At 41.5% G+C, this 269,177-nt stretch overlaps 3 protein-coding genes across 11 annotated transcripts; 1 reads left to right on the top strand and 2 right to left on the bottom strand.

The window, feature by feature from the left end:
- Window positions 1-24,607: 24,607 nt before the first annotated feature.
- On the top strand, window positions 24,608-52,154 carry REEP5 (receptor accessory protein 5). Its single transcript, XM_001363278.4, has 5 exons — window positions 24,608-29,203; window positions 29,923-30,016; window positions 45,171-45,309; window positions 48,606-48,774; window positions 49,807-52,154. The coding sequence occupies exons 1-5, from the start codon at window positions 29,086-29,088 to the stop codon at window positions 49,854-49,856; spliced, it is 570 nt and encodes a 189-aa protein (XP_001363315.1). The 5' UTR covers window positions 24,608-29,085; the 3' UTR covers window positions 49,857-52,154.
- Window positions 52,155-58,608: 6,454 nt separating this feature from the next.
- Window positions 58,609-71,590, bottom strand: SRP19 (signal recognition particle 19). Of its 2 annotated transcripts, XM_001374092.4 has the most exons (5): window positions 65,418-71,590; window positions 64,943-65,018; window positions 60,535-60,606; window positions 60,339-60,450; window positions 58,609-59,142 (listed from the first exon to the last, which is right to left on the bottom strand). In XM_001374092.4, exons 1-5 carry the CDS (start codon window positions 65,453-65,455, stop codon window positions 59,009-59,011), a joined length of 432 nt encoding a protein of 143 aa, XP_001374129.1. In that variant the 5' UTR covers window positions 65,456-71,590; the 3' UTR covers window positions 58,609-59,008. The 2 variants fall into 2 exon arrangements, with proteins under 2 accessions (XP_001374129.1, XP_007497867.1); XM_007497805.3 differs by lacking the exon at window positions 60,535-60,606 and having other exon boundaries at window positions 65,418-65,655.
- A 22,066-nt stretch (window positions 71,591-93,656) lies between these two features.
- Window positions 93,657-257,603, bottom strand: APC (APC regulator of WNT signaling pathway). Of its 8 annotated transcripts, none has more exons than XM_007497809.3 (16): window positions 257,304-257,603; window positions 210,306-210,458; window positions 197,676-197,760; window positions 182,889-183,090; window positions 179,878-179,986; window positions 177,231-177,344; window positions 169,795-169,878; window positions 154,314-154,418; window positions 129,861-129,959; window positions 128,175-128,553; window positions 125,975-126,070; window positions 121,019-121,158; window positions 117,181-117,258; window positions 116,334-116,450; window positions 103,760-103,974; window positions 93,657-101,416 (listed from the first exon to the last, which is right to left on the bottom strand). In XM_007497809.3, exons 2-16 carry the CDS (start codon window positions 210,438-210,440, stop codon window positions 94,846-94,848), a joined length of 8,529 nt encoding a protein of 2,842 aa, XP_007497871.2. In that variant the 5' UTR covers window positions 210,441-210,458; window positions 257,304-257,603; the 3' UTR covers window positions 93,657-94,845. The 8 variants fall into 8 exon arrangements, with proteins under 8 accessions (XP_007497871.2, XP_007497868.2, XP_056659941.1 ...); XM_007497806.3 differs by lacking the exon at window positions 257,304-257,603 and adding an exon at window positions 215,329-216,276; XM_056803963.1 differs by lacking the exon at window positions 210,306-210,458 and having other exon boundaries at window positions 257,304-257,432.
- Window positions 257,604-269,177: the final 11,574 nt, after the last annotated feature.

Here is a 269,177-nt window from a genome sequence, read left to right as displayed (position 1 = left end):
AGCATATTATTTAATTTCCAATTAATTTTTGATTTGGCTCTCCATTTACCCTTACTGATCATTATTTTCATTGTGTTATGATCTGAAAAGGTTGCATTTATTATTTCTGCTTTTCTGCATTTGTTTGTCATGTTTTTATGACCTAGTATACAAGGCCAATCTTTGTGAATGTACCATGTGCTGCTGAAAAGAAGATGCATTCCTTTTTGTCCCTATTTATTTTCTCCATATATCTAGTAACTCGAAAAATTAGAGTTAATAGATATATGGAGAAGATAAGTTTTTTAGTTTGATTTGTCTAGTTCTGATAGAGGAAAGTTCAGGTCTCCCACTACTATAGTTTTTCTATTTCATCCTTGAGCTCCACTAGTTTCTCCTTTAGAAATCTGGATGCTAAGCCATTTGGTGCATACATGGTGAGTATTGATATTTCCTTATTGTCTATACTCCCTTTTATCAGTATGTATTTACCTTCCCTATCCCTTTTAATCAGATTTATTTTTACTTTGACTTTGTCAGATATCATGATTGCAACTCTGCCTTCTTTCTATCAGTTGAGGCCTAATAGGTTTTGCTCCAACCTTTAATTCTAACCTTTTGAGTGTCTACCTGACTCAGGTGTGTTTGTTGTAGACAACATATGGTAGCATTTTGGATTCTAACCCACTCTCCTATTTGTTTTCATTTTATGGGTGAGTTCATGCCATTCATATTCAAAGTTATGATTGTCACTTGTTTATTCCCCAGCATTTTGATATGTTCTCCTAGTTCTATCCTTTCTTCTTTTTCACTATCCTTTTAAACCAGTGGTTTACTTTTAATCAATTCCCCTAAACACCTCCCTTAGGGTCTGTTAAGTTCCCTCCCCCCTCTCTTTCCCTCCCTTTTTGTACTCCCCACCTCACTCCCCCCACCTTGGTTTTCCCTTCTTACTTTCCCTATAGGATAAGATAGAATTCAAGACCCCAATGATCTAGATGCTCTTCCCTCTCAGAATTTATTTCACTGAGAGTAAGGTTTAAGTATTACCTATTAGCCCTCTCTTCCTTTCCTTCTTATAAGAGTATTCTTCCCCTCCCCTTCCCATGTGTATCTTTGTGTGATAAAGATTATCCTATTCATTTTATTTCTTCAAGTATCTCTTGGTGTCATCCTTGATTCCCCCCTCCCTTTTTCCTTTTTTTTTTTGCATATCATCTTATAACACTTACTACCCCAATCTCTTCCTGTGAAGATTCTTCTAATTACTATAATTGTGAATATAATTTTTGATAACAAATTTTTGATGACAAATGACATTTTCCCCATATATTAATATAAATAATTTGATCTTATTGTAGCCCTTAAAGAAGAATGTTTAAAAAAAAACATTTTCCCCTTTTCCCTCTCTTTCTTATTTACCTTTTTATGTTTCTCTTGATTTTTGTGTTTGGATATCAATCTTTTCATTTAGTTCTGGTCTTTTCTTTACAAATACTTGGAAATCTTCTATTTTGTTGAATGCCCAGACTTTCCCCTGGAAGTATGTAGTCAATTGTGATGGGTAGGTGATCTTTGGTTGTAGACCCAATTCTCTTGCCTTTCTGAATATCATATTCCAAGCCTTGCAGTTCTTTAGTGTGGAGGCTGTCAGATCCTATGTAATCCTGATTGGTACTCCTTGATATCTGAATTGTCTTTCTTGGTTCTTGTAATAATTTTTCCTTAGCTTGGAATCTGTTAAAAGGAGGGGTTTTGGGAATGGATTGAATTGGGCCAGTGACAATAGGTTGACTGTGGGTTGAAAGGCTAAGACACACTCTGACCAGGGGACAGAGTGTGGTCTGAGATTACACACAAACCACTCAGTAAAATGGGAAAGTAGATTTAATTAAAGAGAATAGGTTAGAAGGGTATGGGAGAATCCTAAAGCTAATTTTCTAACTAATACCCCAAAGAACCCCAGAGATTCTTCATAGTGGCTAATCTATACTAATCCTCTTCTCACTTCCTAAAAATCCCCAGTCCTTGTTCTTGATAAGCTAAAACTAAATCCTCCCTTAGATGCTATTAAGGCACTGGTCTATGTAATCCTGATATGGCCCAGGGAAGGTCCTGGATCCAAAAAGGACCTAGATCTAGTCTCACAATTACTGAAGACAGTTGGTCAGGATCACCAGGTTCTGCTCCAGTGAAATACTGCACACAAGACAGCAAGTAGGATATGAATGAGGATAGGATCAGCCACTGAGGACAAGCAGCCACACTCCCAGATATCTCCAGAGAGATACCACAAGACCCAGCTGTTTCTTAGTAACAGCTTAACCCTCCCTGCAAAATTCCAGAATCTTGACTCTGCTGTCTCATGCCTCTGTCCTCTTCAAAACCTACCAAGCTTGTCTCTTCCTTATAACAAATCCCTCCCACCCTTTGCACAAAGCCAAAATAATGTTGAAAACAATGTTTTGGCATTTTTGCACCAAAAAAACTTAAATCCCACCTAAACTAAAATTCTTACCCAAAAGAATAAACAGCCTACACTCACTTATCCTATCTACCACTACCTTACTCTAGGGATTCAAACAAAGAAAAGGAAAAGGGAAAAATTATATAATGAACAGTTACAAAGTTCAAAATACAAAGCAAATATATGCAAAAGCAAAACAAGCAAACATCAAAATAAAAATACAGTCACAGAACTTCATGAAAAACAATAAGGTCATAAAATGTGAATACATAAAATAATACAACGTTGCACAATTTTTACAAAAAAGTCAAACCAATCCATCAAAACTAACTTATAAGAAATACATTCAAAAGTACATTAAAATCCAAAACAATCTTATTCTAAACTAAACTTTATTATTATTAAACAAAACTCAAACTGTTACATAGAACTGTGCTTCTACCTTATCTAAAGACTTAATCAGTATCAAATATTATGCACACATATAATTTTACACACATATATAATACATACATGTACACATTATATACATGTCTGTTGCACGTGTATTTGTATATGCAATATTTACATTGCTGTATATTCATAATTTTATATGTGCATATACTATAATACAATTTTTCAACCCTAACTATGATACACAATATTTACATATCTACTTACATGTTTTGTGATATATATGTACTATGTACTATGCAATATGCAATGTATGTTGTAAAGTAATTTTCTATCCTACCTTGACCTATCAATTATAAACTCTAATCTACCTAACTACATCCCTATATACTTCCTAATATCATCGAAACAGAATATCTGAACTCAAATATTCTATCTTAATGTAATCTAATAAAACTAACCTAACTATGTTACTACTATTCTAACCTATCTAAAAACTAAACAGTATCCATTTATCTCTATGGACACATGTATAACTAAATCCTACAACAAATAGTCATTGATTCACTACTTGAATCAATGGATCCTAATCATGTTTATGTTTATATGTATATGCTTGTGTTTTATTATGTTTCTGTTGTATACAACATACTTACCACAACTTCAGATCCTCCATCTTCTCATTTTGTCTGATGAAATCTCTTTTCCAAAGTCCATGGTAGTAATATGTAATGTTGAATGCATTGTAATATGAATATGTAATATTACATAACACAAAATCTTACTACCAATTGTCCATCAATTACCTAATCCTCTTCATTGAAAAAATCTTTAAAAGTCTCTATGTCCTTGTCCTCTGTGAATCATCCACTTTCTGCACAATGTTCTCTGTTGTCTCTGGATCTTCCTCTTCCACAGGAATCTTCCTCTCCTTACTGAACTTTTTGCCCACAGACTCAATTTGACTGATGGAACTCTCAGCTTTCCACTTCACTGCCATTCACCAACTCTTCTCCTTCTTCTTCTCCTTCAATTTCTTCTTTTTCTACCTCCACTATTCCCACACTTTCATCATCAATTCTATGAGCTTATTCTACATGAGAACAATGGAACCAAGAGTCTCTTCCTAATACTTTCACTGATGAAGGTGAAATTAACACAATAGTATAAGGACCAACCCAACTTTCTTGTGTAGCTGAAGTTTTGGCAAAATCTTTCTTATATCACCTGATTGAAAATTATTGAGAGAATAATCCAATGGACTAGATTGAACCAAAACTCCTGAATCATGCAATTCTCTAAGTCTTTGTTGTAAAGCAACTAAATATGAAGCAATTTGACATCCTTCCCCCAAGAGAGAAGTATTTTGCTTGCAATGGAGCATGACCAAGCAGCATTTTATAAGGTAATACATGAAAATCTGCTCTAGGTCTTGTACACAGGGAAAACAAAGCTATGGGAAGAATATCTGGCCATTTTAGATGAGTTTCAGCACAAATATTCCCCACCATAGTCTTGAGTTCCCTGTTCAAGCACTCCACTTGACCTGAATTTTGTGTATGGTATGGAACATGAAACTTAGGTGTTATTCCTAGATTCTCATAAACTCTTTTCAGACTATCTTGAGTAAAATGAGATCCTCTGTCTGAGTCTATGGTAATTGAAAAATCAAATCTAGGAACAATCTCCCTAAGTAACACTTTCACCACAAAGCTAGCTATATTTGTAGTAGATGGAAATGCTTCAGGCCACTTTGTTAACCAATCAACAATTACAAGGCAAAGCTTGTATCTTCCAGCTTTTGATATGCTAGTGTAATGTATTTGTAAACTCTTGAATGGACAGTATGCCAAAGGCCTACCACCTAAACCTGTCTTTCTGAATGCACCCTGATTGAACTTTTGGCAAAAAGAACAACTACAACAGATCCTATTTGCAACAGTAATTATTCCTGGTGATACCCATTGTCTCTTTACAGAATTCACAATAATTTGTTTTCCAAAGTTCCCCTTTTCTATGAATGGCTTGACACAAATAGGTATAAAAATCTTTTGGTAAAAGTGGTTTCCCAGTGTATGCAACCCATATATCATATTCTTTCCTAATTCCAAATTTTTTCTTTCATGTTTGAATCCCTGAGTCTACATAAGCTTCTTACAAATCAGCAGACTCAATAGTGTAAATATTCATTACATACATTGGAACATTTTGGGCTGCATACTTTGCAGTTACATAAGTTCTATGATTTCCCTTAGACACTGAGTCCCTACCAAAAGTATAGCTGTTTTGGCTTTTGGATAGCATCCAGTAACTCAGTTATAATTTCTGCATGTGCAATTGGTTTTTCTGATGCAGTAATAAAACCATGCTATTTCCAGATTTTCCCTGTTGCATGGCACACTGAAAATGCATACCAATAATCTGTATAGAAATTAGCAATTTTACCATCAGCTAGAAGACAGGCTTGCTTCAATGTCACTATCTCTGCTCTCTGAGCACTAATATTTCTAGGTAATGTGCCAAAACACAGGGTCTCAAATTCTGGGACCACCACAGCACCAGTACAAAGAACATAATTACTCAAATAGGAAGAATCATCAGTGAACAAAACCAAGTCTGAATTTTCAATAGGATTGTCTTTCAAATCCATCCTCGGAATGTCCACCAAATCAACCACTTCCACACACTCATGTAATTGTTCATCATTCTTTGGTAGATGAGGAAGATGTATAGCAGGATTTAATATACTACATCTCTTCAACTGGATATTCTCAGTACCCAGGAGAATAATTTCATACTTTGAAATTCTCTAATTTGAATAAGCTTGAGTAAAAAGTTTTCTCATCAGTGCATCTATTTGATGTGAACGATATACAGTCAGTGGACAGCCCAAAACTAAATCAGCTGAACTTCTGATTGGTGGAGAGGAGAGGCTTCTACTCTGGGGCTATCTTAACCTGGAAGTCCTAAAATATTCTTAAAACAATTTCCTATTATTACTATGAAAATTGCTTTGAAAGGTAAAGACACTTTTGTGAGGCTACTGAAAACATTTCTCTTTTATATCATAAAGCTTCCTCAGAGGGGAGAGAAGCTTTAAGGTAGGAAGATAGAGACAGGATAGAAGTTTTAGATACCACGAGGGGGATGACGGAGCCAAATTAGAGATATGAGGTGGCAGGAATGAGTCTTTATTAATTTTCCACGAGCCACAGCTAAGCTCTGATCAAAGGACCCTTCCGAAGGCTTTTATCAGTCCAGAGATCCACATTTAATACCACACAGGTCAGAGAGATGATAGAGAAAGATTAGAAATGGAGCCTGGCCTTTGGCCAGGCTCCAGCAAGGACAGCCATCAGCTAGCCTGAAAGAGAGAGAGCTAGAGGTGGAGCTTTCTGGGCCATATATAATCTTTGATATGCAAATATACACAGTAAATAGGGATGATTCTCATTGGTTAATGACAAGGTATAGGTGTGGTTTCTCTTAACCAGGTGAGCACAAAGAAACCTGTGTTCCCGCCTAACCTGGGGGAAGCTGGGGTCAAGGGTCAGAGGCTTTCCCAGCCATGTGCAAGACTGAGCATGCTCTCTTCTAAGACAATCTGTACATACCAACTGTTCTCCTTGCCCATAGCTAGGGGTGGACTGCTACATATCAGAACTATTCTCTTTAAGTGCCTCACAAGGTCTAAATCACCTGGCCAAAGAGGCATGGCTCCTTAATCATTTCATGTTTGAGACAGATATTGTTGTCATCTTCTCCAAAAGAAGTATGATTAGGAGAAATATCTCCTCCTGAGAATCTAGAATTCAAGAAACCAAGAACTCTTGAACTAGTGAAATTGTTTCCAAAACTAGAAGCATACATTTTTTAGTATCATTATTTGATCTGCTTAGAACAAGCAACATATCCTGAACCATTAAGATTACAGGCAAAGTTCCTCTGACAATCAATATTCTCAGGCACTGAATCCAATCATTGATTCTAGAAGACTAAATAGGTATTTTTTTTAAGTTCTCTAACAATCTAATTAAAGAGAGTTGTAACCCAGAGGCAGAGATTCATATGGCTCATTTTTCCTTTATGTTTTTGGTTTTTCTTTTGATAATTGACTCATACCCCTATAATTCAACCACTTTGAGTTGATCTGGGTATTGATAAACACCCTCTTCAGAGGAGATGTATTGTATTTTTATAAAAAAATAAATTCAAGATTTAAATTTTTGTTTGAGAAGAATTTCAGGAAAAGAAGTTTGCTAACTCCTTGAATCCAGAAGAATGAACTCTTTGAAAAAAGATGCTTGCAGAAACCTACACTGCATCAAGAAGGTCCACAATGAACTTTTGGGTGCAATTGAATGAACAAAAGGAGATTAAACATTTATTGTAAATGTACACTTTTATGCCAAAGGGTAAAAAGTCCTCTAATTTGGCTTTTTGTCAATGCACCTAGCAAAACATTGGTTTTGCTTTCTCTCTTTTCTATTTCTCTCTAACTATTATAATTTCCTCTTAGAAAGTGAAATATTTTATACATCTGTAGTTCGAAGTTTTTTAGGGCTACAAGAGGATTATGTTAAATGATCAATGGGGAGACTAATCTCCCAATGATCATCAGGGGGGATTGTGAAGACTGGATTTGGCTATCTCCTGATTGTAACAATGAAAGTACTTAGCTCTTCCTTGATAGTGAAGATAAAATTGTAATCCGAAGTCTATTTTTAGATTTTAATCCCCAAAAGTGTTAACTCAGTATTTAAAGTAGATCTACTCATTTTGACCATAAGAAGGTGTGAACTAACTACAAAAAGGTGCAAGCTAACCACAAAAAGATGTGAACACCCAGATCATGCATTGAGGGGGAGGTCTGTGACCCATGTGTGAAAGAGTGGGCAGTCCTGGAGACTGTCTGCTGTGATTGGTAGACATAAAAATTTAGGGACATAACACAAGAGAAAAGGGTCTTTAAATAGAGGAAACAGAGGTATACAAGAATCAATCAATAAGTCATTCAGTCACTCAGAATTGGACTGGAAGACAGACACTTGAGGAGAGACTGGAAGACAGACACTCAGACTTGAAGTGAAGACACTTGGCTGTGGAACTGGAACTGGACCCTGGAGGAACTTGTGCAGGAGACCTCAGACTGCTTTCCCTTTAGAAGGTCACCATAGTGAGTGTAAAGGCTGACTTAGTTCCTTGCCGTTTCTGGAGGTGTGAACCTCTGAGAAAGGCCCATTGTCCTGAGACTCCTTTCCCCTGACTGGGGCTTAGAATTTCTACCTTGCTCAGAGGAAGCTGGAGCGCTCTCTCTCTCTCTCTCTCTCTCTCTTTCTCTCTCTCTCTCTCTATCTGTCTGGTCTGTCTGTCTGTCTCTTTCTCTCTCCTCCCATTTTATCTCTTCCTCAATATATTCCATCTATTGTAAATAAAATATCATAAATTCCATTTACTTGAGTAATTCATTTTGGGATTTAGAAATTAAATCCCTGGCGACCACCAATTTAAATATTTAAGTCCAAACATAGATAAAGATAACAAAAGACTTCTGTTATCTTTCTTCTCCCTAAAGTTAGGTCAAGAATTTATGTGGATATTAATTGTACCAGTATAAGGAAACCATTCCACAGAGAGGAAAAGAATCGGAGGCATTTCAGAATCTTTATTTGACTTCAGTTATGTCCAAAATTAGCATCAATTAATCCAGTTCATTAAAGTTCCATTAAGGTTTCTTGGGTCCAAAAAAGAGGTATTCTTTTTCAGTAAATGTTCTAGAAAAAGAAAACAATTTTCTTCTGTTAATTTAGAGGGAAAACTTTAAATTTTACCAAAAGTAGAAGTGTTTTGATGTATCTAATAGATTGAATTCAATGAAAGGCAAAACTCTGAGATTGTATGAAATAAAATCTTTCCATTGAAAGACTTTTCTAATTTCAAAAGATTTCTCTTTTTTCTGTAGAAGATATTCATTTGTTAAACAGGACAAATTAAAAAGATCCACCCCCAAAACAAGAAATATCTCATACCTTCTTTTTAATAGATGTTCTTTACTCCAATTGGTATGAACTTATTGTATAATTTTTGTAAAATTCAGACTTTAAAATTGTTTGAGAAAAAAGCTTCTGGAAAAGAAGATAATTAACTCCTCAAATCAAGAAAATGAACTGTCTCTAGAAGGTGCCATGAAGAAATTTAAAAGAAACCTAACTACATCAGAAGATCATGAATGAACTTTGGGATATATTGATTGAACTGAAGGGGGTTGAACACATTTATTCTGAATGTAAACTCTTATGCCAAAGGGGATTGCTCCCTAATTAACTTTTTGCCAATGTGCCTACCAAGCATTGTTTTTGCTCTCTCTCTTTTATTTCCCTATTATCTCCAATTATTTTAATTTCCTTTTAGAAAGATCTTTAGAAGTATAGGTTGGTTATGTTAAATGATTCACTGGGGAGAGTAGTTTCTCAAAGAATCACAGGGGGACTATGAATGGAAATTCTTTATTTTATTTGTCTATTTTGAGTTAATTAATCAAGAAACCCCTACTTAATACTTTGTTAGCCATTAAGTAAGAGAATTCACAAGTCACTTACTTAGAGAGCTCCACCCTTTTAACTAAATCAGTCAGAAACTTGTGAACCCTTTGATAAGTTTACATCCTCAGAGGATGAGAGGTGGATCCCACAGACACTGCCCCCCTGAGAAGTTCTAGGCAATTTAGAAGCTGTGATTGGCCCCTGTGAAGAGGGGAAGGGACGGGAAGTGATGTGGGAAAAGGACTATAAAAAGGGTGAGACTTCCTATCCTCGTCACTTCTCCTTTGGACTTCTTTAGAGTACTTCTCCTTTGGGCTTCTCCTTGAGACTTCTGGCTTGGAGAGATTCCTGTCTTGGTGGCTCTGTGAGTAGACCCTCTCTGCTCCTTGGCAGTTTGATGGGACACTCCCTTTAACATGAGTTCTGTGGAGTGATTCTTTCCTTGGATCCTGCATCAGCTTGCCAGTGAGTGACTTGGACTTCCAAGTGGAAATTTGAACTTTGTTGGAGAGCAGGCTGAATTTCATAGGATCCACACTTAGGGTAGGCTAGGCATCTTCTTACCTCTTTCCCGCCTACATTTCATACTTCAACTCTTTCTCTTTCTTGTTATAAATAAAAGCCTCTTACAGTTTTTTTTTTTCTGGCTTAGGGATAATATTTTTAATTCAGTGACCACAATATTGAATTTATAACTCTCTTATTTAGTCAAAACCCCACTTTAAACCTTACACTATTAAGTTCTGTTGGGGTTCAGTAGCCACAACAAATTATATATCTGTTGGTGAACACTCAGAAGGGAGGTTGAAGACTGAGGGAGAATGGTTGATGAGGGGAAAAGAGAGGGGAAGCAATAAAAGAAGAAAGACTCAGAGATAAGGATTAAACAACCTGGGCTCCAGCATGCATGCTCCTCTGATGGTGGTGAGAGAAGTGACAAAATAAAGCAATAGCATAGTCCTTTACTAGCAAATAGGCACTAGGTGAAAATGACCTCTGATGAAATAGAACTCTTGTGGTGAAGAGATTTCTTGTGTTCAGGCATACTCATTTTTATTGGAGTTACAAAAAGGATGGGGGGAGGGACAAATGTGTCCTGACAAGTTAGGTAATCATCCCAAGATGCACACTGCCAATTCTAAAACAATAGATAATAATAAGGCCCAAAAGCAAGAGTACATATGGCCTAAGTCAGTGATGGGCAACCTTTTGAGTTTGGTGTGTCAAAATTTTCCAAAAAACTGAACATAACTCAAGTGGTGTGTCACTTCAATAAAAAAAAAATAATTTAATGATATTTATAGTTTAAATACAAAAATATATAATTGTAATATATAACTATTTAATAAACCAAAAACTAATTATTTAAACTTACCTGCCTAGTGACTTCTTTGTTTATCTGTCAGTTCATTTCTTTTCTGGTCTTGATATTATTTAATTTGTGTGGGGTACATGAACTAAGATCAGTGAGGGGAAGGGGGGATTCTTTAACTAACCTGCTTATTAGTAACTTATTTGTTGCTGAATTTCACTGCCTAAATCTTCAGTTGAAGGTTGGTATTTTGTATACTTCAAGCCCAAGCAAGTGCTACTAACTTCATCTGTCAATCTGTTTCTTTTGTTGGTTTTGATATTATTTAACACTGAGAATACCTCTCACAAAAGTACATAGGGGGAAAATTTTTGAGTAAGGCCATTGCTATATTTTTCAGGGTGCTAAAAGTGTGTGGTAATTGGTTCCAGGCACTCCTCCATTGTACGTGGGCCAGAGCTCCACCTAGTCTTCCAATGGCCTGGCCCTGCCCCACCCAGCCCCAGCCAGCTGGCCCTGAGGTGCCTCAAGAGCAACAGCTGCTGCCTGCCAGCCTGCCTGCCCACATGGACACACTCCTTCCACACATGCATTTCTCCTCCTTGGCCCCCTCCATGGGAGCCCCACATGCCCCAGCTGCCCGGGTTGTACCACCTGCCACTGGTCCCCCCCACCCCTGAGGCCAGAGCCTGGAGTACCCACCCCCACGCCCACCCCACCGGGATGGGGCATGGCCACAGCCACAGCTGTGGGTACGCAGCTCCCTGGGTGGGCCCCAAGGCACACTGAGCCCACATGCAGTCTTTTATCATCGAAAATGGCTACGTGTCAGTGCTAACACGTGTGTCATAGGTTTGCCATCATGAGCCTAAGGCATATTAGTTTGTCTGATAGCTATGTTAATCAACTATTGTTGGTAAAATAAAGATACTGAGATATCTTGTCAGTCTTCTGGAGTGTAGCCTCAGGGCTGGGTCTCAATTAGACAAGGTTAAGTACTGAACCAGGGGCATAGAACTTAGATTGGTAAAAATGAGCATTTAGCTCATAAGCATGGTTCTTGAGTACCCCTAAATTATAACCAAGTTTTATACATGCCTGGACTGCTACAAATTCCATGTTAATTAATTCAACATGTTCTTATCCCTTTCAAGGCTGTGTTCTTCACTATAAAAAAAGACAGTTTTTCAATGGTTCTATTGGGTAAAGGATGAAGAATACCCATATTTAATCACTTTAATATATATATATATATATGTACATATATATATATACACACACACACATATATATATAATAACCCTATCTAAAATGTTTAAAATTTTTCATTTAAAAAATTAAAAAATATTAAAATGTATGGGGATTCAGGCTTGAATTAAGGCATCATTAAGGTATAAAAGGTGTATTCTAAAACTGACTCTTATGAACAATATGCTCATATGCCAAACTTCGTTATTGATTACTTAAGCATTGCAACAAAGTGTAATTCTGATCTCATGGTATGCTGACCACTCCCTAATCCTCCAGTCCAAACATCAATTAGACCTCTGGGCAGGGCACTGAATCCTAAATAATCTTAACCTCTACCTTTTTATCTTGTGGTTGGGAACTGAACCAATGTTAAATTTTCTGCCATGTCACATGTTCATTAACTACCTCCTATCACCCATTCCTTGATTCTCCAATAAAAGATTGGGGTCGCATGTAGCTATCTTTCTTTTTCCATCATTGGAGGACCACAAACATGGAACCCCTTGAACCTCATGTCTCTAAGTCTTTCTTTCTTCCTCATGTTCCGTCTCTCTTATCTCTAAATCCCCTTCACCAATTTTTCCTTAGTCTCCTGCTTCCCTTCTCAGGTGTCCACCAATGAAGATAATATCTGTAACTGCTGGTTGGATACAAAATGAGTCATAAGCAATATATACTGAATCAGGAGGATTATAGCAGAAGACCCTTTGTCAATCAGAATCCAGAAACACTGAAGCGACTGCTTGATTCCAATAACTAGATAGGGATCTTGAAACTTTGCAACATTCTTCTTAAAGTCTTCATTTTGAAAAAAGAGAAAGACTTATCCAGCCCAATATTGCATTGGTCTTAATGAAAGTGAAAAAAGAGTTCTTTTTTCTTGCTTCCCCTAAAGCTATGTGAATATTAACTTTTCTAGTAAATGGAAAAGATTCCACAGAAAGGCAGAAAATCTGATATTTCAAGATATTTATTTATCTTTCTATATGTGTAATGTTATTAATTAATCCAGTTCATTAAATCCTATTAGAATTTCTTGGCCCAAGAAAATGATATTCTCTTTCAGTAAATTTTCTAGATAAAAGAAATACCTCCATCCTGATCCTTAATCCTTAAGTGGGGGTATATACATTCCTGGTTGCTAAAATTCTAAAGACTCAGCATGGTGGAGTAAATCTAAAATTCACAGGCTAGAATGATTCTCTTGTATCCACTGTAAAACATCAGCTTCTCCCAGGTAATCCAGCCCTGAACTCCTCCTCTCTTTGTATAATATTCCTGTCTTTATTTCTGGATTAAAACCTATATTCTGTAATTTTGGGGCATTTGTTTTAGGTCAATGACTTGAGGCAGTGTCCCATAATTTTTTTTCTCTCTCCATAAGGCATTGCATTTTATTTGATGTTTCTCCCCAGTCTTATTTTGAAAAAGTGACTAAAGAGAGTATACCTTGATATTCCAAGGTTCCCTTAGACTTCCACTTCACATACCTTTTATTACAGTTTAGGACAACTTAGCTCATGAAAGTGAATACTAGCCAGAATGAGATGGTTATTCTTGCCCAGACTGCAGGCTAATTCCTAAGCTGAATCCCCCCCCCCCAAAAAAATTATATCAATCAGGAGGGGCCTCCACTAATAAGAGTTGACTTTTCCTGTTTAAGGGAGGGCCCAATAATGAACAGTGCTGAATAGAGGAGGGGCATGCAAAATTACCCTGTAAGGATGATATTAGAAAATAAGTATTGTTTTATTAGTTTAGGGATAAGGAGTAAAGTGGCTGGCTTGAGAAAGAATTAGATATTTAAGCAGAGCTGAGAGAGCATGTTGATTTCAAATGTTGACAGTTATAACTGTTTTTCTGTGTCAGTTACTCTCTCTGGCAGTTGGCAGTTGGTCTCTGGCAGTTGACAGAGACACTCTCAGGGACTCTCTCTCAGGGCTGGAGGAGGGAACATCTTCACCTCTCTTTGTCTGAGGGGAAGATCTAAAGGAGATCAGTGTTTTCCTTTCCCAACTTGGGAAACACTATTAAATAACTTTTGTGGTTTTATAGATTGTTTACCTCTGAGAAGACCAAAGAAAAACCTGGTCTTTGGTTTGGACTCATAGTCCTAACTTGATTCTTGTTGAGACTTAACCAGCTAGCCTTTGCTATTTTATAATTTGAAGGCAAAGTTAAGATTTATAAGGATAATAGCAGTAGTTTTTTATTTAGATAGTATAAATTTGGGTTAGTCAGATCAGGGAGGAGTAGTGTAGCCTGTGAAACACAGGAGAAGCAGTTCCTTGTGGAACCTGGGAGTTTATTTGTGTGAATCTTGAAATTTCTCAGACTTGTGAATGTTAAAAGATTCTCAGACTCTACCTTAGAACATTTGGTTAAGACCATTCCCCATTTTAAACAGTGAAGCTACTTAGATCTAAAATGTGAGAACTCGACTTGGATCAGAAATGGGAGGACCTCTACGGTACTTAGGACTGCTTTAGGGGAGAAAATTCCTTGCTGAACAATAAGAAATGCTTACACCCATACTTAAGCCATGCCTATTTTTAGAATTAATACAATAGGGTGCTAAGTACCTATAAAGGTCAGGCAACTTGTGAATTTACAAGGAGCAAAGAGGTGAAAACTTATTCAGAAGTTTTTTCTGGTTCAAACTTACTAAAAGGATTAGTCCACTCAGCTGTGAACTCAGAATGGGCTGTCCTTTGGAAAACGTCTACTGTGATTGGTAGATGGAAGAACTTAGGGGAGGTGACATAGGAGAAAATCCCCTATATAAGAAAAAGGGATGTCTTGAGAAAAAAAGCTCTTGAGAGACAGGCTCTAAGGAGGGTCTCTTGAGAAGAATCTCTTGAAGGACAATCTCTAAGGAGGTCTCTCAAGGGAGGCTGACTCTGGCTGGAACTCCCTCTGGGGAGACTCTGTCCCCCAGAATCCTCACTTGAACAGATCTTATGGTGAGTGATAACTGACTGACTGATCTTTTCTTTTAGGACTTAGGCCTGGGTTGGCCAGGGCTACCCTGGGCCGGTCTATCCTTTTCTCGTTATTTCCTTTTTCTCTCTTTCTTTAATTCCTCGTTGTATTATTAATTAAAATCTCTATAAAACCCAGTTGACTTGGGTATATTCATAATTGGGAATATTTCCCTGGCGACCACCTTATATTTGATTTAAAACAAAACACTGTGGCGAAAACATATTTTCTGTGGTCACAATTTACTCACCCACTCTTATATCTATCACAATTTATATCTTCCACTATTTTACTCACTGTTTATGGCTCATACCCTTTTAAATGCCACATTTGGGTGAATTTAGAATCCCTTAGAATTAGAAATCCTTTATTTATTCTTATATATTTCAATAAATTCTTTATTTTTATAATAAGAGTCTCTTTAGTGTCCTTGTGCCTGACCCTGAAGGGAAGTTCACATTTGAGCTTCACTTCATCACTGAGGATACTTTTAATTACCTCTATCAAAAATATTCGAACAGTTTTGAATCTATATTTGAACAGTTTTTCTATATATTTTGTGTAGCTCACCATTTTTTATTTTTATAATCCAAGACCCCACATTTCCACTTGTATCCACAAGAGATATTAATTTGTTAATATGTAAAGTGGAAGTTTAAGGATTCTGTGAAATAACAAGATTTACCCTCTTTAGCCACTATTGAGAGACAAAGAAAGCATCTTTAAAATGAAATATATTTATTGAGAAAGAAAATGTGGACTTGAGACAATGTAGAGAGATGTCAGACCTGAGGCAAAATGACACCTGATTTACAAAAAATAAAAAAATTTAAAAAAACTCTTAACTTATAGGAAAATACAATAGACTTATTTTATATATTCAAGCCTTCCTTGAGATTAACTTTTTTTTTTAAACCCTCACCTTCCGTCTTGGAATCAATACTGTGTATTGGCTCCAAAGCAGAAGAGAGGTAAGGGCTAGGCAATGGGGGTTAAGTGACTTGCCCAGGGTCACACAGCTGGGAAGTGTCTGAGGTCAGATTTGAACCTCGTCTTGAACTCCCCTCTCTAGGCCTGATTCTCAATCCACTGAGCTACCCGGCTGCCCCCCCCCCCAGATTAACATTTTTAAGAAAATGCTCAAGGGTTGGAGACAGAAGTTTTAATCCAGAAATAAAGGGCAGGAATACTAAATTGATTAGCTTTACAGTGGATACAAAGAGAGGAGGAGGTTAGGACTGGATTACCTGGGAGATGCTGATATTTTACAATGGATCCAAGAGGATCATTCCAGCCATGGTGCTTGACCTCCTGGGAGAGGCTACTGGTACAATCAGAGAAATTCCTAAGCAATGTGGAGTTTTCTTTAAGGCAAATTCCCAGGGGGCAGGAACAAACTTGTTAACATCTTAAATAGATATTTCCCAAAGGGGATTAAGGATGAGGGTGGGGCAACCATCAGGGGATAGGAAAAATTAATGACGGATATTAGTTGGAGATAGTAATAATTAATAACTTGAGGATGACACATTCATTTCTCACTCCACACATTAATCAGGGCAAAATGGAATGAATCTGTTGGCTTCTACATCCATTTCTTTAGTGTAGCTTGATGTACTTATCTGATTCCAAGGCAAAAGAGCTGTAGGGGATGGCAATGGGGGTCTAGGGCCACATTTGAGCCCAGCCTCCCATCTCTAGGCCCACCTCTCAATCCGCTGGGCCACCTAGTTCTCCCTGGAACTTATTCTTTTTGAGGCTGTGTTCCTCACTCTAAACAGACCCTTTTGCAATGGTTCTGCTGGGTAAAGGATTCAGAATATTAAATGTCTTTACTTTCTATGCTTGTAACGATCTAGTCCAAAGACAATTACTGCAAACCGAGATTACTGCCCAAGTCCCTTTAGCAACACTCCAAAGCACTGAACCCAAACCTTAATTTCCAGAGAATAGATGGGGGCCTTCTTGAAAGCCTTGCAGACCTGCTTGTGTTCTTCTTGTGACATGAGTCTCTGCCTTGTCAAAGATTGCGTTTGGGGACCAATTAAACATGGATCCATTGTAAATTCTCAGTGAAAGTCTGCGTTAGGTAAAACACTTAAATTTAAGCAGGTAAAAACAATTCGAGCTTGCTCGCTTTCTTATTGCTTGCCTGCTGCACACCTGCCATCCCTTTGGAATGACTGCTTCGTGGGGCTGAGGGGCTTGCACGGCTTATCAAGCACCATGATTTAGTGGGAAGAGTTTGGCCAAATGATTTTCCTGGGGTGGAGAAAAGGAGCATCTGGAGAAAACCCCACCAAGTTTCTTTCTCGCTGCTGTTTCCACTATTCTTGCTTCCCACCCTAAAAACAAATGCACAGAGCCAGACCGGCTTTGTCCACAGGACACAAACATACAGACAAACTTGTGGAAGAGCAAAGCCTCAGTGGCCAGCCTAAAAAGAAGCTACTTTTCCTCATCCTTTCTGTGGGGAAGTTAAAGAACTCTTTTGTTGATTCAAATCCCAGGTAGGACATGAGTGAGAAATGATGTCCCTGTAAAATCGAAAGGCACGTACACATGTTGCTGTTTCTAATAGAGTCAGAAGATGTCGCCTGAGACCGTGCTATCACCAGCTTCCCAAGCTTTAATATACACACAAATACATAATTACTCATTTTAAAATTTTGCTCTACTGATAGCAATAGAATCCAATTCCGTCTGATTAGAAAGATTATCCTCAACTCCCCAGAACAATAAAAAAAATTAGGGAGAGCAGAGAGCCACAAAAAGTGTTTACATTCTGGAAAGAGCATAGACTTTTCCTCAGTTTCCCTAATTAGTAAGAAGTCATTATTCTTGTACATATTTAAAAGCCAGTAACCTTCTCCTGGCTTTCAAAAGAAGCCTATCTCCATGAAGGCCACCCACAGAGACACCAATTATTTCGACAGAAATTTGCCAGAAATGGTAAACTGAGGCAGATGTCTGAGTAAGACATCATTAAGGAATTAGCAAATGAGGGACATATGACCCAATAACAAAGGATAAGTCTAATAGCTCTCTCTCTCCAAGAGACCCTGAATTGGGGGTTAATACTTTTGAATAAGTTGTTTTAAAATGAGCAGAACAGAAATCTTCTAATCAGCTAGCATCACAAAGATGAAAGATCATTATTGTCTGTTTCAAAGAAAGCAGAGGTAGCTCCCACATGCCATTAGGATCACCTCTCACCATTTCCAAGGAATGCTGCTATAAATTTATGAAGGAGAGCTACTTATTGGCAACTGGAGAATTGGATCTGACAACCTTAATTATAAAAATGGGATATGGTCAGGTTTTCCTGGCTTCTCAAGTATACTCTATAAATCTTGCAGAAAATGCTGAGACTATTTCTTATCGATAAGAGAATTTTTCTTTTACTAATAGGAATTGTATCTTGATATCTCTCATCTGAGAGGAGGTTTCAACTTCAGCATTGTTGATCTGAAATCTAGAAACCCCCAAACTTGTAGTGTAGTGTAATGTGTAATTGGAAATCTGATACCCTAAAAACTCCATTGACATCCTGTCATTATGTGCTTCCTGTAGAGAAGGGAATATATTGGGTGGGGTTACTGGTCTCACTGTTTTTGCTTCCTGGGTTCGACTGTGGGGAAGAATGGTTTTTGAATAGGTAGATTAGCCATGGGCACATTTTCTTATTTTGTTACCCTTTTATTTTGTCACTTCTAATGATCATTAATAAAACTCTTAAAATAGAATATTTGAGATCAATTTTTATGTTTTCAGTGATGGTAACCTCTGAAATTGGAGAAAGAATTCTCAAATTTTTAAGCCACATTTCTCCTGCCACAGCTTTTTCCACCCTCACCAACTCCAAGAGAACTCTGAGCTTTCTTCAGAGCTGCTGCCCTGCTTCTGCTGGGTTTTTTTCTTCTTTCCCATTTTTTGCTGGCTTCCCAGCCCTACCAGCTGCTTTAGTTTGAGGGACTTAGCCCAGGACTCTTGGTGGAAAAGAGATAAGCTGCTTCTCAAGCCCATCTGCTTGAGCCAACATTTGTCAATGCTGCCTCTGATGTTGCTACTGCCGATCAAGCAACCTTCTGTTTCTCTTCTGCTCTTGCTCTGGCCCCTGCTGCTGTTGCTGTTCCTATTGCTGCTACTGGTTGCTGCTGTCATGTCTTTAGAACACACAAGCTGGGAGTCCTTGGAGTCAATCTCCGGCAGTTGGTAAAAGCCCGGGAGTGTTTCCCTTGGGCAATAATTAGCCTCCTAACTCCCTGTCTACATGGCAGGGGAATCAAGCTGCTCTCTAGCATTTTACCCCATGGGGGAAGGGGAAGGAAGGTTACTCCTCCAAACAGGAAGCAAAATTGCAAGCATGGATCACTCTGTGAAAGAGAAGTACATTGTCTATTTCAAACAGTTACCAGTTTTAGGATGCTTTTTCTTCCTACCATTCTGGGTGTACTGGTCCTTGCAATTATCTTGCCTGAAATTCAGGGGAAAATTCATTTCCCTACAACCTCTTGCCACTTGGGCCTGCTCAGTTTCCAAAATGCATCTGATTTGGGATTCCTCCACACCATATTCAGCAAGGAATTCTCTCTCACTATGGGAGATCCCAGAAGTAAGACAAAAGGAATCTAAATGGATTGGGAAGGAACTTTAAAGAGTCTGGAGGTGAAATTTTTAAGTCTTTGTAGACTCCAATGTTTTATGAAAGTCTCTGTATTTTATTGTATTTTTCTGATTGCTTTAAGATTTAATTTTGTTGTTTTGAGTTCATATATTAATCTGATAAATACTATCCTGTTACACTGAATCGTTTTAATCTACTGTGTTTAATCTAATATATTTTGACCTATCTCCTATATCATCATAAAAGTCCATAAACAGCCTTTTCTTCCATTTTGCCTTTGTTAAATTTTCTCATAGATGATGGATGGACTCAATCAATCTTGTATACAACCTTTGGAGAATTTAATTAGCTAATTATCTCAAATTGAATTTAAAGGGTCTTCAGACATGATTTTTAGGTTTTTTTTCAATAGCTCTGACCAACCATTTTGCCTGCCTCCTAGTTATGTGTAACAAGAGGTAAAGGGCCCATTTAGTAGCTGAAGAGAAGTGCAATTATTATCCCACTTCCACATTTGTAAAAATGTAATGGATGAGACATAACAGTCTCATACCAGAGGAGCTGGGAAGTTGTTCCTAGGGCATGATACCCCTGGATGGCTCCCAAGAGGGAACAGCTCCCATTTGTAACTCTTCAGATTACTCTACCCTTCCACCAGAATGATCTAGATTCTTGGTGACATTTTTAGAACCAACATCAACAGTACTAAGATTTGTGTCTTTTCTGGGCTCTTCTGCCACATTTTGTAATGATGGCAGTAATAGATTTCTTTTTAATATCTCAGTCAAGGTTGAAAGACTGCAACACCTGATAATTTTGTGATAAGTATCCATTAGCTTCTAAAGTTCATTTGTTTGTTTGTTTTTTAATATCACACAACAACTCATGTGAAATAGTGATAGTGGGTGTGTTTGCTATTGTAATTAACTGGGCTATTGTGAATTTGGGGGATTTTGATACTTCTTGAATTTACTTTACCTGTTTTACTACTGTTCTTTATTTAAAAAAAAAAACTATTACTTTAGAGGCAGTTGGGTGGCTCAGTGGATTGAGAGTCAGGTCCAGAGACCTGGTTCAAAACTGGCCTCCTAGCTGTGTGACACTGGGCAAGTCACTTAACCCCCATTGCCTAGCCCTTTCCACTCTTCTGCCTTGGAACCAATACCTGATATTGATTCTAATATGGAAGGTAAGGGTTTTAAATTTTTTTAAAAACTGTTACTTTGTGAAAATCATTTGTACTCACACAGTGGACCATGGCCAAGTTTGAAAAAGGAAATTAATCTCATTTAGGGGTGAGAAACCTTTGTGTTTTACCTCTCCTTGACTGACACAGTGTCTCACTAATTGTAAACTATATATTTTTTATTTTAAAATTTTATTAATATTATTGTTTTTCCTTGCACGTGCGATATAGTATTTGAGTCTTATTTCTTCTCTCCTTTTTGTATTTGAAACACATGTCAATAATATTGAAAAGATTTTCTTTAATGTTTTGATTTTTACAGTAATATAAGTTTAAAAATACATTTGCACTAATGTCACTGCAAACCCAAAAAGCTTTAGACTATAAAATGATGCAATTGATTGTTTAAAAATTATGGGACTTTGCTTAATTATTCTGTCTGATTCCAGAAGAAGGGAATACAAAAAGAGCCATTATACAGTGCCAAGAAGCACAATGTCAAAAAGCACCAAACCTATCCAGGTAGGATTGATGAACTTCTACACCAAGACAAGAGGACTTGAACTTGTTTGGGGTTCAAGGTTTGGCTGTTTGACATATGTCAGAGGTAGGTTTTCCTTGTCCTACATTATAGCAAATACCTCACTTTGGCTGCCCTCTGGAGTCCCATAAATCTAGTCCCTTTTCTGTCTTTCATAATGTGGCCAGCTTTCTGTAATCCTGGCTACTTTTTGAGTAAGTACATAATTACATGAATCACTCTAATTGGGCCCTGAGGTTTATTTTCCTTTACTTAGACTTTTTACAGATAAGATTTTGATATTTTATATTTCATCAAGAAGTTATTTTTTCTTTTATTTGAATTTTTATGTTTTTTTTATTTCTCTTGCTAATTGATTCGTATACCTCATAACTCAGCCATGCATCCCTAAGTGATCCCTGTGTTTTTCAACATCCTCCTCAGGAAGGAATGGATTATTATTCTAAAATGCAAAGTTTACATTCTTTTTTAGAGTAATTTTAGAATAAGAAACATGCTAGCTCTCAGAATCCAGAAAGTGAACTGTTTGGAGAAGGTGCCATGACCACACACTACACCAGAAGATCCAGAGTGAACTTTGGGATGTGGTGATTTGAACTGTGTGGGGTTGAATGCATTTGTTTTGTATGTATACTCCTATGCCAAAGGGGACTGCCCCCTAACTGGCTTTTTGTCAATGCACCTGGCAATCATTGATTTTGTTCTTTTCTCCTTTTATCCCCAAATTATCATAATTTTAAAATTGGTTATGTTTACAAGATCCATTAGAGAGGCCAGTCTTCCACTGGATCTCAGGGGGGGAATATGTAATTGGAAATCTGTTACCCTAAAACTATATTTCCCAGGAGCCCACTGACTTTTTGTCACTATGTCCTTCCTGTAGATAGGAGAATATATTGGGTGGAGTTCCTAGTATCGCTCTTTTTGCTTCCTGGGTTTTGACTGTAGTGGAGGGTGGTTTATTAACAGATAAATTAGCCATGGGCATGTGGTTTTTTTCTTATTTGGTTACTCTTTTATTTTGTCACATCTAATGATCATTAATAAATCTCTTAAAATATAATATTTGAAATTATTTGAGATTAATTTTTAATATTTACAGTGATATCTGATGACCCCCCAATTTAGTTAGCTTGAAAGTGAAAACCTTGTTTCACCTTGTCACATGACAGTTTCTCCCTGAGGGAAAGTCCATCTTCAAAGTCTCAGACTAAAAATAGACCCTAAAGTAGTTTAAGTAGAGATGGCTAACCTAACCCTTAGGCCAAAGTCCTTTACCAAGGTAGCCCAGCCCTTTGGCTGGATCTTTCCCTTTTATGTCCATTGTAAAGCATCAGCCTCTCACTGTTATTCCTGTCTAGGACTCTTCATTTTCTTTGTTACCATTGTAAAATCAATCAACTATACTCTCCCATCCTCAGTCCCCAGCTCCCCTTAAAGGATAAAGTTTCCCAATTTTCATGACTCTTCAGAGTTGTCATCTCCCTTGGTGGCCCTCCCAGGAGTTCAGTGACCAGAGTTGCCAGAGTCTGGGGACTCTGCAAGGATTTGTAGGATCACAGAGGAATCACAAGAAATCATAACAGATGGTTAAATTGGTTTTCACCTTAGGATCAAGAGAGAGAGATCAGCTCCAGAGTGATTGCTTCACCACTCCCCCTTCTCCAGGGCTCTTAACTGTCCTAGAATCTTTCCATAGGATTCTAAGGTCTCCCCCTGGGACTTCCTGGTTTGTTGCATTCCATTCAACTTGCATTTCCACTCTACTCCCTTGCTTCATTGCAAAACTCCCTTTAACACCAGTCTGCATGTTTTCTGTCCTTCATTTTGCAAAACTTATATAAGACCCCTAGATTCTATTATTCTTTGGAAAATCATCTTTGATGGTGGTATTTCTCAGAGATACTACTACCAGTTTTGACTGTGTAGTACTAAGAGCTGACTCTGGGTGGTGCCCAAATATTGAGCACTGTCTCATACTGATTAGAGTTGGTCTTGCTGATTCATTTAGTACTTCTGTGTTTTTCAAAGATGACAGTGTTGACCCGGAACTGCAATACCTCTGTCCTTATTAAAGGGCCTTGTTGCTACTGCGGACCTGAAAAATAACACAGACCAGTATAGTTATACTAGAACAAATCACGATGAAGGAGGCTGATCACAGACACCACACAGAGCCAGTCTCAGGAATGACGCCATTACCGGGAAATTTCTGTTCCCCAAGTCCAAGGTGGCTGGGAGAGGCCTAAATATAATAGCCAGAGGCTAAGGTGAATCAACAAAATAATTAAGGTGGTTTATTGTCTTTAGATGAGACCTCACTTGGTAACTTGAAAGGAGCTTTAAGGTTTATTGTTCATTTTAGGACTAGTCAATCTTGGGTTTTTTAAGATTGATTGGAAGGGACAATGGCCAGTCTGGGGTTTCAGAAGACAAGTTTTCCCTACTTTGGTAATCTTCTTTATTTCAGGTTGACATCTGGTAGCAGTGGTGAGATATGAAGATACCCCCCACATATACATTCATTTGACCACCATTTTTTAAGTCAGTGCCCTTCCATCCAGTCCAGATTCAATTTGGTGCCCTGGTCTGGGTAAATAAGTCTCTTAAATTCCTGAACTCCCATCTCATTTTCCATTGAGATCCTAGCTTGTTGGCTGAGTGTTGACCCATGGGCAATTTGGGGTCTGTTCTGATAGGTGCCCTAAAGGGATAACTATCTGGGTGAAATGAGAAATTAGTGTGTTATTCTCAAGTTATTAAAAGTTGTTAATGCCATGGGCATTGCACCCCCAGAAACTTAGGCAAGCTATTCTCAGGAAAATTCCTTTGCTCCCTTACATCCCTGTGACTCCTAGCCTAAAAACATCCAATGACCCCTATATGATTGTCCTCCTTTGATCCTCCTTTAGATTTAAGATGGACAGAGAGATGCACCTCCAGGCTACACCTCGACTCTATCGGGCTGTATCTCAGACATCTGTCTGTTCCCTAAAACTAAGGAATCTTTTATGAGGGGCATTCCCTATGTGTCCAGGCAGACCCCAGTCAGATGACCACCCCACCCCACCCCCACTGAATGCCTCAGTGGCTACCACTCTAGAGTCATGTCCACACTATGACACAGCATTTATTGTAAGAGTAGAAAATCCCCAAAATTGATGGGTTCTAGGAGAAGCTTTCCATTTTGCTCTTCCACCTGTACTATCCTCCTGGTCCTTCTCAACATTACTTTCCAAATTAATAAATTTCTCTTTTTATTTTTAAGGTAAGTTTTGGAGTCTTGCATTCTTTTTTTTTTTTTTAAACAGGACACTGAACTTGGAGGAAGATTTTATTTATGAAGTGGGGCAGGGAAGAATATACAAAGTGGAGAATTCTTATATTGATTTCCATAGTTGCACAAGTAGTACAATATATATTAGAGGCTGTATTTGAACTTAGGTTTTTATGAATTCACAACAAAGCATTTTTTAAATTAATTTATTTAGTCAATTTAGAGCCTTATTCCTTGGTTATGAATATTACATTATTTCTCTCACTCCCCTCCCCCTCCCCTTCCCGCAACCAATGCACAATTTCATTGGGACACAATTTCATGTGTCTTTGATCAAAACCTATTTCCATGTTGGTGTTTGCATTAGGATGTTCATTTAGAGTCTCCATCTTCAATCATGTCCCCTTGACCCATGCAATCGGGCAGTTGTTTTTCTTCTGTGTTTCTACTCCCACAGTTTTTCCTCTGAATGTGGATAGTGTTCTTTTTCATAGATCCCTCCAGGTTTGTTCAGGATCACTGCATTGCCACTAATGGAGGAGTCCATTACATTCGATTGTGCTACAATGTGTTAGTCTCTGTGTCCAATGTTTTCCTGGTTCTGCTCCTCTCACTCTGCATCAATTCCTGGAGGTTGTTCCAGTTTCCATGGAATTCCTCCACTTCATTATTCCTTTGAGCACAATAGTATTCCATCACCAACATGTACCACAATTTGTTCAGCCATTCCCCAATTGAAGGGCATCCCCCTATTTTCCAATTTTTTTGCCACCACAAAGAGAGCAGCTGTGAATATTTTTGTACAAGTCTTTTTCCTTATGATCTCTTTGGGGTACAAACCCAGCAGTGCTATGGCTGGATCGAAGGACAGACAGTCTTTTACCGCCTTTGGGCATAGTTCCAAATTGCCCTCCAGAATAGTTGGATCAATTCACAACTCCACCAGCAATTCATTAATGTCCCAACTTTGTCAACTACCCTGTGATAAGATTTAAGGAATGGTCTCAACTATATCTCCTAGCAATTCTTTGAAAGTCATTAAGTCTTTTAAAAAGCCTTTTAAAAAATGTTGTGGTTATTACTAAATGGAAACTTGCCAAAAACAAAACAAAACTGTGGGCAGAACTGGTTTTTCTGTTTGGAAAAAAAAAATGTGTCCAGAAGCCTATTGCTTCTGGAAGGGGGTGGGGTTTAAAGAAAAAGTTTGGCCATTCTGAATTTGCCATTTCTAAGAGAGAAAAGACTGCCTTGTCTATGGGTATCAGATTTTTCAGCCCTCTGATCTCTCTCTCTTTTTTTTTTAACCCTTACCTTCTGTCTTGGAGTCAATATTGTGTATTGGCTCCAAGGCAGAAGAGTGGTAAGGGCTAGGCAATGGGGGTCAAGTGACTTGCCCAGGGTCACACAGCTAGGAAGTGGCTGAGGCCGGATTTCCCATCTCTAGGCCTGGTTCTCAATCCACTGAGCTACCCAGCTGCCCCCTCTCTGATCTCTTAAAGGGACCTGCTCTAAAGACAGTGTTGGTGATGGAGGATCCTGTATCATCATTTTTAACCCTTGAATAAACATGTCTCGCTCTTTTGAGCTAGTTTGTCCCATAGTTTTACTCCTGCCTTAAAATCCTGGTCCTAATCCCTAAAATCCTTTCTGCCAATCAGAAAGGGAAGAGTTCCTCTCACCCAACACTTGTGAATGACCATTCAAACTCACCCCCTGTTGTGACCTGCTCAACAGATTACTTGTGGGTTGATGAATCCAGATGAGTGAAATGATTCTGGGATTAAAGGAGGGTCAAAGTGACTGACAGACTTCCTAGGGAAAATAATGTAGGCTAAGGGATTAGGTAAACCTTTTGTGGAGACGATCGTTAGTAATGATTTCCACAGTGGTTCTAAACAAAGTTTCCTAAAGGACGACAAGTCTCAGGCAAACATGTAACTATCTAACAGAATTCCTGCATCAGTAATTTCTTGGAAGGCCATTTAGTAGCTGGGGAGGAACTGGATTAGGTTCTCATGCTGGGGAGGAGGGGGCAGCTAGGAGTCCAACAACTTCTCAGCTCTGGCTGTGATTTTTCTGGGGTCTTCTGTCACTACATGGGACTATATTACGGGCTCCCAGATTGACATTCTTCTTAGATCTGCTGTCAATAGGATTAGAAGTACAAGGTTTGGGCAGATTTTCACCACATGAACTAATTACTGGATAAGTAACTTTTCGGACTGTGTGCTGACTTGGATAGGGCTCTGTTTTGCAAAAGAGGTTAGTAGTCCTGGAGAAGACTATGGGGGAGTTTTAGGGAGTTTTGCTGTACTCCTAACATTTCGGTATATATTGCTTGTGATTCCAATTCATTTCTTCCACTCTAGTCATTACATAGAAATAAGGAGATTTAACATGGGCTTTCCGGATCCTTTACTCAAAGGAACAATTGCAAATCTACGTGGTTTTGATTCTTGGAAAAGATAACCAGAGCCAGCTTAGATGAACACGGAACTCAATGAATGAATTTCAGTTGGAATAAGGAACATCAATCCCACGAACACAACTAGAATGACAAGAATGGATGGTGTGAAACACCTCTACATTGATGGAGGACCTTTTCAACTTGTCCCGAATCCTAAATGCATCACTACCACGGATGCCAGGGGAAACGACTTGCGTAATCCACTCGTCAATAGGGAAGCTGTATTTCTGCAAGATTTACTTCCTTTTGTTGGGTTCAACACATTACAACAGGCCTCGACTCTTCCCATGGACTGCATTTTTGGTTCCCTTAAGGATAAGTGGGAAGAGTTGTCTTTGGGTCAAACTTACTGAAGGGGAAACCCCAAGTGAGCCTTAATGAACTTCCAACGCTGTTGATAATGAGGGTTTTATGAAGCCAAATCCGTGCCCTGAGTCCCAAAGACTCTCTCTCCCTCTGGGGATGGTGTCCCCACTTAGTCAGGCCTAGTTTTAGAAGGAAGCAGGACACCGATTGGACATTCCTTTCTACTGAATGCAAAGGAATGTTAGGGCAGATGAGTTTTCCCTTATGTCTGCCCACCAGGCAAACTCTGAGCCAAGTGTTGAAAAGATTGCCAAAAGATCCTTCAGTGGTCTTCGGAATGGAGCCATAGCCTCAGTGCTTGGGACAATCCTTGCCAACGTCACCCTCGTGTTCAGTACATAGTGCCGCAATGTGGTCCTGATGTGGAAGCCTCCTAGGAGACTTCACGTGGCCGGTGGTGACCCTTTATCCATCGGACAATAAAAAGTCTGTCTCTTAGTGGACGTTTAATCTGTTTCTTGAAAACAGAAGCACATTCAGCCCGGAATAAAGACATTGCCATGGAACTCGGGGCTTCATTCCAAGGAGAATAAGGAGCGTTGCAAGGAGTGATCCCGTGAAGGAACACGGAAGCTGCTGGTGTAGATGGATGAGGGGACAGCTATTGTGGAGAGGTTCAAAGCACTGTCATATCCAAGCCCCACGAGGGACCCACAAAACTACACTCGGGGCCTAAAGCCCTTCCCTAAGAAAAGGGAAACTCTGCCCTAGGGGAGTTTCCGAAGTCCTGGCCAAGTCTATGACCCCAGTGCTGCTTTCACAGCAGGGAAACTGTCCCCTCGGCAGTCTGGGAGGGTTTGAGCTGTGGGCAAGCCGCTTTGTCTCTCTGGAACTCGGATCCCTTGAGGAAGGGAGAGGAGTGACAGCTGAGGATCCCCCGTGTGCCGCGTTGTCTTCTCCTGGGCCTGGAAGGCCGGCACGCTGGACAATTCCCCTTCGTGTCTATTGAGCCCAGCGGAATCCTTCTAGGGCCAAAGCGGACCTATTGAGGACCCAGAATGCGCGGCCACCCTCAGCAGCTCCGAACAAGATGCTTTTGCTATGCAGTGTAGCACAGGCGGGTGAGGGATGAGCTTTCGCTCTGTAACACGCTGCCAAGCCCGGCTATTCGCAGCCCACAATCAGACTGCCGTCTGTCGGGTCTAGAAGGGAGGATCGTGGGGGAGGCGGAAGCGTCGTCCGCCCTCCTCACCCTCCAAAGCGCGCCCCCCTACCCCTCCCCGCTCAAAGCTGAGGCTCTAGAGGAGCTGCGAAGCGCCTTCAGTCGGTCTCGGGCCCTCAGCAAACCGGGTTTGGGGGGGAATCGAGCCGCCAGCCCAAGGCCCCACCGTCATCGACTCTAAAGCCACTCGGGCCGGCCGCCGCAGAAACCCGAGCTGGGTGTGGCGTCTGCTGCAGTCTGTCAGGGTGGGGAGGAGGGAGGGAGGGAGGGAGCCGAGAGAGAGTGTGCATTGCCCAGAGGCTGGGGGAGGAGCTGACGCGGGCTCCGGTGCTGACGCTGCCGAGCGGAGCCGCTTTACACTTTCGCAGCTGCCAGCCCCGAGCCCCAAGTCGGCTGGGCTCGTTCCCTGGAGCTGCTGCCTGCCTCTGGGCCGAGCACTAAAGACTGCCGCGGACTCGGGCGAGACCAGGGAAGACCTGGAACCCGCGGAGCTCGGAGGAGCCTTAGCGCGGGGTGGGCCCCCTCTGCCCGCCATGTCGGCCACGCTCAAGCAGAGGTTCGAGCAGTTCCTGCACCAGAAGAACTGCATGACCGACCTTCTGGCCAAGATCGAGAGCAAGACGGGGGTGAACCGGGCCTACGTGGCGCTCGGTGGGTCTTTGCTCGGAGCGCGGCGCCGCGCCGGCCTGCCCTTCTGCTGGGGGCTGTTGTGGGTCAGACGAACTCGGGCCCCTTCTCGGTGCCTGCTGCCGAGGGGGAGCCTCTGCCCATGCGGGCCGGGAGGGGGAGCCGGGGCGGGAGGAGAGGGCCGGCGCGGTGGCTGTTCTCCCGGGGCTCGGCGAGAACTGCCTCGGGAGACACTGAAGAGTCGGCTCTCGGGCGAATCCTTGCTCTGCCTGGCCCGCGCCCTTCCGGCCCCCCCAGTTGGGCCACGGCGGGGCGTCGCTCTAGGGGAGCCGAGAGAGGCTGAGTCACTCCCCACCCCTGGCCGGGGGAGCTCTGGGAACCCCAACGAAATGCTCGCTTGCTGCCTTCTGCCGGGGGGATTGCGTGACGGGAGGGCCTGGCTGGGGGAAGGGCTTAATTGGGGGGGGGGGGCTTCTGGCGGAGGAGACGGGAGAGTGCCGGAGTGCTGACGTGTCCGTGCTTCTCCTGCTCCCCTGGGTCGCTTTGTGTTGGCGACTTTGGCGCTCTTCCTTCCCCACCTGCGGGGGGTGGGGCGGGGCGGGGCCTGCTTGGCCTCCTTAGACTCCACCTCCTCCGTCCCCTGAATTGGGGTGCGTTTGGAAGGCCGCTCGCTCCCCGGGAACATTGGTGGGAGGAACCTCTAGGAATCCCCTCCATCGCCTCTTCTCTTCTCTCTCCTTCAGGTGTCATCGGCTTGGTGGCTCTGTACCTCGTGTTCGGCTATGGAGCCTCTCTGCTCTGCAACCTGATAGGATTCGGCTATCCGGCATATATCTCGTAAGTGGCTCCGCCCTCTGCCTGTCTAGCTTCTGCCGGGCTCCTGGAGGGCTGGGTCGCCCGTTTCTGGGGTCCGCGCCCTTCAGATCCCTCCTTTAAAGGTCTGCCCTTCAGATTCCTCCTTTGAAGGTCTGTCCTTCCCCTTGGAGCCCTGCCCCACCTTAGTACCGGCCTTTCCTGTTACTCTATGTCCTCCCCACCAGGACGAAGCATTGTATCATGGGGACTCTTCTGGCCAAGGCCTGCATTCCAACTCGGAACTCTGTTTCTAGTCGTGCTTCCCTCTCCGTCTGAGGGACAGCTTTGTCATTTCATCTTAATGCTGGGGTGGATGGGTGGGGAAACTGAGTCTGGGTGCTTTTTTGAGGCTTGAAAATGGACTTGGAATCCGGAGTCATCCTGTCCCCCATGTTCCTAGCTCTGAGCCAGGATCTCTGAATTTCTTTTTAGTGCAGTCAGCTCTCTAGACTTGTAAGCCAAACTGATGGAAGGATGTCCCACATTCCAGAGTTCTCTGTGCTGAGCAAATCCTTGAGCCTCCTGCGTGTTCTCATTCGAGTTCTAGCTTCTTATTCTCAGTTCAGCTTATTTCTTTGTCAGTTCATAGAAATGTTTCCAGGCTTTTCTGAATCCCTCATTTGTTTCTTATAATTCCATTGATACCATGATTGGTTTGGCCAGTCCACCACTATGTATTCTCTGGACTTGCAGCTTTTTATGACATACAGTGGGCTGATTCAGGACACCGAAAAGAACCCCAATTCTAGAATTGGTCCGTGCCAAGCAGGCTCCGTTTGAAATCCCACCCCATGTTCACCGCCTGTCTGATCTTGTTAAACCCCTTTAGCTCCCCTCCTGGGAAAGAGGGATTCAGAATAGCAGCCTCCAGGGCCCCTCCCACCTCCAACTCTGATCCCAAGACTCTAGGCTTGTAGGTTTGGGCACTACCGGGATGGAGCCCATCCCGCCCCTTCTGGACATGCAATATGCGTTCATTCACAACTAAGAGATACTGACTAAGTGGATGGCTTTCCAATCGCAGAGATAGTGTCAGACGAGAAGATGCTGGAGTGAAAACACAGCCTTTTCCAAAAGAGCACAAAAGCCTTCGTGAATCCCACTAAGTGTATCTTGACGATGTCTTGTAAATGTGAACAAAGGTGGGACCCAAAGTTAAGGAACCTGCCCAGAACTCAAAGCCGAGGGTGTGGTGACATACATTACAGCCCACTAGGTGAGCGCTGGGCTAAAAACAGGCTGTGCTTTGATTTAAGGAGTCCCAATTCAGAGAGTAATTACATTAAGAGGAGCTGGCTTAATCTAGTAGAAGCTTCCGCAGTGGGACAGACATCCGAGTCCCTGAAGATGAAAGTAGAGGAGCTCCAGGAATCACAGATGAAATTGGAGCCGGTTGTTCTCCAGGCCCACAGCCTCCTGGAGCCCCCTCAGGGGCTGTCTCAGTACTACCAATCCAGAGAGCTCTGAAGTTCTGTTTGAAAGGCTAGGAAAACAGGGTCGGGGTTCTGCCCCCTGGAAGATGCTAGAGCAGCATCTCTCCAAAAAATGCCCTTTGCTCCCAGCTGAATTATGCGGATGGCCCTGATTCAGAAAAGCTTTCCAGGCTTTGGGTTCAACACTCGTCTGGAATGTTGTCCAGGAATATTTCTTCTCCATAGCCGTACTTTTGATTGACGATATTGCTTTCTCTTTTGTCAGAAAGGCAATGTGCACACAACACTGGCCTTAGGGCGATGGTTCAAGCACCCCTTCTGAATCTAGATGTGTGCCCCAAGCAAGTCATTGCAAGTCGGAGACTGGCTTCCCTGTTGAAAACATAAGGATACGAAAACCTCTGCTCCCTCCCTCGTGGGGTTGCTACTGTAAGGAACAAGCTCCATCATTTGCTTTGCAAACCTCAGAATATTATAAGCGTCTTAGTCCTTATTGGTATTTCTCAATCTTTTTCCTTCTTCATGGGTATACATGCCAACTTCCCCATGAATAGATCACTTCCTTGAAATGAGGTTGATCCCTTTAGAAAGAAAAAAACAACAAGCAAAGGTTAAAACTGACCAAAATAATGATTGGAATGACCCCATTTAGGTTTCTTACAAGTTAGGTTTTGAGAGAAAAATATGACCTGTGTTTTACTCATATGAATCTATTACTTTTTTTAACCCTCACCTTCTGTCTTAGAATCAATATTTTGTATTAGTTCTAAGGCAAAAGAGCAGTAAGGGCTAGGCAATGGGGGTTAAGTGACATGACCAGGGTCACACAGCTAGGAAGTGTCTGAGACCAGATCTGAACCCAAGACCCGTCTCTAGTTCTGAATCTTATCCACTGAGCCACCTATCCAACCCTCAAAATTGTTGTTTTTGATAGGAGAGGCTTTACATTTTCTTCTTTTATTTTTCTTCTAGTTTTTCTTGTCTTCGATGTCATTAATTTGTTTCATTCTGATTTTCAGGAAGTCTCTTACTCAGCACCTCTTGTTTATTTTCCTTCTAGTTTTCTCTATATTTCATTTATAACAGCTATTAACTCTTGCTTCTTTTTCTTGCAAGATCTCTTCGATACCTTGTGGCCAAGCAATCTTTCCAGATTTGTCTGAGGCTCGTCTTCTCCGTCTCTTTTTCTGGGTTGATGTTTCAGACTTGAAAATCACTCCTATTTTGAAGCTTGCTTCCTTCATTGAGACTTGGTGCCAGGGGCCAACCCTATCTGTCCTTCCGTTTTTAGGTAAGATAGCGGGGTCCCTGTGCGCCTAAGCTAGACTTTTGTCCTGTGTTCACTGGCAGCGGTGTCTGTCCCCAGAGTGTCAGCATCTTTAGGATCTTCTGGGATACATTTTTGAAAGGCGACAACAGGTCGTCGGAAAAGGTTCGGTAGTTGTGCTACAAACTTTCAGAGCCCTTCTGCACCAATGCCGACTTTCCTGCACCTTTGCTAGATGCAATCTTGTAGCTGAAGTCAAAGCACTGGCCGACTGACTTGTCTTTCAGTGAACAGAAACACAACCAGCTAATTGTGCTTGTTCTTTTTTTAGTGAGCTTTCAATCACAGATTTCTGTCACTAAGAAGGGGAAATGTTCCTGAGATACTGGCTGCTCCCACTGACTTTTCTGAGAGTTTGGTTTTTTTAATAACCTTCCCTTCCTTCCTAGAATCAATTCTGGGTACTGGCTCCAAGGCAGAAGAGCGGTCAGGGCTGGGCCATGGGGGTCAAGGGACTTGCCCAGGCTCACACCGCTGGGAAGTGTCAGAGGCCAGATTTGAACCCAGGACCTCCCATCTCTGGGCCTGACTCTCCATCCACTGAGCCCCCCAACCCCCCCCCCCCCCATGCTGCATATTGTGATAAAGTCTATAGTTTCTCTTTCCAGTATCAACCTTTGCTGAGTGACATTTAGGTTCTCTCTAGTTATAGTTACTGTTGTAATCTCCGGCATGTTTCTTGAATATCCAGTTTTATGACCTTTTTTGAATCTGCGGCTCTGAGTTCTTGTTGTTTCCGCTGTCTTTTGCCACTTCTCTTGCGTTTTGAACTGTATTTCCCTGAGCTTTTTCTGCAGTTCCTGCCTCTTTTTTCCCCGCCTATCTTGTCTCTTTGCAGATCTCCTACATCTCAGATCTCTGAGTCACTCTTCTGTAAGGAGGGCCCGCCTCGCCTTCCTCAGTCGCCCTGCCACAGCGCAGGAAGCCAGGCCAGCATAAGCGCCCGGCCCAGGGCGCTTTGCCTGCCAGACCCCTCCAGCATGAACGCTTTCCGCCCCTTGTCTTCTTTGCCAGCTTGCAGGCTGTGAAGTGAAGGCTAGTACGTCTGTCTCACTAGTGATCTGGAGTGTCCCTTCACTGCTCACGTGTGTAATCCCGTGTGCCCTGCTTGTGCAATGTGTGTAATCCCATGTGCCCTACTTGTGTGATGTGTGTAATACTGTGTGCCCTTCTTGTGTGATGTGTGTAATATCGTGTTCCCTGCTTATGTGATGTGTGTAATCCCGTGTGCCCTGCTTGTGCGATGTGTGTAATCCCGTGTGCCCTGCTTGTGCGATGTGTATAATCCCATGTGCCCTGCTTGTGTGATGTGTGTAATCCCGTGTGCCCTGCTTGTGCGATGTGTGTAATCCCGTGTGCCCTGCTTGTGCGATGTGTGTAATCCCGTGTGCCCTGCTTGTGCGATGTGTGTAATCCCGTGTGCCCTGCTTGTGTGATGTGTGTAATCCCGTGTGCCCTGCTTGTGCGATGTATGTAATCCCGTGTGCCCTGCTTGTGTGATGTGTGTAATCCCGTGTGCCCTGCTTGTGCGATGTGTGTAATCCAGTGTGCCCTGCTTGTGTGATGTGTGTAATCCCGTGTTCCCTGCTTGTGCTATCGGTGTAATCCTGTGTGCTGGGCACCCCTCCTCAGCAGCTCGCGCTGCCTTCTCACTCTACTGCCCCAGAAAGCAGCCATGACGGAAGGCGCCATTCAAGCTCGGGTCCTCCTGTCTTGGCTGCTGCTTGCTGTCCTGCTTCCCTTTGCTAGACCCACCCGTTCCTGGGTATCTGATTTCCTGACGGCACCCAGACTCCTCCGGCACCCCGGAGTTACCGCGGTGGGGTGTGGTGTGGGAAAGAATGCCAGACGGGGAGTCCGGAGGCCTGGCTTTGACTAGTGCCAATGGGACGGACACAGAGTGTTTGGATTAGAGTGAGGAAGAGAGTGACTGGGAACAATGCCATTCCCACCCCCAAAGAAGAAGTGTGGCTGCTGAACTCAGAGCACAGGCCTGCTTTTCATGACCAGCCACAATTGCCATCCAAAATGTTAGCTATTTTGGAAAAAAAACCTCTTGCTTAGGAATATTAACATGTGATGAAATTAGCCTTTTCCAAGATGGAGGAAGTTAATCCACAGGGGCTGAGCTGTCAAAGTGGTGGTTTTTAGTTTGCAGGACTCAGAGAAGGCTATGTTAACTGAGCATGTTTTATATTGAAGATGAGATCTGGCATCTTTACAGTTGTACACTAATAGACCCTGAGGGCACTTTTCCTTCCTTGCTCGCTTTCTTCCTTTCTACAAATAATATAGGTCAGCATCACTTATTTGGAAAAGATTTTTTAATAATGGAAAAATTAGTAAGAGTGAAATGCTTATTGTCCCCAAATGCTCCGAGCCATTTGTTCTCTGTGGGGATCTAGACACACCTTGAAGAATTCCCAGGGAACCCTCTTCTTGCTTCTAAAACTCATTAGATACCAAGTGGCAAATAGTGAAAGCAGTACGTGGGTTTATAGGCATTATCTTCTTCCCCTGAAGGAAAATGCGGTGGTGCTGTCTGGAAAGGTACTTAATTTAGTTCTTAATGAAGCCCTAAGAGAAAAGGACCCAGTCTTCTGGGAAGATGTAATTAATTACTGGAAGTCGACTGTCTTTTAAAAATATATCTATAATATTTTACATTAGAAACTTAGATTTTAATATAGACTTTCTCCTAAAAAAATATTTTTTAAAAATCACAACTCACTTATTTGTGCTGGACCTATCCCATTTATGAATATTTTTGTACAAGTCTTTTTCCTTATTATCTCTTTGGGGTACAAACCCAGCAGTTCCAAATTGCCCTCCAGAATGGTTGGATCAATTCACAGCTCCACCAGCAATGCATTAATGTCCGACTTTGCCACACCCCCTCCAGCATTCATTACTTTCCTTTCCTGTCATGTTAGCCAAACTGCTAGGTGTGAGGTGATACCTCAGAGGTGTTTTGATTTGTATTTCTCTAATTATAAGAAATTTAGAACACTTTTTCATGTGCTTATTAATAGTTTTGATTTCGTTGGCTGAAAACTGCCTATTCATGTCCCTTGCCCATTTATCAATTAGAGAATGGCTTGATTTTTTGTACAATTGATTTAGCTCTTTGTAAATTTGAGTAATTAAATCTTTGTCAGAGGTTTTTATGAAGATTGTTTCCCAATTTGCTGCTTCCCTTCTAACTTTGGTTGTATTTGGCTTTGTTTGTACAGAAACTTTTTAATTTGATGTAATCAAAATTAATGATTTTACATTTTGTGATTTTTTTTCTAGCTCTTGTCTGGTCTTAAAATCTTTCTTTTCCCAAAGATCTGACATGTATAGTATTCTGTGTTCACATAATTTGCTTATAGTTTCCTTCTTTATATCCAAGTCATTCTCGAATTCTAAGTTTATCTTGGTGTAGGGTGTGAGATGTTGATCCAAACCTAATCTCTCCCACACTGTCTTCCAGTTTTCCCAGCAGTTTTTGTCAAATAATGGATTTTTGTCCCAAAAGTTGGGGTCTTTGGGTTTGTCACTTACCCCAAGTCTATTCCACTGATCCTCTTTTCTGTCTCTTAGCCAGTACCATATTATTTTGATGACCAATACTTTATAGTATAGTTTGAGATCTGGTACTTCAATGGTACTTCCCTCACATTTTTTTTTTCATTATTTCCCTGGATATCTTTGATCTTTTGTTCTTCCAGATTAACTTTGTTATGGTTTTTTCTAATTCAGTAAAAAAGTTTCTTGGTAGTTTGATGAGTAAATAAGCTTGGGTAGGATTGTCATTTTTATTATGTTAGCTCGTCCTACCCATGAGCAGCCTATGTTTTTCCAATTGTTTAGATATAGTTTTAATTGTGTGCAGAGTGTTTTGTAGTTGTGTTCATATAGTGTTTGTCTCAGCATATAGATTCCCAAGTATTTTATATTGTCTAGGGTGATTTTATTTTATTTATTTATTTATTTTTAGCCCTTACCTTCCATCTTGGAGTCAATACTGTGTATTGGCTCCAAGACAGAAAGAGTGGTAAGGGCTAGGCAATGGGAGTTAAGTGACTTGCCCAGGGTCACACAACAGGGAAGTGTCTGAGGCCAGATTTGAACCTAGGACCTCCAGTCTCTAGGCCTGGCTCTCAATCCACTGAGCTATCCAGCTGCCCCCTAGGGTGATTTTAAATGGAATTTCTCTTTCTAATTCTTGCTGCTGAGATGTGTTGGAGATATTTAGAAATTCTGATGACTTATGTGGGGTTATTTTGTATTCTGAAACTGCTAAAGTTGTTGATTATTTTAACTAGCTTTTTGGTTGATTCTCTGGGATTCTTTAAGTAGATCATGATATCATCTGCAAGGAGTGATCGCTTGGTTTCCTCATTGCCAGTTTTAATGCCTTCAATTTCTTTTTCTTCTCTAATAGCTACTGCTAGTGTTTCTAGTACAATGTTAAATATTAGAGATGATAACAGGCATCCTTGTTTCACTCTTGATCTTCTTGGGAAGGCTTCTTGTTTATACCCATTGCAGATGATGTTGGCTGATGGTTTTAGATATATACTATTTATTATTTTGAGGAAAGACCCTTCTTTTCCTATCTTTTCTAGTGTTTTCAATAGGAATGGGTGTTGTGTTTTGTCAAAGGCTTTTTCTGCATCTAGTGAGATAATCATGTGATTTTTGTCAGTTTGCTTGTTAATATGGTCAATTATGTGGATGGTTTTCCTACTATTGAACCTTCCTTGCATTCCTGGTATGAATCCTATCTGGTCCTAGTGGATAACCCTCGTTATTACTTATTCGAGTCTTTTTGCTAGTATTCTATTTAAGATTTTTGCATATATGTCCATTGAGGAGATTGGTCTATATTTTCTTTCTCTGTTTTTGACCTGCCTAGCTTTGGAATCAGTACCTATTTGTGTCATAACGGGAATTTGGTAGAACTCCTTCTTTGCTTATTATGTCAGATAGTTTGTATAGAATTGGGATTAGCTGTTCTTTGAATGTTTGATAGAATTCACTTGTGAATCCATCAGGCCCTGGGGATTTTTTCTTAGGGAGTTCTTTGATGGCTTGTTCAATTTCTTTTTCTGATACAGTATTATTTAAGTATTCTATTTCTTCTGTTAATCTAGGCAATTTATATTTTTGTAAATATTCATCCATATCACATAGATTGCCATATTTGTTGCTATATAATTGGGCATAATAATATTTGATGATTGCCTTAATTTCCTTTTCATTAGAGGTGAGGTCTCCCTTTTAATCTTTGATACTGTTAATTTGGTTTTCTTCTTTTTTAAATTTGATTGACCACTCCTTTGTCTATTTTATTTGTTTTTTCAAAATACTAACTTCTAGTCTTACTTATTAATTCAATGATTCTTTCACTTTCGATTTCATTAATTTCTTACTTAATTTTTAAAATCTCTAATTTAGTTTTCATCTTGGTATTTTTAATTTGTTCTCTTTATAGTTTTTTGATTTGCATTTCCAATTTGTTGACCTCTGCCCTCCCTAATTTTTTAATATATGAACTCAAGGACATAAATTTCCCCCTGAATACTGCTTTGGCTGCATCCCATTGATTTTGAAAGCATGTATCATCATTGTCATTTTCTTCAATGAAATTATTGTTTCTATGATTTGTTCTTTAACTGATTTTGGAGAATCATCATATTATTTAATATCCAAATAATTTTTGATCTGGCTTTTCATATACCCTTACTGATTATTAAATTTATTGCATTATGATTTGAAAAAGTTGCATTTATTATTTCTGCTTTTCTGCATTTGTTTGCCATGTTTTTATACTGTAGTACATGGTCAGTCTTTGTGAATGTACTATGTGCTGCTGGTCCCTTTGCTTTGTCCCTATTTATTTTTCTCCACATATCTACTAACTCCAATTTTTCTAAGATTTCATTCACATCTCTTACCTCTTTCTTATTTATTTTTTGATTTGATTTATCTAGATTTGATAGAGGAAAGTTCATGTTTCTCACTAGTATAGTTTTACTATCTATTTCCTCCTTCAACTTCACTAGTTTCTTCTTTAGAAATTTGGATGCTATACCATTTAGTGCATACATGTTGAGTACTGATATTTCCTCATTGTCTATTCTGCCTTTTATCAGGATGTATTTACCTTCCCTATCTCTTTTAATCAGATCTATTTTTTATTTTTGTTTTGTCAGATATCATGATTGTAACTCCTGCCTTCTTTTTCTCAGTTGAGGCCCAATATATTTTGCTCCAACCTTTAATTCTAACCCTGCAAGTGTCTACCTGCTTCATGTGCGTTTCTTGTAGACAACATATGCTAGAATTTTGGTTTCCAATCCAGTCTGCTATTTCCTTTCATTTTATGGGTGAGTTCATCCCATTCACATTTAAAGTTATGATTGCCACTTGTGTATTCCCCCAACATTTTGATATCTTCTCCTAGTTCTTCCCTTTCTTCTTTTGCTATATCCTTTTAAACCAGTTATTTGCTTTTAATCAGTCCCCTAATCCCCACCCTTATTATGCTTCCTTTTTCATTCCCTTTTTTTTTAGGGTCTGTTAAGTTCCCTCCCTCCTCCCTTTCCCTCTCTTTTTGTACTCCCCATCTCGCTCCCCCCTCCCTTGGTTTTTCTCACTTTCCCTGTAGGGTAAGATAGAATTCAAGACCCCAATGAATCTAAATGCTCTCCCCTCTCAGAATTGATTGCACTAAGGGTAAGGTTTAAGTATTACATATTTGCACTCTCTTCTTCTCCTTCTTATAATAGTATCTTACCCCTCCCCTTCCCATGTGCCTCTTTGTGATATAGATGATCATATTTTTATTATTCCTTCAGGTTTCTCTTGGTTCCATCTTCTATTCCCCCCTCCCTTTTTATTTTATTTTTTTTGCAAATCATCTTATACCTTATTACCCCAATCTCTACCTGTGAATGATTCTTCTAATTGCTATAATAGTGAATATAATATTTTGAGAGTTACAAATAACATTTTTCCATACATTAATATAAACAATTTGACTTTATTGAAGCCCTTAAAGGAGAAAATTCAAATAAAAAGAACATTTTTCCCTTTCCCCTCTCTTTCTTATTTGCCTTTTCATGTTTCTATTGATTTTTTGTTTTTGAATATCAAACTTTCCACTTAGTTCTGGTCTTTACAAATACTTGGAAATCTATTTTGGTGAATGCTCATACTTTCCTCTGGAAGTACATAGTTAGTTTTGATGGGTAGGTGATCTTTGGTTGAATATCATATTACAAGCCTTGTGGTCCTTTAGTGTGGAAGCTGCCAGATCTTTTGTAATCCTGATTGGTCCTCCTTGATATTTGGTTTCTTATAAAATTTTCTCCTTAGCTTGGAAGCTCTTGAATTTGGCAATTACATTCCTGGGAGTTGTCTTTTGAGGATTTAGTGTAGAGAGTATTCTATGAACTCTTTCAATGTCTATTTTTCCCCTTGTTCAAGAACATCAGGACAGTTTTCTTAGCTAATTTCTTGTAGTATGATGTCAAGATTTCTATTTATTTCTGGATTTTCAGGTAGACCAATGATTGTCAAATTGTCTCTTAGAGACAGGTTTCTGTGATCTTGTTAGTGGATATTTTATGTTTTCTTCTATTTTGTCTGCCTTTTGACTTTGCTTTATTAATTCTTGATGTTTTGCAAGATCATTGGCTTCTAATTGCCTAATTAAGTCTTTAAGGACTGGTTTTCCACTTAAGTCTTTTGATTTTCCTTTTTTGGTTTGGTCTATCCTGCTTTTTGTAACTTCCAGCTGTTTCTCCAATTGGGAGTTCTTGTTATTTTCTTTTTCTTTTTGAACTATTTTGTTTTTTAACTATTTCCCACTTTTCTTGCCAAAATCCTTTCATCTTTTCGATGAGCTCTGATTTAAATTTTTCAAGAGTTTGTGACCAATTTCATTTTCTTTTTTTGCAAGGTTTGGGTGCATTTATTTGTATGTCCTCTTCTGCTATTTCCTCTGTGGTCTGGATTTTTCCTTCATAAAAATTATTCAGGGTCAATGCCTTCTTCTTGTTTTTCTTGGTGTTGGGAAGTTGTTTTTCCTGGCATTGTTTGCCATTACTGTGGTGGTTTTTCCTTCCCTGTCCAGTCAGATGTCCGAGTGAGGAGGGCAGGCTCTCTGTGTATAGAGCTAAGGAGCTTGGTTTTTGCCTGAGGCCACCTCTTGAGTCTGCAGCTTCTACTGTTTACTACCTTTCTCTGTGCTATCTCTCCATGGGTGCCTAAGGTCTGCGCTCTTCAACCTGCTGAGGTCTCAGTTCTAGCTGCTCTCAGGGGTAGGTCTTTAGTGGTCTTAGTCAGCTGCCAAGGACCTAGAGGTTCCCCTTGCTTGCTCTAGAGGTGCCCCTCGCTCCCTCACTGATTCTAGAGCACTGGCTCTGACTCTGTAGGTGGGATGGGGGGAAGTGTTGATCAGCTTGCGTTTTGGTGGAAGCTATTTCACCCCCTTATCAATCCCCCGTACCTTCCATGCTACACCCTACTGTAGAGCCCTTCATTTATATGAATTTGGGTTTTTTTGGCCTTTTGAGGTAGTCTTTATCAGTAGCTGGTGAGGAGAGGAAGAGTCCTGAGTCTACACTGCCATCAGGTTTACCAAAAATCTCCCTAGCTTTCTTTAAACTGGCTTTATCTATCATTGTTTCTCTCTGTTTTTGAAATGAAGAATGATATAATGGATAGAGAACTGGCCTTAAACCCAGAACTCGAACCTGAAGTCTCACCATAGACATATACTAGCTATATAACTGAACAAATCACTTAACCTTCAGTGCCTTAAAGAACTCTATAAAATTATAAGTTGCAGGGAAGGTGTTGACTTGTATTGTGTTCTATATCAGTAAAGTAGGAATTCTAGTCTGTATCTTTTTCCCTATTTATAATATGTCATCATCCTGGAATCTTGCTGCCAATATGAAATATTCTGGGGCAGACTGCCTGCTTGGAGCTGTCCTCAGGTTTGGAAGGCTGGAGTACCCTGGGGAACAAGATGACCTTTTTAAAAAGTGACTTTGGCTCCCCTTAATATAATATTTCATTTCAATTTTGGTTTCTTTTCCACCTGGTTCCTGGTTCATCAAGGCTTGGCTAGCAAGAGCTGGATATCTTTCAGCGATAGACAGCTCTCCTGTCCTTCTCCACATCCTCTTCATGGAGTCTTGGGTGGGACAGTGATGGATGAGATCCACTCCAACCTCTCCTTAAAAGATTGGGATTTTCAAGGTTTTGATTGATCTGAGGCTTGCTGATAAGAGCTCCTGGTTTATCCAGTTCATCTATAGAGTGGTAATATTTTCTAGCCATGTCCTCAGGGAAATGACCACTTGAGAAAGAAAGCACTGATGAGCACACTCCTATGTGATTTTAAAACTATATCTTAATAGGCAAGATTCAAACTCAGGTCCCATAATTCCAGGACCAGTGTTCTTTCCATTGCCTTTTTCACAGGCTTTGGTAGTATCTGCCCAATAAAATTATATTTTATTTTTATGCTACAAAAAACCCCAACTATATCTTAAATCAGTGTTGCTCTTAGATTTCATAATTGTTTGATGGGTAGATCATTCTTGTTATAACTAAGATATTTTTGTTTTTCTTTTTTATGGCATTTGATTTGTATTGCTTTAAGTCTATGGGAAATTTTGTAATTTATGTCTGTCCAGTATTCCACCCATTATTCATTTTTTTCTATCAATAACTTGTTTAAAGGGATAGTTGTTTAAATCGATCAGGTTGTAGCTGTTTTAATCATATTATGTGTTTTTCTTATTTTTATTCCAAGTTTCAACTAATTTGGATCTTTGCTTTAAGTCAATAGTTTGACTAAACAGATAGCTGACTCAGGAAGAAGTCATTTATTGTCTGTTCCAATGTAGTTGATTTCCTTTTTTGTTATTCTGTTTGATACTTTCTACTTCTAAGTATTCATAGGAAGGAAATTATTGTGCAATTCACAAATCATTGGCTTTTCTCATTCTTTATTCCTAGTTCACATTTTCTAATTGCATAAGAATTATTGATGAATTGCATGTATCGAATAGATGTTCATCTAATTTGGAGGTCTTTGTAGAATTTCTCTATCTCTTTTTAAAAACATTTAGGCATATAAGTTGCATTTATTTTCATGTGTTGTTTTGTTGGTTTTTTTTGCAAATATTTGTCATACGTACTTCAATGTGAAAGGACCAAAAAGCCCTCATTTTTTAGTGGTCAGTAGAAGGTAGTCAAATCCCCAAACATGGATAAAATTCCTGTGGTCCTGCGGCAAAAGGAGATAATATTCCATTGTTCCTCCTGATTATTTCCATATATGTATGACATGAATATGTCATCCCGCCTTGACATGGTGTAAAGTATCTAGGAAAGCTTTGCTGAGCTCTGGCATCTGACTGGGTAAAGGAAGAGATGAATATGATGGCTATCCAAACCAGGAAAATGGTATCAGGATTAAATAGGTATCATAATGTAAGCTCACCCACTTTGCCCAGAAATCCTTCAATGACTTCTAAATAACATTGCTCTTTGTAAACACTTACTATTACAAACTCACCATTAGCAAAACGTGTACTTTTACTTTCTTTTTCCTGTTCTAGTGATGAATTTGCACTGACTAACCACCGATTTTTCTCCCAGTCTCCTCATATGACCAGCAACACCTTGTCATGTGATAGCTGCCTTAACAGTTAAGGATTGGAAATTGAATGTGAACCTTGGTCCTTTTGTTTTTACTGACTCACTTTACTGGTGCTTTTTAGGAATATCCTGATGTAGATAATGGCTAATGACAAGAAAGTCATCTAGACTGAGGAAAATACTGAAATGTCGGATTTTATTTTTTACTTCTTATTTTATTTAGTCAATTTAGAACATTATTCCTTGGTTACAAAAATCATATTCTTTCTGTCCCTCCCCTCCCCCCACCCTTCCCACAGCTGATGTGCAATTTCATTGGGTATTACTTGTGTCCTTGATCAGAACCTATTTCAATGATGTTGTTTGCACTAGGATGTTCATTTAGAGTCTACATCCCCAGCCATATCCCCTCGACCTATGTAGTCAAGCAGTTGTTTTTCTTCAGTGTTTCTACTCCAACAGCTTTTCCTCTGAATGTGGATACTTTCTTTCTCATAAGCTCCTCCGGATTGTCCTGGATCATTGCATTGCTGCTAGTAGCAAAATCAGTTACATTCGATCGTGCTACAATGTATCAGTCTCTGTGTACAATGCTCTCCTGGTTCTGCTCCTTTCGCTCTGCATCAGTTCCTGGAGGTCATTGCCGTTCACATGGAATTCCTCCAGTTCATGATTTTTTTGAGCACAAGAGTATTCCATCATCAACAGATACCACAGTGTGTTCAGCCATTCCCCAATTGAAGGGCAGCCCCTCATTGAAATGTCAGATTTTAAAAGAAAAGTACATAGCACTACTTCAATACTGAATTCCAGATTCTTTATCAACAACAATTTTCAGCTTAATCATTAGGGAGTTGTTTTTTTTCCCTTTGGGGTGATATCTCATCTTTTCATCCATATGAATAGAAAATAGAATTCACTTTGTCTACATTTCCTCTGCAGCTCACTAGGCCATGGCATGTAGGAGGCAATATAATATTGTAGAAAAAGAACGTATTCTGAAGTCAGGATCTGAATCCCACCTTGGACACTTAAACAAATCCTGGCTTGGACAAGTGACTTAATGTCCCGGGCCTCAGATTTAGGACTTTTTTAAATGAGATAGCTCAGAGACTGAAGTGAGGAATACTGTTTAAGTCTTTTCTTTTTTTTCTCACAGAAAAGCACCAAGAAGTTTTAAATGAAACTAATAATAGTTATCCTCATCCTATAGTCTAGATTTTCCCATCTAAACAACTTTACTTATATTTTTAATGAGAGTGTGCAAAAGGAATTGCCTCTGTCGGACCAGGGTGTCCTGCTTGAAAATAAGGTATTATTGATACCATCATGACAAAGGCACGAGGAAATAAACTTTGCCAACTTTGGCAACTGTTTTGATGAAGTAAATGGCTCTTCGTTCTCTATTTCATAACTGATTTCAGCCATCAGAACAATGGCTACATGAAGAAATATGAGGAAAGCAGAACCAAAACTTCCTTAACCACAGGAATTTTGACTAGATATATGGTTTATCCACTATCAAACTTCTATGCTGAATCGTTTTCCAGAGGTTATTACAGGTTTCACTGATCCATCATGGGTTTATTTGCTTTGTGTGTCTCCCATTTGTAAGATTTTTGACCAGTTTCAGTTTCATCCTGTGGAGACGGAGTGTTGTCGAGTGTAATATTAGGAGTGAGTTGTGTATTGTGTTTTCTTTTAGAATCAAAGCTATCGAGAGCCCCAACAAAGATGATGATACCCAGTGGTTGACCTACTGGGTGGTCTACGGTGTCTTCAGTATAGCGGAGTTCTTCTCGGACCTCTTCCTGTCATGGTTCCCCTTTTACTACATGCTGAAGGTACGTTGGCTTTTACTTCTTTGTTCAGGCTCACCCTAATTAGGTACTTATCTTGATCTGTTGCCTTAAAATAAAACACTGGTGCAATATGAAGTAACCGAGAACTAAGATTTGGGAGCAACGAGGTAGCTCCGTCGTGTTGTCTTTTTTTTCCACACTCCCTCATGTACCAGGTTTAGCAAATGACCCCATTTCTAAGTAAAGAATGTTTCATTTTGGATGAGAAGAAGAACAATATTCATCATTTCATGGATGTAGGGCTTGAGTAAGCTGATGATTTTGGCTGAGATACTTTTTGACACGGTCAAGCCACTTTTACTAATGACATCTTCTATTCATGGAGTGTTTTCACATTTTGCAATATGCTTTCTATATCTTATTTCATTTGAAGTAGGTTCTACCCTTATTATGCTAACTTTACCAATGGGGAAACTGAGGCTCAGAGAAGCCAAGTTCCTAGCCAAAGGCCCACCTTTGAAGATTCGGAGAGAAGACTCTGTCCGTCAGTCGTACTGTCTGTTTGATAGATGGACCGCAGTTCTCAATTTCTAGAGTGATGACAGATTGTAAATGTTTTATGTACCTTTTGCTGCCTTCAGAGTTGTCCAAGAGTCCTTTTTGATAGGATCCCATTTCTTAGACTCCCAATGATGAAACCGAAGCCCTTGAGGAATCCTCTGAAGGGAGCAACTTTCGTTTTCCATAACGAAAACAGACAGACTTGACTCTTTGTGGAAGCCTGTGTCCTTCCATCGAACAGAAGCCCTTCACCTTGACTCCAGCCACTGTTTCTGAAGGCACAGAACAGCTGAGCTGGCTCCCTGCCCAGCCATCTGGCTGTGTCTGCCTCCGTGGAGCGCAGGAGTGGCGGGAAGAGAACCCAGCACGAGAGGGCCCTCGGCACCTTGTGTGGGGACAGACCTTCTTTTCTAATAACGCCAGTTCATCTTAGCAGTAAAGTCATTTCGTGCTCCATTAGCGCCACCAGCTGACGGGGTGTTCTTTGTGGGAGGGAGAAGGCCAGCGGACATTCCGCTCTGGTGCAAGGACGGCCGAACTGGAGTTGGGCGGCCACCGTTCCGGTGTCGGCCCTCCCTGGTCACCCACGCGTCCTGGATCTGCGGGTGGCGCTGATTAAGGGCTCTTCGTTAATGGAAGACGACCCTCATTTCCTAGATCCTCCCTCGGCGCATAAATCATGGGAGGAGAATAGTCCCTGGCATGGTTCTGCCCGTGTGAATAGCCCAGGAGAACCCCCAGATTCCACATGCGCTAAAGCAGCTGCCATCAAGGTGCCCTTGGCTATGGATGAAGAAAGTGGGCGTTTGAATCCATGGGACACGCGAAATGAGGGAGAGGCGGAAACCCTTGCACTCAGCACCTCCGTGTTGGCTCGCCGAGCCCTCGGCTATAAGTGAACGAAGAAAGACTCCGTAGCTGGCAAAGCGGGCGTCTTACTTGGAACCAGAGAGCAGTCCGGCGGAGATGGAGCCCAGGCCAGCTTCCTTCTTGCACCCTCCTTTGTGCCGTGAGGGCCAGGTGGGTCACAGGCGGGTCTTGAGGCCGGAGCTGCTGCCAGGCCTGGCTCGGGCCCCGGAAGGCCCCGGGAGCAGCATCTTGGCGCCGGACGGCACAGCTTGAGAGCTGGCGCCTGAGGCTCCTCGACAGAGGACGCGAGCTGCAGGCACTTCTCACAAGCCGAGTGTGGGAGGGGGGTTCGACGCCCAGCAGGTGCGGCCGGAGGGTCCGTAGGGAGCTCTCAAAGGGGGAGCGAGGCCCCTGCCGAGGCTTCTGAACTTGGGGGCCGTTTGCCTGCTGTGACTTCCTCCATAAATTACACGCGGGCTTACCGTGGAAGCTGAAGCGACTGCAGTAATGTGTAGGCTTGAAATGGCGACTTGGGTCTTTATCACACCGCGACAGGGATGTTTAGGCCGGCACAAAGGAGGGGCTACTCGCTTACGTCCCTGCCTGTAGAGCCATCGCACTCTTGTATTTCTCGCTGTTCATAGGACTGTTCTGTCTGCGCTTATTCTTTTGGACACCCTGAAAATGTGTACATAGAATCACCCTCCTGTGGTCAGTGGGCCGCCGGCTCACCCTCCGTGGCTCGTTCCAGGCCCCTGGCATGGCTGCAGGGACAGGCGGGACCCCGCCATCTTCCCCACGATACTGGGCTCTTTTGCTGGGTTTGGATATTCTGGAACTTTCTCTGGGAATTCTCTCTCTGTAGAGCGGTTTTGGGGTCTTGTGGACAGCAGTTGGCTGTTTCTGGTCGGGGACTCATTGTCCTCCAGCCCATGGAATCCAGGAAGCCACTGGGGCTAGAACTCGATGCTAGACAGACAGAACGGTGATACGTCTCCACGCGTGTCGTGCTCTGCTGCAGGGCACACTTGGCGCTCTTCACTCAGTCCAGCTCCTTAAGAAGGGTTACGGCCCCCAGAAGAGGGAAGAACCTGGACCCCAAGCTGTCTCCCAACAAAGAAGTGATGGGCTGAGAGGAGAGGAGGAGACAGACAAGGATTCCTTCTCCCAAGCCAAAAGGAGGAGGCAGGAAAGAGAAAACATTGATTTTTGTTCATGGAAAGCAATCAAATTGAACTAAAAAAAAACAAGAAAAATTCTTCTGTTTCCACAAACATTCAGATGCGATTCAGTGATCTGTTCAAAGATGTCTTTGTCTACATATTCCTTTGGATTCTCCTCTTAGACCTCATCCTACAGTACTAGAGGTGTAGATCAAGACTGATAGGAATTTTATGACTAAATGTGATGATTACAACCATTCATTCATAGGTAAGCTGGAGGGCGATTTGAATTATTCTAGCAAAAGGGAAAAGCTGGCAAAATGGTGCCTCTCGGAGGCGTCCTGCTTGTTGTGGGCAAAGAGGGAGGAAACTGACTGAAATCAACACTCAAATGGCCAACCCAGGCAGTCTGGTCCATAGCCAGAATCAGCGTCTCTGTGCGCTTCAGCGGGTCTCTTCCTCACTATGAGGAAGAGCCCGTGGGCTACCCCCGACTGGAAACGGCCTTCCTCGTTCTGCAGCCGACTCCAGTGATTAGGAAGCGATGACAACCCCATGATCCTCTCTAGAAATGTAGTCCAGAGTTCTTTTCCTCTCCACCCCATGACTTTCCCTCGTTACAATAAGCGCTTTCAGAGCGCTTGAAATACATTCTGGAAAGTGCACGGGGTGGAGAAGTGCTGCAGACGGGCTGAAGGACGCAGGTCCGAGGGTTCTGCTGCGCTAGCCCGCGCCTGTCACTAACTGAGTCTCGCTTCTACGCAGTGTGGCTTCCTGCTGTGGTGCATGGCCCCCAGCCCTTCCAATGGCGCCGAGATGCTTTACAGGCGCCTCATCCGCCCCTTCTTCTTGAAGCACCAGTCTCAGATGGACAGCGTGGTGAAGGACCTGAAAGACAAGGCCAAAGAGACTGCGGATGCTCTCGCCAAAGAAGGTGAGTCGCACTTCCCGGCACGTGTAAGCAGAGGAAATAGCCCCCGTGTTAGCCAGAAGCTCGAGGGGTGCCTCACAAGCGCTCCGGCCTGTAGCTTCTCTGTTTGCTGTTCGGATCTTGCTTATGGGGGTGCTTTGGCTTGAGGCCCGCTCCATTCAGTCATTGAAAAAGTAGCATCTGGGGAGTTGGGGTCCCATCCCAGCTCAGCCCCACAAATGCCCTCCCTGGAGCTCTCCCGGATTGCTTTATTTTTGTGCCTTCAGTAAGCTGATGGCAGCCCTGTTTGATTGTCTCTCCCGACAGCTGGGTCAGCACCCAGCGTTCATTTGTTCACCATGGCCTTAATTAGGCCAAACAATTTTGAGATCAATTCGAATGCTTCTCTGGGCTCCTCCTGTCTGCCGTGGGAGGCACGTTTCACATTCAAATTCCGCCTCTCTAGTGAACTGAATTTGTGCTGGCGAAAATCTCTAACAAAATCATCCCAGCCTCGCTGTGATCCTCCACTTTCAGTTAAAAAAGCCTTTGGGAGGAAACGCTCGTGTTTGAGAAGCAAATCAGGGTTAGCCCAGCGAGGCTGACGGATCACAGACTCGAAGCAGTCTTTGACGTGCACCTGGGCATCGTCAGCACTAGTGAAGTGAGAAACTGAGTCCCTTTTTTGGTCCATCTGAATAATACAGTCCTGATGGAAGTAAACAGGAAAGCTTCCTGGTTGAGAAAGGGACTAAACTCCCCATGAACAAGGGAGCAAAGATGGCAGAGACCTTTAAAGACGGGCTTAAAAGTGGGCGTTGGTGGCTTCAAAGGTGGCTTCCCTAAGAGAGGTGCAACTAGACCGTCCTTTCTCGTCCTTAAATTCCATCACCATGTGCCGTTTGGGTCATTTACCGAGGCGTTTGCAAGACCTCTTAGCCCAGCTCCATACTGTTGTGTGTCGCTGTGCTTGGAACGTAATCCTCCAAGCTTCGTGGTCTAATGGAGGCACGTAACCTGTAACCATTTCCTGTTCTCTTCCCCACTCCCCAATAGCCAAGAAGGCCACCGTGAACTTGCTGGGCGATGAAAAGAAAAGTACCTAAACGGGATGCAAAGCTCTTCTGCTCCGCTCTTTCTTCCCGTAAAGCTTGGTCACGTGGGGAACTGTGGTCTCATGACGACGACTCTGCCTGGAAACTGTGGGATCTACTGAAAGGGAATATAGTGTGTGTGCGTTGTTTGCTTACTTTTCTTTTGCTGCTGTCTATAAATTCAGGGCAGTGGACGGTGTTCACAGTTTCTCAAGAATGTATTCTTTTCCTCTCTGAGCTAGGAAGAGCATCTGTCTCCTACCACAGTGAATGCAAATAAAATTCCGTGTCCCACAGGCTCTCCTCTCCTGGTTTCTCCGTGCATGTATCTTCTGTAGCTGTGCTTTGTGGGTTTTCATGCAATGTAGAAGTTAACATTTAAAGCCTTTTTGTTTGTGCATAGGCAGAAAATTGTCTCGGGGCAGATGGGAACTATTCTGCTGGAGAAGCCCACTGGAATTGTTTAGCAGCGATGTTGTTGAGTGATTGCCTGAGTCATTTGTACACTCACAAAAGTGCAAGGAGTGAAAGCTCTTGTCTGAATAATCGTGAAAACCCAATAGAAGCAGCATGTCACTGATTAGGTTTTCCTAGGATGATATCTATTAAGAATAGGACCCAGAACGTGCTAGAAAAAATAGATAATAATGTAAGTAAATTATATGATAAAAATCTAATGAAGTTTGTTTGTATAGCTCTGAATTTGTCATTTAGATGTCCAGCTTTTTCTTCCCAGAATCAGAGAAGCTGAATGCCAAGAAACCAAGAATAAGAACAGTATTGCTCATGGCATGTGTGGGGAAACGTGTATACCCATCAAAACCCAAGAGCACTCTTTATGGACATCCAGGATTTTCATGATGCTACCGTTTATCTAGCCTGACCTCAAGCTAGAGGAGATGGTTTCTTTCCCTGAAACTCTATCCCTGTTTTTTCATTATCTTCCTGTAGGCCACTAATTAGGGATTGTTTCATTCTGACTCTATGCTGTACAACCAAAACACCATGTTTACATCTAAAACCAGTGATGGAGAGTGGAGTAACAGGGACTGAATCCTGCTAACTTGAATGCTAGGGCTTCTCAAAACTTTCCTCCACTGGGTCCCACTAGCTTCTTAGTCAGACATGAGGCCACCTTATCTTAGAAATCATACTCCTGTTTAGGGAGCTTCCCATTAATGCCTTAATTTATATTTTTGGTTGAAACTATCTTCTGATAATACTGATTTCCTGATAATAATTCCCTTCAGGCACAGACCAGAAGTTCAAAAAAAAATTTAAGTCCCATAATTATTACAGGCCAAATATATTACAAACAAATCAGTGGCTTTTGTAGGTGTAGCAAAAAGGGCTGCAAGTAAACTGAACCTTGAAATCTTTATCGGTACATTTGGGCTTGGACAATGGCTTATTTCTAGTTACAAAACTCCCAATCAGTAAAGCCTTTATAACGTTATTGTGCTTAAAATATTAGGGATAATCAAGCATAACAGAAATGTCATCTCATGCTGAGAAAATGTAATTGGGAGGCAAGACTATCTGAAGTGAGATTCTTCTGTAATCAGAGGCTAACACGTATATTTTGATGTGAATGGTTAACTTTCCTATACAGTATCTGTGAAGGTGAATGATTTTTCTTTAAGTCACTGAATCAAAGGAAAGCAAAAATCATTAGAAAAAAACCACGCCCCGTAGCCAAAATGAAAGAATTTCTAAATACTGACTGCTTCAATCATTTTATAGAGACAAAAGTAGCTCCGTGTTTTGGTATATGGAGCCAATTTTCAGTAGGTAAGTTGGGGAATCCTCCCTTTTTCTAGTGTTCTTTACTTAACTGGCAAATAAGTGCTGTGAAGTGTAAGTCACTTTTCTGAAACGTCCAACCATCTGACTCGCGTGCATTTGTTAAAAAACACTCCCTCTGCCCATTGGTTCCAGGTGACATACAGTGATGTAAGTAGTAGAAATCGTCTTTAAAAATTGCTCCTGTCAAGCCTTCCTGACCTAAAGCTCTTCTGGAAACCTTCATGGCTGGAATTGGGAGAAGTTTCAACTTGTGTGTGACGAGGAGCAAGCTTGGATTTGTTATGTGAAAATGTCCGAGTTTCAAGCAGCCAGCCAATACCCTGTAAAGGACGTTTTTTCTTTTCCTTGGAAGTGGTGTCACCCCCCCCCCCCCCCCCCCCCAGTGTGGCTCTTGTTGAAATAGCTGGTTGAAAATAAGTATTGCTAACCCTGGGCTCAAACTGATCTCTTGTACTAACGATGTGCTGTGCTGAAAGGCGGATTCCAATAAAAGGCTGCTCTTCATTCGCTGCTTTGTGGTGTTGTCTTTTCAGGACTTGTTCTGGCCGGTATTTGGCACAGTCAGACATAGAGTGAAGAAGTTTGATTTTCTAACGTCCTGAATTCCTACTCCTTAGAAGCTAACCACCGCCAAGTTCAGTGATTGGCCAGAGGGTTTGTTCCCGATATACCCCCCTGCTTCCCAGCCACCACTGATACCGGTTAGGTCACTGTCCACGTAAGGGTCTCGGATCATTTGCTTTATGCAATAACACACCTGCATGACCGGGTTTCACCCTTCAACTCAAGAGCCGCATAAGCTCTGAATGTCCAGTCAGAGATGGCCAGAGAGGGCGCTTGGGGAAGTCACAACTCCCAATGCCTGCTCAAGAGGGCAAAGACAAAGAAAATGGCGAAATAAGGCCAGGGATTTCCTTCTACATGGAGGCTCCTGGGGGTGGGACGTGTTTAGGTCAACTCTAACTTCGAGTCACTGTGGTTCACGTATTACGGCAGACTTCCACTCTGAGGCAGTAGAATAACGTTTTATATTTTCATGAACAGTTGAAAGCTTTTCCGATTGGTCTATACGTTGGTACCCTACGAAATATGTAGGTTCATATTTACCATAATACTCTGTTTCAAGGCCACCACTTAGAGCTCTGTGTAACTGGGAAGCTCACAGGAATAAATGTATAAAAAGAGATCATTGTGCTAAACACTGGAGATATAAATTAAAAAAAAAAAGGGAAACAGTCCCTACTCTCAAGGACTTCACATTCTAATGAGGAAGATAATGTGTTTGTAGGCAACTGCAACTGCTAGTCACGTGGAGATATCCTTAACGTGCCAGTAATGCTTCTTTAATGTCACTTCCACTGACAAAACTGCATCACCTTCTAATTGGAGTGAACTAGCGTCTACACCTGGGAAGCATGCACACAGGGTTGTTTAGGTAATAAAAGAATAACTGGGTGATTATGAAGAAAACGTTTTGTATAATTTGGGAAGCACATAACTTTAGGGCATATTATACCTTAACTCTGTGGAAGAGGCATGCATGCAAAGGACAGAAGCTGGAGATGGATTAGCTGTCAGTTAAATGGAGATTCCATTTGGAATGTGATTGGAAAAAGAGTTGGAGCCAAGCCAACTGCTTGACTGGATTTGAGGTCTTTGGGCTTCTGGCTGGTGTGAAGGAAGAAGCTGGGTTTATCTCTGGGACTTGGGATAAACAAGCTGGAGGTGACCTGGGTGACTGGAAGACAGAAGGACAATAGTCCATACATCTCTCTGACGGGCTCTCTTTCATGCCAGTGACTGAATTGCCATTTCTCTCCATCTCCTCCAACCTAACACTCACTGTAGAGAATAGGGATATCCCGCCCCTCTTACCTTATCCTCCACCCTTGTCCCGTCTTCCCCAAATAAACTCCTTGTTTGACAAAGAAGATTAAGAACTATTTCATTGAAACCTCACAGCTCACACTGAGTGACTTGAGGGAGACTGCAGAAAGGGGGAGGGCAGGCTGAAAGGCTTCTGAAGAGGGAGGTATAAAGGGAGGAGATTAGGCAAAAAGAAGATAACTACCTGATCCATGACTTATCTAGTATCCATCAAATATACCTCCAAAATATCACCTATTACAAATCCCAAGTTACTTTAAGTACTCGGGTAACAAATTTATTAATTTCTGTGAAATTCAAGGCTAACCTTTTCTGTTGTGATCCATAGGATTTATTGTAGCATTTTAAAAATTTGATCCACTTTATAAAACACATCATTTACCATCCAAATATTCTACTTATGTATTTCATGAAATTCTTAATCTCACCATGTGCAACAGCCTTTTAAAAATTTAAGAACAGTAAGAGTTTCTTCAAGTGGTTCCTCAGCTACACTGTAAAGGATGGTAACAATTAAAGCAACAATCTTAAGTATGAACTTAACCTTGGATGACAGTCGATCGCCTCCAAGACCCATGCCCAGTTCTCCCCTAAATAATGACAATAGCCAGCTTATACTGAGGCAGCTGCTAGGGCAATAAGGAGAGCATTGGACCTGGATTCAAATAGTCCCGAGTTCAAATCCAGAATCAGATACTTGTGTGACCCTGGTCAAGTCAATCTGCTTGTCTTATTTTTCTCAACTACAAAATGAAGATAATAGTAGTACCTACCTCCCAGGGTTATGAGGATCAAATAAGACATTATTTGCAAACTGCTTTACATAATGCCAGACACAAAAGTAGCACCATATGCTAGCCTATTATAATGCTAGCTATTAATATTGGTTGAAACCAAATTCTAAGTTTTCCCAATTATACATAAAAACAATTTTTAACATTAAAAAACCTGAATTCCAAATTCCCTACCTCTCTTTCCTCTTCCCTGAGATGACAAGCAATTTGGCACAGTCTATACATATACAATCGTACAAAAAATTTCCATATTCGTCTTATAAAAGAAAATGAAGACTCCTTCCACCCCCCAAAAAAACTAACAAAAAAATAAAGATCTCAGCTTTTGGGATAAGAACTCACTATATGACAAAAACTTCTGGAAAAATTAGAAAACGATATGGCAAAAATCAGGGCAAGGTCAACCTGTTACACCATATACCAAGATAAGAAAATGGATATATGATCCAAAGGGTGATATTATAAATTAGGGCAACATAGAATATGTGTCATATCTAGGGAGAAGGGAAGAATTTCCGACCAAAGAGCCGATTAAGAACATTACAAGATGTAAAATAAATAATGACTATATTAAAAAGCTCTAAAACCAACTTTATAAGAATACAAGTCATTTCCCAAATGACAAATGGTCAAAACATATAAATAGGCAGTTTTCAGATGAAGACATCAAAGCTATCAGTAATCATATGAAAAAAGTTTTAAATCCTTGATTAGAGCAATGCAAATAAAAACAACTCTTAGATACCACCTTACACCTATCAGGTTGGCTAATAAAGGAAAATGATAAATGTTGGAGGGGATGTGGCAAAATTGGGACACGTGCATCACTGGTGAAGCTGGGAAATGATCCAAGCATTCTGGAGGGCAATTTGGAATTAGGTTCAAAGGGCTATAAAACAATGCATACCCTTTGATCCAGGAATGCCACTCATAGATCGGTATCCTGGAGATGTATAGCTGCTCTTTTTGTGGTGGCAAAGAATAGGAGATTAAGGGAATGTCCATCAATTGGGCAATGACTGAACAAACTGTGGTATGAAATATTTTGGGCTATAAGGAATGATGAACGGGATGACTTCAGAAAGAGCAGGAAAAGCTACCTGAACTGATACAGAGTGAAATAAGCAGAGCCAAGAAACTATTGTACCACAGTAACAGCAATATTGCGGAATGCTCAACTGTGACAGACTTGGCTATTATGGGCTACACCACAACTGAGAACAATCCTTAGAGACTTATGACAAAGAATGCTGCCCATCTCCAGAGAAAGAATTGCTGGGGTCAGAATGCAGATGTTTGGTTTATGTTTTGGTTCCATAAGATTACTCACTTATAAAGACGAACAACATGGAAATGTTTTTTGTGATAAAACATGTAAAACCCAGATTTAATTGCCTACGAGCACCAGGACAGGGAAGAGAGGGAGATGAGTTCAGTCATATAACTTAGGAAAACTTGTGTGTAAACTTGTTATATGTAACTGGTAATAAATAACTGGAAATACATTCAAAAACAAAAACAAAAACTGAAGAATGTTTAAGTATGTTCTGAGTACCACCGCTAGGTGGCGTCAAATCCACCTTATTCAGTGGATGAGAATGCCACACCTGGAGTTAGGAAGACCCAGGTTCCTAACCATAGGACTCTGGGCAAGTCATTAAACCCCATTTGTTTAGCCCTCACCACTCTTCTGCCTTAGACCCAATACTTAGTAAACGATTCCAAGTCAACATTCTCCTGTTTCTCCTCATTTCAGTTTGCAGCCAGTTTTTGTCCCCAGCTCATCATTTCTTACTAGCTCAATAATAGTCCATCACCATCATATCCCACTTTTCAGCCATTCTCCAATGGTTCATCCCCTCAATTCCAAGTTTTCTTGAATCTAATACTTGATCCTCAATTGATGACAGCACCGAAGGGCTCTAAGAGTTTTGTTTTTACATCACCTTCATTTCTAAATACATCCCTCCTCTCGGTCATCCTCTGTTGGAAAAGTCAGTCAGGGAAAACTGGTCAGCACTGACCATATTCAGAAAAGACCACTTAAACCAATTTAAAGAAGCAGGAAACTACCCTAAGACTGAAAGGTCTTTTATCGTTAAAGAACTATTTACTCGGATGATGTCTTCAGTTCCAGTATATTCTCCAACTGCAGGAGGCTTTCCTTGCGAGATTGCCTTCGAGTCAGCCTGGATAAATCTTGAACGTGAGCTCCGTGAGGGTGGACACTGCGTGTGCCTAACCTTTGTGTCTTCTGCACTTAGCACAGTCTCTGGCACAGAAGCACTTGCTCTAGATGCCTTATAACTGTTAAAGTAGACAAGGGCCCTAACACGCTTTAGAAAGATATTCGAAAACAGGCGAAAATAATGGTTTTTTCTGTTTATCCTGAATTAGCTCCTTCTTCCCCTCTCTGCACACAAAAACTGCAATTAACCTGGGTTTTCCCGCCCTTCTCTTTCGCTGTTCATATCCTCCACAAGTTCTTCAAGAAGCTGAATTCATGGCCTTCAGGATCATATTACCCAGGAGTAGATAACCAATCCTGGGAGCTTTTGTCACTTGTGGATTTACTACTTTGGGGGGCCTCAATTCTTTGAAACGAGAAATGAAAATCCTACTTGGCTCTGGGAATGTTCAGAAACGGGCCCTTTTGAAATACCATTGCGGGAGCCTAATCTATAGCATTCTCAGCGTGGTGGCGACTGAAGGGGAACAAATGAAGATTCTTTAAGAAAGTGGTGAGCCCCGAGACAGAGACTTATAGCAGAAAACGCGTTCATTCAATCACGGTTATTTACAGTAAACCTTAGGGATTCAGATGTAAAAGTTGTCTTCATAAACAGTCATTTCAGTTCAACTCTTGGGACTTGTACAGACCAGTATTTGAACAGAGAAGATCAAAGAGTATTTAAATGTAAGTATATAAATTTAATAAAAATGTCTTTCTTTGATCTACAAAGGGTTGTAGAAATGGAAAGCAAGAAAACCAGGACCTAAAAGCCATCTATCTTTTTTCTCCCTTTCTGCAGGGGAAACACATTTATTTTGTCCCCAACGAGAAGGGAATGCTGACTTTTTGCCTAGGAACAGGACATTTTTTAAACTTTGATTCTAGCAACTTTTACCCAAAAAATGTGTTTTGGATTTCCTGCACTTTACACTACATTCTGTGTTAGTCGAGGGACTCTGCGTAACCAGTTCTGACATACTGCAGGTCGGCACAAAAAAGATCCAAGGAGAATTGTTAGTTCGTTTTGCAGAAGCCAAAGACTAAGAAGGCCAGCAGATGCCGTCAGAAACTTAGAAATGCTTGAGATATATGGGTAGTACTGACTAATATCGACCCACTTTATCTCTTCCTAATATCAATATACACCATTTCTTTTTTAAAGTAAAACGTTACAAGTGTGCCAAAAGAACGAAAGGCAGCAGACAATACACAGCCTAGAAATGTTAACATGGACCTCACCCTTAACCCAACTTTGCGATAAGGTGCTGTGAACATCCCTCAGACTGGCTGTGGCCCGCAGGGAGGGACAGAGACTTTTGGGTGCATTTTCCAGATTGTGGGGACACGGTGGCCCTAACCCTGCCATGTGGAAGGGACAGCGACGCTATAGAAGAGTGGAGCATAAATAGTTGTCAGCAACAGTTCTCAAACTTCTTCCTTCCTGGGCCCTTGGGGATCCCTCTCGAACCACAGCTGGAGTCTGGAAGGTAGAGCTGGCTCACGCGATCAATCTATCGAAGTTGCTCAAACGTTTCTGCTCCGGGCTCTGCAGCGTTAGTCTCTGCAGTTCAGTGGAGCTGCAATTCTGTTGTTATTACAGGCAACGTAAGTTGGGGAAGGAGGACGGCTCTAGACGCCGCTGCCTTCTATCAGGAAGCCTGAGCATTCGCTTCTTTCTTCCCCCACAGTCCAAGTCTTTGGTTCCGAGTTTCCTCTGGGCTAATTCAGGTCTAATACCAACTGTCTGGCCACTCGGAATAATCGAGCCCGGAAGAGAACAACAGCGCTAGTGCCAAACTCATGAGATGCTGCCGCTTCACGCTCCCGAGTCACAGAAAACCGATGACCCCACAGGCTGCGCATCTTACGAGAACAGCTCCGTCCCAGCCCACTCTATGAGAGCAGCAGGAAAGCTGGCCTCGTTCACCCCCAAGCAGTCACAGAGCCGTCTTCCGGGGGCGGCTCTCCTCCCAGCTACCCCTTCATCGTCCACGTTCTTCCACCATCCAGGAATCTCTGCGGAATGCTAAATGAGCTTCAAAACTCAATTTCAAATCTTTTATTTCATTAACTCACACATAACAGAAGTTGGGCAGACTGTAGGATGCGTCTGTTGGATTCAAACAGAACACGCTCGGCTTCTCATCGGAGACGCGCAGCCCGATAAACAACAGAGGAATGACTTTACATTTATAAGACACACACCCATTTCCCCAACAATCTGCTGACGGTCTGCGAGAGGCTTCTTCTGGCTTTCTGCTACACAAAGGCTAGATACAACTTCCCAATACCAATCATTTTATTGCATGAGCTCAAGTTGGCTGACTGTTCAGTTGACGTTGAGGAGCAAACATACGCATTCCAGTGAAATCTCCCCCTTCGTCGTTCACGTCGGAGCACATCGTCCTTCCCTTTGGAGGGCCGCGTCTTCATGCGTCGACGGGTCACTTCTTCTTCTTCCCTTTTCCCTTTTTGCCTCCCTCTCCTTGTTGGAGACTTTGATCACCGCCTCCTGTTTTTTGTGTCCTTGTTTTGAGCTTAGGAATCATTTCGGCCGCGTACAACATGACTGACTTTCCTAGAAAACAGAAGTTAGCTTAGCTCATGTGGTAAGATCAAGGATAAACGAGGAAGTTCGTTTTCAAAAAGGCCCTCAAACCCACAAAGCCGTTTGCCCAGCCAAAATCAAACTGAAGAGAGAACTAGCAACAGATCGATCTCAAGGCATAAACGGAGGGAGGCAGAAGTACCAAGTCGTGTGGAGGATTTTAATAATCAGGTTCTTTCAGCCAAGTGAGCGGAGCCGAGCCAGACTCACACCGCAGCGGGGCTCGGCCCAATTTATCCCCCGAGCCTCCTTACGTAAGACGAGGACCGAACTGAAAAGGGTGCTGGAGCGTAGCTCAGGAGTGACACGCTGTCCTAAGTAAATCGTGCCTAAGAACCGGGCCCAACAGAGTATGAAAGTAGGCAAGAAGCTCTATTAAATTTTGGCTTCAAGACTACGGGATCACTGAGTTAGAAATAGAAGCCAGGAGAGGGTGCTGTCGGAGACCTATTAGGCAAGGGTCCTAGGAAAGGCACCCGGGACTTTTAACATTTTATGTGACTCATTTGGAGCACTGTTCCAGGATGACAGAAATCATGCTCTTTCCCGCCCCTCCCGAGGCCCCTCCCACATCCGACACCATTCCAGATTCGTAAAGGACAGCAATGACCGTTGCCTCTGGCTAGTTCGGGCTTGGTCCCTCTACGAGATGCCTTTCTCAGCCTGGGCTTTACTCCTGAACCGACTGCCTTTAGAGGTCGGACGGCCTCGGTTCAAGGCCTGTCTGTGCCCCCTTGGACAAGACGTCACGCGGGGGCCATCGTTGTGGGAGACTTCCTCACCAGGACTTTCCTGTCCACTAAACCACAGCTCTGGACCGGAAAAATAAACCCCTCCAGCTGGTCTCCACTTCCAGCCCCATCTAAGCCCCAGCGCCCCTTCTCTGAACCGAACAGGCAGCAGAGTGATGCTGGCCAGGCCGGTAGTCGGGGCACCAGGGCTCCAACGGGGCCTCGAGAGCGTGGACACGTCCCTTCACTCCACTAGGCTGCTCTCGATTCCAAGACAGGAAACGAGGGCTGGAATCATTTTTGCCTCCCTGGAGGAGGGCGATTCGAAAGGAAGCTCGTCGTGAGGCTTTGTGAGGAAGACACAGCAAGGTCCCCAGACCCTCAAAGCTGGCATGCACCCACAACCACCACCAGCACCAGACACGGCCGACTTACGGGACGGGAACTGGACGAGGCAGAGGCTGCCGTCCTCCTGCTTCAGCTGAACCCGCACTCTGCCCCGATACTGGAGGTCACGGTTCCACTCTCTGGAGTACATCTTATTTTTCTAGGACCCAAAACAGAAGAGCGCTTACTTGGCTTCAAATGCCAGGCGGTGGGAGGCAGCGAAGTACTAAGGAATCGCCCGTACCTCAACGTGCACATTCAGTCCCACGGCCAGGCACACGTCTTGGATTTCCGTAGCTGTAGGATTCTCAACAGCCTGAATCAGGTTTGGATAAAAAGAGAAAGTTGGCCACGCGCCAAGCTACTAACCCGAAGCCCGGCATCGCGCCCACACCGTCCTCCAGTCTCACCAACGGCGGGAAGCCGGGCTCCCACCACCGATACTCATCGACTCTCCGGGTTTCCTGCTGCTCCGGGGCGATCGTCCCGCATCCCGAAGAATCCCCAGAGCCTCTTCTGAGCCCTCTCTCGATCCCTGTCTTCCCGCTGCCCGCAAACCCCGCCAGGTCTCCCCTAGTCCCCTACCTCGCCCTCCTCACCTCGGCCCCTGCCTCAAACCGTTCTTTTCAAGAATCCCGAGTCCTTTACAGCTAGGGGCAATCGTCTGACCTCATGGCAGGGTCAACAGCTAACTGCCCCTCCTCCCGAAGAGACCCCGCTTCCTTGAACTTCCTGACACTGCAGCTGGGAATTCTCTGAGGACTCCTTCGGGCTCTTCTACAGGCACAGCATTCATGCCAGCCTGATGACAGCCGTCCGTCCCCCAACGCTGTTCCGGGTTGGACTTTTTCTAGGACTGTCTCAGGTTCAACGACCATCTGTTTGGAAAAGGACTTCCGAATCTCCCCTCAACGCCAGTTTGGAATGGCTAAGGGCCTTCTGGGACCCCCATCTGGATTCATCTACGTTCCAAATGGAACGCCTTTGCCTGTTCAACCTACCCTCCCTCCAAACGTTCCTGTTTCTGCTGAGCATCTCCCTACGCTAGTTATTTAGAGTTATCATCAGTTATCCTGAACTCTTCCCCTCTCTCTAATGCCTCACACCAGACTAGGTGTCAAGTCTTATCATCCTTGCCTCTCTTTCACATCTACCTCCTGTACCCTCCCACAACCAGTGAAACTAGGTTAACCAGCTAATTTGGAAATGGGAAGTTAGGCCACTATCATTTCACTGGAACTAATGCAATATCCCCGATAGGTTGCGATTTCCGGTGTCTCTCTTTTCCCTCCCATCCTTCCCATATTTATCAAATAGTGGAAAAAATACCACCTTTGGCATCAGAAGACCTGGGTTCAAATTCCACTTTTGATGTCCACTATATGGGTGACCCTGATGAAATCACTTAGTCTTTGAGCTCAGTTTCCTCAACTGAAAAACGAAGGGTATAACTAGAGTAGGAAGCTTCCTGTAAGGTCCCATCAAATTCTATGAACTTCCTTTATTAAGCACGGGGGTGGCCATGTCACTCTCTAATTCAAAAATTGGCAGGGATCCCACATTGTCTCTAGGATCAAATGCAAATTTAATCCAGACCCTTCATTATTTGGCTCCCTTTCATGATGTATTTCATATTACTCCTCCATTTTACACACTAGGACAATCCAGCCCAGTGATGGTGAACCTTTTAGAAACTGATGCCCAAATTGCAACCCTCCTGCTGTATGTGAGCAGGTGCCTAAACCCAGGCAGGAGAGGAAGGAAGTGCTCCCATTGGGCTGTTGGGCAGAGGAGTGGAGGATGTGAGCAATGTCCTCAGGCACCAACGCTGAACTAGCCTATTTGCTATTCTCTTAACTTAGCATTCCATCTCTCACTTCCATGCTCCACATTTAGAATACACTTCCCTTCTCAATTTGAAATCTGTGTTTGTTTGTTTTCTTTAGTGGGCTGGCAGGAGGTGGTGCTGTGGTCAAGCCCAAAGCCTTGGCATCAGGAAGCACTAAGTTCAAATCCAGTCTCAGACACTTACTAGCTGGGATCTTAAAATCATTTAAACCCTGGTACCTCAGTTTCTTCCTCTATAAAATGGGGATCATTTAGTACCTATCTCCCAAAGTTGTTGTGAGGATCAAATGAGATCACCATAAATTACTTAGCATAGTATATGGCACTTAAGCATTATATAAACATTTGTTATCATTATTATTATTTTCAAGACAGCCCTAATATACCAGTTTCCATAAAGGCTTTCCCAAATTCCTTAGTTATTATTAGTGCCCTCTCTCCTCTCAAATCCTCCCTTGCATTTTAATTATTTTACTATGTTGTTATCTCCCCAACCCCAGTAAAATAGAAGATCTACTTATGCTGAAGATAGACTACTTTTCTTTTTTGTATCTCTAGTGCTTAGTACAACATCTTGCTCTACATATAAGATTGTTGAACTGATTAGAATCACAGGTTGGTTGCACCTACCATAATGGATTTACTTTATTTAAAAATATTTTAAAAATTCTTGCTTGTGTATATAAATTCTATTTTCAGTTCCAAATTTTCCCCTTCCTTCCTTTTTCTCTCCTTCTCATTAAGAAGAAAACAGAATTCACTACCTAAGTAGAGTCATACAAATTTCCTTATAAGCCATTTCCAAAGGGAAAGAAAGGGAAGAAAATATACTTCGACCTGTTTTCTGAGTCCATCACCTCTACCTGGAGGTAGATGGAATTTTTCATCATGAGTCCTTTTACTATATAAATTGTTCTCCTGGTTCAGTGCTCATTTCAACTTGTGTCAGTTCCTATAACTGTTCCCAGGATTTTTTGAAACCATCTGGCTCATTTCTTCTAATTCAATAATATTCCATTATAATCCTATATCACAAACTGCTTAGCCATTTAATCTTAGGTTGATGGGCATCCTTTCAGTCTCCAATTTTTTGGCCAAAAAAAAAGCTACTGCAAATATTTTTAAATAAACAGGTCCTTTACCCTTTTCTTCGATCTCTCTGGGATAGAGACCAAGTAGGAAGTAGCATTGCTGGGACAAATGGAATAAACATTATTATAGCCCTTTGGGCTATAAATTGTTCCCCAGAATATTTGTCTAGCATTGCTATTAGGTTCTCTAGTTATCTGCCTAAAGTGACGTTCCTCTTGGCCTTACTGCCATAGCTTTTTGACTCAAGTACTGATTGATGGTAAAGGGAATAATGGAGATCTTTGCTTCACTTATAGATTATCTCCATTAAAGATGATTCTTGTTCTTACTTAACACAGTGAGATTATAAGGAAAGTTCTCTTTATTCCTATGCTTTCTAGTGTTTATAGAAATGGATGTTGGATTTTGCCAAAGCTTTTTCTGAATCTATTTAAATAAGTATATGATTTATTAGTTATGCTTCTAGTTATCCTATCTTGAGCCAATTCATAGTGTATATCTGTGTGGCTGTACTTTCCTTTTTATTTAAATTTTCACATTATTATTCATTATTGAAATCAGCCTATTCATTTTCTTTTCCACTGGTTTGGGAGCAGGATCCCTTCTTTACCTCTTTAAAAAGTTTATAAAGCAATGGAATTCATTGGTCTTCATGTGTTTGGTAGAATCGACTTATAAATGCAAGTGGACCCCAGGACTTCTTCCTTGGAGTTCATTTATGCCTTGTTCAATTCCTTTTTCGAAGGATTTTACTTCCTGTTCTGTCATTCTAGGAAATTTCTGTTTCTGTTCCTGCTCATATTATCCATTCCATTTAGTGTCAATTTTACTGGCCTGTAGTTGGGTGAAACAATTTCTAATAACTGCTTAAAAAAACAAACAACAAATAGGCTGCTTTAAGTTTATCTCTTTTATCTTCTCCCCACCATTTCTATTTCCTATGTGAATTATTCAGTGGCAATTCAAATGGATCCTGTTCGTTGAGTTACAGGGAAAAAGCTCATCTTTGCTGTTCTGGCTCTTTTCTTTCCTGCTGCCTATTTGTACCCAATTGTGTTTTCTGCTCAGGTTCTTTTGGGGAGATATAGAAACGGGTACTAGCCACTTAACTGTATGACTGCGATCCTCTTAGTCACCTCTAATCCTTGGTAGCAGGCTCCACCGAGAGCTGTGCATCTTCCTAAATGCACACTTTGTTGGGCAATGGAAAACCACTTTCCCCAGCATTCCAAAACCTGTGACTGTCAACTTCACTTTTCCAAAAGAAGAAACCCCTAGAGCTCCTAGATGAACCCGGGTAAGCTTATGAAGCAGCGTGGGGGTTCAGGGGATCATCAGGTCTAACGGAGGTCCGAAAGACCTGAGTTCAAATCGAGGCCCCTGCTCTTACAGCCCTGTGTCCATGTCACTGAACCTGAGTACCTCAGTTTCCTCTTCTGTAAACCGAAGGCAATGAGAGCCCCAATCCAAGTCACCCCTAATGAAGGTTGGCTCTTCTTGTTTGAATCTGGGGCTCCATTATCTAATCCTTTTACACTGCTTTAAAACCATAACCCTAGAGGTCAGCCTTCCCAGTTTCTCAAAAATCAATCCAACCCTGTCTTTTGGCTGCAGTTTTCCTAGCCAGACCCTGGAGCAAGCAAAAAGGGCATCTGGACCGGCATTCCCCGAAGGCCGCCCCCCCCCCCCCCCCCGGGGCTCCATTCCCTTACTTTGTCCATCGGAATCCGTCGGCCCTCCGCGATGGTCTTCTTGTTGTTTAGATATGCAGGATAGATGCAGATGAACCTGACGGGGACAAGGGGGGCAGAGTGCACACTGCGGCGCGCAGAGGGCCCCTTCGGGGCTCCGACCCCGCCGCCCAACCACACACTTTCAGAGAAACCGCCCCGATTGGTCCCGCTCCGGAGCGGAGCTCAGCATTCCACGCTCCTTCAGAAGCGTCAGCTGAGGAAAGCAAGCGCGCCAGGCGGAGGAAGGGCTGCTCCCCACGGATTTCCCACCGGAACTCTTCCAAGGAGGCCGGGAACCTGGATTCGGCCCCCAGCTCGGCTCGGAGCTACCTCCCGAAAGCAAGCTGCCCTCCCGGGACAACGCGAAAACCGGTGCCCATCGCCCGCTCCCCGCCGTTCAAAAGCTCGAGCGCCACAAGCCGTTCCTGCTCCCTACAGCCGCCCAGGAACTTACCTGTCCTTGTCCGCCGGAGACCGATCTGCGTACGCCATCTTCCAGGGACTCCCGATCCCCAATTCCAGGTGGCCAGGATCCCAGCGCTACCCGGAGGCGCCCCGGAGCTCGCCGTACTTCCTTCCGGAAGAAGTCCCACCTACGAACCAGTCGCAATTTCCGCCATCTCCCTCCCTCCCTCGGCCCGTTGGCCCCGGTAACTGTCGCTCAAGGGCGCGGTCGGGGAGGTCGAAGAAGAGAACACCGCCTCCTCGAACCACGCACGCGCAGTTCGATCAAGGCCCGAGGGGGGGCCGAGCGGACGGTTAACGCTGACGTCCAGGAAGTAGTTGGCGGTGTAGTCAGGCCGGAAATTAACCGGACCGATTCGCCAACTTCGTGCCAGTCCTTCCGCCTGTCTGTCTGTCTTGTGGGGGCGGGGGGGTGGTGGCAGACAGGGGGTGTCCCCGATAGGATAGAGAGCAAGGCGAGCTCCGCCTCCCACCATTTAGTCCGTAATTGCTGGCAGACTGGTGGGGCCGCGAGCTTCCGTGCTGACTGCTGACGCTGGGACTTTTGGAGTAGCCGCGTCTTATTTGTTTTAGTCGGCCGTTCAAGATGGTCTTTTTACTCTGCCATTGCCGGAGAAGCCGAGAAAAAAGGCCCGGCACAAACGGATTGTCCTTCCTCTGTCCTTGTCCAGGGCTCCGCATTAAGGCCGGGACCATAGCAGGTGGGGAGCCGTTTCCGATTGACTGGCTGCTCCGTACTGCGAAGAGTTCAGCCCAGCAATGCTCAGCCACAACGTGCCCTAACCCACTGCCCGGGCTCTCCACAGCATTCCATCCTCGGCCACCTCAAAAGGGGCTCTTCGAGGAAGTTGGGACTGACCCTTCATAGCCCTATAGGCAGATTTCTGGGCAAAGATACTGCACTGCTTTAACGCAAATAGACATCAAGTGACTTGCTCAAGGTCACACAACTACTCCTCTGACTAAAGCCAAATTTGAACTAAGATCTTCCTGCCTCCAGGCCCAGTGCTCTATCCATTGAGCCACCTACCCCTCCTCCATTAATCGACCTTCCCTAATTCCTCTTGCTTCCTTCACCCCCTTTTCTCCTCTTTTCCTGTTGAATAGAATGTACTTTTGTAGCCAATTTTGTGTGTGTGCTTTCTTTTCCCCATTTGTGCACCCTGATTAAGTGTGATAATTTCCCCCAACCCTTCCTTTCATATATCCCTTCACTGTAGTCCTCATTTGTTTTCCATTATTTTCTTAAGATTATTAAAACAACTGTTCCCAAGCCTTGCCTATTTGGATGATGCTGATGATAGGGTACAGATCAGACATGAATCATCTTTTTTGAAATTAATGTAGTCAATTTAGAACATTATTCCTTAGTTACAAGAATCACATTATTTCCCTCCCTCCCCGCCCCTCCCCCCACCCTTCCCATAGCCAACATGTAACTCCACTAGGTATTACTTGTGTCCTTCATCAGAACCCATTTCCATGTTCTTGTTTGCATTAGGATGTTCATTTAGAGTCTCCATCCCCAGCCATATCCCCTCAACCCATGTATGCAAGCAGTTGTTTTTCTTCTGTGTTTCTAATCCCACAGTTTTTCCTCTCGATGTGGATAGTGTTCTTTCTCGTAGATCCCTCCGGGTTGTTCATGATCACTGCATTGACACTAATGGAGAAGTCCATTACATTGAATTGTACCACAGTGTATCAGTCTCTGTGTACATTGTTCTCCTGGTTCTGCTCCTCTCACTCTGCATCACTTCCTGGAGGTCGTCCCAGTTCACATGGAGTCCCTCCAGTTCATCATTCCTTTGAGCACAATTGTATTCCATCACCAACAGATACCACAGTGTGTTCAGCCATTCCCCAATCGAAGGGCATCCCCTCCTTTTCCAGTTCTTGGCCACCACAAAGAGCGCAGCTATGAATATTTTTGTACGAGTCTGTTTCCTTATCTCTTTGGGGTACAAACCCAGCAGTACTATGGCTGGATCAAAGGGCAGACAGACTTTTATCGCCCTTTCGGCATAGTTCCAAATTGCCCTCCAGAATGGTTGGATCAATTCACAACTCCAACAATGCATGAATGTCCCTACTTTGTCACATCCCCTCCAGCATTCATTACTTTTCTTTGCTGTCATGTTAGCCAATCTGCTAGGTTTGAGGTGATACCTCAGAGTTGTTTTGATTTGCATCTTTCTTGAGTATAAGAGATTTAGAACACTTTTTCATGTGCTTATTAATAGTCTTGATTCCTTTAACTGAAAACTGCCTTTTCATTTCCCTTGCCAGGAAATGGCTTGATTTTTTTATACAATTGATTTAACTCTTTGTAAATGTGAGTAATTAGACCTTTGTCAGAGGTTTTTGTTATATTGTTTCCAAATTTGTTGCTTCCCTTCTAATTTTGGTTAAATTAGTTTTGAACAGAAACTTTTTAATTTGATACAATCAAAATTATTGATTTTACATTTTGTGATTTTTTTCTAACTCTTACTTGGTTTTAAAACCTTTCCTTTCCCAAAGATCTGACATGTATACTATTCTATGTTCACCTAATTTGCTTATAGTTTCTTTATATTCAAGTCATTCACCCATTCTGAATTTATCTTGGTGTACAATGTGAGATGTTGATCCAAAGTAATCTCTCCCATACGGTCTTCCAATTTTCCCGGAAGTTTTTTATCAAATAGTGGATTTTGGTCCCAAAATCTGGGACCTTTGGGCTTGTCATAGACTGTCTTGCTGAGGTCACTTACCCCAAGTCTATTCCACTGATCCTCCTTTCTGTCTCTTAGCCAGTACCATATTGTTTTGATGACTGCTGCTTTATAGTATAGTTTGAGATTTGGGACTGCAAGGCCACTTTCCTTTGTATTTTTTTTTCATGATTTCCCTGGATATTCTTGTTCTTTGGTTCTTCCAGATGAACTTTGTTATGGTTTTTTTTTAATTCAGTAAAAAATTTTTTGGTACTTCAATGGGTATGGCACTGAATGAGTAAATTAATTTGAGTAGGATGGTCATTTTTATTATGTTAGCTTGTCCTACCCATGAGCAATCAATGTTTTTCCAATTGTTTAGATCTAGTTTTAATTGGGTGGAGAGTGTTTTGTAGTTGTGTTCATATAGTTCCTGTGTTTGTCTCAGCAGATAGATTCCTAAGTATTTTATATTACCTAGGATGATTTTAAATGGAATTTCTCTTTCTAATTCCTGCTGCTGAGATGTGTTGGAGATATATAAAAATGCTGATGACTTATATGGGTTTATTTTGTATCCTGCGACTTTGCTAAAGTTGTTGGGTATTTTGATTAGCTTTTTGGTTGATTCTCTGGGGTTCTTTAAGTAAACCATCATATCATCTGCAAAGAGTGATAGCTTGGTCTCCTCATTGCCTATTTTAATACCTTCAATTACTTTTTCTTTTCTAATTGCTACTGCTAGTGTTTCTAGTACAATGTTAAATAACAGAGGTGATAATGGGCATCCGTGTTTTGCTCCTGATCTTACTGGGAAGGCTTCTAGTTTATCCCCATTGCAGATGATGTTTGCTGATGGTTTTAGATATATACTGTTTATTATTTTTAGGAACGGCCCTTCTATTTCTATACTTTCTAGTGTTTTCAATAGGAATGGGTGTTGTATTTTGTCAAAGGCTTTTTCTGCATCTAGTTAGATAATCATTTGATTTTTGTCAGTTTGCTTGTTAATATGGTCAATTATGTGGATGGTTTTCCTAATATTAAACCATCCTTGCATTCCTGGTATGAATCCTGCCTGGTCATAGTGGATAACCCTTGTGATGACTTGCTGGAGTCTTTTTGCTAGTATCCTACTTAAGATTTTTGCATCTATATTAATTAAGGAGATTGATTTATAGTTTTCTTTCTCTGTTTTTGACCTGCCTGGCTTTGGGATCAGTACCATATTTGTGTCGTAAAATGAATTTGGTAGAACTCCTTCTTTATTTATTCTGTCAGATAGTTTGTATAATATTGGGATTAGTTGTTCTTTGAATTTTGATAGAATTCATTTGTGAATCCATCTGGACTTGGGGATTTTTTCTTAGGGAGTTCTTTGATAGCTTGTTCAATTTCTTTTTCTGATATGGCATATTTTAGGTAGTCTATGTCTTCCTCTGTTAGTCAAGGCAATTTATATTTTTGTAAATATTCATTTGTATCACCTAGATTGCCATATTTATTGCCATACAGTTGGGCATAGTAATTTTAAATAATTGTCTTGATTTCCTCTTCATTAGAGGTGAGGTCTCCCTTTTCATCTTGGCTGCTATCAATTTGGTATTCTTATTTCCTTTTTTTAAATAGATTGGCATGTACTTTGTCGATTTTTTTGTCTTTCAAAATACCAGCTTCTAATCTTATTTATTAAATCAGTAGTTCTTTGACTTTCAATTTTATTAATATCTCCTTTAATTTTTAGGATCTCTAATTTAGTCTTCATCTAAGGATTTTAAATTTGTTCACTTTCTAGTTTTTTAATTTGCATGCCTAATTCATTGACCTCTGCCCTCTTTAATCTGTTAATAAATGAACTCTAGGATAGGAATTTCCCCCTGAGTAATGCTTTGGCTGTATCCCATAGATTTTGAAAGGATATCTCATTATTGATACTTTCTTCAATGAAGTTATTTGTTGTTTCTATGATTTGTTCTTTAACCGATTTTGGCGAATCATATGTTTAATTTCCAATTAATTTTTTATTTGCCTCTTCGTGTACTCTTACTAATTATTATTTTCATTGCACTGTGATCTGAGAAAGTTGCATTTATTATTTCTGCTCTTTTGCACTTGTTTACAATGTTTTTATGCCCTAGTACATGGTCAATCTTTATGAATGTTCCATGTGCTGCTGAAAAAAAGGTGTATTCCTTTTTTGTCCCCATTTATTTTTCTCCACATATCTACAAACTCTAATTTTTCTAAGATTTCATTCACTTCCCTTACCCATTTCTTACTTATTTTTTGGTTTGATTTATCTAGTTCTTTTTTTTTAGTATTTATTTGTTTTTTTTAATATTATTTTTTAAATGTTTATTTGGTCATTTCCTAACATTATTCATTGCAAACAAAGATCATTTTCTTTTCTTCCCTCCCCACCTCCCACCACCTCTCCCACAGCCGACGCGTAATTCCACTGGGTATCACATGTGTTCTTGATTCAAACCCATTTCCATGTTGTTGGTATTTGCATTAGAGCATTCATTTAGAGTCTCTCCTCAGTCATATCCCCTCCACCCCTGTAGTCAAACAGTTGCTTTTCATAGGTATTTTTACTCCCACAGTTTATCTTCTGCTTGTGGATAGTGTTTTTTAGATCCCTGCAGATTGTTCAGGGACACTGCATTGCCACTAATGGAGAAGTCCATTACCTTCGATTGTACCACAATGTATCAGTCTCTGTGTACAATATTTTCCTCGTTCTGCTCCTTTCGCTCTGCATCACTTCCTGGAGCTTGTTCCAGTCTCCATGGAATTCCTCCACTTTATTATTCCTCTTAGCACAATAGTATTCCATCACTAACATATACCACAATTTGTTCAGCCAATTTTTCAATCCAATTGAAGGGCATCCCCTCATTTTCCAATTTTTGGCCACCACAAAGGGTGCAGCTATGAATATTCTTGTACAAGTCTTTTTCCTTATTATCTCTTTGGGGTACAAACCCAGCAGTGCTATGGCTGGATCAAAGGGCAGACAGACTTTTATCACCCTTTGGGCATAGTTCCAAATTGCCCTCCAGAATGGTTGGATTAATTCACAACTGCACCAGCAATGAATTAGTGTCCCTACTTTGCCACATCCCCTCCAGCATTCATTACTTTCCATAGCTGTTATGTTAGCCAATCTGCTAGGTGTGAGGTGATACCTCAAAGTTGTTTTGATTTGCATCTCTCTGATTATAAGAGATGTAGAACACTTTTTCATGTGCTTATTAATAGTTTTGATTTCTTTGGCTGAGAACTGCCTGTTCATGTCCCTTGCCCATTTATCAATTGGAGAATGGCTTGATTTTTTGTTCAATTGATTTATCTCTTTTTTAAATTTGAGTAATTAAACCTTTGTCAGAGGTTTTTATGAAGATTGTTTCCCAATTTGTTGCTACTCTTCTGATTTTAGTTACATTGGTTTTGTTTGTACAAAAACTTTTTAATTTGATGTAGTCAAAATTATTTATTTTACATTTTGTGACTCTTTCTAAGTCTTGCTTGGTTGTAAAACCTTTCCCTTCCCAAAGGTCTAACAGGTATACTATTCTGTGTTCACCTAATTTACTTATAGTTTCCTTCTTTATGTTCAAGTCATTCACCCATTCTGAATTTATCTTGGTGTAGGGTGTGAGGTGTTGATCCAAACCTAATCTCTCCCACAGTCTTCCAATTTTCCCAGCAGTTTTTATCAAATAATGGATTTTTGTCCCAAAAGCTTGGGTCTTTGGGTTTGTCATAAACTGTCTTGCTGAGATAATTTACACCAAGTCTATTCCAATGATCCTCCTTTCTGTCTCTTAGTCAGTACCAAATTGTTTTGATAACCACTGCTTTATAGTAGAGTTTGAGATTTGCTAAAGTTGTTGATTATTTCAAGTAACTTTATGGTTGATTCTCTAGGATTCCTTAAGTAAACCATCATATCATCTGCAAAGAGTAATAGCTTGGTCTCCTCATTGCCAATTTTAATACCTTCAATTTCTTTTTCTTCTCTAATTGCCACTGCTAGTGTTTCTAGTATAATGTTAAATAATAGAGGTGATGATGGGCATCCTTGTTTTACTCCTGATCTTATTGGAAAGGCTTCTAGTTTATCCCCATTGCAGATGATGTCTGCTGATGGTTTTAGATATATACTGTTTATTATTTTTAGGAAAGGCCCTTCTATTTCTATACTTTCTAGTGTTTTCAATAGGAATGGGTGTTGTATTTTGTCAAAGGCTTTTTCTGCATCTATTGAGGTAATCATGTGATTTTTGTCAATTTGCTTCTTAATATGGTCAATTATGTGGATGGTTTTCCTAATATTGAACCATCCTTGCATTCCTGGTATGAATCCTGCCTGGTCATAGTGGATGACCCTTGTGATGACTTGCTGGAGTCTTTTTGCTAGTATCCTATTTAGGATTTTTGCATCTATATTCATTAGGGAGATTGGTCTATAGTTTTCTTTCCCTGTTTTTGACCTGTCTGGCTTTGGGATCAGTACCATGTTTGTGTCTTAGAATGAATTTGGTAGAACTCCTTCTTGGCCTATTCTGTCAAATAGTTTGTATAATATTGGGATTAGTTGTTCTTTGAATGTTTGATAGAATTCATTTGTGAATCCATCTGGACCTGGGGATTTTTTCTTAGGGAGTTCTTTGATGGCTTGTTCAATTTCTTTTTCTGAAATGGGGTTGTTAAGGTAATTTATTTCTTCCTCTTTTAGTCTAGGCAATTTATATTTTTGTAAGTATTCATCCATATCACCTAGATTGCTATATTTGTTGCCATATAATTGAGCATAGTAGTTTTTAATGATTGCCTTAATTTCCTCTTCATTAGAGGTGAGGTCTCCTTTTTCATCTTGGATACTGTCAATTTGGTTTATTTCTTTCCTTTTTTTAATTAGACTGACTAGTACTTTGTCTGTTTTATTTGTTTTTTCAAAGTACCAGCTTCTAGTCTTATTTATTAAATCAATTGTTCTTTGACTTTCAATTTTATTAATTTCTCCTTTGAGTTTTAGGATGTCTAATTTAGTCTTCATCTGAGGATTTTTAATTTGTTCACTTTCTATTTTTTTAATTTGCATGCCCAATACATTGACCTCTGCCCTTCTTAATTTGTTAATATATGAACTCAAGGATATAAATTTCCCCCTGAGTACTGCTTTGTCTGCATCCCATAGGTTTTGAAAGGATGTCTCATCATTGTCATTTTCTTCATTGAAGTTATTGTTTCTATGATTTGTTCTTTAACTAACTGATTTTGGAGAATCGTATTGTTTAATTTCCAATTAATTTTCGATTTACCTCTCCATGTTCCCTTACTAATTATTATTTTCATTGCACTGTGATCTGAGAATTTTGCATTTATTATTTCTGCTCTTTTGCAATTGTTTGCAATGTTTTTATGCCCTAATACATGGTCAATTTTTGTGAATGTAACATGTGCTGCAGAAAAGAAGGTATATTCCTTTTTTTCCCTATTTATTTTTCTCCACATGTCTACTAACTAATTTTTCTAAGATTTCATTCACTTCTCTTACCTCTTTCTTATTTTTTGGTTTGATTTATCTAGTTCGGATAGAGGAAGGTTCTGATATCCCACTAGTATAGTTTTTCTATCTATTTCGTCCTTGAGTTCCTCTAGTTTCTCCTTTAGAAATTTGGATGCTATGCCATTTGGTGCATACCTGTTGAGTACAGATATTTCCTCACTGTCTATACTGCCTTTTGTCAGAATGTAATTACCTTCCCTATCTCTTTTAACTAGATTTATTTTTACTTTGGCTTTGTTGGATATCATGATTGCGACTCCTGCCTTCTTTTTGTCTGTTGATGCCCAATAGATTTGGCTCCACCCTCTTACTTTCACCCTATGTGTAGCTACCTTTCTCATATGTGTTTCTTGTAGACAGCATATGGTAGGGTTTTGGACTCTACTCCACTCTGGTATTCGCTTGAGTTTTATGGGTGAGTTCATTCCATTCACATTCAGAGTTATGATTACTAGCTGTGTATTTCCCAGCATTTTGATTTCTGCTCTTTTACCTGCCTTTTCTTCTTTCACTATTTCCTTCTACACCAATGTTTGCTTTTGATCAGTCCCCCTTGTTCCCATCCTTATTTTACTTCCCTTTCTCCCCCCTCCCTATTTATCCCCCCCCCTTATTTTCCCTGTAGTCTTTCTAAAATTAACCCCCCACTCCCTCCCTCTCTTGTACTGCTTCCCTCCCCACCCGACCGTTTGTTACCCTTCTACTCCCCTGTAGGGTACAAATCTGTTCTCTGCCCCCAATGGATTGGATTGTTTTCCCCTCTTTGAGTCACTTTCAAAGCACGTAAAAGTTGAGCATTTCCTGTCTCTGACCTCTTTACCCTTCCAGTGTATTGATGTTCTCCCTGCTCCCACCATGAGCTTCTTGATGACATATAAATTTACCCCCATTTGTTTCTTTTCCCATTTCTTTTAATATTAACCTATTTTTAAGCTCTACTTATATATATATATATATGCATACTCATGCGTATGTATTTTTGCATGCATATATCTATATACCTATTTATGTCTTGTCCTTTCATCCTATACAGTTTGTTGCTGTTCCCTCTAAGTATACTTCTTTTTGCTGCCCACCTAATAACAACAGTTTTTAAGAGTTACCAATGACCTCTTTTCTTATAGGGATATATATAATTTAACTTATTGAGTCTCTTAAAAAATTTTTTTTTGTTTTTCTTTTTCCCCCTCTTTTTTAATTACCTTTTGATGATTCTCTTGAGTTCTGTGCTTGGACATCAAATTTTCTGTTCAGGTCTGGTCTTTTCTTTACGAATTCTTGGAATTCTTTTATTTTGTTGAATGACCATACTTTCCCCTATAAGAATATAGTCAGTTTTTCTGGGTAGTTGATTCTTGGTTGTAGACCTGGTTCTCTTGCTTTCTGGAATATCGTATTCCATGCCTTTCTTTTTTTCAGTGTGGATGCAGCCAGATCCTGAATTATCCTCACTGTGGTTCCATGGTATCTGAATGACTTCTTCTTAGCAACTTGTAATATCTTTTCTTTGGTCTGATAGTTCTTGAATTTGGCTATAACATTCCTGGGTGTTGTCAGTTGGGGATTAAGTACAGGAGGTGATCTGTGGATTCTATCAATCTCCACTTTTCCCTCTTGTTCAAGGATTTCGGGGCAGTTTTCTTTAATAATTTCCTGTAATATAATGTCCAGGCTTTTTCTTTTGTCATGGTCTTCTGGTAGGTCAATAATTCTTAAATTGTCTCTCCTTGAACGATTTTCTAAATCCTCTGTTTTGTGAATGAGATGCTTCATATTTTCCTCAATTTTTTCATTCTTTTGGTTTTGTTTTATAGTGTCTTGCTGCCTTGTGAGGTTGCTCGATTCAAGTTGTTGTATTCTGGTTCTTAAAGACTGGATTTCATCCTTAGTTTTTTGGTCATCCTTTTCCTTTTGGTCGGATTTTCTTTGGAGGTTATCTTTCATCTTCTTCACCTCATCTTTCATCTGCTTTGCCTCATCTTTCATCTCCTTTGCCTCATTTTCCATCTGGTTGATTTTGGCTTTCAAGACACTATTTTCTGTTTCCAGATGACTTATCTTAGTTTTTAAGTTCTTTTCCCAATTGTCTTCAGCCTCTCTTAATTGTGTTTTGAATTGCATTTTCAGTTCTTCCAAAGCCTGTATCCAATTCTCTGGGATTTCTGATTTTTCCTTTGCTGGGTCCTCCCCTGTGTTTCATTCACTCTTTGCTCATTACCTGTGCAGAAGCTGTCTATTGTAATTTCTTTCTTCTTTTTCTATTGTTTGCTCAAGTTTACCCCTTCTTTGCTCCCTGTATTTGGCTGTGCTCTTGCTCCTCTTATTTTGTTTTGGTTTTGGGGCTGTCAGTCTCCCCTCTTGGAGCTTTGTCAGATCTCTTGGTATAGTCTCTAGGGGAGGAATGCTAGCTTCTCTGTCCTCTGGAGGCTTTTGATTGGATTGAGTTCAATTGGGTTGGGCTGTATGTGGTATGAAGCACTGAGGCTCTGAAGACTCCTGGAAGGCTGGGCCACCCAGGCTCTCTCCAGTTCTCTCCAGCTGCTTCTCCACTGTCCGCAAGTGCCTTTGGCCGCCTCCCTAAACTCTGAGGAGTTCTGATGGGATTAGTTCAACTGGATTGGTCTGGATGTGCCTGGGGCAAGAGTGAGACTGGAGCCAGATGGAGGGACCTAGCCACCGCCCGTTTCTCCCTGGCTTCCTCCCTGCTGTCCAAGCTGGATGCTCTGAGCCTGGTGCCCCGCTGCCCCCAAGGTAGACCCTGCAAACCAGCACCTTTGCCCACTCAGAGGTTCCCGCTGCTGCTGGGGGCTCAGCCCTCTGGGTTGTGGAGGAGGGTCCTGGGACCTTTGCTCTGCCTTCCCCTTAGCTCTGGGTATTCTCGGATTCCGGCTTTTGGGGGGGCGTACCTTTTGATTTGAGTCCAGAAGGAGGGTTCCCCACTTCTGTCCTGTTGTTCAGCTTGAATTTCGATGCCCTAGGAGCATTCAGTCTGTATCGGTAAGGAAGGGTCTTCCATGAGGTCTGAACTTTTGCTGCTTGCTAAGCTGCCATCTTCTGATTTATCTAGTTCTGATAGAAGAAGGTTCATTTCTCCCACTAGTATAGTTTTTCTATCTATTTCATCCTTGAGCTCTACTAGTTTCTCCTTTAGAAATTTGGATGCTATGCCATTTGGTGCATACATATTGAGGACTGATATTTCCCCATTGTCTATACTGCCTTTTTATCAGGATGTAATTACCTTTCCTATCTCTTTTAACTAGATTTATTTTTACTTTGGCTTTGTCACATATCATGATTGAGACTCCTGCCTTCTTTTTATCAGTTGATGCCCAATAGGTTTGTCTCCATCTTCTTACTTTTACCCTATGTGTATCTACCTTTCTCATATGTATTTCTTGTAGACAGCATATGGCAGGGTTTTGGTTTCTAATCCACTCAGCTATTTGCTTGAGTTTTATGGGTGAGTTACATTCAGAGTTATGATTACCAGCTGTGTATTTCCCAGCATTTTCATTTCTACTCCTAGTTCTGCCTTTTCTTCTTTCACCATTTCCTTCTACACCAATGTTTTGTTTTTAATCAGTCCCCCTAATTCCCACCCTTATTTTACTTCCCTTTCTATTCCCCTCCCTTCTTATTCCCCCCTTATTTTCTTTATAGTCTTTTTAAACTACCTGCCACCCTCTGCTTCCCTTGTACTGCTTCCCTCCCCACTAGTCCGTTTGTTACCCTTCCACTTCCCTAGGGGGCACAAATCAATTCTCCGCCCCAATGGATTGGATTGTTCTTCCACCTTTGAGCCAATTTCAATGTACATCGTGGAAAAGAAAACTAAAGCAAGTTCTGGACTTTCTGCCACTGAGTTGGAACCAACAGCAGCTGAAGTGTTAGAGAGAAGAATCTGACAAGACTGACAGTTGATGGGTGAAGGGGCAACTGGGAGTGGCAGTTGGTCTTGTGAGGAGCACTTCCTTCCTGGCCCGGGAAGTAGAAGGGGCTCTCTCCCGGTCTCTGGATAGAAGTGCCTCAGTTATCCTGATTTTACCAACTATGTGCCGTCCATGGATTCCTGTGATCCTGTCATCAACAAAAGGACTTAAGGGAGGCAGTGTGAACTATAAGGCCAATCTTTAGGGGCATCAGCCTGAAGAGACAGGCCCAACCAGCTCTGAAGGTCAGAAATTTTCCTCCTCTCACTGTCTACTGCTAAGACTTTTGAAATTAAGAAAACTAGCGTAGATTAGCATAGACAGGAATAAAAGAAACTCTCCACCAGCCTGTGAGGCCTGGCCTCAGCTCAAAAGCTGAGAGAGACTCAAAAACCTCATCTAGGGAAATCCCTCTTCCCTGATACCTCCCCAATCCAAACATATTATTAAATTTTATCTTTATTTAACCACAGTCAGATAAGAGGGGACATAGAGGGAGCTGAACCTCAGGACAGCCATTCAACTAGAAACGGTCCTTATTGGACTCCTGCTGGGTGACCTCGGTCTGGGGGGAGGCTTGTCCCTCAGGGGAGTTTGTGCTTACCTGCTCTGGGGCATGTTCAGCATCAATCCAAAGAGAAGACGTCCCCACAGGCTATCATAAGTGGCCCATTTCTCAGGAACCCCTTTTTCAAAATAGCCTCTCAGCAGGGGGCATCTCTCTCCTTTTACCTCACCAGCAGCCATATTCCCTCTCTCCCTTCAACTCTTCCATTCCCTGCTACAAAACCTTCCATATCCCCTGTTATTCAATCCACCCATTTTCCCAATAAATATTATAGTTTTTGGCGGAGCCAGTTAGGTTTTCCAAGTTATTTTGTCAAGAAATTGGGGGGAAAAGAAAGCAGTTGGAAGTGTCAGAGATGTTTCAGAGAGATTGGGCCTACATACATTTTAAAAGCCTGTGTGACTGTGGAAAGCAGCCATTTTGTGAGCAGTGTTGAGTGCAAGTAATCTGCCTAGCAACACCACAGACCAAAAAAAAAAAACACTCCTTCTGAAGGGAGGAGGCAACTCTTAAAGGGCCAGACTTAAAAAACATTTTGTCTGTTGCAAAAGGCTTTTCAAGGTACAAGACGGCAAAGAAAATATTACTTGCCATGGGTTATCTAGCCTTGATTGGACATTTCTTTTATATGGTTACAACTTATTTCTTGTCAAGATTCCAGATTATATTTATTTTCTGCTTACCATCTATGAAAGTTTTCAATGGCTGAAGATAAGTGTAAATTGCTTGATTTCATTCATTTCCACATATGCTGGAGCATTATTCTTCTTAACCCTAAAAATAAGTGTGCATCTAATTTATGGGAAAAAAGCAAAAGACAATGAAATGGCTGTGATGAGTTTAGCCATGAGGGAGGAGATGACACAACTAAAGCAAATGATTAAGCAACTGAGTGAGGAGAAACAAAATGGCAAATATGTTAACACATAACAAGACACACCTAAACATAACAATATAGCTAAGCAAGAAAAAAACAGATGGGGCTGAAGGTGGAATACTAATATTGCCACTAAGAGATCAAACAAGCCCACAACCAGACAGCAGCATAATTCATATTGAAACACATAATCCATTTACAACAGCAGACTTTGAAAGTCTGAAAAAACAGATGCCTTCCTGGTTTTCAGAGCCTGTGAGATGTTTGAAAGAATTTAAAAGATGGGCAAGGGACATGAACAGGCAGTTCTCAGATAAAGAAATCAAAACTATTAACAAGCACATGAAGAAGTGCTCCACATCTCTTATAATCAGAGAGATGCAAATCAAAACAACTCTGAGGTATCACCTCACACCCAGCAGATTGGCTAACATGGCAGCAAAGGAAAGTAATGAATGCTGGAGGGGATGAGGCAAAGTGGGGACATTAATTCATTGCTGGTGGAGTTGTGAACTGATCCAGCCATTCTGGAGGGCAATTTGGAACTATGCCCAAAGGGTGATAAAAGACTGTCTGCCCTTTGATCCAGCCATGGCACTACTGGGTTTGTGCCCCAAAGAGATAATAAGGAAAAAGACTTGTACAAGAATATTCATAGCTGCACTCTTTGTGGTGGCCAAAAATTGGAAAATGAGGGGATGCCCTTCAATTGGGGAATGGCTGAGCAAATTATGGTATATGTTGGTGATGGAATACTATTGTGCTCAAAGGAATAATAAAGTGGAGGAATTCCATAGAGACTGGAACAAGCTCCAGGAAGTGATGCAGAGCGAAAGGAGCAGAACGAGGAAAATATTGTACACAGAGACTGATACATTGTGGTACAATCGAAGGTAATGGACTTCTCCATTAGTGGTGATGCAATGTCCCTGAACAATCTGCAGGGATCTAAAAAACACTATCCACAAGCAGAGGATAAACCATGGGAGTGAAAACACCGAGGAAAAGCAACTGCTTGAATACAGGGGTGGAGGGGTTATGACTGAGGAGAGACTCTAAATGAACACTCTAATGCAAATACCAACAACATGGAAATGGCTTTGAATCAAGAACACATGTGATACCCAGTGGAATCGTGCGTCGGCTGTGGGAGAGGTGGTGGGAGGTGGGGAGGGAAGAAAAGAAAATGATCTTTGTTTCCAATGAATAGTGTTTGGAAATGACCAAATAAAAATTAAAAAAATTAAAAATGAATAAAAATTAAAAATGAAATTAAAAAAAGAAAGAATTTAAAAGAACAATTAGGCTTTATGATCCAAATTTCCAGGACACTGAAATTCTTCTTTCAGAATTATTTTCAAAAAAGGGAAAAACAACAATTCATTGCTGAAACTAGAAACAATCCAAATTTAACATCATGGCCAGAGGAAGGAACAGACTTAGAGTTATCTAATAATGCAAATCTGCATTATCTTAAAAAAAAGCCAGAGAAGATCTATTAGAGGCAATGAAAAGTTTTTCAAAAAGGCCAGATATTTGGGGACAATTTGAGAAATTGAGACAGGAAAATGAGGAACATCCATCAAAGTTCCTCGATAGTGATTGAAGTATCAGAGGATGTGCTTGGATTTGAAAATTTAACTGAACAAAATCTCCAACACATAAGGAGACAATTTGTGAAAGGCAGTAATACACCTATTAGATCATCTTTTAAATTTCAATGCCCAGACTGGTAAACACTAAGTCTGGAAGATTTAAGAAAAACTGCAACTTATATATTCATAGGTCATAAAGAAATCCTAGAGGAAAAGGATGAAATCATAAAAGAGGTTAAAACCAAGCTCAAGGAGGCAAGTAGCACAATTAAACATAAGGAAATTGAAGAAATAAAAAATCTAGCCACTCTGCAATCATACAAACCCACAAGAAATTACACACAAAACAATCCAAGGAGAAATGTACCCAAATGTTTCCTATGTGGAAAAATGGGTCACATGGTTCGAGACTGTTATTTAAAGGCACAATTAGTCCAAGCTAACAACAAACAGAGGTCCTGGAAAAGCAACATAAAGTATAGTGGCAACAATACACAAACAAATGCAAAATGTTGTAATTGTAATCTCAAGAATTCATTGCAAGCACCAAATTTTGAAACCATGAAGAGATACATCCAATAAGGAGTGAAACCATGTTATTCTCAAGTATTCTCAGGTGCTGCCAAACAAAGTCAGTTATGAAGCCAGGTGCAAAGGGTAACATCAAAAAGGAAATATGGGAAAGGAAATGGGAAAAAAGAAAAGGAAGGAGACTGCATGCAAATAGAACTTGGGGGGTCCAAAAACACAAAATAAAACTAAAGAACAGATAGAAGAAGAAATCCAATTAGAAAATGATGTAACAGAGACTAAAGAGAAGATTTTTGGAAGAGTGGAACAAGATACAAACAAAGGGAAAGGAACAGATCTGGCAACAGTCTGTAATACACAAACCTTAAACTTATTAGGACATTATAACTTAAAAAGCAAAGAACACGAAAGATTAGATCCAAGAAACAGTGAATTGCAACATGTCTCAGCACAAGATGAAAGTAACTTAGCAGAAAGGAAATATACTTTAGAAACAGAAAGTATAGAACAAAAAACAGAACCACATAAGACACAAATAGTAGAGGGTTCTAAAGATTCTAAACAAATTGCGAATGAATTAATTGAAACATATGAGCAAACAACAGAATGGTCCAATGGGGAGGAAAATGCAATAACAGAAAATATTCAAATTAGCAGACATCCTGCCGACAATGACACTGAAAGCAGGGATGAGATTACAAAAGAACATACCATTGACATAATAGAAAAGTCAAACTTAAATCCTTATGCCAAAGAATTCCAACCAATAGTAACTGCACAAGAAAAAGCAAACACAAACATTATCACACCATCCTTAAGTCTCCATGATAATACAATTCCATTGCAAACTGATGATGGATTGCAAAATGAATGTTCAAAGAAACAAGAAAAAGTCTGTAGCTAAAGAACAAAACTGGGATATGATAGATTCACAGGAAGGAACAAACACACAAGAACCAAATTTATCAACACATAATATAGTTATAGCATACTACTAGGCAAGAGCTTGCAAAAGACTTGAGAAATATAGAAATCACCAAGCAAGAGTCAGTGCAAGACACGAATCACACAGAACCACTATATACAATGATATTTGACTCAGAAAGCTAGGAAGACCAAGAACCTGGTTGGGTTTCTGGATGTGCCCTGAGGCCAAAAACCCATGGAGTGTCTCCACTGCTGCAGGTATGCCTCCCTCTCTGCATTTCTCCTCTATCTGCTTCTCCTGTGTTGGACACTCTGAGCCTGGCACAGCTTTGCCCGCAAGGTACTCCCGCCAGACCAGCACCCTTGCCCACCCAGAGGTTCCATCTGTCCCTAGAGGCTTAGTGCTCTAGGTGGGGGAGGGGTCTTGGGACCTTCCTTCTTCCTTCCCCTTAAACCTGAGTGTTCTCGAATTCTGGCTTTTAGGGGTGTTCCTTTTAAGTTGAGTCCAGCAGGCGGGTCCCTTGGCTCTGTAGTTGTTGTTAGATTTGATTTTCAGTCCCCTAGGAGCATTTAGTTTGTAATCGGTAAGGAAGGGTTTTCAGAGGTCTTAATGTTTGCTGCCTCTACCCCACCATCTTGACTCCACCTCCCATGTATCATCTTTAAGTAAATTTAAGGAGCTTATCCTTGTTTAATCCTTTATCATTTTGATGTTTACCTTTTTATTTTTCTCTTTACTTTTGTGTTTGAACTTTTGAGTTTCTCTGGTCTTATTATCAGGAATGTTTGTTTAAAGGTCAATTTCCTCCACTATAGTGGAGGAAACTAAGCTCAGTTTTTCTGGGTAAATTATTTTTGGCTGTAAGTTCCTAACTTCTTATTGTTCATTTGTTCTCTTTGTGATCCCATTTGGAATTTTCTTGCAAAGATACTAGAGTAGTTTGCCATTTGCTGCTCTAACTCACTTTACAGATAAAGAAACTGAGGCAAATGGGGTTAACGGTCTTGTCCAAGATCACACAGCTAGCAATTTTTGAGGCCTGATTTGAACTCCGATTTCAGTACAGAGCCCCAAAGCTGTCCTACATTGTATTCTAAATTCTTCAGTGTTTTATATAGTGATATAGTGGTAGCTGCTAGATTATGTGTGATCCTGACTGATTCCTCCATACTTGAATTCTTTCTGGCTGTTTGCAGTATTTTTGTTTTTTGTTTTGTTAAATTGAGAATGTCTGAATTTTGGCCATGATGTTCCTCTGAGTTTTCAGTTTTAGGGTTTCTTTCTGGAAGTGGTCAGTCAATTATTTAGATTTCCATTTTGCTTTCTGGATCTTTTTCTTTCTGGGCACTTGAGATTTCCTAAAATATGATATCAAGGTGGTATTTTTGGTCATAACATTAAGCTAATTCCATGACTCTTGAAAATTTTTTCCTTCATCTGTTTTCTAGGTGAGTTGTTTTTATTATGAAATACTTTACATTTTCTTCTCTCTTTTAGCCTTTTGATTTTGTTTTTATATTTCTTCTTGTCATTCGCTTCTAGTTGATCAAATCTAATTATCAGGGAGCTTGTTACTTGGGAAAAGTTTTATGTTTCCTGTGCAAAAGCGTAAGTTCCCTTTCCAATTTTTTCTCCCATATCTGTTTTCCATTTTTTCCCCTGGATCATTCTCATTTTATTCATAAAACATTTTTATCTCTTTAAAAAATTCTTGATTAATCTCTTCTTGAAGCTTTTCTTTTAGATGTTTTGGAATCATTCCCTTCCAATGCATTTGTGAGTATTCCTGCCACCATAATAGCTTTTTATGGTAAGATTCTTTTTTTGTTTGGAACTATGCCCAAAGGGCATAAAAACAAATAAGAAATAAGGGGCACCCTTAGAGGCAGCCTTCATGATATGAGTATGTCTTCCTCTGGCTTGAAAGCAAGGAAGGCCCCCCAGAAAGATTTTCTATGGTGAAGATGTGGACAAAAGTATCACAAGATGGACAGGCATGGATGAGTTGGCATCTTTGTCTTTGGAGGTAATAATCACAATGAGATTATGATCCATTTGAGTAGGAAGTACTAGTAGCTACTGAGGGTTAGGGTTATACAAATATAACACAGTTCCTGCCCTTAGGAATAATTCTACCAGGAAAGCAGTTTCTAAACTTTATGGAACAATGTTTTGCTGTTATTTGTCTGTTTTAACTAAAGTATGCACACTATCTGACATTAATAAATTTACATTTAATAAGTGTAATAAATAAAGAATGCGTTTAATAAATGCTCAGTGATTGATTGATTGAAAAATATTGTTAGGGGCAGCTAGGTCGCATTGTAGGAGAGAACCAGGCTTGGAGTCAGGGGGACCTGGGTTCAAAATCAGATTTTAGACACTTTCTAACTTTGTGACCCTGTGCAAGTCACGTAAGTCCAGTTGCCTATCCCTTACCACTCTCGTGCCTTAGAATCAATACTTAGTATCAATTCAAATAAGAAAGTAATGGTTTTTTTAAGAAAAAAAAATTGTAGTACAACTCATCTATAGACCATAAAACAATCTATATACATAATTTTCTTAGCTCATATCTTATTCAAATAAAATGAATTATTATAAACTTATTACATTTTAAGAATAAAATAAAATATTTATTGATAAATTACACTTTTCATATGTGTAACTGATACATATAACGATCATATTAGTATGAATGTAATGGATGGGCTTGTTTTTCAATATAGTTTCTCAAAATGTGGTATATTGATGACAGTGATATTCAATTCTTTTTCAACCACTAAGGGAGATCTTTTTCATATTTATAAAAGCAAACATAATCCAATTATATCCTTTTGATAAACTAAAGAAGGCATTAAATTATAGCTAAGGAACTTTTATATTTTCTTACTCTCAATACCTTCCTGCCTTTCTGCTCTTCCCATTCTATATATCCCAGACCAACAACAAATATCTTTCCCTTGCTACTCTTCCTCCAGTATCTCATCCCCTTTCCGGTCAATCTTACTCCTTGACAGTGCCTATGCTACTATTCTGTTTCCTTTGGACCTACCCTGATCTTTTATCCTCAACACACCCCCTTATTTCTTCCAACTCTTCTTGGGCTTTCATCACCTTTTACAAACTAGAAACTTTCCCCCAAGAAAAACGTATCTCTTGTTACTATCTCATAGACTCACTGAGGGAGGAAGAGTGTTGAATACTCTTTGCCCCTCTGAGGACTATGTGCTGCTACCAGCATTCAACCAGATCCCCTTTTAACTTCATCCCATTGGATTACAGCATCCTTTCTTTTGATTCCTTGTCCTGCAGGATCCACCTCCAGGATACTCTCCTCCATTAACTGATTACTTCAACCTTTGACTTCTTCAACTCTTCTTTCTCCCCAACCTTTGCTATTGTTCTTCACATTTTCAATAACCACAGAGATGACCCTTCTAATACTATGCCCCCAACTTAAGCTTAGTTAGCATTATTAACACTTTCTTACATCTAGAAAATCAATCAATCAATCAATCAATCAATCAAACCCTGATCTATAGCAATGGATGACTTCTAGAGGGAAGCCCACATGGAAGATATAACAATCTGTTAGAACTGACTCCAGCACACACACGAATTTCAAGGGTCACAGTGGAACACTGATGTACACAGGAAAGTGAGGTTGATTTAGCAAATTATCACTGTGAAATAGCTCAATTAATCCTCAGAAAATAGTAAAGACTTTCAATGGAACCTGGCATCTAGAGTTATTAAATGATACCTTGACAGTGTGGTCCAGGTTTCTTCAAGTTGGAAAAACAGTGAAAAGTAAAAAAACAGCAACTAAGTTGTTATGAAGAAAAAATACTTGTCGTGGGCAATATAAAACAAAAGTGGAGTACTGAAGAAGATTGGGGAAAGGTAATTTTTATTCAGTGACAGAGTGAATTGAGAACTGGGCTGAATCAGAAAGACTCATATTCATGAGTTAGAATCTGACCTCAGACACTTATTGGTTGTGTGACCCTGAACAAGTCACTTAACTATGTCTCTCTTAGTTTCTTATCTGTAAAATAAGCTGGAGAGGGGGCAGCTGGGTAGTTCCGTGGATTGAGAGCCAGGCCTGGAGATCAGAGGTCCAAGGTTTAAATCTGGCCTCAGACATTTCTGAGCTGTGTGACCCTGGGCAAGTCACTCAACCCCCATTGCACAGACCTTACCACTCTTCTGCCTTGGAACCAATACTTTGCATTGATACTAAGAGAAAAGGTAAGGGTTTAAAAAAAATCTGGAGAAGGAAATGGCAAACCACACTAGTATCTTTGCTTAGGAAACTCCAAATGAGGTCACAAAGAATCTGACACAACCATAGAACAAATTTTCACTGATGAAACACACTTTTTCCTTCAAGGTTTGTGCAGCATAATCAGAAGTACAAGTGAACTTATAAGATTTGTGTAGCTTTATTAGACTAGAAAACATCTCCAACAACCAAAAACAACCTTGGCTTTTTTGTTTCCAACAGGCCTGGACAGAGGTCAGAGGTTTTTCTGTATGAGGGGCTGTGTCTACCCAAGCCAAGATCCAAAAGTTGTATTTTAAGACACACTTATCCACCTTAACCTCTTTCTTGGTCTTCTCAACTGCCAATTGAAATAGCAAACTGAATGTCCGATAGACAACTTAAATTCAGCATTTCCAAAACTGAACTCATTATTTTCCCTGACGGTCATTCCTTCCCTCTTCTGAACTTTCCTGTTACTGCCGAGGACACAAGCAATCTCCACCTCGGAAGATCTCAGTGTAAATGTGGTCCTTGGCTCCTCTCTGAGACAGGGAAAAGATGAAAGGACTGAGGAAACAAAGCTCTGAGCTTCAGAGCATTTCCATCAATGAAGCAACGCGTGCCAATTGCCCAACAAACTGGGGCCAGGCCCCATCAGGACTGGACACGGAGTCCGCAGGGGATGTTAGTTGTTCCTGAGCCCTAAATCCCTTTGGGGGAGAAAGACGGATGGTCTGGAGGGTTCTGGATGGATCAAGTTTTCTTCTGAATAGAAAATCCATTTTCTTTGCCTTTTCTGTTACTGGGTTGAAGGAGGCAGAACGTCAGACACTTGCTGAGAATTGAGCAAGCAGGAATCTTCCGTAAACTTGGCGCACTGCATATTGAGTCAGGAAGACTTTGAGGATGACTGTAGAACGCTGTGCCACGCGCTTTTGAAACTCTGCCATCTCTTGTGTTCCCTGTGGGGAAGCAAGCGAAAGGGCAGCGCCTGTCTCCTGACAGGTCCCGGAGAAGGTGCTGGGCTTAGCCTATAGACGGTGCGTTAGAGGATAGAACGATGGAGGTCGGGGCACACCTAGAGGGTTTCGCTGTCAAGGAGATCCCAGAAGTCTCAAGCCAGAGAAGTTACGGAGTCTCGCATCTCACTCTGCCAGGCTGGCTGCCGAAATTGCTGCCGGGCAGAAGTCACAGGAATCAGGGCGTGTGAGGGCCGAAGCGAAACCTTGGCCCACTGCAGTATCGTGGGGGCGAGCTTCGCCAGAGTTGGACAGCCGGCGCGTGAAGTGTGCGCTCTCGGCCATCCCCGAAGCTCGCGACGTAAGCCCTCTCTGGGCATCCGGGAGCCCAGCCCACCGGCCTGAATCTGGGTGAGCCCATCCCGTGGGTAGCTGGGCCCCGGCCCCGGCATGGGAAGTAACCAGGGCCGGTGGTGGAACACAAGCAACGCCTTTGGGGACTTTTAAAGAGCCAACTCTTGTCACGCTGGAAGAAGGAGGATGGATGGCGGTTGGTAACAAAGGATCATGGGAGTGAGGAACGGCATCTAAAATAGACTTTTGCCTTTGGGGAAGCCAGCAAAATGCCATCCATGAAACGCACTAGCTTGCTCTCCCTCAGTTTGATCATTTCGCAACATTGCAATGAGTATTGAACGTACAGAAGACGAAGAACAAGTAGCAAAAGTAACAACAGTAGCTAGGCTGAGCAAGGATGAAAAAGTCAACAGCGAGGAAGAAAGCAAAGATGTGAAAGCTATAGTATGCAAGTGTGGGCAATGGAACAGAAGTAGCTGAAGGAAGCTGGGAAAATTACCAAGTCCTGGGCGAGCAAAAGCAGTAGAAAATCCTGGCAGTGCAAGGAATTGCAAGCAAATGAGGAGATAGATAGGCTTGGATGACCAAGGGGGAGAGATAGAGTTCCCAGACCCAGCTGTGTCGGCACCTGCCATAGAAACATTTTCACCTCCATATAGCATGGAGCCACCACATGTATCACTGAAAGTGGGGGAACCAATTTATGATCTTCTAGTTGATACTGGCATGAGCAAATCAGTATTACAAATACCTCCTGAAGATTGTAGGGTAATTGGGTCAATGGAAGTGGTTGGAGCTACAGGTAGACCCCAGAGAGTAGCAAAATGACAAGCTAAAATGGTATCTTTGGGACCCTGTCTGTGGACTGTGCATTTCTGTTAACGCCTTCATGCCCAATGAATTTAATGGGAAGAGATTTTTTGTGCAAATTGAGAGTAACAATCCAATGCACACCCTCTGGAGATATATCATTTCCTCTTCCAGAGGAATCTTTGAAAACCTTTCCAATGCTTTTCTTAGATGCAGTAGCGGCAGAGGGGGCCACAGGATCAGTGTATCCAATACTTGAAGATATTCGTAAAGGTCTTTGGTTTGTCTGTGTCTTCTACATGTTATGGATGAATTTAGGGTTGAGACTGAATATATATTTTAGTGGTCACCAGGTATTTAAATACTAAATCCCAATGAAATACTCGTTAGGATGGAATTTTATGGTTTATTTACAATAGAAGGAAGAAATTAAGAGTGAGGGGAGAGAGAGAAATGGAAGATGTGCTCTGGCCTGGTCTAAGCCAGGGGGAGTTCAGAGGCCTCAGCAAAGGGGTCTTACCAGAAGATTAAATCTACCTCGGCTTCTAGCCATGAGGACTCCTCAAACTATCTCCTAATGTGTATAATGTCCTTGGCCAAATTTTTCATACCAAGAATTCCCTGGCCTAAATTAACCTAAGAAGATTGCAGATGTTTCCCCAGCTTCCTGTCTAAGTCTCTTGAACTCAAACCAGCTGTTTGGTCTCTTAGATTTGGCCTTCATTGCTTCTAGTATAGATTCCCTAGCTTGATTTAGGAACCTGTAAGAATCAACCAAATTCAATTCAAGTTCATGTTCCATTGGCCATTATGTCAAATTGGGGTTATTAATTGTCTCATCTATGAATTGCTGCCTTTTTCTCTTTGTAAATAGTTCCTGCATCAAAATAAAAAAATCAGTCAAAATTTGTTATGGCTCTCTTGAATCATTTTGTGTGGTTTGTTGTAGAATTTGGGAGTCCTTTTTTTAATTGAATCAAGATTCCCAGATGTAAATTGCTTGTGGGATCTTACATGCACAATCCTCACATCAGGTTGTATATATGCAACATCCCTCAGAGGAAACAGCATTGCAGTTGCATTATCTAAAGCTTTGTCTTCTAACTCAAGCTTCCTTGGTGTTTGGGTTGTGTAATCTCTCTGCTTGGTTAGTTGCCCTTGCCCTAACTCATTTTCCTTTCTTGTTTCCTTATAGTAATGCTCCATTTGATTCAGCTTCTCTTTCACTAAAAGGACCAGTTATTTTCATTCATTATCAGCCAGGCTCAGATATTCATTGGTTTTCAGTTTATAGAAACATGCAAGCAATAATCAACAACCTTTCTAAGTGCAGCCTATCTGGAACAGCACTAGAGGGACATGTGACAGAATCTCAGTGAGAATTCCAGGATAGGATGTATAGGCTGGAACCCCCAAATGTTATGGCAATGGTCCGGTATTACCACCCATAAAAAGTAAGGTAGCATCCTAATGGAGTTGTAAACCATCTCTAGTAAGGCCATCATCCTTATTGAAAAGCTCTTATTATCTTGTGTTAATATCAGTAACGTTTATTTAGGCAAAATTGGTGTACTGCCCCTTTAAGATTTCAAATTGCACGCCGCAGTTCCAAGGCAGAAGAGTGGTCAGGGCTAGGCAATAGGGGTTGTGACTTGCCCAGGGTCACACAGCTGGGAAGTATCTGAGGCCAGATTTGAATGTAGGACCTCCTGTCTCTAGGCCTGGCTCTCCATCCACTGAGCCACTCAGTTATCCTTAAGAATAGGGTTTTTGCATTACCTCTCCCTCTTCTTCCCTTCCACTACCACAGCTCTTCTATTCATGCCTCTTTGGCATGATATAGTTTGTTCCATTTTACCTCTATTCAATTTTATTTCTTAGGATCATCCCATCATACTCGTCTCAACTCCAAGCTAGCTACTCTTTCAAACTATCCTAGTAATAATTTTTTTAAAATAATCTTCAGGAAGTGTCTGAGGCCACATTTGAATGCAGAATTTCCCATCTCTGGGCCTGACTCTCAATCCACTGAGACACCTAGCTGCCCCCAAAGATAACATTCTTAAGTTACAGACAACATCTTTACATACAAGAAGTAAACAGTTTAATCTTATGATTGGTCTTTCTATTTACCTTCTTATGTTTCTCTTGATTCTTATAATTCAAAATTTCTGTTCAATTCTGGTCTTTTTCTCAAGAATAACTGTAAGTTCTTTAATTCCTTAAATATTAACTTTTTTTTTCTCTTGCAAGATTACACTCAGCTTTACTGGGTAGATTGTTCTTGGTTGCAAATCCAGTTTCTTAGTTCTAAGGAATATCATGTCCCACACACATTGGTCTTTTAATGTAGAAATTATTAAATCTCATTATCCTAACTGTAACTCCACAGTATTTGTTTCTTTCTAGTTATTCAGAGTATTTTCTCCTTGACCTGGAAGCTTTGAAACTTAAGTGTAATGCTATGAGTTTTCATCTTAGAATCTCAGGCAGTGGTTGATATTTTTTTATTTCTATTTTACTTTCCTATTGTAATTTCAATAATTTCTTAAAGGATGTCTAGACATATTTTTTAAAAACACAACCTCTAGATAGTCCAGCAAGTCTCGTATTATCTCTCCTCAAACTGTTTTCCAGGTTAGTCAGTTTTCTAATATTTCATCCTCTTTAATTTTTCTCATTCTTTTGATTATTATTCCTTGATGTTTTATGAAGTTATTAGCTTCCCTTTACTCAATTCTAATTTTTAAGGAGTTATTTTCATTCATAAATGTTTGCATCCCCCAGCAACTTTCTTGATTTATTTTTCAGAAATTGTCCTTACCCTTACTTTATTTTTCAAGTCCTTTTTCTTCCCAGAAATCTTTTTGGCCTTGTGACCATTTTATGCTTTTCTGACTTTCCAAGTAGCTCTTTTAACTCCACTGTCTTTTGAAATTGAACCCAGATCTTCTCTCTCATCATAGTAACTATCATAGGGTTCTTTCCCTGTTTAACTGGTGACCTGGAGGTCCTTTTACCATAGCGATGTGTGAAGATATACTGGCCCACATTGAAAGGAAGTAGAAATCAGAAAAGAGAAGTGAGGAAAGAAGGGGATATAAAAGGCCAGAGTGAGGACAGGGAAGGGCTTTTTGACCTTTTTTAGGTTGGGAGGTAGTTGGTAGTTGGTCATTGGGGGTTAGTTGCTGGTGCTGTTGGGTTGGTGTTTAGTTGCTGAAATATAAAGGCTGGTCTGAGTTAACTGAGAGGGCTTTTTGGCTTTTGGTTTGGGCTTTTAGTTTTTTTTCTTTCTTTCTAGAACTTTTTGGAAGGTGGCTGGTCTTTGCTAACAGACCTAATTGGGGTTATATATATATATATTTTTTTTTTTTGTGAGAAGTAATTTTTTATCTATTTTATTTTTCACACAATGCCTAGAATAGGGCCAAGTATAGAGTAGATGCTTAAATGACAATCACGTTTTTAGAGAACCCCAACAATTGAAAAGCACTTTCTTCATATTTCTCTGTGAGGAAGACATTATTATTATTATTATTATTATCCTCATTTTGTAAGTGAGGAATCCAGATTTAGAAAGGTCAAGTGGCTTATCCAGTATCATGTCTTCATTATTGCCATATTAATTTTGTTGTTAATCAGAGGAAGAATCAGATCCCAATGGCAATAAATTTCCTATGCCAAACCTGATGACTTTAGTTATAGTTGGAAATTAATATACTATTTGGTTGCTGGATATAAAATATTATAAGCTTTTTGAAAAGAGGATGTTTGGGTTGGTTTTTATTGGGCTAGAACTTTGTAGGGTAGTTGTTATTAGTGGTAGTTATAGGCCATTTTAGGTAGATATAGGCAATTTTAAGTAGCAATTATATGTAGTTATAGGTTAACTAGTATAGACATTTTCTTTCTCTACCTCTTTCCTATATTTCTCTCCTTTAATATATTCATTTTACTATATTCTTCTACAATCTCTATTTTAAATTGTTATGTTATTAAAAGCTGCTCTTATTTTGTCAAAACTCCTAATTTAACCCTTACAGTAGTTAGTGTTTCTTTGAATACTTAAAAAAGTATTTTTTCAATTCTTCTGTAACCTTCCTTTCCTTTGAGAGATTTTAAGAATTCCTGCGTACTTTTAAAATTGTTATAATTGAAAGCATGGATTTCTTCTGTTACACTTTCTGAATGTATCTCTTTAACATGTATTTCTAGTGGTAGAATCCAAATTTTGTGGTCTTCTCATCAATGATGAAACTACACTACTTACTCACACTGACAAATTTATTCCATTTCATGTCTATTTGTTATCCTTACAGTTTTAATTATATGCAATTATTCAATTATGCTTCAAAAAATTCAAATATGCAATCATTCAATTATATGCAAGTATCTGCTTTTTGCAGGCTTGACTTCCTCTCTGCTTTTCAAGGCTTTTTAGGGCATATTGATTGTAAAATTGCAAATGGGATCGGGCTCTAGATCAGCTGCCATGCCTTTGTTTAATTAATGTTACGGTTAGCACTGTCAGCTTTTCTCATTCCATAAGTGGCTACACAGAAAAGCATGCTACTAAAAATGTGAAAATGATGACCATCCGAATCAATTTCCTTTGACCGATTTCTTTTTTCCGTGTTTACAGATTGTTTGAGTAGGGTGGGTTTTTTCTAACTGGGCAGTTAAATAGCACGGTATATAGAGCACTGGACTTAGAGGAAAGAACATGAGTTCAAATTTGGTCTAGCTGTGTGACTCCAGGCAAGTCAACCACCCCATTTGCCTCAGTTTCCTCATCTGTAAAATCGGGATAATAACAGCCCTTAATCCCCAAGGGGCTTGTGAGATATCAAATGAGATCCCTGTAAAGTACTTAGTGCACTGGCATATGGTAAAGGTTACATAAATGTGAGCTATTATTCTAACTGCATACAAGGCATCATGTCATCGTTATCCTCCTAATCTGGTGACTCTGGCTGTTCCTCTTTGTAGTCAATGATTTGACTTCATAGAAATGATTCTGAAACGACTCCCCGGTCATCTGTTTCTTGTTCAATCAAATTCTATTATTTGGAAAGTGTTGTTTCTGAAGAGAGAACGTGTGACCAAATTAATGGATTCTTTAAGTTCAGAATTCTACTAAGTGAATTTATTTTAAGTGAGATTCTTTATAATGAAAGATTATCTTTCAGAAAACAGTAAAAATGGAAAACTATTTAACAGCAAGAAACATTGGTAGACATTTTCAAATCTTATCATACAAAGGAACATAGTAAACGGAGGAATAACTGCCACGGAATAATCCATACAGGTTTCTTCAACAAGCTGCTTTTTTACAGCAAGAGAAACTGTTCTCTAAATGCATAGGGCTTGAAGAAACTGCATATCATTTTTAAATGACTAAGCAAATGTGAAATAGGACCCTTCGAATACAGATTTCAGTAACACGCAGTTTACATATAGTAATAATTTATTCTAAAATGTTCATTTAGTTTCTGTTGAGACATAACCCATGTCCCATGAATAAAAGAGCAGCCATCTCACCTCAAATACCAGAATATACAACAAGTTACAGCATAGCAAAAATTAATTCTATCTACTTTCAGATAAAATCTAATTCAGGTAAAATAATTTCATTCAAGGTTTTATTGTTACATAGATTTCCTTTTTTTTTTTGAGCACAAACTAGTGTAAATTTTTTACACCATCGCTATCTATGCACATTATGTGACCACAGAACTGTTAATCATTACTTCGGAAATTGAACCATCGGTTTCACTCATGCAGAAGAGCAGGCTGGGTAAATTTGTTCATCTGGAACCATATTACTGTGAATTTCACAGTCACATGATTAATTTCTGGATTAGATGGACTCACAAGTACTAAACTGAGTTGGTTTTTTTTTTTTTGCATAAATAATACCAATTTCTCCCTGATAAGTTTAGTCATTTTATAATCTAGAAATGATTGATACACAGCAATATATTGTACCCTCTATCTGTAATGTTCATTATTTTAAGACAAGCAATAATTAAAGGATCATGGTTTGGGATGCTACTTAAATACATGTAAAACATACTGTACAAATATACTTGCTTTACCAATTTTCCTCTAAACTAGCAACTGTCCCTCCAAAATATGACCAATGAAGACAACGTGTACTATTAAATATGGCTTCCAGAACAAAGACCCTCTAGCAAGAATCAACCTATTTACAAAAAAAATTCTTAGTTTTTAAAGTTTCATTTGAAACAAAATTTCTATAGAGCAGTTGCAAATAAAACATAATTTTCTTCATTTTAGCATTTTAGTTCTTTTAAACAGACGTTACCAAGTAAGACCCAGAATGGCGCTTAGGGCTTTGAGTTCCACTGGATTCTGTGTTTTCCGTCTTTGAATCTCTCTTTTTTGTGCTGTTATTTACTGGGGTAGGGATCTGCGATGGGCGGGCTGCACTGCTATCTGCACTGCTCTTCCTAGGACTTGGATTGTAATTGAAAGGAGTCACCCTGGCAGCAACAGTTCCACTAGGGGAACTGTGCTTGCTCGAGCTAGTGGAACTGAACGGTGTACGCTCGGCAACGGAAGTCTCACTGGTCTCTGGTGCAGGGACAAGATTGACTTGTCCTGATTTTGTTTCAGCAGCCTTTTTATCTGGGCTATCTATCTGTATGAAGGAATTCAGACGGTTTTCTAAGCCAACAGTGCGAGCAGGAGCACTGCTGCCGTTGCCCCCGTTGGGTTTTCCCTGATTATCTTTTGACTCTTTATTCCCAGAACTGACCTTCTCCGCAACGTTATCGATCACTGGGGGTGTATTTCCAGTAGGGGATCTTCCTGATCTAGGGTTATTAATGGGGCAATCCTCAATTCTTACCCACACATCTTCTGTCTTGGAGACAGCAGGCGCCATTTGATAAATTAAAGTCTTTGAATCAGCACCATTGGTAGTACCTGAGGAAGTAACCTGGGAAACATTACTTATGGGAGTCATTTCACTTTCTTTTATTTTTCTCCAAGTTCCTTTTGCTGGTCCTTGGTTTTCTTTAGTTTGCTTTGTGCCCAGAAGTGAACTTACATGTTTTTCATCTTCACTTTTTGCTTTTTCACTGGATTCTGATGAAGCAGAGAGAATAGAGGAGGAACTTCCAGTTCTTCTCCAAGTGCTTACACGAGGAAGTGATGATGAATGCTTACTGTGCTCACGCTTCCAAGTTCCTGACCTATTAACTGGAAGTCTAGAAGGGCTCTCAGAATGGGAACGTGCTATATCATGGCGCTTTGTTGATCTTCCATCATTAAACTCTATAGAAGGATTCAGATTAGGTGGGAGTTTTCGCCAGCTTCCAGTCTGAATGGATGAATGGGTGGACAAAGACATATCAGGAAGGGATGGACTTAAAATTGGAGTCTGTACCTGGGATTTGGTAGGAGAATCTGGCCTAGAAGATGAAGACAAAGATTCAAGGGAGGCAGACTCTTCCAATTTTCTCCTTAGCGTTGGGCTTGGGGTTTCTTTGATGAAAGTTGACTGGCGCACTAAAACAGGTCTTTCTGATCTGTCGGATTCACTTCCACTAGACTTGGTGGAAGACATCCTAGAAAGTTCAACTTTTTTATTAGTTCCATTACTGTTACTTATCTGATTTAGTCCTTTAGACGCAGACTCGCTTCTGGGTATATTACTGGTATTCTTAGATAAACCTGTTTGTTTAGTAAGGTTTTGCTGGCTCATCTGTCTTCCTGGAGATGTATATGATATTTTCCCAGAACCTGAGGATTTAGTTGAGGAAGTACTGGGGGATGAAGTCCGTGGCAGTTGAGACAATTTGTTAGGAGGACTTATTCCATTTCTACCAGGAGAAATAGAGTTTCGTCCCGGAGACTGCATAGGTCTACTTAATGGTTGCTGAGACGGTCTTGAAGGAGTTGAATCTCTAGATCCTGATCTAGAAGGTCCTTTACTTGAACCACCTGGTTGGGATGTCTGCCTGGTCACCGGACTTAATTCGGATTTGACTGATGGCTTAGCTCCTCTAGGAGAAGTACTGGAAGTTGGCCCCTCACTGGGGCTTTTGGAAGTTGGGGTTTTGAGGGATGGGCCCTTTTTGGAGACTGGACTTGTACTTGAGGAGCTGTTTCGGATGCCTGGAATGTGAATCATTGTCCTTCCTCGAGAAATTGAAGGCATATTTGTCGGTAGGGGTTGTTTCAACTGGCCAGAAACTTCAGAATTAGAACGAACTTTTCCAGTGATCAAACTTTTATAAACTTTCTTTCCTCCTTTGATGCCTTTATTTTCAGATTCTATTTTTTTCGTCTCCAATGTACTCTTCTCCCCAGGCTTTAGGATTCGTGGCCCTTTATTACTTGTAAAGGGTTTCTCCTCTTGATCAGGTGTAAGATGAAATGGTGATCCAAGAGAAATTCCTGACTTGAGTGAAAGAATGGAATCAGAATCAGATGAAGCCTGTCTAGACAAACAAGCAGCAGCAGCAGCTTGGTGTAAACTACTCACTATAGAATTTGCACCTTCTTGAATAGCTTTCCAATCAAAGTTCTCTGAATCAGGAGAAAAACCATGCTCTGAATCTGGTCTCTGTATATCTCTCAAATCTAGCGTCAAGTCTTCTGCTAATATACCATCCATGTTTCTAGGACTGGGTTTTTCATCATCACCTTTGAACCTTGAGGGCCTTTTCTTTTTTGGCATTGCAGAACTGATACACTCCTGCAAAAGGTCATCTTCAGAGTCTATGCTAAGAGAACTAAGGGAGCTGTTTCTTGAGAAACACACTGGAGTGTCTTCAACGTGGAATGACTTAGGAGCATAACCTGATGTCTGAGGTCTGTTTGGCTCCCCCTGTGAGTCAGGGGGTTCAGTCTCTTTAGTAGGTTCACTTTCTTTGTTGTTGTTATTTTCCTGGTCAATGTCACTGAGAGAACTCAGAGATGAATTACGAGAAAAACAAACTGGGGTATTTTCAATGGCAAAATTCTGTAACTTCTCATCTGTAGCTGCAACTCGGTCTGGCATATCTTTGGATGACTGAGGAAAAGTGGATTGTTTTTGCAGCAAGGGTTTGGACTGGCCTCGCTCTACTGGATGTTTTGCACAAATCTGTGCTCTATTAGCTGACTGCTGATTTGATGTTAGCTCCAAATGGTTACTGACTTTAGCTTCTGTTTCCTTAGCTTCTTTTCCTTTCAACTCTGCCTTTTCCCTAGAAAGGTCAACATCATCATCATCAAAGTCAAGAGAACTCAAGGAATCGTTTCGTGAGAAGCAGTAAGGAGTTCCCTCAATGGGGGTGTAGTGATGAGGAGAGTCAAAAGTAAAACTTCCTCTCACGCGGTCCTCGTTGTTTGGCATCTTATCAAGAAAGTCTCTGGCATTGTTTTTCAGGCTCAGTTTCTTTGAGTCTTTATCCGAGTAAGATCTCTCCACATTCACATTTTTGGATTCTGCGTTTTTCCTTATACGAGTTCTATATTCAGCACTTTGTGGCATCGGTTTTACTGGTGACGTGGGTTTCTTCTTCTCGCTGTCTAGTGGGTTCTTACTGTTTCCAGATGAAGATGCAGAAGCTTGTTGAATCTGGTCCATTATCTTCTTCACACGGAAAGGCTTGTGACTCTTTCCTTTAGGCATAGCCGAATTAATGCACTCAGCAAGGATCTCGCCTTCCTCCGTTTTGTTGTCATCGAATGCAGAAGTATTTACATTAGAACTCTTCCCTATCTGAATGTCATCTGTGCTTCTGCCTTCTGTAGGGATGGTATCCCTCTTTTCAAAATCTCCCAACAGGGCCCCTGTGCTAGTGCCTTCCACACCAGCCAACTCATTTGGAGGCGATTCTATCGTGAGATCACTGAGAGATGTAGCGGTGGAAAAGTTTATAGGCGTGCCTTCGACACAGTACACCCGCGGCACGTCATCTCCAGGAGTAAAACTGACATGTTTCTGAGCTTGTAACCTGTTCTGTGAAGGAAGAAGTTTGTATACAGGCAACTGACTTGGTTTCCTGGCCACCGGAGGGGGTATTTTTGAAGCAGCTTGGGAGGGCTTTTTGGCTTTACGCGAAGACTTTGTCGGCATGGCAGAAATAATACATTCTTCTAATATTTCGATATCATCGTCATCAGAGTCATCCAGGATGTCTTTCTCGGACTCAGTAGGCTTCTCTGCTTTCTTCTCTTTGACTTCACTGACGTCTTCTAGCTGCTCAGGCTCCGTTTCATTTCCATGCTCATTCTCCTGTACGGGGGGCATTAATCTTAACTCGACATCTTTCTGTATGAACGGCTCGTCGAGACTCAGAGCGCTTAAACTAGATGAACAAGAAAATCCATCCGGAGTGCTTTCTGTCGCAAAATGTAACAAGGTGTCCGCATCGGGGAGCACCTGGACTCTCTGGACAGCGGCATTGACAGCCGCCTGCCGAGGTCCGCTTTCTCTCTTTTCAGCGCTGGGGAGCTTACTTTTTGTGGCTTCTCTTTTCGTTTGTCCTGTCTGAGGAGGAGGAGGAGTTTTACTTCTACTCGGTGGCATGGTTTGTCCAGGACTATCTGGGAGGTCGCTGGGGCTTATGATGCCACTTACCATTCCACTGCAGGGTTCACTTTGGACAGAACTGGCAATTGAGCGACTCTCAAAGCTATCAAGTGAACTGACAGAAGTACACCTGCTAAACATGAGTGGAGTCTCTTGAACATAATGCTCTGGTGGACTTTTGGGTGTCTGAGCACCACTTTTGGCTGGAGATTTGGCACCTGAGGAAAATTCAACAGCTTTATGTCTGGTTGAGTCTGAAGGAGACAAACTTGTCGTTTGGAGTCTGTTGGCTTTGGTTCGAATGTGTTGCGATGTTGATGGCACTTCACTTCCTGTGTCACCAGTTGACACACTTGCACTGTTTTCTTTTAGTTCTGCTATCTGTAGAGTGTTGGTAGTCTCTGAGCCTCGGGTTGTCTGATCACGTCCTATTTCATCTTCAGCGGAAGACAAAGAAGATAATGAGCTACACCTTGAAAAACATATCGGTGTATCTTCCACACAGTAAGTCTGTATTGTTTCCTGGTTGATAGAAGGCGCTTTACAAGAGGCCGTTTTCTGAGTGTGACCACTTCTGTTCTGCGCTGAACTGGGAAGAAGCTGATTCTGCCTTTTGGTACTAGCTGGAGCGGTTGATGTGTTCCCACCACTTGAGATGTGACCTGTTTTATTACTCTGTACGGATGAGCTCTTGGAGAATGAAAAAGATGGCTTCTGGGAGGAGGGCGTAATGTCGGCTGCATATTTCAAACTATAATCAATAGGCTGATCTGCATGATGTTCTTCTTCATTATATTTCATGCTATAATTGGTGGGTCTGTCTTCTTCCTCATGCTGTTCCTCTTCAGAATAACGTTCACTATAGTTGGTTGGTTTGTCTTCATCATAATCATCCTCATGACACAAAGACTGGTTCACTTTCTGATTAATTCCATGACCTGAACTCACTCGATTCTGCTCGGAACCACTGGCTCCCCTTGATCTATATGGAGAAACACATTCTTGCTGTCCAAAACGCGACTGAAACTTCATATGTTTATCATCAGTGCTTTCACTGTATGCCGAGAAGGGTGTGTTTTGACCCCTCGCCTGCCTCTGCTCATTCTGTTTGATTTCATCTTCTATTACGTGTTTCGGTCTGGCCCATCGATCGTTCTGGGAAGGACTCTGCCTTCCAGAATTTAATTGTTCGTCTGAATACTTGAGGCTATAATTGATTGGGGTATCTAATTCTTCATCATTGTCATCCATGTGATTGGCACTGTGAATTTTGTGAGCTAAATCAGCTGGATACTGGCCATAACTGCAGAATTTGCTTTCGTCATCTTCCGAGTAGGATTCAATGGAGGGTTTCATCTGACCTCTTTTCCCATAGCCGTCACTGCTGCTCACACTATTCAAGCTGTCATTGGAAGATCTTTTATACTCCACTTTGGCATAGGGCATAGCACACGTTCTGTTTGAATTATCCGGTTTGGGGAAGTTGTACGTATTCGAATGCGCGTGGGCAGCGGACGCTCTTCTCAATGTGCTTCTCTCTTCTGCTACACAGTGTAAGTCGGTCGTCGATGCTGAACTCTGGTCTTCCTGGGCATGAATCGCGGATACTTCCTCCATGACTTTAGCAATCTGGGCCGTGGTGGTGGAGAGCTGCATCCCCAGGCGTTTGGAAGGGTTGCCAGGACTGTCTGCTGCTGGGTGAAAGGTGCTCAGTGCGACTGCTCGCTCTCTGTCCAGGCTCCGATCTTTTTCAGACCGAGAGCTTTCCAAACTGGTCCTCGAGGAAGAGGATCCCGGCAGCACCGTGCTGTTCAGATACGGCGAAAGGACAGTCAGATTCCCGGTGCTGAAAGCATCCGGCCGGCTGTCGTCGTGGCGACTCGCGTCCAGCGCGTACTCCCCATAGACGCTTTGCTTATGTCTCTGCTTAGGGCGGTGCGACGTCTTGGGGCTTAGATTGTCGATGTTATCAAACGTCTCCGATAAATGCTGGGCGTCTAACTCGGCTTCCAGGGCCTTCTGCTTTCTAACATGCAGAGACGGCAAGCTGGAACCAGGCGACATGATATTGGCGTCCTTGTACTTGGCAGGCCTGTTTGCCATGAGGTTCCGTAAGGCAGCAGCACTGCCCATAGCAATCATCTTGTGCTTTGAGTGAATTAGGTTCTTCAGCATGCTCACCGCCCCCATGTCCCATAAAGCTTCTTGGTCCTTCGTGTTTCTCGCTGACAGATTCCACAGAGTTCCACATGCATTGCTGACGATTGTCAAACTATGAGACTTTAAGTGCTGTAGCAAGGTCTGTAAGCAACTGTTTTCTCTCAAGATTTGCCTAGAATAAGAAGAAAAGAGTAAAGCCAAAAACGATTACGGTCACTTTAAATAATGTTTTAAGCAATATAAAAACACGTTCAGTCCGGACCTCTGGCCAGTCTTTTAGAAAATGGCATTAAGATGCCTTTATAATAGGCTAAATAAAGAGTCTTTGAGTCCCACAAACACACCACTAATTTTGGTTGTCGCTTTCTTTCCTCCCCTAAAGTTTTCTTTTAAAATAAGTCCCTTGACCAGACAGAGTGCAAGAAACATCAACACTGTTCCAGCACCTCGCGCGTTCCCCGAGTCCGTTTTTGTCTTTAAGTCAGTAGACATTTTGACCGCAGTCCCAGTCAACACCACGTTCACACCAAGAAGTGAATTCAAGAGCACGGTGGGAAGGGACTCATCCAGTCGTGCGTACACACACAGGATAAGGGATTCGTAGCGTGGAAAGTATGAACTAGTTTTTAAAAAATAGTTTTGAAGCTCCATTTTGATACAATTGGTTTCCTTTGTAAGCTTATGTATCTTTTATTTTACGCCTCTAAAAACATGATTCTGAAAAGGAGTCTAGAGGCCTCACCGGTCTGCCTAAGGCACCAGGAAAAAAAATGAAAAAGGAGCCCCAGGATAAGCTCTTTAGATTTCCGGGGTAAAGGAACTTGCTGATAAGCGACTGAGGATTTCTACGTCGTGAATTGCAGAACTACGGCCCCCCCTTGTTTCTTTGTTGGGCAGGTCTGCTCCTTTTGGCTCATCTATGCATGTGTTTCTTATGATGAAGCACTTGTTCATATGGATTGATACGCACATTCGAGGTATTTAAAAGTTTGTGTGAATGAAAATCCATCCTACTTCGAGCCAGTTTGAAACTCCTTTTGGGACAACTAGCTATCCTGCCAGGAGGGAAATCGAAGACCAAGGCTGAACTAGAAATCCCGAGCCCGCACTCCTTGGTGCAACTCACCGCAGGCCTTTTCCCTTTCCACGTCAGGGGGCTTTTGACTGAGTTGCGGAGGCATCTACACCAAATGCAGAGTTGGGAAGCGCAGACCAGATTTAGGGTCTGCCGTACACAGTGCCTCTCCAGCTTTCTATATTCTGCAAGGACATCATTGCTTACAGCTGCCTCCTCTCATTTCCCCAAAGGGTAGGGGTGCTCCGGGAGTGTGAATAACCCTTCTGACATTCTAGCAGTCTCCGTAACTGGATAGATTAGGCTAAAAGCCCTGTCAGCAGCAGTAAGAACCGGAGCCAGTGTCGCCTCTAACATCAATCTGTCTGCCCGCGTTAAGCTTTCCTAACTAGGGCTGGGTGGCCCCCTCGGAGTTTAATCATGACATGTCCCCTCTTTGAGTACCCTGGGGGCTGCAAATGTCTGCTTTTTTGAATGACGGGGGGAGGAGAAGGTTCAGACCGCTTTGTCCAAACTAAACTTAATTCTCTCTTTCCAAGTTCTGAGCCTTTGGAACTTTTGAACCGATGATCTGGTTTAGCTGGAATTTCGCCACGCCTCGAGCAATTCACTAACAAATGCACTTGCTCTGCTCATGAGCATTCACATGTTGGTTAAGGAGCTGACATTTCGTCTTACTTTCCTGTAGAAATGCACATACTGTAAACCTCAAAATTTCTCAGACTTAGGAATGTTAGGGGTTTTCCCCATTGGGGAATCTTCTACTTAAAAAATTCCCTAGCAGATGGTGAGAACTCTACTTGAGTGTGGGGGCTCCTAGCTATGGGAGTGTCCCTGCTCCACCCTACTTAAGACTGCTTTAGGACAGAAAACTGTTTGCTAAACAATGAAAGTACTTTGATCCATGCTTATGGAAGGGACAGGAAGTTCTTTGAGTCATGATTGTTTTAGAATTGATACAATGGGATGCTAGGTACCCATATAGGTGGGGCAACTTGTAAACTACTTAAACCTAAAAGGGTGATAACTTATTCAGAGGTTTTTTCTTAATGAAATTTGTCAACACAGTAGCATTTTTTCCTGACTTACTAAAGAGATTAGAACTACTCAGCTGTGAATTAAAAATGGGCGGTCCTTTAGAAACATCTACAGTGATTGGTAGATGTAAGGACTTAGGGGAGGTGACAGAGGAGATTTTGCCCTTAAAAATAAGAGCTCAGAGAAGAGCAAAGGGATCTCGATTTCTGATTCTCATTCTGGAGGAGAGCTCCTTGAGGAGCTCCTCTGAGGGGCTCTGTCCCTCTGGGGTAGGAGCTCTGGAGGCTCTTGAGAGAGGCCCTTTGAAACAATCTCTGGCTGAAAGACTCTTTGAGGAAGGACGCTGGCCTGGTGTCACTAGTATCCTTGTTTAGTCAATACATGTATTACTGAGCTACATACCTGTGGTCCTCATTTGTGGCTATCAAGCTAGACACATTCCTCAGTATCCCACCTCCGCTCTCAATGATGGCTAAAGTATTCGTCTGGCTCCGGTAAGTGAGTGTGCCAACCAAAAATGCAAGAGCACCGTCCACAGCACAGATATCCGCTTTATTTTCAGTGCAATGTGCGGACAAATTCCATAAGGCACTCAGTACGCTTTTGAGGGTGGATTCCTATAAGGAAATTGAAAAGAGCATCTCATCAGATACAGAATCTGTCTCTGAGCTCATCTTTGCTTTCTTTTGAAACAGACTCTTCGTGCTCACTTTACTTTTTTCCTTTTGATACATTATTGAAACATTTGCTATTTTTTCTTGGAAATACTTATTTTTGAGAGTCTAAATAAATATTGAAAGGGAAGTAGAAGACCAATGTCAGAAATGCTCCTCGTTTTAAAAACCAACAAAGAAAAGTTATGAAGGTGCCCCGAACCAGAGCCATCTAGACATGAAGTAGTTCTAGAGAGGAATTTCCTGCCAAGGGCTCACAAGTATAAAACACTCTAAAATCATAAATGGGTTTGTATAAATTACTTAAACATTGCGGTCATGAAACTAACATAAACTGATGACACACGAGCTAAGCTGTGACACAGGCGCGTAAACCAAGTACCCGAAGACCATGAGACTGGTGAGAAGGTCTCTAACGTTGGACCCTGGACGTCAGACAGCCGTTGAGCTCTCGATGAGCACTGACTGTTTCCCCAGCCACTTCAGCTAATTAGATTCGGAAAGGCATTCAAATGGATTCAAAGCCTATTGTGGCAGGAGGAGATTTCCAGGAGAAAAATGATCATTTACCACCTGTGGATTGGGTTTATGACTTGGCGTTCTGGTTGTCTAGAAGGAAACAGGAACTTCCTGTCAACTTGGGGAGGAGACGGAGAAAACGGCAGAAAGATGGAAAGTCAGGCTTTGCATGTGCAGCGCTCGGTGATGAGACGCGGCCCCTCTCGAGAACTTCTCAGGGAGCTCTCAGTGGGGAACTAAGGGGCCCACAAGGACATCAGGGCTCCCAGAAAGGGCCTGCGAGCCACAAACCAAAGAGCTTTCGGAAATATGTGCTAGCATCCATCACGTGCAGGGGCATGACAGGCAAAGGGAGCGCCCCAAGTAGGGCAGAGGTAGGAAACTACGGCGTGTCTTTTGAGGAGGCTGTGAATGACGCAGGCAGAACTGTAGCATCGATGTATATTTGAGAGAAAGCCGGAGAAAGAGCGCGGCATGAGGTTTTAGAGGATGTTGGGTGGCACAAGGAGGCTCTAAATTTCACTTACAAGGCAAGAGATCCAGTTTTAAGCAAGACTTGGATGTCCAAACCAAGAGAAAAAAATATGTGAAAAGAGGCGGGTCAGTAGGTTGGAGGATGGAAGAAGGTTACACAATGGAGGAAAAGAAGAAAACTGCACCCTTGGGGAGAGGAGAGAAACTTGAAGCTCTTTCTGAAGATCAGGGAGTTTATTACTATGAGGAAGTAATTGCTTGCCTGTCAAAGAATGAAGGAGACACAGAGATTGCTTTACACGGTGCTGTATAGGTTTTCTGGCAATTGAATATATTCCATTAGAGTTTATTATGCATTCTGTCTAGATAGGTTTAATCAGGGAGATGCCAACTTTGAAAAAAATACATTCTGTCTTAGAATCAATACTGTGTACTGGTTCTGAGGCAAAAAAAGCTATAAGGGCTAGGCCATGAGGGTTAAGTGACTTGTCCAGGGTCACACCGCTAGGTAGTGTCTGAGGTCGGATTTGAAACCAGAACCTCCCCTCTTTAGGCCTGGGTCTCAATCCAGCCCTTATCACCCCCCTCCCCTTTTTAAACACATGTCCAATATAATTTGTTGGGATCTTCAAAATGTGGAATAAAACACAATGAAAACAGGAACACACATTAGGGTTAAGGTGCCATGAAAAGCAACGTTGACCTTGTTTAGTTCCTTTTGAAACATACACACACACATTTAGGCTCATCTACAATGTTGCCGCTGCTCGCTCCCTGGGAGGAGGCTGCCGTGAAATGTAACATACAGGAGCGAATGAAGCCTCGCCAGGGATATTGATTGCCGTCTATATCCACGTTTATAGACCGCAACTGTCGAGCTAGAAACCATGAGCAAAGCCAGCGTTCCCTCTCCGAGGGGCTCCCAGCACCAGAGTCCTGGGAGGAGAGCGCGCCCTGCGTCGGGCACTGGCCAGCCTTCGCTTCCGTCTCGTCACCGCAGCCCGGAAGGCTTCCCCGTCTCTGAGAAGCTTCTGGACCCCCAAAGGCTCGTCCAGGCACACTGTCTGTCCGCCCAGCTTTCTGGGGGCTCCTCGATACCGAGGGATACTCCCGTCGTCTGCTGCCCGGGCTTTGGTTCAGACGTGCCTTTCGATGCATGGCGTGCATGTGGCCAATTCCCCATGAGGAACGCAATGACATTCTGGTGTGGGTTAAAGGTGAGGCAGACGGGAAGCGGAATATTTGATCTGAAAAAATGGACAAAACGTTTCCCCCTAGTGGTGATTGCAGGACCTACAACGGTGGCCGTAGAGCCTGGGGGAGTATGGCGTGGTGGATCTGATGGGCCTCCCCACAGGTACCCTGGAGGGGTGTCTCGAAGCCGTGGGAGGGATGCACGAATAAGGGCCATTCTTGACGAGGTGCCCCCCGGCAGACGCCTTGGCTCAGGCCTAGCAGACACGGAGCCTCATGAAAGGAATTTCTGGCTCTCGGCCTTTTCCCTAAAGACCTCGTTAAAGCCTGGGTTGGATGGCACCGAGAGGTTCTCTTTGCGTCGGGGCCTCGCCGTCTCTGAGGCCTTCTCTTTAGGGGCCTGGCCTGCGACTTCAGTGCCGCTGGGGGCTTTTCCTTCCTCCAAGTTCTTTGTGTGCCTTCAGAGCGCACTTGAGAACGACGATTGGGCCATGCGTCCGCTCTAGCTGCCCCAGAAGCTCAGCGCTCGTCTCTTCTTTCCCTTTAGCTAAACTTCCAGCTTCCTGCATCTGGACTGCAGGCGAGGCTCCATCCGGAATGAGAGAATGATGACAAGAAAAGTGGAGGAGGCTCATTGCTTGCCTAGAAAATTCTGAGGCAGTTAGTAGTTGACGGGATAACAATGACACAAATTGCCTGACTTTCTGGGGACAATGTCCGAAACACCCACACGAGACGTGACGGAGAGCGTGACTCCTTCGTCCCGGCGATCCCCATGGAAACAAAGGATGCGGCTACCAATACGGGAAGCTCCAAAACACTGCCAAAAATACCCACTGACTGCTGCTGACTAAGATGTGCCTAAGAGAAGCGAGCGAGGAGGCAGGGAGGGCTTGGAGAAGAAACTGGAGTATGTCTGCCGCAGAAAGCAGATGAGAAGGTCAGGAAACGGATGACAAGCAAAGCTCAACGTATACTATAATGGTGTTGGGAGGTTCTATTACTGCAACACGTGCGCCTCTCCCTTTCGGCCAAAAGTAGAATAACTTATTGGTCATTTCCTGACTTGCCTTCGTGAAAAAGTCATCATTTAAAGGATAAAGGAAACAATTCAACAACCATCTGCTATGCTGTACGCGGGCAGGGAGGACAACTGGACCCACGTGAAACAGTTCCTGCCAATACAGGAAACAATGTAGACACAGAAATGAACACACAAAATAGACAGAAAGCAATTTCCGTGGGAAACGTCCCAGAAACCGGAAATGGGGAATCAGGGAAAGGAAGTTATAGATTCTGTGACGTGACGTGGGGCTAGCTTTGAGGAATGGGGGACAATTTTTGCAAGGAGTTGGTTGATGGAATATTGTGTTTGGCAGGTTCTGATGTAATTATATAATACGTGAAAAAGGAGAAATGCTTAGTGAGTCTGGAAAGGTAGGAAACTACCAAATTCTGGAGAGCTTTAAAAGTCAAATAGACAAGTTTGTATTTTATCCTAGTGATAAAGAGTTTCTTGAGTGACAAGGTCAGAAGTTGTGCTTTAGGAATATAAACTTTTTTTTTTTAAACCCTCACCTTCTGTCTTGGAGTCAATACTGTGTACTATTCCAAGGCAGAAGAGTGGTAAGGGCTGGGCCATGGGGGTCAAATGACTTGCCCAGGGTCACACCGCTGGGAAGTGTCTGAGGCCAGATTTGAACCCAGGACCTCCCGTCTCTAGGCCTGGCTCTCCATCCACTGAGCCGTCCAGCTGCCCCCTGGAATATAAACTTTTTAACTTTGTTATAGTATTTTTGCCATGCCTAATTCTTCATGACTTTGGATTTTCTTGGCAAAAATACTGGAGTGAGTGGTATGCTAGCTTATTTTACACAAGTGGAAACTGAAGCAAACAGGGTTCAGTGACTTGCTCAGAGGCACAAAGCTAGTAAGTGTCTAAGGCAGGATTTGAACTCAGGACGATCAGTCTTCCTGACTCCAGACCCTCTACTCTAGCCCCTAGTTTTACTGAGATCAAGGTTAGGTGGTAGCCATTTGAGTGAGGAGAAAGGAACAAATGAGAGATAAGTTGTGGAGGTAGAGTTGACAAGATGTAGCGATGGCAATAATAGCTAACATTTCTATAGCACTTACTATATTCTAGGCATTGTACTAAATTAAGGGATTTACAATGATCGCATTTGATCCTCACAACAACTCTGGGAGGTGCTATTATTATCTCCATTTTTATAGATGAGGAAACGGAGAAATGGGAGTTAAAAGACTTGTCTAGGGTCACACTCCTAGTAAGTGTTTGAAGTTGGATTTGAATTCTGGTCTCCTTGACTCTAGGTCCAGCACTCTACCCACTGAACCATCTAACTCAGCTGAGTTAACCCTCAACTGAGCGGTGAGAGAATGACGATGTGAGAATGCCTCTGATGTTGTGAATGTAATCTAGAAGGAGAGTGGTACCCTTAACAAAAATAAAGAAATTGGGAAGATGGCAGGGCTTGAGGGGAAAGAGAAACAGTTAAGAAAAAGACCAACACCAGAGTATCTTATTTTGGATGTGATTCTTACCAAATGTCATCAGGACAAACCTGTTACAATGAAATTATCATTTCCTTTTACAGTTTGTGATAAAGGAGAGGAAATCCAGGAATAGTTTCATGAGCAGTCTTTAAAAGTTCGAAGATGGGGTAGGTAACATTTTAGGGACTATAATTTTATAGGGAAAGTCAGGCCAAGAAAGTCAGGCTCAGGAATGACATTCTGTTGGGAATTATGACCAAAGAGCTTAAAAATTACATACCCTTTGATCCAGCAATATCACTACTAGGATTTTATCCCAAAGAGATAATAAAAAAAATGTTTGTACAAAAATATTAATAGCTGTGCTCTTTGTGGTGGCAAGGAATTAGAAAATGAAGGGGTGTCTCTCAATTGGGGAATGTATGAACAAATTATATATGGTATCTGATGGAATATTACTGCACTATGAGGAATGATTAACTGCTTGATTTCCACATGAGCTGGAAAGACATCCATGAAATGACGCAGAGTGACATAAGCAGAACGAGAACACAGAAACTGAAACATTGTGGAACAATCAAATATAATTGACTTTGCTACTGATAACAATGCAACGAGCCAAGACAAACCCAAGGGACTTATGAGAAAGAATGCTACCCACATCAAGAGAAAGAACTGTGGGAGAAGAAATGCCAAAGGAAAACACATGATTTATCACTTGTTTCTATGGGTATAGGATTGGCGGTTTGGGTTTTAAAAGGATTATTCTCAGACCACAGTGCAAGGAAAATAATAATTAGTAAGGGTACATGGAAAGCCAAATCAAAAATCAATTGGAAATTAAACAATACAATTCTCCAAAATCAGTTAAGGAGCAAATCATAGAAACAATTAATAACTTCATTGAAGAAAATGACAATGATGAGACATCCTTTCAAAATCTATGGGATGCAGCCAAAGCAGCACTCAAGGGGAAATTTATGTCCTTGAGTTCATATATTAACAAATTAGGGAGGGAAGAGGTCAATGGATTATGTGTGCAAATTAAAAAACTAGAAAATGAACGAATTAAAAATCCTCAGATGAAAACTAAATTAGAGATTTTAAAAATCAAAGGAGGAATTAGTAAAATTTAAAGTGAAAGAACCATTGATTTAATAAATAAGACCAGAAGCTGGTACTTTGAAAAAACAAATGAAATAGACAAAGTACTGGTCAATCTAATTAAAAAAAGGAAAGAAGAAAACCAAATTGACAGTATCCCAGATGAAAAGGGAGATCTCAACTCTAATGAAGAGGAAATTAAGACAATCATTAAAAATTATTATGCCCAATTATGTGGCAATAAATATAGCAACCTAGATAATATGGATGAATACTTACAAAAATATCAATTTCCTGGAATAACAGAGGAATAAATAGATTACCTAAACAACCCCATATCAGAAAAAGAAATTGAACAAGCCATCAAAGAACTCCCTAAGAAAAAATCCCCAGGTCCAGAAAGATTCACAAATGAATTCTATCAAACATTCAAACAACAACTAATCCCAATATTATACAAACTATCTGACAGAACAAGCAAAGAAGGAGTTCTACCAAATTCATTTTACGACACAAATATGGTACTGATTCCAAAGCCAGGCAGATCAAAAACAGAGAAAGGAAACTATAGACCAATCTCCTTAATGAACATAGATGCAAAAATCTTAAACAGGATACTAGCAAAAATACTCCAGCAAGTGATCACAAAGGTTATTCACTATGACCAGGTGGGATTTATACCAGGAATGCAAGGATGGTTCAATAATAGGAAAACTATCCACCTAATTGATCATATTAACAAGCAAACCAAGAAAAATCACATGATTATCTAACTAGATGTAGAAAAAACCCTTTTACAAAATACAACATTAATTTCTATTGAAAACACTAGAAAGCATGGAAATAGAAGGGTCTTTCCTAAAAATAATAAAGAGTATATATCTAAAACCATCAGCAAACAGTATCTGCAAAGGGAAAAACTAGAAGCCTTCCAAATGAGATCAGGAGTGAAACAAGGATGCCCATTATCACCTCTATTATTTAACATTGTACTAGAAACACTAGCAGTAGCAATTAGAGAAGAAAAAGAAATTGAAGGTATTAAAATTGGCAATGAGGAAACCAAGCTATCACTCTTTGCAGATGATATGATGGTCTACTTAAAGAATCCTAGAGAATCAACCAAAAAGCTAGTTAAAATAATCAATGACTTTAGCAAAGTTGCAGGATACAACATAAACCCACATAAGTCATCAGCATTTCTAAATATCTCCAACACATCTCAGCAGCAAGAATTAGAAAGAGAAATTCCATTTAAAATCACCCTAGACAACATAAAATACGTAGGAATCTATCTGCCAAGACAAACACAGGAATTATATGAACACAACTACAAAACACCCTGCACACAATTTAAACTAGATCTAAACAATTGGAAAAACATTGATTGCTCATGGCTGGGACAAGCTAACATAATAAAAATGACAATCCTACCCAAATTAATTTACGTATTCAGTGCCATACCCATTGAACTACCAAAAACCTTTTTTACTGAATTAGAAAAAAAAACATAACAAAGTTCATCTGGAAGAACAAAAGATCAAGAATATCCAGGGAAAGCATGAAAAAAAAAATACAAAGGCAGTCCCAGATCTCAAACTCTATTATAAAGCAGTGGTCATCAAAACAATTTGGTACTGGCTAAGAGACAGAAAGGAGGATCAGTGGAATAGATTTGGGGTAAGTGACCTCAGCAAGACAGTCTATGACAAGCCCAAAGGCCCCTGCTTTTGGGACCAAATCCCACTATTTGATAAAAACTGCTGGGAAAATTAGAAGACAGTGTGGGAAAGATTAGGTTTGGATCAACATCTCATACCCTACACCAAGATAAACTCAGAATGGGTGAATGACCTGAACATAAAGAAGGAAACTATAAGTAAATTAGGCGAACACAGAATAGTATACTTGTCAGAACTTTGGGAAAGGAAAGGCTTTAAAATCAAGTAAGAGTTAGGAAAAAAAATCACAAAATGTAAAATCAATCATTTTGATTGCATCAAATTAAAGAGGTTTTGTACAAACAAAACCAATGCACTCAAAATTAGAAGGGAAGCAACAAATTGGGAAACAATCTTCATAACAAAAATCTCTGACAATGGTCTAATTACTCAAATTTATAAAAATCTAAATCAATTATACAAAAAATCAAGTCATTCTCCAATTGATAAACGGATAAGGGATGAATAGGCAATTTTCATATAAAGAAATCAAAACTATTAATAGTGTTCATGAGAAAAAGTGCTCTAAATCTCTCATAATCAGAGAAATGCAAATCAAAACCACTCTGAGGTATCACCTCACACCTAGCAGATTGTTCAACATGACAGCAAAGGAAAGTAATGAATGCTGGAGGGGATGTGGCAAAGGGAGAACATCAGTGCACTGCTGGTGGAGTTGTGAATGCATCCAACCATTCTGGAGGGCAATTTGGAACTATGCCCAAAGGGTGATAAAAGATTGCCTGCCCTTTGATCTAGCCATAGCACTGCTGGGTTTGTACCCCAGAGATAATAAGGAAAAAGACTTGTACAAGAATATTCATAGCTGCACTCTTTGTGGTGGCAAAAAATGGAAGATGAGGGGATGCCCTTCAATTGGAGAATGGCTGAACACATTGTGGTATCTGATGGTGATGGAATACTATTGTGCTCAAAGGAATAATAAAGTGGAGGAATTCCATGTGAATTGGAAAGACGTCCAGGAAGTGAGGCAGAGCAGAACCAGGAGAACACTGTACACAGAGGATACATTGTAGCACAGTCAAATATAATGAACTTCACCATTAGCGGCAATGCAGTGATCCTGAACACCCCAGAGGGATCTATGAGAAAGAACACTATCCACATTCAGAGGAAACACTGTGGGAGTAGAAACACAGAAGAAAAACAACTGCTTGACTACATGGGTCGGGGGATATGGTTGGAGATGTAGACTCGACACATGTAATACCCAGTGAAATTGCGCGTCAGTTATGGGAAGAGGTAGAGCAGGGAGGGAGGGAAAGAATATGATTCTTGTAACCAAGGAATAATGTTCTAAATTGACTAAATAAAATTTTCAAAAAAAAAAAAAGACTGTATAATAAGCCCAAAGATCCCAGCTTTTGGGACAAAAATCCACTATTTGACAAAAACTGCTGGGAAAATTGGAAGACAATATGGGAGAGATTAGGTATGGATCAAGGACACATGTAAAACTCAGTGGAATTTTGAATCGGCTAAGGGAGGGGGTGAGGGACGGTGAGGGAAAGAACATGACTCTTGTAACCAAGGAAAAATATTGTAAATGGACTAATTAGATTTAAAAAAAAAAAAGAAACAGTGAAACAGTTTCAACTGAAAAACAAGTGAAACAGCCTAGAAACTTTATTTGAACAATTGGAAGGAAGGGAATAGTGATATATAGAACTTACATTTTAATAGAGAGCAAAGAAGCAAGGGTTCCTTCAGAACCTTAATGCCGTTAAAGGGTATTGAGGGAATTAAATAAAAAAGGGAACTAGGAAATAGTCCTATTCTGTGGATTCAAGAGGGAAAAAGATAAGAGGAGGGTAAAAGGAGGACTATATTCTTTGTAGAAAGGAGAAAAGGAAGGATGGATTTTTGCCATTTCCTTCTCCAGTTCATTTTACAAGTGAAGAACTGAGGCCAAAAAAGGAAAGTGACTTGTCCAAGATCACACAGATAGTAAGTATCTGAGGCCAAATTTGAACTCATGAAGATAGGTCTTTCCTGACATCAGGTCTGGTACTCTAATGTATTGTGCCATCCAGCTATTATTTTTGTTATTTTTAATTTGGGGAAAGGAATAGACACAAATAAAACAAAGAAGGAATACTTTAAAAGGGAGAAAAGAAAGAGCCCCAAGAAATAGAATCTAAGGGGGTGCCTTAAAGACCTCTTAGGGAGGAATGGCTGAACAACTTGTGGTATAAGAATGTACAGATTACTGATATTGAGACACAATTTCAGGGAATCATAGAGAGTATATCCTGATGAAGTGCTCAAACCAGAAGAACAACTGATGCAAAAACTCAACAGTACTGTGAAGAAAAACAACTCTGAAAGGCTTAAGAGATCTGATCAAAGCAATTGGTCAGTCATGTTTCTGTAGGACCTCAAAAAAAGCAAGTTGCCCATCTCCTGACAAAGACGATGGACAAACACATTTTTACACACAACCCCTGGGGAGATGAGCTTGCTGAACTCTGCTTACCAAACACTTTCCCCCCTTAACTTTCATTTTTTATTAAGAGCAAGTATCAAGTGGAGGTCTGGAGGAGTAACAATAATGATACCAAAAAAGAGGCCATTTTAACATTGTAAAAACCACACAAAAGTGAACAGGACCTTCAGAAGGAAGCAGAAGTCTTGAAAGAGCCTTATAGAATTTATTATATACTTTTAAAAAAGCAAGCAGCGTGAAATGGAGATCCAATTTAACATACAATGTTCTTATTTTGCTCTGCTATATGTTTAGAAATGCCCTTTAGGCACTGTTTAAGTTCAGAATAAAAAAAATGAAGTTGATGGAAGGGAATCAGCAAAAGTCTGAGAAATGGAAAATACTGAAAAAAGACAGGAAAATGTCTCTCGGGAGATGGGGCCTTGGAGTAGAAGCCGAAAGTCATCGAAGAGAAGAAATGAGCCCTTTCTTCCTGAGACTTTGGGGAAGGATGAGAGAATAAATGTCGACAGCAATAGGATGAAGTTGTACGTGGGAATTCATGCAAGCCTGCTATTTTCTTGGTGAAACATGAAACAAAATCAAGAAAGTGAAGTCAAGATGGGAGGGCAGGATTAGGGACTGAAAGAGAGAATACTATTGAAAAGAACGGCTAATGGAGGTGGCCTATGGAATTGAGATATTGCTCGGGGTTGCTGACCCATTACAAAACTTTCTCCAGCAGTACTTTTTGGCTTGGAATCAGAAGAAAAAGGCTATGTGAAAAACAAAGGCAAAACTACCCTTAATGGAAGCAATTATGGATCAAAGACACAAGATGTTAGCAAGAAAATTGTCTAAAAAGTGAAGAGACGATTCGATGTGATGAAATCAGGAAAAACGAAAAGGGTAGTTTGCAATATTGACAAGGAAAGCTCTTTTTTCCAGTGCTCATCGAGATGATCAGTTCAGGAATGGTGCTGTTCAGTTCAGTTGTGTCCAACTCTTTGTGACCCCATTTGGGGTGCTCCTGGTGAGATTTGCCACTTCTTTTCCAGTGGATTAGGTAAACAGAGGTTAAGTGGCTTGCCTAGAGTAACAGAGCTAGCGAGTATCTGAAGACAGAACTCAGGTCCAGGCCCAGTGCTCTATCCACTAAGCCATGGGGACAGAGGTTTCAAACCCTAGAACTGGAGTCACAGTCTGGGAAACTGCTGGAGCCTCAGCCACAGTGGGGGAGGGGCTCCAGGAGATGTTCTGGAATCTGGGAGAGCAAGTTTTCTGATCGAGACAGGCAGTTAGCCCTCTCCATCCTGAGACAGCCTAAGGAGAGATCTGGTCGAGACTGCTCCCGAGAAAGGACTTACATCTCTCTCCTGGTGACTGGACGTCCTTCCCCCCACCAATTCCAACTGAAGTGGCCAGTGGAGAAGACAGGAAGGAGCTGACAAGATCAGCTCACAGCTGCTGGCACCCTGGGTCTGGACAGTGCCCAAGGGGGCTAAGACCAGAGTCATCTAAGCTGGAATCTCTTCTGCCAAGGCCTGGCTTCCCCAGCTTGAGGAGGGCGGTAAGGATAGCTAGAATTGGGACACCTTTCCCTCTTTCCTCACAAAAACCCTTCCTGCAGCCATTTCCCTGTGTTATTCCCAAACTGATCCGTTAGAATAAAGTTGTCATCTTTCCCCAGCTGACTCTGGTGCGAATGGAACCAGCGCCAGCTTGAGGGGGGAGGTAACGCTCTCTTTCTGAGGAAAGACTTTAGTAGTAGAGGGAAGTCAAGAGGCAGTTTGGGGTTGAGCAAAGCTGAGGGGAGGCTGAAAGGGGGAACTACTCACTCCCCCCCTCTCTCCTCCTTTAGCCAAGTTAAACAGCAGCTGTCTCCCCTGAACCCCGCCTTGAGAGGGGAGCTCTCTACGCTTTCTGTCTTTAAAACCGGCCTAACCCTCTATGACACGGCCTAGCAGCCAGCAGCTAAGGAAGATTTCAGCTGTGTTCTGATTGCAAGGTTGCCAAGAGAAACCCTTTAAAACAGTGATCTAAAGAGGCTTCCTGGAAGCCTGACGTCCGAGTCACGTTTTTACATTTCTAGATAGCGTTACACTCAGGGGTTCAACCTCTGGGAGCCGAGAAAGAACTCCGGAGCAGAGCACGTCTCGATGGCCTTCGGAATCGTCCCGCTTACTTCAATCGTTTTACAAAACGGACGGCAGAATGATCCCAAGCAGAAGATTGGAAGGGGGGGCAAAGGCATTACTAAAGCTACTCTTCAATGAATCTTCTTAATCGCATTAATTAGTTACAATGCTAAATGGCTCTCGGGATACCTTTTTAACTTCCAAAGCACATTCCATTAATGCTTTTACACTTCCAACTTCACGCAGAGTCTTTTTACTATTCACGTCAGCTCGCCAAGACAAATTCCTCAGAACACTTGCAATGACCTGCAAAACAGTGAATGGAGTCAGTCAGGAATAGATGCTTTTTTTACATCAACAATCCTTACCGCTGACGTCCTTCATGCTTCATCGCTAACATTTGGGAGACCAAGAGATAGATGAAATAGTCCCTGCTCTCAATGGATTTCCATTCAGTGGGGGGCACGCCACATGTTGGTGAATAAGTAGAAATAAGCTCACAGTCAATTTGGGGGGACCGAACAGCTGGGCAACTTTTGGAGGAGAGGCGAGTGTCGGGAAAGGGAGATTAGCTCCGTTTTGGTCATGAGCTCGGTGTCTTCAATGCCAGAAACAGGGATAAAAATGACAAAATACAGCATTCAAAAGGAGGTCGTCTCATTTAACTCAAACAAGAAAGCATTCCCACCACAATGTGTGGTCATAGGCCTCTGCTGTAATCCATTTCCTTTGGAGGCAATCGAACCAAAGAACTTTCCATGTATCTTTCCTGTCAGCAAGCTGAGATGTGGATCTTTGCCATTTCTACCACATAGTTCCTGGTTCTGTCCTCGGAAGACAATGTCATTTCTTTGCACAAAAGACTACCTTCAGGCTTATACTTAAAGGCGGGTACCACGTCAAATCTGTGCTATGAGTTTTGCTCAAACAGGAGGAGGTAAGCACTAAATTGGGTTCACTGGAATAAAGAATTCCACTTTTGGAGCCTGTGTCCATAAAAACCCCCCGAATCCTAACACATGGCCCCAAAGGTTACCTGTTCTAAGTCTTCACTTTCAGATTTCAACTGGGCTACGAGCGCTCTCATACAGCCTTTCATAGAGCACAGAGTAGCCTAAAAAAGAAACAGAAAGCGGCTCATCAACAAAACAAGTAACCCCACATTTGGTATATGTTTGATGTTTGCTTCTGGAGAGGAATTTTCACTTTAGTCATGGATGACATTTTGCCCAATTACATAATGGAACGACACATCTTCCTCCTTCCAGTGCAGCCAGTACGATACCACGTACGATACAGATGCCTGGGTCGCCAATGATTTCCTGATGTAAAAGTGGAGATTTCGAACCCTAGACTTCAATCCGCAGAAGTCCTTGGTATTTCCCAGAATTCTCTATAATCTCACCTGAGTCCCCTAACAATTATCAATAAATGGCAGTTTCCCACAGTCTAACATTTTTGTTATTAGAGACATAATTTAATTTTTACATTTAATGGCAACCAGAAGATCAGATGAGAACTTCTCAATTTTTTTTTTAAGATAGCCTAGATAAATTTTTTTAAGCCACATTTCTCCTGCCAAGGCTCCCTTGATTCAGCTCGGCTCCTGCTGCCTGCCCCCACCTCCAGCCATCCACTCGACCTTCTTGACCCAGATCGAACTCCAGACCCCAGCCCCAGCAACTCTACTCCTGCCTCAGAGCCAGATTGCCCCAGGCCCAGCCCCAGGACCCAGGCTGCTGGTAGCTGCTCCAGTGTCTTCGGAACCACAAACTGGTAAAAACTGGGGTGTTCTTTCCTTAGGCTACAATTAGCCTCCACATGGCGGGGAACCTCAGGGGGATGAATGAGGAGAAGGAAGAGACTTTTCCAAACAGGAAGTTGATTACAAGCATGGCGTATTTCAAAGGATATCTTTTGAGTGCACTGATTCTTTTGCTTATTTTACCTGAGATTCAGGGGTCAAATTCATCTCCCTGCAACTCTTTGCCATTTGGACCTGCCAAATTTGAGATTCCTAAAACCCATGTTCTCCATATGGGGAATTCCACAGTACTGACAAAAGGAATCTTAATGGATTAAACAAACAAAACAAAACAAGAATAAACTGTAAAGAGACTGGAGGTTATATTTTTAAGACTTTTCAGACCCCAATATTTTATAAAAACTTCTGTATTTTATTGCATTTTGTTGATTATTTTGTTTAAGATTTAATTTTGTTGGTTTTAAGTTCATATATTAATGTATTCAATACTATTCTGTTACACTGAATCATTTTAATGTACTGGATTTTAATGACTTGTATTCTGTTGCTTTTCCCCTATAACTATACTGAACAAATATTATTGAATAAGACCATAAAAAAAAAGTCTTTTTTCTGTTTTGACTTTGTAAATTGTCACATAAAGGATGGATAGACTTCATCAAAACTGTTTACGATTGTATAACAGCCTTTGGAAAATTTAATGAGCTAAATATCTCAAATTGATTTTAAGGGTTTTTTAGACATGATTTTTAGATTTCTTTTCACCAACTCTGATCATTTTGCCTGCCTCTAAAGGGAGGTAAGATCCATTTTAGTAGCTGAAGTGAAATACAATTATAATACCCACCTCCCACATTTATGAAAACATGAATGGATGGGACATCACAGTCTCATACCAAAGGAGCTGGGAAGTTAATCCCAGGGCATGGTACCCCTGGATGGCTCCCAAAAGAGGAGCATCTTTCATTTATAACTCTTCAGCTCACTTTACTCCCACCAGAACAATCTAGATTTCTTGATGATGTTCTAGACCCAAATAAATTTTACTTTGTTTAAAAATGTATTTGCCAAGGTTGAAATATTGCTACATCTGAAAAACTTGTGGCAAGTATCCATTTTCTTTAAATGTCACACAGCAACTTATATGAAATATGATAGTGGATTTGTTTGCTATTGTAATTAATTGGGCTATTGCGAATTTTGGGGATTTTGGTACTTTTTGAATGTGCATTACATATTGTACTACCGTTCTTTATTAAAATACCTGCTACTTTGTGAAAATCATTTGCTTGTACTTACAGTGGATCATGGCCAGGTATGAAGAGGAAATGGATCTCATTTTTGGTGAGAACTTTGTATTCTACATTTCCTTAGCTAACACAGTGTGTCAATGATTATAAGTTATATTTTTTTATTTTTAAAACTCTTTTATTATTATGTTTCTTGCATGTGCAATATACTATTTCAGTTTTTATTTTCTCCCCTTTTTATATTTGAGGCACATATCACCAGTATTAAGATTTTCTTTAACTTTTTTTGGATTTTGCAGTAATATAAGTTTTACATACATTTATTCTAATATTAATGCATGCCCCCCAAGCTTGAGGCTATAAAAATGATGCCACTGATTGTTTAAAAAAAAGTTATGGGACTTTGCTTAATGTTTCTGTCTAATTCGAGGACAAGAGAATACAAAAAGAGCCACTGCACAGTGCCAAAGAAGCACAAAGCTAAACTGCACAGTGCCAATCGAGCACAAGGTCAAAGAAACCAACCAATCCCGATGGGGTTGATGAAAATTTTGAGCCAAGACAAGAGAACTTGAACATGTTTGGGGTTTGAGGCTGTGGCTGTTTAACATGTGTTAAAGGAAGGTCTTCCTTGTTCCACATTCTACCAAGCACCTCCAATTGGGCTCCTACCTGGCTCCTATAATCTAGTCCCTTTTCTGTCTTTCATAATGTAGCAACTTTCTGTAGTCCTGGCTACTGATTGGGTAAATGCTTATATCACTTTAATTGGGCCCTGATTCAAGGACCTGTAATAGATTTATTTTTCCTTTACTTAGAACTTTTACACACAAGACTGTGATAGTCTATATTTTATACAGAAATTATCTGTTTTTACTTGGCTTTTAAAAATATTTTTGACTTTTCTTCCAATTGATTCATATACCTCATAACTCAGCCATGCATCTCTAAGTGATCCCTGTGTTTTTCAATCACCCTCTTCAGGGGGGAATGTATAATTATTATTATTTTAAATTACAAAGTTTAAATTCTTTTGAGAGTAATTTTAGGATAAGAAACAGGCTACCTCTCCGAATGCAGAAAGGGAACTGTTTGGAGAAAAGGCACCATGAAGATACCTGCACAAACCACACGCTGCACCAGAAGATCCAGAGTGAACTTTGGGATGTGGTGATTTGAACTGTGTGGGGTTGAATGCATTTGTTTTGTGTGTATACTCTTATGCTGAAGGGGGCTGCCCCCTAACTGGCTTTTTGTCAATGCGCCTGGCAATCACTGGTTTTGTTCTCTTTTCCTCTTGTCCTCAAATGACTGTAATTCCAAAGGTGGTATGTTTACAAGACCCATCGGAGAGACTAGTCTTCCTCGGGCCTCAGTGGGATGAATGTAAAAATGGAGATTTTGAACCCCAGACTTCCGTCCCCAGAAGTCCTGGGTATTTCCCAGAATTCCCTATCATCTCACCTGAGTCCCCGTGTTGGCGAGATCACAATGGGTATTTAACTGGCAGTAACGCCTCCCAAACTCTCTTCGCTTCTCTTCCATTGCAGTGATGTAGCAAGGAAGCTAAGCGCGGGGATTCTGAATGGGCTCATCAGCCCTGGGCACAAACATGGCTATCATTTTGTACCCTTGATTTTCTAATAATCCTTAGTAGGCCTCATAAAAAGACATGTCTTTACTATCAGAAAAATAACTTAATGTTTACACTATATGTAGTAGCTTTGAATGTATTTGCGGGTAAGGTGGTGAAGAGAGTGGGATGGAGGGGATGGGCCCTAGAAAATGAACAGGGGCACAAGAGAGCAACGGAACGCACGCCGAGGCAACTCTTTAAAAAACACGAGACGAAAGCCTACCTTATTTGCCACGTCTCCAAAAGTCAAGTTTGTCAGAGCCATTCCGGCGTAGCGTCTCAGCGTGACGCTGTAGTGGTCGCTCGTGAGGCCGTACATCTCGCAGTCGACTTGCAGTAACTCAGCAATGGCTTGGAGGCCACCTATTACGACAAAGCAAGAATGACGTCAAGTGAAACGTCCTGTCCGCATTACAGATCCCAGGACCGAGAGCAGAAAGTGCCTCGTGGGCCAACCAAGGCCCGAGAGAGGAGGCACCTGAAGAGGCACGTGACTCCTCTGAGGTCACCTGACAGGCAGAAAAGCCGGGCGTCAGACGCGCACCTTCCCATTCCACATCCGACGTGCTTTGCACGGACGGCCAAACAGCTGGCTTTGATGCGAGAACGATGGTATTGGGGCTAGAACGGCCGTGGGGTTGGCCACGTGAGCGACAAGAGGGAAAGTCTTAAGCGCCTTCCTGGTGGGAGTCCTGCGGAGCCGGCTGCCGCTGTCCTCGCTGCCGCGAGTGTGTCTGCCCAGAGAGAAGGCTGGAAAACCGGCCTCGCGGGCATCCCTTGAAGCCAGTGACAGTGCGGAGAGAAGGGAAAGGAAGAGGAAGACGACGTGCGGCCCCGGGTGTGGCTGTGCACTGAAGCCCAGCGAGCAGAGCGCCCGAGAGGGCCCAGGCAGCCGACTGAAATTACGGAAGGGCAGCCACTCTTAGCCATAGGTTGGCGCGGTTTGGGGATCAGGAGGAAGACCGATCTGAGGAGCTGAGAGCAGGCCCGAGATGCGGCCGACGCGGCTCTGGGACGAGTCCCGAGTGGGACTGGCTTACGGTCGAACCCCCTGCAGATGTCGGGCTCTCACCTGGCCAACGTTTACCTTCCTTTTGAACCCTTATAATCTACTACATGGAGGGTTTGCTCCCTAACTCTGTCTCGGGAGAACAAAAGCAGCCCCACTTGACCTGGCCGCCGCCCCACCACCACCAAACGGGGCCGCGAGGCGTCGCTTCTACTTTACACTTAAGCCGCAGGAACCAAACGACTGCGTTTCTGGATTAAGCCGAGTGTTAAATCGCCCAAGAGCATTTCCGAGAGCATCTGAAGGAAAGCGCAGGCAGGGACATCGGAGTGGTCGGAAAAAGCCAGGGAATGAGAAGAAAAGAGTGATGAGGCAATGAGGAAAACCAATCCGACTCTCTTCACAGCAGCCTCAGTGCTTTCAACTCTAGCCTAGGAAGGGGCCGGGGAATCGTTGCTGTTCCCAAGGAAACGAATGGGCTGTTTTAGTGAGGCCGGAAGGGAAAAGGGCCTCAAGAAGGCACCGGCTGAATGCTCCACGTTCTCGCCAGAGCGCCCTGAAATGGCACGACCTCAAGTCCCTCTCTGGGCAACACGGAAGAACGGACGTGGAGGCAGAAGCTCTGCCTTGAATCCCTGGCTCTGGCGAGGCACCCCTTGCGGGTTTCGATCCAGAGGCAACTGCTGCCTGCATGAAGGAAGAGATAGAGGAGGGCCTAAACTAGGAAGGAGCTCATGTGAATGGAGACGTTGAGGAGAGAGGAAATGAGAATCATCTGGCAACTGACTGGGTATGCTGGGAGGGCACGAAACAGCCATGAGCTCTGACGGGGGAGCAACGTGGCAGGGAATTTTGTCTAAGCAGATCCTCTAGGTGCCTAGAGCTAGCCAGTGGAGGAAAGGGAAGAGCGAGGGAAGGCTGATTAATGGGGAAAGGATCTTGTGGTTGTACTGATAACCTCAGGATGCTCCCTCCCCCCACCCCGCCCCTTTTCCCCTTATGGTCCACTTCTGATCCTCTCCAATTTGATAGTGGTTTCATTGAGGTCCAGATCTCAAAGCATCTCAATTTCTTCCCATGCTGGGCATTTCGCAGTTCACCAGCCTAGGTCTTCCCTAGGGCTGCTGGTTCAGATGAACCATGATTTTCAACTTCTCCTTCAAAACTAAACAGTTCTCTTCTCATTCACACGCAAATCTGACTTACTTAAAGCTGGGTAGGCCCTTTTTTCAGGAGGCCTCCCACAAGACCGTTGGCTGCGGAAGACCATTAGCAATACAAAGGCATCCAGCCCAACAGGAGAAAAGCACTGCTTTTTCTGCTAAATTTGACATTTTGTGAAGGAAAAATCTTTCAACCCTTCTATATCTAATTCTTTCATGGGACTTTGCAGGTAAATTGGGTTCTAAAGAGACTCCACTAGGAGAACTTTTTCAAAGTTTCAATTACTAGGCTGGAAGACCCAGAAGAGCTAGTCTCTTAAAGACAGTTTGTCTCAATTCTCTTAAAGGTTCAATTCTTTTTGTTCCCTTTTAAAATTTTCAATATTTTTCCATGGCTCTGTGATTCATGACCTCCCTCCCCCAAAAGCCGACAAGCAGTGCCACTGGCTTAAAACATATCATCATTCAAAACCTATTTCCATGTTACTCGTATCTGTAATAGAGCGACCCTTTAACATCAAAATCCTAATCATAGCTCCATCACACTCATGATTGATCACATTTTTCTAATGCTTTTCCGTTTCCACGGTTCTTTCTTTGGATGTGGATAATGTTCTTTCTCACAAGTTCCTCTGGATGGTCCTGGATCACTGCATTGCTGCTAGTAGAAAAGTCAGTTACATTGGATTGTGCTACAATGTATCCGTTTCTGTGTCAATGTTCTCCTGGTTCTGCTCATTTCACTCTGCATCACTTCCTGGAGGCTCTTCCAGTTCACATGGAATCCCTCCAGTTCATCATTCCTTTGAGCACAGTAGTATTCCATCACCAACAGATACCACAATGTGTTCAGCCATTCCCCAATCGAAGGGCAGCCCCTCATTTTCCAATGTTTTGCCACCACAAAGAGTGCAGCTATGAGTATTCTTGTACAGGTCTTTTTCCTTATTATCTCTTTGGGGTACAAACCCAGGTGTGGTATGGTTGGGTCAAAGGGTAGGCAGTCTATTACAGCCTAAAGGTTCAATTCTTAAGAGCACAGAGCGTGCATTAATCATCTCTCCATATTGAATGGCCACAGACATTTTACTCTCTAAAGGGGGTGTGTGGAGTGTGGGGTGTGGAGGGGCTTTCTGCATTGGTAATGGAGTTTTCTTCACCGTGAGTACACCATACATAACAGTGAAATCATAGATTCGGAGCAAATTTTTTAAGCTGTGGGAAAACGTGTACAGCTTTGCTCCAACCATTCGGATGCAAGGAAGAAAAGGCAAGACGAAGAACTGTCTTTGGCCCTTTATATAGCTTGTTTTTTACCTTTATTGGGTCTCAACTCTTGTTGAAATCCCTCGAGCAAGATTTGCTGCTTCACAGCCGGGGAAGTCTCTCCTTTTGCTCACTGGCAAATGGTAGTAGGAGTCTACAAATCCTGGTAGGACCCCAAATTGAACTTGTGAACCCAATTTTTCCTCTGAAATGTATACACAGGCAAAGTACTCAGGTTTTAGGTTTTACAGGACTTAGTAACGCAGCTAGGTGCAAGTCAGGAAGCCCATCTTCATGCGTTCAAATCTAGCCTCAGACACTTACTAGCTATGCGACCCAAGGCAAGCCCCTGTGTGCCTCAGTTCCTTTATCTAGTAAATGGACTAGAGAAGGAGGGATAAAACCCTTCAGCCTTTTTGCCAAGAAAACTCCAGATCGGGTCACAGAGAATTACATGACTGAATCCAATGAACAACCCTGGATTAGACTAAATGATGATGCACGAGTTCATGGGAGTACACGAACAATGTATGGGGAAAACTCAATTGAAAAGGGAACCAGGACACACAACTACTCTGCCGTTCGGCCTTCTTTACCTCTTGCTCAGACTATTACAACAGCCTCCTGACTGGTTTTCTTCTCTCAAAGCTTTTCGCACACCAGTTGCTGAAATGCGATTCCTAAAGCAGACGTCTGACCATGTGATTCCTTTATCCAATTAACCGCAATCACTTCCTATCGCTTCTACGTTCACATCTAAAAACTTCTATTTGGCTTTTTAAGCCCTTCACAACCTGCTCCAACCTCCTCTTCCGGCTTCATGACCCTCAAAACGGAGGTTTCCTCCAGAAGACCGGAATTGAAATCCTAACTGGAGACAGCTTCCAGCTGGGTCCCCAGGCAAATCCCTTCATGTTCGTCAGCCTTAGTTTCCTTACCATTGCTGCCATGTCTGGGCCTTGGCACTAGCTCTCCCCCAGGCCTGAAACCCCCTCCCCCTCCCCTCTGCTTCTCAGTGGAACCCCCGACACGAAGCCTTTCCGGGGGCCTTGCTTGGGTTTTCAGCCCCGGATCATCTCCTTGATCTAACGCACGTCCGTGTTTGTGGTCTTCCCAAAGCGGGAATCTTCGTGGAGGGGCTGTTTCACTTGGGTCTCTGCCTCCATTCCCTAGCGCGGCGCCTGGCACACAGCACGTGCTGGATAGAGACTGTGGCTGACGGCGCTCTTGCCTGTGTGCCGAATTAGGGAAGGCAGCGTGAACGATGACCTGCGACCACTCACCGTGAGCACACGCACCACGCCAAACACGCTTACACACCCACGTGACGTAGAAGGGGTTATCTTCCTATTCGGATTCTACTACACCACGACCCAATAAAGGCCTTGAGCTCCCTTCTAAGGGCGCTTCTCTGCATCACGTGAATGCATCTGCCCGGCACGTGAAGCCAGCGAAAGCACGTGACCCCGTCTTGGCGTCTGCTCCCGAGCAGAGCTCAGCAAGGGCGGCCGGGGCGAGCCTCGGCTAGCTGGCGCGCGCTCGGGGCGAGCCTCGGCTAGCTGGCGCGCGCTCGGGGCGAGCCTCGGCTAGCTGGCGCGCGCTCGGGGTCTCGAGGGCGATTTCTAGCTGGGTGACCGACTGAAGCAGCGGCTGGTGAGAGGCCTCGAGGGCCGCTCAGTGTAGCGCGCGTGCTCAACATCTCACAAGGCTTCTGGCAGCCCCGGCGAGACGTGGGTCTTACCGAGTTCGTTCATTGCGTGCCTGTGCTCTTCATCGAAGGACAGCTTCATTAGGACGCACACAGCAGGGCAGATCTGGTGTTCCACCGGGGCCGGCACTGTGCAACGAGAAAATAAGCGTGAGAATAAGCGCCGGCGTCCTGACAGGGAGCCAGGAGGCCAGCGAGGTACACGTCAGGCCCCATGTCTGTGGGGCGCCCCCAAAAGCTGCCTCCTCCCCTCTCTGGGCTCGGGCAGCGGCTCTGAGGGCCCTGACGCCAGGCGTTCGGGATGTCATGCTCTCGGGAAGCTCGTGCGGCCGAGTCGTGGCGCAGGAAAGCGCCCCGTGAGGCACAGAAAGGGAACGGGGAAACGGAGGCAGTCCGCAAACGGCGACCTGGGCCAGGCGGAGCCCGCCGTTTCTCCTTCCACGTTCCCTCCGAGCCCGGCGGGGCCTTTTCTTTGCCCCGGACGCCGAGCGGCCTGGAACAGAGCAAGGCGGGCACGGGGCGGCGTCCCAGACCTCTCTGAGACGACGGGGACCAAAGACGGGGACAATCGGCCGATGCCGTGACCGCAGAAACACGGGACTCCCTGGCGGTCAGGACACAAGAGAGCCCCTCAGCGGAGACGATGTCAGAAGTGAGGACACGCCGGCTGCCCTTCCTGCAGGCGCCGTCAGTGATCTCCTTGCAGGGGAGCTTGAAAATGAAACACCGGAGACGGTATTCGGGCCCGTGAAGGGAGTTTGCTCTACGGGCCTCGTGAGGTTACCAAGAGCCGCCATCGGTCAGGAATTCCCTAAGAACGAAGACTTTCTCCTTCGTTCTGTGGTCCTTTCTGACTCGCGTGCAGGCTGGCAGCGCTTACTAGAGCTCTATCTAGTTAGCTTTGGGCCTTCTAGTGCTCCCTCACAGAATGCCGCTCGTCTCCGCGTTCCCTGCCCGAGGAGAGGGGCAGGGGACCTATCTAGGGTCACGCGGCCAAACGGCTTCCGTGGGGAGAGCTGGCTGCACACGGACTTCTCTGGAGAGACTCATCGCGTGCTGCTGTGTTGGCCCCTCCAGTGCAGGCTGAGCTACCGCGGCACCTCCCCCCGGGGCCCCCCCCCGGGCCCCCCTCGCTACAAGGGCAGCTTCGGCGCCTCCCCCCGGGGCCCCCCCCGGGCCCCCCTCGCTACAAGGGCAGCTTCGGCGCCTCCCCCCCGGGGCCCCCCTCCGGGCCCCCCTCGCTACAAGGGCAGCTTCGGCGCCTCCCCCCGGGCCCCCCCCCTCGCTACAAGGGCAGCTTCGGCGCCTCCCCCCGGGCCCCCCTCCGGGCCCCCCTCGCTACAAGGGCAGCTTTGGCGCCTCCCCCCGGGCCCCCCTCCGGGCCCCCCTCGCTACAAGGGCAGCTTCGGCGCCTCCCCCCGGGCCCCCCCCCCCCTCGCTACAAGGGCAGCTTCGGCGCCTCCCCCCCGGGGCCCCCCTCGCTACAAGGGCAGCTTCGGCGCCTCCCCCCCGGGGCCCCCCTCCGGGCCCCCCTCGCTACAAGGGCAGCTTCGGCGCCTCCCCCCGGGCCCCCCTCGCTACAAGGGCAGCTTCGGCGCCTCCCCCCCGGGGCCCCCCCCCCCGGGCCCCCCTCGCTACAAGGGCAGCTTCGGCGCCTCCCCCCGGGCCCCCCTCCGGGCCCCCCTCGCTACAAGGGCAGCTTCGGCGCCTCCCCCCGGGGCCCCCCTCCGGGCCCCCCTCGCTACAAGGGCAGCTTCGGCGCCTCCCCCCGGGCCCCCCCCCGGGCCCCCCTCGCTACAAGGGCAGCTTCGGCGCCTCCCCCCGGGGCCCCCTTCCGGGCCCCCCTCGCTACAAGGGCAGCTTCGGCGCCTCCCCCCGGGCCCCCCCCCGGGCCCCCCTCGCTACAAGGGCAGCTTCGGCGCCTCCCCCCGGGCCCCCCTCCGGGCCCCCCTCGCTACAAGGGCAGCTTCGGCGCCTCCCCCCGGGGGCCCCCCTCCGGGCCCCCCTCGCTACAAGGGCAGCTTCGGCGCCTCCCCCCCGGGGCCCCCCCCCCCTCGCTACAAGGGCAGCTTCGGCGCCTCCCCCCGGGGCCCCCCTCCGGGCCCCCCTCGCTACAAGGGCAGCTTCGGCGCCTCCCCCTGGGCCCCCCCCCGGGCCCCCCTCGCTACAAGGGCAGCTTCGGCGCCTCCCCCCGGGGCCCCCCCCCTCGCGCGCTTGCCGGCGCGCAGCCTACTTGGATTCTTGTCCTGGTCCATGCCCTGCTCGTGGGCCTCCTGCCACTGCCAGCAGGTCTCGCAGTAGGCCCGGATCTGCTCCAGGAGGTGGAGGACGCGGATCTCGCGGCGGCCCCTCTTGTCGTCGGGCTGCGAGTGGATGATGTTGTGCAGCGCCGCGCTGGCCCGGGCCCGCGCCTCCTTGCTGCCGCGCGAGTTGCCCAGCAGCACCGAGTCTTTGTCGTTGCCGTGGAGGAGCTGGATGAGGAGGGGGAGGCAGCCCGACTGGCGCATGGAGATGCAGCTGTCCTGGGAGCTCGACATGGCCAGCAGCGTGCGCGACATGTCGTCCTTGTCGTGGGTGCCGAGCATGGACAGCAGGGAGTAGACCATCTCCACCTGCGGGACAGGGGGGGGGGCTGAGCGGGGGCCGCCAGAGAGCGGCCCCGACACACGCGTGGCGGCTCCGGGGCCCGGCGCGGAGAGGCACCGAGGCGGAGGTCCCTGGACCTTCCCTTTATTCGGAGCCTCACCAAGGGCCGGGCTCTAACGAGGAGCCTCTGTGGCGGCCTACGTGGCCCAGACCCGGCTCCAGTGAGCCCCGGCCTTTGCTCCGAACCTCCGCGGTGGGCAGGATCACGACTGCGGGCCCAAAGGCCCGGCAAGGGCGCCCCAAGGAAGCCGGCCATTCGGTTAGGGGCCAATTCGGAGCCGGGGTTGCTCTGAATGACGCACAACCAGATCCCTTGAACCTTCTTCCTCGGCTACTCACGGGGCGAGAGGCCTCTCGAACGGAGACGCCGACTCCCCCCGGCTCAAGCCGGGCGCACTGGGGGACACGGAAAAGCCCTTCCCCTTCTCACCCCAAGCACCGGGCCTGAGAGGGGGCGGCCTGCCGAGAAGGGCTGGCCTGAGGTCAGAGTGACCACTCAGCTCCCGGCAGACGAGGGGAGAGCGAGGGTGAGACAGGAGAGGATCACAAAATGCAAATCTCCGGGGGATGGAAACGTCCCCGAGGAAGAAGGAAGCCAGGCGAGGTGAGCTGGGCCTCATTTGTAAGCTGCAACATGTAGGGAGCCTGGAATGCTCTCCTGCCAGGCTTTCCTTCCGAGGCAGCGCCGTGAGCTGCCCCCAGAGGATGAAGACCTCCTAGCTGAGTCTGCCTGCAAATGAGGAAGTGGATCTTCCAGCATTCCTTGCCTCGTGCCTGGAGAAGGGACAGAAAGGCAGGCAGGCAGGCAGGGCTACCCTGCCAGCGCTGAAGCCCTCGGTCGGGGCGCCCCACGAGGTGCTCAGCAGATATCTTGCACCCACCTTGTAAGGGAGGGCTGTTAGGACCCCCCCTTGACATTCAAGAAAACCGGGGCAAACCAAGCCTTTCGGGAATGTTTGCCAGACACCCCAGGAAAGATTCCGGGGTACACCAAAGGCTGGCTACGAGCAAGAGCACGTGCTTGTCTCGGGCGCCCCAGAAGAGCGTTTATCAGCATCAAAGGGGGCCGAGCGTCCCGTATTCGCGTTGGCAGCGCAGACTCGCCTTGAGGGGACAGAGCTCCACTCTGGCCCCACAGAGCGCTAGCGGCCCTAAGCGGACTCTTGGGCCGGAATCTCTCCACCCCGCCCCACTGAAGGCCCCGCCCAGCCCTGCTGCCCCCCGCAGAAGAAAAAAGAGGAGCTGGCCGGTGCGGAGTGCAAGCTCCCGTTACCTTGGTCCCTAGGTGACTGGTCAGCCTCCGAGGAACAGAGTAAGCACCGTTAGCACTCCCACCGCTGGCTGTCTCCTGGTCCGCTTGGGCCACGGAACCCTGCAAACCAAGAGAGCCATTAGAGAGCACCCCAAACCGAGAGACAAGGAGGATGCGCGTACTTCACAGCCGCAGAGATGGCCCTTGACCAGGCCACTTGGGGCCGTAATGATATCGGACGTATGTCCGTATGGGGAGGCTCAAAAAAGACTCGCGCCAGCACATTTCTATTCCATTAAACCCAGCAGAGAACGCAGAGAACAGCTAACACCGAGGAGGAGCGAGCAGACGCACAACTCAGTTAAAGGCTGTAGTGAGAATCCCAATTCTTCCGAATTTAAGACTACAACGTTCCAAAAACAATGCGATTCCCAGTCATCAAAGGTTCAGTGTATATTAAGTGCAAGTAGATTTACTATCAGAAAAAAGGACACTAAATCTTTGAACAATTAAATCACTTCCTTGACATTCATTTTTCTGGAACTGACCCAATGAAACTTGCCTTCCCACCTTAGCTCTAAGAGTAGCTGTTTTAAACCTAAAAAATGGGCCGGCGTATCACCAATCAAATTAGCACTTAAACTAGAGAAAGAAAATAAAAGCAGTTAATGAATCAAGAGGGGAAAATAGGAAATAAAAATGTCCAACCCTCTTAGGAAATTGTTTTTGCAAAAGATTCCTGATAGAGCCCATTCTTATAGAGACACACACGCCAACTGGGGGGAGGAGTGTAAACCATGTAGAGGAGCCTCCTTTGCATGTTAGAAAACACTTCCTCTATTACAAAGGGAGTACCTCCTTTTAATAGCACCACATATGAATTCTATCATACTTGCAAGAAAGGTCAAATACAAGAAAAGATTACTCTCAAATAGTGTTTTAAAATATAGAGGGGCAATTGGGCAGCTCAGTGGATGGAGAGCCGGGTCTCGAGATGGGAGGTCCTGGGTTCAAATCTGGCCTCAGACACTTCCCAGCGGTGTGACCCTGGGCAAGTCACTTGACCCCCATTGCCTAGTCCTTACTGCTCTTCTGCCTTGGAACCAATTCACAGTATTGATTCCAGGAGGGAAGGGAAGGGTTTAAAAATATCGAGAGAGCAATTTATTTTTTCAGTTCTCTATGAATGGATATCTTAAAAAAATACTCACTTTTAATATTTGGGTAGTTATTACACTATGGCGAGCGAGGTGGTGCAGTTGACCTCAGACACCTATTAGTTTTGTGACCCTGGGCAAATAACTTAATCTTGGGGCAGGCACGTAGCACAGTAAACAGAATGCTGGGTCTGGAGTCAGGAAGAAGAATCTTCCCAAGTTCAAATCCAGCAAGACACTGAAATCTGTTTGCCCTCCGTTCCTCATCTGGAGAAGGAAATGGCAAATCACTCCTGTATCTCTGCAAAGAAAATCCCAAATGATGTCACAGAGAGCTGGACAGAACGGAACAACATGATTATACTGACGACAAAGCCTAATTGGAGTATGCGCAGGCGGATGCCCAATATTGTAGTTTGATCATTAATTATGACCCAACTTTCAGGATGAATGACTCACGGATGATTTCTGGTAGATAAAATAGACTACAAAGGGATATCACTTTTAATGTGGAAAGCAGACTTAAAAACAATGTCCTAAACAGCTCCGGAAGATTTAAGAACTCTGAGTAAATGCAATGACCACCACGATTCCGGGACAGATAAGGAAGTATTCTAAGCCATGTATTTTCCACATGGCCAACATAAGAATTTGCTTTGTTTAACAATACATGTTGTTTTCAAGGTGGTTGTTTTTTCCCTTCTTTTTTTGGAAGGGTCTCTTTTTTAGGGGGAGAGAGAAGAGACTATGGAAAGAGTAGTCAAAAAATAAAAGATTATGGGGGCAGCTGAGTAGCTCAGTGGATGGAGAGCCAGGCCTAGAAACAGGAGGTCATAGGTTCAAATCTGGCCTCTGTGACAGAGGCTGGCCCTCACTGAAGAGAAAACCTGAGAAAAGGCATTCTGAATCTCTGTCAGACCCAGGCTCAGTCAACCTGACTTTCTGTCAGGGGGCTTAGGCTGCCAAAGCCCGAGTTCCCCCAAACTTGAGGAGACAGGGACCCCCTTTTCCCCACTTTCCTTTCCCTACCAGTTACTCCTTTGTATTATCCTGATTGAGTTAATTTGACATTAAAATAGTTACCTTTTCTCCAAGCTGTGAATCAAGTGTGAGTGAACAGATCAAGGGAAGACCCTTTGGTCTCAAGGAGTGGAGGGGGGACAAGAGCAAATCTGGGAGAGCAGCCACAGCTAAGGAAGGAAGGAAGGCAGAAGGGGGAAAATCTTCAAAACCCCTCTCCTCTCTCTGAGCCAACCCTAAACATCAATTGTCTTTGCTAGATTCTGTTCTCTTTACCATCCCAAACCTTTTCTCCATTACATCTGCTGTGTCCCCTGAACCCTGCTTTGAGAAGGGAGGTCTCCACTCTTCTCTCTCTCATTCTTGGTTTCATGCAATAGATTTAGTTTGTGTGACCCTGGGCAAGTCACTTAACCCCCATTGCCTAGCCCTTACCACTCTTCTGCCTTGGAAACAATACACAGAATTGATTCCAAGGCGGAGGTGAGGGTTTAAAAAAAAATAAAAGATTATTTTAAGAAATGCAAAGAAGAGAACAGAGAAAGGCTTGGGAGAATCATAGGCAAGTCAGTTTTGAAAGTTACATATTGAATTTAACATATTATTTTAAAAGAAAATCAAGCTATTTATAATACAAATTTATAGACTCATGATGTTGTTGCTGAATTTCCAATTTAAAAAAATTATTTTAATTCCTCTAAGTCTGAATATCACTGGAGGTATTGCTCTTACTGTTCACAGTACAGTTCTGGGTAAATAACATTTTGAGATCTAAAGTAGGTCATAATCTATTGAACTGGTGGTGTGTGTACAGGGAAACGTACTGACTTAAATATTTTGTTGAAATTTAAATTGGGTGTTAGCCAGACACTTCCCCCGTATTTTTACACTGCTTTAGTTTCTTAAATCTGTAGTTGTATGTGCCTTCTTTCTGTGGAAAGGAAAACTGAAGCAAGTTTTGGACTTTCTGCCACTGAGTTGGAACAAACAGCAGTTGGAATGTTAGAGAGAAGATATTGACAAGAATGACAGTTGGAGGAGGAGGGGCAACTGAGAGTGGCAGTTGGTCTCTTGACACTCTCTCTCTCTCTTCCTGGTCCTTAAACTGGTAGGAGCCTCTCTCCCTGTCTCTGGATAGAACTTCCTCTATTCCTGAATTTCCCAACTGTGTGCTCTACCTGGATTCCTGTGATCATGTCATCGGCAAAAGGACTTAAGGGGGGCAGTGTGAACTGTAAGGCCTTTCTTTAGGGGCGTCAGCCTGAAGAGACAGGCCCAACCAGCTCTGAAGGTCAGAAATTTTCTTCCTCTTGCTGTCTACTGCTAAGACTTTGAACTTAAGAAAACTAGCACAGATTAGCATAAACAGAAATAAAAGAAACCCTTCACCAGTCTGGGAGGCCTGGCCTCAGCTCAAAAGCTGAGACTCAAAAACCTCATCTAGGGAAATCCCTCTTCCCTGATACCTCCCCAATCCAAACTTGTTATTAAAATTTATCTTTATTTAAATAACCGCAGTCAGATAAGAGGACTATCATTTCAGGGAACACCGAGGGAGCTGAACCTCAGGACAGCCATTCAACTATAAATGGTCCTTACTGGACCCTTGCTGGGTGACCTTAGTCTGGGGGAAGGCTTGTCCCTCAGGAGGGGTCCGTGCTTACCTGCTCTGGGGTATCTTCAACATCAATCCATAGAGAAGACATTCCCACAGGCCCATTTCTCGGGAACCCCATTTTTCAAAAATAGCCTCTCGGCAAGGGGCATCTCTGTCCTTTTACCTCACCAGCAGCCATATTCCCTCCCTACCTTCAACTCCTCCAGTATCCCCTGATCTTAATCACCGACACATTTTCCCTTTAAATATTACATTTCTCTATTCCTCTGTTTGTGTGGGTGTGTAAACCCTTGCTTCTATCTTAGAACTGATACAAGATATCAGTTCCAAAGCAGAAGAGCAGTAATAATTAGGCAACTGGGGTCAAATGACTTGCCCAGGGTGGTATCTGGGGCCAGATGTGAACTAAGGACTTTCCATCTCCAAGTCTGGCATTTTGTCCACAGAGCCACCTAGCTATCTGATAAATATGCCTTCTTTTCTGAATCTGATTGGAAAGAGATGGGAAAACAAGGGAATGTGACAACTAAGAAAATCCTTGGATGAATTTCCAAAAGTCAGTTGACTTGGGAAAAAACCAAAAGATACAATACACTAACTACAGTTGGGCACCAATAAGATCTTTGTAACTAGGTAAATCATCATCTCTCTTGGACTTAAGCTCTCTTTTCTAAATAGTGATTGTACTAGATTCTCTCTCTCTCTCTCTCTCTCTCTCTCTCTCTCTCTCTCTCTCTCTCTCTCTCTCTCTCTCTCTCTCTCTCTCTCTCTCTCTCTCTCTCTCTCTCTCTCTCTCTCTCTCTCTCAAGGCAGAAGAAAGGCTATGGGAAGCAAGTGATTTGTCCAAGGTCATACAGCTAAGAAGTATCTGAGGCCAGATTTAGAATTATATATCTTAAAGAGAATTTATATTTGTTTTTGTCAAAAAGAAAAAGGATTTTTCCTTCAATTATTAAGCATAATTTGCTTAAAAATTGACCTGTAAATCAATCTAGACCAGGTTTTCTTCTTTGGTAGACTTTTTTGAGATTAAATTGCTTAAAACTTTCATTTAACCCAATTCGCCTCAATCTCCAAATCTATAAAATAAACTAGACAAGGAAATGGCAAACCATTCTAGTATCTTTGTCAAGAAAATCTCAAATTAGATCACAAAGAAACAGATGTGATTGAAATGCCTGAACAACACAACAAATTAGTAAGAATATAGACAAAAAGTATCTTTTTAAAATGTAACTCTCCCAACAATACAAGAGAAAATAGGCTTTGTACATTTGGCAAAGGGGTATAAATTCATTGCTCTTAATTGCTAAGTTTTTTTTTTCTCCTCTATATGGTAGTATTCTACCTAGGCATTATTTCTGCCTTCTTCAGTGTGCTTAGTTTACCCATAGCTTCTGATGTAGACATTGCCTGGTCACTGCTATTCCAGGGACACTATTTGGACAATAATAAAAAGTCCAAATTCTCTGGCCCTCTAAAGTTTACATGGTCCTTCTTTGGTCAAAGAGGGAGCAGAAGGTGGCTTAACTCCTGCCATCAACTCCCATCCCAAACAATTCGTTCTTGGGACCTTGTCTGGAATGGCTCTCTTCTATGCTACTAGACACTGGATTGCCTGAATTCTAAAATGGCTTGCATTTTAAACAAACTTACAAAGTGTGACAAAGTTTCCCCAATCAATATGAATATGTCAATTCATTTCATATAACTTTATTAAGGGCGTGCCTAAAATCTAGTTTAAACCCACTGATTCCAGAGAGATATGTAGGTCTTATTCACAACTTTATCAAATCAATGGAATTGTTTTGTCTTACTAAGGTATCAGAACATGGCATAAGTTAAATATTCTTATAAGTACTTTACAGGATTGGAATGATTTGAATAACCTACTCTACATTTGCATACCCTTTTTTTTTCTGTTATGAATTCATCCATTGCCTCAACCTTCCCTGCTTAGAACTAGATAAATGTAACCACAAAATAAACAAGAAGTAAAGAAAGTAAATGAAATTTTAGAAAAGTTAGATTTAATAGATCTCTGGACAAAACTGCATGGGAATAAAGGAAGAACATACTTTCTTTTCAGCAACACATGATATATACACAAAAACTAACTGTGGACTAGGGCATAAAAACTTCCTAACCAAATGCAGAAAAGTAGAAATAATAAATGCAACTTTTTTTTAGATCATAATGTAATAAAAATTATAATCAATAAAGGTTCTTGGAAAGATAATGAATCAGAAACTAAATTATCTAATTCTTCAAAAGGGGTTGGTCAAAAACAAATTATAGAAACAATCAATGATTATATTAGGAAGAATGACAGTGAGGAGATAATATATCAAAATTTATGGGATATAGCCAAAGTAATATGTAGGGGAAAATTTATATCCCTGAATGCTTATATCAATAAAACAGAGAAAAGGCACATCAATGAATTGGGCATGCAACTAAAAAATTTTGAAAAATTAAATTAAATTAAAATAAGAAATCCCCAATTAAAGACTAAACTGGAAATTCTAAAAACAAAGGAGAAATTAATAAAATTAAAAGTAACAGAACTACTCAATAAATGAGACTCAAGTTGGTTTCATGAAAAAACAAATAGAGAATTGGTTAATTTGATTAAAAAAAGGAAAGAAGGGAATTAAATTATCAGTATCAAAAAGAAAAGGGGTGAATTCACCTCTAATGAAGAGGAAATTAATCATTAGGAGCTATTTTGCCCAATTATATGACAATAAATATGACAATCTAGGTAAATAACCCAAATAACCCCATCTAAGAAAATAAATTGAACAAGCAATCAATGAACTCCCTAAGGGGTGGGGGGTGGGGGGGGGACACAGGGCCAGGTGGATTTACAAGTGAATTCTACCAAATATTTAAGCAAAGAAGTCCTACCAAATTATTTTCATGACACAAATATGGTGCTGATACCTAAGTCAAGAAGATGAAAACAGATTAAGAAAATTACAGAGCAATTCCCTTAATGAATATTGACGTAAAAATCTTAAGAAATCACATGATTATCTCAATAGATGCAGAAAAAACCTTCAACAAAATACAACATCCATTTCTATTAAAAATACTAGAAAGCACAGGAATAAAAGGGCCTTTCCTTAAAATAAGTAGTATCTATCTAAAACCATCAGCAAGTATCGTCTGCAATGGGAATAAGTTAGAAGTCTTCCCCAGATCTTAAACTGTACTATAAAAGCAATCAAAATAATCTGGTCCTGGCTAAGAAACAGAATGGTGGATCAATGGAATAGATTAGAGATAAACAATCTTAGCAATTCAGTGTTTAATAAACCTAAAGAACTCAGCTTTTGAGATAAGAACTTAATATCTGGCAAAAATTGCTAGGAAAATTGGAAAACAGTATGGCAAAAATTAGGTATAGATTAATATCTCACACCCTATACCCATGGTGGCAACATATGGCATGCCTGCCAGAGGGGACACTCAGAGCCCTCTCTATGGGCACATGTGCCATCAATCTAGCACAGAGTTGGCCAGAGCTCATTACTAGAAAGCCAGAAGGGTGCAGGACCAGCTGATCCCCTCCTCCATGTGAGCCCAAGAACATTTCTCACATCACCTGCCCCTCTAAAAGGTTGCCATCACTGATTTAAAACAAGATACAGTGCAAATGGGTATATGATATAGATATAAAGGGTGATATTATAAAGTAAATTAGAGGAACACAGAATAGTTTACCTATAAGATCTATGGAAGGTTTTGTACAATGTAACCAAGATTAGAAGGGAAGCCACCAACTGGGAGAAATTTTTGTAACAAATTTTTCTAATAAAGGTATAATTTCTCAATTTATAAAAACACAAATCATTCTCCAATTAAGAAACGGTCAAAGGATATGAATAAGGAGTTTTTAGATGAAGAAATCAAAGCTATAAATAATCATATGAAAAAATGTCCTAAATGCCTCTTGATTAGAGAAATGATAATTAAAACAATGCTGAGGTACTACCTCATACCTACCAGATTGGTCAATACGATCATAAAGAGATAAATGTTGGAGGGGATGTGGTAAAATTGGGACACTAATGCATTGCTGGTGGAGTTGTGAATTGACCCAACCATTCTGGAGGACAATTTGGAATTATGCCCAAAGGGTTATAAAACACTTTATATACCACTTCGAGGTCTGTATCCCAAAAAGATTTTTTTTTTTTAAAGGGAAAAACCTACTTGTACAAAAATATTTATAGAAGCTTTTCTTTATGGCTGAACAAATTGTTGCATATGATGGTGATTGGAATACTATTGTGCTGTAGAAAATGATGAACAGAATGATTTCAGGAAGAGCTAGAAAGACTTACATGAACTGATGCAGAGTGAAGTAAGCAGAACCAGAACATTGTATACAGTAACAATATTGTGGAATGATCAACTGTTCTTATAATATAAAAATTTTTAAAGATATATTTTTGTTAGCTGTGCAACTCAGTCACTTAACATCTGCCTGCCTCAGTCTCTTAAAGTGGAACATGGTGATACTGGCACACACTTCAGTGTTTTGTAGGTTCAAAGGAGAGAATATTTGTAAAGTACTTAGCATAGTACATGACACATAGCTGCTTAATAAAAGCTAACTCCATTAACTTTCTTCAGGATTAGTTTTTTGTTGTTTTTTTTTTGTTTTTAAAATATATTTTTTATCTTTTGTTAAGACTTTTTTTAGTTTTAGTAACAAATTTCCACATACGCTTTCCAAAATTATATGGCCCTGTGAAAATTGGATTTAGCTCTCCCCTGATTTAACAATGAAGATACTTGGCTCTTCCTTGATTGTGAAGATTAAATTGTCATCCCCTATCTGTTGCTTTAATCCCTAAAATATAAGCACAGGACTTAAAGTTGAGTGGGAAGATCTGCCCATGTTAGATCTAAGCACCAAGGGTGTAAATATCTCAGTCCTAAAGTAGGAGGTCTGTGACCCGCGTGTGCGATAATGGGGAATGAATTAGAACTGACTAACAGCCAGTCCTAGAGCAGAGCGTCAGCTGTGATTGGTAGATGTGGAATTAGGGCAAGTGACGCAAGAAAAAAGGTCTTCCAAAGAAAGAGACAAGGGCTTGTGGGAGGTTGGTCTTCTGGGCTGGTTGTTGAAGGTGGGCCTTCTAGGAGTGGGTTATTCTTCTGGGAGTTTGAAAGAGACACACTTGGAGTGGAGACTGCTGGAGTTGAGGCTGATAAAAGAATCTGATGATTGAACTGACAACATGGTGACTCCCCCCCGCCTTTTCTCTCTTCCTTAATATCTTTCCTCTATTGTAAAATAAACTACCATAAATTCCATTTGAGTTTAGTACTTCATTTTTGGGATTTAGAAATGAACTCCCTGGCAACTAATGAAATATTCAGTCCAACCATAAATTTAACAATCCATATTATCTCACTCCCTTCTTTACTTTCCCCTCCTGGAGCTGACAAACAATTCAATCTGTGTTATCATGGAAAAACATTTCCATATTATTCATTTTTGGAAGTGAATAATCCTATAAAACCAAACTCCCAAAACATATCCCTGAGGATTAGTTTCACTATATAGCCAATGTTTGACTTTTTTCATTGTTATGATTACTTTGCACACAGTTAATTATTTTGCTCTTTGACTCTATTCAGAATACCATTAAGTTTCAATTTAGGTCTGCATCTTTTACTTATGTTTTCTGTATTAATTAGTATTTCAATTGCATTGAAGTCTATGTTGATTTAATATTTCTCCATTTTAACATTTATAATTTGTCTTCAAGAACTACTTTTGTAAAGTATCACATGACATTGTATATTCTTGAAACTTCTCATTCGGTGGTAGCTATCATAGCAAATATTTCAGACATCATTTCTCTAAAAGTCTGTTTAATTCTGCCCCCTCCCCCTTAAAAAAAAAAAAAAAACCCTTACCTTTTGTCTTAGAATCAATAATGTGTATTGATTCCAAGGAAAAAGAGTGGTAAGGGCTAGGAGATGAGGATTAGGTGACCTGACCAGGGTCATACAGTTAGGCAGTGTCTGGGGTCACATTTGAACCTAGGACCTCCCATCTCTAGGTCTGGCTCTCAATTTACTGAGCCACCCAGCTGCCCCTTAAAAGTCTGTTTAGAAAGGACAATTATCTTATAAGGTATATTTAGTTACCTTTTCCTATATGAATTTAAATGCTTTGTAATTTGGCACATATTTTTATAAGAATTAATGTTTATAGTTTCCTTAAGTTTGAGTTCCTTATTTATACTTACTGATAATATAAATTTTAATTTTTGCTGTCATGATTACAACTCTCAGTTTTGCCTCATCTATCATAAAGTAGTCTAGATTAATTTTATTCTATATATGTCATTATTTTTGTATGTGTTTCTTGCATATAGCAAATTATTGAGTTTGTTTTAAAATCCATTTTTAAGTTTTTTATTTTTATTTAATCCTTTTTCAATTTTTTCAATTTTATTTATTTATTATTATTTTTATATATGATATATAATTACAAGTAATTTATTTATTTATTTAATTCCTTTTTATTATATTACTTAATCCATAAATCCACATATATATATATATATGTGGATATATATATGTATACACACACACACACATGCGTTTTTCTTGTTAGGTAATTAATTCCATTTACCAATACCCATTGGTGCCCGTTCTGTAATTTACAATCTGGGGCACAGATAGGCTAAATGATTGCCCCAGGGGAATAGCAAGTTATGTGTCATAAATGGGATATGACTTCAAATTTTCTTAAATCTGAGTCCAGATAGTGATCTGTGATTTTTCTCACTTTTTTCTTTTTTTTTACTCTCTTTTGTATTTTGTCACTATATTTTTGTTCTGATTTATCTGATGTTAGTCTAATCCCCAAGGTTCTCCCTGTTCCCAACTACTTCTGCTTACCTACTCTAGCCTAAGAAAACAAACCATAATTTCATTAATTTTCCTTTTAACGTGTTCTCTTTCTTTTTTTGGATTCTCTTTTCTTTGCCCAAATGTTTCAAAAGCTTTCATGGTTCAAGTAAAATGTTTTGGTGACACTCTTTTTGAAGAAATTAATTTACTTTGCCTTTCTCCTAATATCTATTCTTTTCTGATTCATTCTGAATTCTATGCTCCTATTCAAGGAAGAAATCTTTGCATACAACTTCTTTATTTTATGTCCCTTTTAAGACAAAGCTTTTAGAGTACTAAATGCTTTTTTATTTCAATATTACTATGTTTGCAGAGTTCATTCCATCTTCATTCTTGTATATTTATTATATCTTATGTTTTTGGTGGCACTTTTGCTATACGTCACTATAAGAATTATCAATTCTAATGAAGAAAACAGTGGAGTGTTGGGAATCACTCTGTATTAAGTTTACCCCTTCTCTTCACCACAATTATTTGCAAATCAAGTCCAAATTATTTTGTTTTTTTGTTTTCCCCCAATGACCCTGGGTGCTGGGGATTATAGTTTTGCAAAGTACAACCTTTACTTGGAGAAGACATTTTTCATAAATTAAAAAAAAACAGACTACAACAATATACACTGACTCTAAATATGCATTTGGCATATGCGATTGGTTCGTTATGGTTTCAGAGTGGATTCTTAACATCTTCTGGAAGAGCTATTGTCAATGCAGAAATAATCCATGAACTGTTGTAAGATCTGCAGCTTCCTACACAACTAAAGCTCATACTCACAATAATGATTTTATCACACAGTGAAATCATAGAGCAGATATCACAGCTAAATTTGCTGCAGAATAAGGTCCTGAACTCATCTTAAACCTCTCTGTAATTAGTGAAACAGATTTAGAAAAAGCATACACAGAGAAAGAGGTACAGAAGTGGAAACAAAATTTTAAAGCCCACCAACCTAATGGTGTCTGGATTGTCTCAGTAGGAAAGCCTATTCTTCCTAGAACATTTTATAATCAAATCTGCCAAGCCATACATGCAAAAGGTCACTTTGGTACATAGGCAATAATAGATACAGTGAAGAAAATGTGGGTTGCACCTGGTATTACTAGCATTGCTTCAAAGGTCTGACTGTTCATCTTGCTCAGTTTGGCAGCAGTATAAGCAGAATATATTTAAATAAAAAGCTTTTCGGGGATGGCCGCTAGCTTACACACCCTTTGAAAACTTACAGATAGGGTACATTAACATGCCTAAAGCCGGGAATTACAAATACTACATGGTAATTTTAGATCAGCTAACAAGATGGCCAGAAGTTTTCGCATCCAACAAAAACATTTCAAGCAAAGGTATTGTTAAAGGAGATCATACCTAGGTTCGGTATATCAGGGAAGATAGATTTCAATAGAGATGCACATTTTATGGACTCAGATTTTTTAAAAATTATGAAAAACACCAAAATTCCATGGCCCTTACCATCCTGAGAGTTCTGGCCAGGTTGAAAGAATGAACGGGGAAATCAAATCAATGATTGGAAAGCTGTGCACAGAAACTCATCTAAAATGGACTGATGTACTACCCGTAGTTTTATTCTATTTAATAACTAGGCATAGAGGTGATGTACACATTTTACCACATGAAATGCTATATGGACACACCCCTATGCAGGCAAAATTATTTATTCCAGTCTTTATGTCTATGTTGGGAGCAGATGTAAAAATAGCTGAATACATAAGGGAATTGCAAAAAAGGGTCAAAGAATTATAAGAAATGGGGGCATTAGTGCAAACAGCACCAAATGATTTCACACTACATAACATACACCCAGGTGATTCTGTATGTATCAAAAACTTTAACAGAACAAATGCAACACAACCAGCTTGGGAAGGTCCTTAGCAATTTTTATTAACAACACCCACTACTATAAAAGTTGAGAAGACATCTTGGATTCAATGTGTGCACATCAAGAAGGTAATGGCAGGTGAAGAATTGAACTTCAGTTGAAGATGTATGCAGGTGAAGAGGTTAATCAAGGATGAGGAGATAAAGATCAAGGTGACAAGAAGTACTTCACAATGAGAATGAAAGAATAATGGAATAGCTACAGACACTATTTTAAGAACAACACACTGTTTTACATAACACCAAGAACATATGGCTATAATCAATAAAAGACTGAAAATATTACTTAACATTTAAATGATAGATGAACTTGTATGAACAGGTTGTATAAAAATTTTTTTTCAAGAATATATAATAGGAAAAATTGTCTATTTTTTAAATGATTAGTAATACATAAGAATAGCTCATAACATAATTTGTAATACTACCTAACTCAGTACTTGGGATTCATAGTGATATAAATAAAAGAAGTTATTTAAATATACTTGAAATATTGCAGTAGGTATAAAAATTAGATCTTAGGGTAAAATTCTTATCTTAGAGGAGTATTGCACATATTCCTATAAGCCTTACACCAGGGGTCCCCAAACTGTGACCCCCTGAGGCCATGTATCTGGCCCCCACCGCACCTCCGGAAGGGGCATCTCTTTCATTGGTGGTCAGTGAGAGTAGCACTGTAAGTGGTGGCACCACAAAGTGTGGCGTTGCTCACATACAGTACTACTTCTGATGACATAATCCTTTGTGTGGTGCCTTAGAACGAGGCGCCCTGCGAAGGATTATGTGGCTGCACAATGGAAGATGTCAGCATGGTGAGTGGTGATCTAGGGGAGGGGATTCCACACTGTGTATACTGCCGCCCAATTAGGGTTAGGTTTTTATAAGTCTGGCCCTCCAACAGTCTTGAGGGACAGTGAGCCGGTCCCCTGTGCCTTACAGTAAGAGGTAACATCAAAGGAAAAGTTATATCCTTAGTAAAGTAAATCTTCAATGTTTTATACCCATTTCAAGGGGGATTTTATATTTTGCTAATAGGTGAGTTTGAAGGAATATGTAAATAGCATGTACATAGCATGTAAATAGTGTGAATATTTAAATATATTTTGTATATAGGTTTCTTGCAAAGTTTTTGATTTTCTTAATATTAAAAGTTAATTTTGAGTTTACTTGTAGATAGTTCTTATTTTCCTGTATTAGCTTAGTTAGAAGTTTGATTTGAATTTTCTTCCATAGTATTTATAAGGTGCATTTTGAATTGTTGTAGATAGGCTCTTGCTTTCTGTAAGAGTATAGGCTATAGTTTGTTATTGTAACATCACTGTGTTATTGCAAATGTTTGCCTTTTTGTAATTGTAATGTTTTGACTTGCAATTGTGCAAGGATTTTCCTTTATGTCTTTTTTCTGTTTCTTGAATTTCTATTTTCAATCTTTAGCACAGGGTAGTGTAATAGTATAGTTAGGATAAGTCTAGTGTAGAAGTAGAACAGAGTAAGTTTAAGAAAAGGACTATATTTAGGGAATAGAATAATGGCTTAGGTATAGATTAAGATAACATGGTTTACCAAGATCTATTTGGAAAGACTTGATCTCAAGGGGGAAAATATTAGGATTAATTAGCAGCTAAGGACAGGGTAAAGAAGAGTGGGCTAGGTTTCTTTAAGGCCAGACAGAATTCTGGGAAGTGGTGGTTGGAATTCTGTAGAGCCAGAGTCATTTGGAATTTTCCAAGTGCCAACCGTCTCCTGGTGGTTTTTGGCTTAGGAGGAAGCCTGGTTTTTCTGTTCCCTGGAACACTGAAGGAATCCAGTGGCAGGAGAAGGAGAAGAACAGCTTATGGTATCTATAGTAAGTTTGTGGGGGAAGTTAACAGAAGAGAGAGAGGGAGGAAGGGAGAGGCGAGGTTGGGGGAGAGAAATAGAGAGATTGTGTGTTTTTTCTTTAGGTGGCTTCTGAGAGGGCCAGGCCATTTTGAGGCCTGGTCAGGCCTAAAAGAAGGGCTGGCAGTGGGCAGAGAGAGTGAATAACCAAACTGATTCAAAGCTGAAGGAGATTTACTAAACAATAAATATATAATTAGAGGATTAGTAATTAGTATAAGGTTATTTAGTATAGTTTCTGGATTTTTTTAGGGATAGATAAGGAGTTTTAAGGAGGCTCCAGTTCCTTGAAAGGAAGAAAGTCTGCACAGGCTAGAGGGAGTGGGGAAAAAGCTCAGACCCTGTTAGATTAAGGAATCCTAATCCTCAAAACCTTTGTTTACCCTTCTCACTTTTCCTTAACCGTTAATAGAGGTCTTTTTACATGTGTCTCTAGCAAGATCCTTGCGCAGGCCAAAATCAGTTACATGGAGTTTCATTAGCCACACGGTCACGTGCCCAACGGCTAGATACTGTATCCAATTCCCCCCCATAACATCCCGAAGGGTTCCTGTTGTCACATTGCTGCCAGTAACCTTCTTGGTTGTTCCTCTTATTGCGTGAGAATTCATTTCCTTGTTTATTCTTCCCTTTCTGTTGTGCTTACCGTTTTTGAAGGGCTGGGGACAGACCTGACTTCAATGTTTCCCTTTTGCTGAAGGTCTTTTTTCATTGGTAATTAGTCAACTTTGCAGTCTGTTATTTTGGCGGGTATTTCCATCGTTACCTCTGATTTCGTGCGGCGGCAGAATCATCCTTGAGTATTTCAATTAGGGTTCCTCCGTAGCTGAAGGCCTTTCTTTTGGCTGCTTTCTTATTTGACACGCATGCTTTAAATTAGCCATTTCATGCCTTGGTTTTTAAAGCTTAAGATTTTTCCTCTGACAAGGATTTGTGAATTCAGCTAATTGTTACTTAATTCTGGGCATTTTATGATGGCTCTGAAGGTAGAAAACTCACCACACTTCTTGGGGGGGGGGGCATATTTTATTTTTTATGTAAAGCTTGTTCTGAAGGACAGCGGTCTGGGCTCAGAGAGAAGTGCTGCCCCGGAGGCTGCATGTGACCCTCGCCACTGTCACCATCCACGTGACCTCAGTTTCTTCATGGGTAGAATGAAGCCGCTCTGCCAGAGAGCAGTTCTGAACGCTTTGGGTGTGTGTCATGGAGAAGCCTGCTGGCCCCCGTTCAGGAAGAAAGTGTTTCCGTGTACAAAATGGAGCCCGTAGGATCCGTCATGCTGACACACCATTTGTGTGGCTGCACACCTGCCCAAGTTCATGGGTTCTAGGTTAGGAAGCCCTGGATTAGGCACGCTCTGAAGTCTCTTTTAGCTCTAGAGCCAGGATTCCGAGGCAATCTGTGAAACTGGGTTTTCGTTTCTCTTCACATTTTCTCCTACTGGAACTCCAAATGGTTGTCCTCTTGGTTAGAGTACCCCCTTCCCTTGCTTTAAGCCATAACTAGCATTTCTGCATTCATTTGGCTTGAAGAGCTCTAATTTCCAACCTGCTTTCCACCCTAATGGCTTCCTTGAAGAATTCCTTGAGAATTCTTTAAGAACTCTTGATTCACTTGGAGCTTTTGCTCTAGGTTACATAATGTTTGAGGAATCCACAGGTTTCTCTCTTTTCGTGGAAAAATTCCTTACTAAGACAATACTTATCCACTGCATAATGGTTTGGGGGCAAATTTTTATTCGAGTTTTATGTCTGTGATCAAGAAGCTCAGTTACGATCTAGCTTCTTTGATTTTTTTGTCTTTTTCTTTTACTTTCATAGATTCTTTCTGGCTTCCCTCCTCAGTCTTTGGCCCTTTCCTTGTACTCTGCTGTGGCATGTCCCACAGCTGGGCAATGCTGGACTCTCTGAAGTGGGAGGTTAGGAAATCGGGTTTCTTTTCCCGCCCAGAGTAAGCCCTGTAGAGACAGAATTGATCTCAGTTCCCTCTTCCATCTAGCCCCTCACAGATGATCTTCTGGCCTCCTCTCCACCTCTGATGCATTCTTTACTCCTTCCGTGGCTGGGTGGATCCAATGTCGTTCAAACTTTGTCCAGTGTGGTTCCGGTTGAGCCAATCAGACAGAAGTGCCTAAAACTGGCCCCTGAAATAGCTGCCTTCAAGATCTAGGCTGCTCCTGGCGTGTGCGGTGGGGAAGCCTGGACACAGTAAGAATGAGGGTTTCAGGCACTTTGCTCTCGTAATGTTCCTTCATAAAGATGTTATGTTGCGAGACTTTCCTGCTCTGTTCTTGTGGGTTCCGCTCCAGCATTACAGATTGGGCATAGATTTCTTTTTCCTCAAGTTCTCAGGCAGAACACAACTACTCTGCTATCTCCTGATCCCTGGACTTCACTTCTATCTTGGAATACAAATTAAATAGTCATTGATTGCCTCTACCACGTTTTATGCCAGTCACTGAAAGAAATTTTGAGGTGACTAAGATACGGTTTGCCATCAAAGCGCTAGAAGAAGGCAAAAGACATTCCCACCAATACTTCATAAATAGCAAATAAATATATTTGTAGATAATGAGGAAGAATGTAAAGAAGGAAACCGACAATACTATCTTTCCCCTTCCTTTTCTACCCTTTGGTGTATTTATTAAATGAGAGTCAATGGAGTGGAGCTTGAGGTCCAGATGGTGGAGGGGAAACTGATTTAAGTTTGGGGAGCTCAGACAGGCTGGAAAAATCTGAGGGGAGGAAAGGGTGGAGGACAGTGAGGTGGATGGGAACATCTCAGCTAAAGCGAGGCTCCCCGTCCCCAGTTAAAAACCAAACCAAACAAAGCAAAGCAAAAAGAATCAAAGAAAAGACACCCCACAAGGAAAAACCAACCAGAGCCCAAACCTCAGTTCTATAATAAGGAAACTGGTTGAGTTTGTAGGATGAGGAATTTTGGAAAGGTGCCTGAATCCGCAGTGTGGAGGAGGCAAGAGAGGGCTGTGTGTGAGCTTAGACCTTTGAGGAGGAGAGCGGCTAGCGTTCGCACACTCGGTCTCTGGCTTTGGAGGAGCCTTGCGCTCTGGATCTAGCTCTGCTAAGAACTGTCACCATCTGAAGGGGCCTGCATTTTCCTGACTGTGGCTTGACTGCCTCAAGAAGACCTTGTCAGATCTGCTGTTTGGAGAAGTGCTTGTGAGAGGAGAAAGGCCGAAATCCTGCTTGCTGAGCCATCTTAGAACGACGCTCTGGTCAATTGGCTTCGGAGCCCCTTGGCCGACCGATTTGTCTTCCTGGAGACACTTTCAACAGGAATAAGTTAAAGCGTCTTTATGGGTTTAGGAGTGATAAGGAGCTCAGAGGAGCCTTTGCTGGGAGGCAAATGGAGAAAAGTGGGTAGATATTTAGTTTCCCGTTAGTGTTTTCTAAACCCAATATTCATATCTTCCAAAATACAAATAAATAGATTTTTAGAGATATTTTTAGTCTCCAAGCAGTTGTGTACTGGCCTAGTGAAGCTGAAAAATACTTTGTAATCATTCAACAAAGTATTCTTTTTTTTTTTTAAGCCCTCACCTCCTGTCTTGGAATCAATACTGTGTATTGGCTCCAAGGCAGAAGAGTGGTCAGGGCTAGGCCATGGGGGTCAAGTGACTTGCCCAGGGTCACCCAGCTGGGAAGTGTCTGAGGCCAGATTGGAACCCAGGACCTCCCATCTCTAGGCCTGGCTCTCCGTCCACTGAGCCACCCAGCTGCCCCCTTCAACAAAGTATTCTAATAACATCCCTTTATACCAAAACATTAGTTTCAATTCATCTTTCTTTTAGAAAACTGTTTTGTCTAGTGAGTTTTTAGTGCACCTTCATTTCTACAAAAATCAAGCCAAAAGCACTCAGTGCCTGTGTTATCAACTCTGGTCTTGGGCAGCTGCTCCTTAGCAGAAAAAAAAATTGTAAATTTGATTTTTCTGATGTGAAGATGACAAATGACCTGTTGGAATGTGAGGCAGTTTCCTTCCCCTCCCTTTTATCTACATTATTCCCTAATAATAAAATTCAAACTAATGGGGGGAAAAACACCAGATAAACACAACTAAAGGAGACAGCCTTGTGTAGCTTTTGAAACCGAATGTTCGACAGGCTATCTAGTGGAGGCTGGCACAAGCTCACGGTTCAAATATCCACTCAGGACTTAAAGCAAAACATCTTGATTGTGACTCAAACTGCTCGTGATCTGAGGGGCGCATGTATCAAGGTACCACTGAATTATAACAGTCTTACTGGTAGACCTGTCTGCCTCAAGTCTCTCCCTGCTCCAATCCACTTCCCATTTGGTCACCCAAGTAATATCCCTAAAGCACAGGCTCTCTGGGAGCTGGATGATGAAATGCTGTTTGGCATTCAAAGCCCTCTATAACCTTGGCCCATGTTGGCTAACCTATGGCACGTGTGCCGGAGCGGGGGGGTGAGGCAGTCCCCTTCCGCTCTCCATGCATGCTTGAGGACATTTCTCACTTGAAACACTCCTCTGCCCAGCAGTGCAATGGAAGTGCTTCCTCCCTCCCTCATCTGGGGTTAGGCGGGAGGCTTACCTGCGGCATGAGGGTTGGGCACTAAATTTTCACTAGCTCTCCTCCATGTACGGAATTCCCACCATTATCCCATCTCCCAACGTGCCTTTTCCCTGGCTTCTTTTAAGTCCTGGCTAAAATGCTGTCTTCGATAAGAAGCCTTTAATTATCTTCCCTTCATACTGGAGCTTTTTCTTTGTTAAGGATCCCTAATTCAGCATGTACACAGCTTGTTTGTACATAACTAGTTGTACACTGTCTCCTCCATTAAGACCGTGAGCTCCTCGAGAGCAGAAATCGTCTTTTGACCTGTCTTCGTAGCCTCGTTGCTTGTCTTAGTGCCTAGTATATAGCAGGTGCAGCACAACCCTCTACCAGCCCTATTGAGGATAAAAGTTCTGAAGGGTTATAAAAAGAACATCTTTACATAAAGGAATGTAAACAGTATTTTAGAACTTATTCATTTACTGTTTTCCCCTTCTCAATTGTATTTGTCAAATTTTCTATTCAACCCTAGTCTTTTTATCGGAAATCTTTGAAAATCCTGTTTCATGAAATATCCTTTTTTCCTCCGGCAGGATTACACTCAGTTTTGCTGGGCAGGTTGCAATACTAGCACCTTTGCCTTTTATAATATATCTTCCAAGCCATCTGATATTTTAAAGTGGTAGCATCTAAATTCTGTGTGAATCTGTGGCTTTCAGTATTTAAAATTTTTCTTTCTGGATGCTTGCAGTATTTTCTCTTTGATCTGGGAATTCAGTATTTTGTCTATAATACTACTAGGAATTTTTATTTTGGGTTCTTTTTCAGGAGGAGACTGGTTTTACTTTGTCCTCTTATTCTAGATTTCCCATTATAATTTCTTGAAATAGGATGTTCATGCATTCTGGGTAGGCCAGTGATTCTTATATTATCTCTCCTCAATTTATTTTCCAGGTTATTTTTCCCATGAGATAGCCCATATTTTCTTTTCTCTGTTTTTTTTTTTAGTTTTTTTACTTTGTTTTATTGTTTCTTGATATCTCAAGGAGTAATATTAGCTTCTACTTGGCCAATTCTAATTTTTAAGAAGTTATTTTCTTCAGTAAGATTTTGTACTTCTTTTACCAAGCTGTTCATTCCTTTTCCTAATTCTCTCATATAGTTTTCATTTATTTCTTTTCTCATTTCCCCCCTCTACTGTGCCTCACTGATTTTTTTAAAAAGAGACCAAACCTTGTTGTGCTTGAGTCCACTCTGCATTTTTCTTTGAAGCTTTGCTTACAGACATTTTCAAGTCATTGTCTTCTATGTCCGTAAACTGACCTTCCCTGACACTAGAGTAACTTGTTACGATCGTTGTTTTTTGGCTTGCTAGTTCTTCCAGCACACTTTGTGTTTAGCTCTGCTCCGCTCCGATGGCCCCGTCCTAAGCTGCCGTCTTCCGTGTCCTTCGGTTGTTTTCATAGCTCAGTCTGGAAGCGTCTAAGTTCTTAGGGCTTCCAAAGTGGAGCAGTCCAGGGGAAAGGTCTGCTCACTGACCAATTCCCGACCCGGACGGGTCTGCTGGCTTGTGTGGAGTCGAGTTTCCACAGACCGACGCCGGACTCAAGTCACTGCTGCTCCCCGAAAACCTTAGAGATGCCAAGAGACTCGACTGCCGCTTCTGCCTGGTTTCGTCCCAGGGCAGCGGGTTAAGGGCACGGCTAAGGGTGCAAACGGAATTTCTGTTCTAGTCCTGGCCTCCAAGCCAGGAAACCAGGTCTCTGCCGCTTGTTTCTTGCTCCTTACACGGGGAGGTTCCTGCCTTTCTGAGAACGCGAGGCTTCTCTCCATGCTGAAGCTGAGACCCCAAACTAGCGAATGGACAACAGAGAGGCTCCTGCTCTCCGTGCCGGCACAGGTTCAGTTCGCTGTCCCGAGGCTGCCGTGCCAGCTCCCACCTTGGGGTCTGCGTATCTCTCTCTTTCTGAGCTGCCCTGGCCTGCAGAACCACGGACCTTCTCCCTGGCTTCTTGCTCAGAATTCAGTCTGGCACCCTTTCTGCCAGGCAAAACTGTCACCTCTCCAGCGTCTTGGCTCCAGCCCATCTGCTTGATTCTAAGGCGCCCGAGTAAGGGAGCTGCCTGGACACGTCTGTGCTTAAGACGTCGTCTCCGTGGCGGCAGATAGAAAGGCCTGAGCCAGGACAAAGGGTGAAAGGGACCGAGGGCGGGGCCACGGGGAGCCGGAGGAAGCGGAGAGGAAGCAGTTTGCCCTTGTCTGGCTGCCGGCCGCGTCCGGCTCCGGGCCGTCGAACAACAGGATCCTGGCCCTGTTTGGCTTTGGACTCCTGCGGCCACTGGGGTATTTGGTCCCGCTTTTAGCTCAGTTAGTTACGAGGATGCGTCGTCATTCCTAAGCCTGGCGCAAACAAGGAAGCAGACTCATTTCCGGGTTTTCCTCCTGTGCTTCCCGTGCCCCAAGGCCCACCTTAACAGGAGGAAGAAAGAAGGCACGAAGGTGAGTGGGAGGTTCTTGCAATGATCGAGGTGCCGCGTGACAAGGGCCTAAAACTACGTGGCGGCTCGGTGATGGAAGGAACGCCAAACTGATAACAGCTGCCGGGATTTGGCCACGGAAGATGCTACCGGCTACGAACTTGCAATTCCCCTGCAGGATGGGCCTTTGGCCAGAACAGGAACACGGCAGGACGGCTGGTCTTAGAGCAAAGGGAGCGAGTCGTTTTGGGGATGGCGAGGCTGAGACATTCCTGGGCCGGCCCGCTAGGCAACTGACGAAGGCTTGGAGCTGGGGGAGGGCGCGGCCTAATGCATGTTATTAACGAAGGGATGAAACTGATGAGGAGCGCTGAGACGTGAAGGCAGCAAGTTTAGAGAGGGAAGCCCGGGGCATTTGGGGACCTTCGGAGAACAAGTGCAATGGGGGAGAGTAGTGAGGGAACCCCCGAAGGAAGCGGAAGTGCACCAGCTGTAGATGCGAGCCCACAAGGGGGCGCTCCACTTTCAAGTAGAGCTGACGCTCTAGGAACGAGGGGTGTGGAGAAGGTAGTCTGGGTAGAAGAGGCAGGAAGTGATAAAATGATACCGTTTATTCTTTGATCTTTGAGGGTAATAGAGCAGAGCTTTGGTCAGTAATAGATTCACTGAGTAATAAAATGACTATAATCCCTACTGGGGGACGAGCTTCTGGACCTGTAATTTCACGGACACAGGAAACTCCCAAGGGAGGAAACACTGACCAGCGCAAGCAGACATTTTCTCTGCAACTCAGTTTTCGAGAGTCACCAGAACACTGAGTGGTTATGCCAGAGAAACCTATCAGGCAGGATTTGAACCTGGGTCTTGGTTCTGTGAACCTTAAAAATTCTCCGACCCGACTTCATAAGGCTGGGTTGAGACCATTCCCCACTTCAGACAATGGAGGGACTTAGATGAGGAATGTGAGACCTCTGCTCCACGGTACTTAAGCCTGCTTTAGGGGAAGAAACTCCTCACTGAACAGTGCAAGGTGCTTACACCCATACTTGGAGTAAGGCAAAGGTTCTTAAGCCGCGCCTGTTTTAGGACCATACAAGGGGGTGCTAAGTACCTGTAAAGGTCAGGCACCTCGTGCGCTCACCAGGAGCCAAGAGCTGAGAACTTACTCAGGCGTGAATGACTCAAAAGTTTAGTCTACTCAGGTGTGAACTAAGAATGGTCCGCCCTTTGGAAAACGTCTACTGTGATTGGGAGATGGAAGGACTTAGGGGAGGAGACATAGGAGAAAATGCCCTTTAAAAGGAGACCTCAGGAGAGAGAGGGGACAGTCAGCTGGTAGAGTCAGCTGAGATGGAGCTGAACTAGTGTCTCTCTGAACACTAGAATCCTTGCTTGGACAGATCTTGTGGTGAGTGATTAAGGACTGACTGATCTTTCTCTTAGGGCTTGGGCCTGGGTTGGCCAGGGCTGCCCTGAGCCGGCCTATCCTTTTCTCATTATTTCCTTTCCTCTCTCTCTCTCTCCCTTTCTTTAATTCCTCATTTGTATAAATTAAAATCTCTATAAAACCCAGCTGACTTGGGTATATTTAATAATTGGGAATATTTCCCTGGCGACCACCTTATATTTGATTTAAAAACAAGACACTGTCTTGAAACATATTTTCTGCAGTCACAATTTAACAATCCACTCTTTTATCGACTACAATTTATGCCTTCCACTATTTTTATTATTACAGTTCTGAGGTAGCAGCTTTTTCTTGAACTACCACATTTTCGTTACTATTGTGTATTGCTTCTAAGAAGAACAGCAAGGGCTAAGCAATATGGGTTGTGACTTGCCCAGGGACACACAGCTGGGAAGTGTCTGAGACCAGATTTGAATCTAGGACCCCCCATTTCTGGGCCTGGCTCTCAATCTACTGAGCCACTCAGCTGCCCCTGATAATAAAATAATTTTAAAAAATGTATAAGTATGTCTATAATTGATATTGCTTCTCCCCTGAAACAAATAACCTCAAATTGATTAACAAGAGGAATACTGAGAGACTACCCTAAACTATTAAAGAAGGTTTGAAGATGATACCTTAAAAAGACTTCATTAAGATATGAATTGGGTAGGGGGAACAGAATACAATAAAAAAAAGGTCTAAACAGAGACAAAAAAAGTTTGTTTTGATTAACCAATGACTGAGTTTTGCCTTCCATAAACTATATGTATATAAAATACAATTGAGTGAAAAGGCATTTTAAAAAGTGCACAATAAAGAATTACTATGAATACTGATTATAGTATTAAAACTTCACTGAAATACTGGAAGTACAATGAACGTCATAGCAAGAATTAAAGGCTTGATAACAATGGAAAGTTACCTTAATATTCTCAAATGAGATAGATTCTGGATAGAATCTTATTAAAAAACTAAAAGTGTAAGATAATGCCAGACTATTCAGTCAGAAAAGATTCATTCCTTAGATTAAAAACACTTAAAAGCCAACAGGGAAAACCCCAAAAATTTATTTTAAAAGTGACTTGATGTTCATTTCCAGGTTTACAAACTCTAGAAGCAGAGTGGAAAATTAAAATGCTATGAGTGTTTCATCATAATGAATTAACAATACTAATAAAATATTTTTGTGCTACATTTTCAATAGTTCAGTCAGAAGTCAACAAAATGGACACTTCATACGTATTAGGCAATAAGCTTATCACTTGACACTAAACTCTGGATGCCATTTCATCGTTTTCAATATTGAAGAAGTTCTAAATATCCTTGGTAGTTTTGAGACTATTGTCAGCGCCAGGAAAAATATCCATCTTTTTGCTTTTGAAGAAACCCAACCCAAACCCGGCTAACCCAAGTGTTCACGTTACAAAGAAAAACAAACGAGCCACGTTGGCTCCCTCTGCAAAGATCTGATGTCGTCAAGCAAAATGCATCTTTTACCTGACTCCCAGCAGGGGGTGCCACGCTGACGTCGGCCGCTCCCGGGCCTTCGTTGGGCCGCTCGGCTTCATGGGAGGCATGATCAGGCTTGCTCTGAGAGGCCCTCTGGTAGATACAAGAGCGTGCATCATTACACACGGAAACGGAACGGGTACCCGCATCCCACCCCGTTAGCTGCCGCCGGCATCAGCCACCCGGGCTTGTAAAGACACCAAACGAGGCTTTGCTCTCGGCAATTAGCCGTCAGAGGACCACAGGCCCCCCGCAAGGCCAAGGGCTTTGTGGGCGCACAGAAACAGCAGCCTCGCCAGCTGAGCCTACAGCGTTATCGGGAACACGCCTGAACGGTTCTCTCTTTAAGGTCATACAATCCAGGGGTCTCATCGAGTTGCCTTGGGGCGACTTCCACCAGAAAGTGTACCTCACAGGCTGCAAATATTTTTCACTAAGAAAAATTCTGAGAAAATCTTCAAGGAATTGTAAAGACTAAAGACCACGAGAAATGTCCATTCTGCTATGAAAAAACCCAAGCAGGGATTTTCTTAGGTCACATGAAATAGAAAGGAAAGTACTCAAAGAAAATCAAATGTTACTTCCTCTAGAGTACGAATATTACCACTTATAGGGCAACTTCAGGTTTTCAAAGGTTTATAGATGTGTATTTTTAATAATGCCTTTTTTGATTCTTTGCAACAACCCTGTGAGGGAGATGTTATTATTTCCTTATTTTACAGACAAGGCAACTGAGGCTGCGAAAAGGTAAGTCACTTGTTCAGTCACATAATTAGTAAGTACCTAAGGGAGAATTCATACTCAGATCTGCCTGACTCGATTTATCCATTATATTACCATAATGATGTATGTTTCATTCTAAAAAAATCTAATAAAAAAACCAGTATAAAAATGAAATTTGCAAAAGATAAATTAGTGAAGTACACTGACAAAACTCCTCAATGGTTAGTCATTTCAGTGTTAGAACCACAGAATCAAAACCTGTTAGATCTGGAAAGAAGCTCAAAGAGGATCTTGTCTAAATTCTTCCTAGTGTAAGAGTTAAAATAGTTGAGGCCATAAACTGTAGTGATTAAAATAGTGGAAGACTTAAATTGTAGCAGATAAAAAGAGTGGATGAGTAAGTTGTGACTGCAGGAAATATGGTTTCACTACAGTGTCTTGTCTTAAAATCAAATCTATAAGGTGGTCGCCAGGGAAATATTCCCAATTATTAAATATACCCAAGTCAGCTGAGTTTTATAGAGATTTAATTAATACAAATGAGGAATTAAAGAAAGGGAGAGAGAGAAAAAAAAGGAAATAATGAGAAAAGGATAGGCTGGCCCAGGGCAGCCCTGGCCAACCCAGGCCTAACCCTTAAGAGAAAGATCAGTCAGTCTTTTATCGCTCACCACAAGATCTGTCCAAGCAAGGATTCAGAGGGACAGAGTCTCCTCAGAAGGAGTTCCAGCCAGTCGGCCTCCCTCAGACTGTCCCAAGAGCCTGTTTCCAGAGCTCTCTCTCCTTTAGAAGACTGTCACCTCCTTATAAAGGGCATTTTCTCCTATGTCTCCTCCCCTAAGTCCTTCCATCTACCAATCATAGTAGACGTTTTCCAAAGGACGGACCATTCTTAGTTCACACGTGAGTAGGCTAATCTTTGAGTCATTCACGCCTGAGTAAGTTCTCAGCTCTTGGCTCCTGGTGAGCGCACGAGGTGCCTGACCTTTACAGGTACTTAGCACCCCCTTGTATGGTCCTAAAACAGGCGCGGCTTAAGAACCTTTGCCTTACTCCAAGTATGGCTGTAAGTACCTTGCATTGTTCAGCGAGGAGTTTCTTCCCCTAAAGCAGGCTTAAGTACGGTGGAGCAGAGGTCTCACATTCCTGGTCTGAGTTACCTTCACTGCCCAAATGGGGAGGGGTCCCAATGGGGAAGGGTCCCAAGGGGGAGGGGTCCCAATGGGGAAGGGTCCCAATGGGGAGGGGTCCCAATGGAGAGGGGTCCCAATGGGGAAGGGTCCCAATGGGGAGGGGTCCCAATGGGGAAGGGTCCCAATGAGGAGGGGTCCCAATGGGGAGGGGTCCCAATGGGGAGGGGTCCCAATGGGGAGGGGTCCCAATGGGGAGGGGTCCCAATGGGGAAGGGTCCCAATGGGGAGGGGTCCCAATGGAGAGGGGTCCCAATGGGGAGGGGTCCCAATGGGGAGGGGTCCCAATGGGGAAGGGTCCCAATGGGGAGGGGTCCCAATGGAGAGGGGTCCCAATGGAGAGGGGTCCCAATGGGGAAGGGTCCCAATGGGGAGGGGTCCCAATGGGGAAGGGTCCCAATGGGGAGGGGTCCCAATGGGGAGGGGTCCCAATGGAGAGGGGTCCCAATGGGGAGGGGTCCCAATGGGGAGGGGTCCCAATGGGGAGGGGTCCCAATGGGGAATTTCTAAAGTTTACGACCCTAACCCTATGAAGTCGGGCCTGAGAACTTTTAAGGCTCACACTAGAGATGAAGAAACCACGGCTCACAGAAATAAAGTGACTCGCCAAAGGATTCCAGAGCTAATTGCTGGCAGACCTCAAGCTCCAGTCGCCCTTCGGGTGCTCGTTCAGCGGAACCACGTTGCTCTCATTACCCGTACAGACGTACGTCAGAGGCGCGTAGCTCCGTTTCTGACATCATCTTGGGGCCTCTGGCAGCAGAGTGCGCCACAGCGGCCTCTCTGATGGGGCGGAGGGACTTTTCTGATGGGGGGCTCTACCCTGGCGAAAATCACGGGACGAAAATTCCTGCCAGTCCATTTTTACAGAATCATTCCGCACCTCTCTTAGTATACATCCATATCACAGATGGGAAAACAAAAGGAAGAGACCCAAGGAAGAACAAACAGGAAGCTCGATTCAAGGAACACATTCCTCGGTCGGAATCCCGGATCCGTGTTTCTTAGGACCCTGTCAAAAGCGGGTGGAGGCCTCCTGGACCGGCGTAATGCTGAAATCTGCTCAGGCCCGCCTATGGGAACAGGGTTTGCAGCTGAAGCGGCTCAAGGCTGCGCACTGATAGCGGAGGTGGCTGCCACGCACGGTCTCCTCGCTTGCCTCCTCCTTTCCTTTCCTTTCTTCTTCCCGCCCTCACCTAGCGGCCATCGCTCACGAATCACTGCGCTTCATCAGCAGCACTTCGATTTGAAGTCTGCCTGGGTGCAGGGCTGGAGACAGCCCTGCCAGAGGCTCCCGGGCACACGTCCCCCTTTCCTGGCCAGGACCAGCAAGCTCCGAGGGTGTCACTCAGTCAAAGGAACACGCTGTTCCTGCCCTCGTTCGACATTCACGTGGCTTTTTAGCTCTCCTCCTCTTCGTTTATGTTCTTCTCTGCTAGGAGGGGATGAGTGGCAAGAGCAAAGGAGAGGAGATTTCTGGGTTCAGGGCCGAGAGCAGCCCGGCCCCCATAAAAAGGGCTCCAGAGAAAGCAATGACAACCAAGGCAAAGAGAAATAAAAGCCAACTCCTCCATCCACGCCCAGAAGGGGCAGCCAGAACCCTGAGGAGCCCTGCAGGAGGTCCGCAGAAAGCCAGGCTGAACCGCGGAGCGGCAGCGTCCTGGGGGAACAGGGGCGCCTACCCTTAGTCTTGGGGGTCTGAAGTCCGGCTTGTCGGGGGCCACGTCCGAAGCAGGCACCCCCACACGGCGGAGTGTTTTGCAAGATAACAAGGAGGAAGCAGCTCAGGGCCCAGGGAGGCAGGGCTCGGTGTGCGCTCCGCGGAGCACTGGGCGCCAAGAAGAAAGAGGGCCAACGAAGGAAGCGGCTGTGCATCCGCCTGCGGGCAGGGCGGGCTCTCACCCCGGCCTGCGCGTGCGCCTCAGAGGCCGATCGGAGAGAACACAAAGAGACGGAGAAAGCGATGAGGCCAAGCTCACTCCTACGGGGGCTACCAGGAAGGAGACCAAGAGAGAAAGCCGGCATCGAGGCTCCGGAACGGCCGCGCAACGGCATCCAAACGAGAAAGAAGACCAGCCCCAAACCAGACCGCTTCATGCAAAAATGGGCTGGAGCGGTCTGACTGGCAAGCCCCAAACGGCGTCCAAATGCAGGGGCGACACGCTACGAGTCAAGAGGAGCACAAAAGGATCCCTGCAGAAACAGTACGACCAGAGCCTCCTGGAAAAGGATGGCTTGTCAAGGATAAGGGAAGCGAGGAAAGGAAACGGAGATTTAATAGAAAAAAGTTAAGGAAGTGATCTATGACTGACAAAGGGATCTGGCCATTGAAGACTGCGAAGGCTTCCTGGGCATCACAAACAAGAAATGGGCCGTTCTGTTTTGTCCCCAGAGAGCACAGGATACGGTTACGGGCTCTACCCTCACCTTCTCGGCTCCCAGGCCACCAAGACACTGCGCCCCCCAGAGCAAGGGGGGCGTACAGGGACAGTCCGGGGACAGGAAAGCCTGCCGCAGAGCTGGCGTGGGGGGCGTGAGGCACAGCGAGTAGTCAAGCGTAACAATGCAGAGAGGGAAGAATGGAAGGTGCTGAAGAGTTGTCAGAGCTCATCACGCCTGATCCTGAAAAGGCCTGGAAGCCACCCGAGTTCACTGAGCAGGGGTGACACGTTGAGGCCCACGCTTCAGAAGAACCGTTGTGGCGGCTGGTAGAAAGACCAGTCGGGAGGCTATTTCGAGAGTTCAAACAAAGAGGCCCCAACGAAGGGGGTGGCCATGCCAATGAAGACAAGGGAAGAGAACAAAAAGAGACGTTCGCAGGAGTCTCCTCCGGCCTCTGCACTAAGGAATCGGGGTGTCTTCGGTGGGGAGCTCGGAACCCCCACGGAGGCACTCATCCCCATCCCCTGTGCTCTCCGTAGACATCGGTCAGTCAGAAGGGCAATTCGTTAGCTTTTAGAAATGTGTGGTTATAAAGCAAGGGCTCCAAAATAACTTCTCACAAAGGAAGGGGCACCGCTGGGACACCAGGGAACACGTCTCGGATGGCTTGTCCCTCACTCAAATCTCTCCGTTTCAGATGGGTTCACTGTTACAGAAGACGACGGAGGTCCAGGCTAAGGTGCTCTTCCCCACCTTCCTACTGCAAGCAATCGACTCAACATATCTTTTTACTTGGTTACGGTTTTCAGATTTGGCTTTTTTGTTACCTTGAAAATAAGGCATTTCCTCATCCCCTTCACCGAGAATGCCTTCTTCTGTAAGGGACAACTCCATCCCTTCGGTCAATTGGAGCCAGGGACATCTCTACTCCAGCTACCCCCCCCCCCCCGGTGATTATGCGATCTCTCTCCTCTCTTCCACAGCTCTTTACACCTATTTCCCACACTTCTCACCTCTAACACTTCAGCCACTTGATAGAGAGCATCAGATCCCACTGCTTGACTGAAATGACTCCTGAACACCAAGTCCAAAGGCCTTTCATGAGTTCTCAGCTTTTTGCCTTAACCCTTCCCCTCCATCTTGGAATCAGTGCTGCGCATTGGTTCCAAGGCAGAAGACTGGTCAGGGCTAGGCCATGGGGGTCAAGTGACTTGCCCAGGGGCACCCAGTTGGGAAGTGTCTGAGGCCAGATTTGATCCCAGGACCTCCTATATCTGGGCCTGGCTCTCCATCCACTGAGCTACCCAGCTGCCCCCAGTCCTCATCTTTTGGGCCCTTTCTGCAGCAGTAGGCCATACTCTAAGATACATGGTCTTCTATGGATTTTCATGAGACACCTGCAATACGCTTCTTTTCCTACTTGTCTTCCTGTGCAACCCCATCACCCACGTCTACGTCCTGGATCTTCCTTTCCTCCCCCTGCAAGAAGAGGAAAATGCCATTCCACAGCTTTGAGTCTCCTGCCTCGTTCCAAGTGTCCACCATGAAAATGCTACTTCATTGCACAAGTCTCCTCCATTTCAGCTAAGGGGAGAAAACACCATTCCATCAGCCTGGATAGCTCTGCTAGGTCTCCAAGCTTCCTGTCCTTCCACTCCGCCAGGTCTCCTGCCTCCCATGGGAAGAGAAAACCCCACTGCACTGCCCAGGAGCCTCTTGTCTTTGTGGTGATGGGGGGGGGGGGGGGATTACTCCATTGTGACAGCCTCTTGCCTGGTCTCCAGAGTCCCTGAGGAAAAAGAGAAACTCCACCCCACCTATCCATCCACCCCCATGGTCTCTTCCAAAGAAGAGGAGGAAGGTCATTCTCTCACGGCTCCTGTCTTGGAAGGGGGGAGTAGATGCAAGCGCCTGCCCCCTCCTCTGAACTCAAGGTGGGGCCAAAGGCAAATGAACAGGAAGAACACGTCCTGGAATTCATTCCTCCGTGATGAACACGTTCCCCATTCCCCACTGCTCCATTCTATCGGCTCATTCCACTCATCCACCCGGTCCCAGCAATGCCGCTCTCTAACGCCTGTGTTACGCTTTCTGCTGGACGCTCCACATCACGCGCCAACAAACTTGCTTCCCTCTTCTGCTTCTTCCTACCATCTAGTCCTGTCCCAATGACACCTCCCTCTCCAGCGCTGGCTGCAGGAGGACTCATTTCCTCCAAGGGGGCTTGGAGCATGCTGCTCCCCGCTGTTATTTCTAGGCTCTCTCCTCCGCTGCTATCCAGTCAAAATGTTGGCAGTTGCCATCTACTGACCTCCAGGACGGTCTACGAATTCAGCATCTGCCTCGGCCTTTTATTCTCCTCTTCAGCTACCAGCAGATTTGGTACTCCTTTGAACTCTAGTATTACAGTTCTTCAACTTACTTCCAACGACAGGCAGTCACATTCCTGGCCTTTCAACCACTGCTTTTAGGCTGCCAAACTCTGCAGTTCCCTCATCTGCGGCTCCCCTACTAACAATCTAGCGTGGCTCTTTTCTTCTGCCGTGAAACCCCAAGCCATGCTGTCCCTGCCTACATCCTGAGCCCAAGACTCGATCACCTCTCTTCTTTCCCTTCGCCATCTTGACCCCTAGTGGCGCCAGTGTAGACAATGTCTCCCGTGGAGTCCCTCGCCCTCGGAGGATATCACCCACTGCCCTGCTCAGTCCTGGATCATCTGTTGCTTTCCTTAGCCAGCCATGTGGCTGACCCCAGTGGGAGAAGATCATGAATCTGAGGGCTGCCGTCAGCAGGCTCTCACTGCTATAAAGCAACGCTTTTCTGTCTCCCCGACCACGACTCAAAACAGCAGCTTTCCCAACCCTTTCCATTCCTCCTCTAATGGAGAGAGCTAACTAGGTGACCCAACAGAAAGAACGCTGAGCCTGGAGTCAGGAAAATCTGAGCGCACACGGAATCTCCCGTGCTAGCTGTGTGCCCTGGCAACAGCATCTAACTCCCACAGTTGTTGAGACGATCAAGTGAGGTAGCTGTCAAGCACTTGGCACAACAATTAGCAAGCAGCAGGCACTTAGCAACCGCTCTCTCCTCCCTGCCTCCTTGTCTCACATCAATCAGATCCCTCCTGCTACTATGATTTTGTTTGTCCCATGGAAAGGCACAGCCCATCTCTTTGTGGAAGTAACCAACGAATTATCCCATTCCAAATGGTATTCTCCAGAAGATTGCCCTTTCTATCATTCCCCCTCACTTATTTTCAATCATTCCTTATCCTCTATAGGCACACTTACGTCTCCTCCTTCTTCAAAAATTCTTCAGTTGGCCCATCCGTCTCTGCTAACTAACATTCCATATCTCTCCTCTCTCTTTTTTGTTTAACCTTTTATTTTTTTATTATTATTTTTTACATTTTTATTTGGTCATTTCCAAACATTATTCATTGGAAACAAAGAATCATTTTCTTTTCTTCCTCTCCTCTCTTTTATTAAGCCTTTGAGAAGGCAATCAACAATTGGTCCTTCCACTTCCTGTGCTCTCACTCTCTTAACTCCATACACGTTTCTGACCTCATCATTCAGCTGAGATTGCTCTTTACAAAGACACTAAGAATTTCTTACTTGCTACATCTAAAATCTTTTTCTCAATTTTCATCCTTGTCGACCAATTTGCAGCCTTTGAAAATGTTGAAGACCCTCTTCTATTTTATATCTTCTCCATAAGGAGTTTCTCTACAATCCCAAACAATAATACTCTCTCATTTCTCCTGATATCTATGGGACTGTTCCTTTTTGGTTTCCTTCAATAAATCTTTATCTGGATCAGGACCATTATCCTTGGGTGGAAAGGATCTAACTCAAAGAAGTATAGAACATAGCAGAAACACTGGGTGAGACAAAAAAAGAAATGACACCACTTAAAAGAGGAGCAGAGTCAGAAGCTCCAATTCAGGTATAAAAAAATGAGTAAATCAAAGAAGACACAAACCAGGATCAAATTTATTATAAATATAGCGATCTCCCAAGAGTAAGAGGAAAAAATCCCTAACGATTGTAAGAAAAAATTTAAAGAACAGATTTTTCACAGGGGTAAATCACTATCTAAAAGAAATGAAACAAGATGAAAAAATGAAATAAAAGATATAGAGGAAAATACTGAAAGGAGTTATTTAGGGTTAACTAAGCTATTCTAAGTAGTTTAAAAAAGAAAGTGGTAAACCCATAGAACAGACCAAATAAAAATTGACTCCCTGAGATATCAAGTATTATTAGAACAAAATCAAAGGACTGAAAAAAACAAGTAGAAAAGAACATATGACACCAGATATAAAAAAAAAAAAACAACTGATTTGGAAAACATCAAGGGGAGATAAATTATTAGCATCCCCTAAAAAGCATTAAAAAAATTGAAAAACAACCCCAAACCCAAATCAATATACCATTGCTTAGGCAAAATGATCCCAAAAACCAACATGCTTATAAATCTGAGTGCCCGTATAATTGGTTGGCCATTTTCTCTGCTATTCCAATTTTTGGCTCAGCTCAAATCTTTGATCAGGGTAATGCTATATTTTTAGAGAAACAGCCACAAATCTGGCCTCAGGTACTGCCTAGGTATTGTGACCCTGTTTGCCTAGTCTCTTAAACCTGTTTGCCTTGCTCTTCTGTCCGGTTGTTACTAGGATAGGAAGGAAAGAAGAGAGATGAGAATAGGGAAGGGAAGGGGAGGTGAGGAGAGGAGAGGAAATCTTTTTATTGGAAAATCTCCCTAATTTTGCTCCCCGTTGCTATGAGGCCTTTCATCTCTGGAGGAAAAAGATCCAAATTTTCTCTCTTCTATAGTCTTCTACCTGGAAGGCTGTGGTTAAAGAAACAAAGTCATTGTATTTCTTTCTAAGGCTGAATCTTGTATAGTCAGATCAGTATGTTTATTTTCCTATTAATAAACTCTAGATTTTATCATGAAAATATTCCTTTCATATTCAAATATCAGTGAAATTTAGAATACAGGGTAAAAAGTTTATGTAGAGGTAAATGTTTGGATTCAAACATTTAGTACTCAAAGGTCCAATCGGTTATTTAAATGGATATTTTGAGGTGTGAGTTGGCCCAAACAATAGCAAAGAAAAATCAACATCTCTAATTAAGAAATTACTTTTTAGTGGTGAAGCTAAAATGGTGGCAGAGTAGCAGGAGGCTTGTGAATCTCCTTCCAATCAATCACTACAAAGTATCTCAAAAGGGCAGAAATGTGAATAAAGGGGCTCTCCAACTGGACACAGCCTTAAGAACAGGCAATTTTGGGTAATTCCCATGCTATGAGGGGGCAAAATTGCAGTAATCAAAGTGCAAATTGATCAGCCCTCTCCCACACCACCTACTATGCCAGAGTCAGACTGAGGGAGGGGGCAATCTCTAAATTCTTGGAGGATGGCTGAGGGCACCACAAACTTACCCTTGAGAGCAGTGCAAGTTTAGAGACAAAGTTAAAAATTATATACTTCTTATAAGGATAATAGTGTTAGTTTTTAGTAGAATAGGGAAAATTTGGGTTGGTCAGATCAGGAAGGATCAGTATAGCCTATGCAAAGAGGAGAAGAAGTTCCTTGCAGAGCCAAGGAATTTTAGAAATCCTTTTATATTCTTATATGTTCAATAAATATTTTATTTTTCTATAACAAGAGTTTCCATAGAGTCCTTGCGCCTGGCCCTGAAGAGAAGTTCACTTACAAGCTTCACTTCACTACTAAAAACTGAATATTTTGTAGGCATAGCAAGCAGAGTATCTAATTAGTTTATATCTATAATCAATTCATTGAGTCATCATTTTTACAGCTCGAAGAGTTATGAATTGATCCAGCCATTGGGAAGACAATTTGGAATTATGGGCAAAGAACTTTAAAAGACTGCCTGCTCTTTGATGCAGCAATACCACTACAGAGTTTGTACCCTTAAGAAACAAGAGGGAAAAATACATGAACAAAAATACTTATAGCTGTAACTCCCCAAAGTGAGAATAGTCCCCAGTAAAATCACAGTATAGTGAATTATTAGGAATATATTGATAAGGGTTTGATAAGTTAAAGAATTTTGGAAAGTTGTCCCAGAGGCTGCAGAGTGGCTGAGAAAGAAAGAATTTCTGCAAGGCTTGGAATTTTGAAAGGGGAAGGGCAGAAAGGGTTCTAAGGTAGTTAGACTCTTATTTCAATGGAGCCTATCCAACTCTGCTCCCTCTCCTTATCTCCCTTTCCCCCCTTTCTCCTTCCCCTGCCCCCCCCATCTATAGGAGGTGATCTGTGGATTCTTTCAATCTCCACTTTTCCCTCTTGCTCTAGAATGTTGGAGCTGTTTTCTTGTATAATTTCCTGTAGAATGATGTCTAGACTTTTTGTCATGATTAAGGATTCTTAAGTTGTTTCTCCTGGACCTATTTTCTAAATCTTCTGTTTGGTGGATGAGGTGTTTCATGTTTTCCTCACTTTTTCATTCTTTTGATTTTGTTTTATAGTTTCCTGCTACTTGTGAAGTCATTTGCTTCTAGTTGTTGGATTCTAGTTTTTAAACACTGAATTTTATCCCTGGCTGTTTGATCATCCTTCTTCTTCTGATCTTTCATCTCCTTTGCCTCATTTTCAGGCTGATTAATTTTGGCTTTCAAGACAGTATTTTTTTTCCAGATGACTTATTTTGCTTTTTAAGTTCTTTTCCCAGTTGTCTTCAGCCTCTCTTAATTGTTTTTTGAATTGTATTTTGAGTTCTTCCAAAGCCTGTGTCCAATTTTCTGGAGTTTCTGTGTTTTTGCTTGGTGTTCCTTGATCCTCCTCTGTTTCATTTGCATTTTGTTCATTGCCTGGATAGAAGCTGTCGACTGTAATTTCTTTTTTCACTTTCTGTTGTTTACTCATATTTCATGCTCCTTTCCCCCCTATAGTTGCCTGTAGTCTAGTTCCTCTCATTTTGTGCTGGATCTGTGAGTTTGGGCTATTCTGGGCTGAAGGGGCTTCTCTGTTCTGCTGTTTGATCAGGTAGTTTGATCTTCCCTGGCTGACAGCAGAAGCTGAGAAGGAGCTGGGATTCTTTCCCTGTGGTCAAGGTTGCCCTTATTGATGAGATTGAGCCAGGTTGTTGTTGATCTGCATAGCTGGCTGTACTCTGAGCCAAAACCTCCAGAAGGGAGGGAGAGGGGGGTAAGGGGCAAGAAGGAGCCTTTTAGCTCAGATTGGGTTGCCTACTCTGAGCTTCTCCTCCAGCTGTCTCAACATTGCCTGTGTTTTAAGTCCTGAGCCTGGCACAGCTTTGCCGACAACGTTCTCCCTCCGGACTAGCACCCTTGCTCGCCCAGAGATTCAAGCCACTGCTGGAGGCTCAGTGCTGTAGGTGGGGAAGGGTCCTGGGACATTCCTTCTTCCTTCCCCTTAAACCCATGTGTTCTAGAGTTCAGGCTTTTTTGCAAGCATATCTTTTAAGTTGTGTCTAGGAGGAAGGTTCCCTAGCTCTATCCTGTTGTTAGATTTGGTTTTCAGTCTCCTGGAAGCATTGTGTTTTTGATTGGTGAGGATGGGTTTTCGGAGGTCTGAATTTTTGCCACCTCTACGCCACCATCTTGACTTTGCCTCCTTGTTCAGATACTTTTGATAGATGTAATCAAAAGTATCTTCATTAATAAAGTGAAGTGAAGCTCAAATGTGAACTTCCCTTCAGGATCAGGTGAGAGGGCACTAAAGAGACACTTATTTTAAAAAAATAATACAGTTTTTGGAATATATAAGGATAAAAAGGATTTCCAACTCTACGGATTTTAAATCCACCCAAATAAAATCCCTGGTTTTGCAAGGAACTGCTTCTCCTGTGTTTCACAGGCTATACTAATCCTCTCTGATCTGCCTAACCCAAATTTATACTACTCTAAATAAAACTACCACTATTATCCTCATAATTCTTAACTTCGTCTTCAAATTATAAAATAACAAAGGCTAGCTGGTTGAGCCTTAACAAGAATCAGGTTAGGACTGAGTCTTAACAGACTCAGAGTGAAACCAAAGACCAGATCTTTCTTTGGTCTTCTCAGATATAAACAAATCTATGAAGACAGAAATAGATAGTAAATAGTGTTTCCCAACTTGGGAAAGGAAAACACTGAGCTCCTTCAGTTCTTTCCCTCAGAGAGAAAGAGGGAAAGATGTTCCCTCCTCCAGCCCTGAGTGTGTGTCTCTGCCAACTGCCAGAGAGAGTAACTGACACAAAAAACCAGTTATAACTGTCAACATTTAAAATCAACACATTCTCTCAGCTCTGCTTCAAAATCTAATTCTTTCTCAAGCCAGCCACTTTACTTCTTATCTCTAAACTAATAAAACAAGACTTATTTTCTAATATCATCCTTAAACCCTCAATAAAGATTATTTTCCCCTAAAAGGCAACAAAGGTGCCATTGGGATTTGAATGGTTCCTATCTTTCTTGCTAAAAATTCCTGGTGAATGAGATAGAATTAAGTGTATTATTCTCCGAACAAGCATTTGGCTTATATCTCCCTCCTGAAATAGAAATGTAAATCTGTGTGACACTATTTCTTGTTGCTGCAATGACTGATGTACTCTGGCTGACTAGAGAACTGCTGCTAGTATGGGGAGACACCTGCCTATTTGCAATAGAGATAGAAGTACTTTGAGTGACACTGAGATACTATTACAGAGATGGGGGGAGGGGATGTTGCTACAGGGGAATGCTCTGGGGTTTGCCTATTGATCCCTATTTGAAGGCTCATGGATCAATCTATTTCCTAATCTCCTGCTCCCTCACTCCCTCCCTTCTCCAACCCTCTCCCTCCCAGTTTCTTCTTGAAGCCTTTGGCTTCCTCCATCCCCCCGAGTGGACTATGATATTTATGAGGAAAATCTTCTTCCTTTCTTTTTCTCAGGTAAGGGTTTATTGGAATAACAGGACAAGAAAACTGCAGAAAGAGGGATGAGGGTTTCCCTAAACTATAATAAGAATTTGAAGGTTTGGGAAATCAGTCCAGCCACAATTGTGACACAGAGGGACAGTTACAGAGATGGATGGAGGACAACTGTTTAAAATCTTCTTTCTTCTTCACAAAGCCACCAAAGTCTCTCAGCTCAACTCCAGAAGCACCCCACCCCCCACCCCCGTCAAGGGTCCATCAGCCTAGGACAGAACTAACAAAATTAGTTCAGGGTTTCTTCCCCCTCAGCCAGCCACCAAGAAAAGTTTCTCCTTCAGCCTGGCTTTCCTCCAACTCTTGGTCAGTCAAATCTCAGAGAGAGAGCAGAGGTTTCTCCCTTGGTCAGAGAGCCCAAAGCCAAGGTCTCCCCCTCGCCAGCTTCAACTGCCTCTCGTCCTGGGAACATTCTGTTTGGAACCTTCTTCTTGACTGACAGACAGAGGGCTTGTGGGGGGATGAGAGGTGGGGAGATGAGAATCAAGTGCCACATTTTGTGGCAAGACTATCTCAGGGAAAAGCAGATTACACATTATGAGCAGGAACCTAACATAATTAGGGCAGCTAGGTGACATAGCGGATAGTGTACAAGGCTTAGAATCAGGAATGTTTGAGCTCAAGTCTTGTTTCAGATACTTACTAACTCTCTGAATCGGGGCAAGTCGCTTAGTTCTGTTGCGTCAGTTCTGTAATCTGCAAAATGAGCTGGAGAAGGAATTGCCAAACTCCTCCAGTATCTTTGCCAAGAAAACCCAAAATGAGATCATGAAGAAGCAGTCACAACTGAAATGGCTTTACAACTACCAGAATGGCTTCCGATTTTAGCTATGTATCTCCCTACCATATGTGTGTGGGCTGATCAGCTGGTGAAATTGGAGCAAGTCTGAATATTTGTGATTTAAAGCACGTATCACTGAGGGCATGAATACAGGATCTGGGGATGAAGGAAGGAAGAATTCAGAAGGCCTGCCACCGTCCTGGCTAGATGGGAGGACAGCAATGACACCTTCTGCAGATAATTTTGGGTATGTCTTCTAAAGCATGGGATAGAGGGGAAAGGAAATGATGGCTGGCCCAGAAGTGCTAATACAACTGTACAGAGAATGGTCTTTCAGTTCCTCTTAAAGTTAGAAATCCTCTAAAGCTCCTCTGACCAATGTGGATAATTCAAAAGAGATCACAGAGGGAGGACTATCAAGATGAGTATTTTCTAGAACCTCCATTTTGGGGAAGAGCACAGAGCAGCCATCATTCATTCTACAAATTTTAAACCTTAGTTGCCTCCTAATTCTGCTAGAAGGACCATCTTTCATTGGAAAATTCTTCTAGGACCTCCTTGTTGGAGAATGGTTTCATTTCTCAGGCTTAGTTATGACATATAGTACAAACTAAATGAGTATTTCCTCCCTAATTCCTGCTTTTCATCCACAACATATAGTTTTGCTTCCTCATTGGCACTGGATTGGCCAGTCGGCCAGGAAGATGAGTCAGTATGATGACTTCTACATTCATAGGAGATAATTGTTAATTTTATAATTCTCTACAGTATTCCTTTGACTAAGAGGCTTTTTCTCCAAGGGCATTTGGCATCCAGAAACTTGTTTTTAAAAAACACTCTGATAACTAAATTTCAAGCTAATTGTTTTCTTTTGAATACTATGCATTTTATTTTATGCATTAAAATCACTAATCTCGGTAATCCATAGCTTCACCATGTTGCCAAAGGAGTCTACTTATGGCACAAAAAAAGTTAAGAATCACGGCCCCTTGTTATTTAAAATATAATTCAGTTTACATACAACCTTTCATGAACATAACTATAATATAGCATAGTTTATGAATTTTGGAGAACTGCCATGAAATGATATACTCCCTGGCAGGAAGGATTCAATGTTATATCTCCAATTATGTGTAAATATACATAATTAATATGCATAGGTCTATATGCATATTAATTATATCAAAGTAATGTTATATTAGTTAGGCACTATGACTACTCAAAGATAACACAGTAAGGCAGCACTTTTATTATTTCACTAATGAGGTTCAAGACAATAAGAAATAAACATTAAGAAACTATTTCAATTATTGGAACTAATAGTTGCAGTCCAGATAATCATGTTTTATCATTAATTCTATCACGTAAAAAATAAAACAAACACCCATCTTTATTTATATATAGTACCGCCTCTCCCCCCCCAAAAAAAACCTTACTAACCTCTGCTTCTGCAGGTTGGGACTGTAATAACTGTCGTATGCGAAGTATGTCTTTCTCAATTTGCTGAATTCTAGCCACTCTTAACTAAAAGAAAATGAGATAAAATTACATAAACTATGGTTGTTTTGACAAATTGTAACAGACTAATGAATTCTTTCCTTCCTATAGCATGAAATAGAATATAAATATTGATGAATTTGAGCATAGACAAATACCAGCTCAACTTTTAATATTTCACACTTTCTCCATTAGAGATAACTCCTAAAACCTCAAAGCAAGTTTTTAAAAGTTAAATTTTATTTTAAAGAAGGTACCAAACATTTAAAAGTAGCATTCAATGAGCAAATCTATGGGCAAAGTTAGTCATCAGAGGCAGGTATAGGATAAAAAAAAACAACCACACACAGCAAACATTCAGAAGCGAAGTGCCCCAAAGACTAAGAAACAACTAAGAGCCATACTGCATACAACAGGTTTCTGCAGGCAATAGATCTCTGGGTATAATGAATTGACTAAGATATTTACTGATTTAACAAGAGATGCAGAACTTGAACCACTCAAATTGAAGCCAGAACATCTATAGGCAATAACAAAAAACAATAAGGAAGCAATTCTATCTGCACCAGCATTTGGTATCCCAGACTAGAAAAAAACCTTTTGTACTGTTTGTTCATGAGCGGAAGGGGATAGTTTTGGGTATTGGTTTTTTTTTTTTCATTGTAACTTATTTAGCCAATTTAGAACATTATTCCTTGGTTACAAGAATCATATTTCTTCCCTCCCTTCCCTCCCCCCACCCTTCCTGGAACTGATGCTCAATCCCACTGGGTATGTGTCCTTGATCAAAACCTTTTTCCATGTTGTTGGTGTTTGCACTAGGATGTTCATTTAGAGTCTCCATCCCAAGCCATATCCCCTCGACCCATGTATTCAAGCAGCTGTTTTTCTTCTGTGTTTCTGCTCCCACAGTTCTTCCTCTGAATGTGGATAGTGTTCTTTCTCATAGATCCCTCCAAGTTGTTCAGGATCACTGCATTGCCACCAATGGAGAAGAAGTCCATTACATTCGATTGTGCTACAATGTGTCAGTCTCTGTGTACATTGTTCTCCTGGTTCTGCTCCTCTCACTCTGCATCAGCTCCTGGAGGTCGTTCCAGTTCACATGGAATCCCTCCAGTTCATTATTCCTTTAAGCACAATAGTATCCCATCACCATCAGATACCACAATTGGTTCAGCCATTCCCCAATCAAGGGACATCCCCTCATTTTCCAATTTTTGGCCACCAAAAAGCAGAGCTATGAATATTTTTGTACAGGTCTTTTTCCTTATTATCTCTTTGGGGTACAAACCCAGCAGTGCTATGGCTGGATCAAAGGGCAGACAGTCTTTTATCACCCTTGGGGGATAGTTCCAAATTGCCCTCCAGAATGGTTGGATCCATTCACAACTCCACCAGCAATGCATTAGTGTCCCGACTTTGCCACATCCCCTCCAGCATTCATTACTTTCCTTTGATATCATAATAGCCAATCTGCTAGGTGTGAGGTGATACCTCAGAGTTGTTCTGATTTGCATCTCTCTGATTATAAGATATAGAACACTTTTTCATGTGCTTATTAATAGTTTTGATTTCTTAAACTGAAAATTGCCTATTCATGCCCCTTACCCATTTATCAATTGGAGAATGGCTTGAATTTTTGTACAACTGGTTTAGCTCTTTATAAATTTGAGTAATTAGACCATTGTCAGAGGTTTTTAATGAAGATTGTTTCCCAATTTGTTGCTTCCCTTCTAATTTTGGGTGCATTGGTTTTGTTTGTACAAAACCTTCTTAATTTGATGTAATCAAAATTATTGATTTTTACATATTATGATTTTTTCTAGCTCTTGTTTGGTTTTAAAATCCTTCCTTTCCCAAAGTTCTGACAAGTATACTATTCTGTGTTTGCCTAATTTGCTTAGAGTTTCCTTCTTTATGTTCAGGTCATTCACCCATTCTGAGTTTATCTTGGTGTAGGGTGAGTGATGTTGAACCAAACCTAATCTCTTCCCCACTGTCTTCCAATTTTCCCAGAAGTTTTTATCAAATAGTGGGTTTGGGTCCCAAAAACTGGAATCTTTGGGTTTATCTTAGACTGTCTTGCTGAGGTCACTTACCCCAAGTCTATTCCACTGATCCTCCTTTCTGTCTCTGAGCCAGTACCAAATTGTTTTGATGACCCCTGCTTTATAGTACAGTTTAAGATCTGGTACTGCATGTCTTCCTTCCTTTGGATTTTTTTTTTCATGATTTCAGTGGATATCCTTGATCTTTTGTTCTTCCAAATGAACTTTGTTATTGTTTTTACAAATTCAATAAAAAAAGTTTTTTTGGTAGTTCAATGGGTATGGCACTAAATAAGTAAATTAATTTGGGTAGGATGATAATTTTTAATATGTTAGCTCCTCCCACCCATAAGCAATCAATGTTTTTCCAATTGTTTAGATCTAGTTTTAATTGTGTGGAGAGTGTTTTGTAGTTGTGTTCATATAGTTCCTGTGTTTGCTGCAACTAGGCTGCCCGCTCTGTGCTTCTTCTCTAACTCCTTTCCCACTGTCTGTGTTCGACACTCTAAGCCTGGCACAGCTTTGCCGCCTCCAGACCAGCGCCTTTGCCCGCTCAGAGGTTCCAACTGCCACTGGTGGCTTAGCGCTCTATGTGGGGGACCTTCCTTCTGCCTTCCCCTTAAACCTGAGTGTTCTCCAATTCTGGCTTTTGGGGGGCATACCTTTTGAACTGAGTCCACAGGAGGGTTCTTCCTTGGCTCTGTCTTGTTGTCAGGTTTGATTTTCAGTCCTCTAAGAGCATTTAGCTTGTAATCGGTAAGGAAGTGTTTTCGGAGGTCTGAACTTTCGCTGCCTTGCTCAACCCATGATATTTAACGCACACCCTTGCCCTGTGTCTGTGTATACACCTTCTAACTGCCCTAAAAATAACAAAGATTTTTGGAGTTACAAGAATCATCTCTCCATGTAGGGATACATAGTTTAATTTTATTAAATGTCTTTTCTCTTTCTTGTTTACTCTGTTATACTTCTCTTGAGTCTTGTATTTGAGAGTCAGATTTTCCATTCACCTCTGGTCTTTTCATCAGGATGTTTCAAAGTCCTCTATTTCACTGAATACCCCCAAAGGATTATGCTCAGTTTCACTGGGATGAAAGCTCCTTTGCCCTTTGGAATATGACATTCCAGGCTCTCTGTTCCTTTAATATTGCTAAAATCCTGACTGTGGCTCCATGTTATTTGAATTTTTTTTAACTGCTTGCAATATATTCTCCTTGAACTGGGAGTTCTGGACTTTGGCTATAATATTTCTGGAAGTTACCTTTTTTTAATTTCTTTCAGGAGGTAATCCTTTGCAATAAAGTGATCTTTTAATATCAAAACCCTACTCGTATCCCCATCAAACTACGTGACTGATCATATGTTTTCATTCCGTTTCCCTGTTTCTGCTCTCACAGTTCTTTCTCTGGATATGGATAGTTTTCTTTCTCTTAAGTTCCTCTGTGTTGTCCTGAATCATTGCACTGCTGCTTGTAGCGAAGTCCATTACATTTGATTGTACCACGATGTATCGGTCTCTGTGCACAACGTTCTCCTGGTTCTGCTCCTCTCACTCTGCATCAATTCTTGGAGGTTGTTCCAGTTCACATAGAAATCCCTCAATTCATCATTCCTTTCAGCACAACAGTATTTCATAACCATCAGATATCACAATTTGTTCAGCTATTCCCCAATCAATGAACATCCCCCTCATTTTCCAATTTTTTTGCCACCACACAGCATGGCTATAAATATTTTTGTAGAAATATTTTCCCTTATTATCTCTTTGGGGGTACAAACCCAGCAGTGCTATGGCTGGATCAAAGGGCAGACAGTCTTTTAAAGCTCTTTGGGCATAATTCCAAATTGCCCTCCAGAATGGTTGGATCAATTCACAACTCCACCAACAGTGTGTTAGTGTCCCAATTTTGCCACATCGCCTCCAAAATTTATCACTTTTCTTTGGTGCCATATTGTCCATTCTGCTTGGTGTAAGGTGGTACCTCAGAGTTGTTTTTATTTGCATTTCTCTAATCAGTTGTAATTTAGATGTGTGCCTCTTTTTCCAAGGTGCCAATTCTACCTTTCCAGAAATTCTTCTTTTCAGTGCATTTTTTGTATATCCCTTTCTATTTGGTCAATTATGCTTTTTAAGGTGTTCTCTTCATTGGATTTTTGTTCCTCTTTTATCAATAGGCCTTTTTTTGTTTTTTTTTAAGGTATTAATTTCTTCAATATTTTTGGTGCCTCCTTTGCCAAGGGGTTGTCTCTTTTTTTCATGCTTTTCGTGTATCACTCTCACTTCTTTTCTCAATTTTTCTTTTAGCTCTCTTATTTGATTTTTAAAATCCTTTTTGAGTTGTCTATGAATTCTTTTACAGTTTGAGAGCAATTCCTATATTTTACTTGAGGCATTACATGCAGCAGTATTGGTTTTGTTGCCTTCTGAATTTATGTTTTCATCTTCACTGCTACCAAAATAACCTTCCGTACTGAGTTCCCTTTCCTGTTGTTTGCTCATTTTCCAGCCTTTTTCTTTTCTTTTAATTAAAAAAACTAATAGCTAGGTTCTGTAATTGTGGTGAAAGGAACACTGTTTAGGTTCTTTGTGCAGGTACCTTCAGAGCTGGTACTGAGATCTATCTAATTTCAATTCTTCTAAGGTGGTAAGATGTAAGCAAAGGTGTGCTTAATATCCGTTTTCTGTCAATGTGTCTAGCAAAACATTGGTTTTGCTTTCCTTCTTTTCTATTTCCTCCCTCACTACTCTAATTTCCTCTTAGAAAATTGAATATTGTATACATCTGTAGTTAGAAGTGCGTTCAGGACTACAAGATGATGATGTTAAATAATCAATGGGGAAACTAGTCTCCCAATGATCATCAGGGGGGATTGTGAATCTTAAAATTTCCCAGAATCTACCTTGGAAAATTATCTTAAGGTTATGGTTAAGGTTACTCCCCATTTAAACAACGGAGGTACTTGCTCAGGAATGTATTGGGAACTTTAAAATTACTCCACCCATACTTAGGCATACTTTAGGGGAAGATAAAGTTGTAAAACTACTTAGTAAACAATGAAGGTACTTAACTCATACTTATAGTGAGGCAAAAGCCCTTAAGCTGGGCCTATTTTTAGATCTAATGCAAAAGGGTTTTGCTTGGAAAGATCTTGTGGTGAGTGATTAAAGACTGACTTAGTTTCTCTCTTAAAGAGAAAGGCTTAGGCCTTTGGCCTAGGCTCTAGCCTTTTCCTACTATTTCCTCTTAATCTGTCTCTTTCCTTTTCCTTAATTCCTTCATTTATATTAATTAAAATCTCCATAAAACCCAGCTGACTTGGGTATTTCATATTTGGGAATTTTTCACCATATTGAAGTTTGGATTGATACTCCCCCTCTTAGTCTCCTCCCAAAACCTTCCTCTATTGAGGGTAAAAACTGAACTCTTAGTTCACTTCGTATCTGCTGCTCTGCCTGGAGATTCCATGAAACGAGATAACTGTGATGTTGTGTTCTCTCCCTCCCCATCTCTGTTTTCCTGCTGTCTTTTGTATGTTTAGATTAATAGCTTTTTGAGGGCAAAGACTGTCTTTCCTTTTATTAGTACAGTGCACATAGCAAGGATTTAATAAATATTTATTGGACAAGGTAAGTATTTTGTATGCTTACCTAACTGATCTTCAATATTTATGCATTTTTATCTTGATAAGATTCCTTTCTATTATTGCCTCTTTCATATTGTTGTTATTGTAGAGAAATGCTACTGATTTGTGAATTTATTCACTACAATTTTGCTGAAGCTGTTATTTCAATTAATAACTTTGGGGAGTTTTATTTCCTATCTTTCTATTAATTTTGATTTCTTTCTCGTCTTATGTCTTTGCTTCATCCTTCCCCAGTTAAGGTAACAGTACTATATCTGTCTTATAGTAATTTGTACAGTGACTTCTCAACTTTTAAAAATAACTTTTGTAGTACTGGTGCTAAGTATTTTTAAATAGTATATTATGCTGAGAATCCATCATATTATCATCTAGTATTGTGTTGATTTGATTTTCCAGTCCTACTAGCCCCCTATGTCTTATCACTTTCATGGCTGAACTCTTGAGAAGACCAACTACAATGGTCTATTTCTTTTTGTCTCACTCTCTTTTTAATTCTGCAGTCTGGTCTCTGATCTCATCACTCAGCTAAACTGCTATCTCTAAAGTTACCAATCATTTCTTAATTACTGAACCTAATGACCTATCGGCCATCTTACCCTCAATATGTTGAAAACTGAATGCGTTGCCTTCCCCACCAAACTGTCCAATCCAAATGTCTTTATCACCACAGCTGGCAAAACCAATGTGTCTTGGACACTTCACTCTCTTATCTCCCATATCCAATTTAATACAAAGTCCTTCTGATAAGACTTCTCGACATCTCTTGTAGACGTTCCCTTGTCTACTCGAACACTATCATAATTCCCCCATGCTTGGTCTGTAACTACATTTCTAGCTGGTCCTCATTCATCTATTCTCTCCTCTAGTCCTCCATTCAGTTATCAGTGATCTTTGTGAACTACAACGAGATTTGGGAATTAGATAGGAATTTAAAAACTCTTTTCCTGAATTGGAAGTGGTTTTTTTTAAGTCTTAACATAATGATTTTGTACCTAAGAATTTTTTCCTTTTTTTCTTAAGATCATTTTCACTTTCTGACTCTCATACCATTTTCCAACTCTCTCTAATAACATAGAGAAACATTTGAGCAAGACAAAGCAACACATTAATCATTTCTGAAAACACTTGCAGAATTCTGTATCTGTAGTCCACTGCCTAACAAAAGAAGAGATATTTTGAGGCAGCTACCGAGCCTAGTGAACAAAGCCAGGCCTAGAGACAGGAGGACCTGGATTCAATGGCCTCACACACTTTCTAGCTGCGCTCTGTGACCCTGGGATGGTCACTTAACCCCAAAAGCAGAACCCTTACCACTCTTCTGCCTTAGAGCTGATACCTAATATCCATTCTAAGACTGATGATAAGAGTTTATTTTAAAATAAATAATTTTTTTAAAGAGAAGGGACATTTCAAACTCAGTATTTTTCTAACAGTAATTTTGGTTTAATGAAATTATGATGTTAAAATTAGATGTGTCCTCATGTGTCAACTTAAAAGTTAATTTGTCCACTTGTAAACAGCTTTGGCACGTTAAAGGTATGGTACAGAAACTAGCTGCTTCTCCATTCCAAAAACTGCTCTAGAATATGTCTGTGGTAAAATTACCCATCAGTTTTTAAAAAAGAGCCTCCACATTTCAATAGAACTCCAATGACTTTCTAAGTTACTTAAGTAGTACATTACCTGGGCTCGTTTCTCCATATCCTGACAAGTACCTAGCTGCTCCTCCATTGCAGCTCTGATTTGTCTTGCTTCATACTCCAACTGCCTCCTAGTCATATCTGTTTGCAATGAGAACTGGGGCGGGTAGCAAAGGAAAAAACAGCGAAGGACAGAAAAAATGTAAAGATTAGCAAGTCATCAGTGTAAAACCTTTATGGCTAATCATCAAACAGAATAATGAAATGAGGACATGAAAGAACGACTGACAAATTTCATAAATCGGGGTGCTACATATGCATATGTATATGGTGAATCAGACATGTCAAGGTTAAGACAAATCATGTGGCTTGATTACTTGGGTTTGCAAAATAAAGCAATAACTAACCTCATTTCCCTTTGTGAAATCCAAGAGTAAAATTCAAATATATCTGCCTTTGATTCTGGCCACAAATTATTTGAAAAGAAGGCATACTTTCCTATCAGTGACAAATAATCAGTACCAAACAGCAATATTTGTACGTCCCGGAAAATAATGGCTAAATAAACTCATTCAAGGACACACTAGGTATGGATGTGACACTGAGTTCTCCAAGCCTTTGTCAGTGGTAATACAAGCTTTGGCTCATCCTACCCAAAATGAAAAGGCTTGTAATATAGTCTAGGCTACAGAATGTATGTCTTTGTCATCTGAAAAACTAAGCTAGGTTCAGAGAGGCTAATCACTAGAGGAATGAAATTTTGGGGCCACAACAACTAAAAAAAGACCTTTCTTGAAAATAAAAAAAGTAATAATTGGATGAAAATAAATTCTGATACTTTTAACAAGTTGAAAAACATTTTGAAAATTATTTTTAAAAATAATTAAAATAATTATTTTTTAAAATTTAGCATTAAGAATGGTTTTCATCTACATAACTTGAGAAAGGTTCAGAGTATGTCCAATCATTTAAGACTACACTTGAAGCTAGCTTACATTATTGATCATGACAGACGAATAAAATAAAAGGGTGAAAATTATAGTCATAAAATCTCACTGTTCAAAGAGGCACTATCATTCATTTGAAGACACAGTAAGAAGGAAAACCCTCCGTTTTACGAAGCCACCCTCTATCTCTTGAATCGTTCTAATTCTAAGTAGGTTTTCCTTCTCTACAGAATTCAAGAGGAAGATGAGAAAGGAAAAGATATGGATTTTTTTCTCAATGAATACATTTTCCTTACAATATGAACTAAGTAAGAATGGTGCTTGTCTAAAAGTAAATAGCAGATAAAGATAATAACTTCCTTATATGAAAGCCTAAACATACCCATCCCACTTCCTAGTTCTGCCTCTAAGATCAAGGAAAAGTCAAATAATCCCTCTTCCAAGAGAGGACCTTTCATCCACGCCATCATGTCTTTTCATTTCTCAGCTTAACATAAAAGAATGATGAGTGAATAATGAAGCACATCATGTAGCATAAGGGACAGGAACACGGTTACGAGCTGGGGAGACGAATACAAATAAACAAAACAGTTACAGTCCTTACAGCGCTTACATTCTAGTGGAAGAAGATAATAAATAGAGGTGGGGACTACGGCATGGTTTAGAAATGGCTGGGCAGGGATAGGGTTGTCTGGTTCTGGGTATGACCAGGTGAAAGCTCCCAGGAATACAAGCTAAAGTTCTGCAGGGAGATGACGATGATAATGGCGGAGCACCAGTGTGGTTGCATAAGGTAAGTACTTAAGGTATTTTGTGATGCTGGTTGTTTGCTTCCTGAATCTCTCCTAAAATGTGGCTCCCAAAATTGAACACGATGTTCTAGCTCTGATTTACAAGGGCAGAGTAGAGGGGGGCTATCACTCCTTCTGTTGTGCATGCTATAATACTCTTATTGTAGCTCTAGACCGCATTGGTTTTTTGTTCTTTCCACTAAAATTCGCAGATTGTTTTCAAATTGTTACCTAGTCACACCTCCCTATCTTGGACTTTTAAAAATGTAAGAGTAATCTTTAATATTTATGATTCCTATTCCAAGGCGTGCTGGTAAATGTCTGGAAACTGGCTCTATGTAGGGAGAGAAGGGAAACACACTTTTAATTTCATATGAATTATTAACATTTTCTCTCTCATTTTCTTAACTCGAAACCACAAAACTGAAGCTCTAATTTGCCCACTGACGAGGTATAAATGTTCACAAGGAAAATATAACAATCAGCAAAGAATCATTTCTAGGTAGCTCCAGGAAATCTTTGATCCTATGAAACTGTATCTTCGTCAATTCAGACCAACGTTCTGATTCTTTGATTTTTTTGGATGCTGTCATGCACCATGTGAACTACCCGTGTCTTAGCTTTGTGACCCGCCAATTTAATAAGCATTCCATGAACGTGCTTAAGCCAGAGTTGTCTAAAAGTCGGAGGAGGGCAAAGCAGAGACCCCAAGGGGGCAATCCCTATAGACGGGCACGTCTCCCGAAGCACGACTCTCTGGACGCGGTCAAGAAGCAGTTCTGGACATACTGAGCCGCGCCGTCGTCGTGTTTAGGCACGAAGGCGACGGCTTCTTCCGAGCTGCCAATCACGGGATTTTGCGGCTCTCCGAGCTCCCTTTACAAAGACAACACAGCTAACGTGCGCTAGTACGTCTGCTGCCTGCATGCAGAAGCCACGGCTCAGTACTTACGTTTTCTGTTAGAGGAAGGCTGTCTATCCTTTTCGTTAGGTTTTGAAGCTGCGCATAATACCAGTCTTTCTCTTTTTCCTCTTTTTCCAGTTCTGCAAGCAGGAGGGATCTTAAAAACAAAGCAACACCTGTAAGACCTACCAGAGCACCCTGAGAGCACGTCTCAAAGTTGGAGACGCAACAAAAAGAACGAAATGAAAACAGTGACCTCCATTGCTAATTGGCTGGCGTCTTTCAAAACTCAGCTCAAGGGGGTGGCTGGAGAGCTGCATGGACTGAAAGCCAGCCTCAGACAGGAGGTTCTGCGTTCAAGTCTAGCCTCAGCTATGACCGACCACTGTCCTCCCTGGGAACCCCTCCACAGCGCGTATTCGAAGACAGCAAACAAAGAGCAAGCTGCGCTCCGAGGCCACCTTCTGCGGGACACCCTGCTTGGCCCCTCGGCTGCTAACGCTTTCCCTTCGGGGCCGCCTGCTCGTGTCCGGGCCGCACACAGAAGCTCTCCTCCTGGGCTGCCTCGCCTCCCCGACGACGTGCGCCCGGGGGCAGGGGCCAGGGGACGCCCTCGGCACAGTAGCTTCTGCCTAGCAAGCGTGACGTGTCTGCTGAGGGCCGACGAGGCTGCACCAGAAGGAGCGCGACTCCTGCTCTCCCACCAGTCGGCTGAGGGATACAACGTGTAACACGACGAGTCCCAACAGACCGCGGGGAGGCCAGAGAGAGCCCTGAAAGGGACAGAGACCAGGAAGGTTCCTGCAGCTGGAAGGGGAAGGCTTCGTCAGCGCAGAGGGCAGTTTGTGCGCGAGAAGCAGGGCGTCCCGCTTGGAGCCCAGCTGGCCGGGAGGCCGGCTGTGAAGGCGAGCCCGAGGCTGGAGCCCGGAGGGGAGCCCTTTCAGGGATACCAGAGGGAATCAGAGGCTCCTGAACATATCGCCCAGCAAGGGAGGGCGACGGGCTGTGGATGTTCTGGCCCTAAACGTTCACGCGAGAAAAACGAGGCCTATTATTCAGGCGAGAACATGCAAGTGGACAGGCAGGCACTATACGAAACAGTCTGAACAAACAAGACGGCTTCGCAGCGAACCAGCTCTTGGAGAAATTAATTAAATGGTATATAGGAAACGGAAGTTTTTTCCTGTCAAACAAGGACCAATCATTTAATAATAAATTAATTAATTAATAATTTAAAAATCAATATTCTTCTAGTGATGTTATAATTAAGTCATGGAAAACTACAGTCACCAAAGAATTAAAGTTTGTGTCACCCAAAGGACAATGGAAGGGAATATCGTGTGTATGAGAAGACTACCACAACTGCCCACAAAGAACTGTGCACGGTGAATAAAGGAGAGCAGTCATCAGAAAGATAAATTAAAGGCCAGAAAGGAAGGACTCATCCTATATGGAGAAAAGGGGATCATTTGTGGGCAATCTGCGCTTTCCAATATTCATGCAATAGCCACGGAGCAGAAAGAGCATGGGCTTTGTAGAGACACAAATGCAAATTTTGCCTTTGATGCTGTGTGACTGGGTAAATCATCGAACCACTCCAGGCCTCAGTTTCCTCATCTGTAAATGAATGTCACTGAGATCCAAAGTCACTAGCACACAGGGCAGAATTCCTATGAAGGACGCACTAGAGGAAATTATATCATATCAGAAGATAAAGGCAAAGTATTCCCGCTGATAAGCTCACAAGTCCATTATTGCCCAGAAAAAAGCAGGGGAAAGTATATAGTCAAGATACGAACCCAGGGCTCGTCTCAAGACTGTCTTCACAGTGGCATAACCGGACTCAGATGATAATTATCTTCCATGTTTTTTGAGAAAAAGAGTTGATAGGGATAGGTAGAATGCAGGTATTGACTCCAATCCTTTATTATCCACTATATATCATATTTAACTTGCCATTAATCCCAAGACTCATAGAACAAAAATTTGATGAAAAAGGTCAATAGATTAAAACAGCACTAGTTTAACTCCTTAAGAGTCAAATTTCATTTCAGATACACATCCATTATATTGGAATCAAAATCCACTACGACAGAAATAAATAGGAATATAACTTTTAAATTACCAGCATCATATGAAGCACCAAAAAGGTGCCAATCATTTTCGTACAGATCCATATTAAATGTTCATAATTTGAAGAATTTCACATTCTACAGAAATTAAGTATTTTTTTCCTCCATGTAACCCAAAAGGAATTTCTTTAAAGGGTTTGAATACTTTTTCCTAATTCAAGTTTTGCTTATGAATTTGCGCTTCTGATTTAGTTATATGTTCCATATATCAATGAGGTAATCTACTGTACTCCATTTAGTCATCATTCATGTATCAATGAGGTAATCAAGGATGGTTAGTTGAAGTTTTAGTAAACATAAGGCAAAATTACATGATCACCAAATTATTTTTGCCTCCTAAAATGACCTAATCTAATTTTCAAGGAGTAAAATCAGGCAGTTTATTTTCCTTTGAATGATCACTTCTAGATTCTTTGAAGGAAAATGAAATTTTCTTATTGTTTCCTTTAGATCTCTCATTTCATTTATATTGGGGGGGGGGGGTTAAACTCTGGCTTTCATTTCTTCCTAGAATCCCAGTAGATCGTCAGGCAAATTTGCCATTTTCTTTGGGATTTGTGTATAAATGATGTAGAATTATTCTTTTCTTTTGGGGTTTTATCTTAGGGATTCACTTAATACTATTTTATACTGTTGATGCTTTATTTTGTTTACTCATTTTCTAGCCTTATTTCATAAATTAGAACCTTGAAATCAAGGTGATACTGAAGCCATTTGAAAGGAGTGGAAGGGCTTTGGAATTTCCCCTTAGTTACCGATAAAACGTTTCTTATAAAAGTCATACCTGAAATGGTCACTGGCAGCTATTATTACCTACTTACACTTTCCTAGTAAAATACCAACAGAAAAGTGATGATGGCAATGCAGGGGAGCACATGAGACACTTTAATACGGCAATACATGTAAGAATAGAGTCTAGCACGGTACCTTTCTTTCTCAAGTTCTTCTAAATATCCAGTGCTTTCTCGGCTTCCATTCATGAAACCTCTTCTTGAAAAGGATCCCATGGGTACAGGACTACACTCTCCGGAACGACTCGATACAGAACCTTCTCTACTTCCATAGGAACGGATAGACATCTTTGGCCGAAGCTTCACTCCAGGGAAATTGCTGCTGTCCAAGTTGAGTTCTGAAACACAGAAACAGTCTTTCAGTGACATCTCCCTTAAATTATTCAAAATAATATAAAAGTTAACTTGATAAGTGAAATATTAAGTGAATGCCACGACCCTACTCTAATGGGCAAAATGCAAAAAAACAAAAACAAAACAATTTAATGAAAAATTCTAAATTGCTAAATAAAATTCTTTCGCTTCTTAATGTCTACTTAAAAAATACAAAACCTTTTTATGCACTTTTAGAATATACTTTTTTATATACTTTTAGAGAATAATTTGACTGTACTCAGTGAAAGCTGCAACACTTAAGGACTTGAATAGAACTTTTAAAAAAATGGAGATGACAGAGCTACAGAGATTACTTGATTGGGAACAGAAAGAAATTGCTTGGCTACACAAAGCACTTTTAAAAAATTGCCCTTTTGGTGGGATGTAAAGACTTTACGAAAAAAAAATGAAAAAAAAGCAGAAATACCAAATGAAACACTTATTTATCAAAGTGCAATAAAAATGACATTCAGTAAAAGGCTCTTTAACTCTAAAGAACTGCTTATTCAAACAGTAAATAAAAAACAACCACAAAATCTCAAAAAGAAAATGAGATATGTTAAAAAGTATGGAATACAATGAATGTAGCTCTGGAGAGAAAATGTATAGGTCTAAATTCTTTTATTAACAAAAGAAAGAATAATGAATTGTGTGTTCAAATAAAAATAACTGAACAAGAAATAATGTTCAAGCAAGTAACAAAATATACAGTCTGAAAGTTAAAGAGATGAACAAAATCAAAAGCAAGAAATTACCATTGCTTTAATAAATAAAAGTTGGAGCTGGTTTTTGCAAGAAACTACCTAAACTGATGGTTAGCTAAAAAGAAAATGAAACAGTAGCAGAAATGGAAAAATGGAGAATTTACAAAAATTGAAGACAGAATAAAGGAAGTGATTAAGAGTTATTTTTATTCAATTACATGCCAATACAACTGACAAAGATATATATATTTACAAAGGCATAAAATATACAGAAAAACAAAAGAAAAAATAAAGTATATAACCCAAGTTGCATTAGTGTAAAGGAACTCCCAAAGCAAATAAAGGACCAGATGAAATTACAAGTTAATTCTATTACAATACTATATGAACTATTTTAAATATGAAGGGGAAAAAGGAATCTTTCCAAGATTTATAAAACAAGGATCAGAGGTTCTATACCAAAACCTGGGAAAGACAAATCATCACAAGGAAATTATATGAACAATGACACAATAATTTTAAATAACATATTTGTAAGTAGACTATAAAAAAAATTAAAAAAATTTTTTTAAATCTTACTTCCATCTTAGAATCAGTACTATGTATTGGTTCCATGGAGAATAGCGGTAAGGGCTAGGCAATAGGGATTAAGTGACTTGCCCAGGATCACACAACTAGGAAGTGTCTGAGACTAGATTTGAACCTGGGACCTCTCATCTCTAGGCTTTTAATCCACTGAGACTCATTCATCCTCATGAATGAGTCTTTTTAAAGACCTTTGGGCATAGTTCCAAATTGTCCTCGAGAATGGTTTTGCCAACATCGATCACTTTCCTTTGCTGCCATATAGGTCAGTCTGCTAGGTGTAAGGTAGTACTTCAGAGTTGTTCTGATTTGCATTTCTCTAATCAGGAGGGATTTAGAGCATTTTTCATGTGCTTGATAGTTTCAATTTCATCGTATGAAAAGTGCCTATTCATATCCTTTTTGCCAATTGGTGAATGGCTTTATTTCTTGTAAATTTGCTTTAGTTCCTTATATATTTGGGAAATCAGACTTTTGTCAGGTTTGTGTTATGAAGATTCCACCCCCACCCCCCAATTTGTTGCTTCCTTTCTAATTCTGGCTGCATTGGTTTTGTTTGTAAAAAACCTTTTTAATGTAAATCAAAATTTGTAATCAAAATTATTCAATTTGTAATGTTCTCTTATCTCTTGCTTGGTCTTAAATTCCTTCCTTTCCCATAGATCTGACAAGTATACTACTCTATATTCCACTAATTTACCTGTAATTTTCCTCTTTATATTTAAGTCATTTACCCATTTTGAATTCATCTTGGTATAGGGTGTGAGATGTTGATCTAAACCTAATTTTTCCCAGACCGTTTTCCAATTTTCCCAGAAGCTTTTGTCAAATAGTGAGTTCTTGTTCCACAAGTTGGGATCTTTGGGTTTATCAAACACTAGCTGGCTGAGGTCATTTATCCCTAGTCTATTTTATTGATTCACCCTTCTATTTCTTAGCCAGTACCAGATTATTTTGATGATCACTGCTTTGTAGTACAGTTTAAGATCTGGTACTGCCAAGACACCATCCTTCACATTTTGTTTTCATTAGTTCCCTTGATATTCTTGATCTTCTGTGCTTTCAGATGAACTTTGTTACAATTTTTCTAATTCAATAAAAAATTTTTTTGGCAGTTTGATAGGTATGACACTGAATAAGTAAATTAGACTACATACGATTGTCATTTTTATATCAGCTTGTCCTACCCATGAAAAATCAATGTTTTTCTAATTCTATAGATCTAGTTATATTTCTGTGAAAAGCATTTTGTGGTTGCATTCATATAATTCTTTTTTTAAAGGTTTTAAGCCCCATTTATTTTATCATGGTTACATGATTCCCCCCACCCCATCTTTCCTCCCCCTAGCAAAGCTACCAAGCAGTTCCACTGGGTTATACATGCATCATTCTTCAAAGCCTATTTCATGGTATTCATATTTGCAGTAGAGTGAACTTTTAACATCAAAACCCTAATCAAATCCCTATCTAACTAAGTGATTGATCTTGTGTTTTTCTTCTGCATTTCTGTTTCCAGTTTTCTCTGGATGTGGAGAGCATCTTTCTCCTACGTTCCTCTGGGTTGTCCTGGTTTGCTGCTAGTAGAAAAGTCTATTACATTTGATTTGCCACAATGTATCCGTCTACGTGTATACAATGTTCTCCTGGTTCTGTTCCTCTCGCTCTGGGCATCAATTCCTGAAGGTCTTTCTGTTTCACACAGAATTCCTCCAGTTCATTATTCCTTTCTGGGATTCTCTTGTGTCTCTTATTTGGCCTTCAACATTTTTGTTTAGGTCTGGCTTATTCCTCAGTAATGCTTGAAAATCTTCTATCTTATTGAACAACCATTTCCCCCCCAAAGAATATACTCAGTTTTGATGAATAGGTGGGATGTAAACCAAAACTTACAACCCAACTATAGGTTGTAAAGCCACATCTTTTGCCTTCCTGAATATCATATCCCATGTCCTACAATCCTTTAATGTCGAAGCTGCTAGGTCCCGAGTGATCCCGATTGTAGTTCCATGGTATTTGAATCGTTTCTCTCTGGCTACTTGAAGTACTTTTTTTTTTCTTGGCTTGGTGGCTCTTGAATTTAGCTATTACATTCCTGGAAATTGTCAACTGAAGATTTTGTTCTGGAGATGATCTGAGAATTATTTCAATTTCAATTTTATTTTCTTATTTGAGAATCTCTGGGCAGTTATCTTTGATAATTTCTTGTTATATGATATCCAATGTTTTTTCTTCATCATGGCTTCCAGGTAGTCCAATAATTCTCATATTGTTTCTCTTAGATTTATTGTCTAGGTCAGTTGTTTTTTCAATAAGTTATCTCATGTTTTCTTCTTTTTTTTATTGTGTTGATTCTGCTTTATTGTTTCTTGATTTCTCATGAAATTGTTAGCTTCTAGATGGTCAATTCTGACTTTTTAAGGCCTGGTTTTCCTCTGTCAGTTTTTGGTTCTCCTTTTTCAATTGGCCCATTTATTCTTGCATCACTTTAATTTCTTCTTGCATTGCTTTCTTTTTGCATCATTTTCATTTTTTTCTGCACTTTTCCTCTACCTCTCTTAATTGCCTTTTGAAGTCTTTTCTGAGCTCGGTCTGATCCATATTTTTCTTTTGGACTTGGCGTGTGTTTCCTTTCCTTTCCTCTTCTGTGTCTGCACCATACTCTTTGTCTCCATAAAAATTCCTTAGAGTTAGGAAAAATGAGCAAACAACCCCCAAATCACCTGTTTTCTGGAAGTTGGGGTACCCTCTTAAATGTTAGGCCTTCCTTGATGCTATTTCAGGCATATTTTCTGAGTTGTTACTAGTTTACCAGATGGGTTGGGGGCTGAGTGCTCTGAGAGCCCCCTCACTGTGCTGATTCAGTTGACCCGTGAGATGCTGACAGCTTAAAGACTTTCCTTAGGTTTGGGTGTAAGCTTTTGATCCCAGTTTAAACTTGATCAGGTCAGGGGCTGATCAAATTCTAGCCCCTGGCTTAGGTTCAAGGTTTTGGTCTCAAGGTGTTCTTGATTCAATAAGGCACACCCTTGATTCCCCTGTCCTGGAGCGCCATCCTTAGTTTTGGGCAAAAAGATACTGGAGAGGCTCCCCTTGAGAACTGTGTCCTCACCCCAAACTATGGATTATGTTCTCATCCCAAACCCAGACTGGGATTCCTGGCTTCACTCTGGGCCCATGTGGATTGTCCTGGGCTGGGACGCCGGACTTCTCCACGGGTTGGAAGCTTTAAGGGGTGCGAATTGGCTTGGCCCAGTATTTTTCCTGTCAGGATCTCAGGGTCTGACTTAGCGATGGCTTAAGTTTGGAACCTGTGAGAGCAGATGTGGGGTGGCGGGGGTGGGGGGGTGGGGTGGGAGTGTTGTGGTTTGTTCTAGCCTTCACTTGCTACTTTGCCTCCTGGTCGCTCTGCTACCCTCCCCTCAGTTTCCCAGATGGTCTCGAAATACATTTTGGGTCTTTTTTTAAAGGTTGTTTCACTGTGACTCCATGTTGGTTCTTTCACTACTGTATTCATTTTGTGACGATATTTTACTCTTTGTTGGAGAGGATTTTTGTGGTAAAATGGAGCTGCTATTCTAGTTACTACTCCTGTTCATATAATTCTTGAATTTGTCTTGGCAGATAGATTCCCAAATATTTTATATTGTCTAGAGTAATGGAGTTTCTCTTTCTAAATCTTGCTGTGGGGATGTGCTGGAAATATATAGAAATGCTGATGCTTTATGTGGGCTTATTTTGTATCCTGCATATTGGCCAAGATTGTTAATTATTTCCACTAGCTTTTTAGTTGATTTTCTAGGATTCTTCAAGTATAGCATCATATCATCTGCAAAGACTGATAATTTAGTTTCCTCACTGCCTGCTTTAATCCCTTCAATTTCTTTTTCTTCTCTAATTGCCCCCAGCATTTCTAATACAATAATAAAGAGGTGATAATGGGCATCCTTGCTTCACACCTAATCTTACTGGGAAGGTTTCTTATTCCCATTGTAGATGATACTTGCTGATGATTTTAAATATACTGTCTATTATTTTGAGAAAAGGCCCTTCTATTCCTATACTTTCTAGTGTTTTCAAAAGGAATGGATGATGTATTTTGTCAAAGGCTTTTTCTGCATATACTGAGATAATCATGTGATTTCTGCTAGTTTAGTTATTGATATAGTCAATTATGTAGATGGTTTTTGTAATGTTAAACCAGCCTTGCATTCCTGGTACAAATCCCACCTAATCATAGTGAATAATCCTTGTGATGACTTCCTGAAAGCACTTAGCTAGTATTTTATTTAAGATTTTTGCATCTATGTTCATTAAGGAGACTGGTCTAGTTTTTGTTCTCTGTTTTCGTTCTTCCTGGCTTGGGAATCAGTACCATATTTGTGACATGAAAAGAATTTGGTAAGATTCCTTCTTTGCTTATTTTGTCAAATAATTTATGTAGTAATTGGAATTAGTTGTTCTTTAAATATATAATAGAATTCACTTGTGAATCCATCTGGGCCTGGGGATTTCTTCATAGAGAGTTCCTTGATGGCTTATTCAATTTCCTTTTCGGAAACAGGATTATTTAAGTTTTCTATTTCCTCTTTTTTTAATCTAGGCATTTTATATTTTTGAAAATATTTCCTATTTTTGCCTACATTGTCATATTTATTGTCATATATTTGGTTAAAGTAGCTTTTAATAATTGTCTTAATTTTCTCTAGGTGAGATTGACTTTTTCATTTTTGAAACTGTTTAATTTGATTCTCTTCTTTTTTTTAAATTAGATTTATCAGCATTTTGTCAATTTTGTTTGTTTTTTCAAAGTACCAGTTCCTAGTCTTATTTATTAGTTCAGTAGTTCTTTTACTTTCATATTTCTAATTTAGTTTTGATCTAGGGATTTTTAATTTGCTCATTTTCTAATTTCTTAAATCAATTAATCTATCTCTCTCACTATTTTGCTGATATAGGAACTCAGGGCTGTGTCCCATAAATTTTGATATGTTGTCTCCTCATTGTCATTCTCTTCAATGAAATTGGTGATTGTTTCTAAGGTTTGTTTTTTGACCCAGCAGTTTAGAAGAATTAGATTACTTAGTTTCCAATTAATTTTAAATTTGCCTCTCCATGTACCCTTATCCATTATAATTTTTATTGCATTCTGACCTGAAAAAAGTTTCATCTGTTAATTCTGCATTTGTCTGCAATGTTTCTATATTAGTACATGGTCGATCTTTGTATATGTACCAGGTGCTGCTGAAAAGACAGTATATTCCTTTTTATCCCTGTTCAGTTTCATCCAAATAGCTATTAACTATTACTTTTCTAGCATTTCATTCACTTCGCTTACTTCTTTCTTATTTATTCTTTAGTTCAATTTATCTAGTTCTGATAGGGGAAGGTTGAGGTCCTCTACTAATATGGTTTTAAAATTATCTGAAACTATCTATTTCTTCCTTAAGCTTCCTTAAGCTTCTCCTTTGAGAATCTGGATGCTGTGCCATTCGGTACATAAATGTTTAGTACTGATATTCCATTGTTTATAGTAGACCTTTTAGCAACATGTAATATCTTCCTTATCTCTTTTAATCAGATCAATTTTTACTTTAACTTTGCCTGATATCATGATTGCTACTCCTACTTTTTTTACTTTAGATGAGGCATAATAAATTCTGTTCCAATATATAGTAGGATTGCCATCTGTCTTATTTTCCCACTATTGATCCTTCTCTATTCCCTTTCACTCTGTTCCTCCTCACCAGTGTTTTATTTTTTATCACCCCCCCCATTTCTCCTTTCTTCTAATTACCCCCCCTTCCCTTGTCATATTCCCTTTCTATTTCTCTGTAGGGTAAGATAGAATTCTGTACCCCAATGAGTATATTTATTTTTCCCTCTTTGAGCCAGTTAGGATGGAGTAAAGTTTAAGCATTGCCCATTCCACCGCTATCTTCCCTTCCCCATACTGATTCTTCACCCCTCTTTATAATTTACCTCATTAAAGCTCACCCTTTCCTTTTATCTCAGTGCAATCCTCTTTTTCACTTTTTTTACACATCATATACATACATACATACATATCATCACATTTATATATACACTGTATCATCATAATCAGCTTACTTTCCCATCCTCTTTCTAAGTATATTCCTTCTATTTGCTTCACTGCCAAGAGTAATATTTGAGAATTACCAATATCCTCTTTTCATGTATAAATACAAACAATTTGACCTTAATAAGTCCCTTATATTTTTTCTTTCTTATTTACCTTTTTGGGCTTCTCTAGAGTCTCATGTTTGGAATTCAAATTTTTTGTTTAGGTCTGGCTTATTCCTCAGGAATACTTGGCAATCTTCAATCTTATTGAATGTACATTTTTTTCCCCTAAAGGAATATACTCAAGTTTTGCTGGATAGGTAACTCTGGGTTGTAAGCCTAGCCTTTTTGCCTTCCTGATATTTTTCAAACCTTCTGATCTTTTAATGTAGAAGTTGCTAAGTTCTGTGTGATCCTGATTGTAGCTACATGGTATATGGATTGTTTCTTTCTGGCTGCTTGCAGTATATTCTCCTTGACTCAGGGACTCTATTATATTCCTGGAGGTTGCCATTTGAGGATTTCTTTCTGGAGGTAATCTGTGAATTCTTTCAATTTTACTTTCTTGATTAGGATATCTGAGCTGTTTTCTTTGACCTTTCTTGTATTGATATCCAGACTGCCCCTCGCCTGTCAACCAAAGGGCCCCAAACTGGGATCTATGTTCTCACCACAGGCCCAAACTGGAACTCCTGGCTTTGCTCTGGGCCCACACAGATCAGCCCACTTCAGCACAGACTTCCCTGGGCTAGGATTCCGAACTTCACCACAGGTTTGAAACCTCAAGGGATGTGCTTTCGATTGGACCTTTATTTGCCCAGGCAGGGTCTCAGGATCTGAATGTAGGCTTGGGCTTAGGTTCTCAACCTTGAACAGAAGATGTGGGGTGGGGGGCTGTGGCTTGCTCTTCACTCCTTGATATAGTCTTGCCAACTGTGCTCCCCTCTCACCCCAGTGCCCCAGATGTTCTTTGCCTACCTTTTAGGTCTTTCTTTTCTTGAAAGTTGTTTCTCTCTGTTGTCTTGTTGGTCCCTTTACTCCTATATTCATTTTTGTGGTGTTAATTTAATATTGGATTCTCTTGGTGACCTTGAGCTTCTCTTCTTTACTCCACCATCTTGGCTCCACCTCCGGAGGTCTCTCGAAGAAAAGGTTTTGAAAAGCCACTGATCTGAGGACTGTCAATCAATTAGGGAAGTATAAAAGGAATTGTCCTGAAATAGTGAAGACTCAGTTATAATTATGTAGCCTAAATTTATAGTGAACTGTGCCAAGGGGATCTTATCCCCTCCCCCTCCTGGGTTGGTGACCTGATCCTTCAACATTCTTCAAATGCCAGCCCAGCATCTGTGAACATCAATAAAATTAAGGAGGCAGTTCTTTGGGGGGCTTTTTGTCACAGAAGGCTAGGTGAGAGAGATAACGGGGAGAAAAAGAGGTTATGTAGGCTAGGAGACATGTGGTCTGGGGCTTAGAGTAAAGGATGATATTTTTAACTATGCCTATCTACCTTTCCTATTAATAAACTTTATAAAATTAATAACTTGGTAGATGTATTAATTATAATAGAACCCAGTCACCATGATTTCTAAGATTTTCTGAAGCTTTATTCAGCTTCATTCATAGACACATAAGTAGGCAAGAAGGTCAAGGATGGTAGGAATAATCCAAGAAAATGTTGTAGTTAGGATAAAGGAGCAAAGGATCTGAATGACGAGGGCAGTATAGATTTGAACTGGTTCACCAAGTGGTCAAGATGTGGAACAGAAAACAATGTAAAAAGTGTTACACTCTTTCTACTTCCTATACTCTTTTCCCAGGCCAGATTAATGGCATAGGAAAAAATGGAGAGGATGAGAGACCAGAGATCATTCTGAGGCTCAAGAACAGGGTGCTTGTTGGGGGGGGGGGGGGGGGGCAGCTGGGTAGTTCAGTGGATTGAGAGCCAGGCCTAGATATAAGAGGTCTTGGGTTCAAATCTGGCCTCAGACACTTCCCAGCTGTGTGTCCCTGGGCAAGTTACTTAACCCCCATTGCCTAGCACTTACCACTCTTCTGCCTTGGAACCAATACACAGTATTGATTCTAAAACAGAAGGTAAGGGTTTGAAAAAAAAAACAAAGAATAGGGTGTGGGGGGGGTTGAAAGGTAAAAGGAGATGTTGAATGATAGCAGATTGTGATCCGATAAGGGAATTTCCAAATTAGTGAAAAGGAAAGTATTAGACGATGGCAAGATTAAGGGTATGGCCATTTATTTGTGTAGTGGGGTAGGTTATGTAAAATAAGGTGAGAACATGTTAGCTGTTTGAGGGCGTATCAAGTCCCTTAGGATGAGGGCAGGAGGTAGAGAGGAGAGATCCTGTGAGAGGAAGGCAATGAATTCATTAAGGAAAAAAGGGAGTATGCTAGAGGTCAGCGAACAACAGCTACAGAATTCTGATCAGGTGGCAGATAGGGAGTAAGAGAACCTTAAAAGAGGAAAGGTTACCCAGGGATGGCTATAAAGGGAGAGCTTGGAATAGGAATCAAGTACAAAGCTAGGAAATATACAGTTAGTAGTTTGTAAATCAGTGAAAAACGGGGACCACAAAATAAACATGAGAAACACAAAGAAATACCCAAGAGAAATATAAACATATAAAGACTTTTGTGAAATAGTGCAAAGTTTTTTTTTAAAAGGATGGTATGCACATAATATAATCATAAAAGAAGAAAAGTGAATGAAAACGACAGAGAATCCTGATGAGAACATTGAAACTGACAAGAAATTACTGACTGAACTGAAATTAATTAATTTAAATTCAAACAGTTATTAAACAAGTTCAATTGGTGATTCTAATGTTCAGGGTTTACTTCTAGACTTCTATAAAAGACTCCTACTTTACTAGGATTATTTAACTTGTTTCCTTCTTTTCACTTAAAAAAACTCATTTAATATATATATATATTTAGAATAAAAAGGATTAAATACTAATCTACTTGGCAATCCCAATATTGTCATTATTTTTTATTTTGTTCAAACTGGTATTTACAGAATAAGTTTATGAGACCAGTACTATTAAGTCTGATCCTGCTTTGAATCTTGTTATCTTTGCTTTCTCCCTTGGTAATAGAAAACAGGCTCTCAAAGCACCCAATCCAGGACAAAGGTGTGAATTCATCTGGGATCAGGCACCAGTTTGTATATATTGGTGTAACTACTACTGGTTGGCAGGTCAATGAGTGGGCTTTCCTGCTGATGACTTATCTTGCTAACTGAAGGACAGCAAATCGTGCTCTAGCAAAAGAGATTCTGACTGAAGGGTCTGGTCTGTGTTTTGCTCTTCTCTAAGCAAGATAAACTATAAATACTCTATTCCTCATCCCTGTCACTTCCCAATGATCTGCTTTCTCTGCTTCTGTCTAACTGAACATTGTGAAATAAAAATTATACAACTATATTGCCTGAGTTCACTAAAAATTGATTCCATCTAACTTATGGTTTTTCCAAAGCAATGTATGGCTGTCAGAATTTGGAGTATAAAGAAAGCTGAGCAGCATAGAATTGAAACTTTCAAATGATGGTGCTAGAGAAGACTTTTGAGAGTCTGTTAGACAGTCGGGGGATCAAATCTGTCAATACTTGAAAAAATTAATTCAGTGGAAGGTCAAATCCTGAAGCTACAGCTTAAATGCTTTGGTCCCACAATGAGAAGACAGGACTATGGGGAAAATTCTGATGGCAGGAAAGAAATTGAAAACCAAAGAGGAAAGGGATGGCAGAGGATGAGATGGACAGTGTCATGAAAACAATGAATAGGAACTTGGACAGCCTTCTGGAAGACAATGGAAGATAGAAGGGCCTGGCACACAATGGTCCAAGGGTGATGAAGAGTCAGATACAAATAGGTAATACGTGCTATATAAATACTTATTTCTTTTTTTAACATTGAAATTAACCTTAGTTTGAGTACTTTTGAGGGTTTTTTTTAGTTTGTTATTAATCATCATATTGTCCACTTAGTTCTGCTTTTTTTCTCCATATATATATACATATATCAGTTCACATAGCTAGTTACTTCACCGAATTCATTTCTTATGGAACAATATCACATTTTCCTATCGCATTTTATTCAGCCACTTTCCAAATGACAACGATTAGCTTTCTCTGTTTTAAGCAACTATAAATAAATGCTGTTAAGCATCTTATAGTATGTATGAGACCTTTCTATTTTTATCTTCCTTAAAGTATATATACCTACTAATGTGATCAGGGAATCAAAGATAATGAACAATTCAATGACTTTTCTACAAAATTCCAAATTGTTTTCCTGAACTGAACCAATTCCAACAGTCTCCAACCCTGTAGTAGGGATGCTCTTAGTATAGCCCCTCCAACATTTTCATTTTTATGGGAGAAAAGATGGATGTGAAATATTTTAGTCTGTACTTCTCTTATTATTAGTGAATTTCAGAACTGTTTCATATGTATAATGATCATTTACACATCTCTTTTGAAAAATGATTTTTATAAATTGCCCTTGATCACATAACAATTAAGAAATGCCTCTTGGTCTTATATATTTGTTCTTCAGAAATGGTTGATGGGAAGATTCTTCTCCCCCAACTGCCACCAGACAATTTCTTCTTTTTAATTCATGTAGTAATGGAATTTTATTAAAGGAATAGATTTTTTAAATTCTAGTTAGTTCTGGCCATTTTTTGTCTTTTGTAACTGCCTTTATTTCTTGTATGGTTAAAAATTATATCCTTAAGCACAGACTTGAAACACACCTCTTTCTAATCTCCGCTAATTTCCAATTTAGCATATTACACTGAACATCAATATTCAATTTGCTGAATAAGGGTTACATTATGATCATGGCATCTATTCAGTCATTTCTTTCTTTTTTGCTTTGAATTATTTCATAAAGTCCTTTCCATATTTGTTAGTATTCCTCATACTTTTTGATTCTGATAATCAAGAAGTTCTTTTATGTAGCCTTTTAAAATTGACTTTGCTTATTCACTTGGTCCTTACTGTGGCATATGACATACTTAAATAGTCTAATTAGCTTTTTTTTTTTTAGGAATTACTATGTGGTGCAGTGGATTAGAGTGCCAAGCTTAAAGTCAGAAAGCCAACTTCCTGAGTTTATCTGACCTCAGACGCTTATTAGCTATGTGACTCTGAGGAAGTTAATTAATTATATTTGGCTAAATTTCCTCATCTACCAAACAAGATGATGAAGTAAATAGCAAGCCACTTCAATATCTTTGCCTAGAAAATATCAAATGGGGCCACAAAGACTCAGATATGCTATTTTTGCTAGATTGATTTTATTTTTTTTATAAATAGGAAGCCTTCCCTCGGTAGTTCACAATTAGAGGTTTATAAAACACTAAAACTGCTACATCAGATTACTTATCTTTTCTGTTGTATGAATCTACTTTTCTAACCAGTGTATTACTGTAACTATTTGTTATAGTTTTAATAACTTGTTTTATTACAATATATGAAATACCATAATCCTACTTTTTTATTGCTTTGATATATAACGCATATGTTGCTTCTTCAAAAATTTTTCATCATTACTTTGTACAAATGTGTAAAGATAGATACGATACTAAATTTTTAAATCAATTTAGGTGGTAACTTCATTTTTATTATTCTGGCATAGCACAAGCATGAACAACGGAAACTCTGTAGTTATTTGAGTAACCATTAAAAAGACTTAAGAAAGGTAAAAGACATCTTTGTAATTTTATTTATACAAATCCTAAGGGTTTCTTGTTTGGAAAATATATCCTAATATTTTCTGAATTTTGTAGTTATATATATATATTTTTAATCCTTACCTTCTGTTTTAGAATCACTACTAAGTATTGGTTCCAAAGGAAAAAAGCAATAAGGGCTAGGCAATTGTAATGAAATGATCTGCCAGGGTCACCCAGCTAGGAAGTGTCTCAGGCCAGATTTAAACAGAGGACTTCTGGTCCCCAGGCTTGGCTTTCAATCCACTGGGCAATCTAGTTACCATTTTGTAGCTAACTTGAATGGAATTTCTCTATTATTCCCTTCTGGTTTCTACCTTCCTATTGGTTTTCTGTTCATAATGCAAACAAATGTTGATATTTTTGGTTGACTTTTATAATTAAATGAACAAGAATCTATTTTTTCTTCCTCATACATAAAAAAAAGAAACCTCATTTTAACAAATATGAACAGTCAAGGAAAAGGCATTCCAAATGACATACCTGTATTATCCATGTCCAAAGATTTTATGTCTCAATTTGTACCTTAAATCTTTCGGGTCAGTAGTATATTTCATCAGGGGGTCTCTGGAACGATTGTTGGTGCTTAAGTGTTTCAAAGTTGTTTGTATTTATAATTGTCTCTCACTTCATTTGGTATCAGTTCATACAAGCCTTTCAAAGTTCTCTAAAACTTTCTCATACATCATCACTTCTTATAGTATAAAATCAACTAAATTCATATAAAATATTTATTTAGGCATTCTTCAACTGTTGGGTTCCACTTAAGTTTCCTGTTACGTGTCATTACAAGAAGAGCTGTTATAAGCATTTTTGTTTATCTGGGTCTGTTAGTACCCCTATCACCTAAAGTGTACACAAAGTTTAGTAACTTTTGGAGCCTACTTCCAAAATGCTTAAAGAATGACTAGACCAATTTATAGCTTCCAACAATAGTGCATAAATGTGCCCTTTCCCCCACAGACTCTTCAATACTTATTGTTCATTTTATCAGACTAGTGGGTTAGTGAGACATTTTTTTAAGTGGTTTTCAATAGTTTGGATTTCTTGATTATTCTACTATTTTACTAAAGCCATTAATCATCGTAAAAGCAATGTGGCACAATGAAGAAATATAGCTTTATAATCAAGAATTCAAGTTCTACTTCTGACACATTCATATGTTTTATTTCACTTAAGCTCTCATCGTTCACTCTAAAAGTTTTCTGGCAATTATAAGTAACAGGATACTTGCTGACCTATAATTGTAAAGGGAATTTCTAACTGAGAGAAACCCTATATAAATTGAAATCAAAGAGTCTGTTAAAAATGTAACTATTTCTATTATATCTTTACTATTTCACTGTAATTTTAAAGACACTGAAAGATATACAATAATTGTTTTATTTGAGTGCTTAAAAATATGCAGTACTTTAAGCCTACCTTTGAGACGCTCCAACAAATCAATTTGTCCAGACGAAGCCATTGCTTCATCTTCAATACTTCCTTGTAACTGTTTAAGTACTTCCTGTAAAAAGAACCCCACATATAAACTTCACTAAATTTTAAATAACTTATGTGAAATATGAACTTGTTTATAAAAACCCTTTTGGGTAAATAATGGTATTTCACATTTTCTGATAGTTAAAATCCTCATCAAAAAAGTAGTTTGTACTATTCAAAATTTAAAAGAAACTGACAAAAATTTCTGACCTAGTCTAGATAATACCAACCTGAAATAAGAAATGAAAACTTGGAAACACTGGAATATTTAACAAATATTATTTATTTTACTAAAGAATAAAGAATTATAGGATTATAGGATGCAGAGGGTCAGGAAAGAATCATTGCTTTTCATTAGAAAATGTTTTTTTTTTTATTGGAGGTGGAGTCAAGATGACTGCTTAAACACAGCAAAAGTTGAGACCTATCTGAAAACGCTTCCACACCAAATCAAAACCAAAGTGCTTCGAGAGGAGAGAAAACCAAATCTAACAGGACAGATCTGGGGGACCATCCTGCTGGATTCAACTTAAAATGCATGCCAAAAAAAATCCTGAATTCTGAACTCTTGGGTTCAAAGGAAAGGAAGAAAGAAGATCCCAGGACCCCTGCCCCACCTACTGTGTTGAGTTTCCAGTGGTTGCTATAATCTCTGGGTGGGCAAGGGCTCTAGTCAGGAGTGAGTGCCTTGCTGGCACAACTGTGCCTGCCTCAGGGCATTGAACACAGCTGGCAGAGAGGTAGCTGGAGGAAAAGCACAGAGAGGGTGGCCTAGTCGCAGTCAAAATGCTCCATCTTGCTCCTCCCTTTTATCTAGGTTTTGGCCTCAGGGAAAATCCAGCTCAGCAGAACAACTCTGCCCTGGCTTAATCTTATCAACAGGACAGATAAGAAGCCTTCAGAAGCCAGGGAAGCTCAATCTCCAATACCCCTCCCCCACTGACAGCCTTCTGATTAAGCTCTGAGGTTACAACCACAACAAAATACCTTGATAATAGGGTGGGAAGCATAGCTCCCTTCAGTGTTCACACCTTCATCTACTGCTGCCAGCTGGGGAAAATCTGACCTCAGGGCTCAATAATACCATTAGCCTAACCTAGTCAATTAGCAGAGCAGAGAAGAAGTCCCTTCAGGACAGAATAGCTCAAACACACAGATCAAGCAAATAATCAGAGGAGCAAGATTACTGCCAATGAGAGGGGGGAAAAGGAAAAAAATATGAGTAAACAAAAGAAAAAAGAAATTGCAATTGACAGCTTCTATCCAGGTAATGAAGAAAGAAAAAAATGGAATAGAGGAGGACCAAGAAACACCAAGCAAAACCACAGAAAATCAAGTGAATTGGACACAGGCTTTGGAAGAACTCAAAGCACAATTCCAAAAACAATTAAGAGGCTGAAGACAATTGGGAAAAGAACTTAAAAAGCAAAATAAGTCATCTAGAAACAGAAGGGGGAAAAAAGAAACAGAGGAACATGAACTCAAACAAGAAAAGTGTCCTGAAAGCTAGAATTAGCCACCTTGAAAAAAAGGCAAAGAAGGTAAAAGATGACCTACAAAGAAAATCAGACCAGAATAAGAAGGATGAACAAAAAGCCAGGTATGAAATTCAGACTTTAAAAATTAGGATCCAACAACTAGAAACAAATAACTTCACTAGGCAGCAACAGTCTACAAAACAAAATCAAAAGAATGAAAAAATTGAGGAAAATAGGAAACACCTCAATGATAAAACAATAGAACTGGAAAACAGATCCAGGAGAGACAATTTAAGAATTAGTGGACTACCATAAGATTATGACAAAAGAAAAAGCCTACACATCATTCTACAAGAAATTATCCAAAAAAACTGCCCCAATATTCTTGAACAAGGGGTAAAGTGGATATTGAAAGAATCCACATATCACCTCCTGCATTTAAAGGCCAATTGACAATGCCGAGGAATGTTATAAACAAATTCAAGAACTATGAGACCAAGGGAAAAAAATATTACAAGCTGCTAAGAAGAAGTCATTCAGATACCATGGAACCACAGCGAGGATAACACAGGATCTGGCTGCATCTATACTGAAGGACCAGAAGGCATATGATATGATATTCTGGAAAGCAAGGGAACTGGGTCTACAACCAAGAATTAACTACCCAGAAAAACTGATATATTCTTGCAGGGGAAAAGCATGGTCGTTTAATAAAATAGAAGACTTTCAAGTATTCATAAAGAAAAAACTGAACTTAAAAAGTTGATGCCCAAACACAGAACTAAAGATAAATACCAAAAAGTAATTAAGGCATAAAAACAAACCAAAACTTTTTTTTAAGGGCCACAATAAATTCAAATGATTTGTATTCCTATAAGAAAAGATGATATTGGTAACTCTTAAAAATTATTATCATCAGGGTAGCTAGAAGAAGTATACTTAGAGGGAACATTAACAAACTGTATATGATGAAATGTCAAGATATAGATAGATAGATAGATAGATAGATAGATAGATAGATGGTTAGATAGATATGGATTTATAAATATCTATATAAAAGAGGTAAAAAAAGAGGATAATACTAAGAGAAATGGGAAAAGGGACAAAATGGGATAAATTTATATTTCATAAAGAAACACATAGGTGGGAGGTGGGGGAGAAGACCAATGCACTGGAAGTCTGGAAGGTTAGGAGGTTGGAGACAGGTAATACTTAATACTTACATGCACTGAAATTTACTCAAAGAGGGAAGAACAATCAGATCCACTGGGGCAGAGAATTCATTTGTGCCCTATAGAGAAGTAGAAGGGTAACAAATGGACTGGTGGGGAAGGAAGCTATACAAGGGGGTAGTTTAAAAAGAAAACCAAGGTGGGAAATGAGGCAGGGAGTACAAAAAGGGAGGGAAAGGGGGGGGATTAAATAGACCCTAAAAAATAATGAGAGGGGAAAAAAAGAAGGGGTAGAAAGAGAAGTAAAATAAGGGTGGGAATTACGGTGGGATTAAAAGCAAAACACGGGTATAAAAGAAAATAGTGAAAGAAGAAAGGGCAGGACTAGGAGAAGAAATCAAAATGTTGGGGAATACACAGGTGTTAATCACAACTCTGAATGTGAATTGGATAAACTGGAAGCAAATAGCAGAGTGGATTAGAAACCAGAATCCTACCATATGCTGTCTACAAGAAACACACTTTATGAGGCCGGTAGACACACACAGGGTAAAGGTAAAAAGCTGGAACAAAACCTATTAGGCATCAACTCAGGAATAAAACAAGGATGCCCATTTACCACCTCTATTATTTAACATGGTACTAGAAAAAGTAGCAGTAGCAATTAGAGAAAAAGAAATTGAAGGTATTAAAACAGGCAAGGAGGAGACCAAGCTATCACTCTTTGCAGATGATATGATGGTCTACTTAAGGAACCCCAGAGAATCAACCAAAAAGCTAGTCGAAATACTCAACAATTTTAGCTAAGTCACAGGATACAAAATAAACCTACATAAACCATCAGCATTTCTATGTATTTCCAACACATTGTGGCAGCAAGAGTTAGAGAAATTCCACTAAAAAATCACCCTAGTTCAATATAAAATACTTAGGAATCTATTTGTCAAGACAAACACAAGAATTATACAAGCACAGCTACAAAACACTTTCCACACAATTAAAAATAGATCTGAATACTTGGAAAAATGTTAATTGATCATGGGTAGGATGAGCTAACAATAAAAATGACAATCCTACCCAAACTAATTTACTTATTTATTGCCACACATGTCAAACTTCCAAGAAACTTTTTTACTGAATTAGAAAAAAACTAAAACAAAATTCATTGGGAAGAACAAAAAATCAAGAATATCAAGGGAAATTTAAAAAATGTGATGGAAGGGGGCCTAGCAGTACCATATCTTAAACTGTACTATAAAGCAGTGGTCATCAAAACAATATGGTACTGGTTAAGAGACAGAAGGAAGGATAAGTGGAACAGACTTGGGGGGAAAAGATCCTACCTTTTAGGACAAAAATCCACTTTTTGACAAAAACTGCTGGGAAAATTGGGAAACAGTGTGGGAGAGATTAGGTTTAGATCAACACCTCACACCCTACACCAAGATAAACTCAGAATGGGTGAATGACTTGAATATAAAGAAGGAAACTTTAAGTAAATTAGCTGAACACAGAACAATATACTGTCAGATCTTTAGGAAAGGAAAGATTTCAAGACCAAGCAAGAGTCAGAAAAAAAGTACAAAGTGTAAAATAAATAATTTTGATTACATTAAATTTTTTTAAAAGGTTTTGTATACACAAAACCAATGCTACCAAAATTAGAAGGAAAACCACAAACTGGGGAAAAAATCTTTATAATCAAAACCTCTGGCAAAGGTCTAATTACTCAAATTTCTAAAGAGCTAAATCAATTATACAACAAATCAAGCCGTTTCCCAATTGACAAATGGGCAAGGGACATGAACAGGCAGTTCCAGCCAAAGAAATCAAAACTATTAATAAGCACATGAAAAAGTGTACTAAAATCTTTTATAATCAGAGAAATGCAAATCAAAACAACTCTGAGGTTTCACCTCACACCCAGCAGATTGGCTAACATTACAGCAAAGAAGAGTAATAAATTCTGGAGGGGATGTGACAAAATTGGGACATTAATGCATTGCTGGTGGAGTTGTGAATAGATCCACCCATTCTGGAGGGCAATTTGGAACTATGCCCAAAGGGCGATAAAAGACTGTCTGCCCTTTGATCTAGCCATACCACTGCTGGGTTTTTACTGCCAAGGAGATCATAAAGAAAGACTCGTACAAAAATATTTACAGACTCACTCTTTGTGGTAGCAAAAAATTGGAAAATGAGGGGATGCCCTTCAATTGGGGAATGGCTAAACACATTGTGGGAGCTGTTGAGGATGGAATATTACTGTGCTCAAAGGAATGATGAACTGGAGGGATTCCATGTGAACTGGGACGACCTCCAGGAACTGATGCAGAGTGAAGGAGCAGAACCAGGAGAACATTGACACAGAAACGGATACATTGTAGCACAATCAAATGTAGTGGACTTCTCTACTAGCCACAATACAGTGAGCCAGGACAATCCAGAGCGACTTATGAGAAAGGATGTATCCACATTCAGAGAAAGAACTGTGGGAGCAGAAACACAGAAGAAAACGAACTGCTTCATCCCATGAGTCTATGGGGATATGATTGGGGGTGTAGAATCTAAACAATCATCCTAGTGCAAATATCAACAACATGGAAATACGTCTTGATCAATGACACATGTAAAACCCAATGGCCTTTATACAAGATATAAAGTGGATAACTGATTACATTAAATAAAAGTTTGTACAAAAGCAAAACCAATGCAAGATTAGAAGGAAAACAACAAAACTGGGGAAATATTTTATAGCAAGTATCTCTGATAAAGACCTCATTTCTCAAATATATAGAGAACTGACTCAAATTTGTAAGAATTCAGGGCATCCTCTAATGGATATATTGTCAAAGGATATGAACAAGTAGTTCTCAGAATAAAATTAAAATGACCTCTAGTGATATGAAAAAAGTGCTCCAAATCACTATTGATCAGAGAAATGCAAATTAAAATAGCTCTGAGATACCATCTCATACCTATCAGATTGGTTAATATGATCAAAAAGGGAAATGATAAATGTCAGAAGGGAAGAGAGAAAATTGGGACACTAATACATCGTTGGTGGGAACTATAAGCTGATACTACCTTCTGGAGAGCAATCTGGAGCCATGCTCATAGGACCATAAAACAATGATACCACTACTAAGTATCTATGACAAAATAATTTAAAAAAAAAGGAAAACACCTATGTGTACAAAAATATTTATAGCAGCTATTTTTGTAACGGCAAAAAATTATAACCTGACAAGATGTTCATCAGTTGGGGAATGGTTGAGCAAGCTGTAGTATATGGTTGCAATGGAATATTATTGCATCATAAGAAATGATAAACAGGACAAGTTCAGAAAAACCTGGAAAGAATGATATGAACTTGTGCAAAGAGTGAAGTGAGCAGAACCATTATATTGTAAACAGTAGCAGAAATACTGTAGGATGATCAACTGTGAAGGACCAAAGTAAGGTTTCAAGATAACACCAAATGAAAAATACTATAACCAACCATAGAAGGTATGGTGGGAGTCTTACCATTTGTCACTTTATTTCCTTCACGAGTTTTTTCTTGTTTGTGGGATGTGTGCCTTTTTTCATGTGGCATGGAGAAAATGGGAATATGTACTACATGACAACACTAGAATAAACTATATTAGACTATTAACCATCTTGGGGGGTGAAGAAAGAGGGAAGGAAAGAATCTAGATAGAAAAATATCAGACAACAATTGTTAAAAGTCGCTTCTACGTGTAATTGAAAAATAAAATAAGAAAAGAAAGAATACAAGGGAATCGATGAAAACCTATGAAGGAACGTGGCCTAGCAGTACCAGGTCTCCAGAGTACAGGACAAAGTAGTCATCTTCAAAACAATCTGGTATGGTTAAGAAACAGAGCGGCGGGACACTGGCATAGAACACAATACGCCGCAGTAAATGAACACAGCAACTTAGTGGTTTTGATAAATGCAAAGATCCAAACGTCGAGGGTTAAGAAATCATTTGACAAAAATTGCAGGGAAATCTGTCTGCAGTTTGGAAGAGACAAGGCATAAACCAACATCTCACATATACCAAGACAAGATCAAAATGGGTGGGTACATTACTAACACATAAAGGGTTAGTAAGTAAATAAGGGGAACATGGATTATTTTATCTGCCTCATCCTATCATATCCCATGAATAAGGGAAGAATTTATAACCAAACAAGAGATAGCACTGAGGGATATAAAATGGGTAATTTTAATTGCATTAAGTTAAAAAATTTACACAAAAAAAACCCAATGAAGCTAAAATAATCAGATTGGTTCTGTATCATCTTTAATTGATCCTATTTACAGTTAATTGATTTTGTCCTGGTAACTAAAAAAGTTGTGATTTTTTTGTCTTTGAACTTAATCTGGAAATCCAGCTGGCCGGTAATGAGTTAAGTTTAGAAATCTAGTTCTCTGGGTAATCATCGTTCTCTTCTTACCTCTATGACAATGTTATCCTGGAGCAATGGAGGTCAATTCCACCATTCATTCTGTTGAGCTCTTTTAACCAATCACAATTTGTTCCCCACCTACAAAGTTCTTTTTGATGTTCAGAACTTGGTCTCTCAGTCTACTTTAATTTTAACTGTTACATAGCCACAATTATAAGGAAAATAGGAACGTAGAGGAAAAATTTATAACAAGTTTTTCTGATAAAAGTCCCATTTCCCAAATGGGTAGAAATCCATAAGAACAGGAGTCATTCCTCAATTAATAAATGGTCAAAGGACATGAATGGGTAGTTTTCAGACAAAGAAATCAAAGCTATCTATAGTGAAAATAAAAAACTTCTCAATCATTATTGATTAGAGAAATGCAAATTCCAACTCTGAGGGACCACCTCACAGCCTGATCAGAGTGGCTGATATGACAAAAAAATAAAACGATAAATGCTGGGGGGATATGGAAAAATTGGGGCACCAGTGCACTGTTGGTGGAGTTGTGAACTGATCCAGTTTGGAACTACGGTCAAAGGGCGATAAAACCGTCCCAGCAATATCGCTATTAGTTTGGTGTCTCAGAGAAATCAAAGAAGAAGAAAACGGACCGAGTTGCACAAAAATATTCTAGCAGTTGTTTCTGTGGTAGCGAAGAACTGAAAATGAAGGGGATGCTCCCACGGAACGGTGAATGGCTGAACTAGTTGTGGTACGGTATTACGACGGAATACTCTTTCCATACATAAATATGAATGTGTATATGGAAAAGCATTCTGGCTTTCAGGACCACCTGCGAAGACTTGTATGACCTCATGCACAGTCAGTGGAACCAGAATAATATTGTGCTTAGTAGCATCAATCTTGTACAATGATCGTGCTGTTCCCATCAAAGTCAATTTGAAAAGACATGTTGGAAAATGCGACCTCCCTCCAGAGAAAGAACTGACGGGATCGGAATGTCTGTGGAAGCGTGCTTTCTTATTCTTGGGGTTTGGGTCTGCATTTTCTTTTGCAACACAGAAATGTTTTGCATGATTGCACGTGTGTAACGTACATCACATTGTTTACATTCTCAAGGAGGAGGAAGGAAAAAGAGGGGATAGAATTCAGAACCCAAAATTTCAAAGAATGCTAAAAAAGGAAGAGAAAAGAAAGAATGGGCACAAAAACCTGGGAAGACTTACATGGACTGATGGAGTCTGAATGCGGATCAAAGCACGTTTCTTCATTTATCTTGGGGGGAGGGGGGTGTTTGTTTTCTTTTGCAACACGGATAATATGGAAGTATTTTTTGCATGACTGCATATGTATAATCTATAGCAAAGTGCTTGCCTTCTCAAAGGGAGGAAAAGGCAGACTATAGAACTCAATGTTTTTAATTACTAAAAATTGTTTTTGCCAATAATTAAGAAAAGAATTTTAAATAAAGTAATAGCTCAAAAAACGAGTCAAGGGAAAGAGTGTAAGGAGAAGAGAAAAGGACAAGAGCAACGCCCGAGAAAGAGGACTGATATACAAAATGTGTTTGCATGAACCCTGTAAGTCAGCATGCATGAACGACACTTTCTCAGGAGATATACATGTTGGCGATGTTTTGCAGCCCATACCTGGAGAGCCACCCAGAATGTCAATCAAATAAAAAACCGAAACATCAAAATGTTGGGGCTGGAAGAGGCCTTCGAGGTCAGGTGGTCCAGCGATCTAATTTCAAACTTGGACAAACTGAGGCCCGAAGGAATAAGTGACTTGGGAAGCCAAATAGTGCAACTCTGACTAAGATAATGAGCCAAGACAATTCCAAAAGCCACGACGAGAAAAACAGAACTGAGGAGCCGAGCGCAGATTGACGTGGCACGTTGAAGCTTTACACACTGTCTCAAGGGCTGGGAAGGGGAGGGGATTTAGGACCTAAAATTCAAAAACTTAGTGTTAAAATGCTGTTATATGTAACTGGCAAATACTTAATGAAATGGACTTGTGTTTGTACGTATGTATATATGTGTGTGTTTTTATTAAAGATCAAATAGCTAGTAGCGTGCAGACCTGGAGGTGGGGATCCGAACTCCCCAAACTAGTGACTTTTCCTCATATTATGCTACTTTTCCTCAAGACCTTGATCTTAGCAACAACCATTTGGCTATCATTTGAATTCCTGATGTTTTTCTTTCTGCACCCTTTTCTCTGGATTGCCTTCTAGCTCGGGTCCTTGCTGTTACTCTGCCTCTCGATCCATCATTTTCTTTAGTCTCTCCCTGCCCCCAGCCCTGGCTCGGCACCTGCCCCAACGTCTCACGTCCTCTCTTCAGTACAGTGAGTTCATAATGCACACAAAGAAGACTCCTCCACGGTGCTGCATCATAAAAAGTGAGGCTCGGTGTTGCCATGCTTTCCCTGCCCTCCTCCCTTCCCCCTCCCAGATCGGAGAAGCACTTCCATCGAGTTACACAAACCCAACGCCCAAAGCCGTATCAGCAGGCAGGAAGTCGCTTGTTTTTCCTGAGTTTCCACTCCCACGGTTCCTTCTCCCAAGTTTCCACTCCCACGGTTCCTTCTCCCAAGTTTCCACTCCCACAGTTCCTTCTCCCAAGTTTCCACTCCCACGGTTCCTTCTCCCAAGTTTCCACTCCCACGGTTCCTTCTCCCAAGCCCCTCGGCTAGCTCCACAGTTCTTCCTTGGTGCTCTGAGGCAAAGACTGAACATGAGAACGCCTCTGTAGGCGCAGGGAGAAGGGCATCGTCATTCATGTTGAGGCGATTCTACGGGCAGATCAGAAGCCCCAAGTGGCCTGCGTGTGGTCTGTGCTAAGAGCAGCCCGGCGCCTTTGCTCCGCGGTCACTGTGCAGGGGGGTCTGGCCAGCAGGACTTCCTCTGCAGCCATCAAAGACGGGCCTGGGAGAGTACACAAGGCTTTGCTTCGCCGGTCTGGCGGCGCCGCATCCTCAGAACACACCCAAGAGCGAGCGGCAGGGCAGCCCGAGCCCCCACCCCAAGGACAACAAGCTCTCCAGAAGCTCCTGCAGCACGCAGCTGCCCGCAGCAATCCGGCCAGGTCGGCCGACCCCTTCCTGGAACGCCTACCTACGGGCAGGTGAGCTGCAAAGGAAAGCCGAGTTGGGAGAGGCAGCAAACGCTCCTCTCACCCTCCGTCAGGGGGGCTCCGAGCCAAGCCTTTAACCAGCCTCCTGGTGCGCGGCGAGGGCGCGACTCCGCTGACTGTGCGTGTGAGCTTGTTCCGCGTCTCAACATAAACCGGTCACGGGTGTTCAGGCCGCCCAGACAGGGACGCCGCAGTCGGCCACCAGCTGCTCCTATTCAGGGGTCAGGCGGGAGGTCCGGACGCCCCCGCTGCTTTGCAGCACTTAAGGGAGGACGAGCCCCTCTCCAGGAGGCGGCATCCGGAGCACGCCTAAAGCAGGACTTTTCTCCGTGTCGCAGCCCCTGGGGGGGTCTCAACTTAACAGGTCCGCTCCGAGCCCTCTTTGACTAGACCAGCAGCTTTGTTGTGCTTGCCTCATTGTGCTGGCAAACGGTCAAGACAAAGAGCGCAGCGTGCACGCGGGCCCTTTGGCCACCACGCTACTCGGATGCCATGCTGAAATGCATCTGATGCCGCCTGTGCAGTAATGCAGCAGCTGCAGCTCCCTCTGCTGAGAGGGACTCTTAGACGGGGGCAGAGAGGCCAGAGATAGGCCTTAAAGGTCAGTCCAGTCATTCGTGAGATAATTTTTTCATATTAAAAGGGAAACAAACAAGAACAACTTTTCTAGAAGGTAGACACATTTTGAGTATAAATGGGAGAAGATACCCCAAGAGTGTTGGTTGGATCTATTGAACGCTTTTTAGAAATTCAGGAGATTAAAAAACATCTATGAGCAGAACTGAAATATTAAGAGAGAATGATGAATTAGAAGAAAGGAAGGAAGAAAAAGCAATAAGGAGGAAGGAAAGAATTTAGACAGGAAATCAAGAGGCAGGGAAAGGTCAGGGAGGAAAAGGCAAAGCAGGAAGAGTACAGGATATGGCATTTGTGGTAGGTGTTTTTCAAAGCTATTGAAGCAACAAATAAATCATAATCTATCACTAATGGGGGAAGAAAGGTTTTATATTTAATTCTTCCTTAAAAGAATTTTTATAACTTCAAAACAGCAAGAATGATTTCCAGAACTCTCAGAAAAAATCTATTCTCATTTCTTTAACATTATACATTGCATCTGATAAAGTTGATTATTACTGTACTTTTTATATGTAAAGTCTTCTTTTTTTTGGCATTAAAAAAAAACAAACAAACAACCCTCAGCTTCTGTCTTAGAATCAATACTGTGTGTTGGTTCCAAGGCAGAAGAGTGGTCAGGGCTAGGCAATGGGGTTAAGTGACTTGCCCAGGGTCACACAGCTGGGAAGTATCTGAGGTCAGATTTGAACCCAGGACCGCCCATCTCTAGGCCTGACTCTCCATCCACTGAGCTACCTACCTGCCCTATATGTAAGTTCTTAAGAAGATTTAGTAGGTAGATGATCATTCATTTTATTCATCTGTTTGCTTCTAGTGCCACTAAGTTTGAGGTATTAATGATGTACCCAAGTAAGTGTGTCTAAAATGCATAAGCAAGCTAGACTTCCCTTCCATTTACTGGCTATATTGCAGAATTAATCTCTCAAAGTTTTGTCTTTTTGAGACTCACAAACCTCAAATCATCCCAATTTTTATTGTGATGTTCATCTTTCTAAAAAAAGAAAGCCACCCCGTAACATCAAAATTCTTTTCATCATCTAAATTGAGAACTGCAAGAGTAAAATGGAAATAGTTCAGCATAATCTGAACGTCTCCACTTCATACTCATTGAAAGAAAATCTAGTCCAGATATTGCTGCTTGGGGAGAATGTGGAGAATTACCATGCAATGCCTTAGCAACGACTGGGAAATTGGGCTAGAACCCATTCCCACCGTCACCCAAGTTTCTCTGCTTCTTGGACCTTTAGCGTCAGACTCAGCCTTTTTTCCTCCACTCCAAAGACTGAAAGGCTCCTTTCATCGTTCTTTTGAGGAAGACTAAATAGAATGAGAAACAAACCTAGTTATATGGTGCTTGAAGTATTTTCCGTGTTCTGGGTCTGGAGGAATTTCTGCTCATTTCGCTTCACCACCTGTTGCTGACTTCGTAAAGGCCTCTCTCTAAAGTTTCTTCTTCTGATCGTGTTCACCATGTAAAATAGAGCATGTGGGCCGAGGATGTTCGGCACCAAAGCCCATTCAGATCAGGGATGGGTCAGGGTCAAAGGGAGGCCCTGCTGAGAACGCAGCAAGAATTCCGTGACAACCATTCATTTCAAAGCTCTCTTTGGCGCAACACTCTCCTAGTCTACGGAAATTTTGGATATTCGGAACCTCAATCTACATGGAGAAAAAAATGAGTACAATCAGAGCAACTAGAATGAAACAATAGTCTCGGTACCTTCATATTAGATGCCTCAGTTTCCAGTTTTGTTAGATGATTGGAATTATCTTCTAGCTCTTGTCGAAGATTCGAGTTCTCCATCTTCAGTGCTTCAACTTGTTTTAACAACTGATCGTATGAAGCTGCTGCCATCCTTGGCTCCCCTTCGACCTACAAAATTAAAAATGATTGGAAATGCTTCACTAAAGGATCCTTAGTTAAAAAGAAGGGGAGAAAACCAGCCTCTTCCCTGACATTTATTTCTAAATAATACTTAATGGTTTTAGAACAATACTGTGTCGTTCCTTGAATTAAGGAGAGAAATCAGGCGCTTTGGATTAAATTTCTAGGAAAATGATATAAAAAACAGACGTCTTTCTTTGAAGCAAACAGGGCAAAAGCAACTGAATTTTTTTCAAGGATAAAAATTAATTTTCTCTCTCTCATCATCACCATCATCATCGAGGGAAGAAAAAACCTTGTGAGAAATACATACTGTCAAGCACAGCTAAGCTCTCTCCTAGTCACATCCAAACATCCTCTTCTTTTGTACTCTCCGCAAGAATCTGCCACGCTGGGTCACTGCGTGGATCAGAGTCTTAAAGCTTCCAAAGCTATTTAAAATGAAATTTTAAACCATACAGTGGGGGGCAGGGAGATGGCTCGGTGAGTTGAGAGCTAGGCCTGGAGAGAAGCGAGGTCCTGGATTCAAATCTAGCCTCAGACACATTCCCTCGCTACTTGATCCTGGACAAGTCATTTGATTCTAAGACCAAAAATAAGACTTGTTTAAAAAAAAAAAGGCTCTAGCTCAGCTTTCTGCCTGAGGAGAACCTTCTCCAGGGCCTGGTTTTTCTTCCAGGTAACCCTGAGGCACGTACACGTGCATTTCACCAATCCAAATGACAACTTCCCCCCAATGGAGAACGTAACCGATAAGCGGTCTGAAAAGGTCTTCTCTTGTGCGCCTGAGGAAACGTGGAACGTGAATGATGTGCACTTTGTAGGCTCACAAAGGCCCCTCGAACCAGGCAGCCAGGGGAGGTCCTGGATGCAAACCAGGCCTCGGGCACTTCCTAGAGCGGTGCCCCAACGGCCCAGCCTGGCTGCTAGTCTGCCTTGGGCCGGGGACGTGGAGCAGAGTCACAGCGAGCGCTCGCTGGGCCGCCGCCGCTAACATCACACACACGCGGGTCAGAACAACAAGGCAGGAGACGCTCTTTTGGCCCAGCGAGGCTCTGGGAGGGCCGCAGACAAGAAAACAAAACGAGCGGCTCCATCACGGCCCCGAGCTCTCGCAGCCTTCTCGGCGCGTTCATTCACGCCTGCGAGAAGCCTCCGAGGAGACCTCGAGGACGTGCAGGGAGGCTCGGCGCGATCAAGTCCGCGCGCTGACCTCCCCACACAGGGCGCTGCGGGCCGAGCGCACCCTGGGAAACGGCGGCCGTGCAAAGCGGCTGCTGCGTGTGTTCCAAGGAGCACGGTTTGTCGTGGTCGCTCTACTGGAAGAGAAGTTTGCGGTGAAGGAGGTGACAGAGTTCAGGGGGGCCGCTGGGGGCTCGGTGGGTGGAGCCCCGGGTTCCAGGGCGCCCTCAGAGCCTTCCCAGCGGGGTGACCCTGGGCCAGTCCCCTCGCCCCGTGGCCTCGCCCCGGCCGCTCTTCGGCCCTGGAGCCAGCACACAGCACCGACTCCAACAGCCGAGAGCAAACCGGCTTGTCTTTGGAGACGCCTGCTGGTCCAGGGCCAATCGGGGGCGTGCAGAGGGAGGGGGGCACCCGTGGGGGTTATCGGGCTCCGGGCAAGAGGGCGAGCCCTGAAGAGGGCCCGCGGATCTCGTGAAAGACCGAGGCAGGCGATGGGTGAGAAGAGCGCCAACAAGCAGCCCGGATCCAGGGCCTGCCGAGCTACGGGGGGAGACGCGAAGCGCCAAGGCCAAAGGCTTTGCTTGGCCACCTTAGAGGCTTCGGGAGCTGGCAGAAACAACTGAAGGGGGGGAGGGGAAACGCCAAAGGCCGCACCAGTACAGGGCGACTTGACGGGGGAGAAGAGAAGCGGCTGCCCACACCATCAGGAGCTCGTCGGTCATGGCGGCCGCGTGCCAGGGAAGAGCTGCAGATGAGCCCGGCAGTGGGCCTGGGGCAGAGAGGCGAGGCTGGAAGCCGGTCAGGAGCGAGCCGTGGAGAGATGACACTGAATCCAGGGGAGCTGGCGAGGTGGGGCTGTGCAGCGATGTCCGGGATGAAGAGAGGACACTTGGGAAGAGCTCCCTGGTCTGAGAGGGAAGGCCGAGCCTGGAAGTCAGCCTGCCTCCCCAGGTCCTGGTCCTGGTCCGATCCCGGTCCTGGTCCTGGCCCCGGTCTGGTCCTGGTCCTGGTCCCGGTCCCAGTCCCGTCCTGGTCCTGGCCCCGGTCTGGTCCTGGTCCTGGTCCCGGTCCCAGTCCCGTCCTGGTCTGGTCCTGGTCCTGGTCCGATCCCGGTCCTGGTCCTGGCCCCGGTCTGGTCCCGGTCCTGGTCCCGGTCCCAGTCCTGTCCTGGTCCCGGTCCCGGTCCCGTCCTGGTCTGGTCCTGGTCCCGGTCCCAGTCCGGTCCTGGTCCCGGTCCCGGTCCCGTCCTGGTCCGGTCCTGGTCCGCAGCAGCGTTCATCCTACAAGGCTGGTGGGGTCACCATCCCCCCCAAAGTCCACGCCTGCCTGCCTGCCCGTGACCCAGGGCCGAGGGCCGCACGTGCCATCAAGCGCATCACCTCTGAGTACATCTCTAAAAGGGCTCCCCGACACTGATGCCGCCTCTCTCCTAAGGGGGTTTGGGGGAGACGCCGAGTGTTGCGGAAATGAATTTTCCCTGTCAACACCGGATCTGGAGCCCGCAGAATGGGTCGGGATTCTGGCTGGAACTGGGGATAATTAGGTTCACCTCCCCGGGCTAACCTCGTCGTTATCAGCGGGTGTCAAAGGGGAGACAAACCCTGTCCAGAAGATTCACCCTCCATGTTTGCGTGAGCCCAAAGCGGAAGCTTCGCCTTTGTGAAGGATGTCCCGTCCCTACACGTCCTTTTTTTCTTTCAGTGAAATGAGCTGGGATCGAGGCTGTATCTCTGGGTTTTGGTGGGCTTTTTTAAACATTCTCTCTTATTTTTTGAACCCAATTAAAAACTGGCAGGCAAAGCATTTCCACCTGCATTAGGCACAGCTTTTTAGAAATATGCTATGTGTTCAGTATGCTTCAGTCCAAGTATCAAGTTTAACCTGAAATCGGTTAGCTTCTGGACAGCTAAAACACGAGAGCCCGGCTCCCAGCGCTCATTCGACTTAGCACTGAACTCCGGCTCCTCATTTAAATGAGTGAGTCGGCTATTTTCTTAGAGTATCTCAGTCTAAACTGCAACTCAAATTTGCAGCTCTGCTATTAGATGATCAAAGAGACTCGCAGGATTAACCGAACCAAAAAGAGGGCCCCAGTTTATTTTCAGCAATTTCTCAAGTATAAAAGCCACATTTCTTCTCACACATATTCTTTGGTATTTTTAATTTCACCCAGAAAGATGACAGGTAAAATTCCCGAACGTGCTGCTTCTTCCCTTATCCCCGTGTTTAAGAGAAAAAGAAAGCAAAGCATGAACTGACAATGTAGGGAAAGAGAACTTCCTAAAACTGCAGATTCCTTCCAGCTTACAAACTGCTACTGGTATCTCCTACAGTAAAAAATGCAGTTTTCTCTTACAGCCGATCTGGCAACAGATTCTTTGGGCCCAGCCCAGCCATCCCGGACTTAGGGAGTCCCCCAAAAAGCTAAGGGAGCCTGTGGGTGAACGTGGGTGATTTTAGGAAACAAGCGCCATCTCTCCATGGGGGTGTGGCATGTAGCTGGTGGAGTCAGTACATACAAAGAATAGGGCGTTAAACCACAGCCAGCTGAGCCGATATTCAGTTCCTGGGTTGGTGCAGAAAACAGGAAAGAATCCACATGTGCAAGCATTTCTGGGTGGGGGGGTTTCTCTTGCCATCTGATGGCCCATGATTTCGGCTATTGCCAGATTTTAGGGCCCATTTCCGAATGAACGAGAACGACACCAGACCTGCCAAAAGAACACGGAGCAAATTCTCCACAAAGCACTTTATGATCCACAATGATCAGTTTGGGGGTGACCTCATTAAGGGCAGAAAAGCTGCCACTCGCAAAGGAAGAGAAAGGGCTGCTGCCTCCTCCACGATTGATTCCCATTTCCTGAAGGGACCTCTTTTGTGCTGTAAGATGAAAATGACAAGCCGCTGCCTCGGTTTCCACTTTTGCACTCTAGCCCCCCACCCCTGTTTAGCACAGCCCTGGCACCGCAACTCGGTGGTAAAGCTTGTCAGAAACGAGTCTGCGGCCAGCAGGGCGTCAGAGGTCCATCCCTGAGCACAAAAAGCGCCGCATCCAGGCACTAACAAAGACACCGGCGGCCGCGGCGGCGTCTCTGCGGAGGGCTCTGGCTTGGCTGGTCACAATAGCATGCAGATTCCTGGCCCCCGAACTCCCCCCTCCCAAAGACCCGTAAGCTCTGCAGTACCTGCCTCCTGCGCTTCCTTCATTTTGGGTCCGCTCCATCCACATGGAGGGCTCCGCAGCTGCCTTGTGCCCCTCCCTCCCTCCCTCCCTCCCTCCCTCGGCAGAGCTGCTTGCTGCAGTCACGAAGGACCTCGGTGGAGCCGAGCCCTCAGTCCTCGCCATTAATCTGCTCCATTCTTTGTTGTCCTTCCCCGTTTCCGTAGAGACTCTTATTCTGCTGTTCTGGTGCCAAAAGGCCTTTTAAAAACAAAAGCTGCTTCTCGCCCTACGCCGCTCCTAACATCCCCTCCCCCTCTTCCTCTCCTGTCAAACGCCGAGCAGAAGCCCAGAAAAGCCATCATTGGTCAGCACTGCAGTAACGGGGCAAACCCTTCCCGCTTGACATGCAGCACAGCGCACAGGACGGAGCGGGGAGAAAGGGGCGCCCTCCCCTAGTCATTGGTGCTCCCCTCCCCCTCTGCAGCAAATGTGGCTGCCGGATTCCATACCTACCCCATCTCCGAACCTGGCTGCACCTCCATTCCATCTCCAGTGACACCCCCTCCTCGGCTGCGCCAAGGCAGCCACATGCCGGTCACGTGGGAGCTCGGCCAGCCAATCCCCCAGCTCCCCTCCGAGGAGGGAGGAGCTCGGAGCAGCAATCAGCAGATTACCCCGCTGCTGCCCCTGCCCTTTCCAAAGCAGTCTGCCACGAAAGGCAGAGACCCCACCCCAAAGCACAGGCCTGCCACAGCCCCAGAAAGGGTGCCGCACCATGCCATGCCCAAGCGGGCTGGGGGCGGGGAGGAGTCGGAGAGGCTCACTGCTTCCTTTTCATGGCGGTCCACCAGGACGAGCGCGAGCCGGCCAACAGTTTGGTTAAAACCATTGGTGGTGGCGCTGAGTAGCTCTTTAGGCATGTGACCAGCTGCCTAACTGTCCAAATACGCCTGCGTGCCTGTGCCAGCTCCATGCCATCGCCGCCGTCCAACAGCAGCCCGTTGCATCCAGCTAGCTTCTCTTGTGTGGATGGCTAAGCTGACACTGACTAGCCCGAGCTCAGGACTGAGCATCCGCCACATGTGATCAAGCATCTTCCCGGGCGGACAGTGTCAGCCGATAAACACTGCTTCGGTGCCCGAGTCCCAGCTCAGGAAGTCCGGAGGGGGGGAGGGGGGCGTGAAAAACAACCAAGCACAAATACGAGTGGGACATGGTGGCCAGAAGGAAGGGAGAGCATGTGGGGAAGGCGGCCATGTTTCTCACAGAAGAGGAGGGTTTCGTTAGAACTGTTGGGAAACCGGGGCTAAGAAGAGACACAAGGCTGTGGAGGGAGAGCAGTCAGAGAAAGGGGCTGCAGTTCAGAAGTGGAGCATCTTGTAGGGGTCTGATAAGGGTACTTCACAGCGGCATCCACAGCGAAGTCATGCCGGCCCGTGTAGAGAATAATCGATTGTGATTACACCAAACGGAAAAACCTCTTGAATGAATAAATTAATTCAACTAGAGTAAGAAGGGGACGAATTGATTCAGAATTTTTTAACCCAACATCTCTAAGGGTCTGATTAATATATGCATATATATATATAAGCAATTAGCAGAACTAGGTAAGACCAAAAGCTATTCTCTAATAAAAAACCGGGTTAAAGGATATTCATAAACAGTTCTCGGAAGGAACACAAGCTAATTTTTAAACTCTTACCATCTGCTTTAGAATTGATACTAAGTGTCAGAACAATAGGGGATAGGCAATTGGAGTTAAGTGACTTGCCCAGGGTCACACTGCCTGAAAGTGTCTGAGACCAAGGCCTTCCATCTCCAGGCTTGCCTCTCTAGCTGCTGAGTCACGGCCCAGTATTGCAAACTATTATCAACAATATGGAAATAATGCTCTAAATCATGACCAACAAACAAGCAAATTAAACCTATTCTGGCATTTCACCTCGCACTTATAAAAAAATGACAAAATATGAAAATATTCAAGTTGAAGGGGTTAGAAAAGAGGAGAATTTTAATAGGCTGAGATCTATGAACTAGTCTAGCGATTGCACTTATTCAAGGATATGACTCCCCCCCAAAGTTCCTCATACAATAAAATATTTATAACAGATCTGGAAACAAACTGCTATGCAATGATCATAAAATAATACTGTGCCATTATCTATATGTTGAAATAAAGAAGCACAGGAAAACAAATTTAGATAAACCAAAACTATATTCAATGACAATAACATCAATCAAAGCAAAACAATCAAAAGCAAATACTGCAAAATAATGACGACCCAGCAGAACCCCTATGAGATAGATCACTTCCACACGCTTCTTTTCCTGTCAAAAATGGACTGCTACAGGCGTGGAAAACTTCTCAAGCTATGTTGGTTCATTTTGTTTGATTGTTTTACTTCCCTTTTTAGTCTTCTGTCATAATAGTTTTCTGGGGATGAAGAAAGAGTGGGATATACTGTGAAATGAAAGTGACATAAAAACAAAAGATATCCATATGAATTTATGTTAATAAAAATGATCACAATTTCATTATGTATGAGAACATCAGAACCTTCAGGACTATTATTTTGCTCTACAAAGTTAAATATTTCTTTGTACTTAATGAACTTTAGAAATTGTATTTGCTCTACATTATGATAAATTCTGTGCCTATGCATTATAGAAAATCATTTGCAAAAGCCTTCTGGTTCTCTTCCCATCTATTTACAAAGATATATTGCCAATTACATGAATTAAATTTCCACACAAGTTTTCCTTAGTTATATGATCAAACTTCTTTCTCTCTTTCCTTCCTTCTCCTTCCCCTCCCAGAGCTGGGAAGTATTGGGTCTATACATGTATTATCATACAAAAAATATTTCCATATTGATAATTTTTTGTGAGTAATCTTATAAAATGAAAATCCCAAAACATAAATCCAAATAAACAACTGAAAAATCGTATGCTTTCATCTGCATTCTGACTGCAATAGTTCGTTCTCTGGAGGTGGATAGCATTCTTGTGTTACATTCCTTAGAACTGTCCTCGATCACTGTACTGTCTCTTCCATTGAAAATGATCCCTGATACATCTACTACTCCTTAATCCTGGTGCCTTTCCTCTTTTAATTACTTACTATTTATCCTGCATAAAGATTATCTGCACATATGTCTGCTTGTTGTCTCTCCACTAGAATGCAAGCTCCTTTAAGGCAGAGAATGTTTTTTGTCTCCTTTTGTATCCCTAGAGCTTAACAAAGTGCCTGGGATATAGAAGGTGCTTAATCAATGTTTAATGACTATCATAGAAATGACATTTTAAACTTGGAAACAAAAGCATGTGGGTTCATGGTCATAGGTTTGGAGAAAGGACCTTGGAAAGTGTGTCATCTCACTGTAAAGGTCACACGTGACAGAAATGAGATTCACATTCAGATTCTCTGACTACAATACCTGGCACACAGTCCTGGATTTAACAATAAGCATTTGATATATAAATTCCTAATAAAAAGCACTGAACAAAAGCTTACTGGAAAAGACCCAGCATATTTCCTAAAAGTAATTTTAAAAACTGAAATATTTGTTGATTGTCTCTGCCCCCTCACTGGGTAAAAAACAAACCACCAAGCCCCCCCTTATTTAGTAACAAATATGATTAGTTTAGCAAAACAAATTCTATACAGTTGATTCCCAATATCAGTTTCATCACAAGAGGGTGGGGAAATTATTTATATTGTAAAAAGGAATTCTCTATTCCTTTAATTTAATGGGGGACCTGGAGGTCCTCTCACCATACAGATGTGTGGAGAGTAACCAGCCCGTAGTGACAGAAAGTAGAAACCATAGAGATGGGAAGTAAGGGGGGCCAGCTTCAGTTGGGCAGGCTGGCAGTTGCTGGGAAGTTGGCTGCTGGGTGCGCGCTGGTCATTTGGGATTGGTTGCTGGTGGTGTGGGTTGGTGATTAGGTGTGTGTGTGTGTATTCTGGCTGCTGAGCTGAGCTGAAGGTCGATCAGCTGGACTTTAAGGGCAGTAAGATATAGGCACTTTTAGGTAGTAATGAAGGACATTCATTATATATCATAATTATAGACAATTACATAATTATAGAAAATCATATAGACATTGGGAAATTTCCTTTCTCTCTCTCTTTCCTATATTTCTCTCCTTTACTATATTCATTTTACTTAATTCTTTTCCTATCTCGGTTTTAATTAAACTGTTCATTGTTAAAAGCTGCTAGAAGTTTTTTTCCTCTGGCTTAAAGAGATAATATTAATATACAACTCTTCTATTTTCTCATTAAAACTAAATTATTGAAAGCTGCTCTCTTATTTTGTCAAAACTTCCAATTTAACTGTATAATAATCATCAGACTTAAGTATCAAAACCTTGATTTTATAATGTAGATATTTACAGCATACATTTTTTTTCAAGTTTTGCCACCTTCGTTCTGCATGTTTGTCCAAGTGTGCAGAGAGAAAATAATTAATTTGTTCTTCTCAGGTTGGGATTCCAATAGAGAAGGAAAACTTGTTTAGGAATTCAGAATAACATCTCGAGGACATTTTATTATTGTCATAGATCCAGTGGGTTGAGAGATCTCTTATCTTAAAGAAAGCAAAAAATTGGGCTGTCTACCTTATCTTCTCTGACCTTTAGAAGTCACAAGAGTCAATCCAAAAGACATAGCTACCTCTTAATAACCCCCTTGACTCATGTAATCAAGCAGCTATTTTTCTTCTGTATTTCTGCTCCCACAGTTCTTCCTCTGAATGTGGATAGCGTTCTTTCTCATAAGTCCCTCCAGATTGTCCTGGATCATTGCATTGCTACTAGTAGAGAACTTCATTACATTTGATTGTACCACAATGTATCCATCTCTGTGCATAATGTTTGTCTGGTTCTGCTCTTTTTCACTCAGCATCAATTTCTGGAGGTCGTTCCTGTTCACATGGAATCCCTCCAGTTCATTATTCCTTTGAACACAATAGTATTCCATCACCATCAGATACCACAATGTGTTCAGCCATTCCCCAATGGAAGGGCATCCCCTCATTTTCCAAATTTTTGGCCACCACAAAGAGTGCAGCTATGAATATTCTTGTACAAGTCTTTTTCCTTATTATCTCTTTAAGGTACAAACCCAGCAGTGTTATGGCTGGATCAAAGGGCAGACAGTCTTTTAGCGCCCTTTGGACATAGTTCCAAATTGCCCTCCAGAATGGTTGGATCAATTCACAACTCCACCTGCAATATATTAATGTCCCTGTTTTGCCACATCCCCTCCAGCATTCATTATTTTCCTTTGCTTTCATGTTAGCCAATCTGCTAGGAATGAGATGGTACCTTAAAGTTGTTTTGATTTGCATTTCCCTGATTATAAGAGATTTAGAACACTTTTTCATGTGCTTATTAATAGTTTTGATTTCTTTATCTGAAAAGTGTCTATTCATGTCCCTTGCCTATTTATCAATTGGGGAATGGCTTGGGTTTTTTTGTACAATTGATTTAACTCTTTATAAGTTTTGTCAGAGGTTTATGTTATATTTTCCCCCCAATCTGTTGTTTCCCTTCTAATTTGTGTATACAAGAACTCTTTAATTTAATGTAATCAAAATTATTTATTTTACATTTTGTGCTTTTTTCTAACTCTTGCTTAGTCTTGAAATCTTTCTTTTCCCAAAGATCTGACAGGTATATTATATTCAAGTCATTCACCCATTCTGAGTTTATCTTGGTATAGGGTGTGAGATGATCTAAACCTAATCTCTCCCATACTGTTTCCCAATTTTCCTGGCAATTTTTGTCAAATACTAGAATTTTGTCCCAAAAGCTGGGATCTTTGGGTTTATCATAGACTGTTTTGCTGAGGTCATTTACCCCAAGTCCATTCCACTGATACTCTCTTCTGTCTCTTAACCAGTACCATATTGTTTTGATGATCACTGCTTTATAGTACAGTGTGAGATCTGGTACTGTTAGACTACCTTCCTTCACCTTTTTTTTTCATTAGTTCCCTGGATGTCCTTGATCTTTTGTTCTTCCCAATGAATTTTGTTTTAGTTTTTTTTCTAATTCAGTAAAAAAGTTTCTTGGAAGTTTGACGTGTATGGCAAAAAAATAAGTAAATTAGTTTGGGTAGGATTGTCATTTTTATTGTTAGCTCATCCCACCCATGATCAATTAATATTTTTCCAAGTATTCAGATCTAGTTTTAATTGTGTGGAAAGTGTTTTGTAGTTGTGTTCATATAGTTCCTGTGTTTGTCTCGGCAGATAAATTCCTAAGTATTTTATATTGCCTAGGGTAATTTTAAATGGAATTTCTCTTTCTAGCTTTTGCTGCCAGGATGTGTTGGAAATATATAGAAATGCTGATGATTTATGTGAGTTTATTTTGTATCCTGTAACTTTGCTAAAATTGCTGATTATTTCCACTAGCTTTTTAGGAGATTCTCTAGGATTCTTTAAGTAGACCATCATATCATCTGCAAAGAATGATAGTTTAGCCTCCTCATTGCCCATTTTAATACCTTCAATTTCTTTTTCTTCTCTGATTGCTAATGCTAGTGTTTCTAGTACAATGTTAAATAATAGAGGTGATAAAGATATATACTATTCATTATTTTTAGGAAAGGCACTTGTATTCCTATACTTTCTAGTGTTTTCAATGAGTGTTGTATTTTGTCAAAGGCTTTTTCTGTATCAATTGAGATAATCATGTGATTTTTGTTGGTTTGCTGATGTTTTTCCTAATATGAAACCACCCTTGCATTCCTAGTTGTAATAAAGAGATGATCTGCTAGAGCTAATTGTAATAAAGAGATAATCTGTGGAAGTATTTCTAGGTTGTGGTAATGGATTATCTGGCAGACTAGAGAGCTGTAGGGGAATCTGAGGGATACCTATTTGTTATAATGGAGATAGAAGTACTTCTTCAGAGATGGAGAGATAGTGAGAGATATAGAGATGCTGCTACAGGGGGTACTCTCTGTAGTACTCTGGGATTGCTAGTTGATAACTGCTGGCTAATAAGTCAAGATATTTCCCTTCCTCCTCCCTTCACCTCCCAGTTTCCACCCACAGCCTTCTGCCTCCCTTTCCCTTCCCCCAGTCTTAGTCAGCCACCTTCTAAGTAACTCATGGGAACTATGAGATTTCAGGAAAATATTCTTTACTCTTCTTTTCTCAAGTAAAGGGGTTTATTGGTAACAACAGGATGGGGATTGAGGCGAGAGGGATGAGGTTTGTCCCTAATCTACAAGAAAGGGTTATGAAGGTTTTAGGAAATGTCAGTCTTGTCACAACTGTGACTCAGAGACAGCCAGAGAGATGGAGGACAACTGTTAAGTCTTCTTTCTTCTTCCACTTACACAAAACCACCAACAAAAGTTAATTTCTTCTCAGCCAAACTCCAGAAGCCCCCCCACAAAGGTCCTTCAAGCTAAGACAGATGAAGCCAGTCTCCCCCTGGTCAGGAACCCCAGAGAATAGGTCTCTCTCTTGGTCAGTTAACCCAGAGCCAAAGTCTCAGTTCCTCTCCTCTTGCCAGGCTCACAACTGCCTCTCCTGGGAACATTCCATTTGGAATCTTCACCTTGACAGATCAGGTCCCCAGCTTTCTTTTGCAAGTTTGAAATTCTCTCTTCCTCCATGCCTCTTCCACATGGTATAAATCCCACCTGATCATAATGAATAACCCTCGTGATCACTTGCTGGAGTATTTTTGCTAATATTCTAGTTAAAATTTCTGCATCTGTGTTCATTAAGGAGATTGGTCTATAGTTTTCTTTCTCCATTTTTTATCTGCCTGTCATTGGAATCAGTATATTTGTGTCATAAAAGGAATTTGGTAGAACCCCTGCTTTGCTTATTATGTCAAATAATTTGTATAATATTGGGATTAGTTGTTCTTTGAATGTTTGATAGAATTCACTTGTGAATCCATCTGGTCCTTTTTCTTAGGGAGTTCTTTGATGGCTTGCTCAATTTCTTTTTCTGGTATGTGATTATTTAAATATTCTATTTCTTCTGCTAATCGAGGCAATTTAGATTTCTGTAAATAATCATCCATATCATCTGGATTGCCATATTTATTACCATAGAATTGGGCAAAATAGTTTTTAATGATTACATTAATTTCCTCTTCATTAGAAGTGAGTTCTCCCTTTTCATCTTTGATATTGTTAATTTGATTTTCTTATTTCCTTTTTTTATTAGACTGACCAATACTTTGTCTATTTTATTTTTTTTCAAAAAGTACCTGCTTCTAATCTTGTTTAGTAATTCAATAGTTCTTTTACTTTCAATTTTATTAATTTATCCTTTAATTTTTAGGATCTCTAATTTAGTTTACATCTTGGGGATTTTTTATTTGTTCACTTTCTAGGTTTTTTTTTTTATCTGCATGCCCAAATCATTGACCTCTGCTCTCTCCAATTTGTTAATTAGGATGTAATCAAGGACATAAATTTCCCCCTGAGTACTGCTTTGGCTGCATCCCATAGATTTTGAAAGGATGTCTCATCATTGTCATTTTTCTTTAATGAAATTATTTTTTCTATGATTTGTTCTTTAATCAATTTTGGAGAATCATATTATTTAATTTCTAATTAATTTTCGACTTGCCTCTCCATGTACCCTTACTAATTGTTATTTTTATTGCATTATGATATGAAGAGGTTGCATTTGTTATTTCTGCTCTTTTGCACTTGTTTTGCCATGTTTTTAGACCCTAGAACATGGTCAATCTTTGTGAATGTACCATGTGCGGCTGAAAAAATGTATTCCTTTTTGTCCTTATTTATTTTTCTCTACATATCTATTAATTATAATTTTTCTAAGATTTCATTCACATCTCTTACCTCTTTCTTATTTATCTTTTGGTTTGACTTATCTAGATCTGATAGAGGAAGGTTCAGGTCTCCCACCAGTACAGTTTTACTATTTCCTAGGATGCTATACCATTTGGTGCATACATGTTGAATACTGATATTTCCTCATTGTCTATACTGCCTTTTATCAGGATGTAATTACCTTCCCTATCTCTTTTAAATAGATCTATTTTTACTTTAGCTTTGTTAGATATCATGATTGCAACTCCTGCCTTCTTTTTTCTCAGAGGCTGCCCGATAGATTTTGCTCCAGCCTTTTACCTTTACCCTGTGTGTCTACCAGCCTTGTGTATGTTTCTTGTAGACAAACTATGGTAGGTTTTTGGTTTCTAATCCACTCTATTTGCTTCCGTTTGTAGGTGAGTTCATCCCATTAAGAGTTATGATTAGGGTTTTCCTGCATGCAGCCCATTGTTTAACTTTTTTGAATTTTGCCACTGTGATGGGTATGAGATAAAACCTCAGGCTTGTTTTAATAATGCATCTCACTAATGCATCACTATTAGTGATGTGGAATGTTTTTTAATGTGGCTAAAAATTTGTATTTCTTTTCTTGAAAGCTGCTTATTCAAAACCTTTGACAATTTATCAACGTGGTAATAACTCCATGTTGGGGAAATTTGCAGCAAAGATTTCTTCCCAGTTAACTGTTTCTTTTCTAATCACAGATGCATTGGATTTGCGTAAAAATTAAAATTTTATATAACTGTAACTCTTTTTGTGGGGGCAAAGGATTGGAAGGTGAGAGGATAATCATCAGTGGAGGAATGGCTGAGTATGTTATAGTATATGATTGTAGTGGAATACTATTGTGCTCTAAGAAATGACAAGCAGGAGGAGCTTAGAAGAATCAGCAAAGATTTACACCAACTGAAGTAAAATGAAATTAACAGAGCCAAGAGAACATTGTATACAATGCCAGGAATATTGTACAATGACCAACTGTGAATAACTTAGTTATTCCCAGCAATACAATGATCTAAAACAATCCCAATGGGCTCATGATAAAAAATGTTATCTGCTTCCAGAAAAGGAGCTGATGGAATCTGAATCCAGACCAAGCAAAAGTTTTCCACTTTCTTTAAAAAATATAATCAAAACCATCCATTTTAATCTTCTTTTATCTTCTCTATCCCTTGGTTAGTCATGAATGGGTCTCCTATCCAAAGATCTGCAAGGCAATTTCTTATTCATCTAATTTGTTGATTAGGACATTTTCTAGCTAGGTTACATATCCATCTGGTGCCTATCTAGGTTCCAAGGGCTCATGAACCATGAAGCTCATAAGTTCTGCCAGACTGCTATCCAGTTTTCACAGCAACTGTCAAACATTGACTCCTTCCTTAAGCCACAAGAGTACAGTTTCAGATTTGGCATGGCTAGGGTTCCTTTCTCCCCCCATCCCACCTTTTAGTCATTTTCCTTGGGATTCCTGATCTTTTGTTTCTCCAGACGAATTTCTAATTCTAGAGTCAATTGATAGTGTGATTGGCATGATATATAGTAGAGTAAATTAATTTGGGTAGGACTGTTATTTTTCATTATACTGGTTTGCCCTACTCATGTGCAATAAATAACTTTATTTCCTTAAACAGTGTTTTGTAACCATTATTTAGCAGATTTATTTTGTGTATCTTGAGAGACAGAACACTAAGAACTTTATGTATTCTATAATTATTTTAAACAAATTTCTTTTTCTAGCTCTTCTTATTGGGTTTTATTCAGAACAGAGAGAGATACTGATGAGTTACATGTATTTCTTTTATATCTTGCAATGCAAATGCTGCTAAACAAAGCCAGAAAAAATCTTGATACCATGTTAACTGAGCATACTAAAAATGTATGTTATATAATCTTAACTGGGCTCTCATTCCAGCAAGGCAATCTTCTTACATCTCTTTAATTGATTTACTACCTCACTCTTCACAGTGACTTCCCATGGTAGCCCTATCTCAACCTCTCAGCTGAGAACTGAGGACATTTGTCAACAATTCCCTCTTCCACATTTAATATCAGACAGATGTTTTCTATTTCCTGCTTCACCAATGTTTTTCACAAGAGGTGACCCCTGTCCTTACAAAGCCAAGTCCTCTATATGTGCAAGGAATCCCACTTTATCCTGTATTCTTCAGCATTGCCCACTCTTATCCCTATGTGCTCATTTATCAGCACTTCCTCTGTCTGTTTCCCTCCTATCTAAACACTCTCATGTCTCTTCTATCCTAAAAAATACTTAATTAACCAATACAAGTCTTCAAGCTGTGATACTATTTCTATTCTCCCCTTTGTGGCTAAATTACTTTAAAGTCTATTTGCAATCAATGCTTCCACATGTGCCCTTCCTCTTACTCTCTTTACTCTGTAATTTGGCTTCTGACGGGCAAACTGCTCTCTCTACAATTACCACTGTGCAAATCTATTATCAAAAATAACTAAACAGGAAACCTGGTCAAGTAGAGATAATTTCAGAATTATCAATCTCCCTGAAAACTATGACCAAAAAAGAGATGGGGTACAGTATTTTAAGAAGTAAAGGAAAACTGTCAGCTCCATTAGAACAAGAAGACAAATTGAAAATAGTTATCTACAAACATCGACTAAAATAAACCTCTAAATGAAAATTCCTAGGAATGTCACAGCTGAAATTCAGCACTTCTAGGCCAGATTTTTAAAAAGTAATGTAAGCAGTCAGGAAAAGGGGGAAAAAAAAGGCCGTGTGCCGAAGACCTACATTCAGAGAATCACACAAGACTGATAGCCACTACTGTAAAGAAAAGGACACCTTAGAACACAGTATTTTAAAAGATTTGTAAACAAGAATAAATTACTCTTCAAAACGGAATCTAATTCTATGAGGGAATAAAGGACTTTCAAGTATTCCTGAGGAAAAGGAGTTGAGGAGAAATGGAATTGCAAATACTTGTCCTTGTTACCAAGAGAAATTGTGAACTATGATGAAGTAGTTAATTTTAACCAGGGGAGAAGAAACAAGTATTCAAGCAGAATAGTAAAGTCCTCAAAAGTAGAGAATAACTTAAGAAAAACGGGATCAGGGGTAGATATATTCCACTTTCTTTGCTTTAAAGGAAAAAAGAAAGGGAGGGAGGAGGAAAGAAGGACAGAAGGAAGTTGTAGAAAAAGAAGATAAATGAATTACAACTCATAAAATTTATCCTAATAAGGGTAAAACAAGGTACCTACAAACAAAGGAGTGGGAGGGAACAGGTATCACGTGAACGTCACTCTCAGCCAGACACATACAAAAATAGAGAAGTACCCCACACAAAGGTGTTTTGGTATTACTACATTCAGGTCAACAGGGAAATAGATGGGAAAAGAGAGGGGGTAGAGGGGATTTCGACTGAATGGGGAGCATCCGAGAGGGACTGGTACCAAGTAAAATGGGCTTCAATTTTAGAGATGGAGCATGAGGAGGAGATTAAAAGGGGAAATTGTCTGAGCGAGAGAAGAGGGACAGTGGGCTGAATAGAGGTTTCCATTCTAGATCGTTCTATGGAATATATCCCTCTTTCACCCTCGTCTGCTTCACTGTAAATGGGACAACAAGAGTAAAAAGTCTAAGAAGCTGCCAATCACAACCCTAGTTTTCACAGCTCCCAGTAGGGAGTATCAGAAAACCGTCGACCAACTCATCATCTCAGGTCGGTTGGCCTGCTTGAGCTTCCAGCTCCCGAACGGGTTGGCCGGACGCCTTTCCTTGGACAATTTACACACGCACACGCACACGCACGAGCACGGACAACGCGCCAGGTATCTCTGAAATCTAAAAGTACTTCTGCTGCAAACCACTTCCCTATAACAAGGAAGCGTCGGTAAGCACGTCTTCATCGGAGACCCCGAGGAAAACAAGTTTGACCCAGAGTGATTTCCGGGCAGAAGTACCGGACAGAGGGGTGCTAGATTGGAAGAGAATGTCTCCCTGCCTTCAAGGAGCTCCAACACCAGGGCTCGACAAACGGCATCCTTGGGGGGGTAATCATTTGCCAAGGACGGCATTCAGCTACAATTGTTTATCCTGCATGACCTGCATTTTGTTTTCTAAAACCAATTGTTAAAAGAGGCTTGTGGATCAGAAGAGGACAATAGAGATGTGTTCTAGAGCCGTGATTTCAGTGGTAAGAGGAACTCACAGTGTGAAGATTTCCTCGACCTGTCACTAAAAGTCATCATTTGACAAAATCATGACATACTGTTGGCCAATTGGCTGTGAGTACGAGTCTCTTGCTGTGGAACTCAATGAATGGAAATTATCGAAGAACAGGTCGCTCTCTCCAGGAGTGCCAAAGAAACGTGCCTTTAGTCTTCTTCTATTGTGTGACTTGGGTGAATAGCTGACAAACCAAAAAAGAGCAGTCTAAATTGTATTGATTTAGATTATTTCCCCGGGTTACGCGATTCGTGTTCTCCTCCTCCCCTCTTCTTTCCTCCCTCCTCCCAGAGCTGACAAGCAACCCCCCTGGCTTCTACATGTATTAGTGCTCAGAAATCATCTCCACACTCTTCCTATTTGTAATAGAATGATCTTCTAGACCCAAACCCAGTCGTAGGCCCACAGAACCGCGAGATAAATCCTGGGGTTTTCTTCTGGGCTTCTATAGATGAGCACATGTTTAGTGGGAGATAAAAATGTAAATTCTTTTCTTCAATCCCTGGAAGTACTATCAGTTCCAAAGTACAAGAGAAATAAGGGTTCGGCAATGAGGGCTAAGTGACTTGTCCAGGATCACAAAGCAAGGCAGTCCGTGAGGCCAGATTTTAATCTAGCCCCCTCGCTGCCCCAATAGACTTATTCTTAACCAGAGTGTGTGTGTGTGAGTGTGTGTGTGTGTGAGTGTGTGTGTGAGTGTGTGTGTGTGAGTGTGTGTGTGTGAGTGTGTGTGTGAGTGTGTGTGAGTGTGTGTGTGTGAGTGTGTGTGTGTGTGAGTGTGTGTGTGTGTGTGAGTGTGTGTGTGTGTGTGAGTGTGTGTGTGTGAGTGAGTGTGTGAGTGTGTGAGTGAGTGTGTGTGTGTGTGTGTGGGAGCACTCAAAGCCGGGTTCTGTAAACATGGAACGACTCTCTCTACCCAGACGTACATGTTATAAAGTTCACTAGAAAGGGCGGACGGTCCTAGTTCTAAGTCTCCTTCCTCCAAGGGGCCTGACCACGAGGTGCCTGCCAGCCTCTTGCTCTTTCCCTTACGCGCCTTCTCCCTGCCCACGTTCGGTCCAAAGCAAGAAGCCCCTTCAGGACCCCCCTCCCCCCCCCCCACTGTCAGGCTCCTCGGGAGGGGGAGGGGATGAACGTCCCTGGCACAAGAGGCGAAGGATTCGCCAGAGAGGGTGACGGGAAGGCCGCAAACTGAAGCTGCCTCGGAGGGCACAGAGCAGCAAGAAGTGTGTGCGGAGATGGCGCGCCTCCCCGGGGGTCCGAATGCGGCCCAGGGGTTTACTTTGTTAGCCGCTGTTCCAAACAGGGCTTGTGAGCCGAGCAATCGTCACTGCGCCCGCAGACACTCCCCAGCAGGTGGCGCCCATGAGCTGTGCCAAGCGGCCAAAGTACGGCACCTCCCACTACGTGCCGGGCACTGCGCCAAGCACTGCGGGTACAAAGAAAGCAAAAGCCTTCGCTCCCGAGAGCTCCGCAGTCCAAGGGGACAATATGGAGCCCCCCCAAAGGGAGCAGCCTCGAGTGGGGCATCCACAGGGCGCCGCTCGAGAACTGGCTCCAGGAGTCCAGCCGGGGCAGCTCAACAACCCAACGCTAAAAGGGAAGGCAAAGGGAAGGGGCTTCTCGGGAAAGGCAGGTCTTGAGCCAACCGTGAAGGGAAGCGAGGAAGCCCAAGGGGCAGAGCCGAGGCCTGAAAACAGGGAGTCAGAAGCCGGGGCGTGTCTAAGAAACAGGCACGGCGGGGCGGGAAGCCTGGAAAAGGGCACGCTACGAAGGGCGCCGAGCTGTATCCCTTGTGGAGTTCGGCCTGCCTCTTCGTGACCATCCCTGGGGTTTCCTTGACGCGGGAAGGGCAGGCCATTTCCTTCTCCAGATCATTTGACAAAGGAGCCAGGCAAACAGGGCCACATAGCTGGTATGTCTCTGAGGCTAGATCTGAATTCACGGACATTGAGTCTTCCTGGCTTCAGGCCTGGTACTCTTAGCCGCCTGACTGCCCCACAATCAGTACCTCTCCCTGTCAGAGCTCATTCCGCCCTTCCTCCTCCCCTCCCCTCCCCCAATCTACCTCTCTGCCCTCCCTTAACATCCCACCACTCATAGCCTCCTTTTAAACATTCAGGGCCCTCCCATCCCCCCTATCCCCACCTGTACCATGCCTACTTCCACCCACCTGACTAGGAGTCCTCTAGACCGCACTCAGCCTGCTCCCCTCCCGCCTGTACCTGGTCCCACCCAGCCCTCCACCCTGCCCCCAGCCTCTTCCCCGTTCCTCTCTCCTGCAGCCTCACCCCCGATCTTTACACCCTGCCTCCCCATGCACTGATCAGCCTCTCCTTCTCCACAGACGATTCAAATAAAGGTATTTTCTCTCTAGGAGATGTCCCTACATATAATAGACGTGGCGATTTGGTCAACACTACACATCATACACCTTTTTCTCTAGAGAGTCAAAGAAAAAGCTCCTTCGCTTGAAATCGAGCCTATATTGCTAATAAGTATGGTTGAAAACATTTTTGTACATATAACCCCACATGGGTTGATGTGAAAAATTTGCTCCAGGCCTTGCTAATGGAAAAGGAAAGGAATAAAATTCTTTCTCTTGTTAATCAGGCCCAGGGAGAGGGAACAACTCAATGGCCAACTGAAGACCCCAAAGGGAACCCAAATTCAGAGCAAGATTACTTAAAACTATGCCATGCTAGAAATGCATTGATAAAAGCTATGAGAGCCTGTTCTGATAGGCCTAGTACATGGACTAAATTTGAAAATCTTAATCAAAAACACAATGAAAATCCCTCCCAGTTTATAGATAGACTTTTTGAGCTGGGAGGAAGATACATAGAACTCAATCTTGATAGGAAAAGGGACGTTAGACAAATCAGAACACAATTTGCAAAAAACAGTTGGACGGTAGTTAGAAATTATTTTATGACTAGCTTTCCAAACTGGCATATTATGGATCTTGAAGAACTGAAAACAGTGGCAGTTTATGCTTCTGACGGGCATAAGGAAAAGGAGAAGGAGAACACTGATTTAGTGGAAGCATTAAGGAAGGAAATGAAAGGATGTGACTGCTAAACAGGGTGAGAAGGATGAAGAGAATTCTACTTTAGTAGAGACATTGAGGAAGGAAAAAAAGAATTCACTAAAGCAGTTGGAAAGGTAAAGCAAGGAGAGATCATAGTTCCCTTACAAGAATCCACAAAACCACTAACATGTTACTTTTCTGGAAAAGTGGATTATGTAATTATGAATTGTAAGAAGAGAAATCAGGGAAATAGGAATACACGTTTTAGGAATAGTAATATTGATAGAAGGAAGTTATCCAAATGAGGCAAATCAAAATTCACACCCACATATCTGTACTCAATGCGGGAATTCCCCTCAGTATGGGGGACCCCAGAGATGTAGACAAAGGGATTTGGATGAATGATGGTACTTGGGAGGGGAGGGAACCTCAAAGAATCTGGAGTTAAATTTTTAAGCTTTTTTTGACTCTATTGCTTTATTGATGTGAACTGTTTCAGTTTGTTCCTCTCCCCAGAATGAAGAAGTCTCTGTAACACAATTCTAAATACATGATGTACGTAATTTACTGTCAACTACTTCATAAGTTATCAAAATTGAAATATTCTGTTATATCATCTTTATTTGTACCTCTGCTATGAAGAATATCAGTGTAATAAGCCCGTAAACAGCATTTTGTTCCTTTTTGCCTTTGTTAATTGTCACACAGAGCAGATAGATGGACTCCATCACGTTGGTTTCAACTTGTATAAAAGTTTTGGAGAATTTATTTATCTAATAATTTAAATTGATTTTAGTGGACCTTCAAAAGTGATGTTTATTTTTTAAATTTTTTTTGAAAATTAATTTATTTAATCAATTTAGAACATTATTCCTTGGTTACAAGAATCACATTTCCCTCCCTCCCCTATCCTCACCTTTCCCGCAGCCAACGTGCAATTCCATTGGGTATTACATGTGTCCTTGATCAGAACTTATTTCCATGTTGTTGATGTTTGCACTAGGATGTTCATTTAGAGTCTCCATCCCCAGCCATATCCCCTCAACCCATGTATTGAAGCAGTTTTCTTCTGTTTCTACTCCCACAGTTCTTCCTCCAAATGTGGATAGTGCTCTTTCTCATATGTCCCTCTAAATAGTTCTGGATCATTGCATTGCCACTAATGGAGAATTCCATTAGATTCCATCATACCATAGTGTGTCAGTCTCTGGTTCTGCTCCTTTCACTCTGCATCCCTTCCTGGAGGTCATTCACAACTCCACTAGCAATGCATTAATGTCCCTACTTTGCCACATCCCCTCCAGCATTCATTACATTCCTCTGCTGTCATGTTAGCCAATCTGCTAGGTGTGAGGTGATACCTCAGAGTTGTTTTGATTTGCATCTCTCTGATTATAAGAGATTTCGAGCACTTCTTCATGTGCTTATTAATAGTTTTGATTTCTTTGACTGAAAATTGTCCAAAAGTGATTTTTTGATATCTGGGAGCACCACTGCCTCTGACTGCTCATTTCCCTGCTTCTGAGTTGTTTGTAACAACAGATAAGGGTCCATTTGTAGCCAAAGTAGAGTGGAATGGCATTGTTGTATTTTCCCATCTCTACATTTCTTGAAAGTGTAATAGATGACACATCTGCAGTGATTTTCACTTTTTTAGCCCTCAGCTCCACGTGAAAATGGGACATATTGGAGACAGTTCTGTCACACTGTTACAGTACCACAAGAGAAGGAGGTGCGCCCATGTGGCTTAAATACCCTGTGATGGGTTATAATCTCATCTGGGAGGTGGGAAGGATGTTTCCTGTGAAGCCTCATAGCTTCAAAATGGATTTCTTATATTTGTAACTCTTCATCACCAGTACAAAGGTTTTTCTGGGTTTCTTTCCCACCAAATTTTGGAATGATGGTCATAATAGATTTTGTTAATAATATCTTTGCCATGGTTGAAAGACGGGCTAAATCTGTAGACCGTGTGACTAGTGTTCATGATTTCAAAGGTTTTTAACATGTCACACAGTAAGTCATCTGAATCCTAATGATAGTGGGTTTGTTTGCAGTGATCCTTAAATGGGCTCTTGTAATTTTGGAGATTTCAGTATTTTTTAGAATCTGTATTAGTTGTTGTACTACTGTTTTTTAAAAGGCTTTTACCTGGTGAAAAAAACTATGTACATTCACACTGTGAATCCTGGCCAAGTTAAGAGGGCTATAAATCTCATTTTTTTGAGTGAGCACCTTTTGTGTTATGCCTCTGCTGGGCTAATACATTGTCACATGGAATATGAACTTTGAAATTATGATTTTAAAAACATTTTTCACTTTATATTTACCATAGGATAAATTGATTTTTCTTTCTTTTTTCCTAACCTTGGTGATACTTGAAGTACATGAAATCAATATTAATGTTTTTTACTTGAAAGATAAAGTTTACAGTATAAGTTTACAGTATCTATTAGCCCTAGTAACTATGCATACCCTAAGGCTTTCGACTATGGAAACCTGCCATTTATTGATAAATGCTATGGGACTTTTTTAAAAGATTGTCTGATTCCAGGAGAAGGGAACAACAGAGCCAGTATACAATGCCAAGTAGCACAAGATCAAAACAGACCAAAACCAAGCCAGGGAGGATTGTTGAATTTCTATGCCAATATGAAAGGACTTGAACCTAGTGTGAGAATTGAGCTTGCGGCGCTTGACATATGTTAAGAGACAGGACTCCCTTGTACCACACTCCATGTGCAATACTCTGAGTCAAGTACCTCAGTTTGGCTATCATCCTGGCTCCCCCATCTGACAATGAAGGTACAATCAGACCAGGGAATGATTTTTCCCATTTGCTGCTGAAACTTAGTCCATTCTCTCTTATAGATGGGCAATTTTATGTAGTCCTGGCTGCAAATGCGTAAAGTGCTATATTGCTGCTATTGTCCTACAGGCTTGTGGGGCATAAGTCACTTTAATAGAACCTTGCTATGAGTCAAGAACCTGTTACAGCTTTATTTTTTTTGCTCAAAATTTTATACATGTACGATTTTTATTTTTTAATCATTTCTGTACTTATTATTTTATACAGAATTTAATTTTTACTCTTTTGTTTGGGATTTTTTTTGGGTGGTTTGTTTTTGTTTTGTTTTTCTTTTGACAATTGTTTCATATGCCTCATAACTCAGTCATGTATCCCAGTGTGATTCTGGCGTTGATCAACACCCTCCTCAGGGAGGAATTCTGTAATTATCCTAAAAATCCAAGATTTAAAATTTTTTTGGAGAAATTTCAGGAAAAGAAACTTGCCAACGCTCCGAATCAAGAAAGCAGAGCCTTTTGGAGAAGGTGCTGTAAAGATAACTGAAGAAGCCACACATTGCATCAAAAGATCCAGAATGAACTTTGGGATATAATAAACTGAATTGAAGGGGGTTGACTATACTTATTCTGAATGTAAACTCTTCTGCCAAAGGGAACTGCCCCCTGATTGGTATTTTGTCAATGTGTCTATCAATCAGTTTTTAGTATTTTACTTCTCATATTCCCCTCTCATCTCTAATTATTGTAACTTCCTCTTAGAAAAGTGCAGTATTGTATGTACATTTAGTATGTACAATCCAGTATGTACATACTAGAAGATAGTTATATTTAAATGATGCACTGGGGAGCCTGGTCTCCCAAAGGATCGCAGATTGTGTCAAGGAAATTCATTCCCTACCACTCCTGAGTAGCCTGACCTGTCCATCAACATTCCTCGCATAACACAGTTCTGCCAGGTTTTGCATCTGTGTACGTGCTGTACGTCAATAAAAGTAAGGAGGCAGGCCTTTGGCTTTGGGCTTTGAATGAATGTGGGAACAGAGCAGGCAGGGAAGGGGGGAAGGAGGACGGGACTGGCAGGCTAGGCAACTGGTGGTCAGGGGACTTACAGAAATGATGAGATTTTGAACTACCCTTACTAATAAACTTTTATAAAATATATGTCTGGGTAGGAATATTAATATAATTCTTACAATTCCTAAAGGAGAAGCTACATGAGTTTCAGAAGGAACTAGAGAGTAAAATTTTACTACTGGGGGAACTCAACCTGCCCTTCTTATAAGCAGAAAAATCCAATCAAAAGATAAACAAGAAAGATGTCAAGCAGGCAAATTAAACTATAAAAAAGTTGGAGAAAACAAGGGGAAAGAAAATAATATACCTTTTTCTCAGCAGTACAACCCCAAATTAGCCACATAAAGCTTAAAAACCTCACAATCAATCAAATGTAGGAAAGCAAAAATATTCAATGCATCCTTTTCAGACCATAATGTGATGAAAATTACATTAAACAAAGAACAGCAGATAGAAATACTAAAAATTAATTGGAAACTAAATAATCTTAAAGAATGACTGGGGCAAGGCCTTCCAGGGGTTATAACCTAGAAGTGCAGAGCTGCAAACCTCTGAACAGTCAGGGAAAACAAGCTCTGAAGTGCCTTTGCTCTTCCACAAAACAGAAGAACAAAGGGAGGACAGGTCACCAGGACAAAATGCCATGTATGTGTGGGGCTGTGCAGAACTCCCCCAAGCCTGAGAGAAGGAGCACATCATCTAGTTGAGGCCAGTTCTGATCTCCAGAAGTCAGCTGTGGCAGATTCCTTAGTTAGACTGTTGAAAAATGAATTGCTCAGTATGGAGATGGCTTACATGCTTTGATGTACAGACCCCAAGGAAACCACAATCAAAAGAGAATTCAGAAAGTGAATGATATGAAAAATGAGGAGGGGCTTCTGGCGGTAGAGCCAAGATGGAGGAGTAATCCAGAGCACCTCCATCTCACCAGGAGAATTCTCTCCAGCCAAGATTAATATATTGCCACAAAATGAATACAGGAAGTGAAAGAACCAGCAAGAAGACAGAGTCAAACAAATTTCAAGAAAAGAAAAACGCAAAAGGTAGGCAAAGAACATCTGGGGCACTGGAGTAATAGGAGAGCAGAATCAGCAAGAGGTTATAGCAAGGTGGGAAGAGCAAGCCACTCATCCCCTCCCCACATCTACAGACCAAAGCTCGGGAACCTATACCTGTGACAACATCCAGTTCCTGCCTAGGCAAACAGTGGTACAAGCCAACCCATATCCCTCGAAATTTCAAACCTCTGAAGAATTCTATAGGTCCAGACCAGGGAATTCTAGTCTAGGCTCAAGGTAAGGACTTAGTTCACACTTCTGGGTGGTTGATAATACTTAGTACTGATCTTTTTGTCTAAAACTCAAGGGGGAGCTCCAAGACAGGACAATCAAGGGTGTGCCTAATTAGATCAAGTAAACAGCCCCCCCGACCTGATCAAGATCAGAGTGAGATCAAAACCTTACACCTAGCTCAGGCATCTCAAGGGTCAATTGAATCATAAGGGGGAGGGTACTCTCGGAGCTCAGACCATAGCATCATCCCTCCAAGCCTACCTATAATTAGATAGGAAAAATGAGCAAACAACAAAAAAATCACCTAACTCTAAAGAATTTTTATAGAAACAAAAAGCAAGGTACAGACACAGAAGAGGATAGTGAAAACAAAGGAAATACCCAAAGTCCAAAAGAAAAATATGGATTGGACACAGATTCTGGAAGAATTAAAAAAAGACTTCAAAAAAACAATTAAGAGAGGCAGAGGAAAAGTGGGAAAGAGAAACAAAACTGATGCAAAAAGAAATGGACCAATTGAAAATGAACCAAAAACTGATAGAAGAAAATAAAGCCTTAAAAATCAGAATTGACCATTTAGAGACTGACTTCATGAAAAATAAAAAAACAATGAAGCAGAATCAAAGGAATGAAAAAATTGAGGAAAACATGAAATATCCTATTGATAAAACAACTACCCTAGAAAATAGATCTAAGAAAGAGGATTTGAGAATTATTGGACTACCTAAAAGCCATGATCAAGGGGAAAAAAAAAACCTTGGATATTATAAGAAATTATCGATTCTTTAAAATTTACAGATAACCTCCAGAAAGAAATCCTCAAATGACAACTTCCAGGAATATAATAATTAACTTCAAGAGCCACCAAGCCAAGGAAAAAAAACTTTAAGCAGCTAGAAAGAAACCATTCAAATACCACAGAGTTACAAGCAGGATCACACAGGACCTAGTGGCTTCTACATTAAAGGATCAAAAGGGATGGAATATGATATTCGGAAAGGCAAAAGATTTGGGTTTATAGTGCAGAGTCACCTATCCAGCAAAACCAAGTATATTCTTTCAGGGGTAAAAATGAACATTCAATAAGATAGATTTCCAAGCATTCCTGAGGAATAAGCCAGACCTAAAAAAAAATGTGAAATACAAACACAAGACATAAGAGAAGACCAAAAAGGTAAATAAGAAAGAGAAAATTTAAGGGACTCAAGTTCAAAATGTTTATATGTCTACATGGAAAGAGGATTTCTATAATTCTCAAAAATTACTCTTAGTAGAAGAGAAGATAGAAGGAATTTACTCAGAAAGAGTGGATAAGCAAGCTGATTATGATAATATAGTGCATATGATGATATATGATGATGTGACAAATATAAATGTGATGATATGGAATATGTAGGTATCATGTCATGCATATGTATGCATATGAATGATATGTAAAAAATCAAGGGTTAAAAGAGAAGGTGCATTGAGAGAAAAGGGAAGGGAGAAATAGAATGGGGTAATTTATATAGCATAAAGAGGTGTGAAAAATCATTGAAGAGAAGAGAGGAGGGTGGTGACAGGCAATATTTAAACTTTACTCTCATTGTAAAGGGTTCAGAGAGGGTAAAACAAGTATACTCAGTGGAGTATAGAATTCTATCTTACTCCACAGAGAAGTAGAAGGGTGTTAAAAGGGAAATGAGGAGGATCCCTGGGATGATGGTTAAAGGTTAAGATTGATTATGCTGGCAAACTAACCCCCCCACAAGGTTTCACTCCCTGAAGTAATATCATTACAAAACATTTATGCACCATGTAATATAGACCAATAACGGAGGTTACCCCCCCCCCCCATCTACACTGGTGAATTATTCCAATACCCCAACTGCCACTCTCCCCTTTGAGATCTGAGTTCACTCCTCAGCCCTGGTCTTGAGCTAATTCTCCTTCTTTGGGGAGAGGTATGATTCTCCCCAAATCTTCAGTCCCCCTCTTTGTTGTCAGAAAATAGGCAGATCTGATATAGACAGTATCACTTTAATAGAGAATCACTCAGGGAAGGGAAAATTGGAGGTTTGGGTAAGGAAAGTGGGAGGCAGGAATTCCTAATGACTGGCAGACTGACCCCCCTCCAACTCTCGGGGGGAGGGGTCCTTTTCTGGTCAGCTGCTGGTTTGTCCCTACTCCTGAGCTAATCTGGTTAATTGATGGAGTTCAGGACAGATTGAGGAGAAAATCCTTAGAAAGGATTTCCTCAGTAGATGGCTTCTTCCAAAGTCCAGTCTACTGTGTTGAGGTGAGCAAAAGACTTCCAGGGATCACTAGGAAGCAGTTGGTGTCCAGGGAGAGATCTCCAGCCTCTGAGATCCTCTTGTCAGGCTCTCAGCTGGAGGAGTAGAGTTGAAGTGGCAGTTTTGAGTTCTACTCAGCCTCTGTTATCACCCTGGAATCCTGGGTCTCTTCCTTCTGCCCCTTTCCCATGTGGGCTGCTTCTTGCTTTACTGAATCAGATTTCCTTCTTTTGCATATTCCTCTCTCTTACAAATAGGAAGTCAGCCTTTAATGGTGACCGTCTAAAAGGAAAGCAGTCTGAGGTCTCCTGCATGAGCTCCTCCAGGGGTCCAGTTCCACAGCCAAGTGTCTTCACTCCAATTCTGAATGTCTGTCTTCCAATCTCTCCTCAAGTGCCCCTCTTCACTCCAACTCCAAGTAAATGTCTTTCACTCTCCTCAGAGTGACTCTTCTTTACTCCAAGCCCAAGTGACTAATTCCCTGTGTGTCTCCGTTTCCACTATTTAAAGACCTTTTTCTCTTGTGTAACTTTCCCTAATTTTACATCTATGAATCACAGCCGACACTCCACACCAGAACTGCCCACTCTTTCACACGTGGGTCACAGACCTCCCATTCAATGTATGAAATGAGTGTTCACACCTTTTTGTGGTTAAAATGCAAAAATGGGTCGATCTACTTTAAATTGGGTTTATACTTTGGGGATTAAAATCTAAAAATAGACAGGGGATGACAATTTAATCTTCACAATCAAGGAAGAGCCAAGTATCTTCATTGTTACAATCAGGAGAGAGCCAAATCCAATCTTCACATTACAAAGGTTGATATAATTTAGTAACATGTATTTGGACTAACAATGTCCTAAAACAATAAGTAACAATGTTAATTTAACTATTTGGTAACAATTTTCTTAATGATCTATAGCTATGGTAACAATTTTCCTAACACCTTAGGTTTTCTTAACTTCTCTAGCTATTACACTTCCCTTTTTGGCCCTAGCTATTCTCTTTCCCAGATCTAAGTTATGTTAAGATCATTAGAATCCCTATCCTATGTTAGTATGTTAGTGCTCTAAGATCTACATTATGTGCATGTATGTTTTCTGTACATCCATTACATATGTTACATATATACTTATTACATATATACAAGAGTTCTGCTTTGGAGCCAATCAGACAGAAAAGTTTTTTCCAGTGCTTTTCTAACTGAGTCTTGCAGGAACTTTATAAGTTTGTACATTTTTCATTATCATGGACCTTGCTTATTTACAAGGTCCCTAAATCAGTGTGTTTAAATGGTTATGTCATGAATAGGTTATGTGGCATGTTCATTCTTACTCTCTGTAGAAGGATCCTGTTCTCATGTTGACTGATGTTTCTATCTTCTCTTGTTCCAGATTTCTGTGCGTGTTAGATGCATTTCCCTTTATATGATATTAATATGTTAATGGCACCTTATCTTACATGACATGCTCCTTGAAGTTCTTTTTTCTATTTAGTTCATGGGTTAAAGTTCTTTTTCTGTGTTCCTTATTATTCATTTAAAGTCTGTGATTGTCCTGGAAGGATTCTTTTCTCATTGGTCCAGATCTCTTCCTCTGGGCAGTAAACATATTTCCCTGTCGTCTCACTTTGATCATAGCTTTCTTTCTCCTTGCGCTGGACATGCATGTGTGTAAGATTTGGGTCCAATATGGTGAGGGTGGGTGTGTAAGAATGACTTATATTGTATGAGTGTAAGATGTGTACGGAGACTTTTCTTGGTTGTATTAGGAGTAAGTGTATGAGAGTGACAGATGGAGAGTTCGATAGATATAGAGGGAGAATAATGGGTTTTTCTACTTCCTGGTTTACAGTCAGAGTATCCTTCTGTAATCACTTACTGATTTTAGTGTCACTTTGATTGAGGCTGTCTATAGCTTGTGCTTCCCTATTCCTGTCAATTTCACTCTGGGTCTGTGCCTCTTGTATATGGTCTGGGGCGTTTTCTGATCTAATTTCATCTGGGCTAGCTGGGGCAATATAGCATTTAACGTGTGAAACATGGAACTGAGTTCATGCTTTTGTCCCTCTCTTTCCTGGAAACTTGGACAATGTCTGTTTTCCCTTGGCAATGGTCCTTGAAGGTGGTGTTTTGCCCTTCTCTTTGGGAAACAGTCTGTGATGCTGTTTCTGAGACCAAAGGAATGGGCTTCTCCTCTGGGGTCTTGGGATGCCTCAACCAGTGGTCTGGGGATGGATATTGCATTCATTTGCCTTTCCCTCTAAGCTTGTTCCAAAAGCTACAGCTGTATTCTGGGTGAATTTCTCATTTGGGTGTATGTGGGGATAGCTGGCCATATCTTGGTGGGGTGCCATCCCTCTGTTCCTCCCCCTAAGGAAGAGTCTACCTTGGGTGGAGGATGAAGGAAACTGGTTGCCTTCATCGTTTTTCTTTGTATTCCTCTGAATGGCTTGTGCAGGGTGCCCCTTGGACTGTTGGAGGTGTGTGCAGGGATACTGGGTTGGAGTGTGGAAGCTCCCCTTTAGGATTGAACTTTCTAGGCATATCACGTTGCATTGGCAGAAGTGTTAAGGATTGAGGATAGTGTATCTTTTTATCTTTGCCTGGACTTGGTTTCTTCTTTTCCCTAGCCAAACATCACAGTCCCTTTCTCTGTGCAGGCTATAGAGTTCTCTGATTGTATTGAACGGCTATGATTTTTCATTGCTGACAAAAAGGATTCTTCCTGCCCAGTTTCTCTTTCCCAATTCAAGCCTATAGTCTTCCTTTGATCTTCTCAGATCATTGGTACAGTGACATGAAGAGATCATATCGTTCCCAGACACAAAGGTAGGTTTTAAACTCTGCCCTCTTCATATTTGTATAAGGTGAAATTGTCTGTGTTCCAATGGCACCTTTAGTATTGTTTTCCTTTAGCGCTTGAGAAATGAAGAGGTAACTGATTATTCCTATCCTTTCTGGTCTGAGAGTCTATAAACATGAGTTGGATCACTTTCCAGTATTGTTCCCTATCTAATTTTTTTTATTTTATTAGGGATTCCTTAGAGGTTGATTCTTAAAAGTCTTGTTTGGTCCCACAGTGGGCCAGTGTCAGTTTTAAGTTCTGGAGAACCTGTGATAGGCACGGAATGTTGGGTGAGAGGCAGGAGCTGCATTTTACTTGTGAAGAATTCTAAGTTTGAGAAAGGAGAAAAGCATCAAGATATTCAGTACTTTCTTCCTCAATTTTGATCCACTCATACAAGCGTTTGTTAACACAGACTCTGGGGTTGCAGGCATCGACATAAGCTTCTCTGATGTTTAAAAGTCTTTTGTCTAGTCCCACACTGGATCAGTGTAAGCTCCCTGCTTGCATTTTTTCCCCAAAGAACTTAAACCATTCACAGTGTTATAGACAGGTAATGCAACTTGGCTTGAGAGAACTTCTAAGTTAGAGAAAGAGGAATGAGATAGAATCATCCAGGTATTTATGTCCTATCAGTTTGTGTATTAGCCAAAGTGTTTTTTGTTTGTAGTTTTGTAATTAATGCAAACTCTGACAGAGTTGCAATTAGTTTTAATCCTAATCCAGTGTTTTCTTCCCCAACCTTGATCCACTCATAAGGTTCTTAACTGTCATTGCTTTCCAAGGCAGATATCATTGCATTCAATGATTTTTTTGTTTTTTTGTGACTTGAACTAATAATAACTCTTCCCAAATGATTTTTTGTCCTGGATTCATGGTTGCAATTTGCCAATCTGTTTCCCCTTCTGTTAGATATTGATTCTCTACCCCTTCTTGTGAAGTTACAGTGTTTTAATTTTTGTCTGTGTGAAATAATGTTGCAGATGTACCTTCCTTCTTCACCTTTGTGTGTGTGCTCCATATAAGATCACTTGTGTGTAAGTTGTTTAATGTTGGGTCCTTCTGGCTTTCTGTTTGTTTTTGAATGCTTCCAGTGTTAGAGCTTCCTAGAATGTATAGCCATTTGATCTTGTCTCATTTCTCCCTTTATCTACCTTTCCATCCTTTATCACACCCTTCTCTCCCTGGAGTTTGTGGAAGTTAGTGGTCTGTGGGACAGCATGTCCTTTATGGTATAGCTTTTGAACAATGCTTTGCCCTTTCCAGTTCTTCTCTCAGCAATCCTTTGTGATAGTTTGGGATTACTGTTTGATTCCATGTTGTTATCTGAGTGCTATAAATCAGCTATTGCTTTGGGGAAGAAATCTTTTGCTCTAGGATCTAACTTGGATTTGTGTTCACACTCCTTTAGTTCCTTCTGTTCAGAAGTCTGCCCTTGCACTTTAGCATTTGGGGGTATGGATTTTTTTGTGTTAGAATCTATAACTCTGGACTTTTCTTGGGCTGCCTCCTGCTTTTTGCTTGTTTACCGATGTTTGACATGGTCCACGTGGAAACTGGGGACTGCAAAGCAACACACAGGAAGGATAGAAACACCCACTGAACCCCCCCCCAAGTGACTTTCATTAATAACATCCCCTTATTATTGGAATGGCCATGATTATTATTCTTACTTAGCCCCAGGAAAAATAAATGAGAGCAACATGCTTGCGTTGTTAATACAGATTTCCCACTCTGTCCCCCTAGGACATTACCAGGAGAGCCCACTTACAAATTTAAACCTAAGGATTCTTATATACCCACTTAGATAGGACCCTCTTTTCTAGGCATAAAAACTCCTGGCAAATCTGTGTTCTCTGAATTCCCTAACCTATAACTGGGTCATGTTGATTCTAACTTCTGATCCTGCACTTAGCAACAATGTTTCATTGATTATCTCCCCAGGCTTCCTGCCTGTTGTTAGGTTCCATGGAAACCTATGTTGAGAATGAAACTGTGTGCCAAGTAGATGTGTGATCATGAGGATATAAAATAAAGCCAAGCTTCAGCCAAGGCAGAGCAGTTTATCCTGTGAAACGTGTGCTGTGGGTTGAATGCAAAAGCTGTGTCCCATCATTCCACCAACACTGTCCCACCTCCAAGACCCCATTCCCTGTGAGAGGCTGGTCCACCCCACAACACTTGTTGTGTCCCTCTGGAGTTTGGAGAATTAATGAAGGGTTTAGTATTGGTCTTATTTCTGTTTTGATGCTGGATTTGACTAAAGGACTTGTTAGGAACCCCTGTGCTCCTTATTCTCAATCCATATTTACGTATCAGGAAATTTTCTAGGTATTACTTGATTTGTTCCTTAGTCTTCCCATTATTCTCCTCTATGCCCTTATAGGTTTCAAATATTTTGCTCTTCATATCTAATGTGTCCTTTTGTAATGCCCTCTCCATTTTTTCTATTTCCCTCTGTTTTAAGTTTTTGGTTTTGTTCTCTCCAAATTGTTTTTCCCAGTAACAATTCTTTTAGTGTACTCTCTGGTGTGACAGCCTCTGTTTTCCATCCCTGTACTTTTTTTGCTCTAAGTGTGGCTAGTTCCCGGCTTCATAAGATATGCTGATCCTTGGTCACTATGGTTGAATACTTGGGCTTTGTTCCATCATTGATAAGTCTTTGCATTGTTTTGAGATCTGGAACATTAGGGGTTTTTTAATCCACAATGATCACAGCACTTTGGCTTGTATGAATTTTAATATGTATTTTCTCTATTTTGGTTGTTTTTGTATCCCATTTTGATAGTATGACCAGTTGTTGGATTGTGATCTCTTATTATTTCCCTGATTATAAGGTGATTTCATGGGGCAAAATTTGACAATGTGCCTGATTCTATTGCAAAGGAAGCATTTCCTAGCACCCCCCTGCCCTCTTTGTTGGTATTGGGGCATTTTTTGTGGGAAAGTCCTAATTATTGATAAGTTCTTGACCACCTCTATTTCCTTTTGTCTCAGTGTCTCTTTTGTCTCCTCTAATTTTTGCTTTAAGTCTTCCTTCTCCCTCTGCTGTTCTGTGTGTGTCATGCAGGTATATGGCTGAATCACATAATTCTTGTAGTGAAAGTGATTCAAATTTTATGTAGTAGTGTCTGTAGAAGTTTCTAAGAATAGAATTACATCCCTGTAGGAACTGCCTTTTGACATGGGGTATGGCCTTTTCGCTATCTTGTGGGTACCCCAAAATTGCCTCTGCATTTTCTAGTAGTCTACCCAGGTAAACTGAGGGATGTTCTTTTTGGTCCTGCCTAATCCTTTCAAATTTCTCTCAAGCATTTGGGCGCACACAGAATGATTTTATAGCTTCCAAAAGGTCTTTACGAGCTTTTCTTAAATAAGTCAGGTTCTGGGGCTGGGAATATTCCACATCTGAATAAAATTCTGGCCAGCTGGTCAAATTCTCATCTTCTCTAGTCTTTTTAAGGAATTGAGTCTGTTTTTGTGGGCTAAAAAGTTCCCTAAATAAAATTTCTACAACCTCAAAGCTAGGTTCAAAAAGTGTGAATGCTCGTTTCAGTTCATGCAAACATTTGAAAGATTCAGTGCAGAAACGGGGCATTCTCTTCCCAGAGGGTTTCTAAATCCTGTGCAGTGAAAGGTTTATGAATTTTCATATGAAGGACACCTGAATATCTTGGGTAACCTTTGCAAAATGCATGAGAAGCAAGATTTTTTGTGCCTTTGCAGCTCCCTCAGTTTGTATTGGTTCTGTATTGTTCTGCCTATCTACCAATGCTTTCTCTGTGCAAATTCCTACCTTCAGTGCTGTTGTTGTTACTGTCTCAGTGTCCTCGATTTTGTCTTTGTCAGTGTCAAAGTTAGTCTCTGTCATAGAAAATTTCCCCATCGGATGTGGCAAAGTTAGGACACTAATGCACTGCTAGTGGAGTTGTGAATTGATCCAACCATTCTGGAGGACAATTTGGAACTATGCCCAAAGGGCGATAAAAGACTGTCAGCCATAGCACTGCTGAAGAGATAATAAGGAAAAAGACTTGTACAAGAATATTCATAGCTGCACTCTTTGGGGTGGCAAAAAATTGGAAAATGAGGGGATGCCCATCAATTGGGGAATGGCTGAACACATTGTGGAATCTGTTGGGGATGGAACACTATTGTGCTCAAAGTAATGATGAACTGGAGGGATTCCATGTGAACTGGAAGAGCCTCCAGGAAGTGATGCAGAGCGAGAGGAGCAGAACCAGGAAAACATTGTACACAGAGACTGATACACTGTGGTACAATCAAATGTAACTGACTTCTCCATTAGTGGCGATGCAGTGATCCTGAACAACTTGGAGGAACCTACAAGAAAAAACACTATCCACATTCAGAGGAAAATCTGTGGGAGTAGAAACACAGAAGAAGAACAACTGCTTAAATACATGGGTCGAGGGGATATGGCTGGGGATGTAGACACTAAATGAACATCCTAATGCAAATGCCAACAATATGGAAATAGCTTCTGATCAAGGACACACGTAAAACCCAATGGAATTGTGCGTTGGCTGTGGGAGGGGTAGAAGGAGGGGAGGGAGGGAAAGAATATGATTCTTTTAACCAAGGAATCATCTTCTAAACTAACTAAATAAAATTTTCCAAAAAAAAAAATAATCTTTCCCCATCCCCAGTTTCTCCATCTTTGCCATAAAGTCCTGATACATGTCTGCAATGGCTTCCATCTGTGAGAATACTTTGTCTAGCTTGCTGTCCATGTTGTTACTGGGCAAGTCCCTTAACCTTGTTTACCTTAGTTCCTTATCTGTAAAAGAAGCTACAGAAGGAAACGGCAAACCATTCCAATATCTTTGCCAAGAAAATTCCAAATGGGATCATTAAGAGTGACTGAGGTGGCAGCTTAGTGGCTCAGTGGATTGAGAGCCAGGCCCAGATATAGGAGGTCCTGGGATCAAATCTGGCCTCAGACACTTCCCATCTGTGTGACCCTGAGCAAGTCACTTAACCCCCAAGGCCTAGCCCTTACCACTCTTCTGCCTTGTAACCAATATACAGTATTGATTCCAAGATGGAAGGTGAGGGTTTAAAAAATTAAAATTAAAAAGAAAACACTAGACAGTACAGGAATAGAAAGGTCATTTCTCAAAATAATAAACAGTATATATTTAAAACCATCACCAAACATCATCTGCAATGGGGCAAGTTAGAAGCCTTCTCAATAAGATCAGGAGTGAAACAAGGATGCCCATTATCACCTCTATTACTTAACATTGTGCTAGAAATGCTATCAGTAGCAATTAAAGAAGAAAAAGCAATTGAAGGTATTAAAATAGGCAATGAGGAGACCAAGCTATCACTCTTTGCGGATATGATGGTCTACTTAAAGAGTCCTAGAGAATCAACCAAAAAGCTAGTGGAAATAATCAACAACTTTAACAAAGTTGCAGAGTACAAGATAAACCCACATAAATCAGCAGCATTTCTGTATATTTCCAACAAAATTCAACAGCAAGAGTTAGAGAAATTCCACCTTAGACAACATAAAATATTTAGGAATCCATCTGCCGAGATAAATGCAGGTATTATATGAATACAACTACAAAACACTCTCCACACAATTAAAAGTAGATCTAAAAAATTGGGAAAACATTAATTGCTAATGGGTAAGATGAGCTAACATAACAAAAATAACAATCCTACTCAAATTAATCTACTTATTCAGTGCCATCTCTATCAAAGTACCAAAATATTTTTATAGGATTAGAAGAAATTATAACAAAGTTCATCTAGAAGAACAAAAAATCAAGAATAGCAAGGGAAATAATGAAAATGAGGATGAAAGTGTGAAGAAAAAAAAAGTAGCATCCTCTGACACTTGAAATAATTCTTCTGTCAGTGAAGTACAATAGAAAAGCTATGGCAGAAAAGTTCTTTAGAAGGGAGAGGCTAGAACCTACACCCGGGAAATTTTGAATGCCTGAAGGACACAGAGAAAAGAGGTGGAGCAGATAACTATAAAAGTCATAAATCAGATAATAAGAGTCTAGAATAAACAAGAGAAATAAAGCAAAATCTTCTTTGAAAAGGGGTACAAAATATGAAATTTTAAAAACTAATGAACAGGACTTAGGTGAAGAGAATCTACTTGATTGAGAGGTATAAAACGAGGGGGAAGAAATATATGACCATATAAAAGCAAGAGACATAAGGCCTAATAAATAAAACCCTAAAGGTAAAGGAGTAACCAATGAGAAAGTAGCCAATGAGGGAAAGAGAGCCAGTGGGAACTGGACCATCTTTAAAAAAAAAAAGATTAAAGTAACTGAGAGAACCCCAACTATGTGTACGGGGGGGGGGGGGGGGGGGGGGGCAGAGGGAAGGGAGAATCATAACTTTTAAAAGCATTTTAGAAACAGAGAAAATATAAAACGGAATCTTGCAGCTTTAAATGTGAATGGATTAAATAACCTGACAATAGCAGATTGGATAAGAAAACAAAATCTACAATCTGTTGTTTATGAGTAATATATTTTAAGAAATAAAGACATACACAAAATAAAATTGAGGTTAAAAAATTTCCTATGCATCAAATGAATACAAAATAGTAGTAACTGCCATCACACTAGGAGACAAAACTAAACCAAAAGAATTTAGAAAATAAAAGGATAAAAAAGATATACTAAAAGAAACCAGCAGAAACAACAATATCATATAAACTTCAAATTCCTTAGCATCCAAATTCATAAAGGAAATATTATGTTTCAAGAAGACATAGACAGTAACACACTAATAACAAGAGACTTTAATTTCCTTCTCTTATCAGTTGAATATGTCTAATTGGATAATAGATAAAAGAGAAAATGTTGAATTGAACAAATTACTAAACTAGAGCTAAAATGCTTATGATATCTTCTAAATGGGACAACAACAAAAATAATGTCTCAACATCATGCGTAACTATTACAAAAACTGGCCATGTATCAGAGCAGAGAAATACTGCAAACATAAGCAAAAAGGCAGAAACAGTTAATACAGCCTTTGCAGATCATAATGCAATAAAAACAGAATTGGTTCAGAGAACAAAAATCAAAGGATACAGACCCAAATGGATTAACAACGAAATTTTAAATGAGTGCTAAAGAATAAATCATAGAAGCAATAACTATATAAAAGAAAATAATGATGAAGCAACATAGAAAAAAATTCTGAGATGTAGCTAAAGCAGCCTTTGGAGAGGAAATAATATCCTTACAATCATACAGTAACAAAATGGAAAAAATAAAATATTAATGATCTGAATACACATTTTTAAAATTAGAAGATCAACAAATAAACCTAAAACAAGCACAAAAGATACAGATATTAAAAATGGAGGGAGGGGGTAAATGGGAAACAAAAAGCCAAAGAAATGATAAATGAAATTAAAAAGTTGATTCCTTAAAAATTGAACCACCTTTAGCTAATCTGTTTTTTTTTAAAGGAGAACTGAAAACCAATAAAATAGCAAATGAATACGGTGAAATTATAGCAAAATCAGAACATAACCTTATCCCAAAAAAGGAAAGCAGTTCAGACAAAACAATCAAAGAAAAAACTCCTGGTCCTGATGGAGTCAAAGGAGAATTCTACCAAACTTTTCAACAGTTAGTATCCATACTTCGCAAATTATTCTCAAAAACTGAGGGGAAAAAAAGCACCCTGCCAGAAATCTTTTAAGAAAAGAATATACAAATACAGTCCACATACTTAAACCAAGTAAAGATAAAACGTAAAAAGCTTTGGTCAACTTCATCAAATGAACACTGATTCAAAAATGTTAAACAAAATCCTATCAAGTATGATACAGTGATTTATCGAAGCAATCATAATTCAGATCAAGTGAGATATGTACTAGGGATGCAAAATGGTTCAACAATAGGAAAACAATCAACACAATTTATCATATTAAAACTGTAAAGGTCCAAAACCACACAATCGTTTTACTAAATGCAGGGGAAAATGCTTTGACAAACGACAGCACTGTTTTACGCTATTAACAAAAACAAAAAATCCTACAAAGTAGAGGCAGAGTGAAAAATTCTTTTAGTATCAGAAATAGCATTTTTCTAAATCCAAAAACATGCATTATGTGCAATGGAGACACACTAGAGCAGTAATGGTGGGCCAATCCTGACCCTCTTCCCATCCCCCTAGACCAAGTGCTGTGCCCACTCCCCCTACCAGATGGCATGCCATGCCCCTCCCCCCATTAAGTGTCTGCCTCCACCCTTACCCCACACAAGGGAGGAAGCACTGCCATTGGGCTGTAGGGGGGAGTGAGGAATGTCCTCAGCAAGTGTAGAGAGGGCAAAGGGAGTGGCCCAAGCACTCTGCTCCTCTCCAACTCTGTCACCTGTGAGCTGCCCACCTTACCCACTCTGTGCTTCCATTGGGCTGCTGGGCAAATGGATGGAGTGGGTGAAATGGGTGAAAAAATGTCATCAAGTTTGATGGAGAAGGGGAAGGGAGCAGATCCACCCGAGTCCCTCTGCCTTTCCAGTAATGAACTCTGGGGGGAGGAGGAGGGGAGGGCAGTCATGGGCCCATAGAAAGTGCTCTACGTGCCATTTTGGGCACCTGTAACAGAGGTTCACCATCGCTGCACTATACTGTTCCAATATATATGGGAGTGAAGCAAGGATACTCAATATCCCCACTATTATTTGAAATAGTTCTGGACATGTTAGCAATAGCAGTAATAAGAGAAAGTAATTAAAGGGATAAATATAGGTAAAGAGAAGATAAGCTGATCCTTCTTTGCTGATGAAGTGATCAACAAAGATACTCATTAAGACAACAGCTTCAGCAAAGTTGCAGACTACAAAATAAATCCTCAGAAATCAACATATGTATAGAATAATAACAAAACATAAATAGCAAAGTAGAAAGGGAAATCTCACTCCAAATGAATACAAATGTATAAGCTATCTGGGGATCAATCCCCCAGTACACAAAAGACAGGTACAGATTTGATTACAAGTCACTCCTAAAAAAAATAGAGAGTTAAAGTAGCTTGAAAAATATTCAGTGTCCATGGCCAACCATGCCAATAAAATACAAATGATAAGACTTGCCAAAAAAAGATCTATTCCATAATGAAACTGTGAAAAGAAAGGAGGAAGGAGTAATAGTAGTTCTAGACCTCAGAGTCTATCATAAAAACAGTCATCAAAATGATCTTTGGTTATTAAAGAAAAGAAAGATCAATGGAACAGACTAGACAAGGAAGACTCAGAAACAACAGAACTGAACAACCTAAAGCAAAACTAACTGATTAAACCTTTAAAACCTCGGTTTCCTTAGCTGTAAAATGGGAATGACAAAACTAGCATTTGTAAGGCGCTTGGCACAGTGCCTGGCCATAGAAATGTGCCTCACAATGACTAGCTATAACCACATAGCCTCGGTTTCTATAGCTACACAATGAGGATAATGCTATCTGCAATGTGCTGAGAACAGTTACTGTGACTCACAGATGAGCTAAGCCTTCCAGTCCGGAAATCTGTGTGACCCTGGATAGGCTTAGAGCCTCTCTTTACCTACGGGTCCTCCCCTGTACCAGTGGACCCTAATAGCCCTACTGCCTAGGGCTGCACTGAAGATCAAACGAGACAGCATAATGCAGTGCTTCGCAAATGTGCAAGTGCGATCGTTGTCGTTAGGCAAACTGTATCGGGATGAAGGGAATTTGGGGTTTCCAGAAACCTTTGGCGGGATGGTGTTGTCCAAGACTTAGGAGCAGATTGGGACAAGCGACAAATCTGGGGTGAGCTCTTTCTCAAAGCCAAGGGCACAGGCAGGGCTTCTAAGGAGCGTGTTCATGAATGACTCAAGGGGGCAGCATACCGTCGCCAAAGCTTACAAACTTGGAAAGAAGTTTCCAGAAAATCTTGCTCAAGAAGCTGTAAAGACGACAAAGTTGCTGTTGAATCTGGGTGGGAAGTGCCTGCTCACAAAATGACTGGCTTCACTAGGAAAGGACGGGGGCGCTAACACACGTGTTGCCTGAAGACCATGCTGGGTATAATCAGCAAAGTCTTCTTTTGGAAGAGAGATGAGAGAAGTGGGGAGAACTGGGGTTCTCATCTGTGACCGAGTTGGCTAGGAGGCTGCCTTTCAACTTTCAATCTACAATCCAAGGGAACAGATAGTTCTGAAAAATGTTAGCTCAAATTGACACCGAACAGACAGACAGTAAATGATAATGGATTATACTTTCCTTGACAATTTTTTAAAAACCTGTAATTACTCACTGTCTCAGAATCAATACTGTGTGTTGGTAGCTAGACAATGGGTGTGAAGTGACTGGCCCAGGGTCACACTGCTCAATCCACTGAGCCACCTAGCTGCCAGTCTTCATATTTTTAAAATATGTAATTCCACTATAGATACTGGCAACGCTTGAATTCAAATCTACCTGTGTGATTCTTAGATGTTACTTTACCTCCTTTACCTCTCTCAGCTTGTTTTCTCATTTTTTTTTAAAAGGGGTGTGTGTCACATAGGGGATATGGAAAGGATTTCAAACCCTTCCAGTCCTAAATCTATGGAGTTTCCATTTTGAATTGATAAAAGTTATTTAAGTACCTGAATTCATCAAAGCCAACGGAGAGACAGTATAGCACTTAACAATTATAGCTTATTTTCTTCTTCTAAGATAATTCATTTTAAATAAATGAATACTGGGAAAAAATTCTTTCCATTCAATGAATAAGCAGGAAAGGGGATATGAAGACTGAATTTACTACAAAACACATTTCAAATTTCTCACAATGAACTGGCTGAAAGAAAGCATATTAAATTTGTTTAAAAAAAGTTTAGATGCATCAACTGTAGCATACATTTTATAAGTTTCAAGTTTAAACACATGCTTGTTTTAAAAATAACTAAATGCTTGCTGTTAAAGAAAAATATCCAGAAACAAATTTAATTAATAGAAGATAGATATATGTTCAAATATAAACTATAGAACTGCCTAATACAGGATGACAAAAATGCATCTAAAGAGCTATAACCAACTACCTTTGGGAAGGACTTCACAAGCATCAACTTTGCTTAATAAAGTTCTAAAAAACAAATCTGAAAAAAATCAAAAGAAAGCACATGGTGTTTTCCTCCTAAAAGCATATTTACAACTATAAAGGTAAGTATAGCAAAATGAATACTGGATATGGAATCAGAAGATTTGGATTCAAATCCTGGTTGGACTAGTTACAACCTGGGTGACCTTGGGCAATATATGTATTTATTTATTAGCATATTAGCATTAGCCTAGCATTATTAGCATATGCTAGGCAAGCCCTGGGAGGGAGGGAGGGAAAGAAGGAGTGAAGAAGGGAAGGAAGGAAGGAAGGAAGGAAGGAAGGAAGGAAGGAAGGAAGGAAGGAAGGAAGGAAGGAAGGAAGGAAGGAAGGAAGGAAGGAAGGAAGGAAGGAAGGAAGGAAGGAAAGGAAGGAAAGGAAGGAAAGGAAGGAAAGGAAGGAAAGGAAGGAAAGGAAGGAAAGGAAGGAAAGGAAGGAAAGGAAGGAAAGGAAGGAAAGGAAGGAAAGGAAGGAAAGGAAGGAAGGAAAGGAAGGAAAGGAAGGAAAGGAAGGAAAGGAAGGAAAGGAAGGAAAGGAAGGAAAGGAAGGAAAGGAAGGAAAGGAAGGAAAGGAAGGAAAGGAAGGAAAGGAAGGAAAGGAAGGAAAGGAAGGAAAGGAAGGAAAGGAAGGAAAGGAAAGGAAGGAAAGGAAGGAAAGGAAGGAAAAGAAGGAAGGGAGGGAGGGAGGGAGGGAGGAAGGAAGGAAGCAAGGAAGAAAGGAAGGGAGGGAGGGAGGGAGGGAAGGAATCTATTCCAGAGAAACTTCTATTCTAGAGGGCAAGACATATTACATATAAAAGTAGGTGTTAATATCTCATCTGACACTCAGTTAATAACTCTCTTAATAGAGAGCAGAGTATTAAATTCCTCCCAAAGTCTTCCTTTATAGAGGGTTCACAACCTTTCAGACCACTCCATTTTCCAACAGCTGCTTCAACTTGGCTTGGCTTCAACTTCATGACCCCCTGCCCCTTTCCAATTTCCTTTTGTGTGTTTTCTTCTCTTTAAACTGTAAGCTGTTTGAGGGCTAGAGCTGTTTCTCATTTTTTTTTAAAAACCCTTACCTTCCATCTTGGAGTCAATACTGTGTATTGGCTCCACGGCAGAAGAGTGGTAAGGGCTAGGCAATGGGGGTCAAGTGACTTGCCCAGGGTCACACAGCTAGGAAGTGGCTGAGGCCGGATTTGAACCTAGGACCTCCCGTCTCTAGGCCTGGTTCTCAATCCACTGAGCTACCCAGCTGCCCCCTTTCTTTCTCATTTTTAACCCCAGCACTTAGCACAGTGCCTGACACATAATAAAGTCCTTGGTAAATGTTTACTGAATTGAAATTGAGAACAAATATAAATATAAAAGAAGCATAAATGCAAGGTAGTTAGGGATGAAAGACACTAGCAACTGCAATTATCAGTAAATGCTTCTCCCACAAGATGGTCCTTAACCTATATCTTGAATGAAGGGATTCCAGAAAGTGAAGGTGAGGAAGGAATGAGGTTACCCTAGAAGTCATGGTTTTTTAAATCTATGTATCTTATGATCCTTCAGAATACAAACATAAATAAACTAATAAACATGCACTTGTTATAGGAAAAATAGATTAATCTCCTTGAGTAGTAACAAATTCAATTCAACCAATTAAAAGAAAAAGTATTTTTTGCTTATAGAAAGCTAGAGAACCAGGATTAAGATTCAAATTCTAGCAATCAATCTCCTTGGACTTTGGTTCCTCTCTTCATAATAAGGGTGTTAGACGAGGGGGACTTCTAAAATCTCTCCCAGATCTTAATCTTATCGTCCTATTAATGGACATGTAAATTATTCTTCTTTAATATACAACACTACTAGAAATATGAAAGGCTCACAACAAAGGTCTTCAAATCTTGAAATATCATCACTGAACCCAATGGCCAAATTAAATAGGGTCTTCTTTGAAAAAAAATCAAGGGGGTCCTGATCCTCATTCTCTTCCAATACTTTGAGTATATAGGTTTTGTTAATCAATGATTTGTATCAGCCATAAAGGCTATAAAAAACGACTGTGAACACCCTTAAGAAGTCTTTCGTCATGGACTGGGAATGGTGATGGGACCACTAATTCTATTTACCCACAAAAAAAAATGTGTACTGAGGAAGGTTTACAACAGGAGCTCTTAAGCGGAACTCCAGACTTTTCAATCACAGTTAATTAACAACTGAGACTCTTCTAACAGTTACATAAAAGATGAATTAGAGAAATAAATGCAAGTTAAGCTCTTCAGAGTTTAAGAGCAGGAACTGTCTTTTTTTGCTTCTTTTTGCAACCTCAGTGCTTAGCATAGTGTCTAGCACATAACAGGCACTTAATGTTTAGTTACTGACTGGGAAAATCTCTTAATTATCTGCCTCAGTTTCTGTACAATGAGGTTAATAAAAGTACTCTACTTCAGGGGGCTGTAATGAGAATCAAATGAAAAATCTGTGAAGTGTTTTGAAGGCCTTAGCACATAATACAATGATACGTTGGTTTTCCTAGATAGTCCATCCAAAAACAATCCGTGAAATCTGAAACCATCATTATCTCCACATGAATCAATGTAAATCCAATGAGTTTGTTCTAGACCCTCCAAAAATTTTAGAGAATAAATGTAGCATTTAATATTAAAAACAATAATTAATATAAAATGAATGTAAAAGACTAGTGTAAAGAAGAAATGAACATTTAAAATGGCATTTACCTTTCTGAAGACTCTTCTTGGCATACGGAAAACAGCGAGGAGGGGAGAGAGAGATTATTGTTTGGAAGGGGAATCCCCGTCCATAAGGTACCAGGGCACTATCTGGAAAGACTTTGGAGAGAGGCTGACCTGTAGAGCAGTTGTTGCCTCTGTTATGTCCCTCTTTTCAGCTAACACACTATGGGAGAATCTACTTGACTGAGATGGGATCTCTCACTCCCAATGAGAGCTCATTCATTCTGTATATTGTCTGGTATATCGTTTCTTCCGGATGCTTTATATGATTTTCATTTCTATCTATGGGTAAATGGATTGATTTGCTTTTCAATACATGTATTGCTCACACGGAGCAGGAGGAGAATGCCTGGACAGTTTGCAAAATCAGCATCAAGGTCAAGTGAGCAACAAATTTTTCGCAGAAAAAAATCAATGAAAACCAAAACCTCCATCAACAAAAACCAAGGCATTATTGTAGTTGCTTAATAAATGCTTCTTCCCTGCCCCCCAAACCAATCCCAGTGGTGGGATGTCCAGTGTCTTCTGTTTAGACCCACTCCCTCATCCATTGGGTCACCCTTCCCCTCCAGACTCTTCATCACCTGCATCACTGACTGAAAAAAGGAAAGGAAGAAGCCAGCCTGGCACCAGGTAAGCTCCCTCCCATGTGTAAGTCCATCCCGAGGCTTCTTAGGGAGCTACTGCGCCATGTTCTTGCCTTTGAGCTAACAGAACCCACTAATTACCACTTCCTGGGTCTGGTTTCCATCTCTGCAGGTTTTTAGGGACCCGGTTAAGAACTGTAACTAGCCAGGCTCCGGAGGGTCATGTGGAAAGACCTCGGGGTCTCCCCATATCCCATCCTCCAGGTAACCGCTTGCTGTTCTGTCTACTCACTAATCATCCCTTTGAGTTCTGCGTTCAGCCTTGGCTTCAGGGGTTTCCCGTGCGCCCTTAGGCGGGTCCCAAAGCCTGGACCTGCAAAATGGAGGAGCTGAAGACTAGCTGGGTGTGAAACCTCAGAGCACTGCTTAGGGTCACCGGGCCGGATGTCGGTGGGGTTTAGTCCAACACCCTCATTCTCTACGGAGAAGCCAGGAGCCCGCAGCTACAGGCGCTCCTATCCCAGCTGGCTTCCGGAATCCCAATGGGGGCACCCTCTCCACTAGAGTACGGTCCGAGGCGATCACGACAATGACTACAACGGGGAAAATCACAATTCTTCAAGCGACAACCAAAGCCCAATCCCGTTAACCCTTCACAAAGCGCGAGCTTTAAGTGGCCATCGGGCTGCTGCCAGTGTGTGCATCCACGCTGGCGAGACGCCTTTCAGACAAGGAGTGGGAAGATGGAGAGGAGGAAAGAGAGCAGCAGCAGCAGCAGCAGCAGCAGCGCCCGACTAGTGACAAGCCGAAATAGCACAAGTACAACCGCGGCTCGGCGGCGGCTCGAACCACAAAATAAAGGAGCGGCGAACTCCGATCAAGCTGACCGATAAAAGCATTTGAACGTCTCCCGGAGGAGGCCCTACTAGCTGGGCTCCACCAGAGCAGGACAAGGCTCCGAAGAGATAAGGAAAACGCCTCCAGGTTTCCTCTCACCGGAGGGGGAGAGTCCCAGGAAGACCCACTAGTGTCCCCGAGAATCTAGTCAGGTGGGAAGGCCTCGCTCCCCGGCCCTACGAACCTCTTCACACCAAATCTGCCCACGGCTAGCGGGGAGTCTGAACACCGCATAAGCGGATTTTCCAGAGAAAGTGGGGCAGCAAGACAGCGGGCGGTCCAGAAGCGGGGCGCGGGGCCAAAGCCCTTTGTGCGCGGGGAGCCAGAGGGCTTAGAGGGGGCGATTCCCGGAGGGCGGAATCCCGGCACAAGAGACTGTTCCGCAACTCCAGCAGGAGAGTAGCCGCGGGGCCGTGCCCGGCCCGGGGGTGAACATCCAGGTCTGTCAAGAGCACAGCCTGAACCTCTCTCCACGGCCCACAGCGGGCGTTAACTGAACTGAAGTGCCTCGGCTGGAGGGAAGAAGGCAGGAAAGAACCCGAGCGAGTCTTTGGGCGAGCCCACGCCGGAGAGGAGAGCTGAGGGCTAGCGGGGACCCGCGGCGGGCTCGTGCCGGAGAGGCCTCCAAGGGGCGGGGGACGCCGAGAAAGAGAACCAAGCACAATGCGGCGCGAGGAAGGTGGACGCCAATAAGCCGTGGCCCGGCCCGAGGGTCGGGCTACTGCGGGCAAGGGGAAGGGGTCTTTCGGGGCCGGAGAAGAGACGAGCCGGGGCCGGCGCACTCACCTGCCGGACGCTCCCCCCGCGGCCAGCGGGAGCGGCGGCGCCGCCGGGGCGCTCCCCCGGCCCGACGCAGCCCCGGCCGCTGCCGGAGCTCGGGAAACCGAAAGCGGGGTCCGGAAGGGAAGAGGGGCAGGAGGCGGCCGCGGGGTGGTGTCTAGGGAGGCGGACATAAGGTGGGGCGCTTGGAGCCCGAGCTCCCCTTCTTGCCTCAAAGACAGCCGGCCCCGCAGCCTGAAAGCTCCATTCCTCGGGCTGCCTGGAGGGTCCCTTGCCCGTGGCGCCCTCCTGGCCGCGGCCCGGTTTCCGGCGGTTTCACTCCGCCCCCCTCCCTACTTTGAGTCCGCCATCTTGATTAAGGCGGGAGCGACACGGCGCGCATGCGTAGACCGAGACTATAAGGCCTTTACCTTAATTTTTTTCACCCGCCTCGGTGTCCACGCCCCAAGATGTCCTTGATGGGCGGGCCCCTTCCTCTCCGTGACTTCTCTCTGGGTTTACTCCCTAGTCTCAGCAATGGGACGAATCTATAGGGCAGATTCACCGCTTGAGTCTTGATGCTTTGGAAAAGCAAAAAAACGCTTCGCCTCATTTCCCCGCGGGGGGCTTTGTGTTTCTGACGGGGCACTCGGAATACTAGTCCTCAAGTCCGTCTTTGACTTCTGGGTCCCAGCACTCTCCCTCTGCAATGCTCTTGTGGAATCTGCTAGCTGGGAGGCCCGTGGGTATTGCTCCTGGAAATCCTGCGTTCAAATCCGAGTAATACGGGAGAATCAAAGGCGACACCAAATGCGAAGTGCTTGGCAAATTCTATACATATACGCTGGCCAGTATTATTAGGCACTAGACGCGCAGTGGAGTCCTCCTTGCATCTAGCTTCTAGTAAGGGCTTTAGGGGAGGGGGAGAAGGAAGGGCGAAAATCTGGAACTTAAAAAGACAAATGGTAAGAACTGTTCTTGTGGTCAAATGATATGAGCAGGCTGCCGATGAAGAAATCAAGACGATCAGCAATCGTGTGGGAAAATGTTCCAAAGCCCGGTTAAAAGAACCGAGTCATCACCCAACTCCTATCAGATTGATCGCACTAAAGGAAGGGTGTGAAATCATGGAGGCACTAAAAACACTGCGAGCGGAGTTACGGTCTGATGCGGTCATTCTGCAGAGAAATCTGGGCTCTCAAATCGTCTGTAGCCTTGATCCAGCAATGCCACTACTAACTGGCTGGGCATCCCCAAGAGAATTTGGAAAAAGGGAAAAGGACTTATTGGTACCAAAATACTTACTGCAACTCTTTGTGGTAGCAAAGAATTAGAAATTGAGAGCTCGTCCATCAGTTGGGGAATGACTGAACAAGGGGTGGTTTGTGCCTGCAAGAGAATACCGTTGTGCTGTAAGAAAAAATGAGCAAGATGATTCTGGAAAGACTTGAATGAACTGATGGTGCAGAAAAGTGAGCAGAATTCGAAGGGCAATATAACTGCAATACATAATTTTCCATTTAATTTTTAAAAATGTATTCATTTTGAATATTGTTCCATGGTTATATGATTGATGTTCTTTCCCTACCCGCCTCCTTCCCCTCTCCTGGAGCCCAGCAGCAATTCCACTGGGTTTTACTTGTATCAAAACCTACTTCCATATTATTAATATTTGCATTAAAATGATCATTCAAAGTCTACAATCCCAATCCTGTCCCCATCAAACCATATGATCAATCATGTTTGTCTTCTGTGTTTCTGCTCCCACAGTTCTTTCTCTAGATGTGGAGAGCTTCTTTCTCATAAGTCCTTCTGGAGTGTCCTGGATCATTGCATTGCTGCTAGAAGAGAAGTCCATTACATTCAATTGTACCACAGTGTGTCAGTCTCTGTGTACAATGTTCTCCTGGTTCTGCTCCTCTCACTCTGCATCAATTCCTGGAGGTCGTTCCAGTCCCCATGGAATCCCTCCAGTTTGTTATTCCTTTGAGCTCAATAGTATTTCATCACCAACACATACCACAATGTGTTCAACCATTCCCCAATTGAAGGGCATCCCCTCGTTTTCCAATTTTTTGCCACTACAATGAGAGCTGCTATAAATATTTTAGTACATGTATTTTTCCTTATTATCTCTTTGATCAGCAAGATTTTTTGATAAACAATTGTGGATGACCTAGTTATTCTTAGGAATACAGTGATCCAAGCAAATCCCAGAGACACATGATGAAAAATACCACCAAAACATACTATATTTTACTTTCTCCTTTTTTATTTGAGATCTCTTTCACAAAATGACTAATATGGAAAAATGTTTCACATGATAGCAAATGTAAAATCTGTATCAGATTGCTTACCTTCTCACTGAGGGAAGTGGGGGGAAGGGAGGGAGAGTAGGAAGCCAAGATACTTTAGAACTCAAAAATTTTTAAAAAATTAATGTTTAATGTATAACAGATCGAATTGCTTGCTAGCTCCAGGAGAGGGGAGGGAAGGGAAAGAGGGAGACAATTTGGATCATATAACTTCAGAAACTATATTAAAATTTTGTTATTATATGTAATTAGTAAATAATAATAATAAAATAGATGTGAAAAAATAAAAATAAAGAGGAAGGTTTGGGGTGTGTGGGGAGAGAATGTAGTCCCACGGTAGTGACAGTCTAAGTGTATATGTTACTATATTACTTCTTTGTGTCAAAATACTACATGTGGGTGATTGTAACAATGAAGATACTTAGCTCTTCCCTGATTGTGAAGATTTAAATTGTAACTCATGTCTATTTTTAGATTTTAATCCCCATAAGTGTAAACACCCTACTTAAAAGTTAAGTATGGAGACCTGCCTCTTTTTAGATTCAATTACAAAAGGTACAAATATGGTATTTAAGTATGAAGATCTGCCCATTTAGATCTAATCACCAAAAGTACAGATATCCCACTTAATCATGAAGTAGGAGGTCTGTGACCCATGTGTACAATAGTAGATAATGAATCAGAATCGACTAACTACCTTCTGGGCAGTCCTAGCAGAGCATCAGCTGTGATTGGTAGACGTGGAATTGGGGGAAGTGACAAAAGAAAATGTCTTTAAAACAGAGAGTGCTACACAGAGTTTGGGGGAATTCCTGGAGTGGAGTTCAACCTGGACTTCCACTTCTACTGGAGGGCAATTCTTCATGCTTTTGAGTTGAGGCTAGTGAAGAGGGTCAGAAGGATCTGCTGACTGGACTGACACGTGGTGAGTGAAAGAGCTCACTCTTAATTGCTGGCTTTTCTCTAAAGAGACAGGCCTCAGGAAAGACCTATCCTCTTGAGAAACTGCCCAGTTCCTCTGCTTTGCCAAGGCCAGCTAAAACTAATTCTCCCTGCCTGGAGGGGCCAGGAGTAAATTACTTAGTGCTCAGGCTAGATATCTTACCTTATCCTCTCCCCGATTTTTTTCTTCATTCTTTCTATTAATTGTAAATAAAAATCTCTTTGGAATTAATTAAATTCCTGGTGATTACACTCTTAAAAAATCAAGTCCAACCCTTTAAAAAAATTGAACCCCTATTCCCTCTTACATGGGAGAGCAGCAAGCCCAAAAAGGGGCCAGGCTTCTCAGAAATGGGGTTTGAGACATACAGCATCAAGAATGGCTCCTTTAAGAAGCCCAGGTCAAGTGTCCTAACCTGTTCATGCCCTATACATCAAGAGTAACGCCTCTAAATCTTCCCACCCCACTACCTCCTCCTCTGTAAATTCCTCTTTTTGCCTTTAAAAATCTGTCAAAGTTGATCAGGTCTCTCAGACTCAACTGAACTTCTGACTTGTTTGTCTGGCCCACCAAATAAAGACAAACTTTGCTCAGAAAATAAATATTGAAAAATTGTTTATACATGTAATTGGGGGAAATAAAATGTTTTTAAAACTTTTTATATGTAATTAAAAAATAAAATCTTTTTTAAAACAAGCACAATCTTATTTGATTCTCACAATTCTGGGAGGTAAGTACTTTTATTATCTCCATTTTATAGCTGAGAAAACTGAGACAAACAGATGTTAAGTGATTTACCCTTGATCCTACAGTTAGTATCTGAGATCAGACTTGAGCTCAAGTCTTCCTAACTCCAAGCCAGCTCTATTCACACTACTCCACCGAAATACCCTCTTTGAGGATAGTATTAGCTGGTAGGAACTCAAGTCTCTGTTGACTGACTCTAGCCCTTCACTTGTTAGCTCATACTGCCTTTACTAGTTCTGAACTTTTATAATTGCAATTTATAAATGCTCATTTCCTTCTCTAGGTAACAAGCTGGCTTTCAAAAGTAGAATTTAACAATGGACCTCAGTCAAACATTTAATAAAGTCTTTCTATGTTCCAGATATGATGCTAAGCCTTGGAGAAGCAAAGAAACAAAAAGAAACCCTTACTTTTGAGGAGCTCTGTCTAATGAGGAAAGAGAACATCTAAACAATTATGTACAAACAGGTTTTAAACTGAAGGTAATCGTAGACTAAATGGAGACATATTTAAGTCTGTCTTACCCTGTATCCTATCCAACAAGAAGGTGGGATCTGGGAAAAGTGGATTCTCAAGTGTGAATTTCAGAGTTGATTCTATCTTGTAGGAGAATGGGTTTCTGGAGAGAAGAATGAAGTTCAGGAAAACAGCCATCTGACAAATGCTCTGCTCTTTCTTAAATGGAGGATAGGAGCAGGGCATATAAAAATAGTGTTCTTGTTTAACCAACTCAACATATGAAAGGCCACACAGCCACTCTGGTCACCTGCAAAAACTGTCCTTCAGAATGCTTAAATAAGTTAACAGCTTCACCGACAGTTATCTCTTTGTCGTCTTAAAAATCTTCTAGGCGTGGAACCTCAAATTCTAATTAAATTCTTCTAATTTGAATTTCTCTCCTTTTAGTGATATGGTACACATGTTTAATAGGAGAAAACACAGATTTCTTCCCTTGAGAACTGCCAGTTTATGAGAGAATGGCTCTTTTTCTTGAATACTTGTATCAAACTCTTGACAACCTTTATCAGATAATTAACTTTTTTCCTTTCTAATTTTAACTGCATTGATTTTATTTCTAGGAAAACATTTCAATTTTATATAATCAGAGTTGTCATCTATGATCTTCTGTATTCCTTTATTTTATAAATAAATAAATATTATTTATTCTTCTGACCAAGGCTAGATTCATGCCATTCACTTGACAGTTTAGGTTCAGTATGAGACATTCTCAGGTTACTTATCAATTAATAGGAGATATATTTAGCTTTGGCAGAGAAAAGATTTTCAATAAAGATATATGTATTGATAACACCTCATAGTGATTTAGCTGAGTGAACAAAGCCCCTTTGCCTCAACTACAAGTGGTTATTGTGGTCCACTAGCAAAGCATCAAATTGCATTTAGAGCTGTTATGTCTGTTTTGTATTCAGGTAACCAGGCAGAGATGTCAATAGCTTTGAACCCCACCAAATCGTGTTTTGGGGGGAGTCTGTTAATTCTTAGATTCTCTCTCTTTGACTTGAATTTTCCTAGCAAAGAGTTATATTTTTCTTCTCATTTTTCCAATCTTTTTGACCTTTTCCCAATTTTTCTTATCTCACAAAATCATTAGGTTTCATATGTTTCTTTCTGTTTTTCAAGGAGTCAATCACTTGGATAAAATTTTCTATATTCTATTCTAAGATACCTATTCTAATTTCCCTATCTCTTGCTTCATTTCTTCTAATTTCTCTTAATGTCCTAGTAGCCAAACTATATTTTATTCTGAGGCTGCTCTGAGGCATTTTGGGTTCTGCCATGACTCCCCTCAGCTAGTACTACCCAATCTCAGCTTCTCATATGGTACTGTGAGATTTAAAATGGTTGAGGTCTTAAACTGTAGTGAGTTAAAATGGTGGAAGATATAAATTGTGATAGATATAAGAGAGGGTGAGTAAATTTGACCGCAGAAAATATGGTTCACTACAGTGTCTTGGGTTTTAAAACCAAATATAAGGTGGTCGCCAGGGAAATATTCCCATTTATTCAAATACCCAAGTCAATTGGGTTTTATAGAGATTTTAATTAACAATACAATGAGTAATCAAAGAAAGAGAGAGAGAGTAAGAAAGGAATAAGTATGAAGGGCCTCAAGCCAACATGGCCTAGACCTGAGTCTTAAGAGAGAAATAAGTCAATTTTTTAACACTCACCACAAGGTCTGACCAAACAAGGATTCTAGTGACATCAGGCCAGCTCCATCTCAGCTGACTTCACCAGAGAGCCTTCCAGCCAGAGACTGTTCCAAAAGGCCTCTCTCAAGAGATTCCTCCCAAGCAGTCCTCATCAGAGATCCTCCAAAAGGCTTTCTCCAAAAGGATATATCATCAAGAGATTCCGCTTTTTCTTATATAGGGGTTTTTCTCCCATGTCACCTCCCCTAAGTCCCTACATCTACAAATCACTGTTAGACGCTTTCCAAAGGACTGCCCATCTAAATTCCTGCTAAGTCAACCAATCTCCTCAGTAAGTCTGAAAGAGAGAAAACACAGCTGAGTCAACTAATCTCATCAAGAGAAAACTTGCCCGACCCTTTTAGGTACCTAGCATCTCATTGTATCAATTCTAAAAACAGGCCTGGCTCAAAGAACTCCTTGCCCCACCATAAGCATGGGTCTAAGTACTTTCTTTGTTTAGCAAGGAGTTTTCTGCCTTAAAGCAGTCTCAAGTATGGGTGGAGTAGAGGTCCTCCCATTTCTGATCCTGGCAAGTTCTCACATCAAAATGGGGAATGTTTCTCAGTAGGGAATTTGTTCCAATTAAGAATTCCCCGATGGGAAAATTTTTAACATTCACAAGTCTGAGAGATTTCAAGATTTAATCTTAAAATTTCTCAGACTTGTGAATGTTAAAAATTCTCAGACTCTACCTTAGAACATTTGGTTAAGACCATTCCCCATTTTAAACAATGGAGGTACCTGATCAGGAATATGAGAACTCTAACATTACTCCACCCATACTTAAGCATACTTTAGGGGAAGATAAAGTTGTAAACTCTTTACTGAACAGTGAAAAGTACTTAACCCATACTTAAAGTAAAGCTAAAAAACCTTAAGCTGGATCTATTTTTAGATCTAATACAAGCTTAACAAAAGAGGTGTGAGGTTTTAGTCTACTCAGGTGTGAATTACTCAAAAGTTTAGTCTACTCAGGTGTGAATTAAGAATGGTCAGTCCTGTGAAAACGTCTACTGTGATTGGTAGATGTGAAAACTTAGGAGAGGTGACATAGAAAAAAAAATTCTCTTTAAAAGGAGGCCAGAAGACCTCTGAAGGGGGAGAATTCAGCCTTGGAAGCTTAAGTGGAGCTCAGGAGCTGAACTGGTGGGTCTCTCTGAACACTAGAATCTTGCTTGGAAAATTCTTGTGGTGAGTGGATTAAAGACTGACTGATCTCTCTCTTAAGGCTTAAGCCTAGGCTGGCCTAGCCCTTTCTCATATTTTCCTCTTACTCTCTCTCTCCCTTTCATTAATTCCTTAATTTGTATTAATTAAAATCTCCATAAAATCCAGCTGACTTGGGTATATTTAATATTTGGGAATTTTCCCAAGGCGACCACTATATTTTTGATTTGAAACCATATTTCCGCAGTCACAGTTTAAGGCAACCACTCTTTTAACTGTAACGGTACTAATGTAAAAATGGAGATTTGAACCCCAGACTTCAATCCCCAGAAGTCCTTGGCACTTCCCAGAATGCCCTATAATCTCACCTGAGATCCCCACCTGGGCAGAGAACAAAATTTGTATTTAAACTGACTATACCGCCTACATGGTCTCTCTACTTCCACTTCTAAACACATGCGTCTCTCAAGATGTAGTAAGTGAAATTGAATGGGCTTATCAGCCCTAGAAACGTGGCTTATTGATTTGTATCTTTGAATTCAAATAATCTTTAATAAACCTCTAAAAATATAATAATTTTATTTCTAAAGACTAATTTAACTGTTACACTAACTAGAATCAAAGAATCTAGGCCCAAATCCTGTCTCTCATACTTACTACTGATATAACTGTGATCTTAACTTCCCTGGGCCTCATTTTTCTCATTTGTAGAATAAATAGGTTGAGCTATGTGGCTATAATGAGGTTCATTCCAGCTCTAAATTGATCATCCTTTGATTCTTTTATGATGGTTACTAGTATCTTAAAATAAAATGAATAAGATAAGTAAAACATTAGAAGAAATTTGCTGAATACTAATCTGTTTCTTCAAAGAAGGCACCTTCTTCAAAGAAGAAAAGCAACCACATGATTATAAAAACATTTTTTATACAAATAAAATCAGATTTAGATAATTGAAGAAATATTAATTGTTCATGGATGGGCAAAACTAAAATAATTAAAATTACAATTCTTCCTAAACAAACATACTTTATTCAATACCATCCCAGTTAAATTACTAGAAAATGATTTTATTGAACTAGAAAAGAATAAAATTAATCTGGAAAAACAAAAGGTCAAGAAGATATCAAAGAAATTAATTGTAAAAAAGTAAATGTAATGTAAAAAAAATATAAAGGAAGGAGGTCTAGCAGTACCTGATTTTAAGCTATATTATGAAGTAATAATTATCAAAACTATTTAGTACTGATAAAGAAATAGAAAAATAGATCAATGAAACAAAACAGGCATACAACAAATAGTTGTAAAAAAATCATAGTAATCTTATGTTTGACAAAAGTAGAGATGTAAGTTTTAGGGATATGAATTCATTATTTGGTAAAAATTGTTGGGAAAATGGGAAAGCCTGGCAGAACCTACACTATACTATTTACCTAGATGAGATCAAAATGGATATATGACTTGGGCAAAAAAGAACATGTAAACAAATTAGAAGAACAGAGAACATAGTTTCCAGCAGATTTATGAATAGGAGAGAATCATAATAAGAGATGGAAAGCATTGTGAAAAGTAAAATGGATAATTTTGAATATATTAAATTTTAAAGGTTTTATATAAATAAAAATATTGTAGCAAAGATTAGAAGGAAATCATTAAGTTAAGGAAAAATTTTATAGACAGTTTCCTGGAAAGAGGTTTTGTATCTAAAATACATAAGAGATTGTCAAATTTATAAGAATATGAGCCATTCCCCAATTGATAAAGGGTCAAAAGATATGAACAGACAGTTTTTGGATGAAGAAATCAAAGATATATGAAAAAAAAAATCTCTGTAATTATTGATTAGGGAAATGGAAATCAAACAACTCTGAATTATCTTATATCTAATAGATTGTTTAAAATGAATTTTTAAAAAGGCAAAATGCAAATGGTAAAAGGCAATGTGACAAAATGGAGATATTAATACACTGTTGGTGGAACTGATCCAACCAAAGAGTTATAAAATTGTGTATAAGGAATACCAATATTGGGTTTATTTCATAAGGGGAAAATGACAATCCTGCCTAAACTAATCAACTTATTTAATGCCATCCCAATTAAATTGCCAAACAATTATTTTATCAAACTAGAAAAATTATAACAAAATTCATTTAGAAAAACAAAAAGTCAAGAAGATCAAAGGAGTTAATTAAATATAAAAGATGGAAGTCCTGCAGTATCCGATTTGCAGCTGTATTATAAAGTAGTAATTATCAAAAATATTTGGTACTGGTTAAGAAATAGAAAAGTAGATCAGTGAAAAAAAGAAAAGAACCTATGTATTCTGCAATATTTATAACAGCTCTCTTTGTGATGGTAAGGAACTGTACACTGTAGCAAGGGAGAGAATGATTGGCAGGTCGTGAGACACAGGATCTTGCCTGAGCTGGATGAATCCGAGTTCCAAGGAACAGTTTTGCCAACTGCCACTCTGAAGCTGACAGGTGAAGGAAGAAGGTATAGAACTGAGACATCCTGGAAATCATCCATAAAGCAACTGGCCTTTGAGGAGCTACTGGCTATGGTGAGAGGAAATCCCCCATCTTCTGGTGGACAGTTACAGAGAGCAGACCTCTGCTTTGCTGAGACCATCTGAGAACTCCATACCTAGGATTCCTGAAATCTGATCAACCATTGACTCTGTGTGCGAGATTTTGCTTTTGCTGTGGGATTTCGTCTTGATAGTCTTTAGTTAGATAGGTAGTCAGAGTAAACTTAATTAGATAATTGAATATAGAGGAATAAGATTCAGATGCTAACATTTCCCCCTTTATTCCATTCCCAAAACCTTTCCCTTATCTGTTAATAAATTCAATTTTATTTATATGTGCCTTCTCCCTCTGCGAAACCTTCCTAAAAATCATAATGACAACCCTGAAGGGATGTCCATCACTTGGGGAGTGACTAAGCATGTGGTATATGATTCTGATGGAATACTACTGGTGATGAGCAGATTAGTTTTATTTTATTTTTTAAAAAATTCACCTTCTGTCTTAGAATCAATACTGTGTATTGGGTCCAAGGCAGAAGAGTGGTAAGGGCTAGGCAAAGGGGGTTAAGTGACTTGCCCAGGGTCACCCAGCTGGGAAGTGTCTGAGGCCAGATGTGTACCCAGGACTTCCTGTCTTTGGACTGGCTCTCAATCCCCTGAGCTACCCAGATGCCCCCTGAGCAGATTAGTTTAAAAAAAAACATGGAAAGATCTACATGAAATTAGGAAGAATGATTTAAGTGAGTCCAAGTTGCATAAAGTCATCAGGCTCACTTTTTTTTCAGTCATTGAAGTCCAGCAGCAAAAGAGAAGGGCAACGGCGCAGGATGTAGCGGATGACTTTGGTGTCTTCAATATCTGACCAAGCCCTACACGCACTTCACTGGGCCTGCTTCGGCCAGCTTCATGGCCAGTGGAACAAGCTGTTCTCCTCTTCCTATTTCTTGGGAGTCATTCCCACGCTTGGGATAAATATCCCCCTCACTCACCACTGGGCTTGAGGCCTGTCTGTTACCTTCAACTTGGTTTAACCTCTCTGCCTAGTTGGTTTTCCCAGGTTGAGGCCTCTGCTATAATACAGCCAAGAGGACTTTTTAATCCTGGGGATTCTTGTTCTTTCAAAAATGTGTCTGGGGGCCAGTCAAGGCGGTGGCTTAGAAGCAGCAAAAGTCGATTCCTCTGTGAAAGCCCGTCCACACCGATCAAAAACAAAGCACTTCAGGGGGGACAGAAAACCAAGTCCAACAAGAAGATGGAGCTTCAGAACCTTCCTGCTCAATTCACCTGAAAAGGTACGCAGAGAAGGTTGAATTCTCAGGTTTCAGGAAAAGAAAGGAGGAAGGTCCCAGGCTCCCTCCCCCATCTAGGGTGCTGAGGTGTGGGCATCTCAGGGTGAGGACGGACATGGAGGGCCTTGCTACCACAACTAGGAGAAGCTCTGGCAGGGGAGGAAGCTGGAAACGAGAAACAGAAAAGAGGGCAGGCTGGTCCCAGCCTTCAGCTACCACACCTCCATCTTGGGCCTCTGCTTCTGGAAGATTTGGCCTCAGGACACTCTGACATTCACTCTGGAGACTAACTCAACTGACTTAATCCAGTTTCTCAATAGTGCAAAGAAGAAGCCTCCAGAGGGCAGAGGGGCTCAGTCTCCTGCAGCTGGCACAAAATCAGAGGAGCAGGGGTGTAGAGTAGACAGAGTCAAGCTTGGGAGGGAGACAGAGCGCCATGGGTCTCTCCTGGTCGATCCAAGCTGGAAGGTACACAGATAAAGACATTCTTGGGTATAAGGGAAAGATCCAACAGCCCTCCACTACCTACTGCACTGTGTAATAATTAAAGGGGTTGTAAAGGATTGAAGAGGGGCAGGGGATAAGGAAGGTTTTATAACAAAGAATGGAAGAGTTGAAGGGACAGCGGGAATATGGCTGCCAGTGAGGTAAAAGGAGAGAGATACACCCTGCTGAGAGGCTATCTTCGAAAATT

The sequence above is a fragment of the Monodelphis domestica genome, chromosome 7, assembly GCF_027887165.1.
Source record: "Monodelphis domestica isolate mMonDom1 chromosome 7, mMonDom1.pri, whole genome shotgun sequence".
NCBI lineage: Eukaryota > Metazoa > Chordata > Mammalia > Didelphimorphia > Didelphidae > Monodelphis > Monodelphis domestica.
Note: the sequence above shows the minus strand (reverse complement) of the source record. Positions and strands in the feature narration are given on the sequence as shown.

What these genes read in the sequence shown, in the direction of transcription:
- APC (XM_007497806.3), bottom strand. Translation starts at nt 215,592, where the DNA reads ATGGTGCGGCACCCTTTCTGGGGCTGTGGCAGGCCTGTGCTTTGGGGT. An exon ending in CAGCCAGGTTCGGAGATGGG is followed by an intron (nt 210,459 to 215,328) that starts GTAGGTATGGAA and finishes TTAATTTTGTAG; the next exon opens with GTCGAAGGGGAGCCAAGGAT. An exon ending in GCCTTCCTCTAACAGAAAAC is followed by an intron (nt 177,345 to 179,877) that starts GTAAGTACTGAG and finishes TACCCGCCCCAG; the next exon opens with TTCTCATTGCAAACAGATAT.
- REEP5 (XM_001363278.4), top strand. Translation starts at nt 29,086, where the DNA reads ATGTCGGCCACGCTCAAGCAGAGGTTCGAGCAGTTCCTGCACCAGAAG. An exon ending in GGCTATCCGGCATATATCTC is followed by an intron (nt 30,017 to 45,170) that starts GTAAGTGGCTCC and finishes GTTTTCTTTTAG; the next exon opens with AATCAAAGCTATCGAGAGCC. An exon ending in GGATGCTCTCGCCAAAGAAG is followed by an intron (nt 48,775 to 49,806) that starts GTGAGTCGCACT and finishes ACTCCCCAATAG; the next exon opens with CCAAGAAGGCCACCGTGAAC.
- SRP19 (XM_001374092.4), bottom strand. Translation starts at nt 65,455, where the DNA reads ATGGCGTACGCAGATCGGTCTCCGGCGGACAAGGACAG. An exon ending in GACGGATTCCGATGGACAAA is followed by an intron (nt 60,607 to 64,942) that starts GTAAGGGAATGG and finishes AACCTGATTCAG; the next exon opens with GCTGTTGAGAATCCTACAGC. An exon ending in GACTGAATGTGCACGTTGAG is followed by an intron (nt 60,451 to 60,534) that starts GTACGGGCGATT and finishes TTTGGGTCCTAG; the next exon opens with AAAAATAAGATGTACTCCAG.